We start from the raw sequence: 234,062 nt of genomic DNA on the forward strand, positions 1-234,062 counted from the left end.
TTTACAATTTTGGGGTTATGGTATTGATATTCATTACATTATCTTAGCATAACATATTGATGTTTGTGTGACTGTCTGTCATCTGCAGTACAGTTGATTTTTGCTGCAGTTTGTCATCTGCAATTGATCAGGCTTTCTCAATAGCATATAAATAATATATTTACCAAAATGTAAGGCCTAAAACCAGAATTATCCATTCACTTTGGTAACGACCTGGTCATTTTGGCAAGTTGATGCCCAAGCAGAGTGTGGCTCGCTCTCCACTGATTGAAGGGCTTTAAACCAGTTGTACCACTTCGTAATCTGTGTGACACCTTTAGCATAATCACCAAAAGCTGTCTGAATCTTCCAGATGGTTTCCACCTGGCTGTTGCTCAGTTTCTGGCAAAATTTGATGCTGCAGTGCTGCTCCACTCATTCTGTAACTTTTCTTGCAATGAAAAAACAATGCCAGCACTACGCCCTACCTCACTTAACTGCTGCTTGCAGGTGGGAAAAAATTAATGCATGGACACGTGGGTTCAAGATCGGCTTATCCATTAGGTGGTGTTCAGGAAAAAAAAGTCTTTAACTACTTCCTTATGCTGTATCAAAACTGAACAATCTGTTGGCAGGTTACTGTACACAAATTCTTGTGCTCTGCTGGAAGTTCTATTTATTTTTATTTCAAATTAAAATAAGTGGGGGTAAGGATAAAAACACACTGTGTAAAAAAAGTTTATTGTATCAATTGTTGCTGATTTCTTTTCATAAATTTATAAATATATACAACTTTTTGTTTACAAAATCTTTTGATACAAAAACAATACTCATTTCTTGCATTTCAAAATCTACTCCTTAAAACAGAAGGATATGAAAAATGCCTGCTATCAACTTCCATTTTTTCTCTAAAGTACAAAATAGTAACTTTTTAAAAACAGATGTGCACATCTTCGTAAAACTCAGCTCTTTTCTTACGTGACAGACCACATAATACTGCAGTTTTATGAAGAATTTAATGAAGGGATGACAATGCACTGATTCACCGAAGCCATTAACAGGTCAGTCTTTCAACATCTAACAAGTGGAATAATTAACTAGACTATGCAACTTTTAAAGCAAGCACCAGAACCACTTCAGTCTACAATTATTGGTAAACATTAATACGTAAATGAAAAACACATTAGTATTCAAGATGTAATGTCTTTTTTAACAAAAGCAGTTACCTCTGAACAAAAAAGTAAATACTGAAATCATGTATTAAATGAACTGTTTCTTATTTCCATTAAGTGAGGTGTAACATCTCTGGTGAACTTCTTAACTGAAGAATTCCACATAGCTTCATCACATATAACAAAATGTTAAATTTATTAAAACCAGTCAATGTTTATCATGTCTTTCATAAAAAAGTGTATTTGAGGCACTATGGTATTATTAAAATGTCATCTAAATTAGTAATAACCAGGCATTTTATTTGTTTTGCTGGGTGGCTGCCCAGCATTTGATGACCTGAAAGAGAGAAGCTCACATGAGTGCATAATTCAATCTATGTAGCAAATTAATTGCTGTGTTAATAAGACAGAATAGAAATATTATTGAATGCAAGTAATTTATAACCTAATCATGTAAAAGTGTGTTCCCAGTGATATGAGCACTGTCCTGTTGTGCTTCAGAGAGAAAAAGGTAGAGTTATTTATAGGACTTCTGTGGGCAAAAAGTAGGGGCCAAAAATATCTTTTTACAATCTGTTTTTTTGCTCCTAGGCAAAGAAAAAAATTAAATGTGGCATCTTCAAGTAATACAGAACACAACACTGCTTTCCAAGCACACATTTTGGTCACATTTACTGTACCGTTAAAGCCTCATTATCTCTTTTTATGATTTGTCTCTCTAATTGGAGTCTATACTTTAGACTTCTGAACTCATTCAAAACAACAAAAGAAATGAATTAATGTATGGAAATGACAATAAATAGATAAATATTATGAGAAGGATGGATTTTCAAGGAAATACACTAGCGGGAAACTTAAGTTTTTCATAATGAAAATATATTGTATATACATTTTGTACCATATTTTTTTCACTACTTGGTAGCAATAACCCCTTTTTACGATTGCTGTAAATTGCTAATCAGCTATCTTCAGATTACAAGAGTACTGCAGCAAATGATATCTCCAACTTGATTGTATCATATCTCACACAATGCTGTTGTGAATGCTGTGGTGGTGGTGGTGGTGGTGTGATGATGACACTAGTTAGCAGATATAGTGATATGGCACAAGTTCAGGTGGCATTTTAAGATCTCTGCTGGCAGCCAATCCTATTCTTTAGAAAGAGCTGTACAGAAGATTCCTCTGTGGGGGGTTGACTGGCATCAATTTCTCTCTACAAAACACCTGACCAACAACAAATGTTTTAACAATTCAACATGTTGCTTTCTTACACTCTCCTTCCACCCGTAAACAGAACTACTATTTTTCCATAATATTCCACCTTTCCTTCCTCATGGATATGTGATAATTATTCTATATACTGAGGTGTGATTAATCTGTGATAAAAATGTTCTTCCATTCATTTACAGTACAATTTCAACACTCCTGATGCAACAGTCTTTAAACCTGCTTCCTCACTTTTTGAGAAGGGCACGTACTGCTAGAATCTCGAACAGACCACCTGCTCTGATTCTCAAATATACAGGTTGTCCGGCAACTACCAGCTGAAGGAAGTGTTAGCTCTACAAACAGCTATGGTGTAGAAATTGTTACATATTGTTAAGTCCAAATATTGGTTCTGTGGTGGAGTGGTTGCTCTTTGTCCACCTCATACAGGTCCATAATAAATATTTCTTGTGTCCTTGAACAACCATCAAAATCACTAAACTACTACAGATCAATGTTCCAGCACACTGTTCACATGGAAAATAAGGCTGTTGGTAGGAAGATAAATTAATCAGCACCATTTTGATTAGCCCTCCCTGTTGTTGGCTCAATGCCCTTCTTTCCACATTCCTGTTTGGACTTAACCTTTGAACAATAGTTTAGTAGGACTCTACTGTCCATTAAATCTAGGACGAAGAGAATCAAAAGCACACACATGGCGGGAAGATCAACATCCATTAAATAGTGGCCTTGCGATAAATGCAAATTATGCCTCAATATGTGAAAATGTGAATCTACGTAATAAATGCTATTTCATAGCCAACTGTATCCAAATCAACTTGTTTATGAGAGATAGTTTGAAATAGCTTTACTTTCTGGAAATAAGTATCAAAAAAGCAACCAATTTTCCATTATCAGTTTTGCAAAATATCTGGTGAAGTCCAATTTGGGAAGAGAGTGTGCTTAAGAAGGTGCCTACAAAGAAAGGGCACCTATGCACAAACGTATCAGTGCATTTATAAGTTACGTTCTGGTGTCAAATCAAACAGTGGATGGTTGCCCAATATCTGTAAAGGCTGTTTTACATAAATCAGTTTCTGGTCAAAACTGAGTACTCGCTGTGGATGTGCACGCTATACTTGTGTGTAACTCAACAGCCAACTACTTAACAAATGAGACAGAGACATCCATGATCAATTGATTGTGCCAAGTGTGGAGCTTGTAAACTCAAGAGTATGCTGCAGACTGTACATCTGTTGAAACAAGGGATTGTGATGTCACCTGCATCAATACTCCGCAATCCACTTGTCAGTGTAATCCACCTGTCAGTGTATTGTGGAGGATACTTCTTATACCACTAACTGCCTTACCTGTTCTATTTGCGAATGATGTGTGGGAAGAATTATCGTCGATAAGCCTCTGTGTTAGCTCTAATTTTTCAAATTTTCTCATTGTGGTCATTTTGCAATACATAAAATAGTGGAAATTAGTATACGAGCAGGATTCCTATGAAAGTAATATACAATGTATGAAGCATTTATTTATCGAATTTAGTATGAGAGTAGCAGATATATATAAGACAATCATGACAATAGAATTACATAGTTTCTTTTGTAACACGAGTAACAAAATAATGTGTCTGCATTTCTTGGCTGGACATTGGTATAAAAGCAGCTACTGTTCTGTTGTGTTATTGCACTGTTAGTATGTTGTCCAACATCTGTTCTTCCTAATAGCCTCAAAAGTTCTCTTCGACATTGATTTTGATAGGGTTTGTAGTTCTTGCTGTGAAATTGTTGTCCACTCTTCTTGTATTGCTCTTTACAGCTCACATACAGGCTCAAATTGCCTTCCATTGTGACAAACATGCCTGACAGGTATTCCCCAGAGATTTTATATGAGGTTCAAATCCAGGCTGCATGCGGGTGGGGCAAGACATTGATACCTTTTATCTTCAAACCTCTTTTTTATTATAGAAGAAACATGCACAGATGCATTATCCTGTTGAATATTAGACTTTCATCCCCTAGATCATCATATATTCTAATCCATTCTGTCTGTAGCTCTATGGATACATGTTACAGTTTATTCTACTGTTCACTCAAGGAATGTGTGATCTACCTTTAGTGCAGAATGCTACCCAAATCCTAACACTTCGACCACCAAAATGTCTGCTCATTCTTACCTACTACTCTGTTCTTTGACCATGCCAATCATAATGAAATACATCCGGACCATATAAATTAAACTACTTCTGATCACTGAAGATCACTCTACCCCATTCTCTAGTGCATGACGTGTTTCAGCGAACTACAATGTAACCTGTTTATGTTTGGATGTTAAGAGCAGGCTTATGCAGTCGTTTCTTGAATGCAAGTTGTTTTTTGTTGTACACATCTGGCAGTTACTGACAACTGTAAATCACTGCCAAGTTGAGCAGAATAATGGTTTGTGGCCCTTGCTTTGGGCAAAAGTAACTGTTTTGATGCCTCAGATAATTTTCTACTTTGCCAATATTTTCTGTTCCATCCATGTTGTCCACCGATTCTGATGAAATTATAAATCTTTGTATTTGAATGCTTCAACTTTTGGTGATGCAGCAATTAGAGCGCCCCATTTCCTCCTATATACCAATTTATTTGCTTTTTCATCACACGATAACTGTTTTCTGTATGTCTATATCACAATTGCGGCTTATGTACAAAATACGCACTGTCACTAATGATGTCTGGTTCCTATCTGCTAGAAAGGCATGTACACACACACACACACACACACACACACACACAGACACACAGAGGTGAGTTACACACAGAGGTGAGTTCCACCCTTGACGTCTTGTTATATACTGCACTACTGACATCAAATGCAATATCATTTGACTGTATTTGTAAGTACACTGGATCCCATACTATTGCATACACACTGTGCACAATTATTACAATTGACGATGTTAATTCTCCAACATACTCTCTCTAAATTTAAACAGTAAATCTCTCTGTGATGTACAATGCCTCTCTTGTAGCATCTGTCATTGGAGTTTGCTGACGATTTTAACACTCTCATGAGGACTAAACGGTGCCGCAACAAAAGGCAGCAATATTTGTTGGATCTTCTCTCCCTCTTCTGTCAGTCCTACCTAGTAAGCGTTCCTGACTGATGAACTTACTCAAGAATTGGTCAAACAAGTGTCTTGTGAGCCACCTCTTTACAGGGTGAATTACATTTCCTTAAGAGTGTTCCTAAGAGTGAGTCTGGCATCTGCTGTTCCTATTATTGGTTTTATGTGGTCATTCCACTTAAAAGTTTCTCCAGACAGATACTCCTCCATATTTTACAGCAGTTACCATTTCCAGCAATTTGTCGTAAGTAGTGTAGCTGTACAGTAGTGGATTTCTTTTCCTGTGTGTGTACAGTGTTATATTTATTTACATTCAGGATACGCTGCCAGTCTCTGCACCATTCATCAATCCTCTGCAGGTCCTTCTGCAAATCAAGGGTTTTCTGGCATTGCTATCTTCTTATAGACAACGCCATAATCTGCGAACAGCCTTAAAGAGCTCCTGAAGCAATCTGCTCCATCATTTATATACATTGTAAATAGTATCGGTCCTATCACACTTCCTTGGGGTACTCCTGAAATAATCTTTAATCTGCCGATTTTGTTTCATTGAGAGTGAAGTGTGAGTTCTCTCTGCAAGAAAGTCTTGAATCAATTCACAAATCTGGTAAGATGGTTTGTAAGTTCATACTTTTTCACTAAATGGCAGTACGGGACCCTGTCAAATGCTTTCCTGAAGTCAAGGAACACAGATCACCTTGAATGCTGTTACCTACTGCACTATCTTCTGGAAGAACAGAGCAAGGTGAGTCACTAGATCTGTCTGTGGAATACATTATGAATTTTATAGAGATGGTTTTTGTTCTCCAAAGAACATCACAATTCTTGAGCCTACAACATTTTCCTTAATTTCACAAAAGATAGACATCAACAATATACGTGCATCTGTCCTAGAGCCCTTCTTGAAAACTGGAGCGACCAGCACTTTTTTCCGGTCACTAGGTACCCTTCATTGTTCCAGAGATTACGTTAAACTGCTCTAGTAGGGGAGCAAGTTCTTTTGCGTAATCTTTGTACAATATTACTGGTGCCCCATCTGATCCTGATGCCTTTCTATTACTAAATGATTTTAGTTGCTTTTCTACTGTTCAATCCATTATCTCAATATCTGCCGTTTCGATGTTCGTACAATTATTGAAAGAAGGGACCATGTTACTGTGTTCCGCAGTGAAACAATTTTGGAAGATCAAATTCAGGAAGACCAAATCCAGTATTCTGGCCTTCTCTCTTATATTCCATTCCAGTGCCAGTAAGGTCTCTGAGTAAATGAGTATATTATTTTGAGATACTTACTGATTTTATGTAAGATCAAACCTCTTAGGGTTTTTACTCAGACCAGTTGACAAAATATTACTTTCAAAGTCATTTAACACTTATCTCATTGCTTTCCTTTGTTCACTTTCACTTTGTTCACCATTTGTCAGCCAGGTTTCGAATTTTCTTGAATCTGTGATGAAGGTCTCTCTGTTTATGTAGAAGTTTTCTAATACTGCTGTTAAACCACAGTGGGTTTTTCCCATCCACTATCACCATGCTTGAAACATACTTGTCTAAGGCATATTCAACAATGCTTTTGAATTTTGTTCTATTTGTGCGCCACTTCTATGTCCTCATGACTGAATATTTGATGCTGACTACTCTAGCTAAGCAAAAATATTTTCCTAACTTTCTTAACACTCCTTGTAATACCCATAGTCATAATTGCTACCACAGCCTTATGTTCCCTGATACCCTTCTCTATTCCAGAAGTGCAGGTGTATCTGTTGCTATAGTCCGATCCATGAACGATGGCACTTCGCGTGATTTCACTGTTGCTGTTCCAAGCGGCACTAAGCGGATAAATGTGCTTGCACCTGAAGAAAATGTGTACACAGGAAGTTGCATCTCTCGCATGGTTGAGCAGAATTTGTTGCTTACCACCACTGTCAAGATGCGACAACTCACAACAAATGCAATAAAAATTTGCTACGTAATAAGCTACGATCACATTTAATGCTCACATTAGCTGCAACATTCACAGCAGAACACTACTGAATGCTCATTGGATGTCGGAGAATGTGTGACGTAGATGTGCAGAACAATCCTAAACTCAACTGCCATTGTTCATGACTCCAATTTCAGGTGGTCTAAGATATTTCATGTGTGAACTGTTAACTATCTGCTCGAAGTAATATTCAGTAATGACATCCATAATAATGTCACATGAATTCCTGTGCCTGGAACCAGTTTTGATAGCAAGACTCTCCCACTCTGCACCTGGCAAGTTGAAGTGACTGCCTGCTACTTCATGATCTGCTTATTTACTAAATGCTGCAAGTTCTCTCTGAAGCACTCTATCATTACAACTTCTGATGTAGGTGGTCTATGAAAGCATCTGATTACCATTTTTGACCCACTTTTGATGCTTAACTTCACCCAGATTAATTCACATTCAGACTCTGTAATAACCTCCCTAGATATTAACAAATTCTTTACTTTAATAAATTCGCAGCCACCAGTGGTGACTAACCTATCCTTACAATAACTATTCCAATCTGATTTTAGGATTTTGCTGCTATTCACTACTTCTTTAAACAATTTTCTGTTGCTAATACTATCTGGGCATCACAGCCTTCAATACACAATACTCATTTTGGCACCTCAGTATGGATGCTCCTGCAGTTAACCTATTCTCACTGAGCTCACTCATTATAGTACCGGGTTTTGTGCTTTTGTATCTTCTTCATCTTTATTTTGTTGTTTGCTTAGTTTTCATGACAATGCAAATGTTGTGCCAAAGCCTGGTATTTTTCCTACTAGTGTTCTCACACAAGAGAGACTAAATATCAAAGCGAAACGGTACCGCTATTTACAATATTGGTTCCACGACAAAAGAGAAGCCTACATTATGGATAAACAAGAATGTAAATAGATAAACCTTTTTACCGAGAAAAGTACTTTGAAAGAAATCAAGATACAGAGGACAATATAAAAAGGTGCTGTCTGCTGCCTTATAAATGTTGTTTGATATGTTCCTAAGTATATATTTTCTCAAGCAGATAAATGTAGATATTTTTCGAAGTCTGGATGACACATTTTCTTTCTTTCAGTTATCAGAATTTTGTGTTGTATGTAGCATGTTATTTTATTTTCCTATTTTCAAAAGAATGAGGAAAGTAATCCTGCCCCATCATGGGTTTCATGCGAAGCCTCACAACTGCAAAGGTGTCGACAATCCCCATGACCATGTGTCAGTTCCGCTTTTGCAGAAACACAGAAAATGGTATAAAGCTAGCTTCGCTGAGAAAGGGTGGTGATACTTGTTCCTCACACTACTCCTCACTCTTCGAGCAGCCAGAGTTCTCATTTACTCACAACTGGCAGTTATATTGTAGACTCTACACTACAGCAACCACGCTGAAGGCCTTCCTGTAAAGTGCACGTAATTATTTTTAAGTTCTACTTATAGGCCAATGCTAAAGTACTTCATTTGTTCTGTCTGTAGCATTGTTAAATACAGGTTGCGAATTACATGAAAGGACTCTGCAATACGCTAATCCAATCTTACATACTACAGATTTGAAATCGATGTTCTGCAGATCTTGAAATTATTGAACAGGATAGGAAAAGAGAGATAATTTCAAGAAATACCTTAAATCAGGGAAGTGCTCAATGGTGAGAAAATGCTGCTACTTCTCAACACAAACAATCATTTGCTGAAAACTTAAATAGAGCAAAAATAAGAAAACAAGTGAAGACCATTTCAGGGTTGGAGGTTTAAGTTTTATAAAAGCAAATATTCCACTCAAAAAGCTCTAATTATAAAGGAAAAACTAATTAATCTCTCATTATTTTATCACCAACTATGATGTATCATGCAGCGTAACTTGCTGTGACAGTGCGAGAGAGAGACAAAGATATTGTTTATTACTCTGTGGCGGTCAGCGCTCACATAATTATTCTTAGGATATAGAGTTTTTTGTTCTTGTTTAGAGTAATTTTAGGAGAGGAGAGCCATTCTTGTGATATAAAAAAATCGACGCCATTGCGAGTTTTTGATTCACATTGTAAAATATAAGTGTATATGGAAGGAAATCAGTTAATAGAACACCAGCGTGAGAACAGTTCCGACAGGAGCGTTCAGTTCTAGTGAAATAGTTTGATGTTTTCTTCGGAAAAGAAGTCACTTCATGGATCATTCAAATCCACAATAGTAACTGGACATTTCTTAGAACTGAAAGCAATCTGATTGCTATGCAACAGAGCCCCGAAGAATATTTCTCCGTACTTTGGTTACCACTTTCAGCTCAACACGGTATCTGCAGCATCTGGAGCAGATTTCTACACAGCGGAAGCGTGTAATCGCTATCAATTTCACACACCGCCCTGTGTACGCTGTACGTATTTACCCAGAACAGTAAACATACAGTTACTCACACACACAGAAAGACAATACTAGGTGGTGTGGGGAAACATTTCAGTATAAAGGCCGTGTAGAGCTAAACAGTAATTAGCCTAGTAAGAAGGGGAGTCTTTATAGATGTCTACCGTTAGACAGGACACAATCCTGATATAACACTCATAGTGAACCTGCAATATAACTATGTTAGTAATTTAGTAATTAATGTTTCATTGTGTGTCTATATGTCTAGTTTTATAGAGTAACTACATTATGGTCCTTTGTATGTTTCACGCTAACTGAACGTGCGGGAGTATCTTGTGAAGAGAACGAGTGCGCCGTCCCAGCAGCTGAGCAGAAGCTTCAAAAAGGCCAGAACATTTGAATTACTAGCTTTCTTGAGCATTTATGCATTGTAGTGACCTTTCATGTATTAATTTTCTAAGTATAGTGTTGCTACATTACTTTTATTAGAATTCCAGTATTTCAGTAGATATAGTAAGACAATATTTTATGTGTTATCTATGTACTGTGTGTGTCACACTGTAAAGTGTACATTAACAGCATTAGGATATTAACGTTTTTTGCGTGTGTAAAATTTAATAGTCACTTTTGTAGGACTTATTTAGAGGAGAAACTGTCAATTGCTCATTTACATGGTGATAACTAGATCTATGTTCAAAGCCAATAAGCAAGCACACATCACAATGCCACAAAATTAATTAAATACTGTGAATGCATCGTCAACTAGTGCCACAGAATTTAATACCGCCGTAGTTAGCGATATGTCGATTACGGCTGAGCAACCAGCAATAATTAATGCGCTCACGCCGTCGACACAAACGGTTGCTAGTTCCGACATTCATATGTCGAAAGAAGTCCAGAGAAATATGCAGCAACCAACAAACAACATGAATTTCATCTCTGACACAGACGCGTGCGAAAACGAAATGACTGTACCGAAAATTGTGTCGGTACAATCCTCATTAACCCCAGTGCAATCGCCAATTGCTGAGAATAGCGATTTGTTATCCCAGCTGATGTCAAGTTTGACTGTCATAACACAAGGGATTAAAGCATTGGAAACCACGCAATCCACGTTTGCAAATGACATGAATCGTAGATTCCAGGCATTGGAAACCACGCAATCTAATCTTGCAATGGCACAATCCACGTTTGCAAACGACATGAATTCTAGATTCCAGGCATTGGAAACTACGCAATCCACTTTTGCAAATGACATGAATCGTAGATTCCAAGTATTGGAGAGTGCACAATTTAATTTGGCTCAGGAGCAATCTAATAAACTAAAAGAAATAAATGATAAGATTACTGAAAAATTCCAGAGTTTGGAAACAAAGCAGAGTCACTTGATTGCCAGTCAGGCACAACTCATAGTTACACAAGAACAACAGTATCAGGAATTAACAAACAAATACAAAGACATCTTATGTCGTCAAGACACACTAAATCATCAAGTGCAAGAAGTTATTCATGTACAGAACACTATTGCGCAAGACGTGAATACAATTAAGCACGATAATGAGCAAGCTGTCATTGAGCTTACTCGGAGGATAGACACTCTCAGTCTCGAAGGCGAGAAACACACAGAGAAACTTTTCAATGAACATAAGATCGCATTCTCTAAGGACATTGAAGATAGGGTGAAAGAGCAAACCGAGACAGTGCGAAATTATGTTGACAAAACCTTGAAAGAAATGGTTTCTAACGTGCAAGTTAACAACGAAGCTGCACAAGAACAACTTAAAGCAGAAGTTAAAGAGATTAAGGAGAATATAGGAGATGAATTTCCTGCTTGGAAAGCAAAGATAGAAAATACATTAAAAGCATGCCAGCAGGGTCTAATTAATACTAGAGGGGCACATACTACTTGCAGTTTATCAAAAGCAGACATTATTCCTGATGAAACCAGTGAAACCGAATCCATGCAGCAATATCCATGTATTGGCGCATATTTATGTAATCAACCAGAAACAAATTATCGAGATTATAATTCACTGCGAAGTAGCCACCAGAATACACCTGTGACTATGAATGAAGGAAAAATGCTTAAATATCGTCAATTCCAGATATTTATTCCCGAAAGGAAGTCGATCAATCCCGTGGTATTTATCAAGCAATTTAAAGGGATATTGCCGCGAATGTGGACTGAGCAACAAAAAATTATGTACGTTGCAGGATTCATACATGGAGATGGATCGATGTGGGCGTCAGAAGCATCCGACTGGTGTCAAGATTATGACCAATTTGAACGCGCTTTCTTGCACAAATACTGGAATAAGGGAGTACAAGAAAGACTATGTAAGGAAGTTTTTGACCCACAACCTTTTTCTTTCAAAAATGGATTTTTAAGAAAGTATTTCGAGAAGTATATAAATAAAAGCAAATACTGGAATGAACCAATACCAACGCAGGATATCATTCGAATATTAAAGGGCAAACTTCCACTTGAAGTTAAGGAAAAACTTCTACATGTGCCTGAACAACATGTGGAAGATTTTCTAGCCACACTGGATTCAACAGACATTCTATTCGAAGAATCACGTGTGCGCTATAACCAACCAAGTTACCAACCTAACAAATACAATAACAACAACAAACAGTATGGAAACAAACCTTTTGCACACAATTCAGCAAACCCACAGGTGAATTATTTCCAGAAAAACGTGAAATTTGGTAACGAAAATCCCGACCAGTGTAATCATGACCAACAATGTGAACAAACATATAAACAGAAATGGAGGAAGAATAATAAGAAGAGGAAAGGATACTATCAAGAAGGGAATTATCAGCAAAAACGCCGATATCAGCAACCAACCCAAGAATATCACAACCAACCACAAACTTCAGGTTGGGTACCAAATGATAATGCAAATGAATGGAGAAATCAACCACCAATAATAACCGACGTAACGGAGCAGACATCTGCTAATAATGGACAATTGTCAAACTAAACTCGACTGTCAGAAGCTCCGACGGAGCAGTCGAGGAAGTTTTCAGGGGCGAAAATTCAAGCGTCAATTTTTTTCGGTACAATGACGGCAGATTATTAATAGAAGAACTTCAGCAGGATATGATGCCTTGTCAAGAGGAACATATCACTGAACCTGTTGCGAAAATTCAGGCGGCAATTGAAGGCATTACTGTGCAAGTTACTTTAGATACAGGAGCAGCAGTAAATGTCGTTTCTGAGAAGTTATTTCAAAGAATACTTCAGAAAGCAAATCCACCGATTTTTCCTGTTCAATGTTGTAGAATTGTAGGTCCTACTGGTCATAAGTCTTCTCAGGTTAATGTGCAGATTCAACTCCAGTTAGATATAGGAAATGTAGCTATAAATTGCACGTTCCTTGTAATAGAAAAATTGATTGAGGACTGTATCCTGGGTATAGATGAATTTAGAGAGAGAAATTGGCATATCGATTTTTCTCTAGGCCATGCCAGTTTTACAATAATGGATTAGAAACATCAACTGAATCTTCTCAGGGAATATAGTACCCATGGAAAGTATTGTCAGGGACAAAAGCTGCAAATAAAGTGGATACATAGCAAACCTGTACGGTATTACCAAATTAATTACTTGCAACCAGTTTTAAACCCTGAAGATATGGTATATGAAAAGGTGCAAGAACCTGAATATTTGCAACAACATCAAAGAAAGCAATTATATGATGATCTACAGGAATATCATGAAGTCTTTCGAGAAAGACCTGGTGTAATCAAGGGATACACATGCCATTTAGATGTGATACCACACCAAGTTTTCTGCCGTATTTTTTATCCAGTACCGTGGCACCAACGAAAGGCAGTTGATGCAGAAATCCACCGGATGCTTGAATGGGATCTGATCGAACCTTCGACGAGTCCATACCGTAGTCCGCTTCATGTTGTCTCGAAAAAGGGAGGAAAAGTTCGTCTTGTGCTATACGCTCGGCAGATAAATAAGATTATCGTGCCCGTGCGAACTCATCCGGAAAATATCGATGAACTAATTTAAAAGTTCGAGGGGATGAAATATTTAACAAATATTGATCTGAGAAGTTCATTTTGGTAGGTAGCTCTAGATGAACCATCAAAAAAGTACACCGCATTTGTACATGCAGGTAGAAGCTATCAATTTAAGGTTTTACCTTTTGGGCTAAACGTGAGCTCAGGAGTTTTTATAAATGCTCTAGATTATGCATTGGGACCTGCACTTCGAAGCAATTTAACTTTGTTTGTGGACGACATGCTCATAGCTACGACCACATGGAAGGAGCACGTTGATTTATTGAGAAGAGTGTTAGAACGTTTCAAGGGAGCAGGCATAACCGCAAATCTGCAAAAGTCTCATTTTGCTCGAGATAAAATCAAATTTTTGGGTCATCTTATAAATGGAAAAGGCATCTTACCGGACTCCGAGAAACTAAAGGCAATCAAAAACTTTGCAGTTCCAACAACAAAAAGGCAGTTAAAGGGCTTCCTCAGAGTTGTCTCTTTTTTCAGGCGTTTCATTCATGACCACTCTATTAATGCAGAACTGTTGTACAGCTTGTTGCGCAAAAATACTCCGTGGGTGAGGACGCAACAATGTCAGAATGCATTTAAAGCAATAAAACATGCCTTAGTCAATTCACAAATATTATATCATCCAGATATGAGCCAAGAATTCGGTTTAATGGCAGATGCTTCGGAAATTGGAATAGGTTCATGCCTCTTCCAAGTAAAGATGATAGATAGAAAATCAACTTTCTGTGCAATAGCTTTTGCTAGCCACTCTGAACTGCTTGTGAAAGAACATATACGACTACCGAAAGGGAAGCATTGGCCGTAGTCTGGTCATTTAAGAAATTTTACTATTAGTTATATGGAGCGAAGACAACAGTATACTGTGACCACAAAGCTTTAAGTTCTTTGCAAACATGTAAATTATTACATCCAAGATTAGCAAGATGGACGCTCTCACTCCAAGAGTTTCAATTTGAAATTAAATACCTAAGCGGACAGGATAATTTCATCGCTGATGCATTGTCTAGAATGCCAGATGGAGATTTGTCAACTATCAACATCACGGACAATCCGTCCGAATTTAATGTTCTTAAAATGACTAATAGAATACATAGGAAACATTTTCTTGACATGTGTAAGAACATGGAAAAATTACAGAATGAAGATCCTCGTTGGCATTCAATAAAGGAAACTTTAGCAAAGCCTGGAAACGATGATCTGAAGAGACTGTACAAAGTTGAGGACGACGTCTTATTTTTCAAAGGGCATCTTGATTCAGATAATTGGAAGGTGTGTCTTCCCGAGAAGAATGAGAATGACTTAATTTTGCACATGCACATCACTTGGGGACATTTTGGAGTATTAAAGTGTGCTCGGAAGATTCAAGCATATTGCTACTTCCCAAACATTCGCAGGAAAGTGCACAGACAGTTAAGGAAACGTAAAATTTGTCAGCTAGCCAAATCAGGAAATTTTTGTGTGAAAGATTTCCTACATCCTATTATACCCACTAAACCGCTGTCAATCATTTCGGTCGACGTCTGTGGTCCTCTACCATCATCAAGGGGAGGATGCAAATATATTGTAGCTTTTCTTGATATATTCACTAAGTATGTCAAACTTTATCCATTAAAATCAGCTACTGCTGCATCCATAGCCAAGAAGCTGGTCAAGGATTATATAGTCAAGGTAGGCAAACCAGAGGCTATTCTTTCTGACAATGGGTCAATGTTCACTGGATTTCGTTGGAGGCAAACATTAGCCAGTTGTGATATAAAACAAATTCTAACATCAGTGTACCACCCCTCGGCGAATCCCGTGGAACGAATTTTTCATGAATTAAACCGGTTCATGAGAACCTATTGCCACAACCAGCAACCCAAATGGATCGATTATCTTCACGATTTTCAGGAAATTGTAAACAATATGCCACATACTACGACAGAATACACCCCATACGAACTGATGTTTGGAAAACAGGAACAGAATGACTGGATTAGACCAATTCCTAAAGTAGCTATTAACAATATAGACCTACAAAATAAAGTACAACAATCCTTACTCAATATAATGGACAAGGCAAGAAAAAGGAAAATATATTTTGACAATCGACTTGGAAAAATAAAAACATATAAAGTGAAAGACCAAGTTTTAGTAAAAACTCATCCTAAGGCTTCACTTATACAGAGGAAGAACACAAAATGGCAATTATTGTATCAAGGACCATTTGTGATTACCAAAATACCCCATCCAGGAACTTATGTTTTGAAGGATGTGAAGAATGGAAAGGTGAAAGGAATGTATCCTCATCACTTTTAACAGCAATTTCATGATGACTGAAGATTCTGAAGATTGAAAATACTATTCTTATCAGATAATATTGATTAGAGAATTTTCATTAAACCTATGAATCATACTTAGGATAGTTTCTTTCTTTTTGCAATTTCGTAGTTAGTTTTTCTTTTCAGGCATAATGTACGAGATATATGCAGACATTATGTATTTGTTTTCTACTGTAAAGATAAGTTTTCTTTTCAGTATGCAGAGAATTTAGCTATAGTATGAATGATTTCTTTTAAAACATTTTTTATTTAGTTGATAGTAACTTCAATCAGGTTTCACAATGCATAATGACCATGGGTTAGTGACTCAAATGAATCTGGTCTATGGCAAGATATTTTTTCTTATGTCAATTTAACAATGTCAGTGTGTGTTTGTATTTGCTTTTTTACTCGCTGAGCTGAAGTCATGCTGTTCGGAAGGGATAACCCGTTCTCAGTTTTAAAAGGACGCCTATTACTTTGTTTCAATCTTGTGTGATGAACATTGTCTTTATAGTTGTACATACCTGTGTATGTAAATTATGTATGTCAATTGTTGCTCGCGAAGTTACCAACTGAGCGAATGCCTTTCAGTTATAAGCACATCAACAAGTGTTAAAGTCCATCTGAAAGATGATGAGTGTAAGTTGACACAGCAGCACCAGTTGGATTTGTGCATAGTGCATTCCAGGGTTGTTGATAGAAATGAAGAACACCTTACGACTTCCGAATATTTCAAATTCGGGACAGAGAATTAGAAAGCACTTTAGATTAGATTCTATTTCAGCTCAGCATAGATCAAACACCTTTTCCACAGAACTTACACTGACTCTTATTTTCATGTTAACCATATGTGGAAAACCATAATATCCACGATGGAAAACCATAATATCCACGAGGAGACAGTGAAATGGGAATAAAATTCAATCAGTTACCCGGAGATGACAGATAGAAGGGAATCGTAGATGGACGTAAACCAACGCGTCGACGGTTCACCTCAAGACACAGAAGATTAACAGTGTTGTGTTTCTTTTGTGAACAGTGTTTAAATTCATTCAAAAAAATCCATATTGTAAATATTTTTTTTATTTTCCATTGTAAATCAATTAATTTTCTTTGCAAATGAGAAATACGAGGATGGTAAATCTACCCCGAGGTTTTCCTTGGATTTCCTTTGTGGGGCTTGGCCGAATGGCTAGATTATCCGTTTGAGACATCCCAAGGCGAGTGACAGAAGCTTTGAGTGATGATGAAAAAGCTTTCTGATCACATCTCATGCCATCCTCGACAAATGAATAAAAGCAAGCATGTAAGCTATGCATATAAGCTGCATCAGGAATTCAGCAGTCTTTGTCAGCAGTATATGCACCCAAATCTATAATTTACATTTAGATAGTCATTCACTAATACCAAAATATCATAAGAAATACAGTGGACATTAATACAGCGTCATAAACAATCAACGATATAGTGTTGTGTGAACGCTCGTGTTTGTTTTTGCCCAAAAACGTTCGTCCACAAGAGGGGCATATATGATGTATCATGCAGCGTAACTTGCTGTGACAGTGCGAGAGAGAGAGAGAGAGAGAGAGAGAGAGAGAGAGAGAGAGAGAGAGATATTGTTTATTACTCTGTGGCGGTCAGTGCTCACATAATTATTCTTAGGATATAGAGTTTTTTGTTCTTGTTAAGAGTAATTTTAGGAGAGGAGAGCCATTCTTGTGATGTAAAAAATCGACGCCATTGCGAGTTTTTGATTCACATTGTAAAATATAAGTGTATATGGAAGGAAATCAGTTAATAGAACAATAAAATATTGTTCATTTCAAGAAGGTACGTCTCAGTATACACCCAGCGATATACTGCTATTGCGATTTACTAATAAACACCAGCTTGAGAACAGTTCCGACAGGAGCGTTCAGTTCTAGTGAAATAGTTCAATGTTTTCTTCGGAAAAGAAGTCACTTCATGGATCATTCAAATCCACAATAGTAACTGGACATTTCTCAGAACTGAAAGCAATCTGATTGCTATGCAACAGAGCCCCGAAGAATATTTCTCCGTACTTTGGTTACCACTTTCAGCTCAACACGGTATCTGCAGCATCTGGAGCAGATTTCTACAACAGCGGAAGCGTGTAATCGCTATCAGTTTCACACACCGCCCTGTGTACGCTGTATGTATTTACCCAGAACAGTAAACATACAGTTGCTCACACACATAGAAAGACAATACTATGTGGTGTGGGGAAACATTTCAGTATAAAAGCTCTGTAGAGCTAAACAGTAATTAGCCTAGTAAGAAAGGAGTCTTTATACAACCACTGTTTTTTAATTTTCTTTTTGTGATGAATTTCAACTTCACACATGTAGCACCCCAAATTTTTAATTTATACCTCTAATTAATTATAAAAATATATGCTGATTCTGCTGCAAATTTTGTTCACAACAAAGCTAATTGCTCCAAAAAATGATGCTAATTCTGTCTAAAATAAATGCTACATTTTCTGGTCCCTAGCCATAACTGTCAAGTAACATTTGCTGTTACGTTCCTCTTCATAATCATTAAAATATTTTCGAATACAAAACACAATTCGTTTTCATATATTTATCTTCTGCTCAGAGCTTAGAACATGTCACATCTGTATAGAACATATCTAGAAAAGAACTCAGTGAGCTGGTATGCCAATTAAGTATGTTCATAACAGAGTGGCAGTCCCCACATTGTTATGTCTGTGTACAAGTGTTACTGAAACATGTTTACAGGTATACTGGTTAAAACTGAAAGGAATATTTTGAATTTGTGAAAAATACACCTATGAGCAAAAACGTTATGACTGCTGCCCACCACGAGGGCACCTGGTAGTGGTGTGGGCATGTGATGTGGTAAGAAAATATATAAGCAGAGCAAAGAGAAATGGGAAGGATTTCTAGTGATACAGGCTGCAAACAAGAAATCACACTGACATAAGCAACTTTGACAAGATGCAAACTGTTATAATGCGGGATGTGGTGACTAGCATCTCAGACACACTGAAACTGATCAGCTTTTCATGTACTACTATCATGAGCATCTACGGGAAGTGACTGAATGACAGTGAAACCGTGATTAGCTGACAAGGTGTTGGACAACTGTGCCACATCACAGAATGTAGACATAGGAGGCTTGCTCAGTCTGTAAAGCAGGATGGTTGACAATCTGTGGTGTATCTGACCATAGTACAAAGCTCATGCAGGGGCAGGTGTTTCAGCGTGTACTGTTCACCATCACTGTTGAACACTGGGAACCGCAGCAGAGGATCCTTCAGTACTCTCATATCGACCCAACATCGTCAATTATGATTGTAGTGGTAACGAGATCATTGATATTACCGTATTTACTCGAATCTAAGCCGCACTTTTTTTCCGGTTTTTGTAATCCAAAAAACCGCCTGCGGCTTAGAATCGAGTGCAAAGCAAACGGAAGTTCTGAAAAATGTTGGTAGGTGCCGCCACAACTAACTTCTGCCGTCGAATGTGTGTAGCACTACACAGAAATGCTTTGTACAAATTCCGTATTGTTCATCTTCGAATGTAGCAGAATTTCAATATACTACGAAAATCCGACTGGCAAGACTGTTTGGGATGTTTGTCAATATGGCCAACTCTACGTTCTGAATTTTTTCTGCGTGTGAGAAGAGATTGCTGCTAACAGGTACCTGATGAAATGTGAATCACATGCAGTATTCTCTTCACCATAAGAATAATACGAATATAAACATTTTGCCATGTATTCTTTCATGTTTGCTGCTATCTCATTTAAATCCTGTCTGCCTAATAAACTGTGAAACTAGAGTGGCACTACAGCAAACGCGGAAGAATATACATATCGTGTCATGTTTATATTCGTATTATTTTATGCCTAATAGTGATACAGTCAGAAATGAAGCACGGCAACTAACTAGATTTTTAAATCTAAGATGACTAATTTCGGTACAGAATTTGATCTACTAAAGAAGCGGCTGCAAAGATCTTCAAACGGAGAAAATTTTTCGCCTAACTCTTGTTCAGAACATGTTCTATCATACACAGTCTATTATTTGGTTCTTGTTGATCATTAGCAAAGAAAGCAGCAGTGTAAGTAACAACAAATAGCAGTCTCTTGCCAAGCAGCGGCAGCGCGCACAAAAGCAAGCCATGTCGCGAGCAGCGACAGGCCGTAAACACGCACTATCAGAATGCGACAAACAATGCATGACACAGTACAACTTAGAGTGACGTAAACACCTATAACAAAGAAAACGGCACTTATCAGATCAAAGCAAAATAAGCAATTGATTCAAACCAGATGAAGCACGTGAAAAAGGAAGGGTACCCGTATAAATACAGACGGAGCGCCTGACACATAGCAATGGCTACCTGGTAAAGCGTAACTGCTAAGCTTATGACTCTAACCAAACTACTGTAGTTGTGTCGTCATTCATTCGACGTAAATTGCGTCTCATATTACAATGGACCAACTTTGTTTCGATTTGGAGGTGCGGCCTAAAACTTTTCTCTCCCCTTGAATTTCGAGTCTCAAATTTCAGGTGCGGCTTAGAGTCGGGGAATTTTTTTTTTTTCCCCTTTATTTCAAATCTCATTTTTCAGGTGCGGCTTAGATTCGAGTGCGGCTTAGATTCGAGTAAATACGGTATACTGTGGATTAAGCGAAATGTGTTGCTTGTTTGAATGAATCAGTTTTCTTTTTGTGCCAGGTCAATATTTGTGTCTGCATAGACCAACATTCAGGTAAATAGCTGCTCAAAACGTACATCGTGTCATAGGTGCAGGCCTGTGGGTGCACTATTATGCTGCGGCATACATTCTTCTGGACATGTTCAGGACCTTTGGTAGTAATTGAAGTTATCAAAACGGCTGTGAACTGCAAGAACATTATTGCGTACTACCTGCATCCATTCATACTTGACGTCTTCCCAGATGAGGGATTTTTCCAGTAGGATAACTGTCCATGTCACATGTCTAGAATCATGCTACAGTGATTTGTGAAACATGATAGTGCCCATTACATTTCCCTGATCTGGGCCTAATGGAATACATCTGGGACACAATCGGGCACCTGCTCCACATCCACAAATCACCAGCTCATAATTTACAGGAATTGCATAACCTCTGCATAGACATATAGTGCCACAAACCATCTGAAACCAATCAAGGGTTTGTCAAACCCACATCCAACATTCTTAATCAGGCCTTTTGACTGAAATTTTTAAACACCTTCTGCAAATTCGTATGAAGAATATCACTGACGAACATCTTGTTAATGCAAATTAAAACAAGAGGAGGAGGAGAGGAAGAAATAGAAGGTGAAGATTGTAAGCAAATGGATTTTCTTAAGTGTAAGCAAATCAAAGATGAGATTCACTTGCTTCTGGCAATAATTTTAAATGCAAGAAATTAGAAATGACCAAACAGCAGCTGGTGACTTAGAAGAGAAAATGAGACAGTGGAGATGCACAGAATAGACGTGGGAGAAGAAAGAAAATAAAGGGGAGGGTGGGGGAGAAGAAGCACATTAAAAGAAAAGAATTATTCGAATTATTAAACTGCTTACATTCAGTGATAGCTTATGTTGTCAAAATATTTTACAGAGAGAGACCACATCATATCCCAAACATGTATTATCTGCTACATTACCTGATTTTAGGAGCAGGCAACCTTGAAGGCAATCGTGAAGGAGGTCGAGGAATGCCACTAGAAGGTCTTCCCTGTGGTGGGATTGTGTTTATCCTAGGAGGTCGAATGGAAGGAGGTCGCAAACTAGACGATGGCCGAGGTCTTACGTTTTCTGGTTGTCTCAAAACTGGTACCTGTAAATTGATTTCAACATGAGGAAACTACAAATACTGAATACATTTTAGTAATTTCTTAACATTTAATAAGAACTTAAGAACATGCTACATTACGAGGAACATTTGCAAGTACATGAAATACACAATATACAATGAATATCATTGTTGAAAAAAAGGGATTAACTTAATGGATAAATAAGTAGGTAAAAAATTAAAATAAAATTAAAAAAAGGTACACAGACTTCAGTATTTTTCACGTTTTTTCATCTATCATTTTATGAGACTCAGGCATTTGAACAGTCAATTCATCCTCTAATCTACTTTAAGAGCGTAGACATTATGTAAATTAAAAACTAGTTAGTTGGTTAGTTGGTGATTAAGGGACTAAACGGCAAGTTCATCGGTCCCTCAATTCAACATCAGTGACGTCCACAAAGCAAGTGTTCTGGTGATTAAAGTATGTAAGAGCGGTGAGACAGACATTGAAGGCCATACCAATGCCAGAACTGGGAAAGAATTTACAGAGAAGTGTATGGATCAGATTGGCATATAGGTCAGAGCAGACAAGGAGTCTCCTGAGGCTCATCCGAAGGCAACAAAAGCACCACCTCACATCTGACTCCTGCGAGCCCAATGAAGGGTGAAGACAGTTACAGAGCAAAGAATGTCTTCTGGTTGGCAGATTCAGAAGAGTAAAAGTGAGACTGCTAAAAATGTACTGAAAATCAGTTGTACCATCAATAATAAAAACAAGAGAGAGAGATAGGTAAGACAGGACAAAGGAATCCCCAGGGCTCCACGCACAATATGAGTCACACCACCCACAGCTGTCCCATTCCTGCACCAGTGTAGTTGCGGTGTTAAACAGCATCCACTAATCAAAAGAATGCTACCTCTAAAATAGAAAAAAAGCTTATGGCTGAGAAAGAGGCAACATGCATCTAAAAACAATTAAAACAGAGTAAGGAAGAGATGAAAGAGCTGATGAAGGAGGTAAGGTCGGGTGTCCCCCAGACTCAGCATGCAGCAGGAGATACCCGAACCCCAACCATACCGCCCCAGCTCCGAAGCTAGCTTAAGATGTATCTGGCAATTAAAGCCACTTTCACAGAGAAAATGGAAAACCAGTGCAGCTGTCCATGAATGATCAGCTAATATTTGAGGCAAGGCATTTGGAAAGCCATTCTTAGCATGGAAGAAGAGGGAAAAAAAGAAGTCATTCCAACAGGATAAGAGTTACTGTCCGTAATGCTCCACAGCTAAAACATGCAGGTGGCTCGCTACGTACTATAAAACTATGGGTCAGCCTGGTATCACCAATGTGGAGGACATAGGATGGTGGATTCTTTCGCAATTCCTGGGGTGGGTGCAGCAAGATGATCATGAATATCAGAGATCACAAGGTGTTGAATAAAACTGTCCAATGGCCTGAAGACCATTCACTGAGCCACTACATATTAAACGTGGTCAGTGGAGGGCTCTGCTAAGGGCCACCAGCTCTGCTGTAAAAATACTACATGTTTTTTGCAACAAATGAAGTTCCTACCCAGGAGCAAATGTAAAAGCAAATCCCCTCTTATCCAGTTTTACAGCTGTCAGTGTAAAAGAGGGTTGCACCCTAAAACTCCTGAAGCAACAAACATAACAAGGCGTCAGAAGGTCATGGGGGTGATAGACTTTAGGACCTTGAAATAGATCAGTCCTAGTTTGTGGGGGTGGGAGAGGGGGAGACACAAGGAGCACAATCCAGGGAGGGGATATGGAGAGAGCACAATCCAGGGAGGGGATATGGAGATCCTGGCAGAGGGCTGTGAGGCAAATTCCCATTTGTAATCCCACCCAATGTCTGATGCCCCTCAAATGCAAAAAGAATAGGATATGTTGGGTGATCAGGGAATTGATGAATTGCAACTGCGTAGGAGACGAAGAGTTGGTACTGTTGGAAGATGCAAGATCCATGCTTCAAAAGAAGATTGTCTACAGGATTACACTGGAAAATACCAGTGGCCAAACAAACTCTATGCTGATGAACTGTGTAACAATTTCAAAGTTGTTGGTGCCATATAGCTGTAAACTTAGCACCCGTAGTCCAGTCAGGAGGAGACCAGGGCCCACTAAATACAGAGAAGAAAAGCACTATATGCACCGCAACCGTTGCAGGCAAGGAGGAGATAGTATTAAGGTTTTGCTTGAACTAGGCTTTAGTTGATAAATATGGGCAGCGAAGTTGGCCTTTTATCAAAAAGAAGGCCCAAGAAAAATGAGTAAAGTACAACTGAGCAGGCAGTATGACTAAGTTCAGCAAGAAGATCATGAATAGCAGAGATCACAAGGTGTTGAATCAAACTGTCCAATGGCCTGAAGACCATTCACTGAGTCACTGTCCTTCTCTGGGTCCTTTACTTTCAAGCACTGGGTACCCAAGTAGAATTCTGGATCAGGAAGCTAGGACAACAGTATAACTTTTATAAGATATCACTGAAAAAGCCATTTTACAGTGTAATACGGGTCTCAGCATCCTCCATATACCCCCAGTCTCAACTGAAACTATTACTATTACAATTTGCCAAGAGCAAATAAGGCTGCATTTTAATGACTACACAGCTGCCTAGTTCTGAAAGTCAACCAAAGAATCTTGTGATACTGGTTTTCGCAAATATTCTACTGTAACACTTAAATTGGTACTTTCAATCATTCAAGTTCTATACTTAATTGACTTGCTTTCAAACCATGGGCATCCTTTATTTTTCAATGTTTGTCCATCAAACAATTAATTCTTGGAAAGAAGAAGTATCTGCATTTCAAGTATAGACATAGTGAAAATGCTGACAAAATTTAATGTGAAACTGAAATAGGCGTCCTTCTATTGATTAAGTTACTCAAAGTGAACAAATATTTATGAAGCAGAATAAATAAAAAAGAGGAGGTGAAGAACAGACATGGTACGGAGGATTGCACAAGAAAAAAATGTCTTCTTAGAAAAAGGGAACAGCTGCTGACACAAAAATACACTAGTGTCCAAAATTAAAGCAGCAAACTGCTATTTCCTCGTCCTGTGTCTAATTCACAATATAATCATACAAACTGTCAAAAGGTGTCTGTACCATCGTGTTCTTCATGGAAGATGGCATTTTGGTCAATGAAAAACCATGCCAACGAGGACGTCAGGGCACCTACCAAATGGAGTAGTGTTTGTCAGATAGTTTCACATTAACAATTACTGTGTACACAGTCACAGATGGTGCAATATGACAAAGAAAAGACGTCTACCAGATCCTCTGTGGTGGAGGGCCACAGGAAGAATGGAAGCGGGACAGTCGCAAACTCATATGGTTCGGTGGCTTAACGTGAATCGTTCTGTTGTTTCTCGGATGTGGCTGCAGTTTATAGAGATCACAACTGCACCCTTGACCAGGGTAGCTCTGACCATCAGTGACATCAGAAAGAGCGGAGTAGAGAAGCTTTGTCACAGTGGCCATTATTGCCAGAGACCTGCCGTGTGTGTGTGTGTGTGTGTGTGTGTGTGTGTGGGCGCGCGCGTGACGCGTCTTCACAGAAGGGAAGTCCTCAACATGCCACCTGGACAGTTGAACAGTGGTCCAATGTTCTTTCCATAGATGAATCCTGATTTGATCTGGAGAGTGATTCTCGACAAATTATCTGAAGGGAATGTGGAACATGATCTTGAAACCCAAACACTGCGAAAGACAGCGTTATCAAGGAGGATCGCTAATGGCATGGTCAGGGATTATGATGACCACTTGAACACCTCTTCATGAAATTGGATAGGTGAATCTGGAAGGTTTAACTACTGTCATGTACCATGATGAGGTCTTGAGACCTCATGTGCAGTTTTTGCGAGGTCGTGAACAATAATGTTCAGCCCCATGGAGCACGAGTGGTTGATGTTTTCTTGGAAACAGAAGATACTGCACCCATGGCATGGCTGTTTGTTCTCTTGATCTGAATCCCATAGAGCGTGGCTGGGATGCACAAGGGAGACGGGTTGCATATCAACATCCACCAACCACTCTCCAAGACCAGCGAGCAGCTCCGCACGAAGAATGGGTGTTATTGTCTCATCATGACACTGACATTATTCAAAGCATGCTCCATCATTGTCAGGCCTCTGTTGCTGCCAGAGGTGGTCACACCTCATAGTGAGCACATTAACCAGTTGTTGGATGTGTTGGCAAATCTTTTAACTTGGAAAAAGCAAAGAACATTTTCATCTACTGTTCTATATGCTGTAGTTGCTTATGTTCTGTGTTCTTTACATTGTCTCTATCCACTGTCACCTGTTTATACTGTTATGTGGCAAAATAAATGCAACCTTGCAAAATTTCCATTTGTTGCTCTAATTTTGGACACCAGTGTATAAACTGTGAGATCAAAAAAAGATCCTGAAAAGTTATGTTTGGAGCAGACAAAGTTGGACAGTGGAGAAGATAGAATGAATCAACTGAGAACCTTTGAACTATGTTACAGGAGACTGCTGAAGATTAGTGGACTGATCATGTAAGGAATGAAGATGCTCTGCAGTGAGTCAATGAGGAAAATGTCTAATGAAGAATATAATGAAAATAAGTGACAGAAGGTTGTGCACATATTAAACAGCAGTTTAACACTGACAATTGTTAAGTGAAGGGGTGATGGAAGCAAATAATTACAGAGGAAAGACTAAACATTGGTATAATAAGGCACAGAGCTTATCATGTGGGATGCAGCAGTTACCAACCTTAAAGTTGACTGAAACAACGAATATTTTTTTGTCCAGATAGTTAAACAAACTAATGTGGAATATAGATGACAACGTGACTTTGCATTTTTACACAGATAAGATGGATGTTTCATTTTACCAAATTATGGTTAGAATAACTTGGCTTTATTACATAGCCTCCCATGATTATTACTTGTATACTGTGTGAAGACCATCAACTTTTTTCATTTCATCAGTAAAGGATATTACATATTTCCTCTGTACAACCCAAATCAGTTTTTTTTCCCTTTGTAAAGCTTAATGCCATGTTCCTTTACTTGAGGGAGATACTTGATACAGTTCCACACTCATTTAGTGAACAAAATATGGCATTACCAATTATCAGATCAGATTTGTCCCTGGATTTGAGACTTCCTTGCAGACTGAACTCAACATCTTGCTCTTAATAGAACAAAATTTACTGTTACAATCTGAGGAATAGCACGAGGAACTGTAATAGGACTATTGCCATTTACAACACATACAAAATCAGAAGCTCTATGAGGCTGTCCACAGATGATAAAATTGTCTACAAGAAGGAAACAAGGCCAGAAGACTGTAGTGAATAACAGGAAGACCTGCAGAGGATAGGTGATCGGGTAGAGTGTCTGGCAGCTTATCCTGAATGTAAATAAATTAGGCACTGAATATAAATAGGCAAAGAAATTCACTATTATATGATTACACTATTGTGTATTGGAAACAGTAACTACAATAAAATACCAAGTACTGTAGTAGCCATCCAGAGCACCCTAAAGTGGTACGATCACACAAAACAAATTGTAGGGAAAGCAGATATCATGTTCAGAGTCACTGGAAAAACCTTAAATGTAAGTTAATGCAGACAAGTAGAGAAATAGTTCTGTAAAGTTCAAATGCAATTGTTTTTTAGTGGTGTGCTGCTTGACACAATCACGTCATTAAAATATCTAAGTGTAACAATGCAAAACCATATGAAATTGAACAAGCACCTAAGGTCAGTAGTAGGGAAGGCGAATGGTCAACTTAGGTTTATTGGGAGATTTTTAGGTGCGTGTATCCCATCCATAAAAGAGACCACTTGTGTAACACTAATGCAACCCATTCTCAAGTGCTGCTCATGTGTTTGGGATCCCCATCAGTTCAGATTAAAGGAAGAAATCGTTGAGAAGTATTCTGCTACATTTATTACTGGGAGGTTTGATCAACATGTGAGTGTTACAGAGATGCTTTATGAACTCTCACAGGAATCCCTAAGGAGGAAAGACTACATATTTGTGTGAAACACTATGAGAAAATTTAGAGAATGGATATTCATAGAAGATTACAATACAATTCTACTGCCATCAAAGTAAATTTAATGTATGGACCACAAAGACAAGATAAGAATAATTCGGCGTCAAAGGAGACTTACAGGCAGTCATTTTTCCCTGGTTCCATTTGTGAGTGGAACTGGAAAGGGAATGACTAGTAGTGGCACACGGTACCCTCCACCATGCATGGTATACTGACTTGTGTAGTATGTATGTACATATGTTTAGATGAAGGTGAAGAAGTGGCTTACATAACACTTTTATGACCACTTCTTGAGTCTGACTACTCAGCCTAAAACTCTTACCAGGTTGGATTAATAGAAGAGATAGTGAAGACCCTACACCAAGAGAATCAACAGAGTTTTGTCATGGGCTTGTTTAACCTGCATGGGAGTGTTTCTGAGGTGCTTAGCGAACATCAGTGGCAGAAAATACAAGAGAGACATTGTGCATCATAGAAAGAGTTAATGTTTAAATTCTGAGAGAGTATTTTCTGGTTGGTTTGTGGGGGTTGAAGGGACCAGACTACAAAGGCCATTGGTTCCTTATTCCACAACCATGAAACACCCACAAGGAAGAAAAACAAGCAATGGAGATGACAAGGGACGACACTGAACAAGAAAAACAGACAAAGGCCAGAAAAGAGGAATTAAAAACACACAGTGTTACAGTGGTTGGCTGACCATGAGGGATGGGGAAAAAAAATCTAAAACCGTATGCCAAAGGCCAGACTCAACACAAAAAAGAAACAAACCCTCAGATCAAGTGATAAACGCCCCCTGCATGAATAAAACTCAAAACTAAGCCAGCGATGGCAGCGTCATCAATTAAAAGTGCAGGGAGCATATCAAGCAGAGCAAACGTCTGCCTGAGCACAGTTAAAAGCGGACAATCCAACAAAATGTGGACCACTGTCAACACTGAACCACAGCGACAGAGATATGGGTCCTCGCGGCGCAGTGAATAACTGTGCGTCAGCCAGGTGTTGCCAATACGTAGTCGGCAGAGTACAACGGAGTCCTTGCGAGAGGCCCACAAGGAGGAGTGCCACACACCTGTAGTCTTCTTGATGACTCGAAGTTTGTTGGGAGAAGGCAGGGTGCGCCATTCATCACCCCAAGCACCAAGGACTTTTTGCCGTAATACTGACTGGAGATCACATTCCGGAAGGCCAATCTCCAGGTCTGGTGCACTGATAGCCTGTTTGGCCAGCTTGTCAACACTTTCGTTACCCAGGATGCCAACATGACCTGGGGTCCACACAAAAACCATGCAGCAATGGGCAAGAGTATGGATGGACTCCTGGATAGCCATCACCAAACGAGAGTGAGGTAAACACTGGGCGGCAGCTCGTAAACCGCTCAGGGAGTCACTACAGGTAACGAAGGACTTACCCGAGCAGGTGCGGTTGTACTCTAGGGTGCAAGAGATGGTGACAAGTAGCTGTCCAGCAATGAGTGTTGTTCAAATTGTTCCCCAAGAGTAAAAGCACACCAAACTCGACCAGCAACCAACGAACCGTCGGTATAGACTACGGCAGAGCCGGGGAACGGGGCAAGGATGGAAATAAAGCGTCAACGGAGGGACTCAGGAGGGACTGAGTCTTTCGGGCCTTGAGCCAAATCCAGCTGAAGCCATGAATGGGGCACACAAAATGGGGGTATACGTATATGGGCACAGAAAAGAGGTGAGAGAGGGAAAATCTCAAGCCCAGAGAGAAGAGACTGGACACGAATCACAATCGGACACCCTGACTGGGGCTGCCATTTGGGAAGATGGATGACTGAGTTGGGGAACAGCAGATGGTAATTTGGACGCCCGGGCAAGCTATAAACATGTACAGCATAAGTGACCAGTAGTCGTTGGCACCGGATCTGCAACAGAGGGACACCAGCCTCCACAAGTATGCTGTTTACAGGGCTTGTGTAGAAAGCTCCAGTTGCGAGTCGGATCCCGCAGTGAAGTATGGAATCAAGCAACCGCAACAAGGAAGGCGATGCCGAACTGTAAGACAGGCTCTCACAACCGAGATGGGACTGAATCAACGCCTGATACAGTTGTAGAAGGGTAGACCAATCGGCACCCCAGTTGGTGTGAATCAAGCAACAAAGAGTGTTAAGATGCCGCCAGCATGTTTGTTTAAGCTGCTGAGTATGAGGGAGCCAAGTCAACTGGGTATCAAAAAGCAATCCCAAAAACCGACGTGTCTCCACCAGAGCAAGAGGTTTGCCGTCAAGATAAAGCCATGGCTCAGGGTGAACAGTGCGATGTCGGCAGAAATGCACGACCAAGTCTTGGCAGCCGAAAACGGGAAGCCGTGCGCTACGGCCCAAGACGGCACCCTGCGGATAGCACCCTGCAGCTGCCGTTCAGCAACTGCAATGCCAGTGGAGCTGTAGTACAGGCAAAAGTCATCAGCATGCAAAAAAGAGGCAGACACTCAAGACAGGATCTTGTGGGACCCCATTCTCTGGACTCTGGAAGAACTATGAGAGGAACCAACTTGCACGCGGAAGGAACGAAGCGACAGGAAATTTTGAATAAAAATCAGGAGCAGGCCCCTAAGAACCCACCCACGAAGCGTGGTAAGGATGTGATGTCACCATGTTGTATTGTATGCCTTCTGCATATCAAAAGAGACGGCAACCAGATGCTGACTGCGGGCAAATGCCATACAAATGGCAGACTCCAGGCAGATTGGATTATTGGTGGCACAGCGGCCCTTACAGAACCCACCCTGAGACGGAGCCAGAAGGCCCTGAGAGTCAAGTAGCCAACTAAACCTCTGGCTCACTATACATTTGAGCAACTTGCACAGAACGTTGGTGAGGCTAATGGGGCAGTAGCTGTTCACCTCCAGTGGGTCCTTGCCAGGTTTCAGCACTGGTATGACGATACTTTCATGTCACTGTGATAGGAACTCGCCCTCAACCCAGATATGGTTGAAAAGGTTGAGGAGGTGTCACTGGCAGTCCACCGAGAGATGTTTGAGCATCTGATGATGCGATCCGGCCCAGGAGCCATACCAGGGCAAGCGGCTAGGGCACTTTGGAATTCCCACTCACTGAAGGGAGCATTGTATGATTCAGGGTGGCACATATGGAATGAAAGGCTCCAACATTCCAACCGCTCTTGCAGGAAGCGGAAGGCCAGTGGTTAATTCGTAGAAGTGGAACTCTGAGCATAATGCTCTGCCAAGAGTTCTGCAATCATATCTGATTCAGTACCGACTGCTCCATTCAGGGAAAGCCCTGGTACACTGACAGGGGGCCGATACCCATAGAGTCGCCTGATCTTGGTCCAAACCTGCGATGGAGAGGTACGGATGACAATGGTGAAGATATACCATTCCCAGCACTCTTGTTTCCATTGGTGAATAAGGTGTTGGGCTTGGGCACAGAACCGCCTAAGGGTAATGAGGTGTTCCAGTGGCGGGTGCCACTTATGACTTTGGAGCGCCCACCTGCCATCTCTAATCAACTCAGTGAACTCTGGTGACCACCAAGGCACAGTCATCTGCCAGAGGACCCGGAAGAACAGGGAATTGCAGATTCCGCTCCAGAAACGATGCTGGCGGTGATCGTGTGAACCACCACATCAATGGCATCATGAGAAAGAGGCTCAATAGTGGCAATGGAGGCGAATGAGTCCAAGTCAGCTTTATTCAAAGCCCATCTGGGGAGGCGCACATATGAGTGACAATATGGCAGTGACAGAAAGACCGGAAAGTGGTCACTATAGCACAAGTCGTCATGCACACTCCACTGGACAGATGGTGAAACTCAGTGAACTCTGGTGACCACCAAGGCACAGTCATCTGCCAGAGGACCCGGAAGAACAGGGAATTGCAGATTCCGCTGCAGAAACGATGCTGGCGGTGATCGTGTGAACCACCACATCAATGGCGTCATGAGAAAGAGGCTCAATTGTGGCAATGGAGGCGAATGAGTCCAAGTCAGCTTTATTCAAAGCCCATCTGGGGAGGCGCACAGATGAGTGACAATATGGCAGTGACAGAAAGACCGGAAAGTGGTCACTATAGCACAAGTCGTCATGCACACTCCACTGGACAGATGGTAAAAAGCTAGGGCTGTAGACCAAAAGGTCGATGGCTGAGTACATGCCATGCACCACACTGAAATGTGTGGAGGCACCATTATTTAAGAGGGAAAGGTCGAACTGTGCCAATACTTACTCAACGACAGTGCCTCGGCCTGTTGCCACCAATCCACCCCACAAAGGATTATCGGCATTAAAGTTGCCCAGTAACAGAAAATGTGGTGGCAGTTGGGCTATCAGTGCAGCCAATACATGTTGTGGGACATCACCATCTGGTGGAAGGTAGATACTGCAAACAGTAACAGCCTCGGGCATACACACCTGAACAGTTACAGCCTCTAAAGGTGTTTGAAGAGGTACACACTCACTGTAAAGAGAGTTAAGGATGTAGACACAGACTCCATCTGATATCCGCACATAAGCTGCCCGATTCTTATAAAAACCCTGATAGCCACGGAGGGCGCAGGTTCGCATCACCGGAAACCAAGTTTCCTGGAGAGCAATGCAGGAGAAAGGGTGAAGACTGAGAAGTTATCAGAGCTCAGCAAGGTGGTGGATGAAACCACTGCAATTCCACTGGAGAATGACGTTGTCCACAGCTGAAAACGGCGCGAATGGACTGAGGAGGCAGATTACACCACCGTGTCATCTACCACCACCAAAGAAGAGCCTGAATCAAGAACCATTGCGTCTGAGGTAGAGGTGAGATTGAGGTTGTTGGGGGACACACCAAAATCAGCAAATTGTCCTCAGATGCAGAGCTGGTAAGGACAGGTGGCACAGAGGCAACCAGAACCTCTTCCTTCTTATCCAGCTTGGTCGTCTTCTTATTCTTCTTCCCCCCCCCCCCCCCCCCCCCCCCACCCGCTGCTCATTAGGAGCACCCTGGGAGGGAGTCGCAGGAAGGGGTCAGGGACAGACAAAGAGCAGGAAACTCTTCGATCCGCCACTCGTGGCTCCTTGAGCCACTGACTGATGTCAGCTGTCGCACTGGAGGGTGACTGAGAAGATAGACTTGTAAGGGACCCTTTCCACGTGAGAGAGGCCGGAGGAGGCTGGTGTACCTCCGGCAGGGTGGGGTTGGCTCAACAGCCCCATCAATTTGGAGGTTTGGTCTCCCAAGGGATGTACCGTGGGAGCACCAGAAGGAGCAGTGTCCCCCATCACAGACACGGGGGAAGAGTTGGGGCGGCCCCGAGGGCCCACTGGAGGTTTTACAAACGCAGGGACAGCCGTCGCCAACGGGGGCAACGAAGTTGCAGTCGCAGCATATGATGCAGTCATTGGAACAGGATGTAGGTGTTTGTATTTCCTCTTCGCATCTTGATAGGTGAGCCTGTCCAAGATTTTGGTTTCCATTATTCGCCGCTCCTTATGGAGAACAGGGCAGTCAGGCGAACAGGGGGAGAAATGCTTCCCACAGTTGACAAGTGGGAGGAGGCACACACGGAGCACCAGGGTGCAAAGGACGACTCCAATCCCTGCAGATGGTGCTGGAGTTACAGCGAGATGACATGTGACCAAACCTCCAGCACTTTAAGTATCACATAGGAGGAGGGGCGTAAAGTTTCATGTCGCAACAGTAAACCATCAACTTGACCTTTACAGGTAATGAGCCACCCTCAAAAACCAAGATGAAGGCACTGGTAGCAACCCTGTTATCTTGGGGTCCTCTATGCACGCGCCGGACGAAGTGGACACCCCATCGCCCCAAGGTGGCTTGTAGCTCGTCATCCGACTGCAAAAGGAGGTCACAATGGAAAATAACACCCTGGACCATGTTACGGCTTCTATGGGGTGTAATCGAGACAGGGATGTCACCCAGCTTGTCACAGGCAAGCAGCACCCGCGACTGGGCTGGGGAGGCTGCCTGGATCAAAAACAACCCGCTACGCATTTTGGACAATGCCGCCACTTCCCCAAACCTATCTTTCATGATGGTCGACAAAAAACTCGGGCTTAATTGCCTGAAAGATCTCTTGATCAGTCCTGCTGCAAATGACGTACTGAGGCGAATACGGCTCTCAAGACCTGGTCGCCCAACGCTCCTCCCAAGGTGTTGACAGGAAGGGGAACGATCAGGAATCATAGGCTGCAGCATCGAAATCATTCCTGATGCGATTTTGAGACTGCTGGGGCCGAGCAACCACTAGCTTGATTCGATTTAACCCATTTCATTCCGGGTCATCCACCCTGATGCCACCCACTTCGACCAGGGGCTCTCCCCACGGGCACCACCCAGTCTCAGCAAGGGCCACCTGGCGGGATGGCCATTGCTGGTAGTCCTGGGGCCCCAGAAGGATGGGCACCTACTCCTTGGCATACACAGGGAGGTCTCAGCTCTGGCATCAGCAGTGTGATCCCTGTGTTGTCAGGGGGATACCACCAAAAGGTTACATGACAAACCCACCAAGATGGACTGGCTACCGCGCTGGATTTCAGGTGTCGAAATGGTCCAAAATTGCCGTGGGCACGAAGGATGGTACGGTGCAGGAGATGTTCGATGCAAAGCCCGCCACACAACAATAAGTAGCATGGAAGATCTTGGTGCATGATGGACAAACAAACACCACGTAAGTAGTCCTTCCCAAATGGCACACACTAGCAACAGAAATCTGGAAAAGATGGAGGTCAAACCCGAGAGGGGACCAACATGAAGACCGAGACTCCTTTTAGTCACCTCTTACGACAGGCAGGGATACCTCAGGCCTATTCTTACCTCCAAACCTACAGGGGGTATTTTCTGGGTAATTTCATGTGAAATCACCCTGTGGCCATTGCCCTTATGTCACAAATTTTTTCTGAAAATTTGGTGTAAGAATGTACATAATGAGTTAGGGTTAAAATATTTTTTCTGGAATTTTTTGACCAAAATTATAATTAGGAGACCTTTTGAAATGTGGGCCCCTTCTACCAACTGGCATTGAGAAACAAAGTGCCATGTAAGTTTGTAACCACTATAACTTTTATTATCTATGAATCAATTTTATTCAACTTGGTGTCATTGGAAAGTAATAGAGTAGAGCTATAATATAAAAATGATTAAAGTGCTGTGTTTAAGCAACAAATGTTTGAAAGTTTGTAATTAATATAATTTCTCACTTTTCTTTCCCTCCCAAGAATTTTTTCCCAGCAGGAATCACAAGTTTCACCATCTGAATTTTTATTTCAAATAATTCCTATTGCCATACTTTTCAACATAAAAAAAATCAGAAGGGTATTTGTCCTCTATTGTTAGATCTTATACTTTTTCAATAATGCTGTAATAATTAATTGCTTCAAATAGCTAATCAACAATACACAAAACAACAATGAAATATTCAGTCTAGCTGCAACACACATGCAGTGCAGGCTGGATGTGTTAGGTTTTTGTGTGTCTGTGCACTTTATATATCTGAAGGACTTTTTTGTCTTGATTTTGTGCTTCTTACATAAGCAGCCATTCTGTCTGGTAATTAGCGAACAAGAAAGAGTTTCAAACCAATGGAAAACAAATGTCTTTAGGTTTTGTGTCAGCAGTTGTGTGTCAGAAGAAAAGTAGTAGCAATGAAGAGCTTGATTTAATAGATATGTCAAGCCTGAATTAAGCTGATACTGAATTATTGAAGCTAAGAAGCTCCTGTGAAAATATTGAGTGTGTTTTTTCTTTTCACAGTAGGCTCTATTTGGGAACATTTGAAGATAGACAAAAATTTTTCTGTGACCCTTTTAAGAAGCATAGTAAAAAGACTGCTAAGAAATCTTTGAAACCTATTTGTTTAAAGAAATATAAAACCCTTGGACTTACATCCCGCAAGGACCTTTTATCTCCTATGGGGGATAACCTTCCAGGGATGGATGAATGTGAAGTTGAAGATCAAGAATACACACCAGATCCATCTACAGCTCTTCAAAAACTTAATGGAAGTTGTGAATTACTTGAAATTTCACCATTTAAGGTTACCAAGAGAGCAAAATACAGACATCCAGAATACATTCGATCCCAGTCTTGTTGCTTAGCTTTAAAATTCCAGCAAACAGCATCAGAGGTGCTACATGTTCCAGTGAAAAATGTGTCTGAAGAAACTGGCAGTGCTGAATGTACAGACTGTAATATTTTAATGCAAAAACTTAAAGAGAAATTCAGCAGAAGTTCTGTTAAAGAAGAACTACAAATACTTACCTTACCACCAGCTTCATGGAGTAAAGAAAAAATCCAAATGTTTTTTAACACTACTGAATACATGGTAAAGAAATCGAGGGTATTGCTAAAAGAAGATGGTATTTTGTCAAAAGGGAGTTATGAAGTGGGAAACATAATAGGTAAGGATGTGGGAAACATAATAGGTAAGGATGTGGGAAAACGTGTCCAGAATTTTTACAGTGAAGATGATATAAGTCGTATTTCTGCTAATAAAAAAGACTGTCTGTCTGTCCCTTCAGGAAATGGCAAAAGAGTATACAAGACAAAAACACTAATTTTACATAATCCGAATGATGTATACTTAGCTTTCAGAGAAAAATACCCTGAAGAGAAAATTGGTTTTACTAACTTTTGTGAACTTAGGCCAAAAGAATGTGTTACTGTAAACAGTCATGGAATGCATAACATATGCATATGCACGTATCACCAAAACATAAAACTGTTAATGCATGCTGCACATGTGAAAGAACCGTACACTGAACTTCTACAGAAACTTGTGTGCAATCTGGAAAATGAGGAGTGCACACTACATCGCTGTTCTCTGTCCCCTGACAAATACGAACTGCGCAGTTTTTTAATGGAGCTGGAGTCCTAACAAGATTGTGGAAATGTATTCAAACAATGGATGTAAACTGATCAACCTACACTGAAGACATTAATGAAGATGACTGATGAATTTGTAGAGTATCTCATGCAAAAACTTCCCAAGACGACTGATGAATTTGTTTAGTAGCCATGCAAAAACTTCAAAACTTAACACAACATCATTATGTATCAAAATTTCAGAGTCACTACTTCAAATCAAACAAAGAAACCCTCCCTGATACTACATGCATCATGATAGTGGATTTTGTAGAGAACTATACCTGTTTGCTTCAAGATGCTGCACAAGGATTTCACTGGCAGAACATTCAAGTCACCCTTCATCCTTTTGTGGTGTACTTTAAAACAGATGATTGCATTAAGTCAATGTCACTGTGTTGTACAAGTGACTGTGTGCAGCATGATACAAACACATTCTATGTCTTCCAGAAAACTGCTCTCACTTATGTATTGGAACAATTATCACACATCCAGCATGTTATGTGCTTCAGCGATGGCAGTTCTGCACAATATAAAAACTTTAAGAACTTTTTAAATTTGTGCCATCACAAGCAAGATCATGGAGTAACTGCAGAATGGAATTTTTTGCCACTAGTCATGGCAAAAATGACTGTGATGGAGTTGGTGGTACTATTAAATGCTTAACAACAAGAGCAAGTTTACAGCGTCCATTTGAGAGTCACATTTTAAGTCCAAAAGATCTGTTTACATTTGCCAAAACTCATTTTCCAAGAATAGAAACCTTTTATGTTACAACAGAGAAGATAAAGTTCACAAACATGTTACAAAAACAACACGAGACTGGTTCTACCATTCCTGGGACTAGAGTAAATCATTTTTTCAAACCACTGAATGAAAACAAGTTGCTGATAAAGCGTGTTTCATCATCTACTAAATTCATTCAAGTTCCTCTTGGAATTCAAAACACTGCCTCTGACACAATTAAAGAAGAAACATTTGCTGCAGCTATCTACAATAACCAGTGGTGGCTTGGAAAAATTCTAGAGGTAAGTGAAGAACATAGAGGTGCAAAAGTCAAGTTCATGAATCCAAGTGGCCCTTCCTCAAGTTATTCATGGCCACTTCACACTGATGTTTGCTGGAGACCTTATGAAAACATTTTAATGACTTTGCCTGCTCCTAGCGCAAGCACAAGTGCTGGTCGTTTATATAGTTTTAAGTCAGACATAATATTGCCCATTGAAAACTTGTTTGAAAGAATGAATGTGTTTTATGAGAACTGATCATCACTTGTAACCTCTAGGTAAGAGTCACAAAATGAAACGTGTATATTATTATTATTATTATTATTATTATTATTATTATTATTATTATTTATGTTCTTTCTGTTTTAAATGATTAAACAGAACAAACACCCTTCTGATTTTTTTTTGTTGAAATGTATGACAATAGGAATTTTTTGAGACAAAATTTAAATTGGTAAAACTTGTGATTTTGACGAAAAAATTCTTAAGTTTGTAAAAAAAATAAATTGAAAATGACTTTAATTACACATTTGCACATATTAATGTGCACAGTTGCAGCATTTTTATAGTTTAGTGATATAGTTGGTCCTTTTATCTTTCTAATGACACCAAATTAAATAAAATTGATTTATAAATAAGGGAGTTATAGTAGTTACAACCTACCTTTTGTACTGACACCAGATGGAGAAAATGCTAGACATTTCAAAATGACCCCCTCACTACAGTTTTGATCTAAAAAAAATTATTTTATCACTTTCTATTTATGTACTTTCTTACACCAAATTTTCACAAATATCTATGACATGATGGCAATGAGATTTCTTTATTTTGGGTGATTTTAAATGAAATAAGCCTTCTGGGATGAGTCAGTTAACATATTACTTCCTCTCCTGTATGTCTTGTGAAATGACCACAGTCAGAAGATTAGAGAAATTGGTGCTAGTATGGAGACTCATTATTTCTATGCACCATTTGTGAATCGAACACGGAAGAGGGAAAAGGAACTGGTACCAGAGAAATTTTTGAGCATACGCCACAAGATAGCTCAGGGAGTATAGGTGCAGATATAGACTACTGGGTTCTTGTTCTAATTTACTAATCTTTTAGCCTATGGGTGTAACATGACTTAACTTTAAATTATAGTATTTAACAACACTAAATGATCTTCAGTATATACATGTCTAACATACACTGATGGAAAAAATATATATATCACAACACCAAGGTGGAGCTGTGTGACAGATGAAAGTTGGTAGGCACAGTTCTACACCTGAAAGATGCTGTCTGTTCAAATTTTACTCCAGTCACATAACAGTGGCACTAGTAGTGCCACTGTGATGAAGCAAATAAATGCTGTAATGGTGATGACATTAGTTGTCTTCGAGATTGGACATGGTGAGTTAACGCAGTCAAGAATGCATTTAAGATGACAAAGACGCCATCACCAAACCTCACTGAGTAAAGAAAGTCATGTAATACGGCTACAAGAAGCTGGATGTTCCTCCAATGGTTACAAGATGATATTTGTCTTGGCTTCAGTCGTCTAGCGGAAGTATGATTCCACAATGCAGTTTTGTCAACTGCAGAAATGACCTGGTTCAATGTGTTTGCCTCATTTTTGGTGCTTCAAATACCATTTCTTCGAATGTGGTTTCTTCTTAAAGTTTACATAAAAAAATAGTAACATAATTCATTTTTTCCTCTTCACTAGCAAATTATTTATAACGACGATCTGCACATTGTTCTACCGTCAACACACACCAAGAGTTCACTGCCGATTGACTACAGTCAAAGACGACTCCTGCGTCAAATCAGTCTCTTTGATATTCTTCGTCACATTTACTAATAGTAATCAATATGCTTTCACTCTCAAAAATGTAAGTAAATTAGCATATAATAAGGGAAATTACAAAAAAAAAAAAAAAAAAAAAAATTCTGACAAAAATATAAGAAAACATTACCAACTTCCCACATTAAATTTGGTATCGACAAATCCGGTAGAAAGTAACACATCTCCCAGATCCATTACACTGGGTGCCAGTGAGGGCCATGTGTTGGTTAGGAGGCGGCCAGATGAGGGCCTTCAACCACCTGTGTGTGCCATATACACTAGACCTACATCTGGAGTCATGGTCTGGGAGGCAATTTCATATGACAGCAGAAGCACTCTCATGGCTATCCTATGCACCCTGACTGGAAATTCTTATGTCAATCTGGTGATATGAAATACTCTGCTGTCATTCATGAACAACATCCCTGAAGAGTTATATTCCAGGTGGTGTTTTCCAACTGGATAATGCTCACCCTCATACTGCTGCTGTAACAACATCCTCTACAGTGTCAACATGTTGCCTTGGCCTGCTCAATAACCAGAACTGTCTCCAATCGAGCACATATGGGACACCACTTGACAACTCTAGCATCATTCACAAACAGAATTAACCATCCCTATATTGACCAACCATTGCAGTTACATCAGTTATTAATGCAGCAGCACTTCACATTTGCAAAGGCTTATTTCCCCTTACATTTAACCTGTGATCTTGCAATGTTAAGCAATTAAATATTTTAACAAGACAAATGTATTCCAGTAGTTTCATTACTCTACGTGAACTATTTATTGGTGTTTGGTTTTTTTCTATTAGTGCATTAATGATACAATAATTTCTAGGAGGAACAACACTCAAAATTGAAGAAAGGCACCCTGCAGTTGCAAACAGATGGTGGTTGGTGTATATCAATATGTGAAATTAGGAAACACACAGTTGAGAAACAAATGAAGTTGCTTGTGATAGAGGAGAGGCTACTGCACCTGATGGGATACTTTGAGATTCCATGTGAGGCAGAATGGGCTCTTCATCTAGCAAGAGTCTACAAATTTGGTGAAAATCAGTGTGCCCTGCTTGTTCATGAAATCCAGAAAGTTGTTAATAGTCAAGATCGCATTGATAGCATATTTCTGGACCTCTGGAAATTCTTCCTTGCAGTTGTGCACCACTGCCAAGCCAATTACGTCAAACAGAATATGGACTTGCATGTTATCTGGGAAGAAAAGTATAATTCAATTGATGATTTGCTGGGTGGGTGGGGGGTTGTTCTCCATGGGGAAATGTCAGAAATGAGAGACATGTACAACGTAGCACCGAAGGAACATTGCTGTCCACACTATACAAAGTGACCAGATATCGCCTACTGCTGTCTGAAGCTGTATGCAGATTATGCAGTCTTTTACTGGCAGGTGTTGACATTAAATGACTAGATTATCAGTAGTTGCTGTAATGACTAGAGTGATTTTATTTGTCTATCACTTTTATGGGGATATTACATACATATGGTATTACAATTTCAGAACAAGACAGGCAATTTTAAAGTAGATAATGTTAACACATGTAAACAGAAAAAGAATGGGATATTACTTGATTAATCTATCAACAGCTAGTCACTGCTGCCAGCTATATGTAAGTACCAGTTAATAACAAATTACAGAAGAACGATCACCTTGGGGAAGATAGACACCAAGTGAAAGAATGTGTCCAACATTCAATTTGCATAATGCGCACAAAAGTAAAATGAAACAAATTCAGATTTAGGCAGAGAGGTACATCTACATCTACATCCGTACTCCGCAAGCCACCTGACTGTGTGTGGCGGAGGGCACCTTGAGTACCTCTATCGGTTCTCCCTTCTATTCCAGTCTCGTATTGTTCGTGGGAAGAAGGATTGTTGGTATGCCTGTGGGCTCTAATTTCTCTGATTTTATCCTCATGGTCTCTTCGCGAGATATACGTAGGAGAGAGCAATATACTGCTTGACTCCTTGGTGAAGGTATGTTCTCGAAACTTCAACAAAAGCCTGTACCGAGGTACTGAGTGTGTCTCCTGCAGAGTCTTCCACTAGAGTTGATCTATCATCTCCGTAATGCTTTCATGATTACTAAATGATCCTGTAACGAAGCGCGCTGCTCTCCGTTGGATCTCCTCTATCAACCCCATCTGGCACGGATCCCACACTGCTGAGCAGTATTCAAGCAGTGGGCGAACAAGCGTACTGTAACCTACTTCCTTTGTTTTCGGATTGCATTTCCTTAGGACTCTTCCAATGAATCTCAGTCTGGCATCTGCTTTACCGACGATCAACTTTATATGATCATTCCATTTTAAATCACTCCTAATGCGTACTCCCAGATAATTTATGGAATGAACTGCTTCCAGTTGCTGACCTGCTATATTGTAGCTGAATGATAAGGGATCTTTCTTTCTATGTATTCGCAGCACATTACACTTGTCTACATTGAGATTCAACTGCCATTCCCTGCACCATGCGTCAATTCGCTGCAGATCCTCCAGCATTTCAGTACAATTTTCCATTGTTACAACCTCCCAATATACCACAGCATCATCCGCAAAAAGCCTCAATGAACTTCCGATGTCATCCACAAGGTCATTTATGTATATTGTGAATAGCAACGGTCCTAAAACACTCCCCTGCGACACTCCTGAAATCACTCTTACTTCAGAAGACTTCTCTTCATTGAGAATGACATTCTGTGTTCTGTTGTCTAGGAACTCTTCAATCCAACAGTAAACAGTAAACTTTGATTCAACAGTAAGTTGAGTGATAGGGGCCATACACCAGCCAATCATAGCTGTTTCTTCAGCTCCAAGTGATCCCTTTGTCACCTGTTCTGCACGCATGAGCACCTCACAAGGTAATGACTGGGGTTGGGGTGGAAGGAGGGGTAAGTGAGACAGCCTGTGTGGATGGGAGGGGAGGGGAAAGTGCCAAATACAGATACTTTCACATGGTCAATTGCACCACTATAAAAATATTTTAATGTAAATAAAGCAAAAGAACATTCCCTGCTGCAATTAGTACTTTGGTAACAATGTTAATTTCTGCAGAAAAATACTCGAAAGTACTCCACAGATTCACAATCTTTACCAAGTGATCAAAAGAAACTTTTTGGTCAAAAACCAATTCTTTCGCATCGTATAGTCTCATACGGCAATGACCTTGCCACAGTGGATACACCGGTTCCCGTGATATCACCGAAGTTAAGTGCTGTCTGGCGTGGTTGGCACTTGAATGGGTGACCATCCAGGCCGCCATGTGCTGTTGCCATTTTTCGGGGTGCACTAAGCCTCGTGATGCCAACTAAGGAGCTACTAGACTGAATAGTAGCAGCTTTGGTCAAGAATACCATCATAACAACTGGGAGAGTGGTGTGCTGACCCTCCTATCCGCATCCTCCACTGAGGATGACACGGTGGTCGGATGGTCCTGATGGGCCACTTGTGGCCTGAAGACGGAGTGCTTTTAGTCTCATACCTTAGCTTGACAAAGTGGTTTGGCAATGAATTGGCTATCTTTCCTTGGTCACAGTTCTTACAACATTAAGAAACTACGAAACTTTTGCACAAGTTCACCTTGTAAGATGTGGTCGCTTGATACTTTACTTTAAGTACACTTCAGACCACATATTACTGTGTATGAAATGTAGTCATCGAACCAAAATTGTTTTTAAGGCTAAAGAAGAGATATCTCTCACTACAATATGGAGTAAATATACGTAGTTACATACATATATATGGAGTAAATATACATAGCTGTGAATGGTGATGTGCCACTCAGCATTACAGTCATATCTCTCCTCAAATGTTATGCCAAATTCATTTGCGTGTTTTGTGTTTCTGTTTCTTATGCAATTTATTAGAAGTCACAGCCTCAGTCTAAGTTTGCATTCCAGCCCAATACAAACCAACTTAGGAAGAAATTTGCATATTAGCATCAGGGTCAGAATATCGAATGTACGTCTACATTTTTCTCTCCTCTTTTAAATGATTTGTTATTTTTATATAAGGAAACTATTCTCTCATAGACACTAATGGCTCTCCTTTTAGTTAGCACTAGAACTGCCCAAGGAACATTTGTGGCCCATAGCAAAAGTTTAACCCCTCTGCCTGTTTTATGGGATGGATGAGAGTTCACGGTTTAATGCTTCTTAGCCTAGTTCATTTTGAAATAAAAGTCAACACTGTCAGTTGCTTAACTTTTGGGCAAAAATAATAAGTAGTACCTAAAATTGCTGATGTACATTTTTGTCCCATTTAATAAACTAAGCCCTGCCAATTGCTACACACTGTTGCAGCCTGTACTGTGCCTGCTGCTGCAGTGCAGTTGTGAAACTAAGGGAATGGTCCAATCCAACATGTCGAAACTTACCCTGAAATTTTTCAGACAGGAAAGATACATCGAAAGAATTGCACAGTCAAAATTTTAGCTGCTAAGGCGCTCTGCAAGGTTTTTTTTTTTTTTTTAAAAAAAAAAAAAGCAAAAACACTGAAAACTGGCATCTTTGTAGCACACCACGCAGCTACAGCTACAGAATTGTACATAGTTGCCGTAGCTGTAGTAGACGGTGCACGCACAACACGGTAGGCACATACCCTTGATTGATGTCTAATTTGTAAAGTGAATTCCAGTTCCATTGATAGATTCCCAGACAGCTATTCGCAGTTACTTTTCACTCGAATTTGCAACTCATTTAATATCCATAATAATTAGTAGTTGTCTTTGCAGTACTGCCAAGAGTGAACAATAGAGGTAAAATTGAATTAACTTTTTTTTCGTTCTCTCTTCGTACACGCTTGCTAACAGCATCTGTTTCATAGTTGCACAGTAATGTGGTATTCAATTAATGTTTTTTACTTAGCAAATTAAAATATGAAGAACATGGCATGTATTCAGAATCTACTACTTCTCATGAAGACCTACATACCGGTTACTTGTTACCGGTAGTTAATTTCTTGAACATCCATTTGAATGATGTCAGCATTTTGTTAGAAATTGTGGGAACATGAGAAGAAAGAGGAAATAACTGATGATTTCATGTATTGTGGTTTGAATGATGATTGGTGTGTATTGAAGTAAAACTACAATACCTTCCTAGCCATAAGAAAATAAGGACAGCCATAGCTTTGTGACAAAGAAAGGGCTGTAAGCTTTAGTTAAATGAAGGAGGCAGAAAATGCTTGAAATTAAGCTGTGTGCAATGTCGATTTTGTTTCGTATAATCTGAATCTGAACTGTGTTATAATCTGAATCTGAACTGTGTAAGTGGAAAAAATATTTACACACAATACGAAATCTGCTCCAAAATAAAACTTGCAAAAGTGTGAAAGAATAACTATTTCGAAGATTTAGAACTTCTTGTGGGAGTCAATGCACAATTACTGAGGGAAATCTACAAAACAAGATCTTCTGAAACGCAAGTGAGATGAACATTACCAAGGTTCTAGTCTTCTTCAACATGGATTCGGAAAATTATAAGGAAAAGAAAGCTGCAAAACTGCAAAGCTTACTTCAAGAAAACATGTAGAGGAGATGAGAGTAATAGTAGCACTATAGACAAATTCCTTGCTTTTTGCTATCCCTTAAAATGCTTTGTATAAACCCGGTCAGTCAGGATTCATGGAAGAACTGTGTGCAAACCGCCGGCAGGGGAGGGGGGAAGGAGTTGCTCATGCAGTCAATGAATGCTATGACACATTCATATACAACAATGGCAGTAGTAAGTATCAGCAGATTACTGTTACCGCAGCTTTATACCTGTCTTCAGAAACCTCAAGGCAAATTACGGCCAAAATTTAAAAAGAGGATTGTTTGGTTGCAAAGATCCTGTAATCGATGTAGCAAACTCTGGAAAAAGGGAGAAAACGATTTTCCATATTACATCTGAAATGTCCTATCACAGCTGCAGAAATTTACTTATTGCCTTTTCTGGCCTGTTGGCCTGCACATACGACACCACTCCCATTACAAGGATGCCAACAAGACTTAATATAATTCAGATTCAGCCTGGAATGAATAGTGTGGTTCATACTCTTAATAAAAAAATGTTTTGACAATGTGAAGCATTTTTCAGAAAATTTTTGCACAACATAATTTCCGATAGCTCTTTGTCATTTAAGTTTTATGAGCACATCAATACTGTTAAACTTCAGTCATTTGTGCACTGTCTGTTTGCATCATCAAACTAAAGCTAAGATCCGCCCAAACAGGCCTCAAAGACCCAACAGTACTGACATGATCATCTTTTATGAATGTATGCCTGATACACAGCACCATACGCAACTAACAGCCATGGCCATTTCTTTCTCCATTCTAGTTCTGTCTAAATAAGACTAGCGATTCCTGTGAAGCACCTAAATGCATTAATTTTTTTTATCGGGTGTGCCTTATGCAAGGAAACTGTTTTCATCATCCAATAACTGCTTCACACTTGTGATTACCACAGGGTATAAATATGAAAATGTTTCTTGTTAGTAAAATATACATCGTTCAAAAATTATCATATAAGTTGCAGGAGTAGTTATAAAATATTTCAAGTCAACCAATTAAAATCCTGCTTAATGGAAGTAGTCTGAAATGAAACATCATACACTGCCTTGATTCTGTTTCCTCTGGTAGTCTATTGTGTAAAAATTACATTTGCAACAATGTAGACTTCAATATGAACTGCAACTTATTCAAAATATTAATGATTTGAGACGTTTCAGGTATGGTTCAGGTGCTTAAAATTCATGGGTATGCACTTTGAACTTTGTGCTGTGTGGTGTTAAGTTGTCTTGTCACGGCTCGCTCTGCTTATTTGCCAATCCGCGTGCTAGTCAAGAAAAACTGTACGAACCACTATTGTAGCAGACCTTTGGGCAGCAAGACTGACTGACTACAACTTTTTTTTTTGGTAAATACTTGCAGTATGCTGTATCAGCAAAAGATTTACAGTGCTGGTTGGTTGGTTTGTGGGTTTAAGGGACCAGACAGCAACGGTCATCGGTCCCTTGTTCCAAAACTTAAAAACACCAACACAGAGTAAAAAACGGATAATGGAGACAACAGACAACACAGACAAGAAAAACTCAAAGAACAGACAAAACAAATTAAAATCACATGGAGTGTGGCGGTGGTTGGCCGACCATAGAATAAAAAAGGAAAAGCCAACCACTGAGAACACATTAAAAACTCAGTTTAAAACCGTAGGCCAAAGGCCAGAATCAACACAAAACAATAAAATAAAACAAACACTCATATTAAATGATAAAAACCCCCTGCCCGAATAAAACGTAAAACTAAGCCAGCCATAGCAGGGTCATCAGTTAAAAGGGCAGGGAGCGTGTCAGGCAGTGTGAACGTCTGCCTGAGCACAGCTAAACGGGGACACTCCAATAAAATGTGGACCACAGATAAAACAGAGCCGCAGCGACATAGAGGTGGGTCCTCACAGCGCAATAAGTGGCCGTGGGTCATCCACGGTGCCCAATGCGCAGTCGGCAGAGGACGACAGACTCCTTGCGAGAGACGCGCGAGGAGGAGTGCCACACAGTCGTCGTCTCCTTGACGGCACGGAGTTTGTTAGGGGTGGTCAGACCGCACCATTCAGTGTCCCAAAGCGAGCTAACTTTGTGGCGTAAGACTGCCTTCAAATCAGTCTCCGGAAGGCCAATGTCTAGAGTGGATTCACTGGTGGCCTGTTTGGCCAGGCGGTCAACACGTTCATTGCCCACGCTAACTTAGAGCGACGAGGGGTCCATTTCGTCCGGCGCATCCATCGGGGTTTGAGGGATTACCAAGTTGCCACTGGTGCCTTCATCTTGGCCTTCGAGGGTGACACGTTACCTGAGAAGGTCAAGGTGATGGTATACCGTTGTGATGTCAAGCCCTATATCCCTCCCCCGATGCGGTGCTTCAAGTGTTGGGAGTTCGGCCATATGTCTTCTCGCTGTGCTTCCAGCCTCATATGTCGCGATTGTGGTCAACCATCCCATCCTGATACTCCATGTGCCCCGCCTCCCATCTATGTCAACTGCGGGGAGCACCATCCCCCTTGCTCGCCGGACTGTAAGATTCTCCAGAAGGAGCAGAAAATAATGGAATACAAGATCCTGGATAGGCTGACCTACACTGAGGCTAAGCGTAAGTTTGAACGACTGCATCCGGTACGAATGACGTCCACTTATGCCGCCACTGTCGCTCCTGTTACAGTTCCTATAGCTGCACCACACAACGTTAGCTCTCAGAGCCAGAGAACCACTCCTGCCCCCTTGATGGTGGGGGGTACACTCCCTGTTGCCTGGAAGAGCCGTAACAGGGTAGATTGGTCGGCGCCCCAGCGGGTGCGGCTCAAGCATGTCAGAGCATTTAGATGCCGCCAATACGCCTGTTTAAGCTGCCGAATATGAGGCAGCCAAGTCAGCTGGGCATCAAAAACTACACCCAAAAACCTGTGGGTCTCCACCACAGCAAGGAGTTCGTTGGCAAGATAAAGCCGCGGCTCAGGATGAACTGTTCGGCGCCGGCAGAAATGCATAACGCGGGTCTTGGCAGCCGAAAACTGAAAACCATGCCCTACAGCCCAAGACTGTGCCTTGCGGATAGCGCCCTGTAGCTGATGTTCAACAGCTGCAATGCCAGTAGAGCTGTAGTAAAGGCAGAAGTCGTCAGCATACAGGGAAGCGGAGACAGTGCATCTCTTTCGGAGTATTCTTCCACACGAAAAATTTCAGGGTAGGTTTCGACATGAAGGATTGCACCATTCCCTTTTAAGTGCAGTGTCCTTGACATAATACAAATTTATATAAAAAGAATAAACAGACACCATGAAGAACTGCAGCATGGCGCATCAATGCAATCTCAAAGGTTGACAATTGTTATCTTTGACAAATAATACTGAAGAAATTAAATCAATTAAGTCTGATGGAGAATATGTAGACAGTATCCAACTTATTCTGATTATGATGCAAAACAAAGTACAGCATGGGGTTCAGATGAAATAGAGAGCAACAATGATGATTCTAATGAATCTCCACATGTACATTGTAGTGGAAAAGATAATAATAAATAAAATATTTCTGGCATCACATATTTGTGTTTTCCCATTTTTCATTCCAACTATGTTCATCTGATGAAAAACACAAATTTTACCACCTCATCCAAAGGTCATCCAAGTTGTCACGATATTAGAAAAGGTAGCAGAGGCAGTTCTGCTACAATGGTTCACTATAGTGTTACCAGAGTTACTACAGTTAACATTTCACAAGATGATAATGAACAGTACAGGTGGAAGCAACTCTCATTTAAATGAGACAATTGAGCCATGCATTACTAAAAGGTGGTATAATACAAGAAAAAATGCTCTCTCAGTAATTTGAGTGTCAGTTCAGAGTTTGAAGCTCCTGATGGAACAACGTTAGTTGTATTTGGGAGAGGGGCCCAAACAGCGAGCTCACTGGTTCCATCAGATTAGGGAAGTATGGGGAAGGAAGTCAGCCATGCCCTTTCAAAGGAACCATCCCAGTATTTGACTGAAGCAATTTAGAGAAATCACACAAAAGCTAGATCAGGATGGTGGGACGTGGATTTGAACAGTCACCTTCGCAAATACGAGTCCAGCGTGCTAACCACTGTGCCACCTCGCTTGATGATGGAACGCAGTGGGAAGTAGTTTCTACTGATAAAGGAACTTCCAGAAGGCGTGGACACAAGAACGTTCTTCAGGAAAATAGTGGTCCTCCCCATATGTGAAAAGGTGGGAATCTTGGTATGTTTAGAGAGAGACTGCTCAACCATTCCAAAATTTCTCCACTGAGTGTGCGTGTCCTCAACCCCAGCAGTCCTACCTTCAACATGATTCCTAAGGCATATGCACCCAACCACCTAGGATGCTCCCTTGGGGCTGGTTACTGTGCTCCCAAAGAGAGCATCTCTCCTCTTGTGGGCTAGCTCCTTCAGCTTATCACCTGTAATGAACCCTTCTATATAAAAATCTCCACTACCTCCACTGACTCTCCACAGTCCCTGTTCCTTTATCACTCGGAACCCTGGTTGTTACTATCTACATTAATGTCCCCAATGCCCATGTCTCTACTGCTTTTGGTCACTCCCTTTCCCAATGTCCGATTGACTCCAAACCTACAACCCTCTCCTGGTCATAACGACCAATATATCTTCACTCACTATTGCTTCTCATTTGAATCCATCACCCACAAACACATCTGTGGTGTACAGCAATGGGTACCCACATGCCACTATCCTAGGCTAGCCTATTCATTGACCACTGAGAGGAATTCTTCCTAACAACCCATAATTCCAATGCCTCACCCGGTTGTCATTGATGGCATCTTGATGATCTAGAGACAGGCTGAAGGCACACTATCAATCACATATCTCCAGAACCTGCTCAACACCTTATACCCCATTCGCTTCACCCAGTCCTCCAAAGCCCACTAAGCTACCTTCTTCATGCCTATCTCCACCTCACAGATGGTTACATCAGTACTTCCATTGATGTAAGACATACCAACCAACAACAATACCTCCACTTCAACAGCTGCCACCAATTCTACACTAAAAAGTCCCGTCCACACAACTTAGCTACCCACAGTAGTTGCACTGGTAGTGACTAGCAGTCATTCACCAAAAATGCTGAGGGTCTTACTGAGGCCTTCACAGACTGAAATTACCCTCCTGAACCTTGTCTAGAAACAGATCTACCTAGTCTTATCTCCAAAGACACCTACCACCCTTACATATTCACTGTCAGGCCACAAAGGAGTATTCCTCTTGTGACTAAGTACTACCTTGGACTGTAGCAAATGAATTACATTCTCCATCAGTGTTTCGACTACCTCTCATTGTGCCCTGAAATGGGAAATATAATTCTCCCCCTCCCCCACAGTGATATTCTGACACCCTCTCAATCTGTCCTTTTCCACTCCTGCTTCCAACCCCTTGCCTCAAGGTTCATATCTGTGCAATAGAACCAGGCACGTGTTCCACACATCCTCCCACTATCACCTACTCTAGTCCTTTCAAAGTCGTCTCCTATACCATCACAGGCAGGGTCACCTGTGAAAGCAACCACGTGATCTACCAACTTAGCTGCAAACACTAAGCTGCATTCTATGTGGACATGACAACTAACACTGCTTGTTCACCCAACAGCCACTGCCAAACTGTGAACTGTCATCAAGAGACAGCTGGAACACCCAGTTGCTTAGCATGTTGCCCAACATGGTGTGTTTCACTTTAAAAGCTGCTTTACAGCCTGTGCCATCTGGATTGTTCCTACCAACAACAACATGGTAGGTGCCCTCTACCCTGTTGATGCAACTGTAGGGGTTGGACAAAAATATGGAAACACTGCAGAAACACTTGAACATAAATGCAGATGTTAGCTAAGCCTGCAAGTTATGCTGTTGTATTTGTCTAAGAACATCACCTGTACAATGTCCTCAGTATGCTGAAGAAGCCAGTTATGGTCAGAACAATGTTCTGTGTAGTCGTGAGTGCATTATGTCAGAGGTAAGTGAATTCCACATGGTGAGTGCTTCCATAACCAAAGGAGCTGAACTGTTTGGAATTTCAAGAGACACCATACCAAAGATCTACACCATATACATGAAAGGTGAAACTTGTCAGCCACTAAGTCGCAATATGGAGGAAAGTGTGTGCTGAGTGATCATGACAGATGGTCAATGAAGGGAACTGTGATGAACAGTAAGTGAACAACAGCTGCAAAAGTCACTGCACAACTGAATGTCACACTCGCGAACCCTGCCAGCACCATAATACCACTAGGGAAGCTCCTTATGTAGGGAACTGCACGGGGAGCATGAATTCCAAAATCACAAATGTCGTAGTAAAAAAACATGATGCCAAAGCCATAAAACCTGAACCACGGAGCAATGGAAGAAAGTCATTTGGTCAGATGAGTCTTGGCGCAAAATGTTTCCAAATTCTGACTGAGTTTGCATCCCAGGAGTGAAATATGGCTGGGGCTCCCTGATGATACTGGCAGCCGTATCATGGTATTCCGTGGACCACAAGGTCACCTTGTTAGATCACATTACTGCCAAAGATGGTGTGACCTTTTTGGTTGATGAGGTCCATCTCATGGTACAATGTCTTTTCCTAAATGGTGGTGATGTGTTCCATGGCACCTGTTTCCACAGCTCGCATAATCCATAACTGATTTTGTGAGAATGAGGATGGGGACAAGGATGAGGATGGGGATGAGTTATTGCATCTCTCCTGGCTATCTTAGTCATCAGAAAATGGTTCAAATGACTCTGAGCAATATGGGACTTAACATCTCAGGTCATCAGTCCCCTAGAACTTAGAACTACTTACACCTAATTAACCTTAGGACATCACACACATCCATGCCCGAGGCAGGATTCGAACCCGCAACCGTAGCGGTCGCGCGGTTCCAGACTGAAGTGCCTAGAACTGCTCGGCCACACTGGCCAGCCTAGTCATCAGATCTCAATATTATTGAGCCTTTATGGTCGACTTTGTAGAGAAAGGTGTGTGACTGCTATTCACCCAGTATCATTAGTATCTGAACTTGCCACTATTTTGCAGGAAAAATTGAGTAAGATTCATTTGGAAACCATACAGGACTCTTCTTTATCCATTCCCAACAATTGGAACCGTTCTGAATGCCAGTGGTTTTCATACACTGTATTAAGCATGGTATTGTGTTGTGTTTATATTGGCCCACCTCCTGTGCATAGCCCTTCCCACTTCTCTATTCCTCTCCCCATCCCTGATAATGGTCACGGGTGTGCGCGCGTGCGCGCGCGTGTGTGTGTGTGTGTGTGTGTGTGTGTGTGTGTGTGTGTGTGTGTGTGTGTGTGTGTGAGAGAGAGAGAGAGAGAGAGATTTGTAATTTTACTCTATAATGTGTAATACAGCAATATTTACTGCAAAACTATTCGAAAAAAAGAAGAAAATGTCCTAAGGACGAGGGTGAATTCGGGCTGCACACTGGAGTTTCATCTCCGGTTCCTTATAAACAAACCCGAAGCGGTCTGAAACTGTACTGCACTCTGATAGCAGATCTAAGCCTCATATTAAAAACATTTTCCAGTTTTTTTTTGAGAAGTAATTGTTATTTTGCAACATGTGTGGCTAAACACTTTTATTGTTGCTGTTACTCGCCTTTACATTTGCGATTATGGCTGTCATATGCATTGCTAACCCTACGGACATCTGCATTATGTACCAGATTCTCTTAAAACCAAATGACTGATTTTCTGTCGGCATGAACTTAGTTTGGAAGTTGTATCACCTAGCTTATACAGTTGCTGTATTCAATAATTTTCTCACAAATCAGCTACCATCACTTCTTCATACCAACAAATCATACATCACACGTAAAAACACTGTATGATCATGACGTAATGTAAAAGTACACACACACACACACACACACACAAACACACACACACACACAAAATGTATTACGTGATGATGTGTACAATATGATGTTTAGTTGACCTAATGTATTTTTAATACTCTCAATTTCTGTAAAGAAATGAATTAAAATCACGCAGTTGGGTTGCAGTGATGTTGAAAGCAGTAGTATAGAATGAGGTGAATGTGTGAGAAGGAAAGTGCTGGGTGCATAATACAGAGACCATGTTGGAAAAAGAAACTTATCTTTTGGAGCTACTGCCAAGAAAATTATTTTGAGTTTGTTTATAGCAATGACAAAAACAAGATACTACTAACATTCCCCGATGTCATGGGAAACTAAATAAAATTTAAAAAAATACTAAATAGATTTTTGAATATAATAGAGGGAAACATTCCACGTGGGAAAAATATATCTAAAAACAAAGACAATGTGACTTACCAAACGAAAGTGCTGGCAGGTCGATAGACACACAAACGAACACAAACATACACACAAAATTCAGCTTTCGCAACCAACGGTTTCTTCATCAGGAAAGAGGGAAGGAGAGGGAAAGACGAAAGGATGTGGGTTTTAAGGGAGATGGTAAGGAGTCATTCCAATCCCGGGAGCGGAAAGACTTACCTTAGGGGGAAAAAAGGACAGGTATACACTCGCGCGCGCTCAGGTCTACTAGTCATGTGACCCATCCATATCCACTTTATTTACTCTACATGTCTCAAATTGAGACAATTAATTAAATTTGAAACTGCGTTGTTTTAATTACTGCATATTTGATATTCATATACTTCCTTAACAATTTGCATCTTCATCAACCCTTTTATGAATATTTGTAGCTCTGAATCCGAGATTATTGCCACTTATGGAATGTATCTCATTTGAGTCACTTTGTCATATTTCATGTATATTCATGATTGTCATGATGTATTACACAAGCACAAAAATCACAATTTCGTAACTTGCTTGAACAGTATATTTCTTAAAATTCTGCAAGACCAAATAATATCAGTTTCCTAATTTCACTACTGCTACTACTACTACTACTACTACTACTACTACAAAACATCAATTAAAATAGCTAATTACATCAAACAGAAATTCCATAATGGCTGCAGATGATGTTCCAGTATACTCACAGTTGGTCTTTGTATGGCGTGATGCTGAGCTGATGGAACACTTGTCGATACTCTACTCTGCAAAGCAACTGGATGCTGATATGTGACATTGTCTAAAGCAAACAGAAAATAGAAAATATGACAACATATATGTACTCTTTGTTGAAATTTATAATAAGTCTTAATTCAACAACAGTTCCAATGACCCTGTCTTATTAATGAGATTAATACACCGATGCAACAAAGAAACTGGTATAGGCATGCTTATTTAAATACAGAGAGATGTAAACAGGCAGAATACGGCACTGAGGTCCACAACGCCTATATAAGACAAAAAGTGTCTGGCGCTGTTTTTAGGTTGGTTACTGCTACTACAGTGGCAGGTTATCGAGATTTAAGTGAATTTGAATGTGGTGTTATAGATGGTGCATGAGCTATGGGACATAGCATCTCTGAGGTAGTGATGAAGTGGGGATTTTCCATCATTTCATGAGCGTACTATGGATGTCAGGAATCTGGTAAAACATTAAATCTCCATCACTGTGGCTGTAAAAAAATTCCTGCAAGAATGGGACCAACAATGACTGAAGAGAATCGTTCCATGTGACAGAAGTGCAACTCTTCCACAAATTGCTGCAGATTTCAATGCTAGGCCATCAACAGAAGTCAATGTCAGTATGTGAAACAGTCAATGAAACAACACAGATATGGGCTTTCGGAGCCGAAGCCCCAGTTCTGTACCCCTGATGACTGCATTGCACAAGGCTTTATGCCTCGCCTGGGCCTGTCAACACCGACATTGGACTGTTGATGACTGGAAACATGTTGCCAGGTTGGATGAGTCTCGTTTCAAATTGTAAAGAGTGGATGGACATGTACAGGTGTACAGACAACCTCATGAAACCATAGACCCTGTATGCCTAGATACGAATTTGAGAGGCGACATGTACTTAAGCATCCTGTCTGATCGATCACCTGCATCCATTCATGTCCATTTCGCATTCTGATGGACTGAGCCAATTCCAGCAGGACAATATGACATCCCACACATCCAGAATTGCTAAAGAGTGGCTCCAGGAACACTCTTCCGAGTATAAACACTTCCGCTGGCCACCAAACATCCCAGACTTTAACATTATTGAGCATACCTGGGATGCTCTGCAACATGCTTTTCAGAAGAGATCTCCACCCCCCTTACTCTTATGGATTTATTGACAGTCCTGCAGGATTCATGGTGTCAGTTCCCTCCAGCATTACTTCAGACATTAGTTGAGTCCATGCCATGTCGTGTTGTGGCACTTCTGCGTGCTCGTGGGGGCCCTACACGATATTAGGCAGGTGTACCAGTTTCTTTGGCTCTTCAGTGTATTTTCAACTGGCAACATAATTCCAACATAGGCTTGTTAACATTTGAAACACTTGTGTTAAAAAATTGTTACAAAAACAAATGTGTGAGGCTTATGAGCATTATCTATCATCTACATGAAACTATGGGCATATTTTCCAGCAGACATCTGGATGTATGAGAAGAAGCGCAGGAAAACATAAGCAAACTGTGAAATGTCCATACAGTTAGAAAGCCCTGCAGGATACTGTGGGAAGCACCAACTTTAACTTGGAAAGCAGAGTGCAATAAGAACCAGACAAAAATTGGAATGGGGCCCGGAGACACCACTCGTGTAAGGTAATGAGGATGTGATGATGCCATGTGGTATCATAAGCCTTTCACATATCTAAGAGGATAGTGATAAGGTGTCAGTGGGCAAAAACTGTCCACGTTAACAGACTCTAGGCAGAAACAAACTCAGTGGTAGAACAGTCTTTGCGAAAACCACCCTAAGCTGGAGTCAGATGGCCTGGAAACTCAAGGTACCAACATACATTCAATTAACTTGCAGAGCAGATTAGTGAGACTAATTGGGTGATAGCTGTCCATCTCAAAAGACACTTACACGGTTTCAGTACCAAGTTGATCACAGTTTCTCGCCACTGAGATGGGAAATCATCCTCCCTCCAGATATACGGTCATGGCTAGGACACGATACTGGCAGTCCACTGATGGGTGCATGGGCTTGGATGCTGTCTAGCCATGGAGTGATGTCAGGGCTTGGGCAATGAGGAATTCCCACTCATTGAACGGAATATGACTTCTGGTGGCTTGTAGAGTAAGGCAAGTGAATTTGCTCCACGTACTGTTTGAGGACACAAAATGCAGGCTGGTAATCCTCAAATGCATAGGCTCAAACATAACATAGAGCAAAATGTTGGGCACAGCATCTAGGTCAGTGTAGGCAACACCATTCATGGAGATAACAGGTACACCTATGGAGGAATAGTGTCCACAGAAGCACTGAATCTTTCCCCTAACCTCAGGAGGAGGGGTATGTGGTCCAATGGCAGTGACATACTGTTCCCAGCATTTTTGTTTCTGTCATTTTATTAGAAGGTGGGCCCAGGCACGGAGCTATTTAAAAGCAATAAGGTACTCTATCAATGTGTGTTGCTTATGGTGTTGGAGAGTCCACCTGCGATCTCTGATCGCCACATTAATTTTGGAGGTCAACCAAGGCACTGCCTTTTGACGAGCGTATCCTGAGGGACAGAGGACCACGAAGTTAGGGATAGCAGGAAGTCCCCTGTGGATACAGAGGAGGAACATGCAGAGTCCTATGACTTAGGGGCCACCAGAGTCTTCTCCTTGGAGAACTACTACTTGTCTTTCTCCTTGGATGTTTGTTCGTGAGGGCTTGTCTCCCTTAGTTTCAGCGACCAGCAGCCTGTGACCCCTTCAGCTAATGGCTGATATCCAGTTTTAGAGATCAGCAGTACCTGATATGAGAGCACCCCAAGGAAGCACTTCCTGGTGAAAGGTGCCAAATGTAGGTGATACTTCTCTGACTGGGGGCCAGAGATCGACATTCCCATGGAGTAGGTAGTCAGCACTTCCAAACTGGGTGTGGGGGAAGCAGTAGGAGAAGGGCCCTAAACCGCCAGAGGAGGGGATGCAATCAACACAAAATGCACAAAGGGTAAGGATACTGTTGCTGGAGAGGATCATGTCGTCTTAGCTGTAACCTACACGATAATCACACGCACAGGATGCAAACAATTATATCACTTCTTGGGCTCTTGATATGTCAGGCACTCAAGAGTCTTGGATTTTCTTTCCTTCTTGGCAGATGGTGCAGTCCAATGAGCTGGGGGAATGATGCTCTCTGCACCTAACACAGAAGGGGAGCAGCACAAGGAATATTTTTGGCCAACTGACATCCACAGTCCCTGCAGATAGGGACTGTGTTACAATGCAAGACACGTTTTAATATCATGCATTTGAAGCACCACATGGGTTGGGGGTACATACAGTTTCACACCACACTGATACACTATCCACTTGACCTTTTTGGCCAATGAGTCACCTCCAAAGGCCAAGATGAAGACCCCACAATCAAACCAGTTGTCCTTGGATCCCATTGGACATGGACAAAATGCACACCCTATCACTCTAAATTGGTATGTAACTTGTCATCGGTCGGAAAAGAAGATCGTGGCGGAATATGAAACCTTCTATTATATGAAGACTCTCATGGGTGGATGATAATTACAGGAAAGTCATCCAGCTTGTCACAGGTCAGTAGCACCTGTGGCTGAGTAGGGGATGCTGTTTTAATAGGAATGGAAGTTCTTTTCATTTTCAAAATTATGTTACTTCCTCAAATCTGTCTTAAAGGTGTTCAACAAAGAACAATGGCTTTGGGCCGAAAAGGAACTCCTATCGATCCTAGAACAAGCTCTTTTTGTCCAACGTTCCCCCCACGGTAGAGTCAAGGAAGGGAAGATTTTTGGGGTCATATCTCTCTGCATTGTAAGAATTTTTTCCTTCACAAACAATTGCTGGGCAGTGTGGCCAACATTTGAAGAATGCTTAATCCACTTCATGTGGGAGTCATCCACCATGGTACCACCCATTCTGCATAGGGCTTTCTCTGCAGGTGGGCACCACCCAAACTCAGCAATGGCTGCTTGGGCATTGCTCAGTTCCCTGGAGTCTCCGTGCCCCAGGCATGAAGGGCACATACCCTTGGCATATGTTGGGAGTTTGCAGCTTAGGCACTAACAGTGTGATCCCTGTGTGGTCAGGGGACTACCACTGTGCACGTACTGTATGTGCACATACTGTGTGTCCACTCACCCCCTACCTACCACAACGGAATGGCTATCATGTTGGATTTTGGGCATATTACCATTGGCAGATAGGCAGGGTGCAGAGAGAGAAATGCACAATGGTGCAATATAAACTGCATTGGGTGACCTCCCTACACAATCTGCACTTCAGCAAATGTGGAAGAGGAATAGTATGTCAAAACCAAACAATGCCAACCAAGTATTTTAGGATGAAAGGATTTGTGAAGGAACAGAAGAGAAAAAAAATGAATGTTCAAATTCATAAACCAAATCCAAGTGTGGTCGGCATCAAGAAGACCATCCAATGGAAAGGGAGAGGGGGAGACAGAACAGTGGAAGGACGGGCTTTCAGCATGGAAAGGGAAGTAGCACTTCAAGGGCTGGGGGCCCATGTTGGTGAAGCACATACTCACTGAAGAGTTGTGAGCCCCAGATGGGTTTGTGTAATTTCTTCAGGGAAGACATGATTAATTTTGTTTGATATTGTCAGATTCTGCAATAGCAGAATTCACCATCTATCAGAAGCATCACTACCCACTCAGCGCAATACATTTAGATGATAATGCCCACTTATGTTACAATGCATTGGTCATACCAAGTTGGGATTTAACACTTTCCCTAAGGTTTTGAAATATTAAGAATAGTTTGCACTTTGATATTTTTAAATTGATGAGTATGTTTATTCATGTGTGACAACATATGTTCACAAGCTGTACCATCCGTGCAGCACTATGACAAATGCATAAGTGAGGATAGCGTTAGACCTACCAGTAATACAAGCTACACTTAAATATAAGTGGAGAGTTTTCAAGATATATCATCACAAACAATATCAGAAAAAACACAATATAATGAATGGCCTATGTGAGAAGATTACAGATTACTTTCTACCCAATACACAATTTATTCACTTACGGCTGAAGTTAGCATTACAGCAGGAAAAATACAGATGAAAATATAACAGTTATGCTGCTGTTTATAACAGTATTAAATATATAAAAATCTTGTAAATCTTTTACAGAATTTCAAGGAATTTAAAGCAACAAAATTTTGTAATGAACCCCACAAAAGAACTTATGCAGTGTCATGTAAACTGATAACGTGCACACACCGACTAATGTGAATGGACGTTTATTTATTAGACTTGCTACTGTACATAAATAGCCGTGTAACGACACTACCTGATCTTACTAGGGAAATCAAGCAGCTTGTGTAAACTGTTTACTCGTGTTGTGGCACTACTCAGATGGCACTCATCTGGATTGCTCTCTGATGGCACCAGGCCAAAATCTGGCATATGAGCCAGCTCAGAGCCAGTCCGAGGCAACTGTGATGTGACCTGTGAAGTGCCACTATTGTGGATTCTGTGTATTATATGAAGATTCTTCTCCTCCTCCTCATTTTTGTCGATACTGTAATTGCAAGTGGTGATATTTCTTTACAGCACTAACATTGTAGATTCCCCTTGTTTGTACTTGCCATTAACAAATGTCTTTTTTGATGCTGCTGCTGTTTTTCCTCAAGTGTGAATAAATACACAACACAGATGAGGTAGACAGTAGCATTTTCACCGCTGTGTCCTAATACACCACAATGCACATGATAGAGCACAAGTGCAAAATTAGTGTACAAAAAGAAAGTACAATCATACAATGAGGCAAAAGGAAGAAAGAAGGGAAGTGAAATAAGGGGAAAAAGGTGAGCCACTACTGTAGACAAGATTTCCCCAAAACTGATATTGTGCTGTCTGCATGCGAAAGGACCACCCATTAGTCCAAATAGGCATGTAATAAGTAGGTAACAAAATTTAGTGTAATAAGCCTCTAAAGTCTAAGTGATGTTCACATTTTTTCTTATGAGCAGTATTTAGCCTCCTAGTAATGCTTGTGCCATTACATTACACAGGTACCATTTATGGCTTCTTGCGTGGGGTAGAACCACATCAAATATACAAGCAAATCAGATGCATACCACAATCTCATTGAATGAGCTACAAAGTGCCACTTCACGGCTTTAATGCTAGTTCTGAAAGGCTAACAATGCTTGTCACAGGTCAGTACGAGAACAGAGTAGCCAAGTAGCTGCTTACAACATGATGAAAATCTCCATACAAGTACTTTCGGAAAATCCTTCCTGACGCTTAAATCTATACTTGATGTTAACAAATTTTTCTTCCCAGAAACACTTTCCTCGCCATTGCCAGTCTACATTTTATATCCTCTCTACTTCGACCATTATCAGTTATTTTTCTCTCCAAATAGAAAAACTCCTCTACTACTTTAAGTGTGGTTTCCTAATCTAATACCCTCAGCATCTTCTGATTAAATTTTACCACATGCCATTATTCTCATTTTGCTTTTGTTGATGTTCATCTTATATCCTCCTTTCAAGACACTGTCCATTCTGTTCAGCTGGTCTTCCAGATCCTTTGCTGTCTCTGACAGAATTACAATGCCTTCGGCGAACCTCAAAGTTTTTATTTCTTCTCCATGGATTTTAATTCCTACTCCAAATGTTTCTTTTGTTTCCTTTACTGCTTGCGCAATATACAGATTGAGTAACATCGAGGATAGGCTACAACTCTGTCTTGCTCCCTTCCCAACCACTGCTTCCCTTTCACGCCCCTCTACTCTTATAAATACCATCTGGTTTCTGTACAAATTGTAAATAGCCTTTTGCTTCCTGTATTTTACCCCTGCCACCTTCAGAATTTGAAAGAGAGTATTCCAGTCAACATTGTCAAAAGCTTTCTCTAAGTCTACAAATGCTAGAAACGTATGTTTGGCTTTCCTTAATCTATTTTCTAAGATAAGTCGTAAGGTCAGTAATGCTTTTATTAAGTGATTTGAGTTGCTTCACTACTCCGAGGATATTTACTTCTATGTTACTCATGTTGGCAGCTGGTTTCGATTTGAATTCTGGAATATTAACTTCATCTTCTTTTGTGAAGGCATTTTGGAAGGCTGTGTTTAATAACTCTGCTTTGGCAGCACTGTCTTCGATAGTATCTCCACTGTTATTGTGCAGAGAAGGCATTGATTGTTTCTTGCCGCTAACATACTTCACATACGACCAGAATCTCTTTGGATTTTCTGCCAGGTTTTGAGACAAAGTTTCGTTGTGGAAACTGTTATAGGCGTCTCCCATTGAACTCCGCACTAAACTTTGAGCTTTTGTAAAGGATCGCCAATCTTGGGGATTTTGTGTCTGTTTAAATTTGGTATGTTTGTTTCGTTGTATCTGCAACAGTGTTATAAACCGTTTTGTGTACCAAGGAGGATCAGCTCCATTGTTGGTTAGTTTATTTGGAATAAATCTCTCAATTGCTGCCGATACTATTTCTATGAATTTAAGCCACATCTGGTCTACACTTATATTATTAATTTGGAATGAGTGGAGTTTGTCTCTCAGGAAGGCATCAAGTGAATATTTATCTGCTTTTTTTGAATAGGTATATTTTTTGCTTATTTTTCAAGGATTTGGGAATTACAATATCCAATATCCCTACGACAACCCTGTGATCACTAATCCCTATATCGGTTTTGATGCTCACTATTAACTCAGGATTATTTGTTGCTAAGAGGTCATGTATGTTTTCACAACCGTTTACTATTCACGTGGCATCATGAACTAACTGCTCGAAATAATTTTCAGAGAATGCGTTTAGCACAATTTCGGATGATATTTTATGCGTATCTCCGGAATTAAACATGTATTTTCGCCAACATATCAAGGGTAAATTAAAGTCACCACCAACTATTATTGTATGAGTCGGGTACTTGTTTGAAATCAACCTCACGTTTTCTTTGAACCTTTCAGCAACTTTACTATATGAACTGGGAGGTTGGTAAAAGGATCCAATTATTATTTTACTCCGGTTGCCAACATTAATCTCTGCCCATAATAATTGACAGGAGGTATCTACTTCAATTTTGCGACAAGTTTTAAACTACTTCTGAAAGCAACAAACACGCCACCGCCAATGGTGCTTAGCCTATCTTTTCGGAACACAATTAGGTACTTAGCAAAAATTTCGGCTGAGCTTATATCCGGCTTTAGCCAGCTTTCAGTGGCTACAACGATTTGAGCATCAATGCTTTTTATTAGCGCTTGGAGCTCTGGTACTTTCCCAACACAGCTACAACAATTTACAGCTGTTATAACAATGGTTCCTGTATCTACATTCTTCCTGTGTTCAGCCTGCACCCTTTGTGACTGCAGCCCTTTTGTGTTTTCCGAAGACCCTCTAACCTAAAAAACTGCCCAGTCCACACCACACAGCCCCTGCTACCCATGTAGCTACCTCCTGCATATAGTAGACACCTGATCTATTCAGTGAAACCAGAAACCCAACCACCCTTTGGCGCAAGTCGAGGAATCCGCAACCTACACGGTCGCAGAACCATCTGAGCCTCTGATTCAGACCCTCCACTCTCTGTACCAGAGGTGCGCAATTGGTCCTGTCGACTTTGCTGCAAATGGTCAGCTCTGCTTTCATCTTGCAAGCAAGACTGGCAGCCTTTACCACTTCTGTTAGCCACTAGAAACCAGAGAGAATCTCTTCTGATCCAAAGTGACACACATCATTGGTACCGATGTGAGCAACTACTGGCAGTTGGCTGCACCCTGGGCTCTTCATGGCATCTGGGAGGACCCTTTCCACATCTGGAATAACTCCACCCGGTGTGCACACCAAGTGCATATTGGTTTTCTTACCTTTCTTGTTAGCCAAGTCCCTAAGGGGCCCCATAATGCGCCTATTGTTGGAGCTCCCAACTACCAATAATTCCACCCTCTGCAATTGCCCAGATCTTGCAGGCTGAGTAGTTTTCTCTGAAACAGGACAGGCAACATCATCCGGCTCAGCGACAGTGTCAGCCACAGACAGCACCTGGAACCATTGGATGCCCACTGCAGAGATATTGAGCAATGCTGCCTCTATAGTCCTCTAGAATTGTGGAAGTATTGCCCGTGCAGGATTTTGTACACCAACTGACCTCTCCATTATGTCCCATAAATATTCAATGGGATTCATGTTGGGAAATCTGGATGGCCAAACCATTCACTCAGATTGTCCAGAATTGCGAACTATTGCAGCCAAGTGACATGATGCGTTGTCATCCATAAAAATTTCATTGTTGTTTGGGAACCCGGAGTCCATGAATGGCTACAAATGGTTTTTAAGTAGCCGAACATAACTATTTCCAGTCAATGATCAGTTCAGTTAGACCACGGTATGCAGTCCATTCCATATAAAAACAGCTAACGCCATTATGGAACCGCCACTGACATCAGCTTGCACAGTGCCTTGCTATGCAAACTGGGTCCATGGCTTCATGGGGTCCATGCAACACACTAGCTCAACCATCAGCTATTACCAACTGAAATCAGGACTCATCTGACGAGCCACAGTTTTTCAGTCATATAGGGTCCAACCAATGTGGTCACAAGCCCAGCAGAGGCACTGCAGGCAATGTTGTGCTGTTAGTAAAGGCTTTCACATCAGTCATCTGCTGCTGTAGCTTATTGAAGCCATATTCTACCACACTGTCCTAATCGATATGTTCCTCATAGTCCCACATTGATTTCTGTGGTTATTTGATGCAGTATTGCTTGTATGTTGGCACTGACAACTCTGTGCAAAGGCCACTGCTCTTGGTCATTAAATTAAGGCCATCAGCCACTCCGTTGTCTATAGTGAGAGGTACTGCCTGAAATTTGGTATTCTCGGCACTCTCTTAACACCACGGACCTCGGAAATTTAATTCTGTAATGACTTCCAAAACCGAATGTCTCATACATCTAGCTCCAACTACCATTCTGCATTGACAGTCATAATTCCTGTTGTGCACCCTTAATTACATTTCACAGGAATCACTCGAGTGCAAATGACGACTTCGCCAATACACTGCCCTTTCATATCTTTTATACATGATAATACCACCAGCTGTAAATGTGCATTATCACTGTCCCATGAGTCGTCACCTCAGTGTAGCCTACAAGTATATAACATTTCATCTTGCAGCCATGGCGTATTATATCCAAGACTACCACATCCCCTAACTACACTGTTGTTTAGAAGATTTTTCATATCTTTTCTTGTTTCATTTCAATTGATGAAATTTCTTCTTTCACACTTGAGACACTGCTTCAGGTCAAATGTGTTGTGACTGAACTGCACCTTTTTCTGTAATCCTTTTAACACCCTATTCATTTCCTATGTATGCTGAACTTTTCAACATGAATATATTTAAAGAACTCCCCTGAGGAACGCCATACAAATTTAGCCAGAGACTAATGAGTTACTTACTTGCAATAAAAGAATATGTATCAGCACATTTTAATTATAGTTTATCAGCCTATCACTTCACTGCTAGACTTGCTTGTATAGCTTAACACACAGTGCACTAACATTCAACACAGGGAACTGGGGCAGACCCGGACTGAATCTGCGTAGCAGATTAATGATACTTGGGTTGGAACTAGGCAGCCTGGGTATTGCTTTACTGTAAGTGAAACATTAGGATCACATCCAACAGCTTCAGTAATAAACAGGACATAACAAAAAGTAGTAGACAAACTTTCAGGATATATTCCTCAAAAATGGAAAAAGAAAATATGCTGCATGGACGAAAGTCCAGAAATGTTTTATTTCTTTGTTAGGACTCGCTTCTAGAACCCTTAATAGTGAATTAATCATGGCAACTGTACATATAAAGAATTATCAGCATACCACTTTAATCCTACCTATATGAAACATTTAAAATGTGTGTGTTAGCATTTGTACAGTACATCCATCAAGTGCTGCACTGCATCCTGGATGTGTAGCTGTATCCCTCTAGTATTAGATCTGTTTTACAGAAAATGAATTGTAACATAGAAGTAAGACATCTCTGGACCCTTGTTCATATAAAAAGTTTTCCCCTAGAGTGGAACATGTTCTGCAAGTATGGCCATACAGTGTCACAGCCTGTTTTCTGTGTTTCTTTTAGAAGTTCCATAATAATTCCTGCTTGCTATTATTCTGTCCAGATAATGAAGAGCTATTTTCTCTCTTCTTTAGAAAACATCGTTCCTGTGAAACACAACTAGCTCTTTACTTGCATGAAGTGTTGAGTGCTACTGACAAGGGATATCACATTGATCCCTTACTTCTGGATTTCCGGAGGGTTTTTGATACTGTACCATACAAGCAGCTTGTAGTGAAATTGCATGCTTATGGAATATCGTCTCAGTTATGTGACTGGATTGGTGATTTCCTGTCAGAGAGGTCACAGTTTGTAGTAACTCTTGCAAAGTCTTTGAGTAAGACAGAAGTGATTTCTGGTGTTCCCCAAGGTAGTGTTACAGGACCTTTGCTGTTTCTTATCTATATAAACAATTTGGGAGACAATCTGTGCAGCCGTCTTAGGTTGTTTGCAAATGACTTTTTTGCAGCAGAGCAATCTTCTCATGGAATTCCAATCACCAACTCTCTCCTCTGAATGTGAAAATATTTTGTTGGCATAGAGAGAAATTATCGCCATGATAAAACAAGGGAAATCATAGCTTGTATGGAAAGATATAAGCGTTTGTTCTTTCCACGCGCTATATGAGATTGGAGTAATAGAGAATTGTGAAGGTGGTTTGATGAACCCTGAGTATCCATGTAGATGTAGGTGTTCACTAAGTTAATCAAGAAAGAACATAGCAAATGTGTAGATGGCATTACACCCCTACCTCCCACCTATTTTCTGAACACCTAATACTTCACACATCAATGCGCACACTAACTATGTTCTCTCTTCCCATGAGAAAGGCTTTAAGGTAAGTTATCATGTCACGAGTACAGCAGAAAATGTAATGTCAGTTTCTAGCACATCTGCAGTTTGGTATTTATACCACTATGAATAATGGCAACATTCGTGTGTGTGTGTGTGTGTAGGGGGCACGTGGGTGTGGTTGCGTGTTGGGGGGGGGGGGGGGGGGGGGGAGGGGCAGCAGATTGTGATAGAGCCATCTTTTCCCCCACACACAAAGCATATACAATTCTTAGAAAATTTATGAAAAAAAGGACACACTCTTCATATTGTGGCTATGAGAATGCTATTTTACATTTTAGAAAAGTTCTTACCATTCATATTACTGAGCAAATTTGTTGAGCCATAGGGACTGCTACTACAGCTTGACCGAACAGAACTTCGAGAACTTTTGGCACGGCTATCACCTGAGGAATGATCTGAGTGATCTGACTGGTATCCATGGTTTGTATCTGGACAGTTACCAGGCACAATTGGTGAAGGTAGCTCATCTCCCGAATTGGAAAATGGGTCTGCAACATCACATGAGATCACAGAAGTTTTTAACCAATTATTAATGTGGAAAATGCATACATTAATGATTAACAAAGTAAATCTTTTGAGATTTAAGACATAAAATCTAAATGCTCAACTTCCATAACTAAGTCAATATTTTCACTTAATTGACAGCATTATATAAACAGCATAACTTTTTTAAATATTAGGAAAGTTCTGGTAGAATGTAACAATGGAAACTCCAGGTGGGAAACCTCAACAATATTAGGAAAAAAATATTGCTAATCACTGTAAAGGTGACCTGTTTTTGAGTTGCAGATGGGCACAATGAAAAGACTGACACACACACACACACACACACACACACACACACACACACACACACACACAAACCTCATGCCCAGACAGTTATAAACTATAAATTAATGGACAAATTAATTGGAGGAAAAGTAAGGGACACTAAGGTCATACGAAGTGAGCACTTGGATAGTGACCACAGGTTACTAGTAGCTGACCTAAATTATAAGATGAAAAGTTTGAATGCTGTACAAAGAATGCCAAAAATTAAGGAGGGGAAGTTGAAAGAAGAAGAAAATATGAAAAGTTTCCAAAATGTAGTAGCACAAAAATTGCCAAAAACTGAAGGGGGTAGTATAGAGGAAGAGTGGAACCTATTTAAATCATCAGTAGTTAATAGTGCTGCGCAGCTATGCGGCAAAACAAACAGAAAGTGAAACACAAAGAAACCAGTTGGTGGAATGACAGAGTAAAAGATGCAATTAAAAAACATAATATGGCAAAGAGAAACATGGAGTTTGAAAAAGAAATTAGGACCACAGGCTGGTACCAGAGGACGAACACAAGGTGACAACACTGGAGGAGGAATACCGACAAAAGAAACTACAAGCAAAGAGAATTGTGAAAGAAGAGTTGGAAAATATTCACCCAGAAACTAGAGCAGGATAGCAAAAGGAACCAAAAACTGCTATATGGGTTATTGAAAAGTAAAAGATCTGATAGAGAAGACATAAAAGCGATTGAAACAGAGGATGGGGATATTATCAGGGACATGGGAGGTATAAGAGTAGAGATGACGAATTATTTTGAAATCTTACTGAATGGGGAAGGTGCACAAGAAAGTGACACCGAAGTCATTGAATTAGAAGAGGAGCAGCATCCAATCTCTTGGTTAGAAACTGAGAACTCCCTGAAACGGACGAAAAGTGGGAAGGCGGCTGGAGTAGATGAGCTGAAAGCGGATATGATTAAAGCCGCAAGAATCCATGGAATACAATAGTTACACTGGGTGCTGGGGGTGATATGGAAAGAAAACAAAATGCTGGATGAATGGGAAAAAGGAATTATAATACCATTGTTCAAGAAAGGTAGTAGAAAGAAATGCACCAACTATCGAGGAATCACACTGTTATCACACTGCCTTAAGATAATGGAAAAGGACATAGGAAAAATATCGTGGAAAGTTCTAGAACACCAATTAGAGGAACAACAGCATGGGTTCATAAGTAATATGGGAACAATACATCTAATTTGCTCCCTCTGTCAGTTAATGGAAAAGCAGTGGGAAAAAGGAAAGGACTTGATAGTAGTATTCGTGGATTTGGGAAAAGCATATGACAGTGTACCAAGGGATAAAATATGGGAATGCTTGAGAAAACATAACATTCCTGATTCATTAATTAAAAAGGTCTAGATGCTATATGATGCTGGTGAGAGCAATGTATAAGTAGGAGGTAGAAGATCAAAATGCTTTAAGACAAAGAGAGTTGTTCAGCAAGGCAGTTTGCTCTCTCCTTTACTCTTCATTACACTTATGGACACAATCATGAACGTAATCAAGGAAGAAGAATATGAAGATCTCAACTCTTGTTTTTGCTGATGAGATCGCCATTTGGGGAGGGATGGAAATGGAGGCTCAGAGGAGACTAGATTATTGGAACACAAAATTTAAAAAATTCAAGTTAACTGTGAGTAGTTACAAGATAGTGGCAATGAAGAAGAGCAGGACAGCCACATCCTGTTACATCATACTGGAGTGGGAGAAGGTTGAATGTGTGAAAAGCTTCAATTATCTGGGTAGCATCACATCACACGATGGAAGTTCCAAACTAGAAGTCTTAAACAGAATAACAAAAGGATCTAGCTTCTTCCACCAAGTACGAAATCTAATCTGGGTCAAGGAAGTCCCTCAAAGAGCCAAATAGAACATGTATGAAACTTATCTTCTGCCAATCATGATGTATAGTCTAGAGGCCTGTGTCATAAATAAGAGAGCATGTGAAATGAAGTTCCTCTACAAAAAAAACTAAGAGAGATACAGAGTCAGGAATGATTATGATTATGTAAGGAGACACCTGCAGGTGACATTGACTACAGGAGAGAGGATGAGTGCTTTCAGATTGAAGTGGTTTGGTCATGTGAAGCGAATGCACCCGACTAACTCCACGCCAGTATTTGGAAATGGAGGTACCAGAAAGAAGACCAATTGGGCAGCCTAGAAAGAGGTGGATAGACCAGGTTAAGGAAGATCTGAAGAGGACAAGAGTAACAAGGGATGTAGTGGAGAGGGAAAGGCTATACCAGGAGGCTATACCAGGACAGAAACCAACGGAGGCATATTGTTCACAAAGTTCCTACCCAGCTTGCTCGAAGGAAATCCTGATGATGATATGTGACAAAAGCAATAACATCAAATGGTTAGAGAGAGACTGCAGATACTACTTAATTCATAAAGATGATGATGAAACATACAGGCACAACAACAACAACAACAACAACAACAACACTGCTCAATGAGCAAACCTTCAGCCAAAAAGCTTCCTGGCTGGTCCACCTGTTTCTTGGCCAGTGAGTGGCCATTCATGTGGACAGACAGCTTGTTAGTTGTCTTGCCCATGTAGAATGCAGCACACTGACTGCAGCTTAGCTTGTAGATCACATGATTGGTTTCACAGGTAACCCTGCTTTTGATGGACAGGTGATGCTAGTGACCTGCCTGGAGTAGGTTGTGGTGGTAGTATGTATGGTACAGTTCTTGCTTCTAGGTCTATTACACGGAGATCAGCCATGAGGCAAGGGGTTGGAAGCAGGGGTTGTGTAGGGATGAACAAAGATACTGTGTAGGTTTGGTGGGCAGTGGAATACCACTGTGGGAGGAATGGAAAGGATAATGGGTAGGACACTACTCATTTCAAGGTGCAATGAGAGATAGCTGAAATCATATTGGAGTACGTGATTCAGTTGCTCCAGTCCTGGGTAGCATGGAGTCACAAGGAGAATGCTCCACTGTGGCCAGATGGTGGGATTTTGGAAGGTGGTGGGTGACTGGAGACAGAGAGCATGAGAGATCTGTTTCTGTACATGGTTGGGAGTGTAACTGCTGTCTGTGAAGGCCTCAGCGAGACCCTCAGTACATTTTGAGTGGGACTGCTTGTCACTACAGGTGCAAAGGCCAGGGCTGTCTAGGGTGTATGGAAGGGACTTTTTGGTATGAAATGGGTGGCAGCTGTTGAAGTGGAGGTATTGCTGGTAGTTGGTAGGTTTGATACCGACAGAGGTATGATGTAGCCATCTTTGAGGTGAGTTTCTGGAGGAATGTGGATAGTGTGTCCTCACCCTTGATCTTGATCATGAAGATGTCATCAATGAATCTGAGGGGTTTTGGATTCTGGGTGGTTAGTAAGGATTCCTCTAGATGGGCCATGAATAGGTTGGTACAGGATGGTGCCATATGGGTTCCTATTATCATGCCCCGGATTTGCTTGTATGTGACGCCATAACTGTCCTGGCCTCAACCTTCGTTAGTCATTGTCCTCTACCCACCTAGCCCCTTCCCTGTTCCCACTTCAGCACTACACAGTCCTCTATGCCACCAAAGCACCCAGTCTTTTTACTTGTCTCTTTTCCACTTCTCCCCCCCCCCCCTCCCCTTTTGCTCTGCGTCTAACTTCCCCAGACTGCACCTAGCTGCCCTACCCTCTCTCCACCTCATCCCAGCATGCTTCCACAGGCAACACTTTACTATCACGGTGAGTAGCAATCTATTCTTTCCATAATATTGACATTATTCCATCCTGGAATTTCCCCTATTTAATTTTTAAAGAAGTGTAAGAAAGCCAGAAGGAAAGACAAAAGAGTGTCACAGAGACAGAAATGGAGGATGATGAATGACACGCGTGAAGTAAAGAAGAAGTGGAAAGAGTACAGGAGTGGTTGTAGGAAGGGGAAAGAAGACACGAGGCGTAACAACTATAGAAAATGAGGGAGAGAAGGGCTACAACACACTAAAGAGTGAACTGGAGGCAGCTCTTTAAGACACAGAAAATGGAAAGGGCACAGGGATTGACAAGCTGCCAACAGAAATATTACAAACCTCAAATGGAAAAGGAACAGAAGAGCTATTGTAAATAAGGAGAGCTAATGTAAATATGAAGAGACATATACTCAAAGGGAGAGTGGCCTAAGAATTTCTTGGAAAAGGTCTTGGTACTCCTCAAATAGAAAACACACGAAAATGTGAGGAACCCAGCACTTTCAGTCTGACACTGTATGTGGCCAATGTTTTACTGAGTGTCATGAGTAGAAGGATGTTTAGCAAACTGAACAACAGCCCAGGGGGAAAAAAAAACCAGTTCAGTCTCAGGAAAGAGTAAGTCCAACAGGTACTATAGGTTTATGAGTCCTAGGAGAGAGGCACAATGGAAAGAATAGGAAGATTTACGCTGTTGTATTGATTTGAAATAAGCTTTCAATTGTTTGAGATGGGATAGGCTAATGCTAATAATAAGAAAATATGGCATTAACTGGAGATAGAAAACTGAATAGAGGAGTCATACATGAATCAAAAATGCCAAGTCAGAATTGGTGGACAACTAGCTGAGAACATAGAAATATGATTTAGCCAAAATGTTGGCTTTCACTTACATTGTTTAACATCTACTTAGAAGGAATCCTAGGACAGACCATGGCTGGAATGTGAGGGGTGTGTGTAGTAGGCAAAAGGATGGTGTTGGTAGAATCCAAGAAAGTGCTTAATGAAGCTATGGAAGACATAACCAGCAAATCATAAGAATTATTGCCAAAAATAAATAATGAAAAGGCAAAAACCAAAATGCTGGCAGAAATTCAGAGAAGGCCTAAATCAACAACCAGAACAGGTCACAAAATAATGAGAATGGCAACAGCTGTGGTAGCATTAATCAGAAACAGGAAATTGCTGTGGGGTCACTGAATGAAGACTCAAGGAAAATATTGGCCAAATGCTTTATAAAGATACCTGGACACTGCAAAAAGCTGAGGAGAAAAGGTGATAGACACTAGAAATGTGAGTATGAAGGAAACTAGAGCATTTGAGTTGGGAATGAGATGTTTAGAGGAGATGGGGGTGAATAGAAACCTCTCAGACACCATAATAAAAAGAAAGAAAAATTGGTAGGCCATATTGCAGCAAGGAATGGTAGGGACAATAATGGGAAAGAGAGGAAGAGGGAGAGGAAGGAGATACTAACAAACAAAGGTTGTCGAGGAGGAAACTTAACGACATGAAACTCAAGAGGAAAGCACAAGGCAAGAAGATGCGAAGTACAATGCCTGGAACTGCTGCAAGGCAGAACACCCAACTGATATGTCCAATTTTCATACGAAATTAAATGACTGTCCTTGGTGGTGCAAAATGCTGCTTTCTGGCCCTGGTGTCACACGATGTAAACTGTAGCTTTCTCAGGGAAGGGTGAGGTAGACTGGGAAAGGTTGAAAAGGAAGGGCAGGTCACTCTGACCCTAGGCCTGTTTGGCCAAAAGCACTGTTTGAGAGTCTTTTTGTTGTACCTATCTGCGACTCAGCATCTCAGCTGAATGGTAAGTTGCAACTACCCTTATCGCTATAATTTATTTGTTTTCTCCATTGAATTTTCCCTTGATATAATTAATTGCTTCTCAGTGTTATGCTGAGAATGTAAATATACCTATTAGTTACATTATGTTTATTTATAACATTCATCACATTTATATTAAACATATTAAATTTAATCAATTAGTGAAAAATAATGCTGCAACTATACACTGTTTAAAGTCTGTCAAAAGAAAGCATTGTCACAACTTCAAATTCTCTTCAGAGAGATCATGCCACCAATCAGTCAACAATTCATTAACATGTGAAAACAGCCACTTTGACTATATTTGAACAAGGAAGACAAACAGCCTACAGGACAACAGCACAAATTTGTCAATATTAACATTTCCTGTTGGCAAGGAACATTGATTTTCCACTAAATTCTGAAAGCATTCATATCTATTTAGAATATACACACTAATGAGATCTGTCATTCCAGGTATATATAACAGACTCTTTGCCATTTCAGCATTAAGAGTTCATAATCATCATCCTTGGGATGAATGATGGACTTACATGGATCTGTATCAGCCTCGTTTGGCTGACTACATCACCAGAAAGTGCCACAGCAATGAAGCAGTCTTCTACTTGGTTTCACTTGGAATAGAGGTAACAGTTTTATCCAATGGCACCACATTTCTCGGTACTTTCGCACAGCAAATAGTGCTGTAAGTGACATGTTTTTTGAACAGATCTTTAATGCAGCCCATAAATTACACTGTACACTTTTGTAGTATGTGAGTATAAATACATGTATCACTAAACACGGGACTTAAACTTCACAAGCACATAGATCAATATGGCTGCTCCTCGGTTTTCAACTATAAGCAACTCACAGTATAGGACACATGATATTATGCAAGTGTGTTACTGGTAGTAAAAAACAATATTAAGAAGGTTTATTTTAGTATTTATTCATTGGTACTTTTACTATTTTGTGAATGAAGTTTATTGATGATAGCCTCATCTTCAGCCTAATTTGATCTCTAGGTCAGGTTAAACGATAACCCCGTTGACAGCAAAATCAATGAATATTATTCTATTCATCATATTTGACAACAGTGATGTTTGGCTGAGGAGCTTCATGTCTTGTGCTGGACTGACAGAGAAGCAAACTGAGCTGGCATCATGTTGATTTATATGTCTGCAAAGCAGAAGTGCCATATTTAGTTGTTTTCGTACATATATTCTCCATCATGAAAATATGTAGGTTACTTCATGCACTGCACAAAAGTCCTCAAAATATTGCATTTTTTTGTACGACTGTGAAAGAGTGTCAAGAAATGGGTAGGTATGTTGCAGATTACAAGTATCAAAACTTCATGGAAAGAAATTCCTCACTGAAGAGAGAGGGGAAAAAAAAAAAAAAAAAAAAAGTCTAAGTGAATGGAACGAAGGAAACTACACTGCAAATAAGTAAACTTGTTTCAATTTAAAAAATCAACGGCACAAACTTACCATTTACATATCCTCTCACAGGAGTCGAATTTGCTTGTTTCAGACCTGCAACATACAAAATTAGAAGTTAGATCTACTATTAAACAAGTATGACGTACGAATGAATATTACGACTCATCATATGTAAGGCATTTGCAGAAAGTGTGTAATTTTCAAAATGGGAGTCTGCTGTGAATATTAGACACATTTGAAACTTTTAGGGAGTGTCAACCTATTAACTGCCAAAATAGGAACAACAAGCTTAAAATTTCAACTCAGCTACCTATTGACAGTGTAAAAAAAAAACCACAATTTCTGTCTTTCGATGGTCAAGTCGTCGTCATCAGAATTGTGGTATAAGAACCTCTCACATTGATCTATTGAAATGAACAAGAGTCTGCTACTTCCCTTAAAGCCATGTCCTCTTTAACATGTACATCCATATGGCACATGGTATCCTGGATATTTGGCAGCATCATAATGACAGCCACTTGTGTGCACAGCCCATGTATCTTCCTGAAGACCACACCCCGCAGACTTATGTGTTTGTCTGTGAGATGTGGCTTTCAGGAAGATACATAGGCCATGCACAAATACGGATGTTACCTTCACACTGAAATACTCAGGACAACACATGCAATTCCCTTTAGATTTTTTATACTGTAAATAGGTGGTTGAACCAACATTTTACATTGATTTTTACAAACATGACCTATCAAGGGGAAAACATTGTTGTCAGATACATGGTTGTGGTGTGGGAGTGACGGGGGGAGGGGGGGGGGGGGAGGGGGGGGGGTTAGTGTGACCCTCTATGAATATCCAACCACAAGTGTATAAGGTTATTTTTAAACAAAATGTCTTTTTGGAGGGAGCCACCATTCTTCCATCTCATTTAATGCAGCCCACCATGATTTCTCTCCTGTGCCAACATCTTCATCACAGAGTAGCATATTCACCACAATTTCTCGATTATTTGTTGGATTTATTCCAATCTCTGTCTTTTTCACAGTTTTTACCAGCTACAGCTTCTTTCAGAGTCATGAAAATTATTCCTTCACATTTTAACATCTTATCATGCAGTCCCTTCTTATGTAGGATACAGTACGCAACATAACAAATACCAGTAGGGCTGCAAGTTCTTTTTCACTGTTCAGTCTGATAATTTTGGTCTTCCCTACAAACTCAGTTTCCAGTCTCTTCAGTTCAGATGCAATGGTCTCCAATACGTACATGACTAACAGAAGTCACATGATTTTTCTGTTTAGCTCACGGGTTTTCAAATCTCATCTAGTGCATTCCCTAACAATGTCTCTCCTCCTCATCCCATTCTTAAGTCTTCTCTGACCTGGGGTTCTGGGTGACATTTCTGAACTCTCCCCATTTTCTAAACTTCACCAGTCCTTTCTCCTTCATCCTCTTCTTTCTCCTTCAACCCTTCTGTCAGAAGGAGCCACTGGCTCCGAAGCTTGTGGATTTCAGTACCTTTATACATGTGTGTTCTCCTGCTGCCACTTTGGGAGTAAGTTTTTTATCCATTCAATTACATTGTAAGTAAAGAGAGTGTATAACAAGATTAATTTTTAGAATTCTGTTGGCAATCCTTGACAATAAGTAGCGCTAAATAGCACTGAGGAACAAATTGCCAGTTTCTTCATGGTGCATATAATTTTTTACCATATTCTGGGTATTTTGGCACTGCTACTGATTTTAACAACTACAGTTTAGCGATGACATGATTACATGCATTCCTTTTATGATTACTTTTTGCCATGCACATAAATTTTTAAGATAGTTGCCTAAGTTCATTACATTACAAATGAAGATACATGTTGTGGTCTTCAGTCCTGAGACTGGTTTGATGCAGCTCTCCATGCTACTCTATCCTGTGCAAGCTTCTTCATTTCCCAGTATGTACTGCAGCCGACATCCTTCTGAATCTGCTTACTGTACTCATCTCTTGGTCTCCCTTTATGATTTTTACCCTCCACACTGCCCTCCAATGCTAAATTTGTGATCCCTTGATGCCTCAGAACATGTCCTACCAACCGATCCCTTCTTCTAGTCAAGTTGTACCACAAACTCCTCTTCTCCCCAATCCTATTCAATACCTCCTCATTAGTTATGTGATCTACCCATCTAATCTCCAGCATTCTTCTGTAGCACCACATTTCGAAAGCTTCTATTCTCTTCTTGTCCAAACTGTTTAACGTCCATGTTTCACTTCCATACATGGCTACACTGCATACGAATACTTTCAGAAACAACTTCCTGACACTTAAATCTATACTTGATGTTAACAAATTTCTCTTCTTCAGAAACACCTTCCTTGCCATTGCCAGTCTACATTTTATATCCTCTCTACTTCGACCATCATCAGTTATTTTGCTCCCCAAATAGCAAAACTCCTTTACTACTTTAAGTGTCTCATTTCCTAATCTAATCCCCTCAGCATCACCCGACTTAATTTGACTACATTCCATTATCCTCGTTTAGCTTTTGTTGCTGTTCATCTTATATCCTCCCTTCAAGACACTGTCCATTCCGTTCAAAAATGTCATCGGTGAACCTTAAAGTTTTTATTTCTTCTCCATGGATTTTAATACCTACTACGAACTTTTCTTTTGTTTCCTTTAGTGCTTGCTCAATATACAGATTGAACAACATCGGGAGAGGCTACAACCCTGTCTCACTCCCTTCCCAACCACTGCTTCCCTTTCATGTCCCTCGACTCTTATAACTGCCATCTGGTTTCTGTACAAATTGTAAATAGCCATTCACTCCCTGTGTTTTACCCCTGCCACCTTCAGAATTTGAAAGAGAGTATTCCAGTCAACATTGTCAAAAGCTTTCTCCAAGTCTACAAATGCTAGAAACGTAAGTTTGCCTTTTCTTAGTCTAGCTTCTAAGATAAGTCGTAGGGTTAGTATTGCCTCACATGTTCCCATATTTCTACAGAACCCAAACTGATCTTCCCCGAGGTCGGCTTCTACCAGTTTTTCCATTCTTCTGTAAAGAATTCGCGTTAGTATTTTGCAGCTGTGACTTATTAAACTGATAGTTCGGTAACTTTCACATCTGTCAACGCCTGCTTTCTTTGGGATTGGAATTATTATATTCTTCTTGAAGTCTGAGGGTATTTCGCCTGTCTCATACATTTTGCTCACCAGATGGTAGAGTTTTGTTAAGACCGGTTCTCCCAAGGCTGTCAGTAGTTCTAATGGAATGTTGTCTACTCCTGGGGCCCTGTTTCGACTCAGGTCTTTCAGTGCTCTGTCAAACTCTTCATGCAGTATCGTATCTCCCATTTCATCTTCATCTACAGTCTCTTCTCTTTCTATAACATTGCCCTCAAGTACATCGCCCTTGTAAAGTCCCTCTATATACTCCTTCCACTTTCTGCTTTCCCTTCTTGGCTTAGAACTGGGTTTCCATCTGAGCTCTTGATATTCATACAAGTGGTTCTCTTTTCTCCTAAGGTCTCTTTAATTTTCCTGTAGGCAGTATCTATCTTACCCCTAGTGAGATAAGCCTCTACATCCTTACATTTGTCCTCTAGCCATGCCTGCTTAGCCATTTTGCACTTCCTGTCGATCTCATTTTTGAGACGTTTGTATTCCTTTTTGTCTGCTTCATTTACTGCGTTTTTGTATTTTCTCCTTTCATCAATTAAATTCAATATTTCTTCTGTTACCCAAGGGTTTCTACTAGCCCTCGTCATTTTACCTATTTGATCCGCTGCTGCCTTCACTATTTCATCCCTCAAAGCTACCCATTCTTCTTCTAATGTATTTCCTTCCCTCATTCCTGTCAATTGTTCCCTCATGCTCTCCCTGAAACTCTGTATAACCTCTGGTTTAGTCAGTTTAATCCAGGTCCCAGCTCCTTAAATTCCTACCTTTTTGCAGTTTCTTCAGTTTTAATCTACAGTTGATAACGAATAGATTGTGGTCAGAGTCCACATCTGCCCCTGGAAATGTCTTACAATTTAAAACCTGGTTCCTAAATCTCTGTCTTACCATTATATAATCTATCCGAAACCTGTCAGTATCTCCACGCTTCTTCCATGTATACAACCTTCTTTTATGATTCTTAAACCAAGTGTTAGCTATGATTAAGTTATGCTCTGTGCAAAATTCTACCAGACGGCTTCCTCTTTCACTTCTTCCCCCCAATCCATATTCACCTACTCCGTTTCCTTCTATCCCTTTTCCTACTATCGAATTCCAGTCACCCATGACTATTAAATTTTCGTCTCCCTTCACTACCTGAATAATTTCTTTTATCTCATCATACATTTCTTCAATTTCTTTGTCATCTGCAGAGCAAGTTGGCATATAGACTTTTACTACTGTGGTAGGCGTGGGCTTCATGTCTATCTTGGCCACAATAATGCGTTCACTATGTTGTTTGTAGTAGCTTACCCGAACTCTTATTTTTTTTTATTCATTATTAAATCTACTCCTGCATTAGCCCTATTTGATTTTGTATTTATGACCCTGTATTCACCTGACCAGAAGTCTTGTTCCTCCTGCCACCGAACTTCACTAATTCCCACTATATATAAATTTAACCTATCCATTTCCCTTTTTAAATTTTCTAATCTACCTGCCCGATTAAGGGATCTGACATTCGACGCTCCGATCCATACAACGCCAGTTTTCTTTCTCTTGATAACGATGTCCTCTTGAGTAGTACCCGCCCGGAGATCCGAATGGGGGACTATTTTACCTCCGGAATATTTTACCCGAGAGGATGCCATCATCATTTATCTATACAGTAAAGCTGCATGCCCTCGGGAAAAATTACAGCTGTAGTTTCCTCTTGCTTTCAGCCGTTCGCAGTACCACAACAGCAAGGCCGTTTTGGTTAGTGTTACAAGGCCAGATCAGTCAATCATCCAGACTGTTGCCCCTGCAACTACTGAAAAGGCTGCTGTCCCTCTTCAGGAACCACACGTTTGTCTGGCCTCTCAACAGACACCCCTCCGTTGTGGTTGCACCTACAGTACGGCTATCTGTATTGCTGAGGCACGCAAGCCTCCATACCAACGGCAAGGTCTATGGTTCATGGCAAGATACATATTTAGCCAAAAGATGACAGGAACAACTTTGTGAATACTGCATCAGAGCTTCGTACAATAAACCTGTGATGTCACCAGTATCTCATTACACGGATTTACCTGAAAGATGGTACAAGAACTTTGTACATACATCAGAACTTTGTACAATGAACAATTGATTTCATTTGAGATGTTCATCATATTCTATAAAGTATAGTTGCTTGTGGAATGAGTGATCTGCAAGAGCCTATTCTAATCAACCTGATCTTTAACGCATTTATGAGGGTCGGACCTTAAATAGTGGCAACTACTTATTCACAACTGATACAGTAGAGTTAGATGTTTGCACCTGTTACTGTCCTTCAAAGTAGTCACCAGCATTTTGTAGAACACATTGCCAGCGATGTGGAAGGTGTAGTATACCGTTAGATGAGACTGTTCTGTTCATGGTGCAAATGGAGCAGTCTAAAATTATGGTGATTCTCATATGTGACTGTGATGGTGTTATCCTGACGCATTATGTCCTCCACGGAAGACTGTCAACCCACAGTATTACTGTTTGTTTTTGGAGCATCACCTGTGGCCAGCTTTGTGAAAGAAGCAGCGACACTTTTTGCACAACCCACCCATCATTTTGCACAATGCGTGGGCGCATACAGTGCTAGCTGTGACTGCTCTGTTTGGTCGATGGGACTGGGAAGTACTGAACCATCCACCATACTCCTCAGACTTAAGTCTTTGTGACTTTATTTTGAGTCCGGAGATGAAGGAACCACTTCGTGGCTTTCGTTTCAGAACTATCCCAGAGATTCGACAGGCAGTAGACCGCTCCAATTGACCCATCAATGGAACAGGCTCTGCTAACAGTATACTACACCTTCCACATCGCTGATAACGGGTTCTACACAACGCTGGTGACTACTTTGAAGAACAGTAACAGGTGCAAACATGTAACTCTTTGGTATCGGTTGTGGATAAATAGTTGCCACTAGTTAAGTTCCAACCCTTGTGTAAAGGGTGATAAATATTTTTACAGCCTATTTTGTGCCCTTTTTAAAAGTACACTTAAAAATTAAATTCTCTTATCACCTACCTAATTAATTTACTTCACTCAAGAACATCTGTGTTGTTTTGTATGCTGTATTTAACTGTTCTGATTTCTTCTCTTTCACAGACACTGAAAAGGATTCGCCATATACAAAATGTGTGAATCATTCTGATGTGTTTTGTTTGTGAGGATTAAACATTTATTCAGTAAAGAAAACATGTGACTGACTTTGTAAAATATTTAATGCAAAGTATTTAGCCTACTTCAAAGTAAAACTGAGATCACGAGGTTTGGGCACTTTAGTTTGTGTGTGAAACAGGAATAGAACATTTTCAACAGTACTCAATCGGTAAATGAAAGTGCGTGAACTTCACATATGAGAAGAACAGAGAAACCACAGTGATGATTTATTTTTGTTCAGTGAATGTCAAGATTATCAAAGGAAATAACCAGTTGAAGTGGGTAGATGCCAGTGAGGACTTGACCAGAGTCAATGTTCCACATTCAGGAGATACCTGTTCCCACGATTACCTGTCTCTAGAAATTATCTGGAGAAGAACAGGAAGAAGAAGAAGAAGAAGAAGAAGAAGAAGAAATCAGGTGGTGAAAAGCATACTACGGCTGAGCAAAGAACCTTCATAATGTGTTCTGAGTATGAGGCTCACTTTATCACAAGCCTGAAAAAAGATTTCTTGCCATTCCTTATTGAAAAGAACTAATTTGATTTTGTAATAACATGCAAGGATTGCTAACAAAACTGGCTGTAAGACAACAGAACCAAGCGAATGGAGATAATTTATAGATAGCTACAACTGCAGCCTCAACTGGGTACTTCTACATAACAGGAACCTATACAAGACTATCCCAGCTGGTTATTCCACTGCTGTGAATAAAAACCGCACTACAGTAACCATAGCCCCAGATAAAATCTCATATCATAATCACCAATGGATCATTTGGTTGATTTGAAAGTGGTGAATTTTCTTCTGGGACAGCAAGACGAGTGCACCCAGCACCTTCTGGACAGGAAAGCAAATGATCAATGCTGGGTGAAAGAAAACAGTTGCCCCCTAGAGAAAGCACGGTCTTTGGGGAGGGAAGGAGAGAGAAGGGTGCAACGCCACTACTGCACATAAAACTTGGTTTAATGAAACAATCTGTAAAGGAGTTGAAGAAAAATGGAGCCCGTTTCGGCTATGTATGTAGAAAATTTTCTGCACCAATACATAGAAAATAAATGCAGGTATATTTGATAGACCGCAAATCTGAGAATTCATAAGTGACCAGCAGTTTTAAGACACAGTGAACAACACTGAAGCTGATGCATGGTTGTCATTTTGTATAGGAGCGAAGAATTTTCTTAGGAACTATTACAACTAACCATTATGAAATTCTATAAAATATGAACACTGCCTTTTGTATACTTGGCTGGTCTGAAACCTTAGTACTCCCTGCAATCATTTGGACCGATTTCTGGATTCTTTTGATGCAGAATGAGCATTTTCACCACGAGATAAGAATACTGGAAGAACAGTACCGTGGACAGTGGGACACATACATGATGGCAAACTACTGTTGGACTATCCATCACAAATGTACAGGAACAGGTCATCAAAGGAATTCATAGATCTGAGGTTTCTGCAAGCTGATGGAAGAATGTCTAATACCATATTCAGAATCTACAGACCCAAAATGTTTTGAAGATCCAGGCATCAAATTAAATTTATTTATTTATATTAATAAATTTATTATTGCACAGGCTTTCAAGCAGTAGCTCTTTTTCTAGCACAAGTACACACATTCACACACACAAAACCACACAGACACCCAAACGCACACTTCTGTAGGCACAGCAAGACTCGAGTCTTGGTTGTCCGTGTGAGATAATGTGTGTACTTGTGCTAGAAAGTGAGCTATTGCTCTATAGATAGTGTAAATGCTGTTTTCTGTTACATGTTTTTATGAGTCACTCATCAATCTCCTATAGGTGAGTGGTTGTCTTTCACTTATTGTATGTACTCCTTCAGCCAGGAATTTTCATTATTGTTATAAATTTCTTTACTATAATTCTTAATTGCTGCTTTTTGACTTACTTCCTAATTAATAATATGTAATTATGATTTTAGCTAGTACTAAGCTGTTTTAGCATAGTGTAATTAGTATGTGTTTGTTGTAACAGTATCATATTGAATATATAATCATTTTTAAGTAATACAATTTCACACAAAAACTTTTGGGTGACCACCAGTTTGAGCAGAATATATTTAATAAGGTATCAATGTTCTATCTCAAAAACTAGAGCTGGCAGAGGAAAGCAGATTCCATTTCCAGAACTGGTACCCATTACATACATCAAAAGCAGAACCAACCTTAAGGCACCAAAATGAGTGTTTCTCAGTGTAAGAAATAATAGGTAGATATAACAGTCTTGTTATCTGTTTATCCAACAGAAAATGAGTGGCCATCACAATCAGCCCAGACCTTACAACCTATGCAACAATAATTTTGTGAACAAAACTGCAAAGGGCGATTTGACACTGAGGACTATGACAATATGCAGATGTTGGATGATACCTTTTTCTATCTAATAAAATTTGTTAAGAGAATTTTCACTATGGACTATAAGAGTTATTGCAGATTTAAACTCTTTCTGTTATGCCCAAGGCAGTTAGTGATCAGTGTAACTGTACAGAGCAATAAATTTTATTTTTTCCACATTTCTTGAAATCAAGAAAGGTAAACTTCCAGTGAGGAGGTAGTTGTTCCTGCTAAGCACATACCTAAGGCTACTGCAAGGTCAATTCTCCAATAATCATACTGTCACAGAAAAATGATATTGCCCTGGCCTCTGTGCTGGGTGAAGTGAGGGGGTAGGTGGGGGGGGGGGGGGGGGGTTTGAAAGCATGAGCCACTGATGTCAAAACTAGTGAAAGAATAATACCGAAATTGTAAGGGACAGATAAAGAAGTTTCTACACTCATTCTCAAATGCACAAGGAGATCATCATTTACAGGTGGCATAACAATTCTTTTACGCATTTATTTCTTTTACGCATTTATTATCTCAATTGAACTTTGTAAATGTTTGTGAAAGGTTTGCTACTTTTTCTAATTTTAGTGAATTTCACAAATTGGGAGTTAATGTGACATCACATAAATTGTTAATAGATGTTACAAACACCCGTCCCTCCAAAAATTCACATTCTTCTGAAACCAATCAAAATTTTCACAATGACTAATTTGTTAAAAATCTGTTCAAAATGAATACTGTAACTACAGAATAAAAGAATTATTCAAATTTAAGGTATATCTTACGTGATGAAAACAAGCACAGAGTATTACATTACGGATTTGCATCAGTCATTTGTTTGCACAGCTCATTTTCATTGTTTCTGTTACAGCTGTTAGTGGGTTCGTTTCTGTTCAATAGAGGGGTTAGTAATTTATTTACGTTCATGTAAATTCTCATTTTCTTCTAATTAGCTAACGATTCCTGATGTGTCCGATATGTGAATGACAAGATAGCAAGTGAGTTATTAAAATAGGTCATTCAGATTTCTTCTATGTTAAAAACACTACACAAATTAGAATGAGAATACCACATTCATCGTTTCTTGGAATCAATATTTCTGATGATATTGAAACTGGGGTGGTCTGCACAAAAAAAGCAATGATGAGAATCTTACAAGAATAAATCATAGTGGCTGAAATCATTGTGGCTGATAGGATTAGTTCAATATGGGAAACTGTGTCAACTTCTAACTATAAAATAATTACGCAAAAGTTCAGTAAATATATTACAGACAGCTGGTCACTTGTGTGCCATTCAACTTTGTATGCATAACAAACTTTGAAAATGACTGTAATGAGCAGTTGTAATGTTAAATTTGGCAGCCATTAATTGAGGAACAAATAGTGAAAAGAGATAACTCACTTTCTTCCTGGATGTGCGCTATTATCTGGACATCACCCACATTCATGGGCTTGCTAGCAGAAGAGTAACTGCTGTCAGAAGCACTGCTGAGCTGATCTTCATCCAATCCACTCTCACACGAAGCAGTACGACCACTATGTCGACTAATGCTACGAGTCACAGTCCCGTCCACAACTGAGAATGTACTGTTCATATTTCAGAATTATTTGCAGTATCCCGATCAATACACATAGTCGCATAGGGGAATCCTGTGTCCTGAGTTGGTAAGTCTGTTGCATTGATATTTCCTTGCTCCTTGGGTTTATGATTTGTCTGACCAGCAGAACATTTGTTATTCAAAGTTGTATTGAACAGTAAGTTTTCTGTAGTGAAATGAAAACCCGAATTGTTCTTTTTTTCATCACCCTGCAAATAATTAAAAAAACCATAGAATTCTAATAGTCTTAATTTAATTAAATTTAAAATTGTCAAGGAAGAACATACAAATACAAACACCAGAATACCTACAGAAAATGCTTGACCAATGTTGCAGAGAATGACTACATGTACTTTGTAACAGTGAAAAGTCAAGAAAATAAGAATGTAAGACAGCCATGTACATGAGGGATGAGGAGCAAAAGACAGAGTAGTAAGTGGGCAGGAAAGAAAGGCATGAATGGAAATGAGAGATGGAAAGGGATGTTAAACAATGTTCTGCCGATCATAAGGGTCTTTACCACCAGAGCAATAGTCGAGAATAAATCCTCCCAAATTTGAGTCCAGTGACTTATCACTGTTCCACCTTGGTACAGAAGGAGGGAAAGAAGGCAGGGTAAGGAAGTACAGTATATAAGAGTGCAGAGCATGGAATATAAGGAAAGAGACTTGACGAGAGGGAGAGGAGAGGAGAGGAGAGGAGAGGAGAGGAGAGGAGAGGAGAGGAGAGGAAGGAGAGGAGAGGAGAGGAGAGGAGAGGAGAGGAGAGGAGAGGAGAGGAGAGGAGAGGAGAGGAGAGGAGAGGAGAGGAGAGGAGAGGAGAGGAGAGGAGAGGAGAGGAGAGGAGAGGAGAGGAGAGGAGAGGAGAGGAGAGGAGAGGAGAGGAGAGGAGAGGAGAGGAGAGGAGAGGAGAGGAGAGGAGAGGAGAGGAGAGGAGAGGAGAGGAGAGGAGAGGAGAGGAGAGGAGAGGAGAGGAGAGGAGAGAGAGGAGAGGAGAGGAGAGGAGAGGAGAGGAGAGGAGAGGAGAGGAGAGGAGAGGAGAGGAGAGGAGAGGAGAGGAGAGGAGAGGAGAGGAGAGGAGAGGAGAGGAGAGGAGAGGAGAGGAGAGGAGAGGAGAGGAGAGGAGAGGAGAGGAGAGGAGAGGAGAGGAGAGGAGAGGAGAGGAGAGGAGAGGAGAGGAGAGGAGAGGAGAGGAGAGGAGAGGAGAGGAGAGGAGAGGAGAGGAGAGGAGAGGAGAGGAGAGGAGAGGAGGAGAACTGACAAATTGACAGAATTTAGAGCTAGGGAAAATGATGTGACATCAGAATATATACTTAAATTATTGCTTTTGGTGTTTTTGCTTTGCTGTCAATTCTGATGAGAAAATCCAATCACTGAATTGTCCAGTGTAACTCTTTCTTGAGCTACCTTCTCCTTCATTATGAATCCTACTCCTGTTATACTAATTTCTGCTTATGTTGACATTACCCTCTATCTGTCTGGCCACAAACCCTTATCTTTCTGCTTCACTTTACTTACCCACATTATATCTAAACGGAGGACTGTATTCTCTTTTTCCATTTTCTTGCTTTCCTAACGCTTTCAGAATTGTGACATTACATGCTATGACTCAGAATGTCACTCTTTCATTGGTTAAGGTCACACTTCCGGGCAGTCCCCTCTAAAGTATCTCAATGGGAGACTAGTCTGTAATCTTTTGCCCATGGAGAGATGATCATTACTTTTTTGCCCCAATTACGAGCCACAAGTCCAGTGGATAAACACTGTATCTAATGCAGTAGTTGTCAATACCTTCTACATCCTCATGGTGTTGGTCATTGATGATTCTTCCATCTTTTAAGGGCAGTTTCCTGTTCCAGAGACAAGAATGTGCACCAAGCCTCTGGTCACTCTTCCACCCTATTTGACATGGCTGTTGGTAGAACAAGGGGTGATTCCTTATACCAGACGCCAGTGGTGACTGTAGTTGATGATTTTTATTTAAAAATTTAAGCAGTGGCTAGAATCTAATCCGTAACCCATTCATTGTGATTACTAGCCCCTGATGCTACTCCTAGACCACAAATCCCTTATGTCATCAAAATCCAACAGGACCACAACAGAATATAAACTAAGGCCCTAGCCATTAATTTTGCTACTGAAGACACTCCGTAAGCTCTTGTCATTGGTACTGGCTCGCAGTTTGCATTTGCTGGTTTTTAGCAGTTCTACCTCCACTCTACCCCACCTCTAATGGTGTAGCCTAATGTTGTGTGAAATTTCAAAATGGCGAAGAAAAACTATTGACACCCACGACTACTGACTTTCCTTTTTATCCTTCTATTAGGTAACACCAATCCATGATCAAGGCTCAGTGAAACTATTGCTCAGATGCCTTCATCATTCCTTGTTAAATCAGGGTGCCACCTCCATCAGTACAAGAAGAAGAAGAAGAAGAAGAAGAAGAAGAAGCCACCCTTTTTACAATGGACAGCCACATTTTGGTGCACATTATGTGACACACATCTGTCTAGATATGTGGCTTGATCATCATCCAGAAAAAACTGCCACCTGGTGCTGGTTGCCCAGGAGCAGCTCTCCCTACCACCAGAACATCCAAAGCCATACCCTAGCCTTCACAGGGGGACCATGCCCACCTCATCCTACCCTCCCCTGTGCCCTATGGGCCAATTCAAGAGTAGGTGGATGGGGGTGGCTGGAACGGGGAGGGATCTTTTAATCACACTGAATGCAATGTCACTTTAATCGACATAATTATGCCTATGTCCTGCAGGGACACTAGTTGCAGAGTGGGAGGATAAACCCCCAGCAGTGGGTCACATGGCGTAACAATCATGTCAGAGTGAAGGGCTGTCACACACTGCTACAATCTCACCTGTCACAGCAAGAAGTTCAGAGCAAACTCTCCAGTGTAGTTATTTATAATGACCTTGTCCGCGTACTTCTCTCTTGGACTGTGCTTTGGGCTTTGTTGATTCCTAACATTGATGTTTGGTTAGCACACAGACTTCCCTGTCTGCCTAATGTGGTACTGTCTACATTCACTGTTGAACCAATAGTTGTGTTTTCAGTGAACAAACTAACAGCATATGGATGCACCGAGAGTGTGGCTCGTATTCAAGTGCTTCCCAGTCAAAGCCACAAATAGTGTTCTCCTGGAAAACCTGTGAATTTTTTAAACTTCCACCCACCTCCCTTGAGTTTTTCATTTCTGTGTATTTCTAGGAGAACCTTCTGCTATTTATTTTTACATAATTTTTGTTTAATAAAAATTCTGCACTGTTGAAGAAGCAGATTTACTAACACCAGGTTTTGTACCCCACTGTTTGGTTTTGTTTTGCTTTGCTTTAGGGCGGAAAAAACAATGACAACAACAACAACAACAACAACAACAACAACACAACAACAACAACAAACTGGGGTCATACACGCCCAAGACAAAAATTGTAGAACACAAAGACCAGAGAGGAATTAAAAAAATGACTATACGTCAGTCCCAATGGGCATAATAGAAGACAACTACAAAAAGGCACATGGAAAAGGGGCTAAAAATTGACACCCATACAGAAACAGAGGTCCAAAAACTAAAAATTAAATGGCTTTTTGCCATATTGCTTTGGTAGGTAAAAAGTAAAACACGGTTGACAGCCTGCACATCATTTGCTAAATCAGCTGATAACTCAGGTGGCAAACCCCAAGTTGGAAACATAAAATGGTTTAAAAAAATAGGCCATTCCACCTGGAAGTGGTGGGCAGTTACAACTTGGGCACAATGTGTACAAAGTGGTGGGGTGGCACCACTTATCAAATGATGTTAGCTAAAAAGGCAGTACGTCCAAGAGGAGGTCATCCAAGCTGTTGGGAGGGGGCTTAATAAGCCGGAGCTTATTCCCGTGAAGGGAGGGTCCATTGGCGATGCCAAAAGGACACCACTTCTTGATAGATGGCAACACAGAGATCATCGGAGGGAATAGAAGAACTCACGGGCTGAGGTGCGAGGACTGCAGCCTTGGCAGAAGTGTCAGCAGCCTCGTTTCCTGGCAGACCAACATGACTAGGAACCCACAGAAATGTAACACTTGCTCCACAAAGAGTGAGCAAGTGACAGTTTTCCTGGACCCATTGCACTAAGGGATGGGCAGTGTACAGCGCACATAGACTTTGAAGAGTGCTGAGTGAGTCTGAGCAGAGGACACACCTGAAAAGGCTGTATTGCCAGATGAACTCTGTGGCCTGATACAAGGCAAAGTGCTTGGCTGTAAATACTGAGCAGTGTGCTGGAAGCCAATATCGAAAGACAGGGGTGCCAATGACGAAGGCACACCCGACCCCACAGTCAGTCTGTGTGCCATCAGTGTATACAAAGGCACTATTGCTAAGTTCCATGCGAAGGTCATGAAACTGAAGGCGATACACCTAGGCTAGGGTAGTGTCCTTAGGAAGTAAATGATGGCCAAAGTTAACGTGAAACGCTTCGCAAAGCCTAGGTGGTGAAGGGTTCACACCCATTGGGTAAGTTGCAGAATGTGTGAAGTTAAGCCGCTGTAGCAAGTGCTGAAAGCGGATTCCAGGTGGTAACAGAGGAGAGGGATGCGCCCCATGCTGGCAAAGGAGTCGTCAAAGGAGGTCGCATAGGATGGGTGGCCACACATAGCAGACAAATGGTATGCATACTGGCTAAGGGGAAAGTCACAGTGATAGGACAGTGGTCATTCAGCAGCTTCAGCATACAGACTCTCAACTTGGCTGGTGTACAAGGCACCCATGGCCAAATGGATGCCACAATGGTGGATAGTGCTGAGATGGTGTGAGAGGTATAGACGTACAGAACGGCATCAGAGGGATGGACGTGCAGAGGGCATAAAGAACCCACAGTATAGTTTTGAACAGACAAAGGACCGGTACAAACAGAGGAGTGTGGTTTGATCGACACCCCAGGAAGTACCATTGAGGGCACGTAGGACATTGAAGAACCCCTTACAGCAGTCTGCCAGGTAAGACACATGGGAGGACCAAGAGTGTTTCCTATCGAGAATGAGCCCCAGGAATTTCGCAGTTTCAACGAACGAAAGGGCAACAGGCCCAAAATGTAAAGACGGCGAGAGAAACAATTTGCGCAGCCAGAAATTCATACACGGTTTCCCAGTGGAAAAATGAAAGCCACTGTCGATGCTACAGGAGTACAGATAATCAAGATATCGCTGAAGACGTCGCTCAAGGAGACAGGTCCGTGGAGAACTGCTGTAGATGGCAAAATTGTCAACAAAAAGTGAGCCAGAGATGCACGGCAGAAGACAGGCCATTATAGGGTTAATAGCAATAGCAATGAGAATGACACTCAGGACAGAACCCTGAGGCACACCATTTTCCCGGATAAAGGTGTCCAACAAGGCAGAGCCCACAAACCCTTTGAAAACTTGGTCTTTTAAAAATTCCTGAAGGAAACAGGGCAGGCGGCCAGAGAAGTGCCATGTGTAAAGAGTACGGACGATACCAGTTCTCCAGTAGGTGTCGTAGGCCTTCACCAAATCAAAAAAATATGGCCACAGTCTGGGAGTTCCGCAGAAAACCATTCATGACATGGGTGGACAAAGTAACGAGGATGTCAACTGCAGAACGGCACGCTGGAAATCCACACTGTGCGTTCGTCAGTACATTGTGATACTCAAGCCACCATACCAGCCGAGCATGAGTCATACGTTCCATCACATGGCAAACGCATATGATAAGAGGGATGGGGCAGTGGCAAGAAGGATGGTTTTGTCGATACCAGGCTTAGGTATGGGTATGAAGGTGGCTTCACGCCAGTGTTCAGGAAATAAGCCCTCTGCCCAGATGTGGTTGTGGGTGTTAAGCAGGAAGTGCTTGCCTGCAAGAGAAAGGTACTGCAACTTTTGAATGTGGACAGCATCTGGCCCTAGGACTGGGATGAACCGAGAGCACGACCTAGCTCCCTCATAGTAAAGGGACACTGTAGCACTCACGATTTAGAGAAGAGAAGGGTATCGCCTGAGCCTCCTCCACTTGTTTCTGATGGAGGAAGGCAGGGTGATAGTGGGAAGAGTTCGAAACTGCCACAAAATGGTGGCCCAAGGTGTTGGAGATTGGAATAGGGTCCACGATGACATCGTCTGCAACTGTCATGCCGGATATTGGCGAATGGATCTTGGTTCCAGAGAGCCATCAGAGGTTGGCACACATGAGAAAGGAAGGGGTGGAACTGTTAAAAGAACTAGTGAATGAAATCCAGCTAGCTCTTTTGCTATATCAAAGAATGCGGTGCACTTTACATGTGTCTGTTTATAATAAATGCAGTTTGCCATTGTAATATTCAGATAGCCACCTGGAATGTGAGGAAACTCAAGAGGCCTGCCAAGCTACAAGAAATTGGGAATGAGTTAGATAAGAATCAAGTGAAAATAGCAGCAATACAAGAAACTAGATTTCAGGGCAAGGAATGACAGGGTGGGGGGAACATTTAATTATGCATAGCGGTGGAGATACAGGCCTTTATGGCACTGGTTTCCTTCTATATAGGTCTCTGAAGGCTAATGTAATTGGTTTTATGGCAGTAAGTGACAGAATGTGTTCTCTAAGGATAAGGGCAAAAATTTTTAACATTACAATAGTGAATGTCTATGCCCCTATGGAGGAGGCAGACAAAGATGCAAAGGATATATTGTATGACAAATTGGAAGAAGAAACTGGTAGAATTCAAAGGCACGATATGACAATAATACTTGGAGACCTAAATGCAAAAATAGGGAAATAAGAGGTATATAGAAAGTATAATAGGAAAGGAAAGGCTACACAATGACAGCAACGATAATGGGCTCAGACTGATAGACTTTGCCAGTGGGAAAAACGTGATAATAAAAAGCACTTATCACCCGAGGAAAGATATTAAGAAAGGTACATGGGTATCACCAGACGGAAACACAAGAAACCAAACAGATCACGTACTCATAGACAAAAGGCATGCATCAGATATTATGGAAGTTAGCAGCTGCAGAGGGGCAGATGGAGAGACAGACCACTACTTAGTACGAATTAGATGTAAGCAGAAGATAAATTCAGTAAGAAACCAAAGGAGTCAGATAAGAATTAAACAGAATATACAAAGACTCCAAACAAAGGAAACACACGAAGAATATAGGAAGAAACTAGAAGAGATGTCGGAAGCTGGGAGATACACAGGGAATGAAGATAACGTGGAAACTAAATGGGAGTCGTTGAAAACTGCCATTAGCGTAGCTGCGGAAGAGATACTGGAGAGAGAACAACACAAAAGGGTTGTTAAATGGTTCAACAAGGAATGCTTAACAGTAATACACAAGAGAAATTAAGCGAGACGGAGAGTGTTGCAAAGGAACATGAGGTTAGTGGCAGAAGAATACAGAGAAAAGAGGAAAAAAGCAGGTAAGCTTTGTAGGGTAAAGAAAAGGCAGCATGAAAGGCGAGGGATAGAGCAGCTGGACAAAATGGGACAATAAAGAGATCAGAAGGTTTTATGAAAGAACAAGAGATTTGAAGGAAGGTTTCCATCTAGCAGTTTTTTTTTTTTTTTAAGGATAAGGACAGAAATCTAATTGGAGATAGAAGTAAAGTCGTAGAAAGGTGACAAGAGTATCTTACTGAACTACATGATGGGAAAGGACGGGATAAAGAAGAAGGAACCATTATTGAGAATGAAAGGGAACAGGACTCAGAATTGGAATCAGAGTTAGATGTAGAGGATTGGGAAAAGGAAGTAGTAACAGAGCTAGAGGAAGTAGTAACAGAACTAGAGGAAGTAGTAACAGAACTAGAGGAAATAGTAACAGAACTAGAGGAAGTAGTAACAGAACTAGAGGAAGTGAAGAATGCTATCAAGAGCCTAAAAAATAATAAAGCAGCAGGAAAGACAGCATAGAGGCTGAATTATTGAAATTTGAAGGAAAGAAAATGGAGGAGGCAGTGCAAGAATCGACAAAGGAAATATGGATATAGGAGGTAATGCCTAAGGACTGGAACATGGGAATTATCTGCCCGTTACAAGTCAGAATGTAGTAATTTCGTGGAATCACTCTCTTGGATGTAACATATAACATATTCAGTAAAATTTTAGCCTCCAGACTTGCCAGGATGATAGAAGGGATATTCAGGGACTATCAAGGCTGGATTTAGGAGGAACAGATCCACGATGGATCAGATATTTTTATTAAGACAAGTGGTAGAGAAGATTTATGAATATGACAAGCAACTACATCAGTTATACATTGATTTTAAGCAAGTGTACGACAGCCTACACAGGAAGAAAATTATGCAGATCGTGAAAGATTTTAGAATCCCACTAAAACTGGTCAATTTAATAGAAATGACAATGAAAGCAACAGTGTGTAAAGTAAGAACAGAGCAAGAACTGTCTGGAGAATTCCAAGTACAGAAGGGGTACGACAGGGAGATGTGATCTCTACAATGCTATTTAATTTAGTTTTAGAAAAGGTGATGCTGCAAATGCTGATAAACCCAGGAGGATCAATACTTAATCGGCAAGTTCAAGTGGTAGCATATGCAGATGATGTAGCACTAATGGCAAGGAATGTAAGGGCACTAAAGGGGAACTACAATACGTTAGAGGAAGCAGCAAGAGAAATAGGTTTAGAAGTAAACAAACAAAACAAAGTATATGGTGATGGGGGAGCCCAATATAAACAGACAAAAGAATTCAATAGTAATGAATGGGAAAGAATATGAAAGAGTAAAAACATTTAAATATATCAGTTCTGCAATAATGGAGGACAATAAAGTGGCAGTAGAAATTAAAGCCCCCCCCCCCCCCCCCCCATGAACCATGGACCTTGCCGTTGGTGGGGAGGCTTGCGTGCCTCAGCGATACAGATAGCCGTACCATAGGTGCAACCACAACAGAGGGGTATCTGTTGAGAGGCCAGACAAACATGTGGTTCCTGAAGAGGGGCAGCAGCCTTTTCAGTAGTTGCAAGGGCAACAATCTGGATGATTGACTGATCTGGCCTTGTAACAATAACCAAAACGGCCTTGCTGTGCTGGTACTGCGAACGGCTGAAAGCAAGGGGAAACTACAGCCGTAATTTTTCCCGAGGGCATGCAGCTTTACTGTATGATTAAATGATGATGGCGTCCTCTTGGGTAAAATATTCCGGAGGTAAAATAGTCCCCCATTCGGATCTCCGGGCGGGGACTACTCAAAAGGATGTCGTTATCAGGAGAAAGAAAACTGGCGTTCTACGGATCGGAGCTTGGAATGTCAGATCCCTTAATCGGGCAGGTAGGTTAGAAAATTTAAAAAGGGAAATGGATAGGTTGAAGTTAGATATAGTGGGAATTAGTGAAGTTCGGTGGCAGGAGGAACAAGACTTCTGGTCAGGTGACTACAGGGTTATAAACACAAAATCAAATAGGGGTAATGCAGGAGTAGGTTTAATAATGAGTAGGAAAATAGGAATGCGGGTAAGCTACTACAAACAGCATAGTGAACGCATTATTGTGGCCAAGATAGATACGAAGCCCACACCTACTACAGAGAGGATATAAAATGTAGGCTGGCAATGCAAGGAAAGCGTTTCTGAAGAAGAGAAATTTGTTAACATCCAGTATTGATTTAAGTGTCAGGAAGTCATTTATGAAAGTATTCGTATGGAGTGTAGCCATGTATGGAAGTGAAACATGGACGATAAATAGTCTAGACAAGAAGAGAATAGAAGCTTTCGAAATGTGGTGCTACAGAAGAATGCTGAAGATTAGATGGGTACATCACATAACTAATGAGGAAGTATTGAATAGGATTGGGGAGAAGAGAAATTTGTGGCACAACTTGACCAGAAGAAGCGATCGGTTGGTAGGACATGTTCCGAGGCATCAAGGTATCACCAATTTAGTATTGGAGGGCAGCGTGGAGGGTAAAAATCGTAGAGGGAGGCCAAGAGATGAATACACTAAGCAGATTCAGAAGGATGTAGGTTGCAGTAGGTACTGGGAGGTGAAAAAGCTTGCACAGGATAGAGTAGCATGGAGAGCTGCATCAAACCAGTCTCAGGACTGAAGACCAGAACAACAACAACAGAAATTAAAGAAAGGATAGTGAGTGGAAATCATTGCTATTTTGCCTTGCAGAACATATTTAATTTGAGGAATGTTAGTAGGAATACAAGAATCAAAATATACATGACCATATTACGACCTATAGTAATATATGGATCAGAAGGCTGGGTACTGACGTTAAAGGAGAACTGCTTATTGAGATGGGAAAGAAAGATACTGAGAAGGATTTTTGGAGCAGTGGGAGAGGAAGATGACTGGAGAGAAACTGCAAATGTAGAACTAAAAACACTTTTTGGACAGATGGATGATGATGATAAAATTAAGCAGGGAAAAATATGATGGGCAGGACATGTACAGAGAATGCCAGAAACTCAGAGTGTCAAGAAAGTTTTCATGGGAAAACCTGATGGGAGAAGGAGAAGAGATAGACCCAGGAAAGGCGGCTGAGTGGCCGAACGGTTCTAGACGCTACAGTCTGGAACCGCGCAACCGGTACGGTCGCAGGTTCGAATACTGCCTCGGGCATGGATGTGTGTGATGTACTTAGGTTAGTTGGGTTTAAGTAGTTCTAAGTTCTAGGGGACTGATGACCTTAGATTTGAATTCCCATAGTGCTCAGAGCCATTTGAACCAAGACCCAGGAAAAGGTGGCTGGATGATATGGAAGAAGATCTAAAGGCGATGGGAATAATAAATTGGAGAAGACAACGGACAGAGTAGAATGAAGGCAGGTGGTACAAGAGGCCAAGGTTCTTCAAGGGCTGTAGAGCCAACCAAGAAGAAGTTTGCCATCTTAGGATGGTGGTTAAAAATGCGGAGAGCATGTCTCGGTGTGCGAATTACATCGCGGCATGCCTCAGTCCACCAAGGGACTGGGACATGACAGGAAAAAAAAAAAAAAAAGAGGACGTGTGAGGAATGGAACGTTCTGTAGCAGTAAGGCAGAAGAGGTTAAGTTGGTTAAGAAAATCAGCCAAGAGGGCACCTCTCTGACAGGTCCTGGGAGAACCCCAAAGGGGATGATGTGCATTAAAGTCACCGACTAGCAAAAGGGGGGAGTTAGCTCCCCAATAAGCTGAAGGAAGTCTGCCCTCGCGACATTGAATGACAGTGGGACATAAATGCTACAGAGGGAAAATGTCAGATGGGGAAGGAAAAGGCGAAGTGCAACAGCTTGAAGATGGGTATTCAGGGAGATGGGTTGATTATGAATGTCATCCCATATGAGCAGCATGACGCCCCCATGAGATGGACTACTGACCTCAGTGGGAAGGTCAAAATGAACCGGTAAGAAATGTGAAAGCTCAAAGTGGTCTTGAGGGTGCAATTTCATTTCCTGAAGGCAGACTACAAGGGGCCACTGCAATGCTACAGCAGCCGTAAATCTTCTTTGGGCGGGGCGGGGGGGGATGGCGATGCTACCTTGACACTGGGCGATTTCACAACCTCAGAGCAGAATTGGAGGTTGCATGTCTGCATGGCCATGTCCTTCATGGTGCGAGGGTTAACAAGAACAGAACTCTAGGTCCCAGAGGGGAGAACGCATGGTTTGCGACTAGCCAGCAACTTGTGAGCGACTGGGTAAGGCACTTTTTCTTTTACCTGGATCTCCTGGACAGCCCACTCATCAAGACACACAGGACAATCCTGAGGGGGTGGTATGGCAACCATTGCAGTTGATACAGCGGGGCGGAGGCAGCAGACAATCGCCCCACTTGTGCATCCCTATCACAGGTTACACGTTTGACTGGGTGTCTACAAGACATTCTAGTGTGGTTGAAATGATGACACTGGTAGCAGCTTATCTGGTTCAGAATGCACAGCCGCAAGGGGAATTTTTGTAAGTAATACTTCGGAATCAAGAGTACCAAAAGCTCTGCTAGAATCAAGCAGAGAGAAAATGATCGCTTCACATCTGCCCACGAAATGTTTGATGTAGTCAGTCACCTTAATTAATGCAGTTGCCGTGCCAGTGTTTTTGAAAGCCTGATTTTTCAGCTGCTCATTAAGAAACTACTCAAAGGTTTTAGATACTAAAAGTGATATGTTTATTGGCATATAATTGTATGATGACCGAGTTGTCTTTACTGAGAGTTTGTTGAGTTAAGCTTTGTTTCCACTCTATAGGACAGGTACCACTAACGACACAAACTGAAGGTATCTGTAAAAGAAGTTCACATTAGTGATTCAGTTTCTCCTTATTCCAACTGACCTCTGTGTCTACAAGACATGGCCATACATTCCCTAACTTAAAAAGAAGTCGTGACATTTTAAAGTATCTGTCACAAAGAGTGAAGAACAGTTTCTTTTTAAGAGACACCTATGCTTAACACACACTTTTCAGACCCTACTCGTGATGTTACTTTTGCAGTGGGCAAATGGAACAATAACAATCAGTAAGTCTGATTTTTCAGTGTCCTTTCATATAATATGTAAGAATCATCATGCACTGAGTTTAACTCATCATTCTTTCACATTTGTGAATTTACACCAGAAAATTTAATTTCAAGGTTGAAATGTACATACAGTATCCGTTCCAAAAGTTATAAGAATAATTTTTGGTAGGTGAAAATGCTGGCTGTCACGACAGAGTTTCAGACGGAGAAGTTGGTGAGGGATTTAAGCTTTGAAACAGAGCTGGTGTCAGTTGCTTGCAGGCAGTAGCCGATGCAGGGTCACGCCCTGCACAGACGTATCTACTGCACCATCATCAACCAAAAATGGAGCAGTTTTGGGAGCAGCATTTTACAATCAAACTGTGTGAAACTGGGGCACAGGTGCTTGAAATTCTTTGAAAGGCCTATGGTGATAAGGCAATGAAACAAAGCCAAAATTTTACGTGTCACAGGAGGTTGCGGGGAGGTCAGGAGTCCATCAGTCACGACGATCGTTCGGCACACCCGTAGACATCACAAACAGATGATTCAATGCAAAAAGTGCACCAAGTTATGGACAAGGACGGACAGTTAAGTGTTTGGACGATTGCAGAAGCATGTACTCAAAACAATCATTCACCACATTTTAACTAGGATCTTCAAATGAGGGAAGTCTGCATGAAAATGGTGCCAAAAGTCCTGATGAGTGAGATGAAGGAGCAGTGTTTGCTGAAGTGCCAGGAATTGCTTGACCACTACGAAAAGGACCCATAATTTTGAGGGAGAGTGATTGCAGGGGATGAGACATGGATTCTTAGCACAATCCCAAAACAAAGAATCAGAGCAGTGAGTGTCACACCAAGGAGCCTCCTCACCTGAAAAAAAGCAAGGTTGAGCAAATCGGGAGTCAAGGCCATGCTCATTATGTTTTTCGACAGAAACTCTGTTGTTCACAGTGAATTTGTGCCACAAGGACAAGCAGTCAACAAGGAGTTTTACCGCGAAGTGCTCAAATGGTTGTGCAACAGGATTTGATGCGCATGAAAAGAAATTTGCGACAATTGGATTGCGCACTATGACAATGAGTCAAGCCACACTGAGCTCATTGTCTCCGAGTTGCTGGCCAAAATGGGTGTGGCAGTGCTGCCCTAGCCGCCATACAGCCCTGATCTGGCGCCAGTGGACTTCTTTTTATTCCCAAGGTTCAAAAAAATCCTGAACGGAATTCAGCATAGGATGCTTGAGGTGGTAAAAGCAGCTACGATGATGAGACTCCCGCTGGCTTCCAGGTGACCTTCAATGATTAAGTAAAGCATTGGCAATGGTGCAACGAAGCAGGGGGGAGAATACTTTGGAAAGTTCTGAAAAGATTTTAGACTGATACTGAATAAATTATTTTTAAATTTCATTTCATGAATTTTGGGGCAGACCCTGTATAATAACATGTTTAAACAATTGGAAGTCTGGATAAAATAGCAACAACATAGAAAGGATAGATTGCTACTCACCACAAAGAGACAGGTACAATGAAAAACAACTGCTAAAATATAGCTGCAGTCAGGCCCCAGCATCCAGCTTGTGCTTGTGTGTGTTTTCTTCTTTGGATGGAGAACTCTCTCTGCAAGCTTAAATATTTTATCTATATTTTAGCAGCCTTTTTCACTGTGCCTGCTCAACACCACCTTTCTATCCTTTCCATATTCTTATAACACTGTGTTTGTTAGATGAAGACTCTGTGACCGACACAAACCTAGGAAAGAAGTCTTGATGACGTAAAAAGAACACTTGCCACAATAATGGTGCGTTATCATCTCAAGCCACCCACTGGGTGCCACCAACTGCGCGCCGGCCTGTGCCCAGCTAGTTACCGAAACCAGCGAAACTTCGGTATGCGGTGTAGATGACATTTGTGGCAGCAACAAACAAAAACCCACTTTATTGTGTATAAATATTGTCCACTAGCCAGGCAGGTCATCAAATCAGCAAGTCACCAAGTCGGCTTCCGTCAAGGTGTCTGCTTCCGCTGTGAGGTTGCTACCACGCCATAGTCATCCTGCCAGGGGTGCAGCCACAACATCCATGGGCTGAGTGTCGAACTGAGGTCCTCCTGGCCACTGACCTATTAGGTGTCAGCCAGTGCCAGATCCGCTAGCCAGATACCACACTGAGGTTCACCCACCAGACATCTATGCTCTGTCACCCACCATCCTGGACTTGGCCTGGCTGTGCCAGTCTGTCACATCAGCTCCAGACAGCTCTGCTGGTTATGTTTACCATGCTATATCATGCCACAGCTGGGCTGTGGTGGGAGTGACAGCTGCAAGTGTCTTCACAACAATGTTCAGCTGCCCTGGTGGGTTGATGCCCACCTTTCAGCACCTGACATGTGGACTTGAGATACTAATATGATCTGTTGCAAAGTAATAAAGGGATTTTATGTCACTGTTCAGATTGAGACAAACCCTGACCAACCATCATCCATCAGAGAGTGCATGCATACGTACACACACACACACACACACACACACACACACACACACACACACACACACACACAACCTCTCTTATTTGTAATTTGTTAAACCTTTTTAAAAAAATATCATCTGAAGATGGGAGGATGCTATGCTCTTAAGCCTTAAAACAGATAATAGTTTTATGGTTAATAATTCCTAAACGTGACTGGTTGCTGGAGTTTTCTCCAGAAATCAAATTCTTATTTTATATATCTGATGAACTTGCATTATGTGGGTTCAATCAAAGAAGTTTCCAACTGTTTACTTGCTTATATCAAGATGAAATTTTTAATTATTAAGCAAAAATGAGCATCCAAAAAATCCAGTTTTGTTGAAATATATATTTAAAAAATCATAAAACTCAAAAACAAATGAAATCTTTTCCTACTTATGAGGCCCGTAAATTCTCATTGTCCTATGACTTTAGCAATATGAGAATCACTACATTGTTTAGTGAACAAAAATTTAAAACATTGTTGCATTAATGATGACAGGTAAAATATAAGGTGCTGCTTTTAATTTTAATCCAAAGGCTGCAGTTCCTCACTTTTCAACAATTCACAGAGTCTTCAAGGGACAGGAAACACACAGGAGCTGGCAACATGCTGGTGTCACTATATGTTCTCCCCAACATTGCAAAAAACAAAATTCTGAATTGTCTCAAGTACATATCCAAAGCAGTTCCCAGTCTCTCACCACTGATGCCAAGGTAGGCTTGATTGGACTTCAGTCTGCAGACTCTGCACGCATTCCAGCATCTGGGTGTCTGATCAGTCAATCTTCAGTTTATTTGATGTTTGCACACTACTGTTACTGTGCACTATGTGCTAGACAGCAAGGCCGACCAGCTGGCAGCATACATTGTTCTCCAGCATGAGTGTGTCATCCTGAATCCATCCACGGCAGAACTCTAGCACTTCAATTCGAGCTGCAGGCATCTTACCCTTCATGGCTAAGTTTATCATTACATTTTGTGATGCGGCAACAATATTATTTGGAGAGTAGCAACATATCAAAGTCTCCATACAAACAATATCCCACAAACAAAAAAAAAAAAATAAATAAATAAAAATATCACAGGACCATACCACCAAGTCCCAAAATTCTTCACCAAATTGGAGGTACTGGCAACAAAACACTGCTTGTTTCTCTATAATAAGATATAATGGTTTGGTTTCTAAGCCTGTGGAGAATGAAGCCAGCAGCATGAAGGTGTTGGTGGACAGTTATAGCACTCACTCATTGACACAATGAGGTTTCTGTGCACTCCTATAACTGATAGACTTTTGTTTCAATGCTCGTTATTAAAATGGCTAAATCTTGGTCCCCAGCAGTTGATTTAAACCTCAATGCATTTTTGTGAGTTCTAAGCCATTTGCTCTCCTCTTGTTGTCTTCTTACTCATATTTCTTTACATTCGAGATAATCCTGCAACATGTGCAATTGGGCAACAACATCGCCACATAACAACTACATGACCACTAGTTACCTTTGATAACTAAGGCACGCTGAAAAAAGAAAACCCAATTATTATTTGCCCTATTCTTATATAAATGTTGACATAATCTGAGCCATTTATCACTGAAAAAGACTAACTGCAACAGCACAAGACTCAAAATTGTACCCAAAAATATGACCCATACCCTAATGTTCATAACGATCATTTTAACCACAGATTGGTAGGAGTTGCTCAGCAACATGTCAGTTCACTAACTGTAGACTATATTCTTTAGTCTGTTGTAAGGTTGATTGATTTGGTGTGCTTGTGTGTGTGTGTGTGTGTGTGTGTGTGTGTGTGTGTGTGTGTGTGTGTGTGTGTGTGTTTTTGGAAGGGGGGAAGGGGGGGAGGAGGCAGCAAACAGCGTCGTCAGTACCATCAGATTAGGGAAGGATGGGGGAGGAAGTCAGCTGTGTCCTTTCTAAGAAACCATCCCGGCATTTGCTTGAAGACATTTATGGAACTCACAGAATACCTAAATTAGGATGGCCAGACATGGATTTGAACCATCCTCCTCACAAATGCAATTCCAGTGTGCTATCAACCACTGCGCCACCTTGTTCGGTACTCTGTTGCAACAGAGGTTGCGAGGGGTTTATGGTAATATACCAGCACAACTATATGAGTGTTATAGGGATGCTGTTAAAAGCCAAAATATTCACTTCCATGAGCACATTTTGCACACTAGATTCACACAATGCTTAATTATCTCTCATAATTTCACAGCTTATAAGAAAACAGTTTTACACCAGTCAAACGATTTACCAACGACATTGTTGACTCAACAGTAACATCTTCATCATCAATTTCTTCTCCTCCTGGAAGGATGTGGAATATGAAAGGTGCAGAAAAGCAGGGCAGTTCTACAAATGCATTAGGGGGCTTATTTGGAGCAAGGAGGTGCCACAGAAATCCAAGGGAATTATATACCGAACCTACTTTGTCCCCATATTGGCATACGGAAGTGAGACATGGGTAATGCACAAAAGCGACAAAAGTAGAATACAGGCTAGTGAAATGAAGTTCCAGAGGAGCAGGTTGAGTGTAACAAGACGAGACAGATTGCGAAATGTGTATGTGAGGGAAAGACTAAAGGAGGAACCAGTACAGGACAGGATAGAAAAATCAAGACTGCAGTGGTATGGACACATGAAGAGAATGGATGAGGGAAGAATTCCAAAGAGGATGTTTGATCTGCAACTGGAGGGGAAGAGGCCCAGAGGAAGACCAAGAGATAGATGGGTGAAGGGAGTGAAGGAATGTGTGATGAGAAGAGGAGAGAACTGGACGAAGGTGGAAGAGGGGGAATGGTGGAAAGACAGAACACGATGGAGAGGCTTGTGTTCCTGACAGACCCAGCCAGTGGCTGGAAACTGTCCAAGATGATGATGATGATTGTTGACTCAACAGATGACAGTAGGTGCCAATTAGAGTGGCCTTTGGTAGAAGCATCCCAGAAACACATTCATTTACTACATAATGTTGAAGCACTATGCCACTTAATGACAGAATCAGCAAATAGTGAATGAAGTACCATTGTTAGTCATCCATGGCGAAAATTTTTATCATCTTATTATTACTTCAAGATATTGCAGTTTTCTTACTCAGCAGTGTATACAACTTAATTACGCTAGACTCTCGCTAATCCGGTCATTCCTGGCACATATGGGTGCTGGATTAGCAGAAGTGCTGGATTATTGAGTATCTGAAATTTATTTTATTCATTTATTTTGTTTTTTATTTATTTTTAAGACATAGGGGATATAGTGTACTGTATTTTATTAAACCGAAGGATGCAATTTTAAAACAGGATATACTTTTTTAAATTCAAATATACATTAATTTTCAAAGAAGACCTAGTCCTTGAGTGCATACTGTTCATAATTATACAGTCGTATCATTCACTATGAAACATGTCCCTAATTTTTAACTGTTGCAGTGATGATACATGATGGAGGCATGCTTTATCATGCAAGCGCTTTACAAGCATTACATCGGTACTGCATGTATCTGGTTGTTGCATAATGTAATCCAGGAAGACCTCGGCAGCTTCAGCACCAGCAGTGTGAGAAATCTTCATCCTATCTCCTCCTGTGTCCTCTTCTTCATCACTTTCGTCATTACTTTTTCTTGCATGCTTTTGATTATTTCTTCACCTGTTAAAGTTTGGTCTGTATCACAGTTTTCCTCATTCAGCCTCTTAGTAACATCTTCATCATCAATTTCTTCTCCTCCTGGAAGGATGTGGAATATGCCAGTGTACAAAGTAATTGATAATTCCGAGCTGACTGGCTCATCTCTGTCACTCACTACTGGATCCAACTCGGCATCAATGTATGGCCACAATTTTCTCCAGCTCTTCATTATGGTAGCACTCTCCACTTTATCCCATGCTTCGGCTGCTTGGAAAACAACAACATGTATGTCAATTGCTTTCCATACCTTTAGCATAGTCTCGATAGAGTCGTTTTTACTTTCGTTCAGAACGGAGACGAGAAGTGAATGTCGATAATGACATTTAATTGATTCCAAAATTCCCTGGTCCTTGGAATGAATTAGGGCTGTCACATTGGATGGGAGGAAGAGCACTTGTCCATGTATACCATCGGACTTCAGAGAAACATCTGAAGGATGACTGGGAGCATTGTCAATTATAAGGATAGCTTTCAGTGGAAGCTCTCTCTTCTTTAGCTCTTTTCTCACTGCTGGTACAAACGTTTCATGGAACCACCGAGAGAATATTTGTCTGTCCATCCACGCTTTCTTCTGAGTGCAGTACTGCACTGGTAGAATATTTATGTCAGTGTGTTGAAAACAACGTGGATGTCAGGATTTTCCCATCACCATAAGTGGTAGTTTATGACTCCTATTTGCATTACAACACACCATTAATGTTACGTGCTGTTTCTGTTGCTTGTAACCACGAGCTTCCTTCTCGTTCTTGGCAGCTAATGGTTTTGAAGGAAGCATCTTGTAAAAGAGTCCTGTTTCATCAGCATTTTACGAGGCATCAGCAATTAAATCTTCTTCCTCTGTTATCTTCTGTATCTTGCTTACAAACTCACCAGCATTCACATCGTTAGCTGAGCATCTTTCGCCGGTGACTGTCAGCTGATGAATGCTATGCCGTTTTTCCCAGTTCAATAGCCAACCTTTGCTCGCTGCAAACAAGTAACTACTGCCAAGATGTTTGTTAAATGCAGCTGTTTTTTCCTATATAATTGGGCCACTGACTGGAATTCCTTTTCTGGGTTGTTGTATGAACCACCTGTAAATAGCTATGTCCAATTCTTCATTCTCGCTCTTTCGCATAACCTTCTGTTTTCCAAACTCATTATCCAATTTATGTTGAGTACTGTCGAATAACATCATCTTTCTTTTTGATGTCATAAATAGTTTGCTCATCCAAAATTGAACTCAGCAGCAATGGCTTTCTGCGGAGAACCTCAATTTAACTTACCTAAAATTTCAAGTTTCTGCTTCAGGTTTAGTGTAATGTGTTTTCTTTTAGAAGACGTGATTCCGAACAGTAAAGAAAGCTACTATTTCAAATACAGTATATAAAGCATTGTTGCACACGATAATTCATTGCACACGTGTTTTTGGATGTGCGCAAGATTACTGAGAGGCCGGACTACTGAGGGCCGGATTAGCAACTGTCTATTGTATTTCTGTCTTTGGCAGATATGATCACACTGTGTTGAAATCTATAACTCTGGAACTTTCAAAATACACACCTCAACAAACATTTGGAATGTCAGAGTTTACTACAATCCCTTCTTACACTACACCCACTTAGATTTATACAATACCTTATTAACAAAATAAACTTCATTCCTTATGAGAACAAGAAAGATTTATATATATATATATCTAAAAACAAAGATGATGATACTTACCAAACAAAAGCGCTGGCAGGTCGATAGACACACAAACAAACACAAACATACACACAAAATTCAAGCTTTCGCAACAAACAGTTGCTTCATCAGGAAAGAGGGAAGGAGAGGGAACGACGAAAGGATGTGGGTTTTAAGGGAGAGGGTAAGGTGTCATTCCAATCCCGGGAGCGGGAAGACTTACCTTAGGGGGAAAAAAGGACGGGTATATAGACACACACACACACACACACACACACACACACACACACACACACACACACACACACACACATCGGCACATACACAGACACAAGCAGACATTTGTAAAGGCAAAGAGTTTGGGCAGAGATGCTGCCTCTGTACTTCGTCCTCGACTGATATCTCTGCCCAAACTCTTTGCCTTTACAAATGTCTGCTTGTGTCTGTGTATGTGTATGTGCGGATCCACACATATACAGACACAAGCTTGTGTCTGTATATGTGTGGATGGATATGTGTGTGTGCGCGCGCGCGCGCGCGAGTGTATACCCGTCCTTTTTTCCCCGTAAGGTAAGTCTTTCCACTCCCGGGATTGGAATGACTCCTTACCCTCTCCCTTAAAACCCACATCCTTTCGTGTTTCCCTCTCATTCCCTCTTTCCTGATGAACAGTTTGTTGCGAAAGCTTGAATTTTGTGTGTATGTTTGTGTTTGTTTGTGTGCCTATCAACCTGCCAGCGCTTTCGTTTGGTAAGTCACATCATCTTTGTTTTTAGATATATTTTTCCCACGTGGAATGTTTCCCTCTATTATATTAATATCATTAATTTGAACCCAACAATTACGTTTGTTATTGTCACTGTTGCATTTCGAAATCTTTCCTGTCGTCTTATTTTCTCTTTGTGTTTTTGCCAGTAGTTTCACTTTGTATTCACCTTCTCCTTTTTACCGTAATCTGCTATACAATTTTATTCCGCCTATATATACTCAACAATACGTAACCCACTTCCAAACCATAACCAAAAACTTTTTTTTGCCGCTTTCAACACTACCGCTGCTATAAAATCCACTGTTTCTAGTTCAGAAACAGTTCCTTTCACCTTTTAAACAACCATTTTGGCTATTTCTAATAACTTTCGCTTTATTTCCATTTCCGTTTTTCCCACATCACTGATAATTTTTAGCCGCTTCCCACAGGTTTTAACATCATCATTTCCTCGTCAGACAATTTTTAGCCTCATTTTCATAATCTGCCACCACAAAACCACTCCTTTTAATACATTACACGCAGTTTTTTCGAAATTTTCCCGAATTTCTCCGTCCTTTAACGTGTTTTGGCGGCAACACAACCACCTAACCTTTGTGCACATCGTTGTCTACCAACCCAAGTCCAACATAGCCCAGCTGTAACCAACACCTTTTCGCCTTTTTCACACCAGATCTCCAGTTACTTTCCAGTTCACCTTTATCTCTCCCCATATATTTTTATTTTCATTTTCATTTCAGCCTCATGTTACACTTTCCACCTTCTAATACCATTTCACCCTCACAACACCCCCACAACGACCCCATTAAGTTTTATTTACATTCCCTCCGCAAACATGCCTTCGCCCTAGCCAGATTACGCTCCCATATTCTATTTTCTCAGGCTTGTCTAACATTTGGCATTACCCCCAAAGGCATCACACTTAAAGTTCCCATCTCTGGCTGCAACCCTTCTTTCCATCAGTCCCTATACCAGTTCCAAACTGAACAATCCATTGCCCTCACCCACCTAATCCTTCACCTACACAAAGGCTTGTGCCTATATGTGTGGATGTGTGTGTGTGTGTGTGTGTGTGTGTGTGTGTGTGTGTGTGTGTGTGTGTGTGTGTGTGTGTGTGTGTGTGTGCGCGCGCGCGAGTGTATACCCGTCCTTTTTTCCCCCTAAGGTAAGTCTTTCCGCTCCCGGGATTGGAATGACTTCTTACCCTCTCCCTTAAAACCCACATCCTTTCGTCTTTCCCTCTCCTTCCCTCTTTCCTGATGAGGCAACAGTTTGTTGCGAAAGCTTGAATTTTGTGTGTATGTTTGTGTGTCTATCGACCTGCCAGCACTTTCATCATCTTTGTTTTTAGATATATTTTTCCCACGTGGAATGTTTCCCTATATATTCTTTTTAAAAACAAAGCAGACTCCTTCCTAACTTGCATATCGGAAACAAAAACAGTGAAAATGTCATGATGATAATTATCAGTCTGTAGTAGTATGTCCTCCCTGTAAACGGATGGGTTCTTCCACTCTTCAAGGCACGTTCTGAATGAAACCAACTTGATCTTGGGGTATGAGGTCCCGTACCTCAAAGGTAGCTTCAGTGAGGTTCTGAAGATAGTCAGGTGGATTCAGACATCGTGCAATGGCCACCTTCAATAGGTCCCATGCATGCTCAGTTGAATTCATGTCTGGTGACTGTGCTGGCCAATGCATTCCGTTAATGTTGCATCTCTGAAAATACTGAGACACAGCTAAAGTACAGTGCAGTCTTGCATTGTCATCAACTAAGATGAAGTTGTCACTGACTTCACACTTGTAGGACCTTTCAATTGTTTGTGAGATCCCTTGGGGGTATCGGGGACCAGTCAAATTGCTGTAGATGGGAATGAGAGGGGTCGCTGTCCCACCGTTACTGCCATTCAGAACATGCCTCCACCTGCAAAAGGATGGACTTCCTGAATGTATCCGTATTCCTGGTGTCGTCTAATGCTTCACCAAACCCTAGCACATCTAGTGCCCAGTAGTAAGCTAATCCTGGTCTCATCAGCAAACATGAAATTACTTCATTCTGCAATGGTCCAATGTTGATGGGCAACAGCCCAGGTTCTTCGATTACATCAGTTCCATTTGTTCAGTGCGAGAGATAGGTAGGTAGGTTGGTTGGAATAAAAGAGGGGGAAAGGGACCAAACTAGGAGGTCATTGGTCCCTTGTTACTAATAAAACTATGCCACAAATGTGAGAATAAAATAGATACGGCATATAACATAAAATGGAAAGAAAGGAAAGACCACAAGAATGAAGGAAACACAACAAACACTAAAAGAAACAAAAGAGGACAAGAGAACAACAGACATGCAAGAAACAGTTACAAGAGAGTAAAACCAGGAAGCAGATTACAGTGGCTGGCTGACCAAGAAAATAAAAACACATTAAAACCTTCACCCCAAAAACACTAGGGTGGAGGACACAGAGGGACAAAGGACAGGCGCTAAAACTTAGATCAAATGATAAAACTCAACCTCATGGATGATACGTAAAACCGAATCAACCGATGAGGCATTGCCTGCTAAAAATCAATGATAACGAGACCGGCAACCGAGGATAAATTCGCAGGACTGCCAAAGGAGGACACAGCAGAATAATATGGGCCACTGTCAACAAGACGCCGCACCGACACTGAGGTTGGTGTTCACGGCGCAGGAGGTTGCCTGGGTCGCCCATACATGGCCAATGTGGAGCCTGCAGAGAACCACAGAGTTCCTGCGAGATGCCCTCACCGAGGACTTTCACACATTCGTGGTCCCCTTAATGGCTCGCAGTTTGTTGTGCATACTGAGATTTTGCCATTCCGTCTCTCAAAGCTGAAAAACCTTGCGGCGTAATAACGAACACAGGTCAGTTGCGGGGACGCCCATCTCTGGAAGTGGTTTCTGTGTAGCCTGTTTGGCCAGCCTGTCAGCAAGTTCATTTCCTGGGATTCCGACGTGACCAGGGGTCCAGACGAACACCACTGAATGACTGGACCGTTCCAGGGCATAGATGGACTCCTGGATGGACACTGCCAAAGGATGACAAGGGTAGCACTGGTCGATAGTTTTCAGGCTGCTCAAGGAGTCACTGGTCGATAGTTTTCAGGCTGCTCAAGGAGTCAATATATAAAAGAAAAGACTCCCCAGGGCATGAATGGAGATACTGAAGTGCACAAGAAATGGCCACCAGCTCTGCAGTGAATACACTGCAGTCATCAGGAAAGGAATGCTATTCAATATGGCTGCCGTTCACGTAGGCAAAGCCAACACGAACATCAGACATCGAGCTAGTGGCGTAAGCCACTTCAGAGCCCCGGAACATGTCAAGAATCAAGAGGATGTGACAACGGAGAGCCGCAGGGCTAATGGAGTCCTTAAGGCCTCATGAAAGGTCCAGACGAAGGTGCAGCCAAGGTGTACACCATAGAGGCATATGTGAATGGACCGCAAGTAGAGGTGGTAAAGGGAAGGACTCCAGTTCGGAGAGAAGGGACTACAGGCAAACCACAATCGTTAGCCCCGACCTGGGCCGCCGATGCGAGAGATAGACTGCTGTGGGTGGGAAAAGGAGACAGTAATTCGGATGCTCAGGGGAACTATGAATGAGTGTTGCGTAACTGGTGAGCAGTTGTGCACATCTGATCTGCAATGGAGGGACTCCGGCCTCCACCAGTACACTGGTTACCGGACTCATCCTAAAAGCTTCTGTCACTAGTTGAACCCCACAGTGGTGCACAGGGTCAAGTAAATGCAACGTTGAAGGCACTGCCGAACCATAAACCACTCTCTCATAGTCAATTCGGGATTGGACAAGGGCTCTGTAGAGCTGCAGCAGCATAGAGCGATCTGCACCCCAATTAGTGTTGCTCAGGCAACGGAGGGCATTGAGGTGCTGCCAGCACTTCTGCTTAAGCTGACGAAGATGAGGGAGCCAAGTCAATCAAGTGTCAAAAACCAGTCCTAGGAATCGATATGTCTCCACTACAGTGAGTGGATCATCATTAAGGTAAAGTGCTGGTCCCAGATGAACGATATGACGCCGATGGAAGTGCATGACACACGACTTTGTGGCTGAATGCTGGAAGCTGTAGGCTACAGCCCATGACTGCATCTTGTGGATGGCTCCCTGAAGGCACCACTCAGCAACACCAGTACTTGAGCAGCAGTACGAAATGCAGAAGTCATCTGCATACAGCGGAGGTGAGTTTGAGAGCCTGACTGATGCTTCTAGACCGTTAATGGCCACTAAAAATAGAACACTTAATACAGAGCCCTGCGGGACTCCATTCTCCTGGATATGGATGGAACTATGAGGCACCAACTTGGACACGGAAACTATGGAGCGACAGTATAAGTTTTGGATAAAAATTGGGAGCAGGCCCTGGAGACCCCACTCATACAATGTGGCAAGGGTATGATGGCGCCAGATCGTGTTGTTTGCTTTACGTAAGTCAAAAAAGACGGCAACCGGGTGTTGCCGTCTGGAAAAGGCTGTTCGGATGGCAGACTCGATGGACACAAGATTATCAGTAGTAGAGCGACCCTGGCAGAAGCCGCCCTGACATGAAGCCAGCAGACGACGTGACCCCAGGACCCAACCCAACTGTCGTCATACCATAGTTTCCAGCAGCTTACAAAGAACATTGGTGAGGCTGATGGGCTGATAGCTATCCACATCAAGCGAGTTTTTACCAGTTTTGAGCACCTGCCATTGCACCAAATCTGGTTGAGGACGACGAGGAGAGGTCGCTTGTAGTCAGATGAAAGACGTTTAATCATCTGACTGTGGATCTGATCAGGCCCAGGAGCTGCGTCGTGGCAATGTGCAAGGGCACTGAGGAGCTCCCACTCTGTAAATGGGGCATTACAGGATTCGCTGCAATGTGTAGTGAATGAGAGGACATTCCCTTCCAGTCACCGTTTGAGCGAGCGAAAGTCTGGGGGGAATTCTCTGACGCAGAGGCTCGAGCACAGTGCTTATCAATGTGCTCGGCAATCGCATTTGCATTGGTAGATAACACACCATTTATGGTAACACCAGGGACACCTGTTAGGGCCTGATACCCAAAAAGACGTTTGATCTTTGCCCAGACTTGGGAACATGACGTATGGCACCCAATGGTTGAGATGTATCTCTCCCAACACTCCTGCTTCTGTCGTCTGATAAGGTAGTGAACATAGGCATGGAGCCGTTTTAAGGCTATGAGGTGCTCCAGGGAAGGGTGCCACCTATGCCCCGGTAGAGCTCACCGATGCTCCTTAATTGCTTCAGCGACTTCCGTCAACCACCAAGGGACTGCCTTACACCTCAGGTACCCTAAAGAGCAAGGGATCGCGTTTTCTGCCACAGAAACAATTTTGCTAGTCACCTGCTCAACCATCACATCGATGTGGGGACAGCAGATGTGAAAGTTTTCCAGTCCGTGGCCCGACCCCGGGGCAGTGGCAGGAAGATGGGGAAGTGATCGTTACTACACAGGTCGTCATGTGCTCTCCAGTGGACAGATGGGAGAAGTCATGGGCTGCAAATTGATATATCAATGGCCAAGCAACTACCATGAGCCACACTGAAATGTGTGGCGGCCCCAGAGTTTAAGAGACAGGGGTCGAACTGAGACAGTAAAGTTTCGACATCTCTGCCTCGGCCAGTAAGCATGGTACCACACCACAAGGGGTTATGGGCATTAAAATCTCCCAGAAGTAGGAAAGGTTTAGGGAGTTGATCAATTAGTGCAGCTAATACATATAAGGGTACTGCACCATCTGGAGGAAGATATACATTGCAGACAGTTATTTCCTGTGTTGTTGTTATTCTGACAGCCAAAGCTTCTAGAGGGGTTTGAAGGGGCACATGTTCACTATAGACTGAGTTTAGGACATAAACGCAAACTCCACCTGACACTCAATTATAGTCGCTACGGTTCCTGTAATATCCCTTATAGCCGAAGAGGGCAGGGGTCTGCACTGCCGGGAACCAGGTTTCCTGGAGGACAATGCAGATAGCAGGAGTAAAGCTTAACAGTTGCCGTAGCTCAGCCAGTCGGTGGAGGAAACTGCTGCAATTCCACTGGAGGATGACATCATGAGACTGGGAAGGCATGGAACATTCAATGAGGCACCTCAGGGTCACCTGCTGCCACCAACTTTTTGCCTGGGCATTCTATATCCATTTTGTCTGAGGGTCTGGCGAAATCTAGGTCCTCAGCGGACCCCAAAATCTCCACCCCATCCTCAGCTGCAGAGCTTGTAGGTAGTGGTGGTATGGGTGTACAGCAATTACCTAGGTCTTAGGGGTTTTCTTTTCTTGCTGCTCCTTGGGTTTCCCTGGCTGGGAGGACTTCACTGGCTCAATCTCCGGGATTGAGGATGAGCGTGAATCCCTGCGTGCAGCTGCTTTTGGTCTCTTCGGCCACTGGTGGGTGTCTTCTTTCCCACTAGCAGAATCCTGGGAAGGGAGTGACCCAAAGGACCCCTTCCTAATGAGAGAAGCTGAAGAAGACTTAACACTTCTCCAGTTTAGAAGGGGGGGGGGGGGGGGGCGGGGGGTTTGTTGCTCCCGAAGTAGGTGGTGCAGGAGCAACAGGGAGGGAAATGCCCCCCACCATTAAAGGGACAGGTGTAGTCTTCCAGCTGAGAGGTGACTTGGGTTGGTGTAGCTGATGGTGCTGTAACTGTTGTAGCGACAGTGTAAGACGATGTCATATGCACAGGAAGCAGGCATTCAAATTTTCTCTTAGCCTCAGTGTAGGTCAGTCGGTCCAGGGTCTTGTACTCCACGATTTTCCTTTCTTTTTGGAGAATCCTGCAGTCTGGTGAGCAAGGCGAATGGTGTTCTCCGCAGTTGACACAGATGGGAGGCAGGGCACATGGAGTATTGGGTTGTGATGGGCGTTCACAATCTCGGCATGCAACACTGGAAGTACAGCAGGAAGACATAGGGCCAAACTTCCAGCACTTAAAGCACATCAGGAGAGCGATATAGGGCTTTACATCACACCGGTAGACCATCACCTTGACTTTATTGGGCAATATATCACCCTTAAAGGCCAAGATGAAGGCACTGGTGACAACCCGATTATCCCCTGGTGGACAAGCCGGATGAAATGTACACCTCACCACTCTAAATTGGCACACAGTTCATCAACGGTCTGCAAAAGAAGGTCCCTATGAAATATATACCATATTTAGGCTCTAATGGGGCGTGATGGTTACAGGAACATCCCCCAGCTTGTCAACAGCAAGTAACTCCCGTGTACGGGCACAGGATGCTGTTTAGATCGAGACTGACCCAGATCTCATTTTGACAAGCACTCCACCTCCACAAAATTGTCCTCTAAATGCTCAACAAAAAACTGTGCTTCATCGTCATAAAAGACTCCCCATCAGCTCTCGAACATACAAGGTTCCCGGGGCGAATAAGATTCACTGCCATCCTCAGCCTGACGTTCCTCCCATGGTGCGGCCAGGGAGGGGAACGATTTGGGGTCGTACTTTTGTGCGTTGAATTGAGCTCATGATCGCTTAGAGACTGCTGGTGTTGAGATGATGGACTATGCTTCATCATGTCATACTCCCTGATGCCACCCACTTCAATCAGGGGCCCTCACCACGGGCGCCAACTAGCCACAGCAAAGGCCACCTCGCAGGATGGCCACTGCCGAGACTCCTGATGCCCCAGGGGGATGGATATCTACCCCTTGGCATACGTGGGGAGTTAACGGTGCAGGCATCAGCAGAGCAATCCCTGTGTTGTCAGGGGGCTACAACCAACAGGGTACATGGCAGCCCCACCACAACAGACTGGCTACTGTGCTCGATACCAGGTGCAAAGAAGCCCACGGTCATCGTCGACGCAGAAAGCGACACTGCATTGCGCATAGTGGAGAACGTACTCAGGAAGGTGTCCTCACCCAACAGATGGGGAATGGGCAGGACTGCAATGCAACGATGAGAAACTGGGCTAGAGATCTCAATGCACGATGGACACAATGCACCATGTAAGGCGCCCTTCCCCAACTGGCTCACTCTTCAGGAAAATTTTGAAGAATGGAGGTCAAACCCTACAGGGGACCATCACATAAAGGCTGAAATGTGCGAGACTCCTTTTAGTCGCCTCTTATGACAGGCAGGAATACCTCGGGCCTATTCTAAACCCAGGACCCGCAGGGGGGAGTTCAGTGCAAAACTTCTCATTGGTCTTCTGCAGAGAAGACCACCCTCCACACTGTTTTGTCTGGGATATAAATCCCTGTTGCCCAGGCAAAGTCATTTCCAATATTTCAGACAGTAGTTATTGGGTGCCTATGAGCCGACAGCTGGAGAAAATGATTCTGCATTGGTACTGTCATAAGAGGATGACTGCGGTGAGGTATATTGTTCACATTTCCCAATTCTCTGTACTATCTCCACATCTTAGATACACCACTTAGAGCGACATGTAACCGATTGGCAACATATTGCTGTGTATGACCTTCTGAAAGTAAAGCCACTATTCTGAATCTATCAAAGTATTGTATACTTCAACGTGGAATGTTACCGCAGTGCTAAACACAAACTGAATGAAACTGTTGTCAATACTGGACTGCTTGCAGTTTGCTGCTGTGGTAGCAGTATGTGTACATGACTGGGAAATGACAAAGTGCACAGGTCAATGAAACCTATAATATTGTGGACTACATTTTAAAACTATTTCAAACTTTTGTTGAGCAATGTACATTAAGACTAATTCACAACTACAGTAGTCTTGACAGTATTAATATAGACAAGTGGAGCAATACAATTCCATTAGGTAATTTTTGTTTATAAGAGATGACATGCAAGGACAACTACTGTTGTCTTCAGTCCAAAGACTGATGTGATGCAGCTCTCCATGCTACTCTATCCTATGCTAGCCTCTTCATCTTCAAGTAACTACTGCAACCTACATCCTTCTGAATCTGCTAACTGTATTCATCTCTTGGTCTCCCTCTATGATTTTTACCCTCCACGATGCCCACCAATACTAAATTGGTGATTCCTTGATGCCTCAGAACATGTCCTGCCAACCAATCCCTTCTTCTAGTCAAGTTGTGCCACAAATTGCTCTACTCCCCAATCCTATTCAGTACCACCTCATTAGCTAGGTGATCTACCCATCTAATCTTCAGCATTCTTCTGTAGTACCACTTTCCAAAGCTTCTATTCTCTTCTCATCTAAAATGTTTAATGTCTATGTTTCATTTTCATACATGGTTACACTCCATACAAATACTTTCAGAAAATCCTTCCTGACACTTAAATCTTTATTTGATGTTAACAAATTTCTCTTCTTCAGAAACACTTTCCTCGCCATTGTGTCTACATTTTATATCCTCTCTACTTTGACCATCATCAGTTATTTTGCTCCCCAAATAGCAAAACTCCTTTACTACTTTAAGTGTGTCATTTCCTAATCTAATACCCACAGCATCACCTGATTAAATTTGACTACATGCCATTATTCTCGTTTTGCTTTTGCTGATGTCCATCTTATATCCTCCTTTCAAGACACTGTCCATTCCGTTCAAGTGCTCTTCCAAGTCCTTTTCTGTCTCTGACAGAATTGCAATGTCATCGGCAAACCTCTTCATTTCTTCTCCCTGGATTTTAATTCCTACTCCGAATTTTTATTTTGTTTCCTTTACTGCTTGCTCAATATACAGATTGAATAACACTGGGGATAGGCTACAACCCTGTCTTACTCCCTTCTAATCCAATGCTTCCCTTTTGTACCCCCCAAACCATAACTGCCATCTGGTTTCTGTATAAACTGAACAGCCTTTCGTGTCCTGTATTTTACCCCTGCCATCTTCAGAATTTGAGAGTATTCCAGTCAACATTGTCAAAAGCTTTCTTTAAGTCTACAGATGCTATAAACGTAGATTCGTCTTTCCTCAACCTATCTTCTAAAACAAGTCGTAGGGCCAGTATTGCTTCGCGTGCTCCTACATTTCTATGGAATCCAAACTGATATTCCCCAAGGTCGGCTTCTACCAGTTCTTCCATTCGTCTGTAAAGAATTCGTGTTAGTATTTTGCAACTGTGACTTATTAATCTGATAGTTCAGTAATTTTCACACCTGTCAGCTGCTGCTTTCTTTGGAATTAGAATTTTCTACTCTTCTTGATGTCTGTCTAACACATCTTGCTGACTAGATGGAAGAATTTGTCATGGCTGGCTCTCCCAAGGCTGTCAATGGTTCTAATGGAATATTGTCTACTCCCGGGGGCTTTGTTTCGACTTAGTTTTTTCAGAGCTCTGTCAAATTTTTCACGCATTATCATGTCTCCCATCTCATCTTCATCTACCTCTTCCTCCATTTCAATAAAACTTTTAGTGATGAAGAAAGGAATAATAATAATAAAAAAAATAGTATGTCAGGTGTAATGTGGGAATTGCTTTTCTTGGTAACTTTTTTCCAAGGATTTCCAGAGTTACATTCTAGGTGAAAATAAGCAAAATTAACTAGCTTGTAAAGGCGTTTTTTTGTTTGTTTTTTTTTGTTTTTTAATACTTTTGGTTTATTGGAAAGTTGTAACAAATATAGCTTCTTACAACATGGCTGTTTCTACAAGAGCACTTATGCAAATGATAAAAGGCACATGAATGGAATCAGCAAGTGCTGAGTGTACCTATGGAACTAACTGTAAGAAATAACAACTGTTTAGCCTTAAATGTACACTACACACAGAACAAACTACTAAACAACCTTACCTTTATACCAGATATGTGTCGAAATGATGAATTTATGCTGGGTGAATCATTTTTACAGAAAGTTTGATTTAAAATATCAGGTTCAGATGTCAAAGATGTAAATGTTATAGATACGTCTTCTATATTATCTCCCAAAGACTGTAGGTTCTTCTTTGTAAACCAAGGAGATGAAAATAATTGCCGATTTTCCATTGCTGGTACTTCGAACTTCGTCTAGGATAAAGAAATGAACAATTAGAAAAAAATTAAATATTGCAGGTATAATATAATAAATGTTTTTGAGAGTTCCTAGAGAAGACTCTTTAAGTATTTCATAAAAAGCCTATAACACTATCTTGGAGAATACCAGAAGTCACTTCTGGTTTACTTGACTTTCCATCAATTATTACAAACTACAACCTTTCTGACAGCAATCCACTTGCACAACTGAGGCAATAGTCCATAGGCACACAATCTGATTAGAAGTCGCTTGTGAGGAATTGTATTGAAAAGCCTATATTACGTTGCAACTAGTTTTAATAATTATGTCTACACCTGGTAGACCGGGCACAACACAAAATGAGAAAATTTTATTATAATAGAAGGGCATGCAGTACCACACCAACTAACACAGAGTCTTATCATTACATACAAATGTTAACACCCTTTGTCCACTATTGTAAAATATGTTACGTATCTAGCTTATGCTGAGGAATCAAGTAGGACTACAAATGCATGTGTAATAAACATATGAACCATGGTATCATATGCATCAATAACAATTACTTTCACTTTCAATAGTACACTACCTGGTGTCTGGTAGGACAGTTTACAGCCCCAAACAACTCCACGCGCCAGCTATTTTTATATGCCATGCAATGGTATACTGAGCTACCAGTGTACATGACGAGCAACACTGAAGTCTACTTGTTTGTCACTGACCTATTTCATCGTCAATGTTGCACAAAATATTAATGCACAACATAAAGGACAATTAAAACCGAGGTCTGCCAATGTGATATTTAATTCAGAGACATCACAGCACTTTAAAGAGCAACTGAATGGAAGAAACAGTATCTTGAACATGTTGTGAGTACAATGAGGATAATCGAATGCAGTCTAATTAAACCAAATGAAGCTGAGGGAATTAAGTGTAGGAAATGAGGCATTAAAGGTGGCCAAACATAGCAAACAATAAATATTAGAAGCTTTTAAAAGGTGTTAATACAGAGGAATGCTGAAGATCAGATGGGTGGATTGGGTGCATAATGATGAGATACTGAGTAATGTTGGAGAGAAAACAAATTTGTCACACAGCCTGACTACAAGACGGGATCAGTAGATCTAAGATACATAAGGGACATCACTCAGAAATGGCCAATTTGGTAATAAAGGTAACTGTGTGGGGCAAAAATTATATGTTCAAATTGATGTAGGTTGCAGTAGTTCTGCACAGATCTCACCTACATCTACATGATTACTCTGCAATCCACAATTAAGTGCCAGGCAAAGGGTTCATTGAACAACCTTAAAGCTATTTCTCTACCGTTTCACTCTCGAATGGTGCATGGAAAAACTAACACTTAAATTGTTCTGTGTGAGTTCTGATTCCTCTTATTTTATTATGGTGATCATTTCTCCCTATGCAGGTGGGCACCATCAAAATACTTTAGCAATATGAGGAGAAAGCTGATGATTGAAAGTTCACGAGAAGATCCTGCCATGATGAAAAACACCTTGGTTTTAATGATTGGCACCCCAACTCACATATCGTGACTATATCATTATCTCTTCTATCTCACGGTAATACAAAATGAGCTGCCTTCTTTGAACTTTTCAAATTCCTTGGTCAGTCCCATTTGGTGTAGACTGCACACGGCACAGTAATAACCCAGAAGAAAGCAAACAAGCATGGTGTTGCACTTTCTAAATATTCTTGCCAATAAATCACAGTCTTTGGTTTGCTTTCCCCACAGCATTACCTATGTGATCATTTCAATTTAAGTTATTGGTACCTGCAATTCCTAAGTATTTACTTGAATTTACAGCCTTTAGGTTTGTGCGATTTATCATGTAACCAAAATTTAATGGATTTCTTTTAGCATGCACATGTATGACTTCACACTTTTAATTATATAGAGTCAATTGCCACTTTACTTGCCATACAGGTATCTTATCCAAATCATTTTGCAATTGGTTCTGATCATCTGATGACTCTACAAGTTGATAAATGACACTACAATTTGCTAACAATCTAAGTTGGCTGCTCAGATTGTCTCCTAAATCTTTTATATAGATAAAGAGCAGCAGAGGGCCTATAACACTCTCTTAGGGAATACCAGAAGTCACTTCTGTTTTACTCAACTTTCCATCAATTATTACCAACTACGACCTTTCTGATAGGAACCCAGTTGCACAACTGAGGCAATCTGATTAAAAGTCACTTGTGAGGAATGGTATTGAAAGCCTCCAGGAAACCTAAAACTATGGAATCAGTTTGATATCCCATGCTGATAGCACTTATTACTTCATGGGAATAAAGAGCTAATTTTGTTTCACAAGAACGATATTTTCTGAATTCCTGCCCTCTATTTGTCAATCTGACAATCAAGAGGCTTGCACAGGACAGGCTAATACAGAGTGTTACCTCCAATCAGTCTTTAGACTAAAAACAACAATGGCAACATACCAGACCAGAAATTAGAGTGTTACAACAAGTCATATAATTACTAAATAAAACAAGCTATATTGTAAAGAAACAGTATATTAGAACTGTGCAGTTATTTTCTGGACAGGTGTTTTTAAGGAAACAAATGGCTGACAAGTTTTACGGAGTAAAGATTTTTAAATTCTATGACTATTTTCTACAGTTTACTTTCTCTCTTTTATTTAATAATTAATTTAAATGTTGTACAGTCTAATTTCTGTATCTATATAAAGTAACTAAAAAGAAACAATTGTTGTTGGCTTCTAGATGAAGACCAGTTTGATGCAGCTCCCCACATTAGCCTATCGTGTAAGCCTCTGCTCAACTACCACAGCCTCCATCCATTTGAACCTGTTTACTGCAGTGGAGCCTCTAGAATGTTGCCCCAAACACTTCCCTCCTTTACCAAATTGATAATTCCTCGATGTCTCATAGTCTGTTGTATCAACAGACTCTTTCTTTAAGTCTCTATTCAATTCTGTACCTATTCATTAGCTTTCAATCTAGCAATCAAATCTTCAGAATTATTTGGCGGCACCAGACATAAAAAGCTTTTAATTCCTTCTTGCTGAAATGTTTATCATCCATGCTTCAATCCAATGTAAGGCTACATTTCAGACAAATAACTTTATGTAAAATTTTGTAGCACAAATTTATATCTGATGATGCCTAATTTTTATTTTTCAGAAAAGGTTTTCTTGCTATTGCTAATCTGTATTTTACACCCTCTCAACTTCGGCCATCATCAGAAGTTTGGTGCCAAAATATGGGAATTCGTCTACTATTTTTTGTGGGATTTCCTACATGTAACTCCTTTGGCATATTTGTTGTTGTGGTCTTCAGTTTGAAGATGGATTTGATGCAGCTCCCCATGCTACTCTATACTGTACAAGCCTCTTCATTCCCAAGTAACTAATGCAACCTACATCTTCCTGAATCTGCTTACGATGTTCATCTCTGTCTCCCTCTACGATTTTCACTCCCCTGACTTCCATCTAGTACTAAATTTTGGCATCTAAGAATGTGTCTTAACCGATCCTTTCTTCTAGACAGACTGTGCCACAAATTTCTTTTCTCCCAGTTTCTATTCAGTACATCCTCGTTAATTACGCGATCTACCCATCTGATCTTCAGGATCCTTCTGTAGCACCGTATTTCAGAAGATTCAATTCTTTTCTTCCTTAAGCTGTTTATTGTCCATGTTTCAATTCCACACATGGCTAAACTCCAGACAAATTCTTTCAGAAAAGACTTCCTGAAACATAAATCTATATACGATGTTTACGAACTTCATTTGTTACGAAACACTTTTCTGCCCACTGCCAGCCTACATTTTATATCCTCTCTACTTCTCCCATCATTAGTTATTTTTCTGCCCAAATAGCAAAACTCATCTACTACTTTAAGTGTCTCATTTCCTAATCTAATTCGCAAAGCATCATCTGATTTAACTCGACTGTATTCCATTATCCTTGTTTTGATTTTGTTGGTGTCCAACTTGTGTCTTCCTTTCAAGATGCTGTTCATTCCATTCACCTGCTCTTACAAGTCTTTTGCTGTCTCTGACTCAATTACAATGTCATCAGCAAACCTCAAAGCTTTTATTTCTTCTCCCTGAACTTTAATTTCTGCTCCAAATTTTAGTTTCGTTTCCATTACTACTTGCTCAATGTACAGATTGAACAACACTGAGGATCAGCTAGAACCCTGTCTCTCTCACTTCTTGACCACTGTTTCCCTTTCATACCCCTCGAGCCATACCAGCTATCTGGTTTCTGTGCAAGTTGTAAACAGCCTTTCACTCCCTGTTTTTTACCGCTGCTACCTTCAGAATTTCAAAGAGAACATTTCAGTCAACATTGTCAAAAGCTTAAGTCTACAAATGCTATAAACGTATGTTTGCCTTTCCTTGACCTATCTTTCATAAGAAATCATAGGATCAGTACTGCCTTGCATGTTCCTACATTTATCCGGAATCTGAATTTATTTTCCCCAAGGTAAGCTTCTAGCAGCTTTTTCATTCTTCACTGTAGCCCAATATAATTTCACAACAACCCACTGCCCTTGTTTAAACTATGCTGCGAAACCATGCCATAAAAATGTCGAATGGACCAGAGCTGCTCACTGCCGGTCCAAGTTCGCTGCGTCAGGTATCCATTGGAGCGCTTACTTACCAATAGGCAAAATTCTGACGATGTGTAGTGCACATGGGTACGCTACGACAAAAAGCAGTATGAGTGTTAGCTGAGCCACCAAACATTACAGAAGTGTTTTATGGATTATGTTTCTGCGAGCAGCGGACCATATGGGTTGAGCTTAACACGGATCCCCACCGACATGTACAGAAGTTAGTTCAGCACTACCTGTTTTCACTTTCACTTTGACGAATCTGCGAAATACATGGCGCCAGACAATTGCAAGGAAAGTTTACTTCGTTCTGGATACATGTCCCTCATTCCCCCACGCTAATGTGATCAGAAAATGCACTTGCCACCGAGGAATGTACCCCCTTTGGGATCAGTGTTCGAGTGGAATTGTTATGCAAACACCATTATCATCATCGCCACTTAATATACACTGCAATCTGGTTTCATTTTTGTCACTCATTTGTGCAGAATAAACACAGGTGTTGCAAACATGTACTTTATGAATTCCTGTCACCACAGAGTGCAACAGTGAAGCTGACTCGCTGCATGACTGATGGGTAAGCGGAGGTACCCACATGTTCCCTCATCATTAGTGATTTTCATCTCGTAACCCCTTTTCAAGATATTATCCGTTTTATTCAATGGCTTTTCAAAGTCATTTACCAATTCTTAGAGAATTTCATTTAATCGGCAAACCTCAAGCTTTTTATTTCTTCACCCTGAACTTCAATTATATTTCTAAATTTCACCTCTATTTCCTTCACTATTTTCCCAACACTGGGGTAGACTATAACCCTATTACACTCTGTTGTTTATTTTGCTTTAGGGCGCAAAAAACAACTGGGGTCATATGCGCCCAAGTCAAAACTACAGAACATGAAGACAGAGATGAATTAAAAACTATACCATACAATGTAGGCTTCCATGGCCAGTATTGTCTTCACTTAAAGCTTACGGGCTGATAGGCCGTGGTCGATGTCTAAATCTCTCCCCTGACATTTCGTCTCGACTGCAGGAGACATCCTCCGTGGTAAAATCTGTGTTACCTCAGAGGACGTCTCCCACAGTCGGAGACGAAATGTCAGGGGAGAGTTTTATACATCGACTACGGCCTATCGGCCTGCAAGTTTTAAGTGAAAACAACTATATGTCAGTCCCAATTGACATAACAGATGCCAGCTAAAACAGGCAGGTGGAAAAAGGGCTAAAAAAGACACCTTACAGAAACAGAGGTCCAAAACTAAAAATTAAGGCATTTGCCATATTGTTTTGGCAGATAAAAAGGGAGCCAGAGATGCCCCGCAGAAGACAGGCAATTATAAGGTTAATGGCAATAACAACGAGTACAACGCTCAGGATGGAACCCTGAGGCACACCATTTTCCCGGATAAAGGTGTCCAACAAGGCAGAGCCCACAAACCCTTTGAAAACTTGGTCTTTTAAAATATGCCTGAAGGAGACAGGGCAGGTGGTCATGGAAACTCCATGTGTAAAGAGTACGGAGGATACCAGTTCTCCAGCAGGTGTCATAAGCCTTCTCCAAATTGAGAAACATGGCAACAGTCTGCAATTTCCACAGAAAACCATTCATGACATGGGTGTGCAAAGTAGCGAGAGAGTGAACTGCAGAACGGCGTGCTCGAAATCTATACTGTGTGTTCATCAATAAATTGCAAGACTCTAGCCACCACACCAGCCGAGCATGAATCGTACATTCCATTACCTTGCAAATGCAGCTGATAAGAGAGATGGGGCGGTAGCTAGAAGGAAGGTTTTTGTCCTTACCAGGCTTAGGTATAGGTATGAAAGTGGCTTCATGCCAGTGTCCGGGAAATATGCCCTCTACCCAGATGTGGTTGTATGTGTTAAGCAGGAAGTGCTTGCCTGCAGGAGAAAGGTGCTGCAACATTGAATGTAGACAGTGTCTGACCCTAGGGCGGAGGATCGGGATGAACTGAGAGCACGACCTAAGCTCCCTCATAGTAAAGGTACACTAGCACTCACAATTCAGGAAAGAGAGGGGTATCGCCCGAGCCTCCTCTGCTCGTTTCCGATGGAGGAAGGCAGAGTGATAGTGGGAAGAGATTGAAACTTCTGCAAAATGGCGGCCCAAGGAGTCTGGAGATAGGAATAGGGTCCACGATGACATCATCAGCTACTGTCAGGCCGGGAACTGGTGAATGGATTTTTGTCCTAGAGAGCTGTCATAGGTTGGCCCACATGGCAGAGGAAGGGGTAGAACTGATAAAAGAACCAGTGAGTGAAATCCAGCTAGGTCTTTTGCTATCCCGAAGAACGCAACAACATTTTGCACGGATCCGTTTATAACGAATGCAGTTTGCCATCGTAGGATGATGGTTAGGAATGCGGGGAGCACTTCTCCGTGCGTGAATTGAGTTGCGGCATGCCTCAGTCCACCGAGGGACTGGGACATGAGGTGGTAAAGAGGAAGTGCCAGTAAAGGAACGTTCTGCTGCAGAAAAGATAATGTTTTTGAGATATTCCACCTGGCCACCACAACTGCGGAAATCTTGTTCTTCAAAGGTTGCCAGGGAGGAATTAAGCTTCCAGTCAGCCTCAGTAAGCCGCCATTTGGGCGTATACGGACATGGGGGTAGGAGTCAGCAAACTGATAGCATATGGGAAATGGTCGTTCGAGTAGGTGTCAGAAAAAATGGACCACTCAAGACGATGGGCAAGCTGGGCAGGCAGTGCAGAAGGATAGGTCCAAATGGGAACAGATGTGCAAGGAGTGGGAAAGTAAAGTGGGTGCTCCAGTGTTAAAGGAGAAGAGGGTAAGTAAGAACGTCAGCCAAGAGGGCACCTCTCTGACAGGTCCTAAATTGGGGAGGAAGTTTCCCAATAAGCTGAAGGAAGTCTGCTCTGTAGATATCAAATGACGGAGGGGCATAAATGGTACAGAGGGAAAATGTCCGGTGGGAAAGGAAAACGCGAACTGCAACAGGTTGAAGATGAGTATTGATGGAGATGGATTGGCTATGAATGTCATCCTGTATGAGCAACATGACGCCCCCATGAGATGGGATGTTGACTTCAGGGGAAAGGTGAAAATGAATCAGTAAAAAATGTGAAAGTACAAATCGGTCGTGAGGGCACAGTTTTGTTTCCTGAAGGCAGACTACAAGGGGACGCTAAAAAGCAACTGTAAATCCTCTTTGTGGGACCCAAGGTTGCCAATATTCCAATTGGAGGAGAGTCATGATGAAGATATGTAGGTGTGTCACCTCAGCAGCTGCCGAGTGACAGCCATTGAATAGTCACTACTACAGGGCACAGAAGCAGGAGGATCCTGCTCCATGTGGCCCATGTGTTAGCCGGGCTAAAATATCACGTGGCAACACCGTCAAGGAGGATTTTCAAGTTGGTGAAGGAGAAGACCATTTGCCTTTGGTGGACTTCTTCGAGCCTTTCTGGTTAAAGGAAGACTCAGGTGTTGTTTGGCTGGAGGAATGGAGGAAGTCTTCACGGGACTACTCCTTCAGTCCTTTCTCACTTATTGGTTGTGTAGCTGGTGGTTTCTCCACTTGAGGCGAGAGTTTGATGGCTTGTTGCACAGCTGGACTGGGGGGGGGGGGGGGGGGTGGCGATGCTACCTTGACACTGGGCGATTTCACAACCTCAGAGCAGAATTGGAGGTTGCATGTCTGCATGGCCATGTCCTTCATGGAGCGAGGGGTAACAAGAACAGAACTATATGTCCCAGACGGGAAAACGCATGGTTTGTGACTACCCAGCAACTTGTGAGCGACTGGGTAAGGCACTTTTTCTTCTACCTGGATCTCCTGGACAGCCCACTCATCAAGTTACATGGGGCAATCCTGGGAAGAGGCGGCATGGCTGACATTGCAGTTGATACATTGGGGAGAAGGAGGCACACAATCGCCCTCGTGCACAACCCTGTCACAGATTACACATTTGGCTGGGTGTTGACAAGATGTTCTAGTGTGGTTGAAATGATGACACTGGTAGCAGTGCATCAGGTTCTGAATGTACAGCCACACTGTGTTAATTTTATAGCCTGCTTTGATCTTGGACCGAAGCACCACTCTATCAAAGGTGAGAAAAAGAGTGTGGGTGGGCACTAAAGGAGGCATCTACCTTTTTCATTACATGATGGGCAGCAATGACACCCCAATCAGAGAGGTAAGATTGGATTTTGGCCTCACTTAGACCCTCGAGCAACCTGGTGTAAATTACACCACAGGAAGAATTCAAAGTTGTATGAGCCTCGGTATGAACAGGGTAGCTGTAGAGAAGTGAGACAGCATGCAGCTTGAGAATCAAAAGTAGTCTCCAAAAGCAAAGTGTCATTCCGTAAATGATGCAGGATTTCACAGGGCCGGCAATTACATCAACACATTTCTGAATAATAAACGGGTTTACTGTGGCAAAGGACTGACTGTCTTCAGCATGTAAGACCACGAGGAACCATGGTGCAGGAGGGGAGGGTCTTGGAATCTTTAGCCTCATTACATTTACATTTCGTAGACGTTGACTGGAAAGACGATTGACTCATTGCAAGAAAATTCTCCACGATTGCCAGCGTCTCTGAAGGCGTGCTCCTTCCAACTGGGGGCCCTCTTTACAAGAGGGCGCACCTGCCTTAGGTGATTGGTCACACCTCCCGAACACCTGACCAACGGGCAATCAGACAGCTGTAGCTCAGGCAATCATCCCTCCCCGGGCCTGGCCTGTACCAGGGAGTATGTGCAAACCCTGCCTGGTCTGTACCAGGGGGTACGTGTAAACCCTACCTGTCGACCCAGGGCTGGGGACTATGCATTACCCAGTCACCTGTTATGCATCAGATGCTTGGGCTGGCCTTCAGGAGCACACAGAGGAAGAAGAAAAAGAGGAACCTCAAACGCCGAAGCAGAGGAACAAGAGGAGAAGGTAAACAAAGAAAGGAAAAGGGAGCGAAAAATGAAGGTGAGACTGTTCTTATGTCTGTGACAGACAATGCCCAACATTCCCAGACATGTTCTCAAGGGAGGGGAAAAACATTAGCAAGAGGATAGACATGCAGCACGGAAGGGAAAAATGCTGCATCTTTCCCAAGATCAGCTATTACTTTTTTCATTCTTCTATAAATAATTCATGTCACTATCTTGCAACCATGCCTTGTTAACTGGATGGTCTGGTAATATTCACACCTGTCAGCACTGGCCTTCTTTGGAATTATTACATTCTTGTTGAAGTCTGAGGGTATTTTGCTTACCTCATTTATCCTGCACACTGGGAGCATAGCGTTATCTCTCTAGGATCTGAATAATTCTCAGGAAATTTTGTCAATTCCGTGAGCCTTCTTTTGTCTTAAAGCTCTGTCAAATTCTACTTGCAATATCGTATCTAGTATCTGATTTCCGTAATATTGTCAACAAGTTTTTTTTCCTTTGGATAACCTGAGTGTACGTAATGATAATATACTCTTTGCCTTTACAAATATCTGCTTGTGTCTGTGTATGTGCGGATGGATATGTGTGTGTGTGTGTGTGTGTGTGTGTGTGTGTGTGTGTGTGTGTGTGTGTGTGTGCGCGAGTGTATACCTGTCCTTTTTTCCCCCTAAGGTAAGTCTTTCCGTTCCCGGGATTGGAATGACTCCTTACCCTCTCCCTTAAAACACACATCCTTTCATCTTTCGCTCTCCTTCCCTATTTCCTGATGAAGCAATCGTTGGTTGCGAAAGCTTGAATTTTGTGTGTATGTTTGTATTTGTTTGTGTGTCTATCGACCTGCCAGCGCTTTCGTTTGGTAAGTCACATCATCTTTGTTTTTAGCTATAATAATATAATATAATAATATAACAAAATAATGAAATAGTTTGGTGTTCCACATATGCACTTCGATACTACTAATCACTTAACATTGACAGTTCAATATACCCCATTTGGTTTACAAACTGACGTAGCATGGATACCTAATTCAGTTGTACCATACACAAAGAATTTGAAAATCAGATGTTACTTACATGTAATACCACGGCTCTGATGTGCAATGCACTTGTCTTTGTTTATATGCTGATTGTTTCCACAGCATTAACTAGACACACTATATGATCAAAAGTATCCGGGCAACCCCAAAAGCATACATTTTTCATAGTAGGTGTGTTGCACTGCCACCTACTGCCAGGTACTCCATACCAGTGACCTCAGTAGTCACTAGACATCGTGAGACAGCAGAATGGGGTGCTCTGTGGAACTCATTGACTTCGAATGTCGTCAGGTGATTGGGTGTCACTTGTATCATATGTCTCTACGCGAGATTTCCACACTCCTGAACACCCTTAGGTCAACTGTTTCCGATATGATACAGAAAAGGAAACGTGAAGGGACACATAGCACAAAAGCGTACAGCCCAACCTCATTTGTTGACTGACAGATTGCAAACAGTTGAAGAGGGTCATAATACGTAATAGGCAGATATCTATCCCGACCACCACACAGGAATTCCAAGCTGCATCAGGATCCACTACAAGTACTATGACAGTTAGGTGGGAGGTTATAAAGCTGATTTCATAGTCAAGCAGCTGCTCATAAGCCACACATCACACTGATAAATGCCAAATGACACCTCACTTGGTGTAAGGAGCATAAACATTGGACGATTGAACAGAAGAAAAACGTTGTGTGCAGTGGCGAATCAGGTACAGAACGTGGCGATCCGATGGCAGGGTGTGGGTATGACAAATGCCTGGTAAATGTCATCTGCCAGTATGTGTTCTGCCAATGGTAAAATTCAGAGGTGGAGGTGTTTCTCATGTTGTTTTGCTGTTTTGCATGGCACTATCACAGAACAGGCCTACATTGATGTTTTGAGCACCTTCTTGCTTCCCGCTGTTGAAGAGCAATTCAGGGATGGCGATTGCATCTTTCAACACAATCAAGCACCTGTTCATAATGCAAAGCCTGTGGTGGAATGGTTACACAAGAATAACATCCCTGTAATGGACTGGCCTGCACAGAGTCCTGACCTGCATCCTATGGAACACCTATGGGATGTTTCAGAATGCTGACTTCGTACCAGGCCTCACCAGCCGACATCGATACCTCTCTTCAGTGCACCACTCCATGAAGAATGGGCTGCCATACCCCAAGAAACCTTCCAGCACCTGATTGAACATATGTCTGTGAGAGTGGAAGCTGTCATCAAGGCTAAGGGTGAGCCAACACCATACTGAATTCCAGTATTATCGATGGAGGGTGCCACGAACTTTTAAGTCATTTTCAGCCAGGTGTGCTGATACTTTTGATCACACAGTGTATATAACATGCAATACTGGACATGAGGTATACATGATATTAAGCTTTAAAGTATGTTACCAGTGATATAACAGAACTGAGGGGGGCTAGAATCAAAACTGGCTATGTCCACTAAAAAAGGTTAGGAATGAATTTTGATTGTACTGGTAGCAATGACTATCTTGCAATACCTTCATTCAACAAAACTAACCGTAAGTACCTCGAAAGCAGCTTTAAAATTGGCCATTATTAACAAAACTGTCCATGTTCCTTGCATGTAAGAAATGAAACTGGCCATGTCCTGCCCACATCAAAGCTGGCCATGTCCCATATAAAATCAGCCACAGGCTCTGTATCAGCACTGACCACATGTATTTGAAAATTTCGACACATTAAAATTATTGTTGATTTAAAATGTTAGTTGACGTTGGGTTATTTTTAAAAAAGTTACTTTTTAAAAACGTTCCAGAATTGGCATTTGGGTAGTGAGTGTTGGCAAACTTAGATTAGGTGTAGGCTACATGCATTATTGTGTAAATAGACATTGTGGTTGTCAGATTGGAAGCGTCTCCAATAATCAGTGCTGTTTGCATAATGCTACAAGTAACATCATTCTTATAGTTGATTTAAAAAATTCAAAGACGAATGTAAGTGTGGACTCTACTCCTGGAAAAGGGTGTAAGAAATGAGAGATGAAGCGAATTGGAAAGCAAATAAAAATAAGCCAATGACAACACAGTTGGAATGGATGTAAATTATTCTGACAACTTGTGTGAAACAAAATGAAGCATATAAGGAACAAATGATTTAAAATATGTAAAATCAACTATCCAATATTTGTTACCTAACAGGTATATCTGGCTCTAGTTCTTAAACATATTGTACAGCTGAACTGAAACACACAGGAAGGAATTCAATTTTGGTTAATTAATAGGGTTCCTGAAATAAAGGAGTGAGCTTTTTGTTTACAGTTTAATAAAAGGCTGTGGCAAAACTGTTTATGTCCAACCATATAAGGAACAGAACTGGCTATGTGTAGTAGGCCAGTAATGAAAGTTGCTACATCCAAAGAATATTGCCCCATATCTTGATCATAAATTACTTGTGTCCTAATTTAATTGTTTCACACACAAATGGAATAAAATGGTGACTCAACAATGCTTAAATAAATATTGCAATTTTTTCAAAACTATTTTGACATAGTTCTGGTTCTAGTCCTTTATTTATAGCGTAACATACATATTTTACTTCAGTTGTAAACTGTCAAAACTCACTGCAGTAGAATAAGGTTTTGAACAGATTTTAAGAACATAGTTTAAAATGTCATCCAAGAGATGGTGCACAAGCTAGGAGAAAAAAGCTTTTAAATAAGTTTCCATTAATTATTAATATGCGAGGAATTTAATTTTATTATAATATGGCTGTTCCTGAAGGAGTGCAATGCAAATAATAAAAAGATGGTGTAGTTTTAATATTAATTGAGTATATCTCTAATTTATTCTGTGGCACTACAGTAATTGTTTTGCCTTGGTTTATCATAAACAAAAATAGCTACTTAATAGTCTTACCTGCACACCAGATATATGAGGAGATGAATTTATGCTTGGAGAAACACTTTTACACAGAGTTTTATTTGTAATGTCAGCGTCAGATGAAAATGATATAGTGACATCATCTATGTTGTCTCGCAAAGACAACAGATTGTTCTTTGCAAACCAAGGAGATGATAATAATTGGCGGTTTTCCATAATTGGTACTTCCAACATCGTCTCCAGAGCAGGACGGCTGACACGCTTCTTAGGTCTCGTAAATGTTCTTGTATCAATGATCTTCTGGGGTACTGGAAAATAAAATACTTTTATTGTTTTGACGGCATCTAACAACAGTGATGAGGTCACCTTATTTCATGAACATTAAACTGTATGAATCTCTGTAGTATTTTTAAGCTGCCGCATTCTCCATTCACATCTGGCACTATTTCTGAATAATTACGCAATTTTACCATTATGACGCATTGTGTTGAGCCATGGTTTGCCATCATGTTACACTGCAGATCCCTCCTTTAATTGGCTAGTATGTCATCTCAAAGGTCAGAGGCAGGCAACACCACACCAACTCCAATACGGCCATGTCTAGTAAAGTACTGTGGGGTTCACACCAAACTTCGGATTGATGACACCATCGTGATCTCAACACAACACTTTAGATGGAACACACACACACACACACACACACACACACACACACACACACACTTGGGGAGGGGTGGGGGGGCAAGGGGAGAGAAAAGCAGCCGATCTTCCAATTAAATTAATATCAACAATCAATCAAAACTTTGGAAATCAACCACACTTAAACATGGCCTAAAGGAAAAATATGAAAGAAACATCCCTTATGGGTCAGGCACTTCATCTGAAGTCATCATGAGGAAAAGACTGGCAATTTGCTTTAAACATTCAGAAATATAAAATTGTTTGCTTCATAAAATGAATTTAAAAAAAACTTAGTATCCTACAACTATAATATCAATGAGTCAATGTTGGAATTGGCCAACTCATACAATTACCCAGGTGTAACACTTTGTAGGGCTACGAAGTGGAATGATCACACAGCCTTAGTTGTGGGTAAAGGAGGTGGTAGCCTTTGGTTCATTGATACTATATTGGGGAAGTGCAACAAGTCCACAAAGGAGATTGCTTACAAATCACTCATGTGACCAGTTCTAGAATATTGTTCAAGTGTGTGGAACACATACCAAATAGAACTAACAGGGGATATTGAATGTATACTGAGAAGGGCAGCACGAATTATCACAGGTTTGTTTGATCTGTGTGTGGGAGTGTCACACAGAGATACTGAAGGAACTGAACTGGAAGACTCTTGAGGATGGACATAAGGTTTTCTAAGAAAGTCTATTAATAAAGTTTCAAGAAGTGGCTTTATTAAATGGTTACTACAGAAATATACTACAATCCCCGATTTATTGCTCACATACAGATCATGAGGACAAGATTAGAACCATTACTACAAACACAAAAGAATTGAGTCATTCTTCCCACATTCGATAAATCAATGGAACGGAAAGAAACCCTAATAACACGGACAATGGGGTGTACCCTACGCCATGCATCTCACGGCAATTTGCAGAGTATAGATGTAGATGTAGAAGTAGAAGTAAAATCACAGTACGATAGTTCCCTCCCCCATTACCTTTATTACAGATTCACTCCAACTCTGATCTTCTAATGGACATTAAAAGTATTTTTTAAATATAATTTACTGGCCTTTGGTTTACACAACATAACCAGCTCATACTTAAGATAAAATATATAGGTATTGATAGAAAATTAGAGTTGTAATGTAACCATTGTAGAATGCTTTTGTGCAGTCCATTGTCAGTAATATGTTCATTTTTGAAGTGAATACTTGCAGCAACAGTGAATCTGTACATAATGTGTGAAAGTCGGTGATCCTACGTTGCTAACAAAGCAATCATGTAGGTTGGCAATGGATGAATAAGCTTTGAAAGTTGTGGTTAAAGGATTGTAGTATTTCACGAAGTCCGGGGCGCCCAAAGAATAGGTGATCTGCGTCATCCTCCTCTCCAACTGAGCAGAAAAATGTACCTATGATGTGCAATATGTAAAGTTGTTTACAGAGACATCCATGGTTAAATACTGAGTCTGGCTATTAGACAGGCAAGGTGCCTAGGCATTGAATTTGTATGAGATTTTGTGGAACAGGGGACTGACAGGTAAATCACTGCATACTTCTCATCTTTGTGTCGTCGTTTCCTCTCATTCATGTTGCCATTCTCCTATCATGCCTCTGTGTAGAACTTATTGGTAATCCATTCATGAAATTGCAGTCCAAGTAGTACACCCTGTCACAGCAGGTTCTTTGGCTAAGAGGTCAATAGCTTCATTGCCACGGAGCCCACAGTGTGATTTTACCCAGGAGAAATTAATGGAATGGCCTACTTCACGCATCAGTTCCAGCAGTTTAATAATCATGTATGCAGCAGGGTTTTCTGTCAAACTGATGCTGCAATTTTTAAGTACTGTTACAGCAGATAAAGCATCGGTGAGTAGAAAACATAAGGATGCTGTCATCCACAAGCAGAACCAAAGGGCTTCTAGTTTACAAAAACTTCCACGATCATAATACTTGCCTCTATTCGTTATTTGAATAGCCCAGACTTCTGCAACTATGTATAAAATCCATGTCTGACCATCAGCTGCTTTCATTTCAAAACCAAATATCAACTGGGCTCAGTGATGGACCATCTACATGGATAAGGGTTAAAATGATTTAAGCCACCACATTAGATTTGGCATTACTTATATAATGTGTAGAGCATTTCGTAAGTATCAATATACGACACAGGACTTTTAGAAGCATTCATGTCATGCTCTACACACAAGACTTTTATAAGCATTCATTTCATAAGTCTGTTAAAAGGTTATGGAATGGCACCCTGCTAATAGAGACAATGACATCCAGTGAAATGCCTACATTACTGCACAGCAAAAGACTTGGACATATTCTACAGTTGTTGAAATGCACAACACCCTCAGTTAAAACAAAGTCATCATATCAAGTAGCGATCTTATGTATTTGGACCCCAATTAACTTATAAGTGGAATGGCTAAACGAAAGTACGAGGGGCATTCATTAAGTAATGCGAAACTTGCTTCTGAAAACCCCATTGTTTTATTCAGGATTCCAATACACCATATTATTCCCCACTCTTCTGGCTACAAAACCCTTTCTTTCAACATGATCTCCTTTCAGTCCGATAGCTTTACTGGGAGGGGCTATATGCCCACATGGTACGACCCTACTGCTCGATGATGGAGCCAACATCTTGCTACATCGATAACCTCCCATCAGCCATTTACTGCTTCCCATGGAGTGTATCCTTCACTGGGCCAAACAGATGGAAATCAAAAAAGTGCAAGTAGCGGGCTGTGGGGTGGATGAGGAAGAACAGTCCACTGAACACCAGCAACTCCCTCCACAAGCTTTTGTACATAAAACAGGGATATTCTCTCAAGTATTATTATGAACTGGCATTGTTCTGTTACTGTGATTCATCACTGAAATAGATGTGTCAGGTGGGCTTTCTGCATGTTGGGAGTGGGTAAGAAAACAATACAGTAGCCTACCCCTTCCACTGGAGTTTTAACTTTGTTGTTATTGTGAACCGTTTTGGCCCTACAAGATGCTAGGGAATCATTCGTCCACCCAGACAGAGCCCCACTTGCGTAGGTTAGCCAGTTACAACTGAGAAGGGGACCATCAGACCTGTTAATCATGGATTTTGATGAGCCTTTCGTATTTTGCAGAGTAATCTGTCTGAGTGTCTTAATATCGGCTTTTCATTTGACAGCCCCTAGTTTCTGACAAAATCAGTCTTAAGTTTTATGTGTACCTTTTATATCCATAATGTCAATCATCTTTAGAATGATCGCGCATACTGCAAGGGCTAAGTTTCACAGCTACCATGCTAGTGGTACAGATTCAAACCCTGCCCACATTTTTTTTCCCTTCACTTTCTTCATACAGAATATCATTACATAATAAATTTCCTTGCGAAAGTACTTAAAAAATCATTTTCACAGTAGTATGTTCATTAATAAATCAGTCACTACGAAAACTTCAAATGTGTATTCCATTTGTACACAAAATCAGCATGTACAGATCTTATTACCAAAGACAGCTCATGCTATTCTTATCAGTACAAGCAGCCCTAATTACCAGTACAAGTGGCCCTATTATCAGTTCCTCATAAATGGAGTGCTGAGGTTCCCAATGGATGAATCTAAAGTTTGAAGAGGAGGAGATATTTTGAAGTAAGTTTCAAAGAGCAACATTTAATAATTAAGGATCATATTGAAATCACCCCATAAAAATTAAAAACGAGCACTTCGCTTGTAAAAATGCAGTCTTGCAGCAGTAACATCGAACAAAAAGTTCTTGTCTTTGCACATGCGTCAAGTAATTAATATTACATGAGATTTTGGTCAAGCTCTCCTTGGCCATTGTCAAGTGGCATGACTGCCATGGGCTGCTGGCATACCCCATATGTACACTAGTTGCTGGCTGTGATGTCACTGGTGCCCGCTGCATTGCCGTATAAGGACCTATGCTGACTCTGCGTTTGATGTGCCCACTTCAACCACGCAATCGCTGGATCCCACGCTGTGCTGAGCTGAAGGTGGCCATCTCTGTTTAGAGTGCTATTGGTGACCTTTATTTCAATGGATACTTTAATTGCACAATCCCTGAAGCCGTTTGCGCGAGTCACAACAGACGTTTCATCAAATTTTATCCAGTGTCCGTTTTCTACAGCATGCTCAGCTAAGGCAGTTTTCTCAGGGTAGTACAGGCTATAAAACCTCTCATGCTCCTTCCTGCGTTGTTCCACAGTGCTTACTGTTTGTCTTACATAAGACTGGTCACTCTCTCAAGGTATTTTGTATATCCCAATGGTCTGAGACCTACTGCATCTTTAACTGATATCAGTAATTGACGGATTTTTTTGGCGGTCTGAAGAGCGACATGATCTTTGTGTCATTTCAGCAGGTGGCTTATCTTGCCCAACACAGAGCCACAAAACATTAAGAAAGCAAGTTTACTTTCCATCATCTCGTTGATGGTCTTGTTCTGAGTCATGTAGATCTTGTGTAGGTGGCTCTGCTCATGGGGCATGTTATCAGCATCTGATACGATTCTTGCACAGTGCACCAATGTTTGTAAAACAGTGCACCTCTGTCCCAGGTGATGATGGCTGATGGCATGCAAGTACAGTTTGGTGTGGGTGGTTTATCTATAGATGCTATGGTCAAGGCAGCCATTTCGTTTGCAGTGGACTAGTATGTTGAGGAAGGGCAATGCATCTTCTTTTTCTACCTTCTGGATGTTACTGTTAATGCTGTTGAGGAGTTCCAAGAACTTGTTGAGATCATCACATACATGGGGCCAAGTGACTAACATGTCACCAATGTACTGAAAGAAAAATCTAGGCTACAACAGTGCTGTGTCTAAGGCAATATCCCTGGAATTCTCTGTGAAGAGGTTTGCAACATGCTGGAGCTAACGGGCTACCCATTGCAACACCATCTGTCTGATAGTAACACTGACCACTGTACAGAAAATAAGAAGATACAAGTGTGTGTCTAAATGGCTTGACCACTTCACTTACGAACAACTGGGATACTAGGTCCAAACCGTCTTTGAAAGGCACATCTGTAAACAGTGCCACCACAACAAAACTAAAATGATGTCACCCTCACTAAGTCAAAGATGGTTGATTTGGTTCAAAAAATCTGCTGAATTTTTAATATGATGTTCACAGTGCCCCAGATGTGGCGTGAGGAGATTGGCCAAGTACTTTGCCAGCTTGTATGTTGGTGAACCAACGGTGGATATGATAAGGCGGAATGGCATCCCGTCCTTTTAGATCTTCAGTAAAGTATAAGCAGTTAGTGGTCTATGTGCCTGTAGGAGAAAGTTTTTGAACATATGGTCGTCCACCGCATAGTGCTTGAGAAGTTCAAATGTCTTTCTTATTATCCTTGATGTTAGGTTGCTAACGAGTTTCTGATAAGTACATTACCTAGTAGCACGTAGATCTTCATATCACAGTCCACGTATTATTCCATAATTACAGCTGCATTCCCCTTGTCAGCAGGAAGGACTACAATACTTTCATTACTGTGTTGTAAGTGATGTGGTCAGGCTATTTTGGCACACTCTTACATCATCTTATTTTCTGTACAATGGCCAATATTGTGATCAGATGGATGGTGCTGCAATACGTAGCCTGTTAACTCCAGCTGTTGCAACACTCTTCATGGAACATTTAGAGGATATTGCCTTAGACATAGTGCTATTAAAGCCTAGTCGTTCATTCGATATGCTGACAACACGCTCGTTATTTGACCCCATGGACTTGAGAAACTTGAGTTCTTGCAACACTTCAATGGCATTAACAGTAACATCCATTATATGATGTATTACCCTTCCTTGATGTTCTAGTCCACCGCAAACAAAATGGATGCCTTGGCCACAGCATCTATAAAAAACCAATCCACACCGATCTGTACTTGCATGCCATCAGCCATCACCAACCAGCACAGAAGCGCAATGTTTTCCAAACATTGGTGTGTCATGCAAGAATATCGGATGCTGATAACCTGTGTCCCATGAGCTGAGCTACCTACACAAAGTATTCATGAACAATGGCTACAACATTGATCAAATAAATGAAGCAATTTAGTTTACGACTCTCACAACAAGACCACTGATGAGGAGCACGAAAAGAAACTTGCTTTCTTGCTGTTCTCTGGCTCCATGTTGGGCAAGCTGCCTGCTGAAATGGCAAGATCAAATCAATCTTCAGACCTCCAACAAAAATCCAACAATTACTAAGACCAGTTAAATATGCAGCAGGTCTCAGAATACCAGGTGTCTACAAGATACCTTGTGAGTGTAGCCAGTCTTATGCTGAACAAACTTTACACACCAAAGAGCAATGCAGAAAGGAACACGAGAGGTTTTATCACCTATGCTACCCTAAGAAATTGCTTTAGCTTAGCATTCTTTAGAAAACAGACACCGAATAAAATTTGACAACAAACAGCTTCTAGGATTGTGTAATTAAAGAAGACATTGAAATTGAAATCACTGATAATACATTAAATAGAGATGGTGGTCTTCAGCTCAGCACAGCATGGGATCCAGCAATAATGTGGTTGAAGTGAGCGCATCAAATGCCAAGCCAATATATACCTGTGTATGGCAATGCCCTAGGCACCAGTGACATCACAACTGACTACTTAGTATATACAAGGGGCATACCAACAGTCCACTGACAATCATAGCACTTTAAATTGGCCAAGCAGTGCTTGGCCAAAATCTCTTGAAATTTTAATAACTTGACACTGATGGAAACCCGAGCACTTTTTTATTCAAGCAGCTGTGCTAATTAATGTAGTAAATGTCATCATCAGCATGCCACATAGTGACGTGGGTGTGTTTCACACATGGATTGTTTTAAATTACAGACAATTACAAAATTTATGTTTCTAAAATTGTTTTCACCACAAATATGATGATTTAACCTGTGTTAAATGCATTAAAGATGGATTGACTTTATGTTGACTGATGCAAAGCAAGCACTAAATGCATTGCTAGACATTGTGTGGTACACATCAATTTGTTTGATATGTTACATCACATGGAGACAAGATTTTAATTGGTTGACTGATGCACCCTATTTAATCCATGCATGACAGAGCACAGTACCAATGCATTCCAAAGAGTCATGTGGTGGGAAAATGCCATTTTTCACATGACCATGTCGCAGGCTCTATTGATCACAGAGATAAAGGATTAAGTGTTTTGGATCACCTTGGGTCATGCAAAAATCTGCATAACTGTCTGAAGAACGGATATATTGTAGCTATCTTACAGTACAGGATCAAAATTTAAACACTTTGCATTTCTTCCAGCCCAGGTTAATTGAGCATAGGGGGTGGTTCTTTCGTAATACGTATGGTCTCGCGTGGGCCTTAGACCGCTTATAGAAGCACAATTTGTTCACAGGTTGTTCCTGAGAAAATCTCAAAGAAACCTTCATTTTGGCTACCAAAAGTACCTATTGCAATGATGGTCATTTCCGTAATTTCTGTTCATGACAAATCATCAAAATTTTTGCCAAATGTTTTGAAGATGATGATGCTCAGGGAACAATGGAACTTTTTTTGATAACATTATCCGTTACAGAAATCCAGAGGTTGAAAGTTACCATAATTATGCACATAATATCCAGTCTGAGGCATATATATAGTTTTAATTGACATGGTGAACACATGGGGCAAGGGTTCTGGAGTCATTGAAAGCGTTCTGACGTCATTTTTAGTCACTACTTTTCTTCCAAAGAAAATTTGATGATGGGCTGTCCCTGTACAGTGGGCACCACTTTTTTAGTGTTGAAACTTTGATGATGTGCTGTACCTGTACAATGTGCACTTCACACCTATACAGACTGTCTTTACCTGGAAATTATTCAACCTGGCAGTGTACGCATTTTACAAACAAAATTCGTCATACAAAATTCTTTATTCTTGCAAAGTGAACATTGTATTTTTTGGTATACTATAAGTGGAGCCTAAAAATGTTGTAGATTTTTAGGTGTAGTAGTGTAACGTGAACTTGCATTGGATGGGAGACAATTTTGTGTTGACATTATATTATATACTTATTTCTTGTTTATATTTGTCGAAGCATGTAAATGTGTTCATGTATATAAAGTGTCAAAACTTTACTGACCTACAGAATTCATTTTAAGTAAGCAAAGCAGCACATCCTCCTATTAAATCAGGCCACAATTTTGTGTTTTGGTCGTGCCCAAGCATAGGCCAGGCAACAATTTTATTGACATGCAAGCCATCTATCACTCGCGAACTGGAAACATTGGGTATGAGAACAATGTATGGACATCTCCTTACCTGTCCCTTGATTGTTGCTGCCTTCTGTTATCAATTTCAAAATAAACATTAGCAAACATAACACTACTGTTGCAAATGGCTGAGTCAATATGACCTAACTGACCTATTTTTGTGCGTACTCATTAGGTTTTGCAATTTGCTGTAATTCTGCTACAAATGTGTCACATCTGTCAAATGAGCAAGCTCAAGAGGTAGAAATTGCTCAGGAACTACCATCATGCTTTTTTAAGGATAATTATACTTCCTGTCATCACCATTCCAAAATTTGCAATCTAAAAATAAATCTTGAACTTGTATGTATTACACTTTTAAGATATATAAATTTCATATGTGCCAGTAATACTTCAAATAAGGGCGCAAATGGCCAGTTTCCTAGGTCTGATATTCTTCTAAGCAGCCATTCTCCAAAGTTTGTTTAACAGGGGAAAGAAAGGAACCAGCTAAAAAAGCTCCTGCTAGAGCACAAAAAAGCCGAACATGATCCTCCTCAAAAGACTGATGGGGAAGTGGAGAACCAGTTGCCTCAATCCTCATTCCGCATTCCCCACTAAAACTTTTGGCATGTGAAACATATTCACTTTTTTGTACTGAAAGAGCAGCATAGAGACAGTAATTGTGGAAGAATGAGAAGATAGTCCCAGTGGGAGCCAAAATGAGAGGAGACTGACTGTGCGACAGGGAAAGAGGCAGTGAAAGAGAAAGACCTGGATGAAGACAACTGTAATGGGAGACAAAGGGAGAGGAGATAGTGTTAGTCAGTGGTAGCGGAGGGAGGGTAGGAGCCAGCCAGGAGAGAAAACGGACAGGGGGGGGGGAAGGGGGGAGGAGGGAGGGAGGGGGAGGGAGGGGAGGGGGGGGGGAGAGAGAGGGAGAGAGAGAGAGAGAGAGAGAGAGAGAGAGAGAGAGAGAGAGAGAGAGAGAGAGAGAGAGAGAGAGAGAGAGAGAGGGGGGGGGGGGGGATTGGATGGAGATAGCTGCCCTGGGAGCAAGGCAATGGAAATGAAAGAGTGATGAGTGGAGAGACCATACACAGGCTTTGGAGGGGGAGGGGGCTGGTTCTGGAATCCCCCACCTGAACTTGCAAACTCACAAAAACATTTGCCTACCGTATCTTTCGCCATCCCCTATGCCCACATGTTGAAGTTTCGCAGTGTAGAGGTCAAAACCCGAGCAAACCACCCCAAAGGACATGTGTGAAGAGGAAACAATGGTGGTCAAAGAGAAACACACCAAACTGCAAATGAGAGAGAAGGAGTCAGTGGCAATGGAAGAGAAAAAGAAAGGGACGAAGTAAATGGCAATGGTGCAGAGAGAGACAGTGAAAGTGGCAGAGGAGATCAGGAAGGAAGAGGATAAGAAAGGGATGACGACTGGCAGTGGGATAGACAGGAGAGAGTGACAATGGGAGGAAAAGACTGTGAGAGAGGTCACAGACTGTGGTAGTGAGAGGCAGATACCAAGAATGAAGGCTTCACTACAAAGAGAGATGGGGTAAAAGGATTGGGGACGTTTTGTGCAAAAAGGATGCGAAAATGTTTTGACGAGAACAGTAGAATGAGGGCTGAGGCAGTTGGTTTCCCAGTTTTCTGTCAGTCTTTTAAAGGTGAGCATATTCACCTTTTTGTTCTCCAACAGCAGCATTTTTCAGCTGGTTATATATTAAATGAAAATCGATAGTGGTAACATTGCACATATGGTCTCCCTTGTCCCTCCCTCTGTGTTGTATGCTGTAAGATGCCTGCCTGCCTGCTTGCCTGCCTGCCCGCCCGCCTGCATCTACAGCTACAGCTACAGCTACACTACACTAGCCATCTTATAAGGTGTGGCTGAGGGTAATTACGTACAACTGTCACTTCTCCCCTTTCCTGTTCCAATCATGAAATGTGGGTGGGAAGACAGATTGTTGGTAAGCCTCCACGTGATCTTGAGTTCTCTAATTTTACTTTCATGAACTTTTCATGAGATACAGTTAGGATGAAGCAATACATCGGTTGACTCTTTTAGAATTTATGCCCTTGGAAATCTAACAGTAAACCACTCTGTTATGAATTAGCATCTCTCTAACATTTTTATGCAAACTAAACGCCCCTGTGACAACAGTCACTGCTCTTCATTGAATCTTCTATTTAATCTATCAATTTTGTTTAGAAAGGGTCCTAGACTTGCAGTACTTGAGTATTTTCAGGATGTGGATTTAGTACGCTACTGACTTTGTGGATGTACTAATCCTCCTGACGATTCTTCCATGTACCTCAGTCTGACATTTATCCTTCCTACAGTAAGCTTTATGTATTCATTTCACTTTAAATTGCTTCGTAGGTATACTCCCAGATATTTAAAGAATGGGTTTCCAGAAATTATACGACAGCTTTGTCATCATACATTTGTTTGTGCCACGAACAACTGCTGATCCCATCAACAAGCATCGACCACTGCAGGTTTTCTTGTAACTGCTTTATATGTAACAGAATCCTCCACAATCTGCTCAAGGAACTTCTTCCAACATTATCAACTAGTCAGTTATACTGCAAACAGTAAGGTCCTGTAAAACTCCCCTTGGGGTATGACTTTAGTTACTTTTACACCCCCCTACCAAAGAAGATTTTTCTCCACTAAGAATGACATGCTGTATTCTATTTGCCTGTAACTCTTCAAGCCAGTCACAAAGCTGGTCTGATATTTTGTACAATAGTACTTTGAGCATCAGACAAAGTCAAGGAACACAGCACCAACATGGGTACCTTCTGAGCCTTGTGAACAAAGAGCATACATATCCTGTGGTCACTTATTTCAATAAGTGTCAATTTCTTGTAGTGTATCTTTCCTTGTGCGCATACGACAAAAACATGTCATTTCATACACAAAAACTGTCTGGCAGCATGAACATTCATACAACTGCATCTGTATTGTAAATATGTGTACATGAATTTTATTCTTCTGTGAGTTACAAATTATATTGCAGAATTGTTAGAGCTTTGCTGGCACATACACAATGTGCCCCCGTTCCATTAGGAATGTGGCTATGAAAAATAAGAGTCATGGATTATGTTCACAAAATCACTGTACTTATTTAAAATAGTCTCCTCCTCAATCAAAACACAGCTGAATTTGTTTTAAAATTGGTCTGAAACAGTCACCATAGTCTTTTTTGGACTTGCATTTAGTACCGCACTACAATTTTCTTGGATGTCCTTTACTGCATCATAACAGCATTCTTTCATTGCGAACTTCAATTTAGGGAACAATAAGAAGTTGGCTGGAGTCAAATCTGCTGTATACGGTGGGTGGTCCAGGATTGTGATATATCTGCTAGCCAAAAACTCACGCGCAACTGTTGCTTTATAGGCTGGGTAGTGGTGGTGGTGGTGGTGGTGGTGGTGGTTGTATGCTTAGGACACTCAACAGCGAGGTCATCAGTGCTTGGTAGACTGGGGTGTCATCATGGAGGAATGAATTCTCACTCACACATGCTGGAGGACTCAAACTTTATGAAGCCTCACTGCTCCACAGCCATTTTCCGTTAGGTGTCAGACGTGTATTGTTACATTTGCAGCCTGGATGCCTGCTGCAGCTGTTTTTGAAACTCCAAGGATCGTAACACCACAATTTGTTTTGAGATAGCATTGCAGTTGGGAAATTCACACAAGCAGTCCTAACGGAATTGGGACACACTGTGTACACATGCTGCAGTTAGTCACAGGTTTTTTTCAGAAGGACTACCTACACAGCCCTCATAATGTTAGGTGTTGATACAAACCTTCAGTACACACATCACATTCAGAATTAAGCAATAGAGTTCACAGGTTCCATTTTAGCCTTGTGGGTAGCTAGGCGATTACTGCCTCCCCCCCCCCCCCCCCATTGCCCTATTTGTCTGGCACAGCCTTATACAATTGAGGTGTAAACAGGTAATCCGAAGATTATGTTCCAATTTCAGTCCATCATTTGTTTTTCTTTCTTTTTCTTCCCACAGTCCTTCCTTGTTTCACAATTTTCTTTTCCTGTCTTCAGACCAGTTTTTGCCAGTTTTCTTTGCTCTCCTGCCTTTGAATTCTTCCAGTTTTAAAACCCTTTCCCTAAAAATCTCTTCCTTACAATACTAATTTCGTCTTCTCCCCTTATGTTAGTCCTTTCCAAATCTTTCATAACCTTTTTAATCCAGGCGGTTGTTAATTTTTTTTCCATTAGATATCTGAAGATCTGCTTGGTGATTATTGTCATCCATTCTGTGTAAAGATGTTCAAAAAATAGTGATCTCTTTACTTTTTCCAACATGTTTCCTATGTTCTGATAAATTTCATTGTTACTTCCTAATTTCCAAAATGCTGTATGTTCTGGAGACCCAGTATTTTCCATATAATAATTCTTTCTAATATTTCTAATTTATCAAGCATGAAATTTAATCCAAGACATTCCTTAGAATACAGGCAATCTGGTTTCCACTACTGTGTATATCTGCAGAAATTCTTAAGCCTGCCATGTTGGTTGTCAAAGACAACTAACTTGCACTGTTGCATATGTCACGCTTTCAGAAAGTATGAGACAATCATCCACAAATGCTATGCAATTTACTGCAATACCTTTATGAATTAGTTACCATGTTTTGAATTCTTTCAGTTCTTCATTCCAAATTATTGTTATCAGCATTTGTTGCATTCTTTCACTCTTGATGGCTAAGCCAAAATTTTCCCTGCCATGGACTTACAACATTCCATCACTATGCTGCACAGTGGTAGCTGAAGCAACCACAGAATTTACTGAACACCACGAACACTGAGCATTCTATGTACAATTATACATCTTTGCAAAAGTCTGTTCTGGTATTAGTATTACAATCATTCTTGGCATTATTTTTGTGAAATACTGTTACTGACAACAAACGTTAATGTGTGTTTTATGAAACAATTGTCCAAACACCATGCTTTTGTGAAGATGTCTGCAGAGTGTTCTAGGGCTACCATCAGGTATAATCCTTCTAAGAAGTTTGTGTGTTTTGATGATGATATATGTATGTAGAGATTCTCTATAAGATGATTCTCTAATCAATAAATGTAGTTCATAGAACAAAACATACACTTCCTGTGTTTCATTGTTTAGCTGGAGATTAAGATGATCAACTAGAAATACTGAATTGAATGTTCACAGCTGTTTCAATATTTAGTGACAATCCATGTGGTTTTTTATTTTTTTATTTTTTTATTTTTATTTTTTAAATTGTCATTAGCTGGCCACTAAGCTACAGGACTAGTAAATCCTTTTATTTATATACCTGCCTCAGCTGCAAACAGCACAAACAAAATAAAAAAGCATCTTCTGGCACTGTTAGTGGAAGGTGATAAATTTCTTGGTTATAAACTTGATATTAAGTTTATTGCTAATCTCATTTCTGCTACTCGTTACTTTTGTTTTTCTTCGGTTACTCACAATACATATTCTGTACTCATCAGACTTAACTCCATTTCACAGGTCCTGCAATAATCCTTTCATTCTTATTGGGGATAGGTATGCCATAAACAAATCTTAACAGTTATCACCGATATACTTTCACTCTGAATTTTAACACTTTTCTTGAATCTTTCTTGTACTTCCTTCACTGCGTCTTCAACATATACACTGAAGAACAGAGGTGAAAGACTACTTCCCTGTCTTACATCCTTTTTAATCCAAGCGCTTCATTCTTGGTCTTCCATTCTTAGCATTCCCTCTTCGTTCTTGCACATGTTGTTGTATACTAGCAGAAAAATGCTCCTGTCAGAGCATAAAAATGGCGAATGTGTTCCTCTTTAAAAGTCTATAACAGAAAAGTGGGAAACCAGCTGCCTCATTCCAACTCCCTCACCACAAATTTTGTCACGCAAACATATTTGCACTCTTTGAACGTACAACATTCTAAATTCTTTTACACATGTCTCTCTCTGTAGTTAAGCTTTCTTACTCAGCATCATCATCTCACTGCCACTGTCTATAAATTTATCCTTCCCACTGTCTCCTTTTCCTCCCATTGATTTACAGTAAATCCCACTGCCACGGTCTCCACTCTCACTTATACTATCTCCTTTTGTCTTTCTTTCCCACTGCCACTTTCTCCCATACCCCGGCAACTCATTAAGTCTGGGGGTTCCAACTAACTGTTTCCCTATATCAACATGTTTAAAACTTCAGTCCAAAATATGCCCTATATTTATGTCAAAGTTCACCGGTCTGGGAGGATCCAGATTCCCAAGCCTATGGATGGTCTTCATTCATCCATTTTCCATTTCCACTATCTCCTCTCTCTTTTTTTCCCAATGCTATCTCCATCCTTCTCTCACTCTTTTTACCTTCACTGACTATCACTATCTCCTCTCTCTCTGGCTCCCATTACTATTGTCTTCATCCACCTCTGTCTTTCATGGCCACTTTTTCTCTTCATACATCACCTCACTCCCCCTCACCCATTTGCACTGTCTCTCCTCTCTTCTACAGTCATTATCTCTCTGATACTCTTTCAGCACAAAAAGCACGAATGGCAAAATTTTTGGTGAGGAAGCTGGTGTAAGAACTGATGCAGCTAGTTTCCCACTTTTCTGACAGACATTTAAAAAAGAACATATCTGCCTTTTTTGTGCCCCAAAATGAACGTTTTTCTGCTGGTTTCTGTCTTTTTTCTGCTACAACAGGGTGTACTGCTTAAACAAAATGAATTCTGTAGGTGAAATGAAATGAAATGCCATGTGGCTAGGGCCTCCCGTCAGGTAGCCTGGTCGCCTGGTGCATGTCTTTTTGAGTTGACACCACTTCGGCGACTTGTGTGTCGAAATTCTATAGGTCAGCAAAGTTTATTCATAGATTTCGACTTATTTATATACTTTGATACACATAAACAACAAACAACTAACTAAACACAATATAAGGTTAATACGAAACTGTGCTTTATAATTTTCTGGATACTTGGCTCATTAAAAACATCGCAATTACAATTTGTATCTTAGAAGAGTGAACACGTATTCTACTGAATTTGTAGTCTTCAGTTTCACATAATTTTTGGCAGTCATTTTTAGTTATTTTCACACTTGTTTAGAGCTTTTTCAGCTCTTTTTTTCACTGCAGTACCACTTTGGACATATTTGCAAAGGTGTAAAGTACCCATTATACAGAGACAGCAAATAATAATGTTGTATTGGTGAGAAGATGCTGAATAAAAACATAGTTTGTTGACCTCGGAACCCTTGCCAACTGTTCACTACACCACTCAAAACTACGTTTACACTGCAGACCAAATATTATGTGCACAAGAACATTAACTTTAAGTCTCTCGCTCTTGGTAACGGATAATGATATTGAAAGAAGTTCCAATGTTCCCTGAAACCATCATCTTAAAAACATGTGGAAAAAATTAATTTCAATGATTTGCCACGAATAGGAATTATAGAAGTGACCATCCAATCCAAAATCTAGGTTTTTTGGGGTTTTCTCAGGAACCACCCATGAACAAACTGTGCTTCTATAAATGGTCTACAGCCCACCCTAGAATGTAATGAAAAAGAGCCATGCAATTTTCTCAATTAGCCTGGGTGGAGGAAGTATGCAGTATTTATGTTTTGACCCTGTACTGTAGGAAGGCTACAGCATGCCTGTTTTTCCAAAAGGTATACAAACTGTGACTAGACCCAAGGCTATCAAAACAAATCAATATCTCTCGTCAATAGAAGCCGAGATACGACCCCCTGGAAAATCACATTTTTGCACAAGGCTTTTTGGGACATATTTGTACCATGCACTGTCATGCACAAACCGATAACCCATCCATCCTTGTACCTTGTTTCTATTTTTCTCAGACTTTTAAACAGTTTGCACCATTTCACATTGTTGAATGCTTTTTTTAATTCAACAAATCCTATGAACATGTCCTAAATTTTCTTATGCCTTGTTTCCACTATCACTCATAATGATGACCTGTCCCTCTACTGCGGTTACTGATCTAACAGGTGCCCAGTTTTCTTTTCTATTCTTTTGCATGTTATTCTTGGTGGCAACTTAGATGCACGAGTTGTTAAGCTGACTGCGAGATAGTTCTTGCACTTATCTGCCTTTGCCATCTTTGGACTATGTGAATGACTTTTCCAGAACTCTGATGATATGTCTCTAGTCTCACAGACCCTACACAACCATAAATGTTTGGTGGCCACTTCCACCAATAATTTTAGTATTTCTGGACGGATGCCATGTACGACTCCTGTCTTATTTGATTGCAAGTCTTCCAAAGCTCAGTTAAACTCTAATACTGGATCTTTTTGTTTCCAAATTTACTTCTGTTTCTTCTTAATCAACAGACTGTTCCTCCCTATTTTAGAGACTTCTAATGTCATCCTTCAATTTATCTGCTCCCTCCTCTGTGTTCATCAAGGAATTTCTCTTGCACTCTGAAAGATGATGCCCTTGTTTTAATTTCACCAAAGGGATTTTTTGACCTTTCCATATGCTGAACCAGTCCTTCCAATGACAGTATCCTTTTCAATTTCTTTACATTTTTTTTGTTGCTTTTTCACCTTTGCTTCCCTCGTTCCCTACTTATTTTCCATTCCTAAGTGACTTATTCTGTAGTATTCCTGTCTTTCCCTGATCATTTTTTTTAGTTTTTTTATCATTTCAAGTATTTATTCTGTAACTCAAAAGCTGCTTTGCTGTTACCTTCCTTGTACTTATGTTTGTCTGCCAAACCTCCGAGACTGTCATTTTTACAAATGGCTACACCTCTTGAACTGAACTGCCAGCCATGGTATTCATTATCGCACCATTTAAACCCTTAAAGATCAAACTTACATCATAACAACTCAGTACCTCATTTCATTCTACTGTGATTCTTTGGGCCAATTCTCAAACTTCAGTCTACTTTTCATCATTACTAGTTTGTGATCCGAGTCTATATCTGCTCCTGGGCACACGTTATAATGCAATCTATGTATGATCATGATACAGCCCAGCTGGACTCTCCCCATGTCTCCAGGCTTTTTCCATGTATACCTCCTCCTCTTGCAGTTTTTTAACCGTTTATTCACTATCAGTAGGTGAATTTATTGCAAAATTCAATCTCTCCCCTCTCTCATTCCTACTACAAAGTTCACATTTTCCCAGAACTACTACTTTTCCTGCCCCTACTATCACATCCCAGTCCCTCACAATTATTACATTATTCTTTCACACACTGCATTACTCGCTCCCATGACAATACGTACTTTATGTGTGCATCTCGTGCTGTGACGTCAGCGAATATACCTGAATTTTTGCTGTTGGTGTTTATTTGCTGTTGATTCTAATGAAAATAATCCATTAATTCCAATAAGAATAACCCAGCAACTAACTCTTTGACCTCCTTACCTATCTGTAATGAATCCTCCCCCTGTTATAGCAATTTTTGCTGATGCTGATATTACACCATATTCATTTGACCAGGAAACCTGATCTTTTTATTTCATGTTACTTACCTCCACTATATATAATTGATCCTTTGCATTCACTTTTTAGATTTTCAATGTTACCTTTTTGTTGGTTATCCAGTCTTTTTATCAAAGTCACCTCTTCTTTGGCATTTCCCTTTCAGGTTTTCACTGGTTCCTGCACCCTCATTCTATTGATCATTGCCAATTTTTTTGCAGTTTGTAGCAGTTTTCCATTCCAATCGCAGGAGGATGCACCAAATCTCAGTCTGCTCCTCCGCTCTCTTTCCAAGGCAGTTGGCAGTACAACAGTGACTCCTTATACAGCATGTCTGTGACTTTTATTCAAAATTTAAGCAGTAGCTGGGATCCAATCTGTGACCCAGGACTTCGTGATCACTAGTTATCCTCTACGACTAACTGTTGTAACTATTTCTGTCTGGTTTCTAATTTGCCATTCACCTGGAGCAGTTGTAAAGTATTTTACACTGCTTAAAAGACACGATCAAAGCACTGTGATCTCTTAGCTTAATTGGGTGGCCTGAGGCCTACATTTCTATCACTTTTAGTTAAATATTCATCTGATAAGCTGTAACTACTTTTGTTACTATTTCGATTTTACAAAGAGAATCTTATGGCATTGGTCCTTTACCTAGTTTGCACTTATGATGAATCTCCCACCCAGCACAAAGTTCCAAGCAACTGGAAAAAAGCGCAGGTGGCTCCAGTATATAAACAGGGTAAAAGAACAGACCCAAAAAATTACAGACCAATATCAGTAACTTTGGTTTGCTGTAGAATCTTTAACATGTTTTCAGTTTGAATATAATGAACTTCCTTGAGACTGAGAAGCTGATGTGCATGATTCAGCATGGTTTTAGAAATTATCACTTGTGTGAAACTCTGCTTCCCTTTTCTCACATGATATACTGTGACCTATGGATGAACGGCAACAGATAGATTCCATATTTCTAGATTTCCGGAAAGCATTCGACATGGTACCCCATTCCAGGATGTTAACGAAGGTATGAGCATAGGTTCAGAGATAAGTGAATGGTTCAAAGACTTCTTAAGTAACAGAATCCAGTATGTTGTCCTTGATGGTGAGTGTTCATCAGAGACTAGACCATCATCAGGAGTGTCCTAGGGAAGTGTGATAGGACCTTTGTTGGTCTCCATATACATAAATGATTTGGTGGACAGCTTGGGCAGCAATCTGTGTTGTTTCCTGACGATGCTGTGGTGTACGGTAAGCTTTCAAAGCTGAGTGATTGTAGAAAGATACAAAACAACTTGCAGACAAAATTTCTAGTTGGTGTGATAATGGCAGTTAGCTCTAAATTTGGAAAAATATAAGTTAATGCAGATGGGTAGGAAGAACAAACCTGTAATGTTTGGATATAATATCAGTAGTGTCCTGCTTGACACAGTGAAGTCGTTTAAACATCTGGGCGTAACGTTGCAAAGTAATATGAAATGGAACAAACATATGAGAACTGTGGTAGGGAAGGTGACTGGTCGACTTCGGTTTACTGGCAGAATTTTAGGAAAGTGTGGTTCACATGTAAAGGAGACCATTTATACGATGCTGGTGCTCCCTATTCTTGAGTACCGCTCAAATGTTTGGAATCCGTGCCAGGTTGGATTGAAGGAAGATACTGAAGCAATTCAAAGACAGGCCGCAAGATTTGTTTCCGGTAGGTTTAAACAACATGCAAGTGTTACAGAGATGCTTCGGGAACTTAAACGTGAATTCCTGGAAGGAAGACAACATTCTATTTGAGGAAAACTATTGAGAACATTTAGAGAACCGGCATCTGAAGCTGACTGGTGAATGATCCTACAGCCACTTACATACATTGTGCGTAGAGACTGAAGATAAATATGAGAAATTAGGGCTCATAAGGAGGCATATAGACAGTCATTTTTTTCTCGTTCTATTTGCGAGTGGAACAGCGGAGGGCATAACTAGCAATGGTACATGGTATCCTTCACCACGCACCATACAGTGGCTTGCGGAGTATTGATGTAGATGTAGGAGCTAGATATACAACTGGATGTGTAATAAAAGTTTTTGCAAACTGAGCACGTTTTTTTAGTTGCAACCTGTCTGAGTTACAGAAGAAAACAATTAAAACTACAGGTTGGAATATCAATAATATAAGGAAAAGACAGGCACAACAAAAAGACACTTACACATTAGCTTTTGACAAAGGCTTTGGCCAGAAGCTAAAGTGTAAGCATCTTTTTGTTGTGCCTGTCTGCAAATCAATGTGTCAACTTTACAGTCAGTAGCAATCTATCTCCTCCTTATATTGTTGAGTTACAGAATAGTTATGTTACAATGTCCATTTTTCACCAATACTTCCTGAAGAGTTAACTGATACTTTTACATTATCTGGCATTTCCATGCAAGTTTAATATGACTGCCACCTGTAGCTGCACCTAGTATTTGGAATAAATGGCCACAACTGAATCAGACAAAATTTGCATTAATACAGTCTGGAAAATAAGTTACTCAAATGATGTTATAAAAGAACCAAATCTGTCAGTTTACTGTTCACATATTCATTGTTGTTGTTGTTGTGGTCTTCAGTCCTGAGACTGGTTTGATGCAGCTCTCCATGCTACTCTATCCTGTGCAAGCTTTTTCATCTCCCCGTACCTACTGCAACCTACATCCTTCTGAATCTGCTTAGTGTATTCATCTCTTGGTCTCCCTCTACGATTTTTACCCTCTACGCTGCCCTCCAATACTAAATTGGTGATCCCTTGATGCCTCAGAACATGTCCTACCAACCGATCCCTTCTTCTGGTCAAGTTGTGCCACAAACTTCTCTTCTCCCCAATCCTATTCAAAACTTCCTCATTAGTTATGTGATCTACCCATCTAATCTTCAGCATTCTTCAGTAGCACCACATTTCGAAAGCTTCTATTCTCTTCTTGTCCAAACTATTTATCGTCCATGTTTCACTTCCATACATGGCTACACTCCATACGAATACTTTCAGAAATGACTTCCTGACACTTAAATCAATACAGGCTGTTAACAAATTTCTCTTCTTCAGAAACGCTTTCCTTGCCATTGCCAGCCTACATTTTATATCCTCTCTACTTCGACCATCATCAGTTATTTTGCTCCCCAAATAGCAAAACTCCTTTACTACTTTAAGTGCCTCATTTCCTAATCTAATTCCCTCAGCATCACCCGACTTAATTAGACTACATTCCATTATCCTTGTTTTGCTTTTGTTGATGTTCATCTTATATCCTCCTTTCAAGACACTGTCCATTCCATTCAACTGCTCTTCCAAGTCCTTTGCTGTCTCTGACAGAATTACAATGTCATCAGCGAACCTCAAAGTTTTTATTTCTTCTCCATGGATTTTAATACCTACTCCGAATTTTTCTTTTGTTTCCTTTACTGCTTGCTCAATATACAGATTGAACAACATCGGGGAGAGGCTACAACCCTGTCTTACTCCCTTCCCAACCACTGCTTCCCTTTCATGTCCCTCGACTCTTATAACTGCCATCTGGTTTCTGTACAAATTGTAAATAGCCTTTCGCTCCCTGTATTTTACCCCTGCCACCTTTAGAATTTGAAAGAGAGTATTCCAGTCAACATTGTCAAAAGCTTTCTCTAAGTCTACAAATGCTAGAAACGTAGGTTTGCCTTTCCTTAATCTTTCTTCTAAGATAAGTCGTAAGGTCAGTATTGCCTCACGTGTTCCAGTGTTTCTACGGAATCCAAACTGATCTTCCCCGAGGTTGGCTTCTACTAGTTTTTCCATTCGTCTGTAAAGAATTCGTGTTAGTATTTTGCAGCTGTGACTTATTAAACTGATAGTTCGGTAATTTTCACATCTGTCAACACCTGCTTTCTTTGGGACTGGAATTATTATATTCTTCTTGAAGTCTGAGGGTATTTCACCTGTTTCATACATCTTGCTCACCAGATGGTAGAGTTTTGTCAGGACTGGCTCTCCCACGGCCGTCAGTAGTTCCAATGGAATATTGTCTACTCCGGGGGCCTTGTTTCGACTCAGGTCTTTCAGTGCTCTGTCAAACTCTTCACGCAGTATCATATCTCCCATTTCATCTTCATCTACATCCTCTTCCATTTCCATAATATTAGCCTCAAGTACATCGCCCTTGTATAGACCCTCTATATACTCCTTCCACCTTTCTGCTTTCCCTTCTTTGCTTAGAACTGGGTTTCCATCTGAGCTCTTGATATTCATACAAGTGGTTCTCTTTTCTCCAAAGGTCTCTTTAATTTTCCTGTAGGCGGTATCTATCTTACCCCTAGTGAGATAGGCCTCTACATCCTTACATTTGTCCTCTAGCCATCTCTGCTTAGCCATTTTGCACTTCCTGTCGATCTCATTTTTGAGACGTTTGTATTCCTTTTTGCCTGTTTCACTTACTGCATTTTTATATTTTCTCCTTTCATCAATTAAATTCAATATTTCTTCTGTTACCCAAGGATTTCTACTAGCCCTCGTCTTTTTACCTGCTTGATACTCTGCTGCCTTCACTACTTCATCCCTCAAAGCTACCCATTCTTCTTCTACTGTATTTATTTCCCCCATTCCTATCAATTGCTCCCTTATGCTCTCCCTGAATCTCTGTACAACCTCTGGTTCTTTTAGTTTATCCAGGTCCCATCTCCTTAAATTCCTACCTTTTTGCAGTTTCTTCAGTTTTAATCTACAGGTCATAACCAATAGATTGTGGTCAGAGTCCACATCTGCCCCTGGAAATGTCTTACAATTTAAAACCTGGTTCCTAAATCTCTGTCTTACCATTATATAATCTATCTGATACCTTTTAGTATCTCCAGGGTTCTTCCATGTATACAACCTTCTTTCATGATTCTTAAACCAAGTGTTAGTTATGATTATGTTGTGCTCTGTGCAAAATTCTACCAGGCGGCTTCCTCTTTCATTTCTGTCCCCCAATCCATATTCACTTACTATGTTTCCTTCTCTCCCTTTTCCTACACTCGAATTCCAGTCACCCATGACTATTAAATTTTCGTCTCCCTTCACAATCTGAATAATTTCTTTTATTTCATCATACATTTCTTCAATTTCGTCGTCATCTGCAGAGCTAGTTGGCATATAAACTTCTACTACTGTAGTAGGTGTGGGCTTCGTATCTATCTTGGCCACAATAATGCGTTCACTATGCTGTTTGTAGTAGTTTACCCGCATTCCTATTTTCCTATTCATTATTAAACCTACTCCTGCATTACCCCTATTTGATTTTGTGTTTATAACCCTGTAGTCACCTGACCAGAAGTCTTGTTCCCCCTGCCACCGAACTTCACTAATTCCCACTATATCCAACTTCAACCTATCCATTTCCCTTTTTAAATTTTCTAACCTACCTGCCCGATTAAGGGATCTGACATTCCACGCTCCGATCCGTAGAACGCCAGTTTTCTTTCTCCTGATAACGACATCCTCTTGAATAGTCCCCGCCCGGAGATCCGAATGGGGGACTATTTTACCTCTGGAATATTTTACCCGAGAGGACGCCATCATCATGTAATCATACAGTAAAGCTGCATGCCCTCGGGAAAAATTACGGCTGTAGTTTCCCCTTGCTTTCAGCCGTTCGCAGTACCAGCACAGCAAGGCCGTTTTGGTTATTGTTACAAGGCCAGATCAGTCAATCATCCAGACTGTTGCCCTTGCAACTACTGAAAAGGCTGCTGCCCCTCTTCAGGAACCACACGTTTGTCTGGCCTCTCAACAGATACCCCTACGTTGTGGTTGCACCTACGGTACGGCTATCTGTATCGCTGAGGCACGCAAGCCTCCCCACCAACGGCAAGGTCCATGGTTCATGGGGGGGGACATATTCATTATATTCCTCAAATCTGAAACAAAATTCCAAACAAAATTCTTTCACTCACTCTAATTGAAATAACTTCAGAAAAGGTGTGCTTTTCAAATTTTAAAGCATACTCACTTCCAATCATTGCACTTATTAAGGTGTTCTTGTTACAATGTGTCTAAATGTGTGGGGCCCTTTTCTATGTTTTTTACACATCTTTTGATTTTCCTGTCATAATTTGTTATCACCTAAAGTTACAAGAGTCTGACAACTTCTCAAATGTCCTATCTTTTTTCATTATTAAGAACAAATGTGACCTGTTGTTTTTCACACTTTTAATCTGATCTTCCAATCTCTCTGAAAGATTACTCACCCAAGCTCTGTTACCTGGGTATCAGTAATGACGAGTAACTCACACACACCATTTGCAGAGTTTAAATTCTGACTAATTCGAGTCATTTTGGTCCCTAGAGAAGCTAGTGAAAGGACGATCAAAGCATATGAAGTCTCTTTTAGGTGCAAAAGATTTTGTACAAGTAGCCATCTAATGACTCCCTCCCCTGTTATACATTCAATCTATGCACAGTTTTCCATGACATGTTTCTTATGAGGGGGTCAGCAGAAGAAAGTGCTAACCCTCAGTTTCATGAGGGTTTATTTGCTCACAGTATATGAATGATTTCAAACATACTACAAACTGGTATCAAGTACAGCAGAAGCCTGATGTAATATGGTTGTCAGGGGACACGCTTTACTCCAGCGTTTAGCGTACCCGCAGTATACTGACAGTAACCCATGTAATGACGAACTGTGCATTTCAATTAGGAAGAATACACAATGCAATATTATACATACTGTACTGTAGTGTATTTCAATTTAAGGAACATTAGAAGTAAACCATTTCAGAAACTTACCACATAGGGTACAGCAATTAGAGAAACTTCAATGAAACATTGACCAAACAATAACATCAGATTGAAAATGGTATGGAGTACATTATCACATACAGAATGATAACTTAAAGCACTGCCTGCAGGCTACAGTACATCATTATTCTACTACTTTGAAGAAGTTGGCTAGCTTTCTTTGACAGGTCATTTTATGCAGTTTCTTTAGTGCATATTGATTTATGCTCATCAGGTGCAACAACACAATTTGGTTTAGTTTACTTTGTCACTTCCCACATGTAATCACTTTATTTATATTATCCAACATTTCACATTTATTGCAATCATCATCTACACTTTCTTCATCAGCTTCATCATCCTCATCCCCAACAGTTCCACTCCTCTCATTCCAAACAGTGTCAATAATGTCCTCGTCTCTGGTCTGTTGTTCTTTGTCAATGACTACCCAATGGTTCAACTGTTCAAGGACAATACTGCACGGGAGAACATCACTACAGCATTCCACTATTATATTTTTGGCAATGGAACACTTTTTCCAGCAATTCCTAATAGTGATCAAACTGATGCTTTATCACACTAGACTTACTGAAATACAACACACTTATGATTTATGATTTCAAGAACATTTCCCTTTCCTCATCTGAATTTACCATTGAACTGAGGAGTTCATGGCGAGAATTAGCCTTAAATGCTCATATGCTGCCTTGATCCAGTAGCAACACATCAGCAGGTGGATGAGCTGGACAGTGATCAAGGATTAGCAGAGCTGCTTCTCTCAGATTAATTGACCATAGGTGCTTTCTCAATGAAAGAACAAGCTCTTCTTGAAACCAATTGGTGAAAATTGTCATGTCATCCAAGCATTCTTTGACTGTCTGTTAAGTGAATTGTAAAGATTACATTCCTACATACTCGAAACATCTTGAGCTTTTACTTTTATCTATGCTAAGAGGTTTCAAGCTTATAGTTCGATTTATTTGTGGCAAAGAGGATAATTATTGTGTCCATGTTAATTTTCAAATCCATCATATTTTCTGAGTTTTGCTTGTCTAGAGAACTAGTTGGAAGCAACAGACAATAATGTGCCATTTCATCAAAATTATACACTTAATGATCATTTAAATTTTCATCTACAATTACTTTGTGTAGAATTTTGGAAAACTGTGAAGCAGGTAGTCACAAAATCTCACTTCTCCTTCAGTGGTCATTTGGGCAATTACCACAGCAACATTTCCATCTTGAAAACCATCCATCAGAAGTTATAAAATCTCTGTTGCCATGTAAATCAACGTCAAATTTTTCAGTTTCTACTTTAATAGTTGGCCTGCAAAGTGGCAAACCTTCACTTTCTTTTTTATTAAAAACCACCTATAAAGGCAATCATCAAGTTCACTGTCTTTTTCTACTTTTTGTCTTCTTTCTGTCAATTCCCACATAACTGTCAACTGCATTCACAAAACTTCTAAGTTTATTCTCTTCATTCACTCATCCACTAATTGTTCCTTCAGATATAACACATGCTCATGACAAACTAACTTTCACCATTCTTCACATGATCAACCATTTTTAGTTTATCACTCACAGAATATGCTTTCCATTTCTGTGACATTGTGACAAGTACACAGAAATCTACACAATGAATGACTAATTTATGATCCACAAGCTGATTGTGCTCACTTCACTTTAGCTAAGCAATGCTCCATAGTCACTTTTTTGACTGCATCATAATGGTAACTGTGAGATGTGTAATCAAAGTTTCTGTCCAGAAACAGTCCTCAAATGTTGATAAGACAAACTAAAGGTTGTGTTTAATTATGTCCATCTATTCTGGTTATTGTTCAGAGAATACAGAAAGCCTACACGCAAAGTGAAATAACATTCTCTCAGGTATGTAATATATACTGAGAGTGCAAATTCATAAATGATATTTTATTTTGGGGACATAGTTTATACCGCATTACATCCAAATTCGAGGTATAATCATGCTCTTACTGTAGTTTCATACATACCAGTAGAGCACGCTGTTTACAACAAAAAATACTTTGTCTTACTGTATTTATGTTCTTGCGTTCGTATTTAATCAAACATATAACATGAAGTAATGCAAAATAAACTTTCGTGGGTTGGTAATTTCTTCTGCGAACCCCTTCGTACTTTCTTGCTGGCTAAGCCATGACCTTGCCCTCAGAGAATGTTACACTGCTACATGCATTGTGTACAGTAATAAAACAAACTGGTGGTGCTGACCAACACCATATCCAGCCATTGCTGATCGAACTCCTCAATGAGCTACCACATATCGGAGGCATGTGCAACTATCAGATGCTACAGATATAGTGTTACTCCAGATGGAAAAACCTGTGCTGAAGAGAGACAATGATTAGGCTTTTATTATGTAAAAAAAGTTTTTAAGGTGATTTGATATGATTAACACACTAATCATTGAGATTATTAGTGCCTTCACTAAAAAATATTTAGATGAACATGTTTGTAATATTTAAAACTGTATAATATGAGGGAAAAAATCCATCCCTATCACACAGAAGTACTTAATGCACAAAGCTCAGACTAAAGTCTGTGTATAGAATTCATTATTAAAGATACAAGTAAAACAGCAACAAAATCAAACACTCCCCCCCCCCCCCCCCACACACACACACACACTCAATGAAAATCTAATATCCATCTTCTTAAATCTTCCAACTGTCAACTCAACTGAGTAGGAGATGGATACAACAAAACCCTACACAAATAACGAACACTGTGTAGGAACCTCAGATGTGGACATAATGCTGATGATTGGTGTAGCAAAGTCACACTTATTCCAGATCCCAGAGGAACATCATTCTCTTGTTTGAATATCTCTGGCAGATTTTCACTAACTTTGGTGGACAGGAGGGACCATTTGAAGATTGGTGGATGCCCTGTAAGTAGTTCTGCAGGCCAGCAAAAGTATAAGGCGTGTGTGAGTGCAGTCTGCATAAGAAAGATAGTGCACTGTCACCTCCTGCAGGATGAGGTAATTCCAAGACCCAACTCATAATCAACTGACCATGTATTTAGTGTATCCTATGCAATAGATGAGAGTTACATTATGACAAATGGTCCACAATATATGACAATATCAGACTAATGGACGAAGACGAAGTCATAGTCAACCAAATTTTTTGAAAGCAGCTAGCAAGAGTTATTTTCTCTGCTTTTTAAGGTTCCATAACACACTGTACTGAATTTAATTACTGCCTGACCAATACACCACACAAGAGTACGCCTGACCTTACGGTACTTTATTCAGTTTGTAACAATGAAAATAATTTTTAACAATTTAATGTAATTGAATGGATAAAAAATTACCCGCAAATTGGTGGCACGAGAACACACGTATGAAAAGTTTTACTTATGCAAGTTTACAGAGCCAATGGCTCCTCCTCCTAGCAGAAGGGGTGAAGGGGAAGGAAGAGGGGTGAAGGGGAAGGAACTGGAAAGTTTCAGAAAAGGGGTAGAGTTTGGAAAAGTCACCCAGAACCCCAGGTCCAGAGATACATACTGGATGGGATGAGAAGGAAAGCTTTCATTTTCATTCCATCCGGTGAACATCCCCTGGTCCAGTGTTCTGGGCGACTTTCATGAACTCTATCCCTTTTCCTAAAGCTCTCCAGTTCCTTCCCCTTCAACCCTTTTGCCAGAAGAAGGAGCCACTGGCTCTGAAAGGTTTATACAGTTTGTGGTATTTGTAATGTATAGTTTTACTGTCAGTCTAACAAATACAACTTAAGACTAGGCTAGCACAATTGCCAACTCAATTGATTAGAGTAAATGTAGCATCTTGCTTTTTGTTTCAAACATCAGTGACCCATTTTCCTGCCTATTCCTCCGAAAATGCTGTAGTGTGTGTACATAGTGTCACTGTATATCCCCAGACATTTGAGTTAGTAGTATGGTTGTTATGTTAATGAAAGATGAATTTCATTACACTCCATGAGGTTATAGTCTGATTAACAATAAAACATGAGGTTTAATCCAACAAAAAGCATAGTTTGCTAACTAGACAACTGTCTATACAATTGTATGAAATAAAATTACAGAAATTTATGTTAAAATTAATTTCAGAGCCCCAATACAGTTACTTCATCACATATCTGTGAGCACTATTAAAACACCAAAAAATAAGTATTTGTTACTGTCAAGAAAAGTAATGTGGGTTGTAATAAAAACTTATGTTATTGGCACTTTGTGCAATACTGACACTTTATAATAGCTACAAATGTGAAACTTCCTAGCAGATTAAAACTGTGTGCCGGACCAAGACTCAAACTCGGTCCCGAGTTTGAGTCTCGATCCAGCACACAGTTTTAACCTGTCAGGAAGTTTGATATCAGCACACACTCTGCTCTAGAGTGAAAATCTCATTCTGGAAGAAACAAGTGTGTTTTTCCTCAAGAACTATATCATACCTTGCTTCAACTCTTCTATCCTCTGTTCAATACATCTTCGCATAACCTGAAGTTCATTGTTGTTGCAGTTGATGTCCTGGTGAAGCACAGTTTGGAAATCCAATTGTGTATCCTTTCCTTGTCCTCCCAAACTTCTTACCAACCTTTATCAAAAGGAAGATACTGTCAAACAATTAAAATTACTACCTTTTTCCATATGTATAGGCAAAAAGTGAGAATTAAAACTCATATTACATACACAACTAGGCTAAGAATCACAATTTTAAAAAATCAAATGTTATTGGTATTTTTCCCGGAAAATAATTTAAAAAAATTATTTGACAATATATACTTAGCCCCATTTCAAATCTGACAGTAGCTTTTTCTAGCATTTTATTGAATTAAGTTGAGCCACTACATTACATTAATCAATACTGGAGAGTAATTTGTAGGCACAGAAATGGAATATTTCAGCATGCTACAAAACAAGAATGTTGCTAGACCTTGCACTTCCAATTATCTTGACAGTAGAGTACACTATCGGTATGACACCTAACCTTAGGTAAACTGAATGAGGCTAGACCAAATGGATGTTTGGGACATTCTCTCATAGGTGATTTAACTTCAGCAACTCAATTTGGAAGAAGTATCTAGTGTTGGAGTCAACTGCTGTGGGCAACAATGTTTTGTTGACAGGAATTATGGCTGAATATCACAGTTTGTAACAGCAGATAGACAGGTGATAGTGCAGCAAATTTCTGACCAATTAAATATGAGACAAAAATTGGGCAGCAGTCTCACCATCCACGAGCACTTCCTAACTATGAGGTACAGAAGCCTCTACCTTACATGTATAATATTCTGAAGAGTACAAGCTGTCGCTTAGTGCTGTGACTGATGTGAGTGACGGTAAGTGGCAGAATCCTTTATGGTCGCTCACGCTAGCCACTGTGCTGAGTGTCAAGTTTGGATTGTGAGAATAGTGCCTATGCTCACTGCCCATCACAGTACACAGACCAGCACAAATCAGAAACACTGCCATTGGACATCTGACCTTTGACTGATGATGATGGTGCACGTTTGTACATGCTGATGGCAGTGTGTGAGGACGTTGAAAACCACATTAGGTCATACATAACATTTGCCGATAGCACACCATTTGAACAAATGGTGGAGGTATTTTCATGTGATGGATATTTACAGGATGAACTGGGTCCACCAATATGCCTACCATATCTCACTGGCATATAACACCAGCACCTCCACACCGTCACCTGCTCCTCTTTGCTTACAGCACTTTACAGGTGTCCTATGCCTTCAGTAAGATAATGCACCATCTGATTACTTCTGTATTGTGACAGAATGTTACAACAAACACTTGACAGACATTGGGCTGCTTGTGAGACACAGCAGATCAATTTATGTCTAAATCTGCATTACTACCACACACTTTAAAAATTTCACTAAACTTGCTTAAAAACAGTTCAGGAGTCAAGATTAACCAGCACTAGAGACAAGAGCACCTCAGATTTAAAAAAGAAAAAATACTACTAAAGCTATAATAACGCGAATTATTTCAATCAGGAGGCGTTCCACAGTGAGGAGGGTTCCCTTCATGGCAGAAGTCATTCCAGTAAATTGGGAATGCAGATCTGAAGGTTCAGTGACCTCATGTCATCGAAACACATCGGTAATTAGAAAATAAAGAAAGATTGAACTATGTTGTTGTGGTCTTCAGTCCTGAGACTGGTTTGATGCAGCTCTCCACACTACTCTATCCTGTGCAAGCCTCTTCATCTCCCAGTACCTACTGCAACCTACATCCTTCTGAATCTGCTTAGTGTATTCATCTCTTGGTCTCCCTCTATGATTTTTACCCTCCAATACTAAATTCATGATCCCTTGATGCCTCAGAACATGTCCAACCAACCGGTAACTTCTTCTAGTCAAGTTGTGCCACAAACTCCTCCCCAATCCTATTCAGTACCTCCTCATTAGTTATGTGATCTACCCACCTAATCTTCAGCATTCTTCTGTGGCACCTCATTTTGAAAGCTTCTCTTCTCTTCTTGTACAAACTATTTATCGTCCATGTCTCACTTCCATACATGGCTACACTGCATACAAATACTTTCAGAAACGACTTCCTGACACTTAAATCAATACAGGTTGTTAACAAATTCCTCTTCTTCAGAAACACTTTCCTTACCATTGCCAGTCTACATTTTATATCCTCTCTACTTTGACCATCATCAGTTATTTTGCTCCCCAAACAGCAAAACTCCTTTACTACTTTAAGCGTCTCATTTCCTAATCTAATTCCCTCAGCATCACCAGATTTAATTCAACTACATTCCATTATCCTCGTTTTGCTTTTGTTGATGTTCATCTTGTATCATCCTTTCAAGACACTGTCCATTCCGTTCAACTGCTCTTCCAAGTCCTTTCCTGTCTCTGACAGAATTACAATGTCATCGGCGAACCTCAAAGTTTTTATTTCTTCTCCATGGATTTTAATACCTACTCCGAATTTTTCATTTGTTTCCTTTACTGCTTGCTCAATATACAGACTGAATAACATCGGGGAGAGGCTACAACCCTGTATCACTCCCTTCCCAACCACTGATTCCCTTTCATGCCCCTCGACTCTTATAACTGCCATCTGGTTTCTGTACAAATTGTAAATAGCCTTTCGCTCCCTGTATTTTACCCCTGCCACCTTCAGAATTTGAAAGAGTACTCCAGTCAACATTGTCAAAAGCTTTCTCTAAGTCTACAAATGCTAGAAATGTAGGTTTGCCTTTCCTTAATCTTTCTTCTAAGGTGAGTAGTAAGGTCAGTATTGCCTCACGTGTTCCAATATTTCTACAGAATCCAAACTGACCTTCCCCGAGGTCGGCTTCTACCAGTTTTTCCATTCATCTGTAAAGAATTCGCATTAGTATTTTGCAGCTGTGACTTATTGAACTGATAGTTCGGTAACTTTCACATCTGTCAACACCTGCTTTCTTTGGGATTGGAATTATTATATTCTTCTTGAAGTCTGAGGGTATTTTGCCTGTCTCATACATCTTGCTCACCAGATGGTAGAGTTTTGTCACGACTGGCTCTCCCAAGGCTGTCAGTAGTTCTAATGGAATATTGTCTACTGCCGGTGCCTTGTTTCGACTCAGGTCTTTCAGTGCTCTGTCAAACTCTTCACGCAGTATCATATCTCCCTTTCATCTTCATCTACATCCTCTTCGATTTCCATAATATTTTCCTCAAGCACATTGCCCTTATATAGACCCTCTATATACTCCTTCCACCTTTCTGCTTTCCCTTCTTTGCTTAGAACTGGGTTTCCATCTGAGCTCTTGATATTCATACAAGTGGTTCTCTTTTCTCCAAAGGTCTCTTGAACTATAATGTCCCATAAACAATGTCATCAGAGATTTAGTACAAGTTTGATTTGGAAAAGGAAATCTGGAGTATCCTTCTAAAAAACTATCATAGTATTTGCCTTAAGCAATTTAGGGTAACCACAGAAACTCAGTCTGGGTAGTCTTTGTCACCTTACTACCAAGCCCATATTCTCCCATAACTACCTGTTATTCCTTTCAATTCCTCAAAATTGATTTTCATCTCCCCTTACACACACACTCATTCAGTGTCCTCATAATGTCTACGTACTGTGTCATGTCTTGTGATGTGGACACGCACAGGTTGGTTACAATTAAACTTTCACAACTGAGAGGGCTCATGAAAAACAAGTTATCGTAAGACAATGAAACTTTGTGGAAACACGGCACGTGCAAAACAAATAATAAATAAACCACTGAAAGAAACAAATTTTAACTTCCACACTTAATTGTGTACCAAGTTTACGAACCATGCTGAATGGGACAACCATCTGCATCCACAACAGCTTGGAACCAGACCAGAGATACAATTTCACAACTGTTCACAGCACTTTTCAAACTGCAGACAACGGAATGTTCAGTTGTCATGACACAGCTCGTCACTGTTCAAAGATCGTACATTGTGTCTAGTATTCACAGTAACTACTTCAATAATTTGTGTTGAAATTGGCCATCTGTCTCTCCCAAGAGCAATTCCCAAATCGTCAGTCAATTAAAACTTCTGAACCACTTTCTTCAACCACGGGGCGGAAGGAGGACCTCTCCATATTCCTTCAATGAGTCGATATTTGCAAAGAGCAGCAGCACTATTTGTGCTGTTTTGAGAAAATAGCTTTATGATTGAAGCCCTGCTCACCATATCCAGACCCAAAGTGATCAACTGCAACTATAATGCACATTGATGCTTGGGTTGGAACCGTAAGTCGCCACACCAGTACTACCACCCAATAGTAAATCATGACACTAACATTAATAACAATTCTGCAGTGCTCAGAACATCATTCATATAAAGCTAGGTGCCCATATGGTAAATAGTTTTCTGTTCTACATTGGCTCAAGTAGCAAAGATTTAGTTATAACAATCCTGTATAACTGACTGTTGTTGTTGGTGCTTGCTGTTGATTCTGATGAGAATAATCACATCATCAATTAACTGTTTCCAGTAACTCTCTCTCTACCATACCCACATATTCCTAACGAGTCCTACTCTTGTTATACCATTTTCTGCTGCTGTTGATATTACTCAATATTTATTTCACCAGGAATTATATTCTTTCCTTTTCACTGTACTGACCTCCACTGTATCTAGATTGAGCCTTTGCATTTCTCTTTTCAAATTTTCTAGCTTGCCTACCATTTTCAAACTCCTTACATTCCACACTCAGACTCTGTCAATATTACCCTTTTGTTAGTTATTCAATCTTTTTCTCAAGGTCACCTCCCCTTGACATTAACCACCTGGAGACACTAAAAGGGGTCTAATCAGCAATCTTTTGCCACTGGTGAGATGGTCATCATGAGACTATTTCAATTACAGGTCACATGTCCTGTGGATTCACACTATGTAACTATGATGCAGTGTATTCCTTTGTCTTCTACACCCTTTTATTGCTGATCATTGCGAAATCTTCCACCTTTAGAGGCAGTTTCCCGCACCACGACCAACAGTGTGCTGTGAGTGCCTGTCCCCCTCCTCCATACCCTGAGTCGAAACAAGGCACCGGCAGTAGACAACATTCCATTAGAACTACTGACAGCCTTGGGAGAGCCAGTCCTGACAAAACTACCATCTGGTGAGCAAGATGTATGAGACTGGCGAAATACCATCAGACTTCAAGAAGAATATTATAATTCCAATCCCAAAGAAAGCAGGTGTTGACAGATGTGAAAGTTACCGAACTATCAGTTTAATAAGTCACAGCTGCAAAATACAATGCGAATTCTTTACAGAAGGTGACTCCTAATACTGGAAATATTTGGCCACCATTGCTGAAAGTTTTTATTTCAAATTTTAGCAGTGGTTGGGATCAAACTCTCAACATCCAGAGTGAATTTTCATGTTTCCTGCTTGTGCCGGTCTGGGAAATGAACTTAGGAGTGTAGCCTTCTGCAGGCAATTGCTCTACTGTTTGAGCTATCCAAGCACAACTGAAGACCCACCTTCATAGCTTCACTTCTGCCAGTACCTTATCTCCGACCTCCTAAACTTCAAAGAAGTTGTTCCGCACACCTTATAGGACTGGCATTCCTGAAAGAAAGGATATTGCCAATACATGGCTTAGCCACAGGTTGGAAGATTGTTTCCACAGTTTTTATCTGTCATGACATTTAAAATTAGCACACTCCACAGCAGAGTAAAAATTTATTCTGGAAACAATCTCCCAGGCTGTTGTTCAGCCATGTCTCTGTAGTATCCTTTCTTCTAGGAGTGCTAGTCCTGCAAGATTTGCAAGGGAACTTCTGTCAAGTTTAGAAAGTAGGAATGAGGTATTGGCAGAAGTAATGCTGTGATGGTGGGTCATGTGTTGCACTTGGGTAACTCATGAGGTGACACACAGTTTTAATAAGCCAGGAAGTTTTCATTGGTAGCAAGGATGTTAACCGAAGTTATATATATATACACTTGTTTGAAGGGAGATAACTAGTGATCGGCATAGACTTGGCTAAAGTGATTTCAAAAAATCATGCAATATTTAAAACAGGATGGCTGGACATAGCAAGTGCTTGCATCCTGCTGGACTGGAGGCTATTGTCTTAAATACACTGTCTAAAATAGGTTATACCTAATAAAAATATAAAATGAGACATTAAGAGTGCTAAACTTTTGAAAATCGTTACTGGTATTGTGGAAAATAATAAAAAACGAACTGTAAGTTTTACAAGAAGCTGACAGGAAGGATGTGTATAACATGACAGATTATATCCAAATTTTATACAGGGTGAACAAAAAGCTCCTAATACACATATGCCCTTTTCTTCACCGTTTCCACATAAACCAATGAAAACAACTAGAAATGGGAATTGTGTAGCGTCGTCCTTACAAACCGTGTCAGTAAGCAGTTCACTTGCGCTTGGTACAGTTGTTTACCTCAAGTCTCAGTCCAACAGTGTTTGTCGTAGTGCACAGTACTACACTGATGTCATGTGAACAACGAAGACAGTTTTGTGTCGTGAAATGCCACGGATATTCACATATGCAGAGTATGCTGACATGGTGTTTGTCTATGGTTCGTCCAGTGGGAATTTGAGAGCTGCTGTGCGAGAATACCAACAACAATTTCTCAATTGCAGAGTGCCAGATAGCACAGTTTCTCACAGACTGCATGAGCGTGGGACACTTATCAGTGTAAATGTTGTCTCTGAACATCCTGTACAACAAACTCTTAATGAAGTTGAGAACATTCTTCAAAGAGTGGAGCGCAACTGTACAACTAACTACAGAAGAATTGCCGCCCAACTTGGTATTCTTCCACATAAAGAAGTGATACACACAGTACTGGAGCAAGGTCTGCATCCCTTTCATCGGCAGAGTGTACAACATCTGCATGAACGTGATGCTGCCGCCCGGCAAGAATTGTCAATGGATATTTGCCAATGAGCGATTAATTCCATGTATTCTGCTTACTGATGAGTCAACATTTACCTGTGATGGAATCAACAGGCACAACTCTTGTGTATGGGCATATGAAAATGTGCGTGCTACTGCGGAAATGAATTTTCAATGATGTTTCTCAGTCAATGTGTGGTGTGATATTATTGAAGACCAACTCATCAGTTCAGTTGTGTTTTAGATAACCGTCTTACTGGGACATGGTGTCTTGAGTTTCTTCAAAATGTGTTACCAGAATACGTAGAGGATATACCTTTGGCAACATGAGCTCATACGTACTTTCAGCATGACAGTGCTCCTACACATTCCGTACGACCAATGACAAGTGACACAGTATCTCATCATAACGTATCCTGGTCACTGGATCGGTTGCTGTGGAGTCATTGCTTGGCCACTGAGGTCACCCAATCTTACCCGATTGGATTACTGTTTGTGGGGGTGGCTGAAGAGCAACGTCTACAAGCACAGAGTGGACACAAGAGAGGACCTTCTCACTCGTATTTAACATGCTTGTACCCAGGTAAAGGAATGCAAAACTGAGCTCTGATTGACGACACAACACCTGGGTCATTCCATGTCAATTCAACCAATTTGAGAAAATGTTCCAGCTTATAGCCTCAGATTTGGCTGAAATTTAGCACACCAATGCTACCAAGTGTGGAACACTCACGTACAAAATTTTAAGTTCCCCTGCCAATTAGTTCCAGAATTATGGCTTGTGAAACAGGTGGCGTGACCCGGAAATTGCAGTCCGCATCTGGCAATCTATCTTCAGACCCAACTTCAGGCCTTAACAACTTTGGAACTATTCTGCAAAGCCCAGTGAAATTTTTACAACCCAGTAACATCCACTTAGAGAACACACTATGAATCAAAACACCAACATATTTCTAAGGGAAAATAAAAAAATTCCAAAATGTGATTAAAAAAATGTAATACATTAAGAGGTACATATTGTGAGTGGCCCTCTATGCAAAATATAATTCACTTGAAAAGGGTATATATATATATATATATATATATATATATATATATATATATATCATAGAGGGCCACTCACAATATGTACCTCTTAATGTATTACATTTTATATATATATATACATATATATATTTTGTGGTAAGCTTAATGTGGCCGTAAGCTTAATGTGGCCGAAACACACACAGAACTCATCTTGCCCATATCAGTCACACAAACAGAGTTACATGCACATAAAAACTTGAAAAATTACCTGGAAAACATGGATTTTCTAAGTGTGGTAGCACAAAAGGGGCAAGTGATATCCAAGCCAAATTTCAAACACTGCATAAGTAGACCATAATATAATATGTGGCAAAATTTGAACTTGTTATTGCAAGGCATTTGGGGACTAGTGTAGCAGGGGATACAACCCGTCGGCTTTGGACAATGACGTCACAAGTCGCCAAACGAGAAGCGATTCTTCTTAGCGATGTAGCTCCCTTCAGTAGCTGATAAGTGTTTTTTGGCTTTTTAAAAAAAATCTCACGAGATAGAATAAACAGATCCACTTTATTAAGCAATCAGTAAAAAAACAAACTGAAACATAACAGCAAAAGCGAAAATGGTAAACTGCTCTCTGGCGACTTGTGACGTCATTGTCCAAAGCCGACGGGTTGTATCCCCTGCTACACTAGACCCGGCATTTGTATACAATAAAAGGTGACAGATGTATTTGGTTATGTTTCTTTTAACACGATTTAGCAAGTAATAGCGATGATGCAGACAGCTTGTTTCAGATAAAGCTGCAGCAATTTTCGGTAACCATTAGGCAACAAAAAGTTAAACAACGGTATTTTCTGGGACAGAATGAGTCATTGTTAGGCAGGAACAACAGAGGAAACAAGCAACAATTACAGGTTGCTCATGTTTTTAAGATTCTAGTTCAGAGTGGTCAGTACTGTCGTGGAAAGTCAGTATGGAGGCAGCTAAGAGTGTACTAATGGTGCTTTTGTTCAAACAAGTTGCAGTATTGGTAGAGCACAAGCATCTGAACATATGGAACAAAATGTGGCATTCGCTTTGTACTGTATGATCTGGATGAATCGGACCAAGATTTGTTGCTATGGAGACCTGGGATACAACCTGTGGGCACAAGATGTACAGTTCCAGGAAACTTTAGTGTTTGTTATCATCATATGAAAGTGTTTCTGGATAAGTATTCTTTCCTACAAAGAAGTTGTTTGATCCATTTCAGATTCATAAGAAGACAGTCAAGTGTAGCCTCAGAGAAATTGATATAAAATCAGTATTGAAAGTGAATCAGTGCATGGGACTCAACATGAAACCAGGACAAAAGTTATGTTCCAGGTGTGTTACACTGCTAAAAAATGAAGAATATTCTGATAATTTACATGACAGTGGCAAAGAGTATCAGCCACCTACAACCACAGCGGATGAGCAATTAAATACTGCTCTTGGTTTGTCTCCCACGAAGACACACAAAGTTGGGAAAAGAGACAGGCCCAGCTATGGTAGAAGAAAACTACAAGAAGCTCAAATGGAATTAAAACACAAAATAGCTGACACACTAATGGTGGAAGAGGAAGAACTATCTGCTCCAAAGGAACAGAAATCATGCCAGAAATGCTCTGATTTGGACAAAATTGTGCATGATTGGAAAGAAAAATGTGCCATATCCACATGCCAGAAAAAAAGTAGCTAGCTATTCTTAACCTTGCACCTTCCAGCTGGTCTGTTGACTACAATGCAAAGGAATTCAATGTTTCTACATATATGGTAAAGCAAGCTAGGAAAATAAAAGCAGCCCAAGGAGTGCTTCCACAACTTCAGCAGGCTCAGGGTAAGCAACTGAGTTCAGAAATAAAGGTGCTAGTGTCGGAGTTTTATGAAAATAATGATTACAGCTGAATAATGCCTGGAAAAAAAAAGACTACGTAAAGGTGAAAATGGGAAATGTACGTGTACAGATGCATATCAGAACTATATGTAGAATTCAAGGAAAAGTATTCCAATACCAAAGTAGGTTTATCACCTCCTTTCAATCTTTGGCCTAAATGGGTTGTGCCTGTAAGTGCAAGGGGCACACACAATGTTTGTGTATGTGAGACCCCTCAGAATTATGCTAAGCTGATGTTTGCTGCTATAAAGGATTCTGGTCTGAATTACAAAGGTGCAATGAAGCTGCTAGTGTGTGACATCAGTTCCTACCAGTGCATGATACACAGGTGTGAAAAGTGTCCTGGTACGGCAAAACTTGCAGAACACATGAATAACAAACTGTATGGTGAACTCCTTATGGATGACGAACTTGTTTCTTATAAGCAATGGACAAACATGGATCGCACAAGTCTTGAAACAAAGCAAAGTACAGTGGAAGGTTTTGTTGAAATGTGTTGTCAAAAAATGGACAAACTGACCACACACAGCTTCACAGCTACAGTACAATCGACTTATCTTCAGTTTTGTAAGGATAATTTGAAACAAGATGAAATTATAGTAATACTAGACTTCTCTGAAAATTATGCATTTATAGTTCAAGATGCCATCCAAGGATATCATTGGGACAACAGTCAAGCAACTCTCCAGCCACTTGCAATTTACTATAGAGGTGAATCTGGTGATGTGTGTGGCATGAACCTCTGCATTTTTAGTGACTGTTTAATTCACGACGCCACTGCAGTTCATGCCCACATTCGCACTGTCATGGCATATGTGAAAAACAAGCTGCCTCACAAACATTTTGTGAAATACTTCAGTGATGGGGCAGCTAGTCAGTACAAAAACTGTAAAAATCTCAAAAATTTATGCGTGCGTTACCATGATTTTCAGATTCACGCAGAATGGAATTTTTTTCGCAACAAGTCATGGTAAAAATGTATGTGATGTTATTGGTGCTACCATTAAGCGCATGGCATCATGAGCTAGTCTGCAGCACCCTAAATAAGGTCACATTCTAACACCTCTTCAATTATTTACCTGGGTACAGAAAAATATCTCTGGCATCCAATCATTCTATGTTTCGAAAGATGAGGTGAAATCAGTCGAAGAGTTGCTAAAAAGCAGACTAGAACACGTTAAAACTGTTCCAGGCACAAGGAGCCATCATCACTTCTCTCCAGCGGACTCTGACAATGTGCAGACTGTCCGGTTATAACTATAGGTTCATGCACAACACGTGCCTTCACAATGTGTCGTGTCCGACTCAGGATTCAGAAGCAAAAGCAGCAAAATACAACCAGGTTGCTATATTATTGCTGTTTATGATGACAAATCGTACTTAGGATGTGTTGCAGAGTGCTGTGAAGCAGAAGGTGATGTATTTGTGAACTTCATGGCACCAGCAGGACCAGCAAGATCATTTCATTGGCCACGTTTGGCACACAGGTGTTCTATTCCTTTTGAACATATTCTCATGACAGTTCCAGCTCCTACCACGGTGTCAGGAAGACAGTACAATTTGCCACTCAATGTACAGAGTACAGTAGCTAAAGTGTGGGAGAACTTCTGTTTGAAGCAGAAGTGACTAGTTTTTAGCAGTCAAGGTGCAGTAAACATTAATGATAGGTTGTGTTAATCTGTCTATATGTTGTTGCTTAGTGATTAAACAGTTTATGATATGTTTTTACAAAATTGTGCTGTGGAACAATGGACACATCACCAAACACATATTTCAACTTCCATTGCACACAAATGTCTTGCAATAACATGCTGAAATTTTCAGATATATATTATGGTCTACTTATGTAGTGTGTGAAATTTGGCTTGGATACCACTTGCCCCTTTTGTGCTACCACACTTCGAAAATCCATGTTTTTCAGGCAATTTTTCAAATTTTTGTATTTTCGTGTGCATGTAACTCAGTTTTTGTGACTGATATGGGCATGATGAGTTCTCTGTGTGTTTAGGCCACATTAAGCTTACCACAAAAAAATTTATACCCTTTTTGAGTGAATTATATTTGGCATTGAAGGCACCTACAATATGTACCTTTTAATGTATTACATTTTTTTAATCACATTTTGAAATTTTTTATTTTCGCTCAGAAATATGTTGTTGGAGTTTTGATTCATGGAGTGTGTTCTCTAAATGAATGTTACTGGGTTGTAAAAATTTCACTGGACTGTGTGCAATAGTTCCAAAGTTATTAAGACCTGAAGTTGGGCCTGAAGATAGATTGCCAGATGCGGGTTGCAATTTCCGGGTCACACCACCTTCTTTCACAAGTCAATTCTGGAACTAATTGGCAGGGGAAACTAATATTTTGTACACAAGTGTTCCACACATGGTAGAAATAGTGTACTGAATTTCAATCAAATCTGAGACTACGAGCTGGAGCCCCTGGTTGAACTGACATGGAACGACCCACCTGTCTACAAGAGCAGCAACATGCACTGAAGATGGTGGACTGTTTGAACATCTTCTGTGAGGAAACATACACTACTAAATAAAACAGGATCTTAATTTACCGTCACTGGATAATTGCTGATGAGGAACTGACCTGAACTGAGAAGAAAAATTTGTGGCACAACTTGACTAGAAGATGGGATCAGTTGATAATGACATGCTAAGGCAACAAGGAATCGTCAATTTGGTAACGGAGGGCAATGTGGAAGTAAAAACAACAGAGAGACCAAAGCTTGAGCGCAGAATGGAGGAATAAGCACAATGAACAAGAAAACAAAAAGATAGCAATGAATGCCGTGGCAAGGGCACAACCTGTAATCGTGTAGCTATGACAGTGTTACGTTGTGGTCTCCGCTCGCATATTTCGTAATTTATGCTTCATATATCGCCAAAATACTAGTGTGCGGTTTGCTTATCATGTAACGCAGCTTTCCTGAGCTTACCTGGTAACTTTATACATTCATTAAAAAAAAGAGCGATAAATATGGACCTCACGCTAATTTATTGATCAACTTTTAAGTCATTTTCACACACAATGCCTGCACCAGGTTAACACAAAACTGGCATCTTCCAAAATAACATACAGCCCTGGCAGAGCTAAATATCATCCATCACAATTACGATTTTGACTGGGGAACCCATCACACACTAGTGCAAGCTAGAAACAGCCCACAACCAGGAATTTCACACTTCTTCATGAGTAGCACAATGTTAACGTCAGCAGCTATCAAATCTGAGAGCCCATAACCTAACAACATTTGTCATTTCAAAGCTATAACATTTCACACGATCGTCTTCCTGTAGGTATCTTTTTCACCATGGCATAAAAACAACACACAACAAACTTACCAGTTTTCATGATCCCAGAAATCTACCTCGACTAACTGACAGGTATCCAAACTCGAGGAACTTGTGTTCAATGCATTTTGTGTATCTATGGCAGTCGTATTACACGCCATTCTTCAACGATGAGTGCTTTCTTCCAGACATACACGTAAATCTTCCGTAACTCTACAATTTGAAAAACAACGTCAGACAACATCCTTCATACCCCTACCATTTTGCCTCGCATGGTAGTTCATACGGAAAGATATGTTACTAGAATGCTCCCATTGAATCACTTTGGTTTTCATGGCGCCAGACCAAGTTTCTAATGGCATTGAAAAATTGTACATGCATTCTTTCCCTTACTCCCCTTCCGCTACACAAATTTAAAGATCGGGAGGAATTTATACTTCCATATTTTTTAAGAGAGCGCCAACTGAAGTACTAGGTGAGGGAATTATTGTCGCAGAGCAAATCTACATCAAGAGCGTATGGGATTATCCAATTCACACCTGCCGTCACGTCACGCCATGTCACGTCAAAACTTTCCACAATACATTTCAAATGATAGTATTAATTCAAGCCGTTTCGTCCTGTTTTGGGTTCTCGGAAAGAAAATTTTGACGGTACTGTCGTCTGTGAACATCGGAAGTTTACCTATTTCTGCCGCGCTCACTTATGTTATGGTGCTGGATTAGGCTAGTACTTCTGTTTCGCTTTAACATTTTTTAAAAATTATTTTTGAGCTTTTCTTTGGCGGCAAATTAAAAATGTACAATGACGCTTTGGATATTTTTTCCATTGGGTGTTCTTCCATAAGCGAAGTCAGATTTCCGAAAGCGAAAAATTACTTACGTTTTTGAATAACAGGACTGAGGTGACACACACACTGTATACAAATAAGAACATAAGTTGATGAAGAGATTTTCATTAAAAGCATTTTAACTTAATATGTCAGATCTAGTGAATGAGAAAAATGCAGTTGTTTATTACGTTAGGAGTCACGTAAGAAAAGAACATAACTGATAAGGGAAACAGTCTTCGTTTATTACCCTAAAACTATTGCTTGATGTTTTGTAATATCGATGTCTTGTCAATGTTTTGAAATGTTGCTTCCCTTCTCTGCAATTTACCACACGAAATTCATCAAGGGCTTACATTATAAAGTTTGCTTTGGCCATTAATATACTTTATCGATGTTCGTTCCTCAACTGCGATACTTTTTATGGGACTTACTTTTACCATTTGAATTAACATGAAGTGATGTGAGAGACAATGTGAACACAACCTGACGTAACGGTGACATGATGAGATGCTCAGTGTGAATTGGCCTTCATGAAGAGAAAAAGGACCCCTAAGTATTGAATACTTAAACTGATTTCTCACAGAAAAATACCATGAAACACGCTCTAACGAAAGATTTATTGGCAAGGACCCTTGTTGTTCTGAAATAATTTTTGGATGAATAAACCAAATGTAGAATTCCTTTTGAGCTGTATTTCTCTCTGTATACAAAAATTAGATGTTAGAGATGACATGCCAGCTTGAGTTAATTTAAAAGTGACACTGAGATATATGGCATTGAGAGATTCTTATCATCACTGAACTGTAGAATCTTCATCTCTGAAAGCATAATGTCTAATTTTCTATGTGATATGGTGATCGCTTTTTACAATAGCGCAAAGGCACATCTGAAAGTAAATCTTGTATGCTAATAAGTTCTGCTCTGGTTTATTCTTGGAGCTACTTAGGACCACGAGAGGTCACAGAAGCTGTGAAAATAGCTTTCCCATACTGAATTTTGTAATCAAACTTCATGTCATTTTGAAAATGAACTCATTTTTCATTGACTGCATTAATAACAATATTCTTATGTTTGTATGGGATTTTATCCTCTTCAACCCAATGGTTTATATTGAAAAAATGATACTGCATCTACATATACACTTTGAAAACTACAGTGAAGTGAGTGACACAGGGCACCTTCCCTTGCAGCACATAATTGGATTTCATGCTGGAACATCTGTGTATGGACTATGGGAAGAATGGCTGTTTAAATTGCTCTGTACATACTGTAATTACTCACCCCTATGACCGAGGCCCCAATGGGCAAAATACATGGAGAGGTGCAATATATTTCTAAATTCTTTGGTAAATGAGGGTAACACCTCAAATTTGAAGAAGATTCTGGTGATTTCGTAGCGAACATCTTTTTGAAGAGTGTTATATATAACACACATGTGTTTGAGGTAATTTGGGATGTGTTATTTAGGTTGTGTTATTTAGGATGTCAAAGAAGCGTAATGAGAGCATGGTAGCCATCACATTACATTTTGCTTCTTCCTGTCAAGGTTTTTGAGAATAAAATCAAAAATTTTTTGTGCAATAATTAGAAAACGTTCATAGGTAAGATTCATAACATTTGAAGTTCAAAAACCACACAGAAGATGCATTTTTGTATGCAATGCTTTTTTAAATTTTTCCACTAACTTTTGTGTACACATGTTGTTACAAGTCTGCTTTTCTGCATAAGACATTCGTTCATGAAAATTACTGGTTGTTCATGGTAGGCATGTGGGTGTATGAAACTCCAGAATTTTTAAATTAATGGAAAACTTAGAGAGCACTTACATTTCAAACATGAAGTTTTGAAAAATTTAAGTACTTGTGCCTGGAGACCACTAAACATTTTAACAATTGTCCCTTCATTTCCTTTGCACTCTTTTTTGTCAAATCGATATTGCTAATATGCCTGAATACTTCAGATGAAGAATTTTTGCTCTGTTCTGGCCTCCCAGATACTTAGGTTTTTATTTTATTTCATTTTTATTTGGAACTGTTAAAATATATTCTGTACAGAGGTTGTACTGTTATGTAGGATAAGTCAAGGAATACAACATTATCTGAAAAAAGAGGAAAGCAAGAGTACTGCAGACAGTGTACTTATAAGGCATGCAGTTTGACAACATTGTTTATAATATGATAGATTTTTTTATGTAACTTGTAGCTCTAGAAATTAATTTAAATTGTATACATCATTGTTTAGGAGTATTTGTTTCAGTTGCCTCTTGAATATATGAGGGTTGTCAATGTTCTTTTTTATGTTCATTGTAAGCTTATTGTAAATCCTTATTTCAGATTGGATAACTCCTATTCACTCTATAAGCAGAGTTACTGAATCTTTCTGAAGGCTTCGCTTCTGCCTTGTATCATGATTGTGAATGTCACAACTACATTGCAAAAGCTTTTTATTGTTGGTTACAAATACACCAATGAGCAGTTATATTGATTTGTGGATATCAATATCCAAAACTTCTTGACTAGATTCCTGCAGGATGTCTGATTTGTAACACCACTGGTCAGCGCCACAGCTGGTTTTTTGTAGTTTAAAAATCTTTTCCACTTTTGCAGCATTTCCCCAGAATATTGTACCATACAAGGTCAGAAAGTCGATAATGCAAAATATGATATCATTAGTAGCTGAATGTTTTGTGTTACTATATGCTCAGATACAGAGTGGAAAATATATTGCATTCTGAGGCTGTTCTTTTAAGATTATTCTTATCTGTCCCAGTTTTCATGACTTGTGTTACACTTGATTTTTCAAATTTTTTTGTGCTTGTTGTTTTAGATGTCATGATTTTTCTGTGTTGTTTTTGTTTCATTATTTGACCTGTTAATTTTTTGTGGATAATGCATATTTTTGGCATTCTGCTTTATACAGTTTAAGATTTTACAATATTTAATATAATGTACGTATTTTCAGTACCTTGCTTCTAATATCTATCTGTTCTAGGTAAAGACCTCTTTTTATGGCACATGGTATCCTAATCCCTGCTGTTATCCAATCTTCCTGCCATCTTACATTTGATCTGTCTTTCTAGAGAAGTTTCTACAAAGTGTTTGAGAGGCATGTTTAAAAATGAATTAAATTTCTTATATCTTGTGTCTTCATGGTAGACTTGTTCCCATAACTCCTGTTGTAGATTATCTCTAAAAATATTGATGCATTCATCACTCATTATTCTAACATGCCTAGCTTGGATGTTTTCATTAACTGTTTTCCTATTGATAAGTTTGTACATCGTGATCCAGCAACTCATTTAAAGCAGCCTTTATTATTACATCATTTCAGTATGTGGGGTCCAAGATATAACTGCCAACAGCAGCCTTGCTGCAGTCATCAGCCCTTTTTGGGAATCATATCATTGGGTAAAGTTGAAGCAAGACATCAGTGTTTCTGATTGTCTATGAATGCTGTTGTTTGTAGAAAATCAATGTTAAAATCGCCACATACAATAGTCTTCCATAGTTTTATAAGGGCAGTTTCTAGCTGAGGAAGGAATTTGACACCCGCCCCATTCACTGGCATTCACTGGACTGTAACCCATTAGACTTCTGTGCAACCTATCGAAAATGCACAGAATTTAGAGAAATGTGTGATCAATGCATGTGGTGCTGTCCAAATTGAGCCAGATGTAATTGAAAGAGTATGTGATGTGCTGCAAAGAAGGGCTGAAGGATGTGTCAGGATGTGTGGTAACCACATGCTGCACTTCCTGTAGCACCTGTTTCTACATAACAGATAGATAACAGATAGATAACCTGTACCTTAACAGGTACTGGTTGCAGACATAATGTTATGGAAACTTCTTTTCTAGTTTTGACTGATAGTACCTCTCCCAGGAATATATAACACTTTTCTTAAACACCATGTATATATAGGGTGTATAGCAATTTATAGCAAAAACTGCACAGGTGTATGATAATAGAAGCAAAAATATATCAGTGAACATGGATCTGAAAATGAGACATTTGTGAGATGGTTATAAATGTGTGACTATGCGCCACCACTAGCTTACAGGATGTCATCCTGCTTAGTACACATATATTTGAAATGCTAACTTTTTGGTTAGGTTGTCATCTCACTGGACTCGAATTTCGGCCATGGTCCACTGTTAGGAAATGTGGTACATGCATTATGGGGACACCAGTAATTTTGCTACCAATGTAAGATCACATCAAATGTGCAGTATGGTACAAAATGGGTAGGTCAAGCAGAGCCTGTACCTCAGCGCCCAAGATGACTCCCATTCACATGGTTGAAGAGCTGAAGATGGGAACTCTACACTCTTGAGGAATGCCACAATTACCACCAACAGCTGCTGATAAAATTTCTGTATTTAATGAACAGTTCTGATTGACAAACCATCATCAGCATTCTGTATACCAGTTGAAGGTACATATCAAGAACATTTTAAGATTAAACTGTCACAATCCTATTAACTAGTCTAAATGTCAACAAAGAGCTATCAGTTATTAGTATTGTGACAGTTTAATTTTTTAGTGCTCTTTATAAAATTCAATTGGCTCTGAGCACTATGGACTTAATTTCTGAGCTCGTCAGTCCCCTAGAACTTAGAACTACTTAAATCTAACGAACCTAAGGACATCACACACATGCATGCCCGAGGCAGGATTCGAACCTGTGATCGTAGCGGACGTGCGGTTCCAGACTTTAGTGCCTAGAACCGCTCAGCCACTCTGGCTGGCCAGTGCTCTTTATACTTGTATGGTATTTCAGTGGGTATTACAGGAACCTGATGATGGTCTGTGACTGAAACTGATTCTTAAACAAAGAAATTTTACCAGTAACTGTTGACAGTAATCATGACATTCTTCAGATACATACAAGAGTGGGGTGCCACCATCTAAAAATTCTATATTATTTGACAAGATGATCCAGGGGTGTTTAAAATAATTTGCAACAATCTACAGAGAGACAAGTGTAGTACTAGTAATTCACCCAAATGCGAGGCTGACACTTGGAACACCTCCTTTAACAGGTATGAGTGTAAAGAAAATTTTATGACATTTTCGTTTCACCTTTAATACAGGGTGTTCCAGAATTCCCATTACAAACTTCTGGGATTTGTAGATGGGAATGAGTAAATAATATATTGAACAAAAACCTGTGTCTGGAAATGTATTCTTTCCAGTACATGGCAGTTTCAATTCAGATGTTTAACTCATCAACTTCTGCTTGTGAAACTGAATTAGTCATGATGCAGTACAGTTATTAGGATAATAATTCGAAAGGACATATAATGAGACATCCATTTATCACTTAAGCACATTTGTTTGCATTAATTCTTAAACATTACATTCTGTACATACAGCATGCTGAGTTCTTTTTGTTTCAGAATAATGTAAACATGCAATGTTTAGTGTTAATACAAACAAATGTGCTTAAGTGATAAATGGCTGTTCTGTTACGTTTCATTTGGAATTGTTACTTAATAATTCAACTACTCAGTCAGAAGTGGATGAGTTAAACATCTGAACTGAAACTACTGCAGAACAGAAACGATACATCCCTGAACATGGGTTCCTATTCAAAATATGTAGTCACTCCCCTCTCAAAGTCCTAGAAATTTCTAATGAGAAGTTCTGAACACCCTGTATTTGCTTTTATTTTCTTTCCGATGCACTTATATAGTTATGAGTAGTCTACCTTGTCAACAGGCATTTTAATTTTTATCTTTCATCTCTAGCAGTGCACACTGGTTTCAACTGTTAATTTGTCTGGTTGTTTAGTAACTTGCATTGACCTACTTCTTTTGCGGTTTTCACTATCATTTCCTTTGTCATATGTTGACTTTTCTAGTCTCATTCAAAGAATCCTCATGAATTATCTTTCTTTTACACTTAATTAACCATGTTAATAATTTCTTAATTTATTATTATTAGTTTCCTTCTTTATCATTGGATGTTCTTGTCTAGTTTCGCTCTTACCAGTCCATGGTTGCTACCATATTAAATTACTTAAAACTGAAATAATTTCTGTTTTGGTGTTTGTTAAAAAGGTGTCACCAATGAAGAACTTTTGTCTTACACAAAGTGAATCATCCTTTCTTATTTCCTTTTCTCCCATCAATTCGATGACAAACTACAGCAACATCTCCTTGTTTTTTTTATACAAACTTTGTCATTTAAATCCAAGATAGCCAATTTAGAGTGACAGTCCCTTGTTCATATTTTACCTCTAAATAAAATGCTTCTAATACTTCTACACAATGGCTTGAATTCGGAGTATATAGTTGCACTACTTTGTGTAACTTGTATTATTTGATACTTCTTTAACAAGCCATGCTATCCTATTTGATGAGCCCTCTATTACTCGTACCTTCTTTCTTATGTATACCTTTTTACATATACCTTCTTTCTTATGTAATAGGAACTTCATACCATTTGTCCTTCAATCTGGTTCACCTGAATGGTACAGAATGTTTCCTGAGTATAGTGCTAACAGCTATTGTCCTTTATGACATAGTTCACTCAAACCAACAAAAGAACACTTGATTTTTTTCCAGTTCCTCGTCGGTTTACTTAGTCTACCCCACGAGACCAAAAAATTTTGAGACTTGATTAATCAAAAAGTACAGAAAAGTTATGATGGTCGTTTTAATGTTTCAGGTGTTCTACATAGCCCTCTTCATTTGAGTACAGTGCACAGAACGTTCAAATAACCATGTGAAATTGCCAAAAAAGACCTTCATTGTGTTGTTGCTCAACTCGCACATTAAACTGGCTTAAACACTTTTGGATTAAAGGAGTCCATTCACCAAAACATGGAAGCTAGCAAGTTTCTTTCTTTTTTGTGTGTCTATCAACAACTTACCGCTTTTTGGTAAGTGGTCTCCTTTAATCCAAAAATATTTAAATTCTACAATAACTTTCCTACAATATTTACATTGGCTTAAATGTCAGTTAAGTTGTCGAAACATTGATCCTTCGTGTGAATTTCTGTACTTTGTCACTTTGTGGTAGGTTCATATTGATAACACAAAGTCTCTCCATCCATGATGACGTTTTCCGGAAAAGAGTTTCTGCACTTTGCATTGCAATCAAGTAGCAGCAGGTGTCGATGGATTATTATTTCCGGTCAGCAGTCAAAGTGTGTGGGACAAATTTTCGATGTATACAACTGGTCAATTGCGAGTTGTGCCATCACAGTGTTCACACACTATGGTTGTGTGTACACCGCTTAACACTAACTCCTCGCAACTGACTCATCGTCTGTCAATTATATACGTTAGTTGAAGCTGCTGCCATAATTACTGCACTGACATCTCTTGTACACCAGGAATAAAATCAGTCTCGGGACTTTTTCGGTGAATGGAGCATGGTCACCTGCAAGTTACTGGCTGTTATACGTACAGATATACAGAGGTCTGGCATATCCAGCATTAGTAAGTTCTGTAAAGGTAGTGTTAAGGCAGTCCACTCCACGAGATCTGATAATTAGGGGACCGATCTAAAATTTTTTAGATCTTAGGCACAATGGCCACACTTGCTTCAGAATGGTTTGGCATTGTAAATTTTTAGGTCACTCCTTATATGGGGAACTGACGCCTTTGGCTGGCTGATTCACTAGAGCATAGACGCTCATGCGAGTGCAGGCTTTCTCGGCGAATTTCATTTATTAAGTCTTCACGGGTTGTCAGCCGAGTAGCGTCGTCGTCTCGTAGCAACGCTTCGATGGAATGCGTCTCCATCATCTTCAGGTGAAGCGTCGGGACATCGTCGGTCGCGGGTTTATATCTCTGCTGGACCGCTCTCTGCTTCCCGCTGCCGGCCAATCACGCGCCCATGGAATCGACCGATGTGCCTGGATCGGCCGGTGGTGGTGTTGGGGGGGGGGGGGGGGACGCGTGCGAGTAGTTCGAGTCCTGGCGTCCGTCTCTGTCTGCTCCGTCTCTGATTACAGGCTCCCAGGCTGTGCTGAGATGGTAGCCACTGTCGCGGTTCATTACGTTGTCGTGTATTTCTATGGACTCTTTGATTACTGAGTCCCAAAAACCGTTTGTACTGCATATTTTCTTTGTGTACTCGAAATCGAAGGTGTGCTTTTCGTCAATCCTATGTTCCGCCACAGCAGATTTGTTGGTCTGACCCAAGCGTCTGTGGCGCTGTAAGATGCAGCGCTGCGTCTGTCTTATATATTGCATCCCACATTCGCATCTGATCTTGTACACACCTGGTGCCGTTAGACCTAGTGGATCCTTGGTTGAACCAAGAAGGTCTTTGATTTTACCTACTGTGCGGAAAACGGACTTCACTTTATGTTTCTTGAGAATTCTCGCGATCTTGGACGTCGGAGGACCCGCATATGGCAAGAACGCGCAGCCCATTGCTTCGTCTTCATCTGGTCTCTCTTCTCTGTTCTTGTGATCGGTCTTCAGAGCTCTCCTTATTTGTGTCTCATTGTATCCATTTTTCTTTAAGGTGTCCTTTAGGTGTTGCAATACTCCTGGCAAACTTTCCTTATCAGAGATAGACCTGGCCCTGTGCACCAAGCTTTTGAGTACAGCATTACGTTGCGCAGGGTGGGGGATATTGGCGTTAAGATAGGGGTCCGTGTGTGTTTTCTTTCTATACACTGCATGTCCCAGTGTGCTGTCCATGTTTCTTGTGATCAGGGTATCCAGAGAGGGTAAGCTTCTGTTCTCTTCTATCTCCATGGTAAATTTGATACTTCCATGTATGCTATTGAGGTGTTGATGGCACTCTAGCAGTTTGTCCCTGCCATGTGGCCAAACTACAAAGGTATCGTCAACGTACCTGTAGAAGGCATTTTGCTTGTGTTTAGCAGTGTCCAGTGCTAGCTTTTCGAAGTGCTCCATGTATAGGTCGGCTATGCCTGGTGCTAGGGGGGAGCCCATTGCTACACCATCTGTCTGTTCATAGAACTTCCCACCACACTTGAAATCGGTGGTGGTTAGAACATGGCGAAAGAGCTTGATGATATCCTCCTCAAAGTGTTCTTCGAGTAAAGCCAGGGAGTCTTCTATTGGTACTCTTGTGAATAAGGATGTCACACCGAAACTGACTAGTAGGTCTTCATTTTCCAGCCGCATCCCCTGTAGTACTTCCACAAACTCAGCCGAGTTTTTCACATGGTGTGGACCGTAACCCATCAAGGGTTTTAGCATCTGTGATAAATGCTTAGCAATACCATATGTCGGCAAGTTAATAGTGTTTAAAATAGGCGTAATGGGACACCTTCTTTGTGGACCTCTGGGAGGCCATAGAGACGTGGTGGTGCTGGTGCCCTCGGGTACAGCTTCCTGATGATATTCTTCTCCAGTCTCGAGTTGTTGAGCATCTCAACGGTCTTGCGGGTCACTGTTGTGGTGGGGTCTTTCCTTAGTCTTTTATAGGCAGGATCTTGCAGGAGGGCGTCGATTTTCTGTCAATAGCCTTCTGATTTAAGCAGCACTGTGGCGTTGCCTTTGTCCACTGCCAAGACCACTGTGTCCTGGTCCTCTCTGAGTGCCTGTAGCGCCTTTCGTTCTGCCGCCGAAATGTTATTCTTCGGCATCTTTGTTTTGTCCAGTACTCTGCAAACGTCTCTTCTTACTTCTTCTGCCGCTCCTTCAGGTAGTCTCCTTATGGCTTGCTATACCCCACTTATGATGTCCCATTTCGGCAGGGTGCTCGGAAACAGGCCGAAGTTTAGGCCCTTGGACAGCACCTCTTGTGTTGGCGCATCTAGTTCCTTATTTGTTAGATTAATGACCACCTTGTTGGGATATGGTTTTTCTTTCTGTTGTCGCACTTTCGCAAGTCGAAGGAATTTCTTGCACTGCCTTTTGGTGGCTTTCTTCTTGGACCATTCGCCATTGGCAAAGGTATTACCTGCTATCCAGTCCCAGGTGTGTTCTGGGAGACAGGAAGCCAATCGGAGGTGTAGAGAAAGCAGGCTTCTAGCGTTCTTGCCGAGTTCCAGTCTTGTGACCCTGATGTGTTCTCGTACTAGGACCGCACTCGCACGTCGTAAGATGTGTCTCGTCCTGTTGGTATTGACAGGATGCCGCAAGTTGGCGAACTTAGGCATCACTCCTTTATCCCAACATCGAAGTAAGAAGACCAACCTGCTGAGCAGCTTCCCCTTCTTGCTCCTAGCTTCTGCAGCGTCTTGTAACTGTGATGTATATCCTCCCCCGTAGAGGTATGTTATATGTGAGTGCAGGCTTTCTCGGCGAATTTCATATATGAAGTCTTCACGTGTTGCCAGCTGAGTAGCATCGTCGTCTCGTAGCAACGTTTCGATGGAATGCGTCTCCATCATCTTCAGGCGAAGTGTAGGGACACCGTCGGTCGCGGGCTTATATCTCTGCTGGACCGCTCTCCGCTTCCCGCTGCCGGCCAATCACGCGCCCGCGGAATCGCCCGATGTGCCTGGATCGGCCGGTGGTGGTGGTGGTGGGGGGATCGCGTGCGAGTGGTTCGAGTCCCGGCGCCCGTCTCTGTCTGCTCCGTCCGCGGCCCTTGGCGGAACGGAACGTTCTTCTCTGATTTTCCTGATTGTAGGCTCCCAGGCTATACTGAGATGGTAACCACTGTCGCGGTTGATTAGGTTGTCGTCGCCATGTTCTAACCACCACCTATATCAAGTGTGGTGGGAAGTTCTACGAACAGATAGATGGTGTAGCTATGGGCTCCCCCTTAGCACCAAGCATAGCCGACCTATGCTGGACACTGCTAAACACAAGCAAAAGGCCTTCTACAGGTATGTTGACGATACCTTTGTAGTTTGGCCACATGGCAGGGACAAACTGCTAGAGTTCCATCAACACCTCAATAGCATACATGGAAATATCAAATTTACCATTGAGATAAAAGAGAACAGAAGCTTATCCTTTCTGGATATTCTGATCACAAGAAAGATGGACGGCACGCTGGGACATGCAGTGTATAGAAAGAAAACACACACGGACCTCTATCTTAACGCCAATATCCCCCACACTGCACAACGTAATGCTGAACTCAAAACCTTGGTGCACAGGGCCAGGTCCATCTGCGATAAGGAAAGTTTGCCAGGAGAATTTCAACACCTAAAGGACACCTTCAAGAAAAATGGATACAGTGAGACACAAATAAGGAGAGCTCTGAAAACCGACCACAAGAAGAGAGAAGAGAGACCAGATGAAGACGAAGAAATGAGCTGTGCGTTCTTGCCATATGCGGGTCCTCCGACGTCCAAGATCGCGAGAATTCTCAAGAAACATAAAGTGAAGTCCGTTTTCCGCACAGCAGGAAAAATCAAAACCCTTCTCGGTTCAACCAAGGATCCACTAGGTCTAACGGCACCAGGTGTGTACAAGATCAGATGCGAATGTGGGATGCAATATATAAGACAGATGCAGCGCTGCATCTTACAGCGCCACAGACGCTTGGGTCAGACCAACAAATCTGCTGTGGCGGAACATAGAATTGACGAGAAGCACACCTTCGATTTCGAGTACACAAAGAAAATATGCAGTACAAACGGTTTTTGGGACTCAGTAATCAAAGAGTCCATAGAAATACTGTCACACGGCAACCTAATGAACCGCGAGAGTGGCTACCATCTCAGCACAGTCTGGGAGCCGGCAATCAGGGAAATCAGAAAGAATGTTCCGTTCCATCAAGGGCCGCGGACGGAGCAGACAAAGACGGACGTCAGGACTCGAACCCCGCGCACGCGATCCCCCCCACCACCACCACCGGCCGATCCAGGCACATCGGGCGATTCCGCGGGTGCGTGATTGGCCGGCAGCGGGAAGCGGAGAGCGGTCCAGCAGAGATATAAGCCTGCGACCGACAGTGTCCCGACAATTCAGGGAAGCCCAGAAGAAATTCAGGGAAGCCCAGAAGCAGAACACACAGATCCTCGTCGCCCTTCAGGCAACAGTCCAGCAGACGCTCCCCTCTGCGACTTCCTCAGTAGTATCAACACCCCATCATGAATAGACGACCAAATATTCAAGGCCTGACAATGTGCGTCTTTAACGCAGACGGCATTGTTAATCAAGAGGTCGAGTTCCGAGAACTCATGAAGGAGTTCTCCATCGACATATGCATGATGGGGGAAACCCACCTAAAACCGGGAGTAAAAGCGACAGTTCCCAACTACATTAGCTACCGTAAAGACAGGCCAACCCAAGGCGGAGGAGTGGCCATATATGTAAAAAGAGGGATCCCCCACCACCAGGTATTCTTACCAGCTACCAACAAAATCGAAGCAGTGGCGGTGGAAGTAACCACTGCCACTGGACCCCTAACAATTGTTGCAGTCTACCGACCCCCACATGACCAGATAGATGAGGGAGACATAGCTGCTCTAGGGCAAATTGAAGGCAAACTCATAATAGGGGGAGACTTCAATGCCAAACATCCTGATTGGAATTCTAGAGTAACCTCCAGAGCAGGCGCCAAACTGCAACAACTAGCGTGCGCCCACCACTTCGAAACATGGGGTCCAGTCAAGCCCACACATTTTCCGAAAAACGGAAGCAGGCCCGATGTGTTAGACATAGCTCTCAGTAGGAGGATCGCAGGGTTCGTGGCCGCAAGGACAATCAACAGAATGTCCTCCGACCACAACCCAGTGATTCTGGAGGTCGATGTGGGAGAATGGGTAGCACTCCCACGGTACCAGACGTCGTATAAACGAACAGACTGGGAGCGATACCAAGAAACTGTCGCCTCTGATATCGCTCGCGTTCCGCCACCCACTGCTGAAACAGTAGAACAAGCGCTACAAGACCTAACAGGCACCATCTTGCAGGCAGCGGAAGAAGCCACCCCTCCACAAAGGGATGGCCCACCGCCGCAAATACAGCTCCCGGAACACTTGCTAGCTCAAATTCGACACAAGAACAGAGTGGCAAAAGAGTGGAAGATCACCAGAAATCAGGCCACCAGGAGGCTGCTCAATCGTCTACAGAGAGAGCTGAAGGTAGCGCTCAATGAGCACAGAAACCAGCAATGGCAAAACCGCCTCACAGCTCTCAAAGTAGACGATCATACACTATGGCAAGCGACCAAACAGTTTACAAAACGACGCGCTAGGATGCCGCCACCGCATGGCGAGCGGGGACTGGTCTACAGCCATGCTGGAAAGGCCAACGCCCTCGCCGACTCCTTCGAGAAGCAGTTCCAAGCGGCAGAACCCCAGGATGAAGAGCATGAAGAGGTAGTCAGTCGTCAACTGGCCGTCTTCCTCAATGCCGAGGAGGACCCAGAGGACGAACCCATACTTTTTGCCCCCGAGGACGTGGCAAGAGTAATCAGGTCCCTCCCTACAAAAAAGGCGACAGGGCACGACAGTGTCACAAACCAGTTAGTCAAAAAACTCCCACCCACAGCGATCACACACCTCGCGAACGTCCTCAACGAGATTACTCGTTCCCGCGTTTTCCCAGCTTGCTGGAAACATGCGGAAGTGGTCGCGATACACAAACCAGGGAAAGACCCTCTATTCCCGCAGCACTACAGGCCGATTAGCCTCTTGCCAACTCTCAGCAAGATCTATGAGCGCCTCCTGCTAAGACCCATACAAGAACATATTACCAGAGAGCAAATTCTGCCGGATTTCCAATTTGGGTTCCGGCAGAACCACTCTGCCCCACAACAGGTAATGAGAATGGTTGAAGCAGCCACTGAGGGCTTCAACCACAGAGGCTACTGCGGGATAGTGCTACTAGACGTAGCCAAAGCCTTTGATTCAGTATGGCATAGAGGGCTACTCTACAAGTTGTACACGCAAGGGTTTCCCGGGAGCATAGTTCAGCTCATTAAGAGCTATCTCACGAATAGGACTTTCTCCATCAAAGTAGAAACTGCCACCTCCACCAGAAGGCGTATTCGTGCCGGAGTGCCACAGGGATCGGTCCTGGGGCCCGTATTGTACAGTTTATACACTGCGGACACCCCAACGGCCCCCCTGGTGCACACTGCACAGTACGATGACGATACAGCCTTCTACACGAGAAATGCGAACAAGGACCTGGTCATCCGTAGGCTACAAAAGGTTTTAGATGACACAGAAACTTGGGCCCGTCGCTGGCGCATCACTATCAACTCCGAGAAGATGCAGGCAATGCTGATTACCCACAGGCTCGGACGGCGCGAACCTCCTCAACGTCCCCCCCTCCACCTTCACCTAAATGGAATCCAACTCCCCTGGCGCAGAACCGCCAAGTACCTTGGCGTAACCTTGGACTCTCGTCTTACGTGGAAACCCCACATAGACGAGGTCCACAGGAAGGTCTGCGCCAGAATTTCCATCCTATACCCTATCCTGAACACAAACAGCTCCCTCCCCTGCCCAGTAGCAGTAAATGTTTACCAGGCCCTGATCCGGCCAGTAATGGAGTATGCGTGCCCTGTCTGGGGATACGCGGCAAAGCAGCACCTGGACAAACTCCAGAGGCTGCAGAACCGCGCCCTCAGAAGGGCACTGCACCTACCTCTTGGATTCCCCACAGACGACTTGCACGCCGCAGCCGAAATCCCACTCCTGAGAGAGCGTTTCCAGGATCTGCCAAGGGCCTTCTATGAGGGTTCTTCCAGATCCGGAAACGCGCTCATCCACTCCCTAGGTCGGTATGACATGTCCCGCGATAAGCATAAGCGCCCTATGACGATCTTCGACGATTAAGTCGAAGAGAAAATCCCAATACCCAATCCCTAATCCAGTTCCTTCCCATATAACACCAATCTTTTCGCCTACCTCAGGCAAGTACTAGACTCACTCACAACAAACATCACAAGTCACAGACACCAAAAAACTATAGAAAAATCACACACACACGTTCACAGGGGAGTAAAAGCCGAAAGGCTACAAACTCCCCCACACACACTTCCCCAAAGAGGGGAAAGTAACAGATGTGAGCAGCAGGTGTCCCGACACTTCGCCTGAAGATGATGGAGACGCATTCCATTGAAACGTTGCTACGAGACGACGATGTTACTCGGCTAACAACCCGTGAAGACTTCATACATAGACGCTCATGTTGCTGGTACTGGTCCGTCTTCAGTATTTCATTTGCCTGGTGCCACTCATACCTGGGAGGCTTTCCTCGATCTGCCGCCTGGGGAGACATCTGATGAGGGACTATAGTCGAGTAGGTGTTAAATGATCCCTGACAGATGGCAGTGCTATTGGCATCTTCCATCTTCATTTTGCTACAGGCGAAAAGAATAGCAGTCTATAGAGCATCAGCAAAACTGAGGCGTTGCCATAGAGACATTTAGAAAATCGCGTTGCGTGATTAGCTGAGGATAGGTGCGTGAAGCAGCTGCACCCAGGCTTCTGCAAATGTCTGGGAGCTTATTACACCGACCTTACTACAGCACCCACTGTGGTTGGTATCAGTATCAGTATATAGGTGTCCCTCCCAAGAGACGTCAGGCGCATTTTCTCTGATGTTTCAGCAGAAGTTCGCAACTTCGTATTTGCTATGTGTAGCTGGAGTTAGCCAAAACAAGCACTGCTCATCACGTCGCCCATGCGAAGCCTATTGTTTGCGATTAAGCGTCGATTTTTAAATTAGTCTAGTGCGATATTCGTTTTGTCGATACTTAGCAGAGGCAGTAAAACAAGAAAAATAAAGTGTACCACAGCAGCGACCGCTCTCACCCGCTCTGCTACCGCCATGCACCAGCGCTGCTCAGTCGCTGTTCGAGTTTCTTGTTATTCTCCATGTATTACTGTCCCTGTTAATACATATCGGTAAAACGAATATCGCATTATCCTAATTTGAGACTGCTCTATCGAATGGGGATGTATAATTGCACTTAAAAAATCAGTTTGTCTGTAATGGGAAACAAACTGACACTCTCAGTCAACACTGTACTTTGCTTCAAAAGCATCATTAGCCGCCATGTCTCCGCAATATCCTTTCTTTCAGGAGTGCTAGTTCTGCAAGGTTCGCTGGAGAGCTTCTGTAAAGTTTGGAAGGTAGGAGACGAGGTAATGGCAGAAGTAAAGCTGTGAAGAAGGGGCGTGCGTCGTGCTTGGGTAGCTCAGTTGGTAGAGCACTTGCCCGCAAAAGGCAAAGGTCCCGAGTTCGAGTCTCGGGCTGCAGAATGCGACACGTCAGGCTGCACTACGCCAACAAAAGTTACGTTCTGGACACCGTGGCGAACCCCAGCCACAGAACAGCCAAGACAATATACTGGGCCCTCAGGGGGAAGCCGGAAAAAAACAAAATTGAACAAAAACTCCCGCAATACAATTGGAAACAAATATGGGGGAACGTCTCAGAAAACGTGTTACCTAAACATGCGAAGGAGACATGGTACAAAATAATTAACAGAACGATACCAACCAACCAAAGACTGGCGGAGATAAAACTCGTCGCAAGTGACAAGTGTGACGTATGTGGCATGACCGACACCCTCGAGCACCGATTCACGTGCGGAAATGCCATCAACATCTGGGAAGCGCGCCAGCAGATGGTGGCCCACATCAACAGAACGGCGCCGGGAAGCATCACAGTGGAAGCAATCACCGCCCCAGACTGCAACCCATTTCCACGACCCAAGCGACTGGCGACTCTCTGGATCCTCGCCATGACGGCACACGGCATCGTAGCGCGGAGGCAGACCGACCGGCTGGCCTTCCTGATGGACCTCTGGGAGGAGAACAAGACGGCCCAGCAGCACAGGCGATACCACGAGAACTTCAAAAACTTCCTGCAGATTCCACTGCCGACAGCAATCGCCAGAGTCCTCCCCAGCCTGTGACCCTCAGCACCGCCACCAGCCACCTCACCACACTCACCACAAGAATAACGTGTGCAGTGATAGTGAACAAGTGCAACACAAAAGATAAAGAGCTTCTCTTCTCGCATCAAATAGTGAAGTATAGTAGTATAAAGTGTTTCTTCCTAGTGGAATCAGTGACACAAAGTGCTCCCTAGTGGAAAGTGCCAACTACTCATTATTATTAGATATTTTGATTTCCTTTACTTTGTGCCTATAAAATTCTATTGATTACTCACACTATCCTTTCTGCTTCTCTTATGTAATATGACAAAATTTTCTCTCTTCTTCAATTAGGTATATTCTGTAGTATATGTAAAAAAAAAAGTTTCTTCCACTTCTGCTCCACCTGTCATGGTGACGTTCCTTCATACTGTCCCACTAAACAGTGTAACTAGAGGAAGAGATCAAACCAGAATACACAATGTGCCTGTGTCATCACAAGTGCATCACATACAGAAACATAAACTCAAATCAATGCAACGATGCCAAATATAAACTGTTATGCCTGTCCTGCAATGTCTACCCCCCTCAAAAAAAAAAAAAAAAAAAAAAGACGACAAATGGCCATGTAAAAGGGTTTAAGGAACAAACAATAAGAGAAAAACGAAAAAGGAAAATACAAAAACGAAAACATATAAAATGACAATAATATTAACCATCACTAGGATAATAGATTAATAGAATAAAATGTGGGGTCAACTAAAAAGACTTGCAATACGGTTGCCGAAGCTCGAAGTGGATATCCCGGCCAATAAATGCCATATGATCATTTCATTTCACGTATGTCCTCAATTATTTGCTGGATCTATTCCAACATATGTCTTCCTCTACAGTTTTTACCTCTACAGACCCCACTAGAACCATGGAAGTCATTGCCTTATGTCACAACAGATGTCCTATCATCCTGTCCCTTCTTCTTGTCGGTTTTTTCCACACATTCCTTTCCTAGCCAATTCTGCAGAGGACCCCCTCATTCCTTATCTTATCATCCACCCAATTTCCAATGTTCTACTATAGCACCACATGTCATATGCTTCAATTTTCTTCTGTTCCTGTTCTCTCACATTCTATGTTTCACTATGATATAATAGTGTGCTCCAAACGTAAATTCTCAGAAATTTCTTCCACAAATTAAGGACTATGTTTCATACTAGTAGATTCCTCTCGGACAGGAATACCCTATTTGTCAGCAGTAGTCACGCTACACATTGCAAAAACGAAATTGCAGATATCTGCCGAAACACCAGAGAAAATGCGCTGAGGACTCTTAGGAGTGGGTACTCAGTTTAAGGAAAGATAATGTAATGTGTTTCTTATTCAAAAATCGAATTTCAATTTTCACTATTTGCGAGAAGTCCGTTTATGCTATCTGTAAGAAGTAGAAACATCTGCCAGCACAGTGGTGATAGGATCATGGTCCGTCGATGCTATGGTTTATCGTTTTGCAACGTTGCTGCTTGCATTAGGCCAGGTCCAATGACTGTCAGATGGAAGTGTTATTGTAGACCATGTCACATATCTGGAGACAGGAATGGTCTTTTCTCCAACAAGACAAATATCCACACAGATAGTGGACAATGTCTGGAGCACCATGGACTATCATCATGACAGCCATTTGTGTGGCTTCCCTTGATGCGGCATCAAAGAGGAGCGCGCCAACAGTGATGCGCCCAGTGACTACTGTGGAGTCAGGAATGACACCACACCATCTATTCAGACAAGTCCCAGTTCTGTGTGCGGCATCACGAAGGATCTATGTTGGACTCAACGGTTTCAGATTACTTTCGCCGTTATCATTTGCGGTAGCACCTGGCATGATGGTATGGCATGCCACTGGGTACGCAACATGGCCACCTGTGGTTTGTATAACTGGTAATTTGGACAGTAGGCATTATATTTCTGATGTGTAAAGGCTAGTGGTTGCGATCAATCTTAGAGGTCGCGGTGACATAATCTTTCAAGAAGATAACACAACACTGCATGTTGCCCACACTGACCGACACTACCTTGATCAGAGGATGGGCTACTGTTATCTTTGTGAGCTTGTTCTCCACAATTCTCACCCACTGAAAACACCTAGACAGGGATTGTAAAGAGAATGGTATGCCACCACTCGCCAATACTGTGACTAACTTTTGCATAGGATTTAAGCAGCATGTAGTGACACATCCATGTATGTCACCAAAGCACAGTTTGACTCGATGTCCAGCAGCGTTAGAAGCATTGTCGATGGCAGAGGTGGCAGCTGTGTGTGTTATATTTCACGTCCTGTAGGCCCCCTAATCAACTAAAAATTGGTCATGCATTCTACCTACTCTGGTATCATGTATCGATATCACCAAACAAGGGTCAAAGTTGGTAAAGGAATTGCAAGTTTCTGTTCCGCGCCATTAGCGTCGCATGGGTCAGTGATGTGCACCCACTGAGCCATGCCTCCAGCGGTTCTGGACTATGAGCGCCCTCTGCTGCCACAATAGAGGGTGGCCAGTGGCAGCCTCTCGACCCACTTGTACTTGGAGCCTCTTCAATATGACACCATCACCTGTGCTTAGTACAGTGAGCAGCTTCTTGTTGACATTGTGATAGGTGGACTCTGTTTCTTGCTGCATTATTTGTAATGAGCCTTTGTATTCTTGGAGGAAAACAAGTGAAGTATATCTTCTGATTACTGTGTTCAGTTGTTCACTAATCATTTCTACTTCTGTCAAGCTTTCCTATGATGGTAGTTGCCACACCACTCTGTAACCCATCTCTCCTTATTGTTGTGTACCAAGTCATACACAACACCTGCTATATTGGACAAGCACAATAAGCAAACTTTCGTTGCTTGCTATCTGTTCTAGTGTTGCATTTTCAGTGTCAAGTATTTTATATGTTTATGTATGTTCCAGCACAGCTCTGGAACACCAGTTGCAAGAATTCTTTGGGCAGTCATATTCCAAAGGATTATTGTGACGTTGTACAAGAACTATTGAGATCATATAATATTATGGAATGGAATATGTCACTTAAATTACATTTCTTAAATTATCTTTTGGGCTTCTTCACATGTAACCTTGGTACAGTTAATGATGAACATGGAGGATGGTTTCAGCAGAACATTTCTCAAATACGAAGGTGTGCTTAAAACTAATGCATTCGAATTTTGTATGTGAAAACTCTTGAAGCTTTTCAAATAAAAGCAACTTTACTAACATTCTACATATTTATACAATAAAAATCCGATTCAGTTGCCAGTAATATCTTAATTTATTGAATGAGTGGTTTTGAAGCATAAAGCTTCATCTTCAGGGGCCACCAAATAGTTATGGAAACTTAAGTGTGTAATGGTCAGACAAGTCAGTTCACTGACTGTTATAGAAAGCCGTTATCATAGCAGAGGCAATGTATCACAGGAAACCAGAAAGGATTTTCTTAGATATGATTCTTTACTTTTCTCTTACGTTACTTATTTCTTTGATTCTTATTCTTGCCTTTATCTTTATGTTTCAATAGGGAATTTTGAATTCAGCATTTAAATATGCCACCAATAATCACTGATTCCAAATATGTATGCAAGTTCATTTATTTTTGTGGAGAAAAGTGACTTGGCTTTGGGTCACTTCAAACACTATCACTTCAAATGCCAACTACTAGTCAAACACAAGGGAAACTGTTAAACAAACATCATTTGAAGATCACAAGGCAGAAGCTAACAGGCTTTACAGAAACTTAAAGTTCATTAACAGCCAACAGATCAATTTAGAGACATATCATATTCAATCAATTTAAGTAGCTTTCCTTGACTGAGTTGCATTGGTAGTCGCTCTTGATCAGGCATAGATTTGAGCAGCTTGCTGAGGTAAGACAGCAATGAGCTGGGAGGCCTATGCTGCTACACCATGACTGTGACAACAATGAATGTTGATATAATGTCTTTTTCAGGTTGCCAATGAATGTACTAAGGTGTTAAAAATCTGTTACTCTTAAACGAAAAGATTGTGACTGAGTTTTGACATCAGAAGTTTAAGGCACTAAATATCTGCAATATTCATAGACTTTTTTTCATAGATTTTTTCGACAGCTGTTACATAAAGTACTGTCATGAAATTAGTCATCATGATTAGTAAAAATATGACTTTTGCAAGAGGATTAACATAAGAGGAATGATAGTTGATCTTCACATTCGTTGCAGATGTGATTTAACATAAAAGTTACTATGTTTCGACCTACAGTGACTGTTATTTACAATCTGGGCCCCTGAATATTGATCTGGCATTCATGTTTTAACTAGTGTTATCAATATTTATCAGCATAAAAGTAACAGTTGCTAAAAACTTATGTTATTGTTTTGAAAATCTCGAATTTCCTGCTAAATGAAACTAATTTACTTTATTGTTACCATATTAGTGTCAGTGTAATACCTTGTCTGTAAATAATTACACACACACACACACACACACACACATATATATATATATATATATATATATATATATATAATCAATATAGTGATCTTATTATATTACACAAATTTCTTCAGCCATTAACCACTAAGATTGATATATATGTTATTTTAAAATCTAATTTATTTTGAGATATTTTTAGTTATTTTGTTCACATGTTCAACAAGCCAAATAACTTCCATTATACAATAATATTTTCTGGTATTATACTGGAAGGTTAGATGCAACTACAATAAAATATTCTTGTAGTTTGAAATTGGAGATTAACATCGTCTTTCATACAGTAAAGTAAAAACTATTTATAATGAGAAATAAAATTATTCACGTTGAATCAAATAATTAAAATACCCAAACATCCATTACCACTTCAAGAATGGATTGAGAACAGATTTTTTTCTTTTTTTTAGAAGTACATCACTGAAAAAGAAAAAGTCTTAGAGCTGTAATGTTTTATGAAACAGTTAACATCTTTCTTTGACACCAGAAGCACTATGAACATCCAATGTTGTGAATAACAATTTTGTATTTCCATATCAACAAGTGCTAGCTTTACGCATTGTCTGTTTCTGACCTTAGTTTATTTGTGCAGAAAAATACTTAAATCTTTCTCTTTGTGAGATGTGAAAAATGTCCCTGTTTAACACGTTATAACACGGAAACTAATTACTGTACAAGTGCCAAATTTGAAACATTAATGTCAAGGGCACAGGTAAGAGAAATAGTGCAGAATCAATTCAATTGAAATACTTTTAATTTGCTGCTATGGCACATCATACCATTACATACCAGCACCACTACTGCTACAAAATGGACTCAATATGGGCCCATTAGTGTCCAGAAGAGCCTGAAAATGCAGCACTGCATTCTGCACAGCAGAACGAAGCATGTCCATATGTATGCTGGCTACCTCTCTTCATATGCTGCACTTCAGATAAGCACATGTCTGAATGTTCATCTGGTCCCTGTCTTCCAGGTAGCCCCACAACCAGAAATCACAGGGAGCGATTTCAGGTGCATGTGCTAGGCAAGCATTTGGAAACGATTGGCTGATAAGTCGATTGTTTCCAAATGTGTTTTGGAGAAATAGGTGAACTTCACGAGCAATGAGCAGTGGGGCCCCATCTTGCACGAGATGTGTTGAGTTCAATGCGTCTCTCTTCTTTAGAGCGGATATGACATGCTGGCGAGGCATATTACAGTAGCGCTGCCCAGTCACACTGCACGTCTTTGGTCCTTGAGCGCCAACCTGTTCAAAGAAGAATGAGACAATGATGAATGTGACCATGAAGCCACTCCATACAGTGACACATTCGCATACAGAGGAACCTCATGCACAGTGACTGGAGGTGGAGATCCCCACACTTAGCAATGTTGTGTGTTCACCTCATCCATTAGAGAAAAATGAGCTTCGTCTATCCACAGGCTGGTCCATGGCCAGCCCTCGTCAACTTCAACCCTTGCGAGAAAGTGGAGAAGTGAACACTTTGTTGTGTGTCCTGTGGTGCAAGCTGCTGTACAATATGGATCTTGTATGGATACCATTTGATAATGTTTCAAAGCACCATCCGTACTGTGGACCATGGGATGTTCTACTGTCGTGACACAGCACATGCACTGCCTGTCAACCGGGAATTGCCCGCAGCGTTGTCTGCCATAGCAACAGCGATTTCATCAACCACATGTGGTGCAACCGGTCGTCGGCCTCTTCCCAGAGCGACCCCCAGTTCCTGAGGGGATTCAAACTTCTTCGTCATACTCCACATAGAAGGTGGGAAAAGAGGACCCTTCCGTAATCCTTTCAGCTTGTGATATTCCAGAAGTGCAGCTGCAGCATTACTGTTGGTTTGATAATAGAGCTTCACCAGTAACAACCTAGTCCTTTTGTCCAAGCTCATGCTGACATGTCAACAAATGCACTGTGACTGGTATCGTGTGTGAGACTGTGAATAACGATGACTGATCATGGTACCTGGTGGCCATAGTTGGAACTGGACTGTGGCACTGTGATGCATGGAAATCATACACCTCATATTCTGGACATTAATGCTAGTAAGTTTGGTACTTGTACGGTAATTAATTTCAGTGTTATAAAGTGTTAAATAGGGACAGTTTAGTTATAACCACTCAGTAAACGTGGTGTCTCTCCTAAGCGTCGTCAGGAACATTTTCTCTGGTCTTTCGGCAGAAATTTTCTATTTTGTTTGTGCAAGTGTAGGTGGAGTTGGCCCAAGCAAATACAGCTCGTAAAGTATTTCATGCGACACTCAGTGGCGACAAAAAACGTCGGTTTCTTTCTAGTTACAAAGAAAATTTTTCAAACGGAATAATACATCACAGTCTATAGAGCAGTCCGAGATTAGTCTAGTCCGATATTCTCTTTATCGATATGCACTAATATCGACAATAAAACACGAAGAATAGCCAGTACTGCAGCAGGAGCTGATCAGGGCTTCTACATGGTGGTCGCAGTCAGCACAGGCCAGGGCAGTTCTTTTCGGTGCTGGAGTACTGGTTACTCTTCGTCTTTTAATGTCCCTACTAACGGATATCGATAAAACGAATATCACGTTAGATTAATTAGGGACCGTTCTACCAACTGGGGAACGTAAAATTCCACTTTTAAAATAATTTTGTTTGTATCAGGAAACGAATCGACGCTTTCCGTCGTCACTGAGAGTCGCATGAAGGACGTAATGAGCAATATACACGGTGAATTAAAATTCTCGCACTCGGACTTCGCATCTTGATTCCTAACATATTAGCAACAAAAAAATATCTTTCGCAAAATTTCGTCCTGCGCGTTTTGGGATTCTTTGTTGATACGGGCATGTTATTTAAGATTCGTTACGAGTGCCTAACCCTCCCGAGGAGCAGAGGGGGTTTAGGTCTTTGTCATGTTCAGAACAGAGCGAAGGCCCTGTTCGTCAGCTGTCACCTGCAACTGTGGCGACGAAGTCCGACGTGCCTCACAAGTCTGTTACTGGAGGCCTTACGACCAGTCTCACTCGCACCCCCTGTGATGATATCGGACATCCCAGCACCTTTCTTCTACATTATCCAATTCTTCCTTCAATTAAGCTACATCCGCACCGCACTACTATCCACACGCTTGATGATGACGAGGGCGATATAAGCTGCCATGCAAATGAACAGGATGCCGAATGTGATTGAAAGCAAACACCCCACTACAAAGTGGCGTGCAGTGTTCAGGCAGTGAATGCCACCACCCTTGATGCTGACGTGCAATCTGCATGGTACGTAACTGTTAATGGGAAACAGCTGTGCCAGTCCCGCCTACATCACATCCACCTCGCCGACTCACCCTTGTGTGCCACATGACAAGTGATTGACACGGATGAACATCGTTTCGAACGCGGGTCGGCAAAGGACGTTTGGTATTTGGTGCGTCAGATATTGGCTTTTCTCACACGCAATACTCCCGACAGGATAACTACCCGATCACTTCTTTTCCCCGATGAGATGTGTTTCCGAAGAGCAAAAACGAACTATGTGAAGTGGATTAGCGGCGACGCTGTTCACCACCTGTTCGGTAATGGCGAAAAGACAGTACCCAATTCTTGGTATTGCCTCAACGGACGACGTTGTGCGATCGTCAAGAATCCTAAATGTAGGCAATATTTTTCTAATTTTCTTTGGAGCGCATTCCATAATCCGCCTCGCAGCTGGATTATCGAATACATGAGAAGATAACCATAGCACCTCTTTCCAGTTCCTCATTTTTATGAGATTGAACAAACAACGGAAACAACACAGCAACGAGACGACAGTCATCGAAAAATTCGCAGCGGGCTATAGTATGGAGCATCATCCTTTGTCGTAATGGGACGACTTCCTATTATTCTGTTTATGTAGCCGAAGAGGAACGGCTTTCCTTTAATCCATTTGTACAAAAATAAAATAAAATAATCAGAAAAACAAACCTTCCAAAATCTTTTTTTCTTTTTCTTCATTTTTTTGTGGAAAAAAAAAGAAATGGATAGCGATTTGGGCTGGGATGCAGGAGGTCGAGGGTTCGATTCTGGATTCAGGCTTATTTGTTTTTGTTTGTTAAAAGTAGTCTGCGGGGTACGACATCTGGCGTCTTAGTCGTTATGTAGCGATTGCAGTGGGTCTTCTACAAAAATATTTACAGTTACGTACTACGAACACAGAAATGGGGATACAATCGTCTTCATTAGTCAGCTTTTAAAGAAACCTTTTGCATATCCTAGACGTGAATTGTTTCGCACCACTGCATCTACTAGATTCCAAACTTGTTTTGTGTACACCATCCCCCAATGATCCCATCGATTAATAATAAATATTATACTTCAGGTCCGTTACATTTCGTCAGGGCCTTACGTCACCAGTAGGGCTAGCAACGTGCTTTGGAAATAATTTAGATGAGCCCGTTCGGGGAGAGTACACAGAAAACAGGTTTGGAATCAAGAAGATGGGAGTAGCACGAAACAGATCGCATCCACTACGTGGAAAAGGCTGCTCTATAAACTGACCAATGAAAACGATCGTACTTCCATTTCTATGTTCGTGGTATGTAACTGCAAATATTTTGTAGAATACTCATTGTAACCGCCGTATGACGATTAAGACGCCAGACATCGTACCACGCAGACTATTTTGAGCAAATGAAAACAAATAAGTTTCGATCCGCAATCGAACCCTCGACCTCTTGCATGCTAACCGAAAACTGTATATACGGCACAGCACTACACTGCCTGCAGACAGAGGTAGTTACCGTGCATGTGATTACTGTGTTGCCAGACTGCCAATCTTTAACGTCCACTTACTGCTCGAAATATGCAAAGGATGAAATTTTGTGAGAGACATTTTTCTATTGCCAGTCCATGGTTGCTACCATATTAAATTACTTAAAACTGAAATAATTTCTGTTTTGGTGTTTGTTAAAAAGGTGTCACCAATGAAGAACTTTTGTCTTACACAAAGTGAATCATCCTTTCTTATTTCCTTTTCTCCCATCAATTCGATGACAAACTACAGCAACATCTCCTTGTTTTTTTTATACAAACTTTGTCATTTAAATCCAAGATAGCCAATTTAGAGTGACAGTCCCTTGTTCATATTTTACCTCTAAATAAAATGCTTCTAATACTTCTACACAATGGCTTGAATTCGGAGTATATAGTTGCACTACTTTGTGTAACTTGTATTATTTGATACTTCTTTAACAAGCCATGCTATCCTATTTGATGAGCCCTCTATTACTCGTACCTTCTTTCTTATGTATACCTTTTTACATATACCTTCTTTCTTATGTAATAGGAACTTCATACCATTTGTCCTTCAATCTGGTTCACCTGAATGGTACAGAATGTTTCCTGAGTATAGTGCTAACAGCTATTGTCCTTTATGACATAGTTCACTCAAACCAACAAAAGAACACTTGATTTTTTTCCAGTTCCTCGTCGGTTTACTTAGTCTACCCCACGAGACCAAAAAATTTTGAGACTTGATTAATCAAAAAGTACAGAAAAGTTATGATGGTCGTTTTAATGTTTCAGGTGTTCTACATAGCCCTCTTCATTTGAGTACAGTGCACAGAACGTTCAAATAACCATGTGAAATTGCCAAAAAAGACCTTCATTGTGTTGTTGCTCAACTCGCACATTAAACTGGCTTAAACACTTTTGGATTAAAGGAGTCCATTCACCAAAACATGGAAGCTAGCAAGTTTCTTTCTTTTTTGTGTGTCTATCAACAACTTACCGCTTTTTGGTAAGTGGTCTCCTTTAATCCAAAAATATTTAAATTCTACAATAACTTTCCTACAATATTTACATTGGCTTAAATGTCAGTTAAGTTGTCGAAACATTGATCCTTCGTGTGAATTTCTGTACTTTGTCACTTTGTGGTAGGTTCATATTGATAACACAAAGTCTCTCCATCCATGATGACGTTTTCCGGAAAAGAGTTTCTGCACTTTGCATTGCAATCAAGTAGCAGCAGGTGTCGATGGATTATTATTTCCGGTCAGCAGTCAAAGTGTGTGGGACAAATTTTCGATGTATACAACTGGTCAATTGCGAGTTGTGCCATCACAGTGTTCACACACTATGGTTGTGTGTACACCGCTTAACACTAACTCCTCGCAACTGACTCATCGTCTGTCAATTATATACGTTAGTTGAAGCTGCTGCCATAATTACTGCACTGACATCTCTTGTACACCAGGAATAAAATCAGTCTCGGGACTTTTTCGGTGAATGGAGCATGGTCACCTGCAAGTTACTGGCTGTTATACGTACAGATATACAGAGGTCTGGCATATCCAGCATTAGTAAGTTCTGTAAAGGTAGTGTTAAGGCAGTCCACTCCACGAGATCTGATAATTAGGGGACCGATCTAAAATTTTTTAGATCTTAGGCACAATGGCCACACTTGCTTCAGAATGGTTTGGCATTGTAAATTTTTAGGTCACTCCTTATATGGGGAACTGACGCCTTTGGCTGGCTGATTCACTAGAGCATAGACGCTCATGCGAGTGCAGGCTTTCTCGGCGAATTTCATTTATTAAGTCTTCACGGGTTGTCAGCCGAGTAGCGTCGTCGTCTCGTAGCAACGCTTCGATGGAATGCGTCTCCATCATCTTCAGGTGAAGCGTCGGGACATCGTCGGTCGCGGGTTTATATCTCTGCTGGACCGCTCTCTGCTTCCCGCTGCCGGCCAATCACGCGCCCATGGAATCGACCGATGTGCCTGGATCGGCCGGTGGTGGTGTTGGTGGGGGGGGGGGGGGGGGGGGACGCGTGCGAGTAGTTCGAGTCCTGGCGTCCGTCTCTGTCTGCTCCGTCTCTGATTGCAGGCTCCCAGGCTGTGCTGAGATGGTAGCCACTGTCGCGGTTCATTACGTTGTCGTGTATTTCTATGGACTCTTTGATTACTGAGTCCCAAAAACCGTTTGTACTGCATATTTTCTTTGTGTACTCGAAATCGAAGGTGTGCTTTTCGTCAATCCTATGTTCCGCCACAGCAGATTTGTTGGTCTGACCCAAGCGTCTGTGGCGCTGTAAGATGCAGCGCTGCGTCTGTCTTATATATTGCATCCCACATTCGCATCTGATCTTGTACACACCTGGTGCCGTTAGACCTAGTGGATCTTTGGTTGAACCAAGAAGGTCTTTGATTTTACCTACTGTGCGGAAAACGGACTTCACTTTATGTTTCTTGAGAATTCTCGCGATCTTGGACGTCGGAGGACCCGCATATGGCAAGAACGCGCAGCCCATTGCTTCGTCTTCATCTGGTCTCTCTTCTCTGTTCTTGTGATCGGTCTTCAGAGCTCTCCTTATTTGTGTCTCATTGTATCCATTTTTCTTTAAGGTGTCCTTTAGGTGTTGCAATACTCCTGGCAAACTTTCCTTATCAGAGATAGACCTGGCCCTGTGCACCAAGCTTTTGAGTACAGCATTACGTTGCGCAGGGTGGGGGATATTGGCGTTAAGATAGGGGTCCGTGTGTGTTTTCTTTCTATACACTGCATGTCCCAGTGTGCTGTCCATGTTTCTTGTGATCAGGGTATCCAGAGAGGGTAAGCTTCTGTTCTCTTCTATCTCCATGGTAAATTTGATACTTCCATGTATGCTATTGAGGTGTTGATGGCACTCTAGCAGTTTGTCCCTGCCATGTGGCCAAACTACAAAGGTATCGTCAACGTACCTGTAGAAGGCATTTTGCTTGTGTTTAGCAGTGTCCAGTGCTAGCTTTTCGAAGTGCTCCATGTATAGGTCGGCTATGCCTGGTGCTAGGGGGGAGCCCATTGCTACACCATCTGTCTGTTCATAGAACTTCCCACCACACTTGAAATCGGTGGTGGTTAGAACATGGCGAAAGAGCTTGATGATATCCTCCTCAAAGTGTTCTTCGAGTAAAGCCAGGAGGCTGCTCAATCGTCTACAGAGAGAGCTGAAGGTAGCGCTCAATGAGCACAGAAACCAGCAATGGCAAAACCGCCTCACAGCTCTCAAAGTAGACGATCATACACTATGGCAAGCGACCAAACAGTTTACAAAACGACGCGCTAGGATGCCGCCACCGCATGGCGAGCGGGGACTGGTCTACAGCCATGCTGGAAAGGCCAACGCCCTCGCCGACTCCTTCGAGAAGCAGTTCCAAGCGGCAGAACCCCAGGATGAAGAGCATGAAGAGGTAGTCAGTCGTCAACTGGCCGTCTTCCTCAATGCCGAGGAGGACCCAGAGGACGAACCCATACTTTTTGCCCCCGAGGACGTGGCAAGAGTAATCAGGTCCCTCCCTACAAAAAAGGCGACAGGGCACGACAGTGTCACAAACCAGTTAGTCAAAAAACTCCCACCCACAGCGATCACACACCTCGCGAACGTCCTCAACGAGATTACTCGTTCCCGCGTTTTCCCAGCTTGCTGGAAACATGCGGAAGTGGTCGCGATACACAAACCAGGGAAAGACCCTCTATTCCCGCAGCACTACAGGCCGATTAGCCTCTTGCCAACTCTCAGCAAGATCTATGAGCGCCTCCTGCTAAGACCCATACAAGAACATATTACCAGAGAGCAAATTCTGCCGGATTTCCAATTTGGGTTCCGGCAGAACCACTCTGCCCCACAACAGGTAATGAGAATGGTTGAAGCAGCCACTGAGGGCTTCAACCACAGAGGCTACTGCGGGATAGTGCTACTAGACGTAGCCAAAGCCTTTGATTCAGTATGGCATAGAGGGCTACTCTACAAGTTGTACACGCAAGGGTTTCCCGGGAGCATAGTTCAGCTCATTAAGAGCTATCTCACGAATAGGACTTTCTCCATCAAAGTAGAAACTGCCACCTCCACCAGAAGGCGTATTCGTGCCGGAGTGCCACAGGGATCGGTCCTGGGGCCCGTATTGTACAGTTTATACACTGCGGACACCCCAACGGCCCCCCTGGTGCACACTGCACAGTACGATGACGATACAGCCTTCTACACGAGAAATGCGAACAAGGACCTGGTCATCCGTAGGCTACAAAAGGTTTTAGATGACACAGAAACTTGGGCCCATCGCTGGCGCATCACGATCAACTCCGAGAAGACGCAAGCAATGCTGATTACCCGCAGGCTCGGACGGCGCGAACCTCCTCAACGTCCCCCCTTCCACCTTCACCTAAATGGAATCCAACACCCCTGGCGCAGAACCGCCAAGTACCTTGGCGTAACCTTGGACTCTCGTCTTACGTGGAAACCCCACATAGACGAGGTCCACAGGAAGGTCTGCGCCAGAATTTCCATCCTATACCCTATCCTGAACACAAACAGCTCCCTCCCCTGCCCAGTAGCAGTAAATGTTTACCAGGCCCTGATCCGGCCAGTAATGGAGTATGCGTGCCCTGTCTGGGGATACGCGGCAAAGCAGCACCTGGACAAACTCCAGAGGCTGCAGAACCGCGCCCTCAGAAGGGCACTGCTCCTACCTCTTGGATTCCCCACAGACGACTTGCACGCCGCAGCCGAAATCCCACTCCTGAGAGAGCGTTTCCAGGATCTGCCAAGGGCCTTCTATGAGGGTTCTTCCAGATCCGGAAACGCGCTCATCCACTCCCTAGGTCGGTATGACATGTCCCGCGATAAGCATAAGCGCCCTATGACGATCTTCGACGATTAAGTCGAAGAGAAAATCCCAATACCCAATCCCTAATCCAGTTCCTTCCCATATAACACCAATCTTTTCGCCTACCTCAGGCAAGTACTAGACTCACTCACAACAAACATCACAAGTCACAGACACCAAAAAACTATAGAAAAATCACACACACACGTTCACAGGGGAGTAAAAGCCGAAAGGCTACAAACTCCCCCACACACACTTCCCCAAAGAGGGGAAAGTAACAGATGTGAGCAGCAGGTGTCCCGACACTTCGCCTGAAGATGATGGAGACGCATTCCATTGAAACGTTGCTACGAGACGACGATGTTACTCGGCTAACAACCCGTGAAGACTTCATACATAGACGCTCATGTTGCTGGTACTGGTCCGTCTTCAGTATTTCATTTGCCTGGTGCCACTCATACCTGGGAGGCTTTCCTCGATCTGCCGCCTGGGGAGACATCTGATGAGGGACTATAGTCGAGTAGGTGTTAAATGATCCCTGACAGATGGCAGTGCTATTGGCATCTTCCATCTTCATTTTGCTACAGGCGAAAAGAATAGCAGTCTATAGAGCATCAGCAAAACTGAGGCGTTGCCATAGAGACATTTAGAAAATCGCGTTGCGTGATTAGCTGAGGATAGGTGCGTGAAGCAGCTGCACCCAGGCTTCTGCAAATGTCTGGGAGCTTATTACACCGACCTTACTACAGCACCCACTGTGGTTGGTATCAGTATCAGTATATAGGTGTCCCTCCCAAGAGACGTCAGGCGCATTTTCTCTGATGTTTCAGCAGAAGTTCGCAACTTCGTATTTGCTATGTGTAGCTGGAGTTAGCCAAAACAAGCACTGCTCATCACGTCGCCCATGCGAAGCCTATTGTTTGCGATTAAGCGTCGATTTTTAAATTAGTCTAGTGCGATATTCGTTTTGTCGATACTTAGCAGAGGCAGTAAAACAAGAAAAATAAAGTGTACCACAGCAGCGACCGCTCTCACCCGCTCTGCTACCGCCATGCACCAGCGCTGCTCAGTCGCTGTTCGAGTTTCTTGTTATTCTCCATGTATTACTGTCCCTGTTAATACATATCGGTAAAACGAATATCGCATTATCCTAATTTGAGACTGCTCTATCGAATGGGGATGTATAATTGCACTTAAAAAATCAGTTTGTCTGTAATGGGAAACAAACTGACACTCTCAGTCAACACTGTACTTTGCTTCAAAAGCATCATTAGCAGCCATGTCTCCGCAATATCCTTTCTTTCAGGAGTGCTAGTTCTGCAAGGTTCGCTGGAGAGCTTCTGTAAAGTTTGGAAGGTAGGAGACGAGGTAATGGCAGAAGTAAAGCTGTGAAGAAGGGGCGTGCGTCGTGCTTGGGTAGCTCAGTTGGTAGAGCACTTGCCCGCGAAAGGCAAAGGTCCCGAGTTCGAGTCTCGGGCTGCAGAATGCGACACGTCAGGCTGCACTACGCCAACAAAAGTTACGTTCTGGACACAGTGGCGAACCCCAACCACAGAACAGCCAAGACAATATACTGGGCCCTCAGGGGGAAGCCGGAAAAAAACAAAATTGAACAAAAACTCCCGCAATACAATTGGAAACAAATATGGGGGAACGTCTCAGAAAACGTGTTACCTAAACATGCGAAGGAGACATGGTACAAAATAATTAACAGAACGATACCAACCAACCAAAGACTGGCGGAGATAAAACTCGTCGCAAGTGACAAGTGTGACGTATGTGGCATGACCGACACCCTCGAGCACCGATTCACGTGCGGAAATGCCATCAACATCTGGGAAGCGTGCCAGCAGATGGTGGCCCACATCAACAGAACGGCGCCGGGAAGCATCACAGTGGAAGCAATCACCGCCCCAGACTGCAACCCATTTCCACGACCCAAGCGACTGGCGACTCTCTGGATCCTCGCCATGACGGCACACGCCATCGTAGCGCGGAGGCAGACCGAACGGCTGGCCTTCCTGATGGACCTCTGGGAGGAGAACAAGACGGCCCAGCAGCACAGGCGATACCACGAGAACTTCAAAAACTTCCTGCAGATTCCACTGCAGACAGCAATCGCCAGAGTCCTCCCCAGCCTGTGACCCTCAGCACCGCCACCAGCCACCTCACCACACTCACCACAAGAATAACGTGTGCAGTGATAGTGAACAAGTGCAACACAAAAGATAAAGAGCTTCTCTTCTCGCATCAAATAGTGAAGTATAGTAGTATAAAGTGTTTCTTCCTAGTGGAATCAGTGACACAAAGTGCTCCCTAGTGGAAAGTGCCAACTACTCATTATTATTAGATATTTTGATTTCCTTTACTTTGTGCCTATAAAATTCTATTGATTACTCACACTATCCTTTCTGCTTCTCTTATGTAATATGACAAAATTTTCTCTCTTCTTCAGTTAGGTATATTCTGTAGTATATGTAAAAAAAAAAAAAGTTTCTTCCACTTCTGCTCCACCTATCATGGTGACGTTCCTTCATACTGTCCCACTAAACAGTGTAACTAGAGGAAGAGATCAAACCAGAATACACAATGTGCCTGTGTCATCACAAGTGCATCACATGCAGAAACATAAACTCAAATCAATGCAACGATGCCAAATATAAACTGTTATGCCTGTCCTGCAATGTCTACCCCCCTCAAAAAAAAAAAAAAAAAAAAAAAAAGACGACAAATGGCCATGTAAAAGGGTTTAAGGAACAAACAATAAGAGAAAAACGAAAAAGGAAAATACAAAAACGAAAACATATAAAATGACAATAATATTAACCATCACTAGGATAATAGATTAATAGAATAAAATGTCTTTTTTTTAAATGTATCGTTGTTAAAATATTTAAATAAATATATATGGTTACAAAAAAAAAAGGTCTGGCACACATTTTTAATCTGCCAGGAAGTTTCATCATTAGCAGTATTTGTTTCGGCTGACACCAGCTTTTTGTTTTTGTTTTTTTATTTTAAAGATATCATTATTCTGACTGGTTTGATGCAGCCTGCAACAAATTCCTCTCCTGTCTCAACCTTTTCATCTCAGAATATCACCTACTTCCTCGTCCACCTCTGTACACAGTGGTAGCAGTACTGCCTACCACGCAAGGGGGCCCGGGTTCGATTCCCGGCAGGGGACTGGGTATTTTTTGTCCTTCATCATCACTTTCATCATAACTGACACACAGTCGCCGAAGTGGGGTCAACTAAAAAGACTTGCAATACGGTTGCCGAAGCTCGAAGTGGATATCCCGGCCAATAAATGCCATATGATCATTTCATTTCACGTATGTCCTCAATTATTTGCTGGATCTATTCCAACATATGTCTTCCTCTACAGTTTTTACCTCTACAGACCCCACTAGAACCATGGAAGTCATTGCCTTATGTCACAACAGATGTCCTATCATCCTGTCCCTTCTTCTTGTCGGTTTTTTCCACACATTCCTTTCCTAGCCAATTCTGCAGAGGACCCCCTCATTCCTTATCTTATCATCCACCCAATTTCCAATGTTCTACTATAGCACCACATGTCATATGCTTCAATTTTCTTCTGTTCCTGTTCTCTCACATTCTATGTTTCACTATGATATAATAGTGTGCTCCAAACGTAAATTCTCAGAAATTTCTTCCACAAATTAAGGACTATGTTTCATACTAGTAGATTCCTCTCGGACAGGAATACCCTATTTGTCAGCAGTAGTCACGCTACACATTGCAAAAACGAAATTGCAGATATCTGCCGAAACACCAGAGAAAATGCGCTGAGGACTCTTAGGAGTGGGTACTCAGTTTAAGGAAAGATAATGTAATGTGTTTCTTATTCAAAAATCGAATTTCAATTTTCACTATTTGCGAGAAGTCCGTTTATGCTATCTGTAAGAAGTAGAAACATCTGCCAGCACAGTGGTGATAGGATCATGGTCCGTCGATGCTATGGTTTATCGTTTTGCAACGTTGCTGCTTGCATTAGGCCAGGTCCAATGACTGTCAGATGGAAGTGTTATTGTAGACCATGTCACATATCTGGAGACAGGAATGGTCTTTTCTCCAACAAGACAAATATCCACACAGATAGTGGACAATGTCTGGAGCACCATGGACTATCATCATGACAGCCATTTGTGTGGCTTCCCTTGATGCGGCATCAAAGAGGAGCGCGCCAACAGTGATGCGCCCAGTGACTACTGTGGAGTCAGGAATGACACCACACCATCTATTCAGACAAGTCCCAGTTCTGTGTGCGGCATCACGAAGGATCTATGTTGGACTCAACGGTTTCAGATTACTTTCGCCGTTATCATTTGCGGTAGCACCTGGCATGATGGTATGGCATGCCACTGGGTACGCAACATGGCCACCTGTGGTTTGTATAACTGGTAATTTGGACAGTAGGCATTATATTTCTGATGTGTAAAGGCTAGTGGTTGCGATCAATCTTAGAGGTCGCGGTGACATAATCTTTCAAGAAGATAACACAACACTGCATGTTGCCCACACTGACCGACACTACCTTGATCAGAGGATGGGCTACTGTTATCTTTGTGAGCTTGTTCTCCACAATTCTCACCCACTGAAAACACCTAGACAGGGATTGTAAAGAGAATGGTATGCCACCACTCGCCAATACTGTGACTAACTTTTGCATAGGATTTAAGCAGCATGTAGTGACACATCCATGTATGTCACCAAAGCACAGTTTGACTCGATGTCCAGCAGCGTTAGAAGCATTGTCGATGGCAGAGGTGGCAGCTGTGTGTGTTATATTTCACGTCCTGTAGGCCCCCTAATCAACTAAAAATTGGTCATGCATTCTACCTACTCTGGTATCATGTATCGATATCACCAAACAAGGGTCAAAGTTGGTAAAGGAATTGCAAGTTTCTGTTCCGCGCCATTAGCGTCGCATGGGTCAGTGATGCGCACCCACTGAGCCATGCCTCCAGCGGTTCTGGACTATGAGCGCCCTCTGCTGCCACAATAGAGGGTGGCCAGTGGCAGCCTCTCGACCCACTTGTACTTGGAGCCTCTTCAATATGACACCATCACCTGTGCTTAGTACAGTGAGCAGCTTCTTGTTGACATTGTGATAGGTGGACTCTGTTTCTTGCTGCATTATTTGTAATGAGCCTTTGTATTCTTGGAGGAAAACAAGTGAAGTATATCTTCTGATTACTGTGTTCAGTTGTTCACTAATCATTTCTACTTCTGTCAAGCTTTCCTATGATGGTAGTTGCCACACCACTCTGTAACCCATCTCTCCTTATTGTTGTGTACCAAGTCATACACAACACCTGCTATATTGGACAAGCACAATAAGCAAACTTTCGTTGCTTGCTATCTGTTCTAGTGTTGCATTTTCAGTGTCAAGTATTTTATATGTTTATGTATGTTCCAGCACAGCTCTGGAACACCAGTTGCAAGAATTCTTTGGGCAGTCATATTCCAAAGGATTATTGTGACGTTGTACAAGAACTATTGAGATCATATAATATTATGGAATGGAATATGTCACTTAAATTACATTTCTTAAATTATCTTTTGGGCTTCTTCACATGTAACCTTGGTACAGTTAATGATGAACATGGAGGATGGTTTCAGCAGAACATTTCTCAAATACGAAGGTGTGCTTAAAACTAATGCATTCGAATTTTGTATGTGAAAACTCTTGAAGCTTTTCAAATAAAAGCAACTTTACTAACATTCTACATATTTATACAATAAAAATCCGATTCAGTTGCCAGTAATATCTTAATTTATTGAATGAGTGGTTTTGAAGCATAAAGCTTCATCTTCAGGGGCCACCAAATAGTTATGGAAACTTAAGTGTGTAATGGTCAGACAAGTCAGTTCACTGACTGTTATAGAAAGCCGTTATCATAGCAGAGGCAATGTATCACAGGAAACCAGAAAGGATTTTCTTAGATATGATTCTTTACTTTTCTCTTACGTTACTTATTTCTTTGATTCTTATTCTTGCCTTTATCTTTATGTTTCAATAGGGAATTTTGAATTCAGCATTTAAATATGCCACCAATAATCACTGATTCCAAATATGTATGCAAGTTCATTTATTTTTGTGGAGAAAAGTGACTTGGCTTTGGGTCACTTCAAACACTATCACTTCAAATGCCAACTACTAGTCAAACACAAGGGAAACTGTTAAACAAACATCATTTGAAGATCACAAGGCAGAAGCTAACAGGCTTTACAGAAACTTAAAGTTCATTAACAGCCAACAGATCAATTTAGAGACATATCATATTCAATCAATTTAAGTAGCTTTCCTTGACTGAGTTGCATTGGTAGTCGCTCTTGATCAGGCATAGATTTGAGCAGCTTGCTGAGGTAAGACAGCAATGAGCTGGGAGGCCTATGCTGCTACACCATGACTGTGACAACAATGAATGTTGATATAATGTCTTTTTCAGGTTGCCAATGAATGTACTAAGGTGTTAAAAATCTGTTACTCTTAAACGAAAAGATTGTGACTGAGTTTTGACATCAGAAGTTTAAGGCACTAAATATCTGCAATATTCATAGACTTTTTTTCATAGATTTTTTCGACAGCTGTTACATAAAGTACTGTCATGAAATTAGTCATCATGATTAGTAAAAATATGACTTTTGCAAGAGGATTAACATAAGAGGAATGATAGTTGATCTTCACATTCGTTGCAGATGTGATTTAACATAAAAGTTACTATGTTTCGACCTACAGTGACTGTTATTTACAATCTGGGCCCCTGAATATTGATCTGGCATTCATGTTTTAACTAGTGTTATCAATATTTATCAGCATAAAAGTAACAGTTGCTAAAAACTTATGTTATTGTTTTGAAAATCTCGAATTTCCTGCTAAATCAAACTAATTTACTTTATTGTTACCATATTAGTGTCAGTGTAATACCTTGTCTGTAAATAATTACACACACACACACACACACACACACACACATACATATATATATATATATATATATAATCAATATAGTGATCTTATTATATTACACAAATTTCTTCAGCCATTAACCACTAAGGTTGATATATATGTTATTTTAAAATCTAATTTATTTTGAGATATTTTTAGTTATTTTGTTCACATGTTCAACAAGCCAAATAACTTCCATTATACAATAATATTTTCTGGTATTATACTGGAAGGTTAGATGCAACTACAATAAAATATTCTTGTAGTTTGAAATTGGAGATTAACATCGTCTTTCATACAGTAAAGTAAAAACTATTTATAATGAGAAATAAAATTATTCACGTTGAATCAAATAATTAAAATACCCAAACATCCATTACCACTTCAAGAATGGATTGAGAACAGATTTTTTTCTTTTTTTTAGAAGTACATCACTGAAAAAGAAAAAGTCTTAGAGCTGTAATGTTTTATGAAACAGTTAACATCTTTCTTTGACACCAGAAGCACTATGAACATCCAATGTTGTGAATAACAATTTTGTATTTCCATATCAACAAGTGCTAGCTTTACGCATTGTCTGTTTCTGACCTTAGTTTATTTGTGCAGAAAAATACTTAAATCTTTCTCTTTGTGAGATGTGAAAAATGTCCCTGTTTAACACGTTATAACACGGAAACTAATTACTGTACAAGTGCCAAATTTGAAACATTAATGCCAAGGGCACAGGTAAGAGAAATAGTGCAGAATCAATTCAATTGAAATACTTTTAATTTGCTGCTATGGCACATCATACCATTACATACCAGCACCACTACTGCTACAAAATGGACTCAATATGGGCCCATTAGTGTCCAGAAGAGCCTGAAAATGCAGCACTGCATTCTGCACAGCAGAACGAAGCATGTCCATATGTATGCTGGCTACCTCTTTTCATATGCTGCACTTCAGATAAGCACATGTCTGAATGTTCATCTGGTCCCTGTCTTCCAGGTAGCCCCACAACCAGAAATCACAGGGAGCGATTTCAGGTGCATGTGCTAGGCAAGCATTTGGAAACGATTGGCTGATAAGTCGATTGTTTCCAAATGTGTTTTGGAGAAATAGGTGAACTTCACGAGCAATGAGCAGTGGGGTCCCATCTTGCACGAGATGTGTTGAGTTCAATGCGTCTCTCTTCTTTAGAGCGGATATGACATGCTGGCGAGGCATATTACAGTAGCGCTGCCCAGTCACACTGCACATATTTGGTCCTTGAGCGCCAACCTGTTCAAAGAAGAATGGGACAATGATGAATGTGACCATGAAGCCACTCCATACAGTGACACATTCGCATACAGAGGAACCTCATGCACAGTGACTGGAGGTGGAGATCCCCACACTTACCAATGCTGTGAGTTCACCTCATCGATTAGAGAAAAATGAGCTTCGTCTATCCACAGGCTGGTCCATGGCCAGCCCTCGTCAACTTCAATCCTTGCGAGAAAGTGGAGAAGTGAACACTTTGTTGTGTGTCCTGTGGTGCAAGCAGCTGTACAATATGGATCTTGTATGGATACCATCTGATAATGGTTCAAAGCACCATCGGTACTGTGGACCGTGGGATGTTCTACTGTCGTGACACAGCACATGCACTGCCTGTCAATCGAGAATTGCCCGCAGCGTTGTCTGCCATAGCAACGGCGATTTCATCAACCACATGTGGTGCAACCGATCGTCGGACTCTTCCCAGAGCGACCCCCGGTTCCTGAGGGGATTCAAACTTCTTCGTCATGCTCCACACAGAAGGTGGGGAAAGAGGACCCTTCCGTAATCCTTTCAGCCTGCGATATTCCCGAAGTGCAGCTGCAGCATTACTGTTGGTTTGATAATAGAGCTTCACCGGTAACAACCTAATCCTTTTGTCCAAGCTCGTGCTGACATGTCAACAAATGCACTGTGACTGGTATCGTGTGTGAGACTGTGAATAACGATGACTGATCACGGTACCTGGTGGCCATATTTGGAACTGGACTGTGGCACTGTGATGCATGGAAATCATACACCTCATATTCTGGACATTAATACTAGTAAGTTTGGTACTTGTACTTTAGTTAGTTTCCATGTTATAAAGTGTTAAATAGGGACAGTTTAGTTATAACCACTCAGTAAACGTGGTGTCTCTCCTAAGCGTCGTCAGGAACATTTTCTCTGGTATTTCGGCAGAAATTTTCTATTTTGTTTGTGCAAGTGCAGGTGGAGTTGGCCCAAGCAAATACAGCTCGTAAAGTATTTCATGCGACACTCAGTGGCGACGAAAAACGTCGGTTTCTTTCTAGTTACAAAGAAAATTTTTCAATCGGAATAATACATCACAGTCTATAGAGCAGTCCGAGATTAGTCTAGTCCGATATTCTCTTTATCGATATGCACTAATATCGACAATAAAACACGAAGAATAGCCAGTACTGCAGCAGGAGCTGATCAGGGCTTCTACATGGTGGTCGCAGTCAGCACAGGACAGGGCAGTTCTTGTCGGTGCTGGAGTACTGGTTACTCTTCGTCTTTTAATGTCCCTACTAACGGATATCGATAAAACGAATATCACGTTAGATTAATTAGGGACCGTTCTACCAACTGGGGAACGTAAAATTCCACTTTTAAAATAATTTTGTTTGTATCAGGACACGAATCGACGCTTTCCGTCGTCACTGAGAGTCGCATGAAAGACGTAATGAGCAATATACACGGTGAATTAAAATTCTCGCACTCGGACTTCGCACCTTGATTCCTAACATGTTAGCAACAAAAAAATATCTTTCGCAAAATTTCGTCCTGCGCGTTTTGGGATCCTTTGTTGATACGGGCATGTTATTTAAGATTCGTTACGAGTGCCTAACCCTCCCGAGGAGCAGAGGGGGTTTAGGTCTTTGTCATGTTCAGAACAGAGCGAAGGCCCTGTTCGTCAGCTGTCACCTGCAACTGCGGCGACGAAGTCCGACGTGTCTCACAAGTCTGTTAGTGGAGGCCTTACGACCAGTCTCACTCGCACCCCCTGTGATGATATCGGACATCCCAGCACCTTTCTTCTACATTATCCAATTCTTCCTTCAATTAAGCTACATCCGCACCGCACTACTACCCACACGCTTGATGATGACGAGGGCGATATATGCTGCCATGCAAATGAACAGGATGCCGAATGTGATTGAAAGCAAGCACCCCACTACAAAGTGGCGTGCAGTGTGGCAGGCAATGAATGCCACCACCCTTGATGCTGACGTGCAATCTGCATGGTACGTAACTGTTAATGGGAAACAGCTGTGCCAGTCCCGCCTACATCACATCCACCTCGCCGACTCACCCTTGTGTGCCACATGACAAGTGATTGACACGGATGAACATCGTTTCGAACGCGGGTCGGCAAAGGACGTTTGGTATTTGGTGCGTCAGATATTGGCTTTTCTCACACGCAATACTCCCGACAGGATAACTACCCGATCACTTCTTTTCCCCGATGAGATGTGTTTCCGAAGAGCAAAAACGAACTATGTGAAGTGGATTAGCGGCGACGCTGTTCACCACCTGTTCGGTAATGGCGAAAAGACAGTACCCAATTCTTGGTATTGCCTCAACGGACGACATTGTGCGATCGTCAAGAATCCTAAATATAGGCAATATTTTTCTAATTTTCTTTGGAGCGCATTCCATAATCCGCCTCGCAGCTGGATTATCGATGACATGAGAAGATAACCATAGCACCTCATTCCAGTTCCTTATTTTTATGAGATTGAACAAACAACGGAAACAACACAGCAACGAGACGACAGTCATCGAAAAATTCGCAGCGGGCTATAGTATGGAGCATCATCCTTTGTCGTAATGGGACGACTTCCTATTATTCTGTTTATGTAGCCGAAGAGGAACGGCTTTCCTTTAATCCATTTGTACAAAAATAAAATAAAAAAATCAGAAAAACAAACCTTCCAAAATCTTTTTTTCTTTTTCTTCATTTTTTTGTGAAAAAAAAAAGAAATGGATAGCGATTTGGGCTGGGATGCGGGAGGTCGAGGGTTCGATTCTGGATTCAGGCTTATTTGTTTTTGTTTGTTAAAAGTAGTCTGCGGGGTACGACATCTGGCGTCTTAGTCGTTATGTAGCGATTGCAGTGGGTCTTCTACAAAAATATTTACAGTTACGTACTACGAACACAGAAATGGGGATACAATCGTCTTCATTAGTCAGCTTTTAAAGAAACCTTTTGCATATCCTAGACGTGAATTGTTTCGCACCACTGCATCTACTAGATTCCAAACTTGTTTTGTGTACACCATCCCCCAATGATCCCATCGATTAATAATAAATATTATACTTCAGGTCCGTTACATTTCGTCAGGGCCTTACGTCACCAGTAGGGCTAGCAACGTGCTTTGGAAATAATTTAGATGAGCCCGTTCGGGGAGAGTACACAGAAAACAGGTTTGGAATCAAGAAGATGGGAGTAGCACGAAACAGATCGCATCCACTACGTGGAAAAGGCTGCTCTATAAATTGACCAATGAAAACGATCGTACCTCCATTTCTATGTTCGTGGTATGTAACTGCAAATATTTTGTAGAATACCCATTGTAACCGCCGTATGACGATTAAGACGCCAGACATCGTACTACGCAGACTATTTTGAGCAAATGAAAACAAATAAGTTTCGATCCGCAATCGAACCCTCGACCTCTTGCATGCTAACCGAAAACTGTATATACGGCACAGCACTACACTGCCTGCAGACAGAGGTAGTTACTGTACATGTGATTACTGTGTTGCCACACTGCCATTCTTTAACGTCCACTTACTGCTCGAAATATGCAAAGGATGAAATTTTGTGAGAGACATTTTTCTATTGCCAGTATGTGAGGAATCGCGCTGCGACCTGCGCGAATTTTTCTTCAACCTGTGTCTTTGGACTGGCTTCAGCTGCACATTGCAAAAACTAAATTGCAAATATTAGCCGAAACAAAAGAGGAAATGCGTTTGAACACTCTTTGGAGAGACCCCCGTTGTTGCTTCTCAGTGTCCTGAATTAACTTTTCTTGATATAACTGGAGGAGTATTTATGCTGGTCTATCTTTGATATTTGTGTTTATTTCTTCACAATGTGGATGATGTGAATAAAAATTATGAGTAGAGTGCATATGAATGACAATCTAAACAGTCATATTATGTGATTCCTTTGCAGTCTTCACGACATTAATTAGTGAAAGCAGAGGAACTACATTTTCACTTCAAGGCAGGAATTTCAGTACCACAAAGATTGAAATTATTTATTTGCAGGTGAAGAGATAATGGTTACATTCATTAAAAGAAATGATAATTTAGACTTGAGTTTATAATACGATGGTATAAATGGTTAGTTGACTGGAGTTCTTATATAGTCAATATGTCCACAACCACAGAACCCAGTAGCCATGACAGTAGCAGCAGCAGTTTCTGTTCATACACAGAATTTAGTTTAGTTCCTTTCTCGCCTGATTACGGGAAAAAGTGAATTCCGTCTGAGGATTTAACCGTGTTGACTAGTACTTACTAACTCGTTCCAAGTTTTTGTGTAAATTGTGGGGCATTGTAACTGTGTGAGCTGACTTCGAAGTGAAATAAGACTGAAACACCTTCCAGTTACTGCTTGGGTTTGTGTTATTTGCTTTGTGGTATAGACGAACACTGATTAAAGATGGATAGGGAGTGGAAATGTTGCGTACAGATGTAGGTGGAATTGATCATGGCCTATAATCAGCTGGAAGATGTGTTGGCCATAGTCGATAAGCTGTTGCGATGGACTGCAGAAACGTTTGGGGTGAATGCTTTGAACCTCTGCAGCCCATAGCGTCACCTGATGTCTTAGCGCCCACTGATTCGCTTGTCCTGGTCGGTCGACACTTACCAGATGTCGAATGGTGAACAGTGGTGAGGTCGCGAATCTCTGGGCGTAAGCCGAAAGTGGGTACTGGACACACAGGTGTCTCCTTAATCTTCAGAAAGAAGTTTGTAGTATTGTTCACTGCCACTTCTACAAGTACATCCGAGCCAGCAAGGACGCCTCGTTTGCAGGAACTGATGAGATCTTCCTGGAACGTCCGAACAAGCGCAGAGGACGGTATTGCTTGTCATTTGGAGCTCCAATGTTAGGCTGTTGAAGAAGCCCATTAGGGAAATAGCGGGCAGGTTGGGAAGTAAGGCCACTGTCTAGCTTTTCTGGTTACCATGGTGTCACGTCCGGGATGTGGAGCAGGTTCTGCCGGTAGTGACTGAATGCACAGGATGCACTGGGTGCTCATGTCTTCACAAATGTAGTCTGCCGCCTGAATTCAGAGGCCATCCTCGATTCCCATAGGCGGCTGGCTGCTTTGGTTGGCTCGCGCACGAGGTGGAAGCAGAGCTGTAGTTTTGCTACATCGTTCTAAGAGCCGATGACGTTCCTTAAGTTTGAACCGAGTTTAAGGCTCAAACCAGAGACTCAGACGATACTGTGACGATCTTAAATGCCAATACAGGATCTCGATGCTCTGAAACCTGCTTGATAATCATCTGTTTCGTTACGTATCGTTTCAGGATTTTGGAAAAGATTTGTGTGGGACTGCAAGGAGCAACATTCCCCTGTAGTTACTGGATTCTAATTTGCTTCCTTCTTTTGTGAATTTCGCGGATAAAGGCTGAGGTCCAATTCTCTATGAGTTTTTCCCTAGCCATATATCCAGCATTAGTGTTTGTACATGACTATAAGTATTTTCTCCAGCTAATTCAGCATTTCTGCCACTATCCCATCTTCCCCAGACGCTTTGTTGTTTTTGAGGAGATTAACGATCTGTTTGACTTCTTTGTATGTGTGACGAGAGGTGTGCTCGGTGTTGGGACTAATGAATTCCCTAATTGAGAGACGCTGAGTAGATTCTTTGGCATTTAACAGTTTCTGGAAATAGTCAGCTAGACTTTTAGTGCATTCACTATCATTAAGGCGTAGTGAGCCATCGGCTAGCTGGAGATGTAAAGTAGGAGGCGTTAACTGGATCGTCAGTTGTTTAAGGCCCTTGTAAAGATCTCTCGAGCTGTTCCTTTGAAAGTCCTCCCCTGCCCACTGAATCAGTTGTTTGTGTACTTCCTCTTTGTTCCTCTTATGATGCTGACCAGGCGAATAGCGTCGGTCAAATGGCACCAACATAAGAATGAAGTCAACCAAAAAGCCTTTGTTACACAAAGAGAAACCACAAGGATGTTTCACTTATTTAGCTAGAACAAATGTTGGTTAATACTGTTTCCAGAAAATCTCTGTTGCATGACAATTATTTTAATGTGTCTAGAATTTCATAATTATCGATGAAATATTAGTTTCCGAGCTTTGTTGTCTGAATGTCGTGTTTGGCCCAATAACGTTTTTGGAACTTTATTTTCCTTTTTATTACAATTAATGCATTTTTGTAATTGTTCGTGCACATCGATTACACTTTATTAGATCTACCGATTATGAAAATTAACTCATTCTGCTCAAAGTATGTGACTTCATCAAGCTTGAAGATCATTGTTTGGTAACGGAATTCATAGTAATACAGAAAACTATTTCAAAGCAAGTTTTAGTGTCATTCTTACGCCATCAGTATTTAATGCCGTAACTCAAACCATACAGCGCTTTGTTTCACACACCATGAATTGACAATACGGAATAGTTAAGCTTTATTTTGCAAAGCTGTTTGAAACGTGAGCTGTAAACGATACATTTTCAATTAGTTATTTCAAAATGCAGAATGACAGTTTACAAAGGACCTGTTGGGCTTACGGTGTTTCAAATTACGAAGACAGCGTTATCTTCAATAATTCTGCTGTAACTGAAGCTCGTACTGATTAAAGTGTAATAAGTGATAGGATTAAAATGAAATCTACAAAGGATATCACGGTGGGATATCAAGATTATAACAATAAAAACTTTGTTTAACTATGATTGAACACCGTGCAATGGGCGACGTGACACAATACATGTACTTTAGTACATTTTAAAAGCGTTCATCGTAATTTGAAACGACAGTCACGAAGTTTATTTATCTCTATATTACCTGGTAGTTCATAACATTTCAGAGTAATCTTAGTGCAAATGATATACTTAAAGATCGCGTATTTTTACCTGAAGTCTGTAGTCGTTTACAAAAATTTGTGGAAGCAGTAGCCAGACTTGGAAAGTTACATATAATCAGGCAAAGAGTTTTCAGATTAGGTCTTAGTTGTCTCCTGCATGTTTGTCCAAACTTCGTCCCATATTTTATATGCAACTGTGTATTTAACAATGATTTCATATTTCATTTCATACTTTATAATATATTGTACTGAAGTGTACCGCTTTTACTTATTGATTACACATTTTCAGACGTCGAGAAATCCACATAACAATTTGGGACCAAATTTTGTAGGAAAAAGGTTGTTTACTGTACTTCTTTGCAAATGAAATCTCTTTACAAAGAAAACTGTCTCATTCGTCCTTCCGGCAACACTGACATTTCTTATTGTTCTGCTCGGGATAAGCCCGTAACCTTTCAAGTCATGACCATCATTGTTTTCGGCGAAATTTTCAAGTTGTAGTTACTGGTAACACCTTTACGCAGTGAGATTTGCCTCTCATGATTGTAATAAGTTGATCTTCAGCATTGTATTTTGTAGCCAAATAACTCTTTTCATAAGGTCATAAAAGGGAAAGTCTGATTCCTCCGGCTATTTTCGTAGGATCTCAGCAGTGAAAGTATTAAAGCAACGCAATATGTCAAACATACTGACAGTTAAAACTGTGCACTAGAGCGGGATTCGAAGCCAGTATCTTACCTTTTGTAGGCAATGCCTTTACTGACAAAGATATGTTTTATTTATGTATTTTCTTGAGCCTCCTATATTCCCTTCTAGCGCATCCATTCTCTCCCTTCCTGTGCCCTCTACGTCTGGCACCTTTACTTTGCTGTTTCTTTGACTTTTTAACGTAAAGCTTGAAAATAAATCTTCCTGTGAAACTAAAAGTCTTCCTTTCATAAAACAAATAAGTAATTTCTAATCTTAAGAAAGATATTGTTTTTGAAATTAAAAATTCGTTTCACATGAACAAATAAATCCTGGCTTTCTGCCATTGAGAATCTGCTTTTCAGTAAGGAAAATCAGAAAAGTAAAATTCTTCTTTCTTGAAAATAACAAAAACTTACAAGAAGTTCTTTCTAAAAGTTGAGATTTTGTGTCCATAAAAGGTAATACGCTATGTGATAATTAAATAGCTTCTTTGGAAAGGAAAAGAACTTCTGCTCGAGGGAAGAAAGTGTGATCGTTTCCATTATCTAGCTATTATTCCCGTCTGGATGACTGTCCTTCTTATGTTTTTCATGTGTTTTACTGTGACAAATTCGTCAGGTTTATATGATTAATTCGCCTTGCGATGTGCGTTATAGCTAAACGATTATCATATGTGAGGAGCATGTTTAGTATGAGTATACTGAGCAAAGATTGTCCAAAAGTCTTCCTGTCGTTTACATTCTCTGCGATCTTCCAGAATGCGTGTACGATGTAGGTAAGGTAGTCACTGCCATTCTATTGTCTGTTTTCTGTTACATACAGTCCGCTGCTGTGTGTTCAATCTTCCATATGGCAATGTTTTCTGGTGACGGAAAAAGGCGATAGGTCAAAACTGTTCTCGAGTTGCTACACTGCCGGAAAAAGATGCAATCCCACAAGGACAAGGTCATTTTATTAACAAATGACGTGACGGTTAATCGCAGTAAGAGTATATGATAACAATCTCAGGCCAAATGAAACATCCGTCATAGTAAAGGGTGCCTAATCAGTCGTGTATTCTATCACGCAATCTATTATTAAGGAGCCAAATGACACCCTGCAATAGACTGTCCCAAGCATCCTGTACCCGTTGTTGCAGTTCGAAAATGGTTCTGGCAGGCTCAGGAGGGCGAGTAAGTTACCAGTTCAACATGTCCCACGTGTTCTTGCCGCCAGGGCAGTTGTTGCATATCACAAAAAGCACGTTAAGTAGCAGCCGTGTGTGGACGTGCATTGTCCTGCTGAAAATGCACATCACTTCCCTGTCAAAAGAGATGGCTGGGGAAAGGGGATAACAACATGTACAGTGGTGCTGGCGTTGGTTACTTTACCCAGCAGCAACGCCAAATGTGACAGCGAGCTACAGCTATTGGCTTCCCAAACCACAAGCTCCAGGGTGAGACCTTTCTGTCGTGGGTGCAGCCTCTCCGATATAGGCCACTCATCAGGTCTACGTTGTACACGTGTACGTCAGTTACTCGTATACAGACAGAACCTACTCTCATTACTGAAGACGACAGAGCGCCATTCCACCCTCCAGTCAACTTCCATGACACCAGAGTAGCCATGCTTGATGGCGTCGTGGTGTCGGTGGCTGCCTGGCCAGAGGCTAACGTAATCTTCATCTTGCTGCAAGCAGATGGTTCCAGTGGTCCTCGGTAGCACAGCAGGTACAACAAGTGCCCGAATTTCCTATCTTGATGATGTTTGGTCGGCCACCGCTGGGATCAATGCGTCGATCTTGACGTGTGTCTGATCTACAGGTGTGAGAATTTTCCCCAGACTACTGGCGAAAGCAGTGGCACACCACCGTTGCACTGTGCCGAACATATGCAGCAATCCGTCTATGTGTCTATCCCGCTTCGAGAAGGTCCACAATACTATCATTCAAATGGCTACATTTGCTCAACAGGAGTACATACTCGTCGGTGGGGCATGTTTATACCCCATAATAAATATTGCAAACGCTGTTCACCTCTAAGCTCAGCACGTTTACTGTCTGCAGACAAAGAACAGAGGGCGTACAGGCAGGCCTCCTGACACACGAACAAATATGCAAGGCTCTCCATGTTCTGGAATAGTACCTCAGCCACGAACGTAAATGGGGATCCAGCCTTGGGGGTCCGCAGCTCGTGGTCTAGTGGTTAGCATTGCTGCCTCTGGATCACGGGGTCCTGGATTCGATTCCCGCCCAGGTTGGGGATTTTCTCCGCTCGGGGACTCGGTGTTTGTGTTGTCCTCATCATTTCATCATCATCATCATCATCATCAACATCGTCATCGTCATCATCATCATCATCAACATCGTCATCATCATCATCATCATCATCATTCTTGACAGTGGCTAGATTGGATTGGTTCAAATGGCTCTGAGCACTATGGGACTCAACTGCTGTGGTCATTAGTCCCCTAGAACTTAGAACTACTTAAACCTAACTAACTTAAGGACATCACACACACCCATGCCCGAGGCAGGATTCGAACCTGCGACCGTAGCAGCAGCGCGGCTCCGGACTGGAGCGCCTAGAACCGCACGGCCACCGCGGCCGGCTAGATTGGATTGTGTAAAAACTGGACTGTGTACAAATTGGGACTTTGTACAGGCGCTGATGACCGTACAGTTGAGCGCCCCACAAACCAAACATTATCATCAGCATCCAGCCTTGGTACGATCCCTGGCCTTGGTACAAATTTTCATTCGCCGCTTCGGTCTACATACAAAAAAAACAAAACATGTCTGTATGGGACGAGTAAAGCCTCTGAAATTGTGTCGTTCCATTTTTATAAGTACCTGCACCTGGGTTTCAGACTGGACCCCGATTTACTGGAGATGCTATTCCAGAAAATGGATAGCTTTTGCAATTCTGTTCGTGTGTAAGGGGGAATTTAATGCAGACTTAGGTGGCAGTGAGAATTTGGATCGAGCAGGAAGACATGCCAGTGTAATTATGAATTTGTCTGAACCGTCGAGCTGAGGTGCCTTAGTGGCTAGAACACCTGCCTAGTAAGTAGCAGACGCGGTTTCGATTCCCAGCCTTGGTACAAATTTTCGCTCGCAACTTCAGTCTATATACATAAAATAGTATCTGTAAGAGACCAGTAAAGTCTCTGAAATTGTGTTTTTTGGTTTGTATAGTGTATATGTCTGCTTCTTATATGGTCAAGAAGTGTTAGTTTCCACGTGAGATGTGTCGATATCTCCATCGCATAAAGACAGGTGTTTCTGTGTGTCAGGGAGTCAGTTCTTCCACAAATCTCATACGTTGTAATTGTACTGAAGTGATGTTGTGTAGCTTGTCATTTGCCGAGATCTGAAAGAGAGCGTATGCGCTTTGCTAAAAAGGGGTCCATGCTACACAGGCGAGATCCGACGTGTGCCTGCACAATTGCAATTCCGCCAGTTTCTCTCCCTTACTTTCCTAATTTCACAAGTTGTCCGGGATATCTTGCTGGACTAGCAATTTTTGTTAGAAAGAATGTCACGGTGAAGTGTCTAACAGCGTATGGATTGTTTCCAGAATGAAGTTTTCATTTTACAACCGAGTGTGCGCTGCTGTTAAAGTTCCAGCAATGCGTGTAGGAGAGAGGCGAACGACTAGTAGTGGTAAGAGGTATCCTCCAACGTGCACTACCGAGGGGCTTGCGGAGCATGTTTATAGATGACAGTACCGGCGGAAATGAAGTTGTGAATGTGGGTCGTGAGGCGCCCCCAGATAGCTCATTCGGTAAGAGCACTATTTCCGAAAGTCAGTCTCCTGGACTCGTCTGTGGTACAGAATTAAGTTTGTCCCGGCCGGAGTGGCCGAGCGGTTCTAGGCGCTACGGTCTCGAATCGCACGACCGCTAGAATCACAGGTTCGAATCCTGCCTCGAGCATGGATGTGTGTGATGTCCTTAGGTTAGTTAGGTTTAAGTAGTTCTAAGTTCTAGGGGACTGATGACCTCAGAAGTTAAGTCCCATAGTGCTCAGAGCCATTTGAACCAATTAAGTTTGTCAGGAAGTATCAGAACAGCGAACACTCTGCTGTATAGTGAAATTTTCATTTTGAACGCAGTAGTATGTTTCTACTAAGTTGAGATCTGGAGGATTTGCGGTCGCTAGGGGAAACGTAGTCATAGGAACTTAGAAGATGGAGACTTTTCGAGGGCATACCACGCGCACTGCGTGGCCAAACGGCTATCCAGGCCATTCCCTATTACGAAGAAAGAGAGCCAGATAAAATTAATTTGATAATTTCAGCCAAAAATTGGGATCGCCTTCAAAATTTCGGGCTTATTGATAATAATCTCAAACTGGACGATTATTAATTAAAAAGTCAAAAGAACTAATGATCAGTTTATTCAGTCACATTAATTTTGCCCACCGCTGGGCTGCCTACGTGGAGGACAATCGAATGGAGGGGGCGAACTAATTTCCATTTTCTCAATTTGTTTGCTCTAGGAAATGGTCAGGTGGCGAATTTCCTTGGAAGTCCCGTTACGCTTGAATTTAAGTCGAAGCCACGCGGTGGTGTAGGCAAGCCAGTTTCTCCGGGAATTCCAGCTCAAACAGTTGTCCCAACTTGCGAGTCAAGGAGACCGATCCACCCGTCAGGGCGAGGTTGCACCAACGAGTCCAAATCTCATTCTGGAAACATCCCCCAGGCTGTGGCAAAGCCATGGCTCCGCAGTATCCTTTCTTTCAGGAGTGCTAGTTCTGCTAGGTTCGCAGGAGAGTTTCGGTAAAGTTTGGAAAGTAGGAGACGAGGTACTGGCAAAAGTAAAGCTGTGAGGACGGGGCGTGAGTCGTGCTTGGGTAGCACAGTTGGTAGAGCACTTGCCCACGAAAGGCATAGGTCCCGAGTTCGAGTCTCGGTCGGGCACACAGTTTTAATCTGTCAAGAAGTTTCAGAAAACGGATTGTCTATACAGACAGGCGTACTCCATTTCACGCTAAGTTACGTTCATGCAGAAAACATTAGGTAGTAAATTATGTGATGTGTTTGTGGGAACATCGTATGTGTACGAGTATCTTATGGATGGGTGTGGCGAGTGCTTGGGTATTTATTGTTGTGGATAAGTGCGCCATGAAACGAAGACTGAGAGTGGCAGCTGAAGCACGGACATTTCGTGCTCCTGTAGGATGGTCCTACGGTAGGTAGCTTAAAGGCTTTATTTGAAGCGATGGATCATCACCAACATGTTAGACATGCTCCACTTGCCACTGCAGAGTGGCTTGAAATCTGATATAACACCTGTGGTGTTAAAAAAAAACTGTATCATTACCAGTCTCCCCCAGTTGGCTAAATACTCGCATTGTAGTGCATACTGCATTGGAAGGTGCCGCTACGCACAGAGAGAGAGAGAGAGAGAGAGAGAGAGAGAGAGAGAGAGAGAGAGAGCGGTAGGGATGAGTTATGTAGATGAGGTTGGCTCACCAGAACGTGTCAGCCATGCCGTAACTGTAGTGCGCTTCCTCCTCTTTGTAATGTACCATCTACTGGCCAACGAAACATGCTTTCGTGTCTGCTACTGTAGTCGCCTGAGCAACTTTCCAGATGCAGGGGTAGGGGTTTTTCCTTCAGCCAGGAGTTAACGGGCCGATCTTTCCCCAATCCTCCGAAATGGTTTGTGACCAGAGCTTCCTTGGCTGGTTTACAATAAGAGTAATTGCCCCATGACAGCCGAAGTTTCTGACATCTGTAGAAGGAATAATTCTTAAAGTCCTGCCATCCTACCAGAAGGCAGCACCTTACAGAAACGCTATAAGTACCAGCAGGAAGCTGTCAATGAATACACCTACATTCTACTTTTGACTCTGTCTGGCTGAAGGATCTATGAGTTAAATAACCTTGTCGAATAGTTTTGAAGCTCTTGAATTCAGGAGTGGGCCGGCATCCATTGAGAGGTAGAGGTGGAGTCATGATCTCTCTGGAGCACAGTTTGCGTTTTTAAATGGTCAGCATTTCGAAAGTCTGGAGTCGGTGACCTTTCATGCTCAACAACATTACTTTTCCGGCACAGAAAGCCTGCAAAGCATTCTGGAGTGTATCCCGCTGTTTGTGCATTGAATTCTACCAAGGCACTTTCCTGGTTTTCTCGACGGGTATTGCGGATTAGTGAGTGTGGACTTATTCGGTAAAAAGAGACCTCAGAGTGTGGAGTCATTAGGCAACTGGAAGGGGTGTTGGATAAAAATGATGGACTTGGCTGGGTTTAGTCCATAAATTTCATTTTCTACGTGTGATGATTTTGTGTCGTCCTCTACTGACTTTGAACTGTTTTCCTATTTAGTTGCTGTTTCGATTATCAGTGAGATTCCTACAGCCCTTTCTCTGCCTCGTGATGACTGGGTGTTGTGTGCTGTCCTTAGGTGAGTTAGGTTTAAGTAGTTCTAAGTTCTAGGGGACTGATGACCATAGATGTTAAGTCCCATAGCGCTCAGAGCCATTTGAACCATTTTTTTCCTACAGCCCTGTTGGAGGTGGTATGCAAATTGTTAGCGACGGAAAATGAAATGATCACGTGGCGTTACAGGCCAGGAGATCTCATGTGGAATATTCGGCTGCCTGGTACAAGTCTTTCCATTTGACGCCACTTCGGCGACTTGCGCGCTGATGATGGTGGGATGAAATTAAGAGGACAACATAAACACCTGGTTTCAGAGCAGAGCAAATCCCTGACCCAGCCGGGAATCGGCCCCGTCACCAAGAAACAAAAGCACTAACCACTTCTTTTCTTTCCTTTTTTTTTTACTGGGCCATTTGTTTAATAAACGTTTCTTTTCATCGTATTATTTTTCGAATGTAATATGTTCGAAATAATATGAACAGCATTTAATTAAAAATGATGAATGGGACTTTTTTGTTTTTTTTTCCCTGGTTATAGAGCAACCTTTTAAAAAAGGGGTCTATTTGCCATCGTTACTTTCATCCAGAAAACAAAAAATTCTGCATCACTTCAGGCACATATCCGAACAGTTCTACCTAAACTAAGAAAGAAGAAAAGGAAAGGAGGGAGACCTTAACAAGTAAATATAACAGAGAAACAATTTTTTTTCTCGGTCGTGTCGAGTGAAGTCCATGAAAGCCGCCGGAAGTCCTGAAGAACTTCATGCACGTCTTCTAGAACAAAGGGTACACCATTGGGGACCGCAGTATCAAAAAATCAAGAATAGTGCATCAGCTCAACTGATCATTGCAGGGATATTCCAGCTGCACTGCGGGACGTAGAAAGCACTCCAAAGAAAGCAGGAAAAGTATTTCCTGTGTTTCGGATTACGGACAATGGCGCTATGTCATTCGTTCGCATAACCCTAAAAATCAAGAATAGTATTCTCACCAGCGGCAAAGAAATATCGAACTGCAGGTCCGCGGAACCAATTCACCGGGTGAGTCTTCGTCTGCGGGTGGTATACTTCTTCCGGGAACGACGTCTTGTGTGGTGTTACTCGGTCTGGAGTAGCAAGTACGAGGAAAACCAGAATTCGCTGGACCAAGCGCCAGACGTCTACTGCCGTGCCATAAACGAAGCGATGATCTTCGTGTCGCCGGCCGTGGTGGCCGAGCGGTTCTAGGCGCTTCAGTCCGGAACCGCGCGACTGCTACGGTCGCAGGTTCGAATCTTGCCTGAGGCATGAATGTGTGTGATGTCCTTAGGTTAGTTAGATTTCAGTAGTTCTACGTTCTGGGGGACTGTTGACCTAAGATTTTAAGTCCCATAGTGCTCAGAGCCATTTGAACCATTTGATCTTCGTGTCCGTGACCCAAAGACGAGGATCAACTATGTGAACTTGGCGGACGCGAGAACGATTCGATTGTTTCCTCTTGACAGTGACTAACTAGACAACAAGCTGCGGGTAAAGAGTATATATTCCAGTCCAGTGGTCGGATCTCGGAATCTTTCCTGAACGCTGTTAAACAGCTACAGGGCTTTTAGTGAGTGAACTTCGAGTTGTGAGAACCTTAATCCTGTCTCGCGGTTGAAGTGAGGCTGACAATCCTTGTTTAAACTGATTTTACATGTATAGCAGTGCAGAGAATTAATCCGGGTCAGCCGAAAAACGTTCCCGAAAAATCAGTGGAGCAATTCGTCTTGTAATTTGTCTCGTTTGCTGGACATCCCCAGGGACGCGTGGATTTTAGCTGCAGCTGCGCCAGTGGAATCGCGCTGCGCCACAGACGTTCTGAGGCACAGACGAAAAGAACGTTTCAGGTTACCTTCGTTAGCACTGTAGGAGGGTGCACGCTAATCCGAGACTCGGCCAGAGCAACCGGAGTGGAGGGTATTTGACGGAAACGCAACCGGACAGAAGAAGCAGAGCTACGGACTAGTGTTCTCTAAACGAGTATGTATCGGGTGTCCCTGCTAAGAATCGTCGGGCGCATTTTCTCTGCTGTATCGGCACAAATATGCAATTTCAATTTTGCTCTGTGTAGCTGGAATCAGCCCAAACAACTACTGCTCGTCAAGTATTCCATGCGACGCCCATCGTCAACAGAGAGCGTTGCTTTGTTTTCTATTACGCACAAAATTATTTTCAAATCGGAATTTTAACTGCCCATTCGGTACAGAGCTCCCAAATTAGTCTAATGCGATATTCGTTTTATCGACAACAAAACACGAAGAATAAAGAAAAATCCAGCAGTGACGCAGTAGCGCTACATGTTTGGCGGTAGCAGACAGCGTGGGCAAGGGCAGTGCTGTCACTGTTGGAGACTGGTTGTTCTTCGAGTTTTACTTTCCTTGTCAATACAAATCGATAAAAGAAACATCACGCTATACTAATCTGGAACCGTTATATCGAACGTGCACTTTAATTCCTCTTAAAAAATATTTTGTTTGTAATGGGAAACAAACTAACGCTTTCCGTCAACACTGGGTGTCACATGAAAAATGTCATGAACACTATTTGTTTGGACTGACTCCACAATGCAAAAATAAAATTGGAAATAACTAGAAACATCAGAAAAATACTCCTGACGACTCTCTGGAGAGACACCCTGTATATCTATGTACACAGGATGTGGAGGAGGGTATAAGTATATATATTGCGATGATTGGTACTTTAATGTGCAACCACTTCAGCGAGTTAGATGGTTTTTTTCACTGCATCTAACAGTCTTTCCACAAACACATCAAATCATTTCCTACCTGATGTTTTCTGGGTGGGTCTAACTGCACCATGAAGTGGACTACGCCTGTCAGATAGACCATCCGCTTTACGTCCATGCATCCACAGTTAAACACGTGACCTGCTGTGCTGGGGGAAACAAACATTTGGTTCACTTATGCCAGACGTACCTGGAGGTACGAACCAACCTTAAAATATTACTACAAGTAGTAGCTATAATTATTAGTCTGGAAGTGAAGTAAATTCTGATATAATGTTGTTAAGTAAGCTGCTCTCAGTCACCAACAGAAATATCTGCACTTATACCCATAACACCCTACAAATTATAAAAATGTATGTATGTTCCAGATCTCCTCCTAAACCACTGGGTCGATTTCAATCAAATGGCTCTGAGCACTATGGGGCTTAACATCTGAGGTCATCAGTCCCCTAGAACTTAGAACTACTTAAACCTAACTAATCTAAGGACATCACACACATCCAGGTCCGAGGCAGGAATCGAACCTGCGATCATAGCGGTCGCGCGGTTTCAGACTGAAGCGCCTAGAACCGCTCGGCCACACCGGGCGGCTTCAGTCAAATTTGATACACATGCCATCTATGGAAAGAAGCACTGTGGAGATAAGAACCACCTATATCCCAGTAGGATAGTGATGATGGTGAAATTGGGGTGACATGAGAGACAGGCAAAGAGGGGAGGAGGAGATGGCCAGAGAGAGGGGGAGGAGGAGGGGGAGATGGGCAGAGGAAGGGGAAAGAGGAAGTGGACATAGAGGGGAGGGTATGGGCATAGAGAGGGGGAAGGAGATGCTGGAGAGATAGGAAAAATGTTCGCGCTCTTTTGACGAAAAATATCGACTGACTTTCGTATGCAAATGCTGTGCCACATGGAACAGCATTTTCCATAACTGAGCGGCGTGGCTCAGTGCGTAATTACTTAGGTGCTAGGTTTTCTATCCAGATGCAAAAGGTTTTATCCCAAGTTGGTCCTCATTTCTTACCGCTTCTTTAGCTGCGCGAGGTAGCCGTGTGGTCTGGGCGCCTTGCCGCGGTTCGCGCGGCTCCTCCCGTCGGAGTCCTCCCTCGGGCATGTGTGTGTGTGTGTGTGTGTCGTCCTTAGCGTAAGTTAGTTTAAGTTAGATTAAGTAGTGTGTAAGCCTGGGGACCGATGACCTCTGCAGTTTGGTCCCATAGTCCTTACGACAATTTTTTTTCCTCTTCTTTAACCTCTAGCAACAATTAGTTAATGGGAAGTCGCACTGTGGTACACCATTCACGTTAAACTGTCAAATTCAGTTCTAAGGTCGGAAGGAGAGGGAACAGAACCGTGTTCAGTATTCATAGAATACTTAAATGTTCAAACCAACCTACAGCATGAGCATATCTTTATTTTTTTGATGCAAAATAATGATCAAATGTGTGGCAGTTTTTTCAAGAATTGGAGAAGCAAAAAAGTTATGTTTTCCTGTGTAGAAATGATAGTTATTTGTAAGACAACGCAGAATAAAACTAACAACATGCCTGTTACTTTACATTCAGTCACGTATCTTCAGTCCTTTCTATACACTGCTAACAATTTCATTCTCTTAGAAAACAAAATCTACTTATGCCGTACTAGACATAAAGCCCGTTTTGTACCTAATACACTCTCACGAATTTGGACTTTTTCCCATGCACTAGATTTTAAAACAGGTTTCTTCTTCTCTGCGTTTCTCCTCCTCCTGAATCACACACAAATATGATAATTTCTGAAGATTTTTGTATTCAAATGTATCAAAAATGCCTGACGAAAACAGAAGGCAGTCAGCTCGATCCACCTATCCGAACTTTCCGCTCTTCTTGTCCAACTACATCAAGCTGGAGCCTCTGAGTGAAACGCTAAAGGTCCGACTCCGGAAAATCTATAACGTGACGAGCACTATCGCTTAAACATGGCGACAGAGACGACGCAAACGCATTCCATGTTGCCAAGTACTGTAAAGTGTTGTTGCGCACAACAATGAATTAAACTATACCGCAACTGAAGGAGAAGTCGTAGCAACCATGTCAGCTGGCACTGACGCTACAGCACGAAACACCAAGATTGGATCCTTTACCACACTACTACTAGCAACAATAAGACAGCTGACGTTTGACGCTAGGACTTGGCTACTCCTATAGTGCACGCGCAGAGGGCACTTTCTTTCTCGCTTGACCTTCACCCCCTGACAGCGGACATTTGTGCCGCAATTATAATGTGTCCACAGCGCATCCTGGAGAACAGCAGGTATAGCCGTCCGGTTCTAATCGTGGCAAAGCTTTCCGTATAAAATTTTCATAATTATCGGAGATGGATGCACAGAAAGCTTTAAACTGAGCCGCCTTCCAATTGACGCACACTGAACTGGTGAAAATGTACTCCACCATCAGGATTCGAACTGGCTGCCTCCTGGCCGAGTGCTACTGCACAAGGGAGCGTCAGCAAAGTCTACTATAGAGATGGGATAGCTATTAGGAACATTAAGCAGGTGTACTATATACATGGTGTATCGTAATGGGTAGCGAAAACTGATAAGGGTGAACGTATATGGTAATAACAGCCAAAAGGTTGCAGTAAACATGTGTCCGCAAGCCAGTCGATTGCGAAGTAATTGAGAATGTGTGTTTACAAACCAGCACTGACTGCAGTATGAAGTATTGTCCTTGTTACTATGGATATATTTGAAAAGTAAACTTTCCTGTTAAGCCCCCAACTAATTAGGCAAAAATTTCACCCGTGGCCTACCTGAACAAGAAATGTCATACTGCTTCATTACGTTTGTATTATGATTTACTGTACATTCGTATTTGTTGACGTATGGAATTCTGTACACATCTCTGCAGTGGGTTACCGGTTCTCATAAACACCACCGAATTATCTCGTAAATCTTGACAACACTGTACTATCCGCTCCTTTAGTTCTTCAACCGTATTAACTGGAGCGCTGTATACTTCACTTTTCAGATGACACCAGAATGAAAAATCCGTGGCATCGGAGTCATGTGATCTTGGAGGCCAAGGTAAAGACGCGTTAGATATCGTCTTTCATACAGGAACTAGGTATTTCCTTATGCGTCTTAACACAGTCATTGTCCACTGTTTTCCTGGTCGACCTACGTCTCTTCTTACGTTCGGTTAGAAGGTTAGAATTTAGTTGCACAATCTTTCATTTCTTATTGTATTCGCACGTTATCTCCACTTACCTCTACATTCAGCCATGTCATCGTTAGCAACGTGTGTACTGAGCTCACTTTGAACTTCTTTATTTTTTGTTAAATCTTCTGCAACCCTTTATTCTCCTCAAGAATCTCCACTGTGCTCCTTGTATGTGGCTGTCATCTTTCTATTTGTTTATCCAACTCTCGCTGCCATGGAATAGTAATGGTATCGTCACAGTTTTATACAATTTAATTTTTGTATCTTTAGGGGTTTTGTAGATGAAGATGAAATGGGAGAACTGAAAGACCTAAGTCGAAACAAGGCCCCGGGAGTAGACAACATTCCATCAGAACTACTGACAGCCTCGGGAGAGCCAGTCCTGACAAAACTCTACCATCTGGTGAACAAAATGTATGAGACAGGCGAAATACCCTCAGACTTCATGAAGAATATAATAATTCCAATCCCAAAGAAAGCAGGCGTTGACAGATGTGAAAGTTACCAAACTATCAGTTTAATAAGTCACGGCTGCAAAATACTAACGCGAATTCTTTACAGACGAATGGAAAAACTGGTAGAAGCCGACCTCGGGGAAGATCAGTTTGGACTCCGTAGAAATATGGGAACACGTGAGGCAATACTGACCCTACGACTTATTTTAGAAGCTAGATTAAGAAAAGGCAAACCTACGTTTCTAGCATTAGTAGACTTGGAGAAAGGTTTTGACAATGTTGACAGCAATACTCTCAATCAAATTCTGAAGGTGGCAGGGGTAAAACACAGTGAGCGAAAGGCTGTTTACAATTTGTACAGAAACCAGATGGCAGTTATAAGAGTCGAGGGACATGAAAGGGAAGCAGTGCTTGGGAAGGGAGTGAGACAGGGTTGTAGCCTCTCCCCGATGTTGTTCAATCTGTATATTGCGCAAGCAGTAAAGGAAACAAAAGAAAAATTCGGAGTTGGTATTAAAATCCATGGAGAAGAAATAAAAACTTTGAGGTTCGCCGATGACATTGTGATTCTGTCAGAGACAGCAAAGGACTTGGAAGAGCAGTTGAACGGAATGGACAGTGTCTTGAAAGGAGGATATAAGATGAACATCAACAAAAGCAGAACGAGGATAATGGAATGTAGTTGAATTAAGTCTGTTGATGCTGAAGGACTTAGATTAGGAAATGAGACACTTAAAGTAGTAGAGGAGTTTTGCTGTTTGGGGAGCAAAATAACTCATGATGGTGAAGTAGAGAGGATATAAAATGTAGACTGGCAATGGCTAGGAAAGCGTTTCTGAAGAAGAGAAATTTGTTAACATCGTGTATAGATTTAAGTCTCAGGAAGTCGTTTCTGAAAGTATATGTATGAAGTGTAGCCATGTATGGAAGTGAAACATGGACGATAAATAGTTTGGACAAGAAGAGAATAGAAGCTTTCGAAATGTGGTGCTACAGAAGAATGCTGAAGATTAGATGGGTAGGTCACATAACTAATGAGGAGGTACTGAGTAGGATTGGGGAGAAGAGGAGTTTGTGGCACAACTTGACTAGAAGAAGGGATCGGTTGGTAGGACATGTTATGAGGCACCAAGGGATCACCATTTACTATTGGAGGGGAGCGTGGAGGGTAAAATTCGTAGAGGGAGACCAAGGGATGAATACACTAAGCAGATTCAGAGGGATGTAGGCTGCAGTACGTACTGGGAGATGAAGAAGCTTGCACAGGATAGAGTAGCGTGGAGAGCTGCATCAAA

General features: G+C 41.3%; 1 protein-coding gene across 3 annotated transcripts; it reads right to left on the bottom strand.

Annotated features, from left to right (window-relative positions):
• Positions 1–709: 709 nt before the first annotated feature.
• LOC126412637 (uncharacterized) lies at positions 710–172,830 on the bottom strand. 3 transcript variants are annotated; one of them, XM_050082315.1, is made up of 10 exons: positions 172,609–172,830; positions 159,385–159,527; positions 129,810–130,081; positions 116,150–116,362; positions 84,132–84,536; positions 74,113–74,157; positions 66,567–66,764; positions 54,293–54,384; positions 21,861–22,033; positions 710–1,488 (listed from the first exon to the last, which is right to left on the bottom strand). In XM_050082315.1, exons 5-10 carry the CDS (start codon positions 84,322–84,324, stop codon positions 1,431–1,433), a joined length of 759 nt encoding a protein of 252 aa, XP_049938272.1. In that variant the 5' UTR covers positions 84,325–84,536; positions 116,150–116,362; positions 129,810–130,081; positions 159,385–159,527; positions 172,609–172,830; the 3' UTR covers positions 710–1,430. The 3 variants fall into 3 exon arrangements, with proteins under 3 accessions (XP_049938272.1, XP_049938273.1, XP_049938271.1); XM_050082316.1 differs by having other exon boundaries at positions 159,385–159,546; XM_050082314.1 differs by lacking the exons at positions 710–1,488; positions 21,861–22,033; positions 54,293–54,384; positions 66,567–66,764; positions 74,113–74,157 and having other exon boundaries at positions 84,321–84,536.
• Positions 172,831–234,062: the final 61,232 nt, after the last annotated feature.

Source organism: Schistocerca serialis, chromosome 7 (genome assembly GCF_023864345.2).
Source record: "Schistocerca serialis cubense isolate TAMUIC-IGC-003099 chromosome 7, iqSchSeri2.2, whole genome shotgun sequence".
NCBI lineage: Eukaryota > Metazoa > Arthropoda > Insecta > Orthoptera > Acrididae > Schistocerca > Schistocerca serialis.

Excerpts from the sequence above, each read along its gene's own strand:
- LOC126412637 (XM_050082314.1), bottom strand. The coding sequence starts at position 172,718 with ATGGCGTGTAATACGACTGCCATAGATACACAAAATGCATTGAACACA. Across the intron at positions 159,528-172,608 it reads TTCTGGGATCATGAAAACTG|GTTGGTAAGAAGTTTGGGAG; the intron begins GTAAGTTTGTTG and ends CTTTTGATAAAG. Across the intron at positions 84,537-116,149 it reads GACACATATCTGGTATAAAG|GGTGATGAAAAAAAGAACAA; the intron begins GTAAGGTTGTTT and ends AATTATTTGCAG.